Here is a 288,358-nt window from a genome sequence, read left to right as displayed (position 1 = left end):
CTTATGCTCTGCCTTTTATTCCCATGACTTATTCATTCCATATCTGGAGGGCTGTTTCTCCCACTCCCCTTCACCCATTTTGCCCACTACTGACCCCCCTTCCCTCTAGCAACCATCAGTTTGTTCTCTGTGTTTATAGGTCTGATTCTGGTTTTTGTTAGTTTATTCATTTCTTTTTTGTTTTTAGATTCCACTTATAAGTTAAATCATATTGTTCCCCGCTTTAATGCTTCCTTTACCTACAGCAGTTTTTACCTACAAACAAAACTTAAAATTTATGCATTTAATTCAGACACAAAAACTCATCTCCCACAGAGCTTACATTCTAGTAAAGAAACAACGACAATAAAGGAAATAAGTAAAGCTCATGGTGTGTTAGAAGGTTGAAAACTGCTATGGAAAAAAAAAGGAGCATGATGAGTGGGGTCAGGAATGCTGGAATGTAAATTCTGCATGGCAATCGATTTGGAGGTCTTTCTGTTTTTTAACTTGCACACCCAGAGCTTGGAAAATTGCCTAGCATATAGTAGTCATGGTAAATATTTTTGTGTGCATGAGTTATGAATTCACACATTTATCTTTTCCTTCTCAGAAGTAGAAGCTCTCTGTTTGGGAATAAGACAACACTTATTTTCCCAGATTAAAATGAATCAGGCAGATAGAGGCTGTTCTCACCACAAAAATCCAACTTAGAGCAGAAAATCATAATCTTTCTAGCATGGAGAAATTTGGTAATTGAATTGACTCCTCTGTGCTCCCCTATTAACTTCTTGTCACAGGCAAAATCAAATTAAAGTTCATTTAAGTTTTAACAAACCATCAAAATCACTTTATTATCTAGCTACTGCATTTAGAAGGTAAGCATTCTGGACTTTCTAAAACTGAACATTAGAAACTTGACTGAATATTTGTAGACAAGAAACAAGAAATAAGGAGCTTGTTTATATCTCATTTACTTCAACAAATAGAAACTGTGGGTTATAATTAAAAGCTAGGTATGACCAAAGTGAAAGGGGTCAGGTCCTATAACATAACTGTCCATTTAAAGAGTAGTTGGGGGGGAGCCTGGGTGGCGCAGTCGGTTAAGCGTCCAACTTCAGCCGGGTCACGATCTCGCACTCCGTGAGTTCGAGCCCCGCGTTGGGCTCTGGGCTGATGGCTCGGAGCCTGGAGCCTGTTTCCGATTCTGTGTCTCCCTCTCTCTCTCTGCCCCTCCCCCGTTCATGCTCTGTCTCTCTCTGTCCCAAAAATAAATAAAAACAATGAAAAAAATTAAAAAAAAAAAGAGTAGTTGGGAAAATGCAAGAGACATGGATAGTCAACAAACAATTTTGCAAGAAGTCATCTCTAACAAGGTCAGTGGGTAAAGTAATACAATTAGGTGATTCTCACTTGGTGAAAACAATGTTTCTGAAAAGAATCTCCAGAGCCAATTTCATGTCTCTGTTCCTTAGGCTGTAGATGAAGGGGTTCAACATGGGGGTGACCACTGTATACATCAGTGAGGCAATCATGTCGTTGTCATTGGAGTTGCTCGATGAGGAAGAAAAGTACAGTGCCATAATTGTTCCATAGAATAGAGACACTACAGAGAGGTGGGAGCCACAGGTGGACAAGGCTTTGCGGATACCTTTGGTAGGGGGCACCTTCAGAATAGAAGCCCCAATGCGTCCATAAGAGACCAGGATGCCAGTCAACGGGAGAATGACAACTGCAGCCCCTGCAGTAAATATGACCAGCTCATTAACAGAGGTGTTTGAACAGAACAGCCTGAGTAGGATGGGGAGGCTACAGAAAAAGTGGGGGATGATGTTGTCAGCACAGAAGGACACCTGGGTCAGGAGGAGGGTGTGTAAGAGGGCACTGCCACAGGAGAGAATCCAGGAGCCAGCCACCAGCAGCACACACAGATCCTCCTTCATGATGGTGGTGTAGTATAGAGGATGACAGATGGCTACATACCTGTCATATGCCATCACTGCGAGAAGGAGATTATCAACACAACCGAAAAGTATATAAAAATACATCTGTGAAATACATCCTGGATAGGAGATTGATAGGTGCTCAGTCTGCATGTTCATCAGCATCTTTGGGACGGTGACAGAAGAGAAAGAGACATCAGTGAAGGCCAAGTGGCTGAGGAAGAAGTATATGGGGGTGTGGAGGCGGGAGTCCAGCCTGATGAGCAGGATGATGAGCAGGTTCCCCAGCACCGTGATCAGGTACATGCCCAGGAACAGGGCGAAGAACACGGCCTGCTGCTCTGGCCAGATGGGGAGCCCCAGGAGGAGGAACTCAGACACGCTGCTCTGGTTCTCCCCCCTCATGCTGTTTTCTCTCCTCTAGGAATAAAGAGAAATGGGAAATGACAGGTACTTAGAAATACTATGCATAGAAATTACTGTATAGTCACATATTTTCTCCAAGTGACTGTCAGCATTCAGGCAAATATTGCCTTGCAATTCACATATGGATGCCTCGTCCAGGCTCGTGAGAGGGATGCAATGAGATTTGTGTGAACCCTGACAGTCACTTGGAGAAAGTACGTGACACCAAACTCTTCAGTCAAAATCAGGAACAACTCATTCTTTTTTGATTTTGTTTTTTACACATGTGGAGACACTGTGATAGGCACTAGGAAGAAAGTAATGAATAAATCCCTTCCTCTGGGGAGCCCACATTCGAGTAAGCAGCCTCACAGCACTGATGAAGAGCATAGCTCTGCAGCCAGACTGCTTATGAGCTTGTGTCTGGTTCTTGCTTATCTTGATTGTTGCTTGCCCTCTCTGTCTCTCTGTCTCTGTCTCTATCTTTGTCTCTCTGTCTGTCACATACACACATACACATGCTTGCCACTTAAGCATTGAGAAGACTAAAGAAACATGCCATGTACAAAATAAGCCCTCAATACACAAACTCACTTCACACCATTAGAAGGACTATCATCAAAAAGGAAGGGAAGGGAAGGGAAGGGAAGGGAAGGGAAGGGAAGGGAAGGGAAGGGAAGGGAAAGAAAAGAAAAGAAAAGAAAAGAAAAGAAAAGAAAAGAAAAGAAAAGAAAAGAAAAAAAAAGAAAAACGGAGGGAGGGAGGAAGGAAGGAAGGAAGGAAGCAAGGAAGGAAGGAAATTAGTGTTGATGAGGATGTGGAGAAATTGGAACACTTGTGTATTGCTGGTACACATAAAATGGTGCAGTTATTATGAAAAACACTATGGCAGTTCCTAAAAAAATTAAGCACAGAATTATCATAAATCCAGAAGTTCCACTTCCAGGTATATATCCAAAACAATTGAAATAAGGTTCTTAAATATTTGTACACCCATGTTCAAAGCAGCATTATTCATTTTTTATGAATATAATTTATTCTCAAACTGGCTTACATACAACACCCAGTGCTCATCCCAATAAGTGCCCTCCTCAATGCCCATCACCCATTTTCCCCTCTCCCCCATCCCCCCATCCCCCCTCAATTTGTTCTCTGTATTTAAGAGCCTCTAGTGGTTTTTTTTGGCCTCCCTCCCTCTCTGTTTGTAACTATTTTTTCCCCTTCCCTTCCCCCATGGCCTTCTGTTAAGTTTCTCAAGATCCACATATGAGTGAAAACAAATGACATCTGTCCTTCTCTGACTGACTTATTTCACTCAGCATAATACCTTCCAGTTTCATCCACATCGCTGCAAATGGCATGATTTCATTCTTTCTCAAAACAGCATTATTCATGACAGCCAAAGATGGAAACAACCTGTGTCCATTGACAAATGAATGGATAAACACAATGTGGTATATACATACAATGGAATGGAAGGAAGGAAATCCTGACTCCTGCTACAACCTGGATGAACCTTGACATTATGCTGACTAAAATAAGTCAGTCACCAAAGTATAAATACTGTATGATTCCACTTACATGAGATCCTAGAATAGTCAAATTCATAGAGACAAAAAGTAGAATGGTGGTGGTCAGCAGTTAGGGAGAAGAGAAATGAGAAATTATTGTTCAGTGTATACAGTTTCATTTTGAGAAGATAAAAAAGTTCTGGAAGTAGATGGTGGTGATGTTGTAAATGTACATAATGCCACAGAACTGCACACTTAAAAAATTACTTACATGGTAAATTTTATGTTATGTATATTTCACCAAAATAAAAAAAAAACCTTTAAGTTGGAAAATATATCAGGAAGAGTTGATAAATTATTGACTAAAGATAATAGTCAGGGGTGTCTTGCTGGCTCAGTTGGTAGAGAGCATGAGACTCCTGATCTCGAGGTCATGAATTCAAACCCCACATTAGGTGTAGAGATTACTTAAAAATAAAATCTTTTATAAATGAATGAATGAATGAATGGTGACCAAAAAATAAATAAACTCACTGTTTTGGCAGGATGAGTGACCAAGATCACAGGTCAGGAATTAAAGATAACAGAGGTATGAATAGGTCATCAAGCAAAATCAAATAGCTTACTGAAAATGTGTTTACTTCTGTGGTCTCTCTCACATATTCAGGGAAACAGTGAAGGCCCAGACCATGGCCCCTGAAGATTACTTCATCCGCAGCAATTGACTCACTGCATTTTAAATAAATTTTCCAATAAATAACTTCCTTCATGTCTGCCATCATCTCTCTCCCCTTTCATCTCCAGTACTTCCAAATGGCTGAGTTCTTTTCTTTTTAAGTTTATGTATTTATTTTGAGAGAGAGAGAACCAGCAGGGAGGGGTAAAGAGAGAGGAGGACAGAGGATATGAAGTGGGCTCTGTGCTGACAGTAGAGAGCCCAATGCATGGCTCAATGATCACGACCTGAGCCAAAGTTGGATGCTTAACCAACTGAGCCACCCAGGTGCCCCCAAAATGGCTAAGTTCTAAGCACACAAGCAATGTGAGTGACAGAATTTGCCCAATGGTGTGGCCAGAGAATCAAGATATTACAGATGGTATTGGACTGAGGAGTTATATCAGAATTCATAGTCATCTGAGTAACTAGACAAGGTTCCAGAATTAACTACACCATGTTTCCCAAAGTGGAAATTTGGAGATTACTGAAGGTCAATGAAGAAAATTGGGGGCCCTGGAGAAGTTCAGTAGTCTTCAAACCACATGGACAAATTGCCACCAACTTAGCATAAAGAGGACTTTACTTAGAGCTTCCTGTTTATGTCTAGGGCTGAGACAAGGGGAGACAAGAGGAGACAAGACAAGAGGGCTGAGACAAGACTCTGGGGCTATTTCCCTAAATCGAGTGCATACACATATTGCTATGTCCCGCACATATGTGAGTGTGTTAGACACAAAAACAGACACACAGAGTAACACAGAAACAAACCCAAGGTCCTATGCTTTGGCTCTCTCTGACCTATACTCATCTCTAGTTCAAAAGTGTAGAAGTTTGCATGGATTCATACTAACTTACATTCCTCCTTAAGATGAAACATTTTGTCACACACAACTTTAAAAAACATGCAGAAGGAACCCTTCTATGTTGTTTGGGGGCTGTAAAATGCTCAGCTGCTATGGAAAACAGAATGGAGTTTCCCTAAAACATTAAAAATAGAATTGCCACATGATCTTGCTATCTCACTTCTGGGTATAAACCAGAAAGGACTGAAATCAGGATCTCAAAGATATATCTGCACTTCCATGTTTACTGCGGTCCTATTCACAATAATTAAGTTATGGAAACAACCCAAATGAGAAGAATGGGTAGAGAAAATGTGGTATAAACATACAATGGAATATTATACTGCCTTAAATACGAAGGAAATCTTTCTATCTGTGACAACATGGATGAACCTGGAGGACATTATACTAAATGAAATAAGCCAGTTACAGAAGGACAAATATTGCATGATTTCACTTTTATGAGGTATCTAAAAGTGTCAAACTCGTAGAAACAGGGAATAAACAGTAGTTACCAAGGGGAGGGGGAGAAAGGTAGAGCTGTTATTGATATAAAGTTTTGGTTATTCAAGATGAATTAGTTCTAGAGGCCTGCTATACAGCATAGTGCCTGCAGTCCACAGTACTTTATTGTGCATTTCAAAATTCATGAAAAGAGTAGATCTCATTTTAAGCTATTTTAACCTCAAAAAAAGAGGGGGCACAAGGAAATTTTGGGATGTGATGGATATGTCTATTGCCTTGATTGTGGTGATAGCTTCAAATGTATATGCATAGGTCCAAACTCATTAAATTGTATACATTAACTTTATACAGATTTTTGTATCAGTTACACCTCAATAAAGCTGTTTAAAAAAATCATGCCCTCAGCATAATACCTTCCAAGTCCATCCACGTTGCTGCAAATGGCAGGATTTCATTCTTTCTCATTGCCAAGTAGTATTCCATTGTACATATAAAGCACATTTTCTTTATCCATTCATCATTTGATGGACATTTAGGCTCTTTCCATAATTTAGCTATTGTTGAAAACACTGCTATAAACATTGTGGTACATGTGCCCTTATGCATCAGCACTCCTGTATCCTTTGAGTAAATGCCTAGTAATGCTATTGCTGGGTTGTAGGGTAGTTCTATTTTTTGAGGAACCGCCACACTGTTTTCCAGAGCGGCTGCACCAGTTTGCATTCCCACCAACAGTGCAAGAGGGTTGGTATTATGCTGAGTGAAAGAAGTCACTCAGAGAAGGACAAATATCATATGTTTTAACCCATATGTGGATCTTGAGAAACTTAACAGAAGACCATGGGGGAAGGGAAGGGGAAGAAATAGTTACAAACTGAGAGGGAGGGAGGCAAACCACAAGAGACTCTTAAATACAGAAAACAAACTGAGGGTGGATGGCGGGGGGTGGTGGGGAGAGGGGAAAATGGGTGATGGCCATTGAAGAGGGCACTTGTTGGGATGAGCACTGGGTGTTATATGTAAGCCAATTTGGCAGTAAATTATATTTTTTAAAAAATCATACGAACACCACATCCAGTCATCCAGGGAACTCACAAACCACACACACACACACACACACACACACACACACACACACACACAAAATCCCCACTACACACAATATGAATCACACATAGTCAAACACAACATACAAGTAACATAAAAAGAAGCAACACGCACACACACACACACACACACACACACAATCCCCACTACACACAATAAGAATCACACATAGTCAAACACAACACACAAGTAACATAAAAAGAAGCAACACGCACACACACACACACATAAACACACACAAGCACACATGCACACATTAGCAAAAGGTTTCCAGCCCTCCATGGTCTACTATTAGCATTATACATTAGGACTTTCTACCATGATAGAAATGCTCTGTATCTACATTGTCCACTATAGCAGCACTAGCCCCATGTGACTGAAGACTTGAAATAGATCTACTGAAACTGAGGAACTAAAATTGTAATTTCAGTTAATTTTAATTAAATTTAACTTTATGACCACATGTGGCTAGCAGCATCATAGAGGTCAGTGTGCAAGTCACTTAGCCTCTAAAAACACAAGCAATGTAAACACCCATTTTCTCCTTCTGTCTCTAGTCCTCACATACACACACGTATCTAGGCCAAGTGATGGTTCCTCACCTTCCTCCAATGGATGCCAATTCTTGCTGGTCCTGGCTGTTACCTGAATACTCCTCTCTTATGGCCTAATGGTCCTTAACACCTTTCATTCCTGTTCACAAGCACTGGAATAACGAGCAGGAAGATTCACATTTACCAACAAGAAAAAGACCCAGGGGAACACAACCCCAAGCTTCTGTTAGAGAAGAAGCCAACAGAACTAATTGTGCAACTTCTTGCCTCCCTCTTGAGATGGATCCTATGCAGGGACAAAAGGGTCCCAGAAGAAAGTGTCCCTAAAATCAGTGACACATCAGCCTCCCCTCTGCCTGGTCATGAGAAGGTGGAGGGGCCACGGACACCCTTGACCTCTGAAGAATCCAGCAATGGAATCTGTCTCTCCATACATCACAAAAAGGCCCAGATAGAGTAGTACTAGCCTTTGTAGACTCCCAAACCACTAACCCCAAACTACATTAAAGCACATATTCCACTGCCACCATTCATTCCATTCTTAGAGAACTGCAAGAAAGCCACAAAAGCCAAAGCAATCTTGAGAAAAATGAACAACGTGGGAGGCATCACACTTCCTGACTTTAAACTATAATACAGACCTATAGTAATCAACAATATATGTTACTGGCATAAAACCGTGTAGAACATGGAACAGAATACAGAGCCCAGACATAAACCCATGCATATGCCATCAACTAATCCTTGACAAGGGAGCCAAGTGTATACACAATAAGTAAAGGATAGTCTCTTCAATAAATGGTGTCAAGAAACTGGATATCCACATGCAAAAGAATGAAAATGGATCCTAATGATGTAAAAATATCTGTCTGTGACATTCAGCCCCAGGAGCCAAAAATGTCCACCACCTCCAGTAGCAGCAGCACCACCACCCAAGAGCACATCTCACAGCACATCTGTGTTCAGGTGCACATCTCATGGCAGTCCATGGCCTTGTTCAAGTGCAGGGCCTTCCTGCACTGGTACACGAGGGGAGGCATGGATGAGATGGAGCTCACCAAGAGCAGCATGAATGACCTGGTGTCTGAGTACCAGCAATGCCAGGTTTCCAGGGTCAAGGAGGAGGGTGAGTTTGAGTAGGAGGTAGAGGAGAAGGTGGCCTAGAACTGTCTGGTACCCGGTTCAGCATCAAAGCCATGTGAACTCTTTATTAACTCACAACCTGTTCTCTGAATGCTACCTCTCACTGTGTCTGCACTGCTCTTCTTCCTGTTCTTCTTCCTGTCTTGACAGCACATGCACTACAGCATGGGATATTTGTGTATGAAATTTTCTATCTATTCTAAGTGGAGACTGGACCCTCATCATACACATAATTTTCAAATATTTTCTCCTAGTCTGTATCTTTCTTTTCAGTTCCTTCCTTCCTTCCTTCCTTCCTTCCTTCCTTCCTTCCTTCCTTCCTTCCTTCCTTCCTTCCTTCCTTCCTTCCTTTGAGAGAAAGAGAGAGAGAGCACATGCAAGAGCAGGGCAGTCACACAGAGAGAGGAAATCTCAAGCAGACTCCACGCTGTCAGCACAGAGTCTGATGTGGGGCTTGAACTCACTAACCATGAGATCGTGACCTGAGCACAAATCAAGAGTCAGATGCTTAACTGATTGAGCCACCCAGGCACCCCTTTGTTTTCATTGTCTTAATGGTTTGTCTCTTGGAGCAGAAGTTTTGAACTTTGATGAAGTCCAATTTCTAATTTTTTTCTTTTATGAATCATTAAGCAATCTTTGCCTAACCCAAGGAAATACATAGTTTCTCTTATTTTTTTCTAAAACCCTTATAGTTCTTATATTTCAGTATGTGACCCAATTTGAGTTAAGTTTTTTTTGTGTATGGTATTAAGTAAGGGTCTAAGTTGAGGGTTTTGCATGGGGATATCCATGTTGCCTAGCACTATGTGTTGAAAAGATTATCCTTTCCCCATTGAATTGCCTTCACACCTGTGTCAAAAACCAGTTGACCACAAAAATAAGGCTTATTCCTTAATGAGGTTTATTTCTGGGCCCTCAATTCTGTTTCATTGTTCTATATGTCTATTATTATGTCAGTGCTACACTTTCTTGATGATTGAAGCTTTACAGTAAGTTTTTAAATCAGGGAGTGAAATGCCTCCCACTTTGTTCTCCTTTAAGTTAACTAACAACCTTTATAGTTATAAATATCACCTCTAATTCCTCTGACTAGGTCTTCCAGTACTATGTTAAATAGAAGTGGCAAGAGTGGGCATCCCAGTCTTGTTACTGATCTTAGAAGAAAAGCTTTCAGCTTTTCACTATTAAATATAATATTAGTCGTGGGCTTATCCTATATAAACTTTATCATGTTGAAGTAAATTCCTCCTACGCCTAGTTTTTTGAGAGTTTTTATCATAAAAGTGTGTTGAATTTTGTCAAATCCTTTTTCTTCAACTATTGAGATGATATGTGTTTTCTCTTCTTTACTTTGTTAATGTGGTATATTCCATTAATTGATTTGCATATGTTGAACCATCTTTGCATCCCAGGGATAAATCCCATTTGGTCATGGTGTATGATACCTTTAATGTGCTTTTGAATTTGGTCTGCTAGTATTTTGTTCAGGACTTTTGCATTTATGTTCATTAAGATATTGGCTTTATTTTTTTATTTTAATACCAGTATAGCTAATATACAGTATTACATTAGTTTCAGGTGTACAATATAGTGATTTAACAGTTCTGTATATCACCCAGTGTTCATCACAACAAGTGTCCTCCTTAATCCCCATCACCTATATCACCAATTCTTTACCTATCTCCCCTCTGTTAACCATCAGTTTGTTCTCTGTAGTTAAGACTCTCTTTCTTGGTCTCTCTCTCTCTCTCTTTTTTCCCCTTTGCTCATTTGTTTGGTTTCTTAAATTCCACATATGAGTGAAATAATGTGGTATTTGTCTTTCTGTAACTAATTTATTTCCTTAGAATTATACTCTCTAGCTCCATCCATGTCACTGCAAATGACAAGATTTCATTTTTTTTTTATGGCTGAACAATATTCCTCTGTGTGTGTGTGTGCGTGTGTGTGTGTGTGTGTGTGTGTGTGTGTGTGTGTTCTCTTTTTTATCCACTTATCTATCAGTGGACACTTGGGCTCTTTCCATAATGTGGCTTTTGTAAATAATGCTGCTCTAAACATAAGAGTGTCTGTATCCCTTTGAATTACTGTTTTTCTATTGTTTGGGTAGATACCCAGTAGTGCTATTACTGGGTCATAGGGGAGTTCTATTTTTAACTTTTTAAGGAAACCGCATACTGTTTTTTACAGTGGCTGCACCAGGTTGCATTCCCACCAACAGTGCAAGAGGGTTGTTTTTTCTCCATATCCTCATCAACACTTGTTGTTTCTTGTGTTTTTGATTTTAGCCATTCTACTGGTGTGAGATGCTATCTCATTGTAGTTTTGATTTGCATTTCCCTGATGATAAGTGATGTTGAGTATCTTTTCATGTGTGGGTTGGCCATCTGATGTCTTCTTTGGAGAAATGTCTATTCATATCATCTGTCCATTTTTTTTCTTATTTGTAAATACTGTCTTTCCTTTTTTTTAATATAGTTTATTGTCAAATTGGCTAACATACAGGGTGTAAAGCAGACTCTTGTTTTTTGGGGTAGATTCCTGTGGTTTGTTGCTTATATAAAACATCCAGTGCTCCTCCCAACAAATGCCCTCCTCAATGCCCATCACCCCTCTCCACCACCCACTATCCATTTTTTAATTGGATTACTTGTTTTTTGGGTGTTGAGTTTGATATGTTCTTACATATTTTGGATACTAACCCTTTATCATATGTGCCATTTGTAAATATCTTCTCCTATTCCACAGTTTGTCTTTTAGCTTTGTTGACTGTTTCTTTCACTGTGCAAAAGATATTGGCTTTTAGTTTTCTTTTCATATGTGCTTTTGGCTGGCTTTGATACTGGGGTAATATTTGTCTTCTAAAGTGAGTTTGGAAGTGTTCTCTCTTAATTTTTTGCAAGATTTTAAGAATACTGGTGCTAATTCTTCTTTAAATATTTGATAAAATTCACCAGTGAAACCATCTGGTTCTGGGCTCTTCTATATCAGGAGGTTTATGATCACTGATTCAATCTCCTTATTTGTTATTGGTCTCTTCAAGGTTTCTATTCTTTTGTCATTCAATGTTGGTAGGCTGTATGTTTCTGGGAATTTATCAATTTCATCTAGGTTACAACTCAGTAAACTTATTAAAAATCATTGAGCTGGATTTTATTATATAAAGTTACAAGAACAAAAGATTGTACCAGAAATTTTAACCAGTACATTATGTAGATATAAAGAATAAGGAGTCTAAATATTGAGAGGGTAGAATTCATTTATTGTTCACTGATAATATTATCACTTACCTAAAATACAAAAAACAATATACAAATTATAAGAATAGTGAATTTAGTATAGTTATACATTGACTTTGACATAGAAAAGTCAACTGTATTTCTATATTGTAGAAAAATTTGAATATGAAAGTTAAGTGATTGCAAAAGTTTTAAATTACATACAAATATGAAATATCCAGGGAAAGTTTGAATGAATAATGTGTAATTCCTGTATCTTAAAACTAAAAAATGTCTTGAAAGAAAACAAGAAGATAAAAATAACCAAGATATATATACACGTTCCCAGGTTAGAGAGTCAATATTTTTGAAATGTTAGTTCTCTTTAAGCTATTTTATATTTTGAATACCATCCTAAATAAAAAACCAAGTTTTGTTTTGTTTTTTAATTGTCAAGCAGAATCTAAAATTCAAATGGAAATTCAAGAAAAAAAAGCCAAGATAACTCATATTCAATCATTTGATTCCTTGAATGGAGAAAGGATGGATTTTTTTTTTCCTCCTCCTCCTCCTATATTTGACTGATAACACTATTCTGAATCTCAGGCACTATTTAAAGATGCTCTTAATACAAGGTTCAGTTCATCACAGTGCATTCAATTTTTTTAAAAATTAAAATTTTTTTTTTTTTAATTTTTTTTTTCAACGTTTATTTATTTTTGGGACAGAGAGAGACAGAGCATGAACGGGGGAGGGGCAGAGAGAGAGGGAGACACAGAATCAGAAACAGGCTCCAGGCTCTGAGCCATCGGCCCAGAGCCTGACGCGGGGCTCGAACTCCCGGACCGCGAGATCGTGACCTGGCTGAAGTCGGACGCTTAACCGACTGCGCCACCCAGGCGCCCCAATTAAAAATGTTTTAATACAAATTATATGTTTTAACTTTTAATTTATGTTCTTAACTATTACTCTCTGACTTTAGCAATATTATTTAACCAAGTTTAATTAGGGCTTGGTTTCCAAATCTGTAAAGTGACAAAATGCACTACATGAGAGACAAGAGTATTTTGTATTCAGTAGATATTCAAGAATTAAAAGAATCTATGCCCCTCGGTACCATACAATTTTCATGGACATGATTTATTGTTTGGAAAATTAGTACTTTCAATTGTAATTTTTACTGTTAAGCAAGACAATAAAATTTGAGCAATGATAAAGATCAAGACAATGTATTATTTTATAATAGTATCTTTTATTTAAATATACTAAAAATATTTTATGAATTTTATACATAGGAATTACTGCTTCTACCTTTGAGATGCAACGTGTGTGTAAATCATTTATCCTGACCTTATCTTTTTACCTCATTTTTGTGTCTAGCTGTAAGTATAACTGCTGTACAATAAGTCTTGATTATCTGGGCTGTGATAAGTGAGCTCCAGGACAAAAAATTAAAATTGATTTTCTTGGATAGACTACAGAGAAGTTTGTTATGTTGCAAACTTGATCAACTAAGGAAAGATGGCATTTTTAATAAATTGTAATATGTATCTATTGGATATTCATACAGAATACAATTAATTTGGGTCTGTGCCTTGAACCACAGGAATCTGCCCCAAAAACCAAGAGCATACTTTACACACTGTATGTTAGCCAATTTGACAATAAATTATATAATAAATAAATAAATAAATAAATAAATAAATAAATAGTCCTAAAAAAAAAATACACCAAAAGTGAACCCAGACAGACTTTAGATACACATATTAAAAGCAAGAGAAGAATCTTTTTAAGATAAAAATTTAGGGGAATATTATCAAGTTCTTTTGGTGGGCAAAAATTTCTTAAATAGGGTATAGATAAAGTTAGCCACATAGGGAAAAAATTCAATACATAGGACTAAGTTAGGATATATAAACTCGGTTCCTCAAAAGACCCATAAAGATTATGAAAAAGCAAGCCACATAACAAAAGAATATATTCTCAATACATATTCCCAGCAAATGGCTTATTTCCAGGAATCTACATATACATGAAGAACTCCTAGAAACCAATAAGAAAAAAACAGACTACCCAATAAAACAGCACCAAATGACTAAGAACAGACCATTTACAAGAAAGGATACCCAAATTCCTAGTAAGTATGGGCAAAGAAGGTAAAAGTACATGAGTTATCAGACAAATGCAAATTCAGACCACAACTCATGACTCCTACCAGCCCATAAGAATGTGTACAGTAGAGAAGATGGACAGTATAAAAGTTGGTGAGTAAGTATATTACAGGGAGCAGTGGAAACTAAAGCAAGTACTTTGTCTAACTTTTTAAAATATTATCTGTTAATTGAAGTATACATATATTTTCTTCCAAAAATTCCATTATGAGGTATATACAGAAGCCCTGAACTGGGAACCACCCAATGTCAATCAGAACTAGAGTGGACAAATAAATTAAGGAATATAGACACAATTGAAAATGATAAAGCCATGAGAATGAGTTAACCATAACTATAGAGAACAAAACAGAATGGGAACACAAAAGAGTATATACTCTATGCTTTATGTATAAAACAGCCAAAGTGTCCAATCATATATGAAATCAGAATAATGGCAATAAAGTAATATGGTTAAACACATGATTTTTTTGAATTCACACATATCTGAGGTTAAGTCTTGGGGGGCAACTGCTTAATTGATATCTCTGGCTTTTAGTTTGATTCTCTGTAAATCTGAAAAATATTGGCACCTTTATAACAGAAACGTTCTGAGGAGTAAATAAATATACATTTAAATGCTTGATTAATGCAATAGCTACTCTCATGTCTTTCAGATATATAGCAGTTTGGTAACTTCTGGATTTCTCACACATGAAATAAGTGAACTTTAATGATACTGTGAAAACTCAGATTAGTCTCTGTTGATATAGGGGCGCCTGGGTGGCTCAGATGGTTAAGCATCTGACTTTGGCTCAGGTCATGATCTTGCAGTTCACAAGTTTGAGCCCTGTGTCAGGCTCTGTGCTGACAGCTCAGAGCCAGGAGCCTGCCTCAGGTTCTGTGTCTCCTTCTCCCTCTGCCCCTCCCCCACTCTCTCTCTCAAAAATAAACAAATACTTTTAAAAAATTAAAAATATGTGTTGATATCAATACCAGCTACGGTTATAAAGAAAAAAATGAGGATTTTAAAACTTCCTAAAGCCCAGAGAAATGGGTGCCAAAGTTTCACAGTCTTGCAGAGAATTTCATCAGGTTACAGGAGGGCTTGCATTTTCACTGCAGAGCATTAATGCACACAAATCAGATAGCAGGTAAGGAAAAAGAACAATCAGGTGAACATAAATATGAGAGGAAGCATAACACAAGACCAAGAAAAGAAGGTTAAGAGTTAAAAGTATTCTTTTTTTTTTAAACTTTTTTTTTTAATTTTTTTTTCAACGTTTATTTATTTTGGGGACAGAGAGAGACAGAGCATGAACAGGGGAGGGGCAGAGAGAGAGGGAGACACAGAATTGGAAACAGGCTCCAGGCTCCGAGCCATCAGCCCAGAGCCTGACGCGGGGCTCGAACTCCCGGACCGCGAGATCGTGACCTGGCTGAAGTCGGACGCTTAACCGACTGCGCCATCCAGGCGCCCCAAAAGTATTCTTAATAAGAACTGGCCAAACTACAACTTTTTAAAGAGACATGTTTACAGCCCCCATGAGTACCTCTGACAGCAAGGTTGAATGAACAACACTGAGGTATGTCCTTGGCTCTAAAGATTTTCTGAAGAAAATAAGAAAATCTTATTCTTCGGGCTGTAGATGAAGGGGTTTGGCATGGGGGGACCACCATGTACCTCACAGAAGCAATTATGTTGCCTGATGAAGGGAAAAAGTAGATACCAGCAATTGTCCCATAGGACAAAAACACCACAAAGAGGTAGGAGTCACATATAGACAAGGCTCTGGAGACTTTCTCAAATCATTCTTCAGAATGATGCCTGCCATGTAGATATATGAGCCCAAGACACCACTCAATGGCAGGATGAAGATCAGTCCTCTCTCAGTGAGAATAAGCAGCTTATTGCAGGAGATGTCTGAGCAGGAGGACTTCAGCACAATAGCAAGATCACAAAAGAAGTGGGGGATGACAGCTCCTGCACAGAAGGACAACTGCTCCATGAGGAAGGTGTGCAACAGAGCATGGGTATAAGAGAAAAATGAGGACCTAGCCACTAGGGTGATACAAAGCTCATCCCTCATGATGGTGGTATAATTAAGAGGGTGATAGATGGCCACACACCTGTAATATGCCATCACTGTGAGAAGAAAGCTACAATACAACTAAAATTGATGAAGAAATACATTTGTGAAATGCACCAAGCATAGGGAATGGATTCTTCTGGAATATACATGTTTATCAGCATCTTAGGAATGGTGACAGATGAAAAGGAGACATCCATGAGGGTCAAGTGGCTGAGGAAGAAATACATAGGAATATACTTAGGAGGTGAGAGTCCAGCGTGATGAACAGGCTCCCAGAACTGGGGTCAGATACATGCCCAGGAACAGGATAAAAAACACACCCTGTTGCTCCCACCCAATAAGGGAGTGCACGAGAAAGAACTTGGACTTGCTTCTCTGGTTCTTTGCCCTAATAATGCTTTTCTATTTGCTGGGGATGAAGATGTTCTGGGAATCTCAGAAACCTAGAAAGGACTGTCACATCTCAAACTGCAATTTTCTGCGAAAACAATAAATTTTTAACCACACTCATTAATTACTCACACCTGTGGATTCACATATCTTCACTCTGCCGAAAACTGGCTCCAGGAAAACATCTCACCCAAGAGCAGCCAACAAGACTCCATTGCACAGAAGCAAGAGAGCGTATGCTGTTTTATTCATCCATTGTTCCATTGAACATTGAGTCTGTATCTGGACTTCTACTAAGGGCTGAGAATGTAGCCATAAACAAGAAAGGCAAAGACCCTACCCTCTATGAGTGTAGATCTTGATGAGTGTAGAGAGATAACTCACTACACCAAGAGAGAAATAAATCATAATAGTTCACTGTGGCAGAAATAGTAGATGACTCTTGGAAAACTGGTATCAGCTGTTTCTTCTTTAAAGTGACATGAGACTCCAGTGCTGAGGTGGCATTTTTAGGGCATTGTCACTCTCCTCCTGTGAACCTGGCTTCATGATACCAAACTAGTGATTTTATCCTGATCAGTTGGTTAAGGTGGTGTCTTCTAGGTTCTCTACTGTAAAATTACGATTTTAACCTTTGTAATTAATCTGTATCATCTGGATTATAAATGTGTAGTATTTTAAAACCATATAACTATAATTTTTTCTCATTAAAATCTCACCCACTATGTTTAACATCCATTGGTAAATCTTATATGAAAAATTATTGCAAATGAGGTGGCAAAATGATGATTTTCTAATTCTATCATTTCTTTTACCTTTATTTGTTATATATGAGAAGGAACTTTCTCTTATCCCACATTCATTTGTTTTTTTCATTGATTTATATATATTGTGGACTTATTAATTCTTTTTTATTCTTTGAGTTATAATCACTGCATTTGCTATTCATCTTGAAGCTCAAACTATTCCAGATTTGGTCATTGGGAGCTCCTTCATGCTGGCTCCTGAGTCTCTATGATTCATTGAGCACTTCCTTTCAGGCTCAGCAAAATTTTCTTGGATAATCTTGTCATGTCCTGGCCCCAGTCCTGGAATCAGCCATTTTTCTAGTAACTTTGTCCCTTTTATTTTTATGTTTATGTTTTATTTTTTATTTAAATTCTACTTAGCATACAGTTTAATATTAGTTTCAGGTGCACAACATTCAACACTTCCATACAACATCCCATGCTCATTACAACAAGTTCACTCCTTCATACCCATCACCTGTTTAGCCCAATGTCCCACCCACCTCCCCTCTGGTAACCATCAGTTCATTCCCAATAGTTAAGGGTCTGTTTCCTGGTTTGCCCCCTCTTTCTCCCCTCCCCTTTGTTCATTTGTTTGGTTTCTTAAATTCCACATATGAGTAAAATCATATGGTATTTATTTTTCTCTGACTGACTTATTTCACTTAGGATAATACACTGTAGCTCCACCCATTGCCAATGGCAAGATTTCATTTTTTTATGGCTGAGTAATATTCCATTGTGTGTATAAGTGTGTATGTGTATGTAATGTATATTTATATGTGTAATATATATTGTAATATACACCACATTTTATTTTTTTCTCAAGTCTAGGGTTAGGTTCAGGGTTAGGGCCAGGATGAGGGTATATGCCTGGTATTCTCAAGTTCAGAGACCTCTCCAGAAGGTTAACTTTGGTCCCTTTTAAAGGAGAATGGTAAAAAACATATTTGGCGTGAGGTGTGTTCATAGCTTACAAAGCTTCTAAATGATCTGAGGATGCAACCAGGAAATATATGTAACAGAAACACAGGAAAGAGAAACTACAAACTAATAAACTAAAGGGATGGTTACCCATAGAAAGTGGGTCAGGGGACAGACGGAAAGAATGGAGAACTGGGAATAGTATGGATACTACTATAATGTAAATTCAATCTATTTATACATATTAAAACCCATGAGTTCAAACTGATATCTCCAATTCCAGTTTGATGCCATAGAATTTTTTCTAGCCTCTCCTTTTCCATGTACATAGCTCCTTTCCCTGATAGTGAGAAGTCATTCCCTTTTCTACAATATGTTTATTTATTTACTATATCTGTGAATGCATGTTAAGTAATTTTAGAATCTTCAACTCATACCACTGTAATGACAAATTAACTGAAGCTTAAAAACTTCGCTTACAGTTTTTTCTTTTCTATGGGTATATAGATAAAATTCTGTGTTCAAGAATTACTTAGATTAGGTATTTTATTTTCCCCTTTAGTCTAATTATGGTATTAGTTTGAAATATAGCTAGGTTTATTTGTTGTGTTTTATTCTATTCTGTTTTTCCCCCATATTAATTTTTACTAGGTAAAAGATAACATAGTCAAAATCATACAAATAAATAGACTCATCTCTCCATCCTTTCTTGCCCATTGTTGCCTACCTTCTGTAGGTAAGCAATCTCACTAGTTTCTGATTTATTCTTCCTGTGTTTCTTTTTGCTCTAATGGGCAGATACATGATATTTTATTTCCCCTTCATTATTATACAAAAAGTAGTGAGCTACAAAAAAAAGTACTGAGTTATAGATGCTCAGCATATGCTTTATACATTGCTTTTTTCCCACTTAACAATTTATCCTGGCGATCCCTCTACACTGTTTCATAGCTATCTTTGTCATTATTTTTTCATAGCTACAAAGTAGGCAACTGCATTGATGTTCCATAGAGTTTCCTTTTGGAGTCCTATAATGAGATGGTGGGGATGAATGTGCTAAATGCCACTGAATTGTATACCTCAAGCAGTTAAAATTATAAATTTCGTGTTATCTATATTATACTACATTAAAAAAATCTTAAAGAGAAAGCAAGAAGTCATCTCTACATAAAGCACAGGAAAAACATATAATAAGTATGGTTAATAAGTTAATAGAGGGGGAAATAGAATAACAAAATATATATTTGTTTTTTATTTTAATTCCAGTATAATCAACATACAGTGTTATATTAGTTCCAGGTGTACAATATAGTGATTCAACAATTCTATGCATTACTCAGTGCTCATCATGGTAAGTGTACTCTTAATCTCTTCACCTATTTCATCCATCCCCCCATCCCCCTCCCATCTGGTAGCCATCAATTTGTTCTCTGTAGTTGAGTCTGTTTTTTTTGTTTTTCTCCTCTTTTCTTTGTTTACAAAATACATATTTAATTAATCAAAAGGGAGAAAGAATAAATATGACACAGATGTCTCAAATAGAAAACATATAGTAATATGAAAAATATAAATCCAAATATATTATAATTAAATATTACTAGATCAAATTCTCCATAAATACAATGATTATGAATCTATATAAAAAACAAAACAAAACTTCACAGTGTTAACAGGGGACACCTCACAGATATAAGGACAGAGAACAGTTTAAAGTTATAGAAAATAAATACCATGTAAACAGTAACCAAAAGAAATCTGGCATATCTATACTAATATCAGAAGAAGTAGATGAGATATTAAGGCAAGAGCTGCTGCTAGAGATAAAGAGAAATATCTCCTATTTATAAATGCAGTCATATGTTAAATGAATAAAATGGCTCTCTGGGGAGCCTTGTTTTGTAGCATTTGCCAATTTCTACAGTGTAATTATTTCCACTATGGCTGATTTCAGTCTACCAACATGATGTCATTGAATATGGAGTCGGAAAGAGACATTCACATTTAGCTTGACACCAACGCAAGCCAGCCTCAGCACACCACTTTTTAAAAGAGTCAGTACACAGGAGCAGATCATGATGGTAAATCTACATGTCCTCAATAACATAGTATATAAAATTTACAAGCAATGACTGGGCATGTCTAAAAGGGGAAACAAATCCACAATTATAATTGTGCAACATGTTTTGCATAAGATTTTGTGCACATAAGAGATGATGAACAAGCAGGAAAAAATTAAGGGTAAAGAATACTTAACAATCCAAGTGACAAACTTGACCTAGTTGACAATTGACAACACCTCATACATGACAGAAGAATGTATATTCTTTTTAAGTTACACAGAGTTGCCAATTACACGGTAGTTTTAGTCGATGTATCTCACTGTGTATAACTGCAATAAGAGGATTTAGTGATTGTCACTTAAAAGTTAGCCCTATTGACAAATATTTGTAGGGCCTGTTTTATATCTTTGTTCCTCAGGCTATAGATAAAGGGGTTCAGCATAGGGGTAATTACTGTGTACATGACTGAAGCAATTATGTCTTTGTCATTAAAGTTCCATGAGAAGGAGAAAAAGTAAACACCTGCAAGTGTCCCATAGTATACAGACACCACAAAAAGATGGGAGCCACAGGTAGAAAAGGCTTTAAAGAGTCCTTTAGTGGAGGGGACCCTTAGGACAGTTGTCCCTATACGAATATACGAGCCTAAGATACTACTCAAAGGCAGGATGAAAAGAATTCCTCCTTCAGTAAAGATGATCAGCTCATTGAGAGAGATGTCTGAGCAGCTTATCCTCAGGAGCACAGTGAGGTCACAAAAGAAGTGAGGGATGGTATTATCACAGAAGGACAGTTGGACCAAGAGGAGGGTGTGCAACAGGGCATGAATGTAACAGAAGAACCAAGATCCAGCCACTAATGAGATACATAGCTCCTGCCTCATGACAGTAGAGTAGTGGAGTGGCTGACAGATGGCCACATACCTGTCATATGCCATCACTGCAAGAAGGAAATTGTCAAGACAACCAAAAAATATTAAGAAATACGTCTGTGAAATGCACCCCACATAGGGAATGGATTGTTGCTGAGTCTGCATGTTCATGAGCATCTTTGGAACTGTGACAGATGAAAAGGAAACATCAGTGAAGGCCAAGTGGCTAAGGAAGAAGTACATAGGCGTGTGAAAGCGAGAGTCCAGCCTGACGAGCAGGATGATGAGCAGGTTCCCCAGCACCGTGGTCAGGTACATGCCCAGGAACAGGGTGAAGAACATGCCCTGCTGCTCTGGCCGGATGGGGAGCCCCAGGAGGAGGAACTCGGACACACTGCTCTGGTTCTCCCTCCTCATGTTGTTTTTTCTCTGCTGGCAATGGGGAAAAGTGCAGAATGTTCATGAACATGTCATAACATTATAGTGAGGTTCTTTCTACGCAAATTTTTTTAACTACCTTTCTGTTTATTTTTCACAACTCTTGGTACATGAGTGTGCCCCATTCTGGCTCCAATATACATGAGACCCTCACATTAACCAGGTTTCTTCCTCTCCAAAAAACAAACAGCACTTATTCTTTATTCAACAAATATTTATTGAAAAACAGCTTAGTCCCATATTGATAATAGCAGTGAACAAGAAATGGGAAGTCTTTTTTTAATTTTTTTTAATGTTTATTTATTTCTGAGGCAGAGAGAGACCGAGCATGAGTGGGGGAGGGTCAGAGAGAGAGGGAGACACAGAATCAGAAGCAGGCTGCAGGCTCTGAGCTGGCAGCACAGAGCCCAACACGGGGCTCGAACTCACAAACCGTGAGATCATGACCTGAGCCGAAGTCGGTCGCTCAACTGACTGAGGCACCCAGGCACCAAGAAATGGGAAGTCTTTATGTTCAAGGAGTTGACATCTTAATGTCAAAGCATGTTCAAATGTGAAATGAGTACCAGAAAAGAAATATCAGTCATTTCCTCTTAAAAAGAGGGTGAATCTCCCTAAGTTGGAACAGAATTACTAAGGCTATGTCACAGGCTTTTGATATAATTGGCTGAGTCCTGCTTTAAGTCATATAAAATTCCCTGTTACCAAAAGTGTCCAATCCAGGTTTCCAAACCAAAATTAGGAATAGCACCAGGCACTATTCCATGTGTTTTACATGTCCTTTCAAATCAGATCCTCATTATAGTCCTAACAAATGGGTGGTATTAGAGTCATTTTAACTATGAGACGACAAAGTGTACATTATCTAAATTGCAAAGGTATGCACAATTAAGTGCAACAGATAGAATCACGACATATGTCTGACAAAATTCCTACTCAACTACTTTGCATAGAAATTACAACGTTATTAGAGTGTCCAAAGAAGCTATTTGTCAACTACCTTTGTCCAAAATGTCATTAACTCCCTCTAAGAAAAATTGACCATTCGCATTTATACATCATACAATTTACAAAGGATTTTCACATGCTTTAACTTCTCTGAAAACAATAAGTATATATTTAGGGACTGTTCAGTACACAAGGCAAACTTCATGTCCTCATTTTATAGATGGGAAAACTGAAGCTAAAGTGATAATTGATACCCACCATGACTTGGCTGTTTGATGGTGGATTCCAGATACAATATCTATTTGGAAGTGAGACTAGAGGTTAGGATAACCACATAGCCCTGAAGAGGGACTGACATTCTCACTCAAGAGTAGGAGCAGGACAGTGAGTTATCCTCAAGTACCACAAGCTTCCTCAGTGGCACTGGATTTATCTCTGTTCATGGCTACCAAGGAGGACAGTGCTTGAACCTTATGCAGAGTCCTGGCTGCTCACTGATGTAGGCTGTGTCAGTCCTTACTTAGAAACCAGAAAAAACAAGAGGGCTGGAACAAACCAGGAACTTTGATTCAGGCAGGACCGCGAGAAGGAGGCAGTTGGGCCATTAGCTGTGGACAGGAGGTCAGACTGTGACCTTGGAGTATGAGAAGGAACCTTAAGATAAGCCTGTCCTCTCAGAATTCTACTTGTCCTGCTCCAGACAATGGTGAAACAGGAACCTCCACGAGGCAAACATTGGATTTGGGGAAAAATAATAAAAATACCTCCTTTTTACTGAGCACCAATTGTGCCAGGCATGGGACTGAACAATTTGTGTGCATTGCTTCATTTAATCCTCAAAATAGCATTTTGAAGTAGGAATAGTTGCCTCTCCTTTGCCAGTGAAGAATCTTAACCTCAGAGAGATGAAGTCACTTCCTAAGATCACAAAATATATGAAGGCCAGACTGAGGATTGGGGCCCAGTCTGCCATACTGCAGACACTGAGTTAGTATATGACACCTGCCCAGGAGTGGAAATGCATATGAACCTGCCTCCTTAATGCAGTAATATATATATATGGCTACTATTGAAAGATTGTTAAGGAAATATTTGAGTTCACAGGAAAGAACCAGAGCCCCTAAAACATGTACATGAAAAACAACAACAACAACAACACATTCTAACATTTGGAATCACATATATGTATATAACTTATAAACAAAATGCAATGTCACACATACACACACCATTGAGCTGAGATGTCAAGACTTCTTATGTATTGCTGGTCATGAGTAAATTCAGGAAACTTCTCCCCCAGATTGGTGAGCAGCCTCTCTTCAGACTATGCAATCTCATTTAATTTACTATGATGTCTGTACAAAGATGGAAGAAGGAGTTATAGAAAGAGAGTGGGGCAAATACTTGAGTTCAAAGGAACTGATTAGGAGACCCCAGATCACGTACACAAATGCCCTACACTTGTTTAATGAGGCAGCTCTTATTAGACTACTATGTTCTTGGTCTAAGAGAGGGAAAAAATAATACTGAGAGTCAATCTCACACACACACACACACACACACACGCACAACTCAAGAAGAAAACATACATATGTCCACATTGTGCAAGCAAGGAAACACCAGACAGACCCACATGGAATACATATGCAGACCTCTAGACACAGAGACGCACCTTGCCTGCCTAGAATTCCTAGCTCACTCTGACTTGTGCCACTCCTTAGCAAGCTGAGGTACCTTCTAATACAATTTCCTGCGTCCTCAGCTTCTGTTGAGAACACCAGGAACAAAAAGTAAGAAGAAAGCCTCTGTGAGCCCATGACCTCATGAGCTCTCTGTCTGTCCTTGAGCTCCAGAGAAACAGGCAGGAGATACCATTTTACAAGCCTTGGAGAACACTCATGATAAGTCTCTAAGCTCCTGGTTAAGTAAAGAATCAAAACAGACTAATGGCCTCAAATTCCTAAAAGACCTTGGGGAGGAGCCTGTGCAGGGGCAACAGGGACTGAGCTGCTAGAGCCACCCGAGAGGCTGACCCATATCTCAAGGATACTCTGGGCTCCTCTTTGCCTGTTCATAGTTCCAGGTGGAAATTAGGAATGGCTTAGTCAGCTTCCATCACCAGTGTTGCCAATGCACTGGGTCAGCCTCTCCTGACACCACATTATGGTCCAGGAAGAGTAAGTCTGGCTTTTGCAAACTCCCACACCATTTGCACTTGCTACCATGAGCACACAAATCTAGCTTTAAGTTCGCATCCTGCAGGTCCCCTCCTCCCTTGGGAGAGACTTCAAGTCATAGAGGTGTGCCTTTTCTAAGAGAGTGTAGAGGGGGAAAATTGAGTCCTTAGGCTCAGTACTCAGAAGAACTGGGTCTGGGCTATGCCACTCATTAAATGTTGGCCCTGAGCACATATAGCATCCCCTCAGCCCTGTTACATCAGCTGTAAAGTGTGGATAAAAATTACATTGTCCTCAGAAGTTATTATTGAAATTAAATGAGATGATTCATGCTAAAGGACATAATAAATGCACAACAGATATCAACTCTTGTTATCTTTATCTTTTTATCTTCCAAAAAAGATAGTGATATCTAAAATCACTGACATTGCCATAGGATTGATATTGAATAAATGAGTGAATTAATTGATTAATTCATTCCATCTTATAGTAACAGCATATTCCCACCTTAAGAGATTAAATGAGTTAAAACACAGAATGAACTTAGAACATTGTCTGGCATTTTGTAAATCCTAAATAAACTTTGGTTATCTTATTGTTATAGATTACAGACTCATTGCATTCAGCTGCTCACACATTTGTTTCATTACCATCTTAGTTACTGATAACTCCATGTTGTTCAAACCAAAATATAGGAATCCTTGACTCCAACCTTTCTTTCACAATTCTCAATTTGTCAGCAACTCTTGTTGGTTCCAACTTACAACTAAATACAGTATTCACCAAAATTATACTACTTCGTCTGCTATCGTCCCAGCCTATCATTTCTTAACTGCATTGTTGCAGTAGTTCCTAGGTGGTCCCCTGCTTCCACACATCCCCTTTCTCCTTCAGTTTATTCTCAATACAGCAGCCAGAGTGATGTTTTTTAAATCTGAATCTTGTTACCGTTCTGCTGAAAAGCTTCCAAGGACTACACAAATAATCCATAACAAAAATCAAATCACAATGCCTAAAGGACATAGCCCCTATTAGCTTTAAAATTATCTCCTCCTGGGGCCCCTGGATGACTCAGTCAGTGAAGCATCTGATATTGGCTCAGGTCATGATTTCACAGCTCGTGAGTTGGAGTCCCGCATTGGGCTCTGTGCTGAGAGCTTGGAACCTGGAGCCTGCTTCAGATTCTGTGTCTCCCTCTCTCTCTGCCCCTCCCCCACTGTGCTGTGTCTCTCTCAAAAATAAATAAATGTAATAAAAAATAAAAGTTTTAGTAATGTTTTTTGTATGAATGAATAAAGTATAATTATATTTTCCCATATAGAATATATACGCAGTCCCCATTTTTGAATAAATAAATAAATACACAAACATTAATGAAAATAAATAAAAATAAACAAAAATAAAAATCTTCTGCACAGTGAAGGAAATAATCAACCAAACTAAAAGGCAACCTCAGAATGGGAGAAGCTTTTTGCAAATGACATGTCTGATAAAGGGCTAGTATTCAAGATCTGTACAGAACTTATCAACCTTAACACCCAGAAAACAAATAATCCAGTTTTTAAAAATGGGCAGAAGACATGAATAGACATTTTTTTCCAAAGAAGACATCCAGGTGACCAATAGACATATGAAAAGAAGCTCAACATCACTCATCATCAGAGAAATACAAATCAAAACTACGATGAGATATCACCAGTCAGACTGGGATACACATCAGTCAAAATGGCTAAAACTAACAACATAGGAAACAAGAGGTGTTGGCAAGTATGCAGAGAAAGGGGAACCCTCTTACATTGTTGGTGAGAATGCAAACTGGTGCAGCACTCTGGAGAACGACATGAAGGCTCCTCAAAAATTTTAAAATAGAACTACCCTATGACCCAGCAATTGCAATATTAGGTATTTACTCGAAGGATACAAAAGTACAGATTCAAAGGGGTACATGCACCTGATGTTTATAGCAGCATTATCAACAATAGCCAAACTATGGAAAGAGCCCATTAGTCCATTGACTAATGGATGGATAAAGAAGATTTGGTGTATATATACAATGAAATATTAGCCACCAAAAAGAATGAAATCTTGCCATTGCAACTCTAGCTGGAACTAGAGTGTATTAGGCTAAGTGAAATAAGTCAGTCAGAGAAAGACAAATACCATAAGATTTCACTCCTATGTGGAATTTAAGAAAAAAACAGGTGAACTTAGGGGGGAACAAAAGAGAGGCAAACAAGGAAACAGACTCCTAACTGTAAAGAACAAATTGAGGGTTGATAGAGGAGAGTTGGATGGAGAAATAGTTTAAACAGATGATGGGGATTATGGAGTTCACTTGTTGTGATGAGCCCTGGATATTGTGTTAAGATGAATCACTAAATTCTATACCTGAAACTAATATTACATTGTACATGAATTAATTGGAATTTAAATAAAAACTTGAAAAAATAAAAATTAATAGTTAAAAAAAATTAAAAACACAATGAGATATCACCTCACAGCTGGTAGAATGGCTATTATCAAAAAGATAAGAGGGATGCCTGGGTGGCTCAGTCAGTTAAGCGTCCAACTTCTATTCAGGTCATGATCTCACAGTTTGTGGGTTTGAGCCCCACATTGGACTCTGTGCTGACAGCTCAGAGCCTGGAGCCTGCTTCAGATTCCGTGTCTCCCTCTCTTTCTGCCCCTCCCCTGCTTGTGCACTGCCTCTCTCTCAAAAATAAATAAACATTTTTAAAAAAGATAAGAGACAATAAGTGCTGCTGAGGATGTGAACAAAAGTGACCCATGGCACTGTTGGTGGGAAGGTATACTGGTGAAGCCACTATGGAAAACAGTCTGGAAGTTCCTTAAAAACTGAAAAATAGAACAACCATATGATCCGGCAATCCCACATCTGGGTATATATATCCAAAGGAACTGAAATCACTATCTTGAAGAGATATCTGAATGTTTATGTTCACTGCAGCTTTATTTAATTTATTTAAATAGTCAAGACATGGAAACAACTTAAATGTTTACCAATGGATAATGAATATTGATATATATAATGGAATAATATTCATCCACAAAAAGGAAGGAAATTTTGTCATTTACAATATGGATGAACCTCAAGGACATTATGCTAAGTGAGATAAGTCTGACCACAATAAAAATAAATACTGTGTGGTCTCACTTATATGTGGTATCTAAGAATATAGAACTCTAAAAAACTGAGAATAGATGGTTGGTTGCCATGAGTGAGGGGTAAGGGGTGAGAGAAATGGACAAGGACCAAGGGTACAAACTTCCAGCTGTAAGATGAATAAGTTCTGGGGATGTAATTTACAGCATGGTGATGATAGTTAGCAAGACTGTATGAAAATTACTAAGGGAGTAGATTATAAAAGTGCTCACCACACTAAAAATGTTGTAACAATGTGAGGTGATGGATGTGTCAACTAGTATGATTGTGGTAATTTTGTTTATATATATATATATATATTTATATATATATATATATATGTATATATATTTAAATATATATATATATATAATTATTGTGTTTTACACTTATTTTTTTAATTTTATTTTTTAAATTTACATCCAAATTAGTTAGCATAGTGCAACAATGATTTCAGGAGTAGCTTCCTTAATGCCCCTTACCCATTTAGCCCATCCCCCCTCCCACAACCCCTCCAGTAACCCTCTGTTCTCCATATTTAGGAGTCTCTTATGTTTTGTCCCCCTCCCTGTTTTTATATTATTTTTGCTTCCCTTCCCTTGAGTTCATCTGTTCTGTGTCTTAAAGTCCTCATATGAGTGAAGTCATATGATATTTGTCTTTCTCTGGCTGACTAATTTTGCTTAGCATAATACCCTCTAGTTCCATCCACATAATTGAAAAAGACAAGATTTCATTCTTTTTGATTGCCGAGTAATACTGCATTGAATATATATACCACATCATCTTTATCCATTCATCCATAGATGGATATTTGGGCTCTTTCCATACTTTGGTTATTGTCGATAGTGCTGCTATAAACATTGGGGTGCATGTATCCCTTCAAAACAGCATACCTGTATCTCTTGGATAAATACCTAGTAGTGCAATTTCCAGGTCATAGGGTAGCTCTATTTTTAATTTTTTGAGGAACCTCGATACTGTTTTCCAGAGTGGCTGCACCAGCTTGCATTCCCACCAACATGCAAAAGAGATCCTTTTCTCCGCATCCTCGCCAACATCTGTTGTTGCCTGAGTTGTTCATGTTAGCCATTCTGATAGGTGTGAGGTGGTATCTCAGTGTGGTTTTGATTTGTATTTTCTTGATGATGAGTGATGTTGAGCATTTTTTCATGCGTCGGCTGGCCATCTGGATGTCTTCCTTGGAGAAGTATCTATTCATGTCTTCTGCCCATTTCTTCACTGGATTATTAGTTTTTTGGCTGTTGAGTTTGATAAGTTCTTTATAGATTTTGGATACTAGCCCTTTATCTGATATGTCATTTGCAAATATCTTCTCCCATTCTGTCAGTTGCCTTTCAGTTTTGCTGGTTGTTTCCTTCGCTGTGCAGAAGCTTTTTATTTTGATGAGGTCCCAATAGTTCATTTTTGCTTTTGTTTCCCTTGCCTCCAGAAACGTGTTGAGTAAGAAGTTGCTGTGGGCAAGATCAAAGAGGTTTTTGCCTGCTTTCTCCTTGAGGATTTTGATGGCTTCCTGTCTTACATTGAGGTCTTTCATCCATTTTGAGTTTATTTTTGTGTATGGTGTAAGAAAGTGGTCCAGGTTCATTTTTCTGCATGTTGTTGTCCAGTTTTCCCAGCACCACTTGCTGAAGAGACTGTCTTCATTGCATTGGATATTCTTTCCTGCTTTATCAAAGATTAGTTGGCCATACATTTTTGGGTCCATTTCTGGGTTCTCTATTCTGTTCCATTGATCTGAGTGTCTGTTCTTGTGCCAGTACCATACTGTCTTGATGATTACAGCCTTCTCGTATAGCTTGAACTGTGGGATTTTGATACCTCCAGCTTTGGTTTTCTTTTTCAAGATCGCTTTGGCTATTCGGGGTCTGTTCTGGTTCCATACAAATTTTAGGATTATTTGTTCTAGCTCTGTGAAGAACGCTGGTGTTACTTTGATAGGGATTGCATTGAATATGTAGATTGCTTTGGGTAGTATCGACATTTTAACAATATTTGTTCTTCCTATCCAGGAGCATGGAATCTTTTTCCATTTTTTTTGTGTTTTCTTCAATTTCTTTCATAAGATTTCTGTAGTTTTCAGTGTATAGATTTTTCACCTCTGTGATTAGATTTATTCCTAGGTATTTTATGGTTTTTTGTGCAACTGTAAATGGGATTGATTCCTTGATTTCTCTTTCTGTCACTTCATTGTTGGTGTGTAGGTGTGCAACTGATTTCTGTGCATTGATTTTACATCCTGCAGCTTTGCTGAACTTATAAATCAGTTCTAGCAGTTTTCTGGTGGAATCTTTTGGGCTTTCCATATAGAGTATCATGTCATCTGCGAAGAGTGAAAGTTTGACCTCTTCCTGGCTGATTTGGATGCCTTTTATTTCTTTGTGTTGTCTGATTGCAGAAGCTAAGACTTCCAATACTATGTTGAATAACAGTGGTGAGAGTGGACATCCCTGTCTTGTTCCTGGCCCTAGGGGGAAAGCTCTCAGTTTATCCTGTGTTTTACACTTTAAAGTTATGTTCTGTGTCAATTATATCTCAATAAAGCTAGAAAAAAGGAAGGAAGGAAGGAAGTGAAGGAGGAAAGAAGGAAAGAAAGAATTAAGTGAATGAATAGAAAGAAAGCCACATGAAAGCCGCAGGACTCTAACCCAAGGCTTTTTGTCTATGTATTATTTACTCTTAATATGTCGATTAAAATTTAAATATTAAACTAAAGGCTAAAGAAAAAGACACACGTATATCGTGTGAGACAGTAGTTTATGCTGAAGGCTGCAGCAGAATGTGTTTCATTCCTTACACTTCGTTATGGATTATGTTCACCATGATACACAATATTCTCTATATAAAACCCACGAGGAAATTTTCTCTCTGATTTCAGTGCCAATAATAGTTGTTATCCTCACTTTTCAGATGAAGAAACTCAGGCTTACAAGCAACTAGCTTAGTGGCAAGGCCAACATTCTATTAGATATCTTCTTTCCTCAACACTAATCCTCAAAAACTTCCCTGAGTCTAAATTCTAAAAATACATACACTATTTTCCCAAAGTCCCTTTGCTAAATATGACAACAACAATTGCATACCCTGTGCTTTAAACACACATAAACCGACATTAACCTAATCCCACACAGGAAAAAGAAACCAGATCCACATGCCTGCCAAGATACTGGAACACACATACACACCACTGATCTACCCCCACTGAATCCCCTAGAAACTCCCACCTCCCTGCTCTAGAATATACCTCGGTCCACACCTGCATCCCCAAACATAAAAATATTCACCCGCATAAATATTTGTCCATTTCTGATAACCCAGAGTTGGGGAAACTAAGGCACACCCTTGAGATGTTGCAGTGAGATTAATTGGCTCTGGGATGAGCCCCACATCAAAACAGAAAGCCACTGGGCTCCCCTATCCCCTCGAGTCAGCAATGCTGGGTGTTATTTCCAGTCTGCTTCCTCTGCTTACAGCAAGCACAGGATCAGCTCCCTTGAGAGGTCATCACACCACAACTCCTTCAGCCTAACAAGGGCCCCCAAGGCCAGCAGAGCAGAGCTCAGACTCAGGAGATAGTCTGGCTTCCACCATCAAGACAGTCCTTGCCCCTTGAGTCAAGACGTCTCTGCCTTCTGAGATGGGGAGCTAGGAGAGCAGCAGCATGCTGGGGGCCAGACTTGAGGGATTGGAGTCCAGTGAGGGGAAACGTGCTATGCCTTCCAAGTAGCACATCAGCTCCCCCGCCTTCCCTGTTCCTCTCCTTGTTAATCAGCCCAGAGTGGCATGGGAGAAACATGAGGGGGCTGTGCTTGGCTGAGAAGCAGACTTGCAGCTGAGTAGCAGATGCGGTGCAGACCAGTTTCTAGAGAAAGTGGAAGGCAAGAACAGCATCTGGATCTGGAGGTGAGCTTTGGTAAGCTGGCCACCCTCTTGGCCAGCTTCCCTCCAACCTCTGGCACTTACTCTTTCCTCCCTGAGAATTTCAAATATTTTGTGGATTAAGCAGTCATAGTGTCCGACTAAAACCTCCACCTGGCTTTTGGTTTTCAGTCCATCCAGTTTGACCTCTAGACCATCTACACTGTGTGCTTTGCTAGAAGTAAACCACAGGAAGGAAGGAAGGAAGGAAGGAAGGAAGGAAGGAAGGAAGGAAGGAAGGAAGGAAGGAAGGAAGGAAGGAAGAAGAAGGGAGGAAGGAGGGATGGAGGGAGGTAAAAGTGAAGAAGAAAACAAAACAAAACAAAACTATTATATTCCCAGCCTCAGTCATTCATCTTGTGTTTTGAGAACTGTTCTTCTTGATTCTCAGGTTCAAAACCTTTCTTCTTTCTAGTTATCATAGTAGGTGATCCTCACATCTATGACCTGGATCACCCAACATCATTAATTAAACCAAATCTCCACTAATTTCTTATTTTCACAAGCAGCCTTTTCACAAATGGCTCATTTTTTAATATTGGCCTGTGTTTGACAAACTGTCTTGCAGCCATGGTGTCTCATTTGCTATTCATAAACATCAGGAATCAGCTTGTGAGCAGGTGACCAAGGACAAATCAAACCCCCATCTTTTGTCTTAACTCCAGGACACTGTCCAGCACCAACCACAACTCTCCATGCCAGACATGCCCCAGACATGCATGGCCAATTTTCTCCACCTGATGTTGGCCAATTAATCATAGATGTTCAAAATTTCAAATCCACCATCTGTGTAACACAGCAAGATCGGTCACCTCTTTAGCCACTACAAGGATAGATTCTGAACATGGGAAAAGAAAGATTGTTAGTTAAGAGGGAAAGAAAGGGAGGTCATTTAGGAAATGACACAGTGAGGAAAACAGTGCCTGTGTGTGATTGTGACAGACAGTATATACACCAAAACACGAGGAGGTGTAGCCTGAGGGTTAAGAGCATGAGCTTCAGAGTGATTCAGCTTGGAGTTCAAATCCTGATTGCTACTCACTTACTTAGTGACCTTGAGCAAACCACTTCACTCTAAGCCTCAGGCTTCTGATAACAACACATACGTTGTGATCCCTCAACGTGGGAATTTGTGAGGTGCTTAGCACAAGCTTGACATGTAGTACATTTTCAATAATATTGGTTATTGTTTTAACTTTAACTACTGGTTCACTCAGATCATTCAATGCCTAAACAAATCATCCTTCCATAAGATCTTACAAAATCATGAGGTTACTCTGACAACTTGGCAGTGAGGGATATGATACTTCAATCATGTGAGTTAATTGATTTTGAGGACAACCAGTCATAGCAGATAAGGGAAAGCAACAATGGGATTGATGATGATCAAGAGTTTCTGCTGAGTGTTCACAATATGCTTGTCTCTCTCCTGAGTGTAGATGCATTTCTCACTAAATCCTCATGAGCATGCATGTATTTGTGTCCAATATCATACATGGTGAATCTGAGGTGTAAAGATGTTTAGTTATTTATGATAAAGTTGTAAGCACATTTAAGACTTACTGTCTTAGCGAGTTTTGGATATGCAGTGCAGTGCTATTACCTATAATTACCCTGATGTACAGGACATCATTTAGTTGTTAATGTAAATACAACATTTAATTGTTAAATGAATTCATATATTAATATATAATAAAATGTTTAATGCATAAAAATTCCAATGCATGGGATTATTCAAAAAGTATGAAAGAATATACTGTTTCCAAGGAAATTATTTTAGGGGTGCCTGGATACCTTGGTTGGAAGAACATGTGACTCTTGATCTCAGGCTTATGAGTTTGAGGCCCACGTGAGGTGTAGAAATTACTTAAATAAAACTTAAGAAAAAGAAATTATTCTAAAAATTTTGGTGATATATAAGTATGGTGACTATAGAGATTTTTATGGTAACAAGGAATATATAAGTAACCAATATCTCAAAATTTTTAAAAATCCCTATGTGATATGTCCATTAAGAAGGTATGGGTAAATATAAGACTCTAAAAATTGTTTGAAAACACTTTATTTATACAAGATCTCCCATTGCAGAGAGGTTTGTAGTAGCAATAAGTGGAGACCACTTTTTTGTCCATCACCAAAGTGATATTGTCCATAACTCGATATGTCTGGAGAAAAAGCATAGATAGATAGATAGATAGATAGATAGATAGATAGATAGATATCTCAACAGTTAATAGATGAAAATTAACATATTTCTCATAGATAGTTTTGCATACACATAGGAAAAGTGAATTATAAAGATTCAACAAAAAATTGTTGAATACCCAACGATTCAATAATCCTGTACAAATGGATTCTCATCCTGTAGAAATAAGATTCAGAACATAGAGTTAAAGAAAGGAAAAACAATTTACAAAAAAAGGGGAGACTTACACTGGTGATGATAGCATCCATGAACTAAGGAGGATGAACCCTTCATCCTATGTCCAGAGGAGGAAAAGCCCATTTTGTTGAAACAGGTTCAACATTCCCATTAGATTTTCCCTGTTGGTTATTTTGGCAAACCCTTATTTTTTTCCAAATCAATGCAAATATGAACTTTACAATGCCACCACTGGGTTTCCTTTGATAGGAAATGAGTGTCCTGTGACCTCCCGTACCAAAAATACCTCCACTCCATTCCCCATTCATCTTCATCCCTTATATACTGCTTTATGTTGTTTGTTGATGATCTGTCTCCCCAACTAAACACGAGCTACACAATGGCAAGAATTTCCCTGTTTTTATCACTACATCCCCAACAAGAGAACAGGCTTTGCACAGAATAAGAACTAATGAACTGGAATCAACAAGGTCCATCTCTGATGGTTTCTAAAGGTAAATTCTTCTTCTGTCTCTCCAGCCTTCAGTATAAGGCCCTTGTGATGCCCATGGATTTGGGAAGGGAGAAATACATCAAGGACCATGACACTTACAAGCTGTCTCTACAGAACAACTAATTGCAACAAAACGGAAAAAACAAGACTTGCTGGGTTCTGATGATTTGGATTCTGGACTTGCAGTATGGTAAATAATAAGCCATCTTGTATATAAGTAGACCCAAATCAATGGAAAGAGTCAACCAAACCAGCAGTGTTTCCGAGTTTATCCTCCTGGGACTCTCCTCCCGGCCTGGGGACCAGAAACCACTCTTTATCCTCTTCCTCACCATGTACCTGGTCACCATAACAGGGAACCTGCTCATCATCCTCGCCATCCACTCTGACCCCCAGCTCCAAACCCCCATGTATTTCTTCCTGAGTTTCCTGTCCTTCACTGACATTTGCTTTACAACAACCATTGTCCCCAGGATGCTAGTGAGCTTCCTGTCAGAGAAGACCATCTCCTATGCTGGGTGTCTGACACAGATGTATTTTATTTATGCTCTGGGCAACACTGACAGCTTCCTCCTGGCGGTCATGGCCCTTGACCGCTATGTGGCCATCTGTGACCCCTTCCATTATGTCACCACCATGAACCACCACCGCTGTGTCCTGCTGGTGGCCTTTTCCTGCTCACTTCCTCACCTCCACTCACTCCTGCACACACTGCTACTGAATCGTCTCACCTTCTGTGACAACAATGTTATCCATCACTTCCTCTGTGACCTCAGTCCCCTGATGAAATTGTCCTGCTCCTCCACATTTCTCAATGAAATCGTGATAATGTCAGAATGTTCAGTTGTTTTGGTGACCCCCTTTGTGTGCATCACCTTCTCTTATATACGAATCCTCATCACAGTTCTCAAGATCCCCTCAGCTGCTGGGAAACGCAAAGCCTTCTCCACCTGTGGCTCTCACCTCACTGTGGTAACCCTCTTTTATGGAAGCATCTTCTATGTCTATTTACAGCCCCTGTCCACCTACACTGCCAGGGACCACATAGCAACACTTGTCTACACAGTTCTTACCTCCATGCTGAACCCTTTTATCTATAGCCTGAGAAACAAAGACCTGAAACAGGGCCTGAGGAAGCTGATGGGCAGGAGGAAATCCCAGGCAGCACCCTCTTGACAAACCCACAAGTGGAATCTGCTTCACTTGAATCTAATATCTGCTAGATCTTGGTGAACAACTGAACTGTTGGAGATGAGCTTTTTTAACCCATGTGAGACAGGCTGTTGTGGATGCTCACATGCATTGATGACAGCCCACCAATTGTCCCCTTCTCTGCTAAAATCATGATACTCTTCCTCACCATTCCTCCATTTCCCCATAAAGACTCGTCACCTCATCCTCCAAATACTGCTTGAAACTAATTCTCTTCCCACAAATACTTCCTGAACAAATTGCTCTCCTTTTATTGAGACTTACCCTCCAAAACCCTTCACATGGCAGCCTATTGCTGGAAATGATTACTGAATTTGTAGCTTTTGAATGTCTTTGCAGACATTTCATGTGGAAAAGAATGGAGGCAGAGAAGGAAGGGAAGGAGAATTACATTTTAGCAACTTTTCTCATTGTGAGGATTTTTATAATTCCCCATTTTTCGGTCAAAAAACGTTTCCTTCCTTAAAAATTTTTACCCTTACTCCTCTCTTAAATTTTTTTTAATCTTTATTTATTTTCAAGAGAGAGACAGAGTGTGAGCAGGGGAGGAGCAGAGAGAGAGGGAGACACAGAATCTGAAGCAGCCTCCAGGCCCTGAGCTGTCAGCACAGAGCCTGAAGTGGGGCTTGAACTCATGAACCATGAGATCATGACGTGAGCCGAAGTCAGACACTCAACCGACTGAACACCCAGGTGCCCCACTTTTACTCCTCTCTTAAATTTATATCCTTATTAAATTGTTGTGCTTTTGTTCTGTTTAGTTTCCTGGGTTGTTTTTTTTTTTTTTTGTTGTTGTTGTTGTTTTTTACCATACAATTTAAAAAATGGGAATGGCCAGAAAGAACAAGAACCAAGAGCAATTACTTGAAAGTTATCCATTCCACAGCGGGGAGATTGGGACATTTCTTATTCCCATTTATCTTCGAAGGTATATGTTTAAAAATATGTGATTGAATGCTTCATTCTAGAAATTCCCACTCTGAGGAGTCTAATCTATGGAAATATTGTCATAAATATATATTGGATATTGAGATTTTTTCAGTCATTCCCAGATTATAACAGATAAAAATTCAGAACAACCTAAAATCCTACCAATAAAGAATAGAGAAATTAATTATGGTTAATCACACAGAATGTAAGAATATGCAGCAGGTTGAAAGAATAAAATGGATGTCTATTACTTCTTTTTTTTTACTTTTTTCAGTATATGAAATTTATTGTCACATTGGTTACCATACAACACCCAGTGCTCATCCCAAAAGGTGCCCTCCTCAATACCCATCACCCACCCTCCCCTCCCTCCCACCCCCCCATCAACCCTCAGTTTGTTCTCAGTTTTTAACAGTCTCTTATGCTTTCGCTCTCTCCCATTCTAACCTCTTTTTTTTTCCTTCCCCTCCCCCATGGGTTTCTGTTAAGTTTCTCAGGATCCACATAAGAGTGAAAACATATGGTATCTGTCTTTCTCTGTATGGCTTATTTCACTTAGCATCACACTCTCCAGTTCCATCCGCGTTGCTACAAAGGGCCATATTTCATTCTTTCTCATTGCCACGTAGTACTCCATTGTGTATATAAACCACAATTTCTTTATCCATTCATCAGTTGATGGACATTTAGACTCTTTCCATAATTTGGCTATTGTTGAGAGTGCTGCTATAAACATTGGGGTGCAAGTGCCCCTATGCATCAGTACTCCTGTATCCCTTGGGTAAATTCCTAGCAGTGCTATTGCTGGGTCATAGGGTAGGTCTATTTTTAATTTTCTGAGGAACCTCCACACTGTTTTCCAGAGTGGCTGCACCAATTTGCATTCCCACCAACAGTGCAAGAGGGTTCCCGTTTCTCCACATCCTCTCCAGCATCTATAGTCTCCTGATTTGTTCATTTTGGCCACTCTGACTGGCGTGAGGTGATATCCTAGTGTGGTTTTCATTTGTATTTCCCTGATGAGGGGCGACGTTGAGCATCTTTTCATGTGCCTGTTGGCCATCCAGATGTCTTCTTTAGAGAAGTGTCTATTCATGTTTTCTGCCCATTTCTTCACTGGGTTATTTGTTTTTCAGGTGTGGAGTTTGGTGGGCTCTTTATAGGTTTTGGATACTAGTCCTTTTTCCAATATGTCATTTTCAAATATCTTTTCCCATTCCGTTGGTTGCCTATTAGTTTTGTTGGTTGTTTCCTTTGCTGTGCAGAAGCTTTTTATCTTCATAAGGTCCCAGTAGTTCATTTTTGCTTTTAATTCCCTTGCCTTTGGGGATGTGTCAAGTAAGAAATTGCTACGACTGAGGTCAGAGAGTTCTTTTCCTGCTTTCTCCTCTAGGGTTTTGATGGTTTCCTATCTCACATTCAGGTCCTTTATCCATTTTGAGTTTATTTTTGTGAGTGGTGTGAGAAAGTGGTCTAGTTTCAACCTTCTGCATGTTGCTGTCCAGTTCTCCCAGCACCATTTGTTAAAGAGACTGTCTTTTTTCCATTGGATGTTCTTTCCTGCTTTGTCAAAGATTAGTTGGCCATACGTTTGTGGGTCTAGTTCTGGGGTTTCTATTCTATTCCATTGGTCTATGTGTCTGTTTTGTGCCAATACCATGCTGTCTTGATGATGACAGCTTTGTAGTAGAGGCTAAAGTCTGGGATTGTGATGCCTCCCGCTTTGGTCTTCTTCTTCAAAATTACTTTGGCTATTTGGGGCCTTTTGTGGTTCCATATGAATTTTAGGATTGCTTGTTCTAGTTTCAAGAAGAATGCTGGTGCAATTTTGATTGGGATTGCATTGAATGTGTAGATAGCTTTGGGTAGTATTGACATTTTGACAATATTTATTCTTCCAATCCATGAGCAGGGAATGTTTTTCCATTTCTTTCTATTGTCTTCAATTTCCTTCAAAAGCTTTCTATAGTTTCCAGCATACAGATCTTTTACATCTTTGGTTAGATTTATTCCTAGGTATTTTATGCTTCTTGTTGCAATTGTGAATGGGATCAGTTTCTTTATTTGTCTTTCTGTTGCTTCATTGTTAGTGTATAAGAATGCAACTGATTTCTGTACATTGAGTTTGTATCCTGCAACTTTGCTGACTTCATGTATCAGTTCTAGCAGACTTTTGGTAGAGGTTATTGGGTTTTCCATGTATAATATCATGTCATCTGCAAAAAGCAAAAGCTTGACTTCATCTTTGCCAATTTTGATGTCTTTGATTTCCTTCTGTTGTCTGATTGCTGATGCTAGAACTTCCAACACTATGTTAAACAACAGCGGTGAGAGTGGGCATCCCTGTCGTGTTCCTGATCTCAGGGAAGAAGCTCTCAGTTTTTCCTCATTGAGGATGATGTTAGCTGTGGGCTTTTCATAAATGGCTTTTATGATCTTTAAGTATGTTCCTTCTATCCTGACTTTCTCGAGGGTTTTTATTAAGAAAGTTGCTGAATTTTGTCAAATGCCTTTTCTGCATCGATTGACAGGATCATATGGTTCTTATCTTTTCTTTGATTAATGTGATGTATCACGTTGATTGATTTGTGAATGTTGAACCAGCCCTGCATCCCAGGAATGAATCCTACTCGATCATGGTGAATAATTCTTTTTATATGGTGTTGAATATGATTTGCTAGTATCTTATTGAGAATTTTTGCATCCATATTCATCAGGGATATAGGCTGTAGTTCTCTTTTTTTACTGGGTCTCTGTCTGGTTTAGGAATCAAAGTAATACTGACTTCATAGAATGAGTCTGGAAGTTTTCCTTCCCTTTCTATTTTTTGGAATAGCTTGAGAAGGATAGGTATTATTTCTGCTTTAAACGTCTGGTAGAACTCCCCTGGGAAGCCATCTGGTCCTGGACTCCAATTTGTTGGGAAATTTTTGATAACTGATTCAATTTCTTCGCTGGTTATGGGTCTGTTCAAGCTTTCTATTTCCTCCTGATTGAGTTTTGGAAGCATGTGGGTGTTTAGGAATTTGTCCATTTCTTCCAGGTTGTCCAGTTTGTTGGCATATAATTTTCCATAGTATTCCCTGATAATTGTTTGTATCTCTGAGGGATTGGTTGTAATAATTCCATTTTCATTCATGATTTTATCTATTTGGGTCATCTCCCTTTTCTTTTTGAGAAGCCTGGCTAGAGGTTTGTCAATTTTGTTTATTTTTTCAAAAAACCAACTCTTGGTTTTGTTGATCTGCTCTACAGTTTTTTAAGATTCTATGTTGTTTATTTCTGCTCTGATCTTTATTATTTATCTTCTTCTGCTGGATTTAGGCTGTCTTTGCTGTTCTGCTTCTATTTCCTTTAGGTGTGCTGTTAGATTTTGTATTTGGGATTTTTCTTGTTTCTTGAGATAGGCCTGGATTGCAGTGTATTTTCCTCTCAGGACTGCCTTCGCTGCATCCCAAAGCGTTTGTATTGTTGTATTTTCATTTTTGTTTGTTTCCATATATTTTTAAATTTCTTCTCTAATTGCCTCATTGACCCATTCATTCTTTAGTAGGGTGTTCTTTAACCTCCATGCTTTTGGAGGTTTTCCAGACTTTTTCCTGTGGTTGATTTCAAGCTTCATAGCATTGTGGTCTGAAAGTATGCATGGTACGATTTCAATTCTTGTATACTTATGAAGGGCTGTTTTGTGACCCAGTATGTGATCTATCTTGGAGAATGTTCCATATGCACTCGAGAAGAAAGTATATTCTGTTGCTTTGGGATGCAGAGTTCTAAATATATCTGTCAAGTCCATCTGATCCAATGTATCATTCAGGGCCCTTGTTTCTTTATTGACCGTGTGTCTAGATGATCTGTCCATTTCTGTAAGTGGAGTGTTAAAGTCCCCTGCAATTACCACATTCTTATCAATAAGGTTGCTTATGTTTGTGAGTAATTGTTTTATATATTTGGGGGCTCCCGTATTCGGCGCATAGACATTTATAATTGTTAGCTCTTCCTGATGGATAGACCCTGTAATTATTATATAATTCCCTTCTTCATCTCTTGTTACAGCCTTTAATTTAAAGTCTGGTTTGTCTGATATAAGTATGGCTACTCCAGCTTTCTTTTGACTTCCAGTAGCATGATAAATAGTTCTCCATCCCCTCACTCTCAATCTGAAGGTGTCCTCAAGTCTAAAATGAGTCTCTTATAGACAACAAATAGATGGGTCTTGCTTTTTTTATCCATTCTGATACCCTATGTCTTTTGGTTGGTGCATTTAGTCCATTTACATTCAGTGTTATTATAGAAAGATATGGGTTTAGAGTCATTGTGATGCCTTTATGTTTTATGCTTGTAGCGATGTCTCTGGTACTTTGTCTCACAGGATCCCCCTTAGGATCTCTTGTAGGGCTGGTTTAGTGGTGATGAATTCCTTCAGTTTTTGTTTGTTTGGGAAGACCTTTATCTCTCCTTCTATTCTAAATGACAGACTTGCTGGATAAAGGATTCTCGGCTGCATATTTTTCCTGTTCATCACATTGAAGATCTCCTGCCATTCCTTTCTGGCCTGCCAAGTTTCAGTAGAGAGATCAGTCACGAGTCTTATAGGTCTCCCTTTATAAGTTAGGGCACGTTTATCCCTCGCTGCTTTCAGAATTTTCTCTTTATCCTTGTATTTTGCCAATTTCACTATGATATGTTGTGCAGAAGATCGATTCAAGTTATGTCTGAAGGGAGTTCTCTGTGCCTCTTGGATTTCAATGCCTTTTTCCTTCCCCAGATCAGGGAAGTTCTCAGCTATTATTTCTTCAAGTACACCTTCAGCACCTTTCCCTCTCTCTTCCTCCTCTGGAATACCAATTATGCGTATATTATTTCTCTTTAGTGCATCACTTAGTTCTCTAATTTTCCCCTCATACTCCTGGATTTTTTTATCTCTCTTTTTCTCAGCTTCTTTTTTTTCCCATAATTTTATCTTCTAGTTCGCCTGTTCTCTCCTCTGCCTCTTCAATCCGAGCCGTGATCTTTTCCATTTTATTTTGCAGCTTGTTTACTGCGTTTTTCAGCTCCTCCTGACTGTTCCTTAGTCCCTTGATCTCTGTAGCAATAGATTCTCTGCTGTCCTCTATACTGTTTTCAAGCCCAGTGATTAATTTTATGACTATTATTCTAAATTCACTTTCTGTTATATTATTTAAATCCTTTTTGATCAGTTCAATAGCTCTTGTTATTTCCTGGAGATTCCTTTGAGGGGAATTCTTCCGTTTGGTCATTTTGGATAGTCCCTGGAGTGGTGCGGGACTGCGGGGCACTTCCCCTGAGCTGTCTTGAATAACTCGCGCTGGTGAGTGGGGCCGCAATCAGACCTGATGTCTGCCCGCAGCCCACCGCTGGGGCCACAGTCAGACTGGTGTGTGCCTTCTCTTTCCCTCTCCTAGGGGTGGGATTCACTGTGGGGGCGTGGCCCGTCTGGGCTATTTGCACACTGCCAGGCTTGTGGTGCTGGGGATCTGGCGTATTAGCTGGGGTGGATATGCAAGGTGCATGAGGGCGGGAGGGGCAGGCTCAGCTCACTTCTCCTTTGGTGAACCACTCTGGGAGGGTCCCCGCGACCAGCAGGAGGGAGTCAGACCCGCCGCTGGAGGTGTGGCTCTGCAGAAACACAGTGTTGGGTGTTTGCGCGGTGCAAGCAAGTTCCCTGGCAGGAACTGGTTCCCTTTGTGATTTTGGCTGGGGGATGGTCGAGGGAGTTGGCACTGGCGAGCGCCTTTGTTCTCCGCCAAACTGAGTTCTGTCATCCCGGTGCTCAACAACTCTCCGTCCAGTTGTCCTCCAGCCCTCCCGTTCTCCAAGCAGAGCTGTTAGCTTATAACCTTCCAGATGTCAAGTCCCACTTGCTGTCAGAACACACTCCATCCGGCCCCTCCGCTTTTGCAAGCCAGACTCCGGGGTTCTGCTTGGCGGGCGGACCGCCCCTTCACCCTGGCTCCCTCCCGCCAGTCCGTGGAGGGCGCACCGCCTCTCAGCCCTTCCTACCCTCTTCTGTGGGCCTCTCGTCTGCGCTTGGCTCTGGAGACTCCGTTCTGCTAGTCTTCTGGTGGTTTTCTGGGTTATTTAGGCAGGTGTAGGTGGAATCTCAGTGATCAGCAGGACGCGGTGAGCCCAGCGTCCTCCTATGCCGCCATCTTCTGTCTATACTTCTTTGAAAAGCCATTAGGTAGGAAAATCAAGATGTGGCACAAGTAAAAAAGTATGAATTCATTTTTTTTTAATTGTACAAATCTGTGTATGTGTATAGTCACTAGAGTAAGAATGAAAGTTCAGTGGGGGAGAGAGGGAGAGAATTGCCAATTAATACATGGTTGTAACATCTGAATTTCTTTAAATTAATATATATAGCTCATATAAACCTATTAATATATTAGATTACCAAATAAATAAGTAACAAAACAACGTAAGAAATAGAGAACCCAAAATAAATCCTTATTTATATAATCAAATGATTTTTGCCCAAGTGCAAATGCAATTTAATGAAGAAAGAGGCAGCCATTTGATAAATTATGCTGGAACAACTAGATATGCCATAGGAAATAATTAGTCTTGACCCCTTACTCACACCATACACAATAGGCTCATAGACCAATAGGCTCATAGACCTAAATGAGAGGGATAAAACTAAAATTTATCAAATAAAACAGAATACACACACACATATGTACATATATATAAATGTATGTATGTATTTGTGACCTTCAGATGAGTGAATATTTCTTTTTTTCTTTTATTTAAATCCAAGTTAGTTAACATATAGTGTAATAGGTTTCAGGAGTAGAATTTAGTGATTCATCACATATATAACACCCAGTGCTCATCCCAGCAAGTGCCCCCTTTAATGCCCATCCACCATTTAGCCCATCAACCCCATCCAACACCCCCCAGCAACCCTCAGTGTGTTCCCCGTATTTAAGAGTTTCTTATGTTTTACCTCCCCCTCTATTTTCATCTTACTTTTTCCTCTTTTCCCTATGTTCATTTGTTTTGTTTCTTAAATTCCACATGAGTGAAATCATATATTTATTGTTCTTTGACTGACTTATTTCATTTAGCATAATGTATTCTAGTTCCATCCACATTGTTGCAAATGACAAGATTTCATTCTTTTTCATTGCTGAATAATATTCCATTATATATGTATATATATACACACCCCTTCCATTATATATATGTAATATATACATTATATTACATATGTATATAATATATATATTGCATATATATGTGTGTATATATATATACAATATTCCATTATGCACACGCACACACACACACACACACACACATACACACACACACACCACATCTTCTTTATCCATTTATCAGGCAATGGACATTTGGGCTCTTTCCGTGCTTTGGCTATTATTGGTAGTGCTACTGTAAACATTGGGGTGCATGTACACCCCCCCTTCAAATCAGTATTTTTGTATCCTTTCAATAAATACCTAGTAGTGCAATTGCTGGGTTGTAGGTTAGCTCTATTTTTAATTTTTTGAGGAACTTCCATACTGTTTTCCAGAGTAGCTACACCAGTTTGCATTTCCACCAGCAGTGCAAAATGGTTCCCCTTTCTCCTCATCCTTGCCAACATCTGTTGTTCCTGAGTTGTTAATTTTAGCCACTCTGACTGGTGTGAGGTGCTATCTCATTGTGGTTTTGATTTGTATTTCCCTGATGGTAGTGATGGTGACATCTTTTCATGTGTCTGTTAGCCATCTGGATGTCTTCTTTGGAAAATTGTCTATTCATGTTTTCTGCCCATTTTTTCACTGGATTATTTGTTTTTTGGGGTGTTGAGTTTGGTAAGTTCCTTATAGATTTTGAATATTAGCCCTTTATTCAATGTATCATATGAAAATATCTTCTCCCATTCCATTTGTTGCCTCTTAGTTTTACTGATTGTTTCCTTCCTTGTACAAAAGCTTTTTATCTTGATGAGGTCCCAATAGTTCATTTTTGCTTTTATTTCCCTTGCCTCCACAGAGATGTCAAGTAAGAAGTTGCTGCAGCCCAAGTCAAAAAGGTTACTATCTGTTTTCTCCTATAGGACTTTGATAGTTTTCCTTCTCACATTTAGATCTTCCCTCCATTTTGAATTTATTTTTGTGTATAAGATACCTAGGACTAAACCTAACCAAAGAGGTAAAAGATCTGTATGCTGAAAACTATAGAATACTTATGAAAGAAATTGAGGAAGACACAAAGGAATGGAAAAACATTCCATGCTCTGGGGAGCCTCGGTGGTTCAGTTGGTTAAGTGTGCAACTTCAGCTCAGGTCATGATTTCGTGGTCTGTGAGTTTTACCCCTGTGTCGGGCTCTATGTTGACAGCCCAGAGCCTGGAGCCTGCTTCAGATTCAGTGTCTCACTCTCTCTCTGCCCCTCCCCTGCTCATGCTCTCTCTCTCAAAAATAAAGATTAAAACATTTTTAAAAAAACATTCCATGCTTATGGATTGGGAGAAAAAATATTGTTAAAATGTTGATAATACCCAAAGCAATCTACACATTCAATGCAACCCTTATCAAAATAACACCAGCATTCTTCATAGAGCTAGAACAAACAATCCTAAAATTTGTATGGAACCAGAAAAGACCCTGAATAGCCAAAGTAATGTTGAAAAAGAAAACCAAAGCTGGAGGCATCGCAATCCCAGACTTTAAGCTGTATTACAAAGCTGTAATCATGAAGACAGTATGGTATTGGCACAAAACCAGACACATAGATCAATGGAATAGAATAGAGAACCCAGAATTGGACCCACAAATATATGACCAACTAATCCTCGACAAAGCAGGAAAGAATATCCAAAGGATAAAGACAGTCTCTTCAGCAAATGGTGCTGGGAGAACTGGACAGCAACATGCAGAAGAATGAAACTGGACCACCTTCCTTCTGCTCTTCTACATGCTCACTCCTCTTCAGTGACCAGTCTCCTTTCTGTTCCTGGAACATAGCTGACATTGTCACATTTCAGAGCATTGCAGCTGCTGTACCTGCTCCCTGACATGCTTTTCCTGCAAATATCCCTGTAGCTCCGTTCTCTGATGCCTTCAATTCCTTGCTCAAATAGCACCTTCTTGGTGAGACCAATCCTCATCACACTATTTAAAATAGCAGCCTAGGCCCTGGATTCCTGATTTCTTCACAGTGTTGCATTTTGTGGCACTTAAAACCATGAAGTTTACTTACATATTATGTTTATTTTCATTGTCATCCTCTACTAGAATATAAGCTCTACAAAAGGAAAATATTTCTGCCTTATTTGTTCTCCTCTAGAAATTTCCATAAGCCCAGGAAACACGTCCTAAATACCTGTCAAAAAAAATCAATTATTTTTATATACATTTATAGTTTTCTTTTCTAGAAATCAGGTCATGCTGTTTGTGGAGCAAAAGATAACCCATTTTCATAACCTAGAATTAAGAAGGCATAAGTAAATAAGCTGTCCCCACAAAGAAACTTCCAGTTAAAAAAAAATACACCCTACATTGGTTTAGAGAATTTGGGAATGAGATTTAATGCACTGTGCCTCTCTGCTGAGTTTTTGGCACAGGCAAAAACTGACTTAAGGATACTAAAGCCAACATATTTGCAAATGTTTTACTTTTAGACACAATATGTAACTAGCAAATATATTACAAATGCAGTCTCAACTTCTTTACTTTAAACACTTAGAGCAATACTTACTTTTTATAACTATAGACATGATAGACAAAAGGACAAAAACACTAAATTGTTTATTGTTATCTCATTTACATAAATTTATACACACTATGAATTATCATTAAATTTCATATTAGTCATTTTTTATACAAACAATAGCATTTATTTACCATTTTTAGTTTTAATTACAGTATAGTTAACATACAATGTTATCTTAGTTTCAGGTGTTCAATATAGTGATTCAATAATTCTATTCATTATTCAGTGTCATATTAACTATTTTTATGCCTTTTTGTTTATCAAAAATATACTGCACAAACCTTAATACTAACTCAGCTATAATGGCCCAGATATTAGTTTTGTTCTATAAACAAGTAGCATATCACATTTAAGAAGTCCTCTTTTAAAAACTTTTTATAGTTTATTAATTTTTTTTTAATTTTTAGAAAAAAATTTTTTAATGTTTATTTATTTTTGAGACAGAGGGAGACAGAGCATGAATGGGGGAGGGGCAGAGAGAGAGGGAGACACAGAATCAGAAGCAGGCTCCAGGCTCTGAGCCATCAGCCCAGAGCCAGACACAAGGCTCGAATTCACCAACCGCGAGATCGTGACCTGAGCTGAAGTCGGACGCTTAACCGACTGAGCCACCCAGGTGCCCCAATAGTTTATTAATTTGTTGAGAAAGAGAGTACAGGGAGGGGTAGGGAGCAAGGGGGAGAGAGAGAGAGAGAGAGAGAGAGAGAGAGAGAGAGAATCCCAAGGAGGCTCCACACTGTCAGCGAAGAGCCCAATGTGGGACTCAAACTCACGAACCATGAGATTGTAACCTGAGCTGAAATCAAGAATCAGACACTTAACTGAGCCACCTAGGCGCCCCTCACATTTGAGAAATCTTATCTCTTTAACTTGGCATCAGTAAGTTAAGGGGTCAGAAGGTATAACTTACACAAAATGCAATATAATTTAGACCACAAATCTTAGTCTAAGATTGTTTCTCTTCAAGAAGAAACAGAACGTGTAACCTTCCTTCAGAAAAAGAAGTTCATGTGTTTTGATATCACAGCAATTCATTTATTTCTCTTCAGATAGATAAGGCCATACCTTAAAATGTTGACTTGACAAAAATGAGAGTTGCTGATAATGCCATATACCAATGCTTATGGGAGAATAATGAGGACAAGAAAAGATACCTAAGGCTAAGGCAATAGGTTATGGAGATCATAACCTGAAAAATAGGCAGGGAATACAATCCAAGTAGGGATCCAAAAAGGGCGGAGAGACCATTGAAATCAAGGAAAACAAGGAAACAAAGGCAGTCAATGTATCAGTTAGCTTTTGCTGCATAACAAACCATCCCCAAATTTAGTGGCTTAACAACAACCACTTGTTTATATGACAATTCCATGCACTTGCAATTTGAGCAGGGAATGTGCTAGCTGGATAGGGCTTCTTATCTGGGTTTGGTTCAACTGATCACAACAAGGGCTCACTCATGCTTCTGCTGTCACCTACCAAGTCACCAGGTAGCTGGTTGATTCTTAGCTGGAGCATCTTGGTTCTCCCTCACATGGCCCCCATCTTCACACACCCTAGCTTGGACTATTTCACATGGTGGTCTCAAGGTTCCAAGAGGAGAAGGAACAGAGTCTACATAGGCTTGGAAATCTCACACCACTTTCACTGAATCTATTAGTCAAAGTCAGTCAGAAGTCCTGTCCCGATTCAGTGGGTAAGGAAACAAACCACATTTGTAAGAGGGGCAGTGAAGTAATTTGGCCATTTTTGCTATCTACAACAGTCACCTACACAATTTTTCAAGGAGGTGTCTCTAGAAACATCACTAGGACAATTAAGAATATGAGTGAGTAACTGTTACTTAGAAAAAATAATTTTCCTCCTATAAAGTATCCCCAGAGCCAATTTCATGTCCCTGTTCCTCAGGCTATAGATAAAGGGGTTTAACATGGGTGTCACCACTGTATATATAATGGAAGCAATTATATCTTTGACTTCGGAATTGTTTGATGAAGGAATGAAGTAAATCATTGCAAGAGTCCCATAGTACAAAAACACCACAAGGAGGTGGGAGCCACAGGTGGACAAGCCTTTGCAGATCCTCTTGATGGAGGGAACGCCTAGGATGGTGGCCCCAATGCGAATATAAGAGCCGAAAATAGCACACAATGGCAGGAAGGCAAACACTCCCCCCTCGGTGAAGATAACTAGCTCATTGAGGGAGGTGTCTGAGCAGATCAACTTCAAAAGGGCAGTGAGATCACAAAAGAAATGAGGGATGGTATTGTCAGCACAGAAGGACAGGCGGGACAGAAGGAGAGTATGCAATAGGGCATGGGCACACGAGAAGAACCAGGATCCAGCCACCAGTAAGATACACAGCTCCTCCCTCATGACAGTGGTGTAGTGGAGTAGTTGACAGATGGCCACATACCTGTCATATGCCATCACTGCAAGAAGGAAATTGTCAAGACAGACAAAAAATATGAAAAAATACATCTGGGAAATGCATGCCACATAGGGGATGGATAAGTGCTGAGTCTGCATGTTCATCAGCATCTTTGGGACGGTGACAGATGAGAAAGAGATATCAGAGAAGGCCAAGTGGCTGAGGAAGAAGTACATGGGCGTGTGGAGGCGAGAGTCCAGCCTGATGAGCAGGATGATGAGCAGGTTCCCCAGCACCGTGGTCAGGTACATGCCCAGGAACAGGGTGAAGAACATGCCCTGCTGCTCTGGCCGGATGGGGAGCCCCAGGAGGAGGAACTCGGACATGCTGCTCTGGTTCTTAGGCCTCATGTTGTTCTTATCTCTGCTGGGGATGGAAGGAGTAGGGAGTGTCAGGACTGAGATATGGTGGTTATCATCACTATGTGTATATTACACCACATGCTGTTTCTCCTGGAAACGGTATCAAAATTCAGACACACCACACATTTTGCTGTCTGAATCTTCCATCTGCCCCATTGTGGTCACAGAGTACATTGGATTTCCAACAGCAAACAAGATTTCCTTCAAAGGAGGCCAGCATAAATTTCTTTACTTACTTAACCATGTTCCAGATACTTTCTTGGCACTGAGAATAAAACAGAAAATAAAATATGCAATCCTCTTCCTCCTTAGAGCTCACAATTATTGAGCACAATATAGAGTACTGATCAGGAGCTAGGGCCCTGTAGCTAAAAATCTTGAATTGGACTCCAACCTCAATAATTTACTCCCTGAATGACCCTGGGGACTCTTTGTCACCATAATCAGAGATCCTACTCTTCATCATTCTGCTGTTCCTGCCCTTCATTCATTTGGCAGAATATTCTAGTCCATGTTTGGAATTGTTTCAGGGCTTCAAAATTACCCTGGCCACCTGCTTGATTGCCTAATTATACTCATACATATGATGACCCTATATTATCTTATCCAAGCCAGCATGCTTTAAGAGTGAAAAGAGGGGCACCTGGCTGGCTCAGTCGGTTGAACATCCAACTCTTGATTTCGGCTCAGGTCAGGATCCTAGGGTCATGGGATCAAGCCCTACGTTGGGATCTGCACTGAGCATGCAGCCTGCTTAAGATTTCTCTCTCTCTCCCTCTGCCCAGGCACTCTCCCTTTCCCTCTAAAAATAATTTTTAGAAAAGATTGAGGAGAGAAGTTATATAATAATTATACCAGAACAATAGGTCTACACCAAGATTTTCCTAGGCAAGCCAGAATGTATGGTCACCTGCTTACACCACACTTTACAATTTTCAAAGGTCTTTCACATGCACTTAATTACATTAATTAGTAAACATTTATTGAGTGCCTGTAAAGCAGAAATTCCAGCAGTTAATTCTTTCATCTTACTATAGTGGAAACAGGTGTGAAGTCACATACTCCATGGCATGTAGTGGTTGATAGACTCTGATATAAAGCATAGAGATTCTGATAGTCTTTACACTAAAGGCCAGGCTCCCTTGCTGGGAATTAAATCAGACTTAGAGGCCACATACAGAAGCCCTACGATGGAACCCAGTGAGACAGCATCATTCTAACGATAGGGATCTGATAGAAGAGTCTCTTCAAAGAACGAAGATGAGCTCAGCCATTTCTGAGCTCATCTCAGTCAGTGGGACCAGATGGAGGGCAGTGACTTAAACCTTCTGCTGATCCGTGGCTGCCCAGTGACATTCATTGGATAAAACTTCTCTTTGGAATTCAAGCATTTTGGGGGTGAAATCCAAAAGTTTTGTGTCAAGTAGAATCTTCACCTTCAAGGATTGGACCAGGAAGAATAGAACCCTGATGCAAGCCAACCCTGTGTGAAAGAAACGGCTGACCCAGAAATAGCACTGCTAGGAATTTATCCAAGGGATACAGGAGTACTGATGCATAGGGGCACTTGTACCCCAATGTTCATAGCAGCACTCTCAACAATAGCCAAATTATGGAAAGAGCCTAAATGTCCATCAACTGATGAATGGATAAAGAAATTGTGGTATATATACACAATGGAATACTATGTGGCAATGAGAAAAAATGAAATATGGCCTTTTGTAGCAACGTGGATGGAACTGGAGAGTGTGATGCTAAGTGAAATAAGCCATACAGAGAAAGACAGATACCATATGGTTTCACTCTTATGTGGATCCTGAGAAACTTAACAGGAACCCATGGGGGAGGGGAAGGAAAAAAAAAAAAGAGGTTAGATTGGGAGAGAGCCAAAGCATAAGAGACTGTTAAAAACTGAGAACAAACTGAGGGTTGATGGGGGGTGGGAGGGAGGGGAGGGTGGGTGAGGGGTATTGAGGAGGGCACCGTTTGGGATGAGCACTGGGTGTTGTATGGAAACCAATTTGTCAATAAATTTCATATATATAAAAAAAATTAAAAAAAAACGGCTGGATACATGCCTCACCAAGAGGAAGGGAAGCTGTCTGCTGGAGTTTGAAAGAGACTGTTTGGATGTTTCCCCTGCCTTTGCACAAAATACTCTGAACAGTCAAGAAGTGACTAGCAAGTTTAAAATCTCATGCCTTTAGGGAATAATCATGATGCTAGCACCCATTTAGTGCATGCTTATCACATGCCACATACTGGGTGGAATATTCCTATCACTTTACAGTTCAGCCTTCTTAGCCTCACAGAGGTTGAGCCCACAGTCCAAAATGAAGTGTCAAAATAAGCATTTGAAATAAAATGTGTGTGACACCAGAGCCTAAGCACTTAACCACTACCATGTTCTCAAGAGTAGAAATATGGTTGGGGCACCTGGAGGCTCAGTCGGTTGGGCAGCCGACTTTGGCTCAGGCCATGGTCTCACATCTTGTGTCATGATCTCGCGGTTTGTGGGTTCGAGCCCTGAGTTGGGCTCTGTGCTGACAGCTCAGAGCCTGGAGCCTGCTTCAGATTCTGTGTCTCCCTCTCTGCCCCTCCACCACTCATGCTCTCTCTCTCTCCCTCAAAAATAAATAGGTAAACATTGAAACAAAATTTTTCAAAGAGTAGAAATATGGCATTTTGGAAGGCCAATGAAGAAAAGTACTCTCAGTGCACTGTGGGGTCTTCAAATCACATGGACAAATGGCTTACAACCTGGCTTGAGAATGACTCTTCTTGGAGCTGGATATCTCTGTCTGAAATAAAAGGAGATAAGACATAAGAGGAGAATGTAGCTATCAGACTGTTTATCCAACACATACACATACACACACACATCATACACAAACACACCCATGCACATACACACACCCATGGACATACACACAAAACTATGCACACACACACATGTTGCCTTATCATGGTTTTAGTTCTCTCCCTTCTATACCCATTCTTGGTTAAAATACAGTGTGAGTGTTTATATGTGAAAACACACATGTAGTCACACACACATGCACACCATCACAGACCTCAGATCTATATGCATTCTCTTCATGACATAAACTCATTCTAGGTAAAACACAATCAGGGTTTGTGTTACTTTTACATGAATTAACACACAACGGATAAATAAAACACTGTTGCACACAACACAATACATAAACATCACAGTCATCCAAACAAAGCACAACCCACACAAAAAAGCACATACTATCTACAGATAGGTACATGTGCAGCAATGCAAATACACCACACACAAACATAAGCGTAAACAGCACACGAATACACACACACACACACACACACACACACACACACACACTACCAAGAAGAGTTTTCCTTCCATAATCTATTGAAACCCTGTCTACATGAACAGAGTTGGTATGTGAGTCAGTTAACCACTAAGTGCACCAGGTTATACAAACAACACAAAAAAATACACATCCAGTGCCAGGTGGTAATTCTCCATCTTCCTCTGACCTGCAACATTCCTTGGTGAGCTCAGACACTTCTGGTCGAGGTTGTTCCTTGGGCCTTCACTTTTTGTTCAGGACACCTGGTATCCAAGGAACAATTTCTCACGACCTAGGGACCTTGTGAAGGTTTCATTCCTGTTTTCCAGCAGCAGAAAAATGGGCAAGAAGATCCTCATTCACCAACAAGATTAATACCTCAGGGGAACAGCCCAAGCTTCTGATGAAAGCAGAAGCCTATATAGGCTAATTGCCCAATTTCTGGCCTTTCCCTTGGGAGGTAACCTGTGAAGGAACTAGAGGAGCTGAGTCACAAGTCCCAGGAGAAGGTGTCCTTGATGTTGATGTCATGAAGAGCAGAAGTGACCATGGCCACCTTGGCTTCTGAATAGCTATGGGGGCAGTCTTTCCATACCTTACAGAACGTCCAAAACAGGATAAGACCTGACCCTTGCAGACTCCCAAATTTAAGACCTGGCTTCCATCAGAGCAAGCATTCCACTGCCACCTGAGAGCTTGCAGGTCTCCTCGCTCCCCTGAGATACTCTGCAGGGCAGGAGCTGAGGCTTGATCAGGAAAGAGTCAAATGGTGAGATTGATCCCAGGGCATTAGACACAGACTGACCTGAGATCAGTACAAGCTCTGCCACTGGGTCATCTAAGCAAGGGACTTACGTTCTGCTCCCTCAGACCTATGGCAGGTGGTAACAGTTCCTTGACTGCAAGGTTATTGTCAGCATTAAATGAGATACTGGTGCTAAAGCACTAAACCGAGCCAGTTTCCTAAAGACAAGCTGGCCTAAGGGACAAACATCCTAATGAATTTGCAAAATGAAGCATTCACTTTAATAACTGTTCAAGTTTGTAACATACCAACCCAAGTCTTCATTTAATTTTAAATTATCCTAGTAGCAGACTGTGGATGGGAAACAGGAACACAAGACTTTATTTTCCATTTTATGCTTTTGATAATGGGTCTTCTTTCTTCTGAAAGTCAGAATAATGGTAATATATGCCATCACAGAAATGTATATATGACAGAGAGAGGAAGAGAGATAGAGATTTTAAGAATTGGCCTATGCCATTGTGGGAGCTGACAAGTCCAAAATCCACAGGGCAGACAGATCTGCACGCGGAAATTCAGGCTGTCTTGAGGCAGAGTCTCTTCTCCAAGAAATCTCATTTTTTGCTTGGACTCTTAAGGCCTTCAGCTGATTAAATAAGAGTAATCTCCTTTACTTAACATTATTCTACTTTACTTACATATATTAACTTTATAAAATATTTTACTTCATTTACTTAAATTATATTCCTTTACTTAAAGTCAACTGATTGTAGATGTTAATCACATCAACAAAATACCTCCATGGCAACACCTGAATTACTATCTGGTTAAGTAACTGGGTACCATAGCCCAGCCAACTTCACAAAGAAAATTAACCATCACAAGTAGTGAGGTCAGAGTGCTAGTCAAGGAATCCTCACCTGGGAAAAATATGGAGATAGGGTTGCTGTGAGAAAATAGATCAGCAACCAGTAAAGGGTACTGTTCCATCTCTATGAACAAAGAAAATCAAGGATGAATGAGGAGACTGAGTGTACTCAATAAAACATTCTAGTCCCTTGCTCGATTTTTAGACCTGAGCCACTTTTCAGACCCAGAATCCACTGACGGATGGAGAGACCACGTCCCAAGAAGGAAAAGCCATGCAACACCACAGAGAGTGCGCTCATGATGATTCTCCCTGTCCTTCCCCAGAGGTACCTATGGCCATTTACTTGGGCAAATTTATATGGGGGAAATTCATCATGGTGTCATTGTTAGAGAGGATGCAAATGGGGACAAGGTATTAAATGGAGTGCTGGCCAAATCGGTTATACAGTGGGTCCACTTAATCTGCAGACTCACTGTGTGACTTCAGTAGTCTCCTTAAATATAATTACAAAGAATGCTTGGCAGTTGGCACATCCCCAACATTGAATCCCTGACCTTTGGGGATCCTCTGAAATTGCCCATCACCAAGTCAGGGCAATAAATCAAAAATAATAATCCGAGGGGAATGGCAGAGAAAGCATGCCAGAGAGGATAGCCATCATTTCTCTCCTTCATTCACCATTTGAGTCCCTACAAAAGACAGACCCTGGAAGGTGATAGTGGACTATTGCAAACTCAACCGAGGAGTAGCCTCAATCTCAGCCATCTTCCCAGATGTGGTATATTTGCTACTGAGGACTAGTATGTGGTCTTAGCTATGTGGTTTGCAGCCACTGATCTGGTGGATGCATTCTTTTCCACCTCTAATACACAAAAGGATCAGAAACAGCTTGCGTGTACTTTGAATGGAAATGGTATATGGTTTTCCCCAGGGTTCTGCTAACTCTCTTGAATTCTGTCATAATATCGTTGTAAAACATGCAGACAATCTAGATATCCCACAGAACATCACACTGGTCCACTGTATCAATGACACCATGGTAAATGGATCAGATAACCAAGAAGTTACTAGCAAGTTGGAGCCTTAGAAAGACATGTACAGTCTTGAGGGTGAAAGATAATCACTGCAAAAATGCAGGAGACCCATTATACCAGTATCATTTATAGAAACCCAGTGATCTAGGAGAGGGATCAGAAAGCTATGGCTGCACAGAATATCCCCTATAACCAGCTGACAGGAAGAAAACTCCTGAGCATGGTTCATAAATAGATCAGCTCACTGTGTAATTGCAGGTCAAAAATGAATGATGACTCCACTATAATTCATCAAGGTTTGCCTCGTAAGGTAGCCCTCAGCTTTAAGCTCTTTTTGGGGATAGCCTTGACTGAAAGAAACTGCTTCACACAAGCATTCTTCCATCCAAGGGCAGCCTACACCCAGTGATCAACATGAGGATATAAAGAGCCATCCCCCTCAATGTCCTAGCTCCAGAGCTCCCAGGAGGGTCAGCTGAGACCTTCATGAGGACTGTATCACAACCCAACTTCTCCCTCTGCCCAACTCTGCTTTCTTCCTCTCCCATCCACAGATGTGGATCCCTAGAGCCCTCTCTAGTAAATGCCCCACAGGCTAATCTCCATCTGAAAGTCAGGTTCCTGCAGAACCCAAACTGTAACACTCCCTACTCAACCAAACACACACACACACACACACACACACACACACACACACACTCGTCCTCCCCTTTGATTACTCTATACTTGAGGACACTAAAGCATGCCCTGGAGATGTTATGGTAAGTTTGAAAGGCTTGGAAATAACCTCTATCTTCAGAAGGTGGCCTCAGGAGTTTGTTGTTCCCCTAAGGGCAGCTCTGCTCAATTCGGTTGCCATTGTGATTTCTGTATTGAGAGAGAGGTCACAGTGCAAACTCTCTTGAGGGGTCCGGTTGGAATGAACACACTGTAGCTTCCACAGCCCAGCAAGGACCCAAAGGAGTCCAGGAGAGCAGAGGCAAACTCATGAGAAGCCAACAGAGTTTCCCCGACCAGGAGAGTTCCTGCTACAGTGAACCTGGGCATCTCTGCCTTCTGCAGAACAGAGAACAACTGAAGCATGCTGAGAGACAGAGGGTGAGGAATAAGGATGTGAGGGAATATCAGAAAAATTTTTTCCCTCTGGAATCTAGAGCAATCTGCCTATCTGCTTTTTCCTCCTTCCTCCCAACCCCTCTTGCTATCTCTGGCTAGAAGGTCAAAGATCAGCTTTGATGGATAGATAAATTTAACCAATTTGGAAAAGGGGTTCAGGAGGGAGAAAAGATTTTTTTAAACCAGAAAGGGTGAAATGATATCTGGATATGGACAGTGAACACCAGCATGCTGGCTGCCCACCTGATCATCCACCTGACCTGGGTACTTATTTGAGCCTCCTTTTAGCTCCTTTAGCTCCAAAAATCACATGGACACAGTATATGAGAGTTCAGCCTAACATTTAAGTCTGGCTTTGTATTTTATGATCACCCGATTTGATCCCTATGCCAGTATGTCATTATACCATGATTTGGGGAGGGGGGGGTTATTTATTTATTTATTTATTTATTTATTTATTTATTTTGAGAGAGAGAGAGAGACAGAGAGAGAAAGTAAGAGAGAGAGAGAGAATGAGCAGAGGTGAGGCAGAGAGAGAGGGAGAGAGAGAATCCCAAACAGGCTCCATGCTCAGCACAGAGCTCAAAGTGGGGCTCGATCCCAAGACAGTGAGAGTATGACTGAGCTATGATCAAGAGCTGGACACTCAACCATCTGAGCCACCCAGGTGCCGTATACCATGGTTTTTAAGGAATCAGATTCCCAGTAAGTAGATATGGGGAGTTTAGTGGAAAAGCTACATACATACACAAAAGTCGCCCTCCCTAACACATCCCACGCTTTGAGAATGATTCCCTCAGATTCTCACTTCCAAAGCTTCTTTCTAGTTTGCCACGTACTCAGCCCAGATGAGACACAGTGGTACCCAACCTTACTTGATCCCTTTAAATCTTCATCTCACTCTCTCCAGGTATCCCCTTCATAAATAACTTATTTTTGCTGATGTATATTTTACAAACTGCACTTATATGTTCTATTTGCTCTTTAGAATATCGAAAGTCACTCAATGCACAAGTAATAGAGGTCAAGTACAGCCCCCACCTGTGCTTCCAAGTCCATTGCACTTTCTACCACACCCTTGACTTAATATACACACAGTGCCCCAGCCATCCAAGACCAAATTCCCCATTTTTGTTGCCAATCACACATATGAGAATTTTCAAATTCTGCAATCTGTTTAACACAGAAAAAAAAGATATCCCACCATAACAGCAAAGGTCTGTTTTTAACATGGGGTGAGAAACATTTAAGGAAACAAAATGTGTGGGATGTGTATGTGTTAAAATAGAAAATGATGAAATTGGAAAAAAAATTGATCCTGTGCATGATTGTTTCAGACATATTTTATAGCTTTATAAAAATATGAGAAGATGAAAAGTGGTTAATACTTAAATCTTGAGATTCAGAGTTAATCCTGAATTTGAAACCTATTTTTGGACATTTACTTCATGTGTGAGTTTAGCAAATTATTTGATCTCTGAATCTGCTTCCTCATTAGAAAAAGGAAATAGGAATAATAATACCTTATGCCAGGGCACCTGGGTGGCTCAGTTGGTTGAGTGTCCAACTCTTAATTTTGGCTCAGGTCATGATCCCTGCATCGTGGGATCGAGCCCTGCATCAGGCTCTGCGTTAAACATGGAGCCTGCTTGAGAGTCTCTCCCCCTCTCCTTCTGCCTCTCCCCTACTTGCATGCTCTATCTTTCTCTCTCGGTCAAATAAAAAAAAAATAGCTTATGCCTCACACGTTTGCAGTGAGGATTAAACAAAATTCTACCTGTATAAGATAAGTGTTTAATTACTGATTCACTCTCAGATTATTCAAAATATGGACAAATACACCATCTAAGAAAGCTTTGTAAATTCATATTAAGGTTAATCTGGCCATAAAAGCATTAACGTGTGGGGACGGGTGTTGTTTTAGTATTCAGATTCATTAATTCTGAGAAAATGTACAAATACCTAGTTAGAGAAAAAGTCATTGGCACCAACAGTGATGGGGAAAAGACAGTGGTATCAAATATTTACTCTGTCCTTGGAATCATTCTAAATGCTTTAAGCACATGTTTTAAATGAAAACATCATAAAAATATTATGGGGAAAAATATTAGTATAGCTATTTACAGATAAGAAAACTGAAATGTAAAGATACTTAATTATTTGCCTGATACTAACCAGCTGCAAAGTGGGCATTTAATTCTTGTATGAACAAATGAATAAACAAATGGTGATTCTTTGAACTGCTATTTAAAAAATGCCTACCCAATGTGTCCATTCTCAATGTCTTGATGAATAATTCAAAACACTTTGTAGGTAGGGGCACCTGTGTGGCTCAGTCGGTTAAGTGTCCAACTTCACCTCGGGTCATGATCTCGCGGTCCATGAGTTCAAGCCCCACATCGGGCTCTGTGCTGACAGTTCAGAGCCTGAAGACTCCTTCAGGTTCTGTGCCTCATTCTCTCTCTACCCCTCCCCTGCTCTCAATCTGTCTCTCTCTCTCTGTAAAAAATAAATAAACATTAAAAAATGTTTTTAAATAAATAAATAAATAAATAAAACACTTTGTATGCATGAGGATATGTGAGTTTATGTTGTTCATGGTAACAAAGATTTAGAGGACATTTAGGGAAACATAGTAAGTGTGCTGCTTGCATACAATGGAAAGAGTCAGAAGTAAAGGGCCAGAACATTGGTAGATCTCCAAAATTATACATAGATAGAAAAAGAAAGAGTGAGATATATGCCACAGTATTATTGAAGTAATTGTTGAAGTAAGTGGAAGGAAAAATACCTAGACAAAGCAATAATAGATATTTTTTAAGGATATCGATATAACTAAATAAATGGATGCTGGCATAGAAGGACATATGCTCGCTTAATGGTTGGATGTCCAGGATATGGGAACATGATCAGATTTAGGAAACTAGAAGAAAAATAGGTAAAAAGTAAATTTAAAAATAAGGGTTTGTATGGACTGATAGTGATAGGTTGACATTCACTAAGGAACATGAGCTTCTAAATAAGTACCGCTAAAGATAAACGAAGCACAACAACAAAACTTTGCTGGCCTAGGTTCATTATTCCTCTGATTTCCCTGTTGAATATTTCATCAACCCCCTTTTTTTGGCAAGTAGTTTCAAAGGTAAAGCTCAGAATGACATAACTGAGCATTTGTTTTGATACAGAGAAAAATAAAACCATCTAATCTAAAATAATCCCACTCTACTTTTGTCAGTCTCTATCCCCTTATGTGATTTATTTTTCTTCATAGAATGTAGAACTATCTGATGATATTGATAGATGATGATGATGATGATGATGATGATGATGAAGATAGATAGATAGATAGATAGATAGATAGATAGATTCTTTACTCAAATGGAAGATCTAAAAGCCAGGCTGGCTCTGCCTTTTTCACAGTGGTGTCCCTACTCCCAGAAGAGCACTTTACACAAAGTAGGTGCTCAATAGGCAAATATGTTTAAGATTTAATATTAAGCTGAATTAGGAAAGTTAAACTCTGTTCCCGAAAGAAAATTCTTGTTCCCAAAGTCCATGCTATCGATACCAGAAGTGTGTGAAATCTGAAAGCTGAGAGGGGAAGGCAGCATCAGGCACCACAAAGTTGACAAGTTGCCAACATGGTAGCTAATCATGACCTTATGGGTGAAAAGTAAGCATAGGAAGAAACATACTTACGGGCTTGTTATGAAAGCATTTTGTGTGAAATGGTAAGATGTTCTTTGTTTTAGCTGGCTTCATGATCATGGAAAGAGTCAACCAAACCAGCAGTGTTTCTGAGTTCATCCTCCTGGGACTCTCCTCCCAGCCTGAAGACCAGAAGCCACTCTTTATCCTCTTCCTCACCATGTACCTGGTCACCATAACAGGGAACCTGCTCATCATCCTCGCCATCCACTCTGACCCCCAGCTCCAAACCCCCATGTATTTCTTTCTGAGTTTCCTGTCCTTCACTGACATTTGCTTTACAACAACCATTGTCCCCAGGATGCTAGTGAGCTTCCTGTCAGAGAAGACCATCTCCTATGCTGAGTGTCTGACACAGATGTATTTTATTTACGTTCTGGGCAACACTGACAGCTTCCTCCTGGTGGTCATGGCCTTTGACCGCTATGTGGCCATCTGTGACCCCTTCCACTATGTCACCACCATGAACCACCACCGCTGTGTCCTGCTGGTGGCCTTTTCCTGCTCATTTCCTCACCTCCACTCACTCCTACACACACTGCTACTGAATCGTCTCACCTTCTGTGACAACAATGTTATCCATCACTTCCTCTGTGACATCAACCCTCTGCTGAAATTGTCCTGCTCCTCCACATTTCTCAATGAAATCGTGATAATGTCAGAAGGTTCTGTTGTTTTGGTGACCCCCTTTGTGTGCATCACCTTCTCTTATATACGAATCCTCATCACAGTTCTCAAGATCCCGTCAGCTGCTGGGAAACGCAAAGCCTTCTCCACCTGTGGTTCTCACCTCACTGTGGTAACCCTCTTTTATGGAAGCATCTTCTATGTCTATTTACAGCCCCTGTCCAACTACACTGTGAGAGATCGTGTGGCAACAATTGTCTACACACTTCTTACCTCCATGCTGAACCCTTTTATCTATAGCCTGAGAAACAAAGACCTGAAACAGGGCCTGAGGAAACTGATGGGCAGGAGGAAGTCCTAGCCAGAACCTCTGGGAGTATGTTCATGAGTGTCTCTTCTCCTTTGGACCCTGTTTCTGCTGGTCAGCAGGGATAATTCATATGTGTCATGGATGTTGGATTGTATCCATTTCTTTGCATATGCAACCATCTTCCATTGAGATCATTATGATTCAATAATTGGCTCAAGGTCTACCAAAATCTTGGCTTCCAGTTTTCACATTTCTACCTCTCTCTACTTCCTCTTCTCCAGGAAACAATATCTTTTTTCATTCGCTTTAAGTACAGTTGAAACCTGTTTCCACATAAATTCCTGGAACTAATTCATATCGGTTCAAGGACTTTGATTCCCTTAGTATCCTTCTTACTTTAATGAACTTCTGTAATCAGTTTTGCTAGCTTTTTGAAAATAATTACAGTAATTTAGGGAGAGAAAGAGAGAGAGAGATACAGAGATAGATTGAAAATTTCATCAATTGGAAACTTTCACCAAAGCAAAGAATGTGTCTGGCCCATCAGTTTATGCAGGGATTTTGCTCTTCCTTCTTCTCTATCATTGACAGCAGGATATTCCAGAATATTCTGGGCACTGTAGGAACACAGGCCCATCTCTTAGCCCTGATTAGCTAAATGACTTAGTAGTTCAGCACACAACTGAACCAATGATCAGGCCAGCATGCAGCGGGGAGTTGCCTCTGGGTCTTTACCCTAGTCATCTCTTGTCTGTCCCTCATAGGCACTCACTCCCCTTGAGCCCTCTCTTAGCTTCAACTCCTCTTACAGACCCCTCTATTTCTACCATCACTACCCCTCTGAAATCTGCCTGGTTCTCAAGGAAAGATTTGTTGTATGTACTTAGAATTATCTTCCATATTTTTTGAAGAGAGAGTTAAAACCCGTATATGAACGTTGAAGGCAGATATAACTAGGAGATTCCAGAACCAAACATAGAGGCTCTGGGATGTAGAGTCATCCAGTGCTACAGGCAATGACTTGATTCTGTTTACTTTTCTTTTCATTTTTTATTCTCTATTATTCTTTCAGGGATTGTAGACTCTGCAGTATTTTGTATCTTAATATTTTTGCCACTTACTGTTCTATATCATTTCCAGAGATATTACTCAGCAGGTCTCACATGGGGGCCTGTGAACCTGGATTTTAATAAGCACCCCATAGAGAAAACTAACTTGGCCTTATGTGAGCAGCTGAATGTTTGAAAATTTCTGATCTTTCATTGTCTCGATGTTTGTATTTCTAAGACTCATGTCCGATAGTAATAGTATATCAAGTTATCAAGCTACATGTACACAGACACTCATTGATTACAGCATTGTTTGTAATAGTGAAAAATTAGAAACAACCTAAATGCCCATCAATAGGAGAATAGACAAATAATGGTTCAATTTTTCCATAGAAAGAAATAATATATAGTAATTATAAATAATAAGGTGTATCTCTACCACTGCCCTGAATAGCCATTATGAGTGAAGTTGCAAAATAAAATGCTTAAGAATAAACCCAATTGGGGGTGCTGGGTGACTCGGTCGGCTAAGCATCTAACTTTGGTTTAGGTCACGATCACAGTGTGTGAGTTTGAGCCCCGCGTCGAGCTTTGTGCTGACAGCTCAGAGCCTGGAGCCTGTTTCGAATTCTTTGTTTCCCTCTCTCTTTCTGCCCCTCCCAAGCTTGTGCTATCTCTCTCTCTCTCTCAAAAATAAATAAGTTAACATTTAAAAACAAGAATAAACCCATTTTAAAAAAAGAATAAGCCTAATAATAAATAAAATGCTGAATCATAAATCTGTATTTTAAATGTGTATGTGTGTATGATGAATAAGTGAGATTATATATTCAATAAGAAAATCTCCCACTGAAAATTTTTAATTCCTGCTTCAGATTCTGTGTCTCCTTCTGTCTCTGCTCCTCCCCTGCTTGTGCTGTCTCTCTCTATCAAAAATAAATGAACATTTAAAAAAAATTTTTTAAAGGGGCACCTGGGTGGCTCAGTCGGTTAAGTGTCTGCTTAGCTCAGGTCATGATCTCACGGCTCGTGAGTTAGAGCCCCACATCAGGCTCTGTGCTGACAGCTCAGAGCCTGGAGCCTGCTTCAGATTCTGTGTCTCCTCTCTCTGCTCCTCTTCTCGTTCTCTCTCTCTCTCTCTCTCTCTCTCTCTCTCTCTCTCTCTTAAAAATAAATAAACATTTAAAAAATTTAAAGAAATTTGTTAATTCTAGGACAGGACATGGAATAGGGAAGCAAGAGATAATGTTTGCTTTTTAGTTTGTATATATCTGTAATATTGGAAGTTGTTAAAATGGCACACATATTTTTTGTAGATTAAAACTACTAATTACTAAGGAAAGTGTAACATAATCTATTGCTCTGTTTTTCATAGCATTTACTTTTGTTTAAACAGAAATAATATCATGCCATGGTAGGAAAGGGTTGATATAAAGGAGGTCAGATCACCCTCCATTCAATGTCCTAATTCTTATGTTGGAGAAGCCGATAAAGGGGAACATTCCACGTGTGCAGCAATATCACCTCCACACAACCATAGTTGTCTTTTATTACTATCAACACTCTGGTGTTGGAAGAGAAAATTCTGATCATTTTTTTCTCCAAGAATGGGCATAGCCATAGATAGGCCTTTGACCATGGTCCTTTGTCCCTTGAATAAGTCTGGGTGAGGTCCAATGATCTGCATTTCTAACAAGTCCCCAGCTAATGCTGATGTGTGGATTTAGAAACAATACTTTGAGAATCACTAGGCTACCAGATATCAAGACCTCCTATAGATCTATGGTAACTAAAACTATATGGATATTTCTGAAAGTCTAGACGAACAAGACAAATGCCGTAAATCGAGAGCCCAGAAACATATCCATAGATTAGTGTATACTTGATTTAGGAATGAGGCATTGGAGAGCATATTTTCATAAATGGAGCAAAGACACTTAGGAATTCACACAGAAAAATGAAATTGGATCCCTATTACACACCATATGCAAAAACTAAACTTACCTGTGAATTGAAATCTAAACTTAAATATAAAAATTAAAACTATACCTTTACATAAAAGAATTAGGAGAATATCTTTGTCTTCTTGAAGTGGAAAAATATTTCTTAAACAAGACGTAGACAGAAAGCACTAACCATAAAAGAAAGAATAGCAAATTGGACGTGTTAAAGTTAAATACTAATTTATGTCTGTCAGAAGACATTATAGAGTAAAAAGACAAAATGGTAAAAGATATTTGAAATTCATAAAACCAACAAAACACCCAAACTAAGAATACATAAAGATCCCAGGCAATCAAGAAGGAAAAGAAAGTGATGGAGGAAACTATGGAAAGGAATTAAGCTTTTCACACACACACACACACACACACGCACGCACAAATGGCCAATAATTACATGAAAAGATGCTGAGTTTAATTCAAATTCAAATTGAATCATAATGGGAACCCACTGCACACCTACCAGATCAACAAAATTAGAATTCAGAAGTTAAATATCAAGGGTTAGAAAAAAAAAAGTGGAAGAGTAGATCATTATTCTGCTAGTGGGAGTATTAATTGGTACAACCAATTTGGAAAACAATTTGTTGTTACATAACATAGTAAAGATACGCAATTTGTTAATTCCATTCTTGGGTATATATTCCAGAGAAACACATGTACATGTCCAACAAGAGACATAAATAAAAACATTTAATACAGGAATTAAACTTATGAAGCCCTAGGGGTGCCTAGGTGTGTCAGTTAAGCATCCGACTTTGGCTCAGGTCATGATCTCACAGTTTGTGAGTTTGAGCCCCACTTCGGGCATTGCACTGAAAGATAAAAATCATATGATCCTCTCAATAGTCACAGAAAAATCATTTGACAAAATGCAAACCCCTGCATGAGAAAAACTCAATAAATTGTATATAAAATGAATATACATCAACATAATAAAGGCCATATATGACAAGCCTACAGCTAACATCATATTCAATGGTCAAAGGTTGAAATCTTTTCCACCAGAAACAGCAACACTACAGGAAACACGATGACACTAAATTCATGTCTTTCAATAATCACTCTAAATGTAAGTGGACTAAATGCTCCAATCAAAATGCATGGGGTATCAGAATGGATTTAAAAAAAAAAAATCTATATGCTGCCTACAAGAGACTCATTTTAGATCTAAAGACACCTGCAGATTGAAAGTAAGGAGATGGAGAACCATCTAACATGCTAATGGATGTCAAAAGAAAGCTGGAGTAGCCATACTTATATCAGAAAAACTAGCTTTTAAAACAAAGGTTGTAACAAGAAAGGAAGGCATTATATCATAACTAAGGGGTCTATCCACCAAGAAGATCTAAAAATTGTAAATATTTTGAGCACCTGTGTGGCTCAGTCTGTTAATTGTCCAAATTTGGCCGAGGTCATGATCTCACAGTTTGTGGGTTCAAGCCCTATATCGGTCTGTGATGATAGGTCAAAGCCTGGAGTCTGCTTCAGATTCTGTGTCTTCCTCTCTCTGCCTCTCCCCCACTCACACTCTGTCTCTCTTTCAAAAATAAATAAACATTAAAAAAATATTTAAAATTTTTTTAATTGTAAATATTTATGCCCCCAACTTGAAAGAGCCCAAATATATAAATAAATTAATCACAAATATAAAGAAACTCATTAATAATAATGCCATAATAGTAGGGGACTTCAACACCCACTCAGCAATGGACAGATCATCTAAGCAGAAAATCAACAAGGAAACAATGGCTTTGAATGACACTGGACCACATGGACTTAACAGATATATTGAGAAAATTTCATCCTAAAACAGCAGAACACACATTCTTCTCATGGGCACATGGGTTATTCTCCAAAATAGATCACATACTGTCACAAATCAGCCCTCAATAGGTACAAAAAGATCAATATCAGACCATGCATATTTTCAGACCACAACGCTATGAAACTTGAAATAAACTACAAAGAAAAATTTGGAAAGACCACGAATACTTGGAAATTAAAGAACATCCTATGAAAATAATTAATGGGTTAACCAAGAAATTAAAGGAGAAATTAAAAAATACATGGGAGCCAATGAAAATGAAAACACAACAGTCCAAAACCTCTGAAATGCAGCAAACGAAGTCATAAGAGGGAAGTCTATAGCAATCCAGGCCTTCCTAAAGAAGGAAGAAAGGTCTCAAATACACAACCTAATCTTACACCTAAAGGAGCTGGAAAAAGAGCAACAAATAAAACCTAAAACCAGAAGAAGAAGGGAAATAATGAATATTAGAGCAGAAATCAATGATATCCAAACAAAACAAAAAACAGAACAGATCAATGAAACCAGAAATTTATTCTTTGAAACAATTAACAAAATTGATTGATTTTGTTAGATTGATCAAAGAGAATAAAGAAAGGACCCAAATAAATGAAATCAAGAATGAAAGAGGAGAGATCACACCCAACACTGCAGAAACACAAACAATAATAAGAGAAAATTATGAGCAATTATATTGCAACAAATTGGGCAATCTGGAAGAAATGGACACATTCCTTGAAATATATAAGCTACCAAAATTGAAACAGGAAGAAATAGAAACTTTTAACAGACCCATAACCAGTAAAGAAATTGAATCAATAAGTTGATTCAAAAATCCCCCAACAAACATGATTCCAGGGCCAGATGAATTTCCAGGGGAATTATACCAAACATTTAAAGATGAGTTAGTATTTATTCTAACTGTTCCAAAAAATGGAGCTGTTCTAAAAAATGGAAATGGAAAGACAACTTCCAAACTCATTGTATGAAGCCAGCATTACCTTGATTCCAAAACCAGCTAGAGACCCCACTAACAAGGAGACTTACAGATCAATCCCCCTGATGAACATGGATGCAAAAATTCTCAACAAGATACTAGCAAACCAAATCCAACAATGCATTAAAAGAATTATTCACCACAATCAAGTGGGATTTATTCCTGGGCTTCAGGGGTGGTTCAATATCCACAAATCAATCAATGCAGTACATCACATTAATAAAAGGGTAAGACCTATATGATCCTCTCAATAGATGAAGAAAAATATTTGACAAAACATAGTATCCTTTCTTCATAAAAACCCTCAAGAAAGTAGGGATAGAAGGAATATACCTCAAGATCATAAAGGCCATATACAAAAGACCCACAGCTAATATTGTCCTCAATGGGGAAACACTGAGAGCTTTCCCCTTAAGATCAGGAACATGACAGGGATGTCCACTCTTACCACTGTTGTTCAACATGGTGTTGGAAGTCCTAGCCTCAACAATCAGACAACAAAAAGAAATAAAAGGCATCCAGAATGGAAAGGAAGAAGCCAAACTTTCACTGTTTGCAGACAACATGATACTCTATGGGGAAAAGCCAAAAGACTCCACCAAAAAACAGCTAGAACTCAAACATTAATTCACCAAAGTCACAGGATATGAAATCAATGTACAGAAATCAGTTGCATTTCTATACACCAATAATAAAGAAGCAGAAAAAGAAATCAAGGAATTGATCCCATTTACAATTGTATCAACAACTATAAAATACCTAGGAATAAAACCTAACCAAAGAGGTAAAAGATCTGTACACTGAAAACTATAGAAAGCTCATGAAAGAAATTGAAGAAGACAGAAAGAAATGGAAAAGCATTCAATACTCGTGGATTGGAAGAACAAATATTGTTAAAATGTCAATACTACCCAATTAATCTACACATACAATGTAATCCTATCAAAATAACAACAGCATTCTTCACAGGGCTAGACAAATAATTCTAAAATTTGTATGCAATCAGAAAAGATCCCGAAGAGCCAAAGTAATGTTGAAAAAGAAAACCAAAGCTGGAGGCATCACATTTCTGGACGTCAAGCTGTATTACAAAGCTGTAATCATCAAGACAGTATGGTACTGACACAAAAACAGCTGAAAGCAAATGGTGTTGGGAAAACTGGACAGCAACATGCAGAAGAATGAAACTGGGCCACTTTCTTACACCATACACAAAAATAAATTCAAAATGGATGAAAGACCTAAATGTGAGACAGGAAACCATCAAAATCCTAGAGGAGACCACAGGCAGTAACCTTGGCCACAGCAACTTCTTACTAGACATGTCTCTGGAGGCAAGAGAAATACAAAGAAAAATGAACTATTGAGACACCATTAAGATAAAAAGCTTCTGCGGAGAGAAGGAAACAACCAACAAAACTGAAAGGCAACTGATAGAATGGGAGAAGATATTTGCAAACGACATATTAGATAAAATGTTGTATCTAAAATCTATAAAGAACTTTTCAAATACAACATCCCCCCCCAAATAATAATATAGTGAAGAAATGGGCAGAAGACATGAATAGACATTTGTCCGAAGAAGACATCCCAATGGCCAACAGACACATGTAAAGATGCTCCACATCACTCACCATCAGAGAAATACAAATCAAAACCACAATGAGATACCAAGTTGCACCTGTCAGAATGGCTAAAATTAATAACTGTAGATAAACAGATGTTGGCGAGGATGCAGAGAAAGGGGAACCCTCTTGCACTGTTGGTGGGAATGCAAACTGGTGAAGCCATTCTGGAGAGTAGTATGGAGGCGCCTCAAAAAACTAAAAATAGAACTACCCTACAACCCAGCAATTGCACTACTAGGTATTTACCCATTGGATACAAAAATACAAACTCCAAGAGGTACATGCACCCCAATGTTTATAGCAACATTATCAACAATAGCCAAACTATGGAGAGAGCCCAAATGTCCATTGACTGATGAATGGATAAAGAAGATGTGGTATATACATATAATGGAATATTACTCAGCCATCAAAAAAATAAATCTTGCCATTTGCAATGACATGGATGGAGCTAGAATCTATTATGCTAAGTGAAATAAATCAATCATAAATACAAATATATGATTTCATTCATATACATAATTTAAGAAATAAAACAGATGAATATATGGGAGGGGGGAAAGATAAGAAAAGGAAATAAACCAGAAGAGACTCTTTTTAATTTTTTTATGTTTATTTATTTTTGAGAGACAGAGAGAGCACAATCAGGGGAGGGGCAGAGAGAAGGAGACACAGAATCCAGCAGGCTCCAGGCCCTACACTGACAGCAGCTAGCCCAATGCAGGGCTCAAACTCATGAACTGTGAAATCATGACCTGAAGCAAAGTCAGACACTTTACTGACTGAGCCACCCAGGTGCCCCCACAAGAGACTCTTAATAATACATAACAAACTGAAGGTTGGTGGAGGGAGGTGGGTGAGGGAGGGGTGGGCTGGATGAGTGATGGGTATTAAGAAGGTCACTTGTGATGAGCACTGGGTGTTGTATGTAAGTGATGAATCACTGAATTCTACTCCTGAAACTAACATTACACTGTATGCTAACTAAAATATAAAGAAGAAGGAGGAGAAGGAGGAGGGGGGGAGGAGTAGAAGAAGAAGAAGAGGAACTGAAAGGGAGGGAGGGAGGGAGGAAGGAAGGAAAGGGAGGGAGAGAGGGAGGAAGGGGAAGGGAGAGAGAGGGAGGGAGGGAGGAAGGGAGGAAGAAGAAAGAATGAGAAGAAGTTGAATGAATGATTAGAAAGGACAGCCACATGACTAGTAAGAGGAAGAGGCAGGAGTAAAAATCCAGGACTTTCTATCTCTCTAGTACCTACTCTAATACATAGATTAAAGCTGAAAAATTAACCTTGAGGCTAAGGAAGCAGACACACACATGTATTGTGACAACAGCAAAATGTGTTTCATTTCCTACATCTTGTTATGGATAGTGTTCACCATGATATACAATATTCTGTCTATAAAATTCCAAAGGAAATTTTCTATCCGGTTTCAATGCCAGGATGAGTCATTATCCTCATTTTTCAGATGAAAACTGAGGCTCTATTATGCAGGCTAAGTAATTTCTTAAAAGCAACTAACTTACTGGCAAGGCCAGCAATCTGTTAAAATCTTCTTTCTTCTGGGGCGCCTGGGTGGCTCAGTCAGTTGAGCCTCCGGCTTTGGCTCAGGTCATGATCTTGCAGTTCATGGGTTTGAGCGCCACATCTGGCTCTGTGCTGACAGCTCAGAGCCTGGAGCCTGCTTCAGATTCTGTGTCTCCCTCTCTCTCTGCCCCTCCCCCACTAATTCTCTCTCTCTCTCTCTCTCTCTCTCTCTCTCTCTCAAATAAATAAACATTAAAAAATTTTTTTAATCTTCTTTCTTCAACACTAACCCTTAAAAGACTGCTCTGAGCCTAAACTCTGAAAACACATACACTATTTTTCCAAAGTCCCTTAGCTAAATATGACAACAACCATTGCATACCCTGTGCTTTAAACATACATCAACCGACATTAAACTAATCCCACACAGGAAAAAAAATAATCGGATCCACATGCCTGCCAAGACACTGGAACACACATACATACCACTGATCTACCCCCACTGAATCCCCTGGAAACTGCCACTTCCCTGTTCTAGAATATACCTCAGTCCACACCTGCATCCCCAAACATAAAAATATTCACCCACATAAATATTTGTCCACCCCTGATAACCCAGAGTTGGGGAGATTAAAGCACACCCTTGAGATGTTGCAGTGAGGTTAAGTGGCTCTGGGATGAGCCCCACATCAAAACAGAAAGCCTCAGGTCTCCCCTGTCCCCTTGAGTCAGCCATGCTAGGTGTGATTTCCAGTCTGCTTGCTCTGCCTAGAGCAATCACAGGACCAGCTCCCTTGAGAGGTCATCACACCACAACTCCTTCAGCCTAACAAGGGCCCCCGAGGCCAGCAGAGCAGAGCTCAGACTCAGGAGACGCACGCTGCCTGAGCTTCTGCCATCAAGACTGTCCTTGCCCCTTGAGTCAAGACGTCTCTGCCTTCTGAAATGGGGAGTTGGGAAAGCAGCAGCATGCTGGGGGCCAGACTTGAGGGATTGGAGGCCAGTGTGGGGAAACGTGCTATCCCTTCCAAGTAGCACATCAGCTCCCCCGCCTTTCCTGTTCCTCTCCTTGTTAATCAGCCCAGAGTGGCATGGGAGAAACATGAGGGGGCTGTGCTTGGCTGAGAAGCAGACTTGCAGCTGAGTAGCAGATGTGGTGCAGACCAGCTTCTGGGGAAAATGGGAAGGCAAGAACAGCATCTGGATCTGGAGGTGAGCTTCGGTAAGCTGGCCACCCTCTTGGCTCCTCCAACCTCTGGCACTTACTCTTTCCTCCCTGAGGATTTCAACTATTGTGTGGATTAAGCGGTCATAGAGTCCATCTAAAACCTCCACCCAGCTTTTGGTTTTCAGTCCATCCAGTTTGACCTCTAGACCATCTACCCTATGTGCTTTGCTAGAAGCAAAACACAGGAAGGAAGGAAGGAAGGAAGGAAGGTAGGAAGGAAGGAAGGAAGGAAGGAAGGAAGGAAGGAAGGAAGGAAGGAAGGAAGGGAAAGAAAGAAAGAAAGAAAGAAAGAAAGAAAGAAAGAAAGAAAGAAAGAAAGAAAGAAAGAAAGAAAGAAAGAAAAGGAAAGGAAACTATTGTATTCCCAGTCTTACACACTTACCCTGTGCTTTGAGAACTGTTCTTCCTGATTCTCAGATTCAAGACCTTCCTTTTTTCTAGTTATCAGAATAGGTGATCCTCTCACTTATGACCTGGATCACCCAACATCATTAATTAAACCAAATCTCCACTAATTTCTTATTTCCACAGGCAGTCTTTTCACAGATGGCTCACTTTTTAATATTGACCTGTGTTTAACAAACTGTTTTTGCAGCCATGGTATCTCATTTGCTATTCATAAAACATTAGGATTCAGTTCATGAGCAAGTGACAGAGGATAAATCAAGCCCCCATCTTTTGTCTTAACTCCAGGACACTGTCCAGCACCAACCACAACTCTCCATGCCAGACATGCCCCAGACATGCATGGCCAATTTTTTCCACCTGATTTTGGCCATTTAATCATAGATGTTCAACATTTCAAATCCACCATCTGTGTAACACAGCAAGATCGGTCACCTCTTCAGCCACTACAAGGATAGATTCTGAACATGGGAGAAGGAAGCTTATCAGTTAAGAGGGAAAGAAAGGGAGGTCACTTAGGAAATGACACAACAAGGAAAACAGTGCCTGTGTGTGGTTGTGACAGACAGTATATATACGAGACATGAGGAGGTGTAGCCTGAGGGTTAAGAGCATGAGCTTCAGAGTGATTCAGCTTGGAGTTCAAATCCTGATTGCTACTCACTTACTTAGTGACCTTGAGCAAACCACTTCACTCTAAGCCTCAGGCTTCTGATAACAACACATATGTTGTGATCCCTCATCGTGAGAATTTGTGAGGTGCTTAGCACAAGCTTGACACGTAGTACATTTTCAATAATATTGGTTATTGTTTTTAACTTTAACTACTGGTTCACTCAGATCATTCAATGCCTAAACAAATCATCCTTCCATAAGATCTTACAAAATCATGAGGTTACTCTGACAACTTGGCAGTGAGGGATATGATACTTCAAGCATGTGAGTTAATTGATTTTGAGGACAACCAGTCATAGCAGATAAGGGAAAGCAACAATGGGATTGATGATGATCAAGAGTTTCTCCTGGGGCGCCTGGGTGGCTCAGTCAGTTAAGTGTCCGACTTCATCTCAGGTCATGATCTCACCGTCTGTGAGCTTGAGCCCCTCGTCGGGCTCTGTGCTGACAGCTTGCATCCTGGAGCCTGCTTTGGATTTGGTGTATCCCTCTCTCTGCCCCTCCCCCACTCATGCCTCTGTCTCTCTCTTTCTCTCAAAAGTAAATAAACATTTAAAAAAAATTTTTTAAGAGGTTTCTCCTGAGTGTTCACAATATGCTTGTCTCTCTTCTGTCTTCTCATTTCTCACTAAATTCTCATGAACATGTGAATATTTGTGTCCAATATCATACATAGTGAATCTGAGGTATAAAGATGTTTAGCAATTTACGATTGCATTGTAAGCATTTTTTTTTTAAAGATTTACTGTCTTAGCAAGTTTGGAATATGCAATGCAATGTTATAACTATAATCACCATGATGTACATGACATTATAGAATGGTTAATATCTGTACAGCATTTAACTGTTAAATGAATTAATATATTGATATTTCAACATTAAATAAATGAATACATTAATATAGAATAAGAATTTTTAATGCATGAAAATCTAATGTAAATGGGTCATTGAAAAGGTGTGAAAGAATATGCTGCTTCTAAAAAATTATTTCAAACACTTTCATGATATAAGCATGTTCGTTGCAGAGATTTTTATGGCAACAACGAATATATAAATAAACAATGTCTCAAACTTTGAGAACCTCTATGTAATATGTTCATTGGTGAGATATAGATGAATATGCTGACTCCAAAAACTTGATTTAAAACTCTTTGTTTATTCAAGATCTCTCATTGCAGAAACTTTTGTAGTAGCAATAAATGGAGGCCACTTTGATATCCATCACCGGGTAATTGGATATGACTGAGAAAAAGCACATATATGTCAACAGTTAATATATATAATTAATATGTTTTCATAGGTATTTTTGCATACATATATGGTTTCTAAAGGTAAATTCTTCTATCCCTCCAGCCTTCAATATAAGGCCCTTGTGATGCCCATGGATTTGGGAAGGAAGGACCACATCAAGAACCATGAGACTAATAAGCTGTCCCTACAGAGCAACTAATCACAACCAGAGAAAAAACAGACTTGCTGGGTTCTCAGGATTTGGGCTCTGGACTTACAGTATGGTAAAAAAATAAACGTCTTGTATATAACTAGACTCAAGTCAATGGAAAGAGTCAACCAAACCAGCAGTGTTTCTGAGTTCATCCTCCTGGGGCTCTCCTCCCAGCCTGAGGACCAGAAACCACTCTTTATCCTTTTCCTCACCATGTACCTGGTCACCATAACAGGGAACCTGTTCATCATCCTCGCCATCCACTCTGACCCCCAGCTCCAAACCCCCATGTATTTCTTCCTGAGTTTCCTGTCCTTCACTGACATTTGCTTTACAACAACCATTGTCCCCAGGATGCTAGTGAGCTTCCTGTCAGAGAAGACCATCTCCTATGCTGGGTGTCTGACACAGATGTATTTTATTTATGCTCTGGGCAACACTGACAGCTACCTCCTGGCGGTCATGGCCCTTGACCGCTATGTGGCCATCTGTGACCCCTTCCACTATGTCACCACCATGAACCACCACCGCTGTGTCCTGCTGGTGGCCTTTTCCTGCTCACTTCCTCACCTCCACTCACTCCTACACACACTGCTACTGAATCGTCTCACCTTCTGTGACAACAATGTTATCCATCACTTCCTCTGTGACCTCAGTCCCCTGATGAAATTGTCCTGCTCCTCCACATTTCTCAATGAAATCGTGATAATGTCAGAAGGTTCTGTTGTTTTGGTGACCCCCTTTCTGTGCATCACTTTCTCTTACATACGAATCCTCATCACAGTTCTCAAGATCCCCTCAGCTGCTGGGAAACGCAAAGCCTTCTCCACCTGTGGCTCTCACCTCACTGTGGTAACCCTCTTTTATGGAAGCATCTTCTATGTCTATTTACAGCCCCTGTCCACCTACACTGCCAGGGACCACATAGCAACACTTGTCTACACAGTTCTTACCTCCATGCTGAACCCTTTTATCTATAGCCTGAGAAACAAAGACCTGAAACAGGGCCTGAGGAAGCTGATGGGCAGGAGGAAATCCCAGGCAGCACCCTCTTGACAAACCCACAAGTGGAATCTGCTTCACTTGAATCTAGTATCTACTAGATCTTGGTGAACAACTGAACTGCTAGAGGTTAGTTTTTTTTAATCTATGTGAGACACGGCTATTGTGGGTGATCACATGCATTGATGACAGCCCATAATTGTCCCCCGCTCTGTTTAAATCATGATATTCTTCCTTACTATTCCTCAACTTTCTCACAAAGATTCATCACATTCTCATCCTCTAAATAATACTTTAAACTAACCATTTCCAACTAATATTTCCTGAAAAAATTGCTGTCCTTTTATTAAGACTTACTCTCCAATACCTTTCACATTTCAGTATATTGCTGAAAATGATTACCTAATTTACAGCTGTTGAATATCTTTGTAAACATTTCAAGGGAGAAAGAATAGAGGGAGAGAGGGAAGGGGAGGAGAGGAATTAAATTTTAGCTAATTTTCTTATGAGGATTTTTATAATTTCTTATTTTTTTTTCTTTAATAAAACTTATTCTTGCTTAAAAATTAAATTTTGCCTTTACTCTTATCTTTCTATTCTTTAAAAAAAATTTTAATGTCCATTTATTTTTGAGAGAGAGCAAGTGGGGGAGAGGCAGAGAGAAAGAGAGACACAGAATCTGAAGCAGGCTCCAGGCTCTGAGCTGTCAGCACAGAGACTGACACAAGGCTTAAACTCATGACTGTGAGATCATGACCTGAGTTGAAGTCAGATGCTTAATTGACCGAGCCACCCATGTGCTCCTTATCTTTCTATTCTTGATTATGTTGCTGTGGCCTTATTTCTCTTATATTTCCTCTTATTTTTTTACTATACAACTTAAAAATGGTAATAGCCAGAAAGAACAAGAACCAAGAGTGATTATATGAAAGTTATCCATTCCACAAGGAGGATGTTGGAACCTCTCTTTCCTCCATCTATCCCTAAACATTTATGTTTAAAAATATGTGATTTAGGGGCGCCTGGGTGGCGCAGTCGGTTAAGCGTCCGACTTCAGCCAGGTCACGATCTCGTGGTCCGTGAGTTCGAGCCCCGCATCGGGCTCTGGGCTGATGGCTCAGAGCCTGGAGCCTGTTTCTGATTCTGTGTCTCCCTCTCTCTGACCCTCCCCCGTTCATGCTCTGTCTCTCTCTGTCCCAAAAATAAATAAACGTTGAAAAAAAAAATTTAAAAATATGTGATTTAATACTTTATTCTAGAAACTCCCACTCTTCGGGTTCTAACCTATGGAAATAGTATCATAAAAGTATATTGGATATTGGGGCGCCTGGGTGGCGCAGTCGGTTAAGCGTCCGACTTCAGCCAGGTCACGATCTCGAGGTCCGTGAGTTCGAGCCCCGCGTCTGGCTCTGGGCTGATGGCTCGGAGCCTGGAGCCTGTTTCCGATTCTGTGTCTCCCTCTCTCTCAGCTCCTCCCCCGTTCATGCTCTGTCTCTCCCTGTCCCAAAAATAAATAAACGTTGAAAAAAATTAAAAAAAAAAGTATATTGGATATTGAGATACATTTTTTCACTGATTTCCAGTTATTACAGATAAAAATTGGCAAAACAGTTGGAGCACCTGGGTGGCTCAGTTGGTTAAGCATCCCACCTTGGCTCAGGTCATTATCTACTGCTTGTGGGTTCAAGCCCTGCTCAGGCTCTGTGCTGACAGCTCAGAGCCTAGAGCTTGCTTCATATTCTGTGTTTCCCTTTCTCTCTGCCCCTCCCCCACTTGCTCTCTCTCTCTCTCTCTCTCTCCCAAATATAAATAAAAACATCATTTTTTTTTAATGGCAACAACCTAAAATCTTATCTATGAATAATAGAGATATTATGATTAGTTACATAGAATGTAAGAATATGCAGCAAGTTGAGGGAAGCCTGGGTGGCTCAGTCAGTTGAGCATCCAACTCTTGATTTTGGCTCAGGTCACAATCCCAGGGTCACATGATTGAACTCTTACATCAGGCTCTGTGCTGAGCATGGAGCCTGCTTAAGAATCTCTCTTTCTCCCCCTGCCCTTTGCCCCTCTCCTCTGCTTGCTTTCTCTCTCTCTCAAAAAGTATTTTTTTAAAAAAGAATATGTAGCAAGTTGAAAGAATCAAATAAATGTTTATTACTTCCTTGAAAAGCCATTAGGTGGAAAAATAAAGATATAGAACAAGTATAAAAGTATGAATTCATTATGTTTTTAAAGATTGTATAAATGTATATGTGGGTATAGTCAGTGCAGTAAGAATGTAAGTGTAGTAGGGGACAGAGAGAATTTCCAATTAATGCACACACTTCCAATTAATTTCCAATTAATCTCTAATTCATTTAAATAAATATTGATAGCACATTAAATGTAAACCTATTAATAAATCAGATGGCCAATGCAATGGTGAAGGAATTTCTTTGCAAGGTACCAAAGAGGAGAAACTTTCTATGTGTATGCATACCTGAAACACATCATATTTTGGTTCTGCCACTCGAATTATAATTTGATGGTATATAACATTCTAGAAACCAAAACTTTTGAAAGTTTAAGGATAAACCTGGATTGTCCTACTGCATCAAGTGTTTCCATTGAGAAACAAGAGGTCATTGCAATTTATGTTCCTCTGTGACTCCCTCCCCTAATCACAGTCTATAGATACCCTACACCAAATGTGACCAGGCTGCTACTGCTTAAGCTGTGGGAGAGTGAACTCTGATTCCATGCACTTTACTCCAAATTTCAGCGCAGGAGCCTGGTCATTGTCCTCAGAAATTGACAAGCCCAATTTAAATGAAAATTAAAACAACCTAGAACAGCTAATACCTTGAAGAAAAATCACAAAGTTGGAGGAAACACATTACCAAATTTCAAGATTTCTACAAAGCTGACATAATTAATATAGTGCAGTATTTATGTGGTGTAGAATAGATAAATAGATCAAGGTAACAGAATGGAGAACACAGAAATATATACTTATTTATATAATCACTTGACTTTTGACCAAGTGCCAATGCAATTTAGTGGAGAAAGGAGTACCCATTCAATACATTATGCTAGAGCAACTGCATATGCACACAGAAAACAATTAGCCTACTAATTACTGCACACCATACATGAAAATAAATTCAAATTGGCTCATAGATTTAATATAAGGGCTGAAACTGTTAAATTTTTTTATTCAAAAATAATAGAAAAATATATTTGTGACCTTGACATGAGTGATTTCTCAGTCAAGAAACAAAAGAACTAACCATAAGAGAAAAATTATTGAGTGGATTTCATGAAATTCAAAACTTTTGCTTATCAAAAGTCACCTTAAGAAAGTGAAAATGGAGGGGCACTTGGGTGGCTCAGTCAGTTAAGCGTCTGACTCTTGATTTCTGCTCAGGTCATGATCTCATGGTTTGAGAGTTGTAGCCTGCATCGGGCTCTACGCTGACAGCACAGAGCCTGCCTGAGATGCTCTCTCTCTCTCTCTCTCTCTCTCTCTCCCTCCCTCTCTCTGCCCCTCTCCAGCTCTCTCTCTCTCTCTCAAAATAAATAAATAAACTTAAAAAAAGAAAGTAAAAATGGAAAAAATATTCACACTACATATATCAGACAAAAAACATATCTAAAATATATAAGAACTTAATCAAATCAAAAAGTAAAAGCATAAATTTAATGTTTAAAAGTAGATATAAAAATTGAAAAGACACTTTACAAAAGAAGATATTCAAGTGGCCAATACTGCATGTGAAAGATGCTCAGCATAATTACTTACCAAGTAAATGGAAATTAAAGTCATAATGTGATACCACATAACACTCAAAAGAATGGCTACAATTTAAAAGACAATACACAATTTTTGTAGGATTTGGAACAACCAAAATTCTCATATATTGATAGTGGGAATGTGAAATTATGTAATCACTTTGGAAAACAGTTTGGCAATTCCTAATAAAATTAAATATAAAACAACCCTAAGTCTATGCAAAAAAAATCTTGTACAAAATATTCACAGCAGCTTTATTCATAATAGAGCAGACTAAAAACAAGTCAAATGTTCATTAACAGGAATTAGATAAACAAATCATTAGTAAAAGGTATACACTTAAGATTTGCACTATTTTACTAGATGTAAACTACATTTCAATTTTAAAAGAAGTTGGATGACCTGGAGATAATGAGAAGAGGCTTTGGGACTATCGGCACCTGTGCACAGGACAGATTAACACCAGGCAAATATGTGCTTCATCTGAATACAAGGGACAGTATTAGGGAAATATCTTTGAAAATTTGGGACATTCAGAGGTAGGAATGAGAGGGACAGAGATGATGCTACCTATCACCTCACAAAAGTTATCTGCACCTCACAAAATGCCTCTGTGTCCTGTCAATCTAATTGACTTGAGTCCAGGATAACATCTGCACATCCAGTCCAGAAAGAGACATTGCAGCTCAGAATTCAACTTAAATTCCTCTAAACGTGTGCATATTCTTAAAAGAAAAATGAGCCAGATAATGACTTCACCTAACGGCCCTAAATTAAGAGTGACCATAGGTGATGCCTCCCTCTTTCCTAGTGGAGATTGGCCCATCATCCTTTGCCTTTCTTCTCCTTCCCAGAAATGAACAAAAGCAGCAGCTCTAGAGAGCCTAATCCCACTACGTGCCGCTAGAGGGCAGTATAGCTGAACCAGCGATGTCTATCCAGTGAAGCCCAGTCTAGGTAAGACAAGTAATGATTAGAATAAGTGAGAGAGACCTGTGGCAGTTGAAAAGAAATAACGTAATGGAAAATACTGGCTGGAAAGGGAGTTGTCACTCTTTCCTTAAAAACCACCTCAGTGCATGACAGTAATAGACTTAGCTATTTCTCTCATGTGTAGTGTTTAGTCATGGCCAATACTAGAATATGCCCCAGGACTCATTTTCCCAAGGACAGTTGGACCAAAGCCACACTGCCCTTTATACATACAATTTGAAGGGAAGACATCACTCAATGTTCCTTGATGAGCTGTCTAGATAATAGTAGGTTGGAATTATTATTTTAGTGCCATGTTGTTATGTTTATCATTTTGATTCCTGCCTTTGAACCTCACTGGGAATACTGTGACTGTTAGCTAACAACTGCTACATTATGTTTCTTTAACCAGGATGACGCCTTTATTAAAGCAAGTACCTGTATATGAGGGACACACATTGTTGTCATCTGCCAAAATGTTGGAATTTAATTTGCTCGTTTAACTTGCCAGATATAAACATGGATGGAAAACTATACCACCAGGTACTCAAGGAATTACAATGATGTCCAAGAGGTAAATGGTTTTTTTTAATATTTTGATCTCATATTAAAGCTAAGATTTAAGGACATGAAAAGGAATGGAAGGGAGAACAAGAAAAGAAGAGACCTAAGAACAAGAGGGGAATGTTGACATTACAGAGTTGTCACATATCAATGATGATTTCACTCTGCAAAGTACCCCCCCTCCGAAAAAAATTGTGGGAAGGCTTTGGGATACTTGAACTTAACTGCACCTGCTATGTGAACATGCTCACCTGGCAATTCCTTGAGGAACATAACACTTTTTTGGTGAATATAGTGTACTGGAATTAGTCTTGCACCACAAATATTCATGTCAACAACACTTGTGATCATACAGCATTGGCTCTGAGGACTAACAGGTCGTTAATGAGTCAGGAGCTTGATTAGGTGTATGGAGTCAAGAGAAATTACTATCCTGAAGTCTCACTGTTACATTCTAAATGGTCACCAGAGGGAGTTTTCTTCTAGTAAACTGCCTGAACTTGGCATTTGGCCCAGAAATATGATGAAGCAATATTTGAATGGACTGTGCCTTTACTAAACTGACTCAACACCTTGTTTGTCAATAACCGCGGGGAAAAAACACACACCCTCACCCAGGAAGGAACAATTGCCATGTTGACAGCAATAACATCTGATATATTTAAACAGCAGTGGCCAGTTGTGCTACAGGCTCAGACAAGAGGAGGTTCATTTGTGGGAACAGTATGGCCAGCCTAAACCAAGGCAAGATTTTACTGGTAAGGATGGTGTTTACTGACACTTCTAAAAAAGGAATTTGGCTTTCTGCGATACTATTGGTAATTTTGAACAGGTAAAGGATCAACTTTGGATCATCCCCATGGGAGACAAATGGACAGTGCTCCACAATGATACCTAAATCCTAGGTTAATAGAAAACTCGTTTTTTGGTGAAGTATAATTATGCCCCAGACCAGATAGAAACTAGAGTTTGCTGAGGAATGATCTTTAGTAATTACACCAGTTACAAGAAATGTATGGTATACAAGAAAATGGTGTTTTTTTCTGGGAAGGTTAGGAAAGTGGCATTGTTATAATAACTAATGAGGATGTGTTAAGCATTATTTAATCTCTCTGTCGCAGCTATTCAGCTTTATATGGTAAAAAATTTTTACATCAATTTATAAAAATGAATGGAAATGGAACATAGGTATAAAATATTTTCCAGAATTAAAATATCTTTTAGGGAACCAAACCAAAATTTCCAGTTGATGTAATACCCAGGGAGACTTATTAACCAGGGAAAGAAGTGAATTTACCTCTAGAAAAGTGATACATGTGGGGCACCTGTGTGGCTCAGTCAGTTAAGCGTCTGACTTCAGCTCAGGTCATGATCTCATGGTTCATGGGTTTGAGCCCCACATCAGGCTCTGTGCTGACAGCTTGTAATGACTTGCTAAGGGACTCTATAATATTTATCAGGATTTGACAAACTTTTCCGTAAAAGGCCAGATAGTAAATACTTTGCAGGTTATACAGTCTCTGTCACTATTCAACCCTGCCACTGTAGTGCAAAAGCAGTCGCAGACAAAATGTAAGCAAATGAGTATTCTGTGTTCCAGCAAAATTCCACTACAAAAACAGGTGGTGGGCATAATCTGGCCAGCAGGCCATATAATTCATAACCCCTGATGTATACAGTTAAGTTGAGTTAGACACAAAGTGGAATATATGTTTTATATTTATAAATTAATTTATATCAGTAGTCCAGTTGTTAGAAATTTTTAATATAAGTGCTGTTTATATGCACTGATAGAATATTTCATGGGGGGAAGAAGTTGCAGAACAATACAAATAGCAAGGCTTCATTTGTATATAAACACGTTTGTGTATAAAGGGAAGAGTTCTATTGAGATTTGAAGGGGAGACTCTTCACTTTCACTAACTAAACTTCTAAATTATTTGAATGAGCATGTACTACTTCTGAAATTTAAAAACAGAGCTACAAAAAGAAAGTTCCAGGCTAAAATTATGGTGACCCTGCTTTGGGCACAGAAGTTTGGTGGCCTTGATCATTGTGTTAGAGCAGATTCCAGATTCCTCTCTATGGGAGGATTGGATTTATCAGGGGAATGTTCCAGTCTCACAACCAAACAGAGGTGAATTAACCTCCTGAGCAAGCAAGGGTCTATTGCCCCACTCCACAGGATGCCAATTGCATTAACTAGAATGTGCAAAGGCCCCTGTCCTCATTAAGCTTCTTAACTTGGCAAGTACATCTCAGTCCTAGCCCAGCATGGCTGACAGACATCACCAGACACAGAGGAGTGAACTTCTGAGCGCCTGCTAATCCAGAACTCATCACCACTAACACAACTATCAAAACCTAGTGGAGATTTGGGGTACCTGGGTGGCTTAGTCGGTTGAGCATCTGACTTCAGCTCAGATCATGATCTCACAGTTCAAGGGTTTGAGCCCCGCATCGGGCTCTGTGCTGACAGCTCAGAGCCTGGAGCCTGCTTCAGATTCTGTGTCTCCCTCTGTCTCTTCCCATCCCCCACTCTCTCTCTCCCTCCCTCTCTCTCTGTCTCTCTGTCTCTCAAAAATAAAACATAAAAAAAAAAAAAACCTAGTGGAGATAAACGACATTCATGGAGAATGTCCTAAGCACCAGTGCTCTGTGTAGACAGCTCCATTTTAGGTCAAGATCCATGTGAGAATCTAATGAAAACAGTGTATGTCATCCCCAGAAAGAAAAAAAAAGCACATTTCTACATACATAGGAAATGTACACACCATGTCAGAGGATGCACAGTCTCTTGTAGCCTAACAATGCACTGGGAGAGTCAGGCATGTCTCTACATAAGAGTAGCTGTCAGGGCAGCTGGGTGGCTCAGTTGGTTGGGCGTCCAACTTTGGCTCAGGTCATGATCTCACATTGTGAGTTCAAGCCTCGCATTGGGTTCTGTGCTGACAGCTCAGAGCCTGTAGCCTGCTTCAGATTCTGCTTCTCTCTCTGCCTCTCCCCCACTCACGCTCTGTCTCTGTCTCTCAAAAATGAATAAACGTTAAAAAAAAAAAAAGAATTGCTGTCCTTCAGTAAAGACTAACACTGAGGCAAGCCAGATCATCAGAGGACTGCCTACCTGCCTACACTATGGGCCTCCTAAGGATCACTTTGACTAAATTGGATCCTGGCAGGATGCCCCCAAAGCCTCCACTGACGCAGTTAGAAGAATTTTCTGTTTCCTCTAAGGGTCTTATAGAGAAGGCTTTGTTTGCAGTGCACAGTAATCTCTTCGTGAAAACCCACAAGAGATATTTCTCTCAGATCAGAGAGCCAGAATTGGTAATGCATCTCCTACAAAACCAATTTGCTTCTATCTCTTAGATGCTGAGAGTCATATACATGACTTTCTTACCCTCTCCACTTTGCTCATTAGCGAACGCAGAGCTAAATGCGTTTCCAGCAAGGGTATCAGAGCTTCCTTCTGATTTTGTGCCCTCCCTCACACTGTCTATCATCTTCTACACTTTGCTTTTTTGTGTCTTGTCCCTCAGCTATTTTTAATTTATTTTCTAATTAGATATTTAGTCGTTAAATATATTTATTTTCTTGTTTGTTGTATGTGTCTTCTAAACAACTCCATTCTTTTCAGGAGAGGATGAAGTAGGAAGAAAAAAGAAAAAAAAGAAAGTGAAGGAGAGAGCAAACAAGGAAGGGAGCCAAGCATTCGACTAGTTCTTTTTCACGTGACTAGGGTATTTCAGAGGATAACTTTCAAGACGCCCAACATATAGATTAACAGAAAGTCTGGTCCTTCTCCTGAGTATGCTCCCACCTCCTTTGATCTGTACAGAAATTCTTGAGGATGCTTCCCAGCATCCAAAGAGCCATGCCTGCACACTCCTCCTTAACCCAGGAGTCAGAGGTTCTCTTCAGAGGACAGATGACTCCACATCAGCTGGGCCACTACTTCAGCTGAAACTGGAACAAGTCTAAGAGCTTTCCCAATGGATAAACCATGTAAAATGTTACTCTGACTTCATACTGGAAATCCAAAACTTAAGAGCCCCTGACATCATCAATACCCCTTGAACCCAATGAACCTGATACTACCTCATAAACCAACATCAGACTCTAATCTACCTTTATCACTTGTCCCTGGACTAGCACAAACACACACGTGCTTATGTGTGTGCGCACACACCCACCTTCCCACTATCTGAAAACTGTTGCCCCCCTAATTACCTAGACTATCTCCCCTGAAATGAAAATACCAAGTCTCCTCCACTGACATCCCCATCTTCCAAAATACCCACCATTGTTCCGAGTCACACCTATGAGACCCAGCCACGAATCTGTGCAGGCTTGGAGAATATTGCCAACACCAAGTAGGAGGCCCCAGACATTCTCCATCCCCTTGGGCTCTGCTTTGCTTTCTAACCTTGGAGAGGGCACCGAGCAGACTTCCCCAAGGGAATAGCAGACAGAGAGAATACCCTGTTCCCTCAGAGCACAAGCGGCCCCAAGGAGGCCCAGTGAAGGAATTAAACCATTACAGGCTGGGAGAGGTCTCTGGACACATTACTCTGGGTAATGGTCTCCTGAAGTGAGGAGTCAGGCTGGAGCTGGGGACGAGAGGTGGGGACAAGTAAGAAATTTGAAGCAGTGTTGGAAAACCTGTTGAGCATGTGGGCTGCTCCTCCCTGTTCTCCTTGGCTTCCTGCAGCAGAGGTGAGGGGATGATCTAAGGAGGCTGGGACCTTTAGCTAAAGTGCAAATTCTGAATAAATTTGCAGACATGGCACGGACACATCTGCATCTGGAGAGAAAACATCTGGACATAGCAAACAACCAGGACTAGAGTTTCTATTCACAGTCCACACCTACCAGGCATGCCTTCCGCGTTGTCCACCATCTGAGAACAGTGAGTTCCAAAGGGTCCATGTCAAAATCATTTTGAGTGTTTTGATAAGATATCAAAGTGAATCAGGAAGGGATTACCCGTGTGTCATTGTCAAAATGAGCCCAACGAAGACGAGTGCTATCTATGTGTACAAAAAGGAACGGGCGGTCACCATGACTAAGTCTCCGGTTTTCACATGTTTGGTTAACCTAAGTGCAGAACAGGCAGACTTCCAAAATTTGACCGTGACTGGTCACTTAACTTTATCAAAATATTTTCTTCTGACTTGTAATATAAATCACTAACTTTGGGGGTAGGGGTGCTGACCCCCTGCCAGGCACTGTGCTTTTTACATGTTCACTGAGCCAACAATGCTGTGAGACAGATTCTCCCATTATCTCTACTTTATGAATGGAGAGACTGTGTCACAGAGAGGTTAACTTACTTGCCCTGAACCACTCGCCTGATAAGGACAGGACCCCATATGTAGAAAGTGGGCCAGAGCTATGCCCTTTGCCTCCATGCTGTATGAGCTCTGTAACAGGCAAGGCATTTCCTCTCTTCAGGGAGAAGCCAAGAGACCTGGGTTCCATTCTTGACTCTACCAATTCAAATGGTCATGATAATTAAGGTCCAGCTTCCCAGCAGCCCTCAATTTCCCTCTTCTTGAAAATGAGGGGGTTGGGGGCACCTGGGTGGCTTAGTCGGTTGAGTTTCCAACTTCCACTCAGGTCATGATCTTATGGTTCATGAGTTCAAGCCCCCATTGGGCTCTCTGCTGTCAGCACAGATCCCACTTCAGATTCTTTGTCCCTCTCTCTCTCTTTGCCCCTCCCCCACTCACGCTCTTTCTCTCAAAAATAAACATTTAAAAAATACAAAAAAATAAAATGAGGGGATTGGACTACATGATCTCTAAGAGTTTCTCCTGTACAGATTCCCTATGAGTCTGTTTTAAAGCAGGGGTGCCTGGGTGGCTCAGTCAGTTAAGCGTCCAACTCTTGATTTTGGCTCAGGTCATAATCTCACAGTTGTGAGATTGAGCCCCAAGTCCAGCCCTCTCTTTGCAACTCCCCCTCTCTTTCTCTCTCTCTCTCTCTCTCAAAATAAATAAGTAAACATTAAAACAATTAAAGTTGATGCAGTAAGAAATCAAGGGGCACCTTCCAGAAGAGAAGGCTCCTGTCATTCCTGGCTGGTCTCTGCCCCACCAGCAGTGAATTAAGTGGAGTGCCGTTCTTTAGACAGCCACTTGGCATCCTTTGCATTTCTTCCTTACATCTGTTCAGAATCCAGAATGACCATCTAGGCATTCTTTCATTCTGCAAATATTTATCAAGGGACTATTATGTTCCAGGCAGCAAGCCAGGGAGGGTGGTGTAACAAAGAACCAAACACGGTCTTCATACTTGGGCAGGTCACAGTCTAGCAGGGAAGACAGTGTTGTAAATACTAAGATTCAGCTCCAGTTCATACTGTGTGTGCAGCAGGAGGTCCAAAAGAATGTGCTACTGGAGGCTAGAGGGTGAGGACCTCCCACCAGCACTAACAGACAGGGAGAATGGATGATTTAGGCAGATGGAATAAGAAATGCTTGAGTCAAGAAGAAGCAAAAAATGCCTTACAGTTGGAGTGTGAAATGGGCGAAGGCTAGGAGGGAGGCAGGAGATGAGCCACAGAGCCCACAGGAGCTACCTCACGGAAGCTCAGTAAGCCACAAGAAGGAATTGGTCTTCAGTCTGTGGGTAATAGGGAGGCTTATGCAGCAGGAAAGTGTCTGTCATGGGTTGAATTGTGTCCCTGAAAAAAGATACATGGAGTCCTAATATCCAATACCTCAGAATGTGACCTTATTTGGAGATAGGGTCTTTACAGAGGTAATCAGGTTAAAATGAAGTTATTAGGATGGATCTTAATCCAATATGACTGATGTCATCATGAAAAGGGGACATTTGGACACAGGAACACACATGCATAAGGGAAAACAATGTGAAGAGACCAAGAGAGAAGACCAATATCCACAAACCAAGGAGAGAGGTATGGGACAGACCCCTCGCAGCCCCAGAAGGAGCCAACCCTGCCAACAACTTGATGGTGGACTTCTAGCCTCCAGAACTGAGACAAAAGATATTTCCATGGTTTTAAGCCACACAGTTTGTGGTACTTTATTACAGAAGCCCTAGAAAGCTAACCCAGACTTTAGCCTGAAGAGTCAGGTGATCACATTTTTACTATTAAAAGAACACTGCGGCTTCAGTGCAGAGAATGGATGGCGGAGGGGGTGTCAGAGGGGCTGTGGGAACCAAGTACATCATGGGGACAATACTGCAATAATCTAGGCAGGAATGATGGCTTTTCACCAGAGTGGGGAGATGAAAAAGGTTGCAAGATTCAAGAGATATTTATGAGGTAAAACATGGGAGATCCCTAGAGAAACAAAGCCCATGCTGATGGGCACTAGACAGAAAAAAAAATGGAAAAATGATTGTGATTCCAGCAACACAGTCTTCCTGCATGCTTCTAGCCCCAGCCCCCTCTGTTGTCACAGACAGAAGACCTTCCCTTCCCCCTCTGTATTTGGTCTAGCCCCGCCTCTCCTTCCCAGCCACCAGCTTCTTCTTTATCAGATATTTCCCAGTCACCCCCAAAATGTTTATTGAGCTTGTGGCTTACAAACTGCTTCCACATGCATCTTCCTCACTTTTCTCTTGAGAACAGGCTTTATTTTGTCTTATGTATGAGGAGAGCGAAACAGAACAGGGAAGGGATTTTGCCAAAGACACATTGTGATTAGTGGGGCCAAAATTCAAACCCACAGCTTCTTTCTCTGCATCCCAAGTTTGTTTTCCTGTGCCCTGCCATAGCTCCATGAACACAGCCCCAGTCAACACTGGATTTGAAGGAGGTCCTGTCTCTAGCAATTACAGTAAAGGACTCCATGCAACATTGATTTTGAAAGTGGATCAGTTAGTGGAAAAAGGATGTTAAGGTAGAAAATTTCTACAGTGAAAAATGACACCCCAGCCCGTTTGTTTTTGGCATAAATTTGTTGAAGCTTTGCTAAAGTGTGAGGAGGTAGCGTTTGGTGTTTAAGAGCATCCTTGTTGGGATCCAGGCTTTGGCCCTTGTGGGCTGCATGATCTTGAGAAAAGTATTCAACACTTTAACCTCAATTTTCTTATCTGTTAAAAGGGAATGCTGTTGAGAGCCAGCTCAGAGTGGTTTTGAGTAACGTACATATTTAGTTCAGTGCCTTATACATAGCAAAGACTTGATATGTTTTAGGCATACCTGTTATTATTTGCCTTAATTGCATACTCATTAAGATCCTAAAAGCACACAAAAATAGTTCTCTCTTAAAGTCTCACAAACTCAGGTGAAGGGTGGTCAAACAGTGAAAAATCAAAGGCTGAGAGATTTGCCCAGAAACACAGAATAATTGCTTTCAAGAGCATTCCCGAACACCTGACAGACAAGAGGATTTTGGCAGGAAGTAAAGAATTAAATAAAGCAAGTGGAGAAGGGTGAAGTAAAGGTGAGGTGAGAAGGTATTTACTGTCCCCATATTACAGGTGAGGACATCAAGAATCAAAGTTAGGTAATCAGTCCAAGACCACACACCCAGAAAATGAAGGAGCTGATTTCAAAATGTGTGCTTTTAGCAGAGACACCACACTAAGCTCATTGCTTTCCAGTGCACCTGTCACTACACCTGTAGCATTTTATTGTGCTTATTTGTTTAAAAAGTTCTTCTCTACTAGACTATAACCACCTTAAGATTAGGAATCGAGAATGACTCATCTTTGTACTCTCAGTACAAAGTTCAGTCCTAAGCAATTGAGTTCCCAGTGAGCATTTAATGCAACGGTGTTGAATAATTGTGAAGCCATAAATCCCCAGTGTTTAAGAGTGTTCTAATAAATAGGTTCACATATAATAGAGGGTTTTTTTTGCCAGCTTTTAATGAAATGTTGTCTCTGAAATGTTGACTATAAACACTGTGCGCCTATGTCAGCATTCATATTTACCTGTTTCACATAGGTATTTGGGGTTTTTTGTTGTCGTTTATTTACTTTGTTTTGTTTGCAAGGAGGGTAGAGAGATGAGCCTCAACCTGACATATCTGAATAAGCATTTATGGGGAGCTAGAGAAACATGCATCACTGAGGTCCACCAAGGATTCTTTCTGAAAGGAAATCCTTTCTCTGATGTCCCTGCATTTAACACAGGTTAAACTTTTGTATTGTTCAACTCCTTTTTGTGGAAGGGAAGGAAGACAGAATCATGGGCAATTTATAGGAATTCTTGGGGAAATAGGAATAAATTGGAACTTGTTGAATTGAAAGTTCTGGAATTTTCCATATTCACTGGTACATGCAGGATTATGGAGAGGGTCAATCAAACCGGCAGTGTCTCTGAGTTCATCCTCCTGGGACTGTCCTCCCGGCCTGAGGACCAGAAGCCACTTTTTGCCCTGTTCTTCATCATGTACATGGTCACTCTGGTAGGAAATCTACTCATCATCCTGGCCATCCGCTCTGACACTCAACTCCAGACACCTATGTATTTTTTCCTCAGCATCTTATCCTTCATTGATGTTTGCTACACAACAACCATCATTCCCAAGATGCTGGTGAACTTCCTGTCAGAGAAGAAGTCCATCTCCTACGCTGAGTGTATGACCCAGATGTATTTCTTCTTGGCTTTTGCCAACACAGAAAGTTATCTCCTGGCTGCCATGGCCATTGACCGCTTTGTGGCCATCTGTGACCCATTCCACTATGTCACCACCATGAGCCACCGCCGCTGCGTGCTGCTGCTGGCCTTCTCCTGCTCCATCTCTGACCTCCATTCCCTGTTACTAGTTCTTCTGATAAACCGTCTCACCTTCTGTGACTCCAATGTTATCCCCCACTTCCTCTGTGACATCAACCCTCTGCTGAAATTGTCCTGCTCCCCCACATTTTTCAATGAAATTGTAATTAACACAGAAGGATTGATAACCCTGGTGACCCCCTTTATGTGTGTTGTCATCTCTTATGTCCGGATCCTCATTGCTGTTCTTAAGATCCCTTCAGCTGCGGGGAAGCGTAAAGCTTTCTCTACCTGTGGCTCCCACCTCACCATGGTGACCCTCTTTTATGGAAGCATTATTTATGTTTATTTCCGACCCCTGTCTAGCTATACCATCAAGGACAGGGTGGCAACAGTCATCTATACAGTTCTGTCCTCCATGCTGAACCCTTTTATCTATAATCTGAGGAACAAAGACATGAAGCAAGGCCTGAGGAAGCTGATGGGCAGGAGGTCCCAGGCAGCACTTTCGTGAGCACACTCAGAAGCAGGTCTTCTTTGAGCCTTCATTTCTGCTGATTCCTGGTCTACATACCAAGTTGCTAGAAGTTAGCACACCTAAACTGAGTGTTCGTGGGAAATTGTATAAGTGACCAGACTAGAATATTATATACCAAGTCTTATATATTCATAATATTTTATATTTATCTTACAGTATAATAATAGTAATAATAATAATAATAATAATATATCTTATCATATACCCACCAATCAAAGCCACCTCATTAGGGCTACCTAACTGACCCAGGGTCTTTGCACCCATTTCTCATTCTCTTACTCCCATTCCCTTTTCCTATCCACTCCTTCCAAGTGCAACTAAAAATTTCTCACTAATTTTTCTTGACTAGATTTCTCCTTGTCAATAACTCTGAATTCCCAGGGTGCCTGAGTGGCTCAGTCAGTTAAGCGTCTGACTTGATCTTGGCTCAGGTCATGATCTCACCATTTGTGAGATCGAGCCCTATGTCAGGCTCTGTGCTCACAGTTTGGAGCCTGCTTGGGATTCTCTCTCTCTCTCTCTCTCTCTCTCTCTCTCTCTCTCTCTTTCTGTGTGTGTGTGTGTTTGTGTGTGTGTGTGTCTGTGTATCTCAAAATAAATAAATAAACATTTAACAAAAAAACCTGAGCTCCCAGTATCCTTATGTAATTTAAGAAACATCTTCAATTGGATATGGTACATACATACAATGGAATATTACTCAGCCATAAAAAAGAATGAACTCTTGCCATTTGCAATGATGTGGATGCAGCTAGATAGTATAATGCTAAGTGAAAGAAGTCAGTCAGAGAAAGATACCATATGATTTCACTCATAGGTGGAATTTAAGAAACACAACAAACAAGCAAAAAGAAAAATAGAAAAAGAGAGAAAGACAAACCAAGAAACAGACTTTTAACTATAGAGAACAAACTGATGGTTACAAGAGGGGGGTTGGTGGGGAATGGGTTAAATAGGTGATGGGGACTAGGGAGTGCTCTTGTGATGAATCACTATGGAAGTGCTGAATCACTATGTTGTACACCTGAAACAAATATTACACTGTATGTTAACTGGAATTTAAATAAAAACTTAAAAAAAGGAAACATCTTCAATTAGTTATTCAATTTTCAGCAATTTCAACGTCCCTGAAATTACTTAAGGTGATATTGTGTGTGTGCATTTTGTCTTCCCTGTAAGATTAGGAACTCCCCAACAGCAGAGACAGTTTTTGCATGCAAGACAGAGAATATATAATGTCTCCTCCTTTTTTGGAATCTCTCTTGGCAGTGTCTTGGGTCCTGAACACAGTATAGAATCAAGAGTTGGCCCTCAGGACCTGGTTGACTTAACAACTTAGGTCCAATGTTCCAGGTGACCAGCCACGTGCAATGGAACTGACGTTTACTTTTTTGTGTCTTCCCTGGCTTCCTTCCCTTTGTTCCTCTGACAGCTTTTGGTCCATGGCCTCTTCTGAGCATCTTTTTGGTGTCATTCACCCTGGAAGTATCTGTATTTCTGACATCATTACTATCTATCTATCTATTTTCTAAGGTGAGAAAAATATTTCTCTGTAATGAGGTTTACCCCGAGTAGCTTTTGAAGACAGAACTAGACACAATATTTGTAAGACTGGGGAAAGTAATTCCTAACACACTATAAGGAAAGAAACTCAAATGTCAGAGTTATTGAAAGGTGACATCCACCCTCACTGGAGAAGGGTAGTACAAAGCCGTTTTATATATCAGACTGGAATTGAGCTAGATGACATTCAAGGTCACTTCCAATTCATAGAAATAATTTTTTTTAATTTTTTTTTCAACGTTTATTTATTTTTTTGGGGACAGAGACAGAGCATGAACGGGGGAGGGGCAGAGAGAGAGGGAGACACAGAATCGGAAACAGGATCCAGGCTCTGAGCCATCAGCCCAGAGCCTGACGCGGGGCTCGAACTCACCGACCACGAGATCATGACCTGGCTGAAGTCGGACGCTTAACCGACTGCGCCACCCAGGCGCCCCTCATAGAAATAATTTAATATTAAAGAGTTTCAAATTCCTCATGTTCGCAACTGGCAACAGTAGTATTTTATAATAAAGTATATGTCCAAGTAAGGCTGACTCTAGAGAATGTCCTAGATTTAGACATTTTGTTATAATTTTATTAGGCAATAGAGATTAAAAGAAATATCAGTCTCAATTACCTTGGGAAGATATTTTTCCAGTGGCAAGAAATGAAAATTCAGAATGAGATGGAAAATTTTATATTATAAGTGAACATCTAAGAGTAAAAAGTTTAAGTAAGCATCATTGTCTGATGGGAATGCTGCTTTCCTGGTCTCAATCTTTTCCTCCATGAGAAGAGGATTTAGTTAAGGCACTCATTTTTTTCCCATCCTGTTTCAGTTTCTATCCCAGGGAATATGAGTGTCTTATCTGATTGGTAAATGTGAGAAACACATATTTGGCATGTATCAAAGCAAAACTGGCACCAGGCAAAGTGAAACAGGCAAGGAAGACCTTTTTTGATTTATTTAAATTCAAGTTAGTCAACATATGGTGTAGTATTGGTTTCATGAGTAGAAACCAGTGATCCATCACTTACATACAACACCCAGTGCTCATCCCAACAAGTGCCCTGCTTAATGCCCATCACCCATTTAGCCCATTCCCCCACCCACCTCCCTTCCAGCAACCTTCAGTTTGCTCTTTTTAAGAGTCTCTAATGGTTTGCCTCCGTTTCTGTTTTTATCTTATTTTTCCTGCCCTTCCCCTATGTTCATCTGTTGTGTTTCTTAAATGCCACATATGAGTGAAATAATATGGTATTTGTCTTTCTCTGACTTATTTCACTTAGCATAATACATTCTAGTTCCATCCACATTGTTACAAATGGCAAAATTTAATTCTTCTTGATACTGAGTGATATTCCATTATATATATACACATGCATACATATGTACATACATACATATATACACATCTTCTTTATCCATTCATCAATGGACATTTGGGCTATTTCCATAATTTGGCTATTGTTGATAACACTGCTATAAACATTGGTGTGCATATTCCCCTTCAAATCAGCATTTTTTTTAACCTTTGGATAAGTACCTAGTAGTGCAATTTCTGGGGCATAGGCTAATTCTATTTTTAATTTTTTCAGGAACCTCCATACTGTTTTCTAGAGTGGCTGCACCAGTTTGCATTCCCACCAACAGTGAAAAGGGCTCCCCTTTCTCCATATCCTTGCCAACATCTGTTGTATCCTGAGTTATTAATTTTAGCCATTCTGACAGGTGTGAGGTGGTATCTCATTGTGGTTTTAATTTGTATTTCTCTGATGATGAGGGATGTTGAGCATCTTTTCATGTGTCTGTTGGCCATCTGGATGTCTTCTTTGGAAAAGTGTCTATTCATGTCTCTGGTCCATTTCTTCACTGGATTATTTATTTGGAGGATGTTGTGTTTGATAAGTTCTTTATAGATTTTAAATACTAACACTTTATCCAATATGTTATTAGCAAATATATTCTCCCATTCTGTCGGTTGCCTTTTAGTTTTATTGATTGTTTCCTTCTCTGTGCAGAAGCTTTTTATCTTAATGATGTCCCAATTATTCATTTTTGTTTTTATTTCCCTTGCCTCCAGAGACATGTCTAATAAGAAATTGCTGCAACCAAGGTCAAAGAAGTTGATCCCTGTTTTCTTCTGTAGGATTTTGATGGTTTCCTGTCTCACATTTAGGTCTTTCATCCATTTTGAATTTATTTTTGTGTATGGTATAAGAAAGTGGTTCAGTTTCATTCTTCTGCATGTTGCTGTCCAGTTTTCCCAGCACCATCTGCTGAAGAGACTGCTGAAGAGACTGCTACAAAAGCATCTCCTGCTTTGTAGAAGATGAGTTGGCCATATATTTGTGGGTCTGTTTCTGGGTTCTCAATTCTGTTTCATTGATCTATGTGTGTGTTTTTTTCTCAGTACCATACTCTCTTTATAATTACAGCTTTGTAATACAGCTTGAAGTGCGGGGTTGTGATGCTTCCAGCTTTGGTTTTCTTTTTCAACATTACTTTGGCTATTCAGGGTCTTTTGTGGTTCCATACAAACTTTAGGATTGTTTGTTCTAGCTCTGTGAAGAATGCTGGTGTTATTTTGATAGGGATTGCATTAAATGTGTAGATTGCTTTGGGTAGTATAGACATTTTAACAATGTTTATTCTTCCAGTCCAAATAAAGGAAGACTTTATTTAAAACTCTCAAAATAGGGAGAAAGAACAGAATTCCGTCTGAAAGAAAGGGTTTGTAAGCCCTGGGCTGAGCCAGAGGAAAAGTACCAGAGGACATTAGGGGAGTCATACACCATCTGTGTTTGCTAATTGGCTTTATGCAAAGGGAAAATAAACTTCCTGTTTCTTGGTGATAGAAGGCAATTTTGCAACTTGGAGCAAGGCACCCACAGACATTGGGAGATGGGGCACTATCTCATGTGAAATGATTACATTTCAAAGAGTTAGCTCCAGATCCTTGAGAAAGATAAGCCTAGGTTGAGAAACTGGCAAGAAGTTTTTTAAAAGATTTATATCTCAAAGAGGTAGAGAAAGAATTCACAGTTACAAGTTTTCTAATAAAAGGAATGTTGGGGTCCCAGATTCAGGAAGAAGGCTACCATTTAATGCAAGCTGAGGGGAACTGTTAAGGTCATCTTGGTCATCTGCTTGGCTCAGTCCTCACCTGCAGTGGGAAGAAATTCTCTGCATCTCTGAGCCTGTGGAGAAGACAGCCTCATTTTCCCTCCTTTGACTTTCCCTCCTTTGACTAAACCACAACCTTTGTCCATATAAAGGTGGCCTCTCTCTGCCACTTTATTGTCCTGTTTCTCAGGCCTCCTAAGAGTACCCCATAATCACAACTAGTTTCAGAGAGCTTCTTGCAAATTGTTCTTTGACAGAAACATACTTTTCCCAAACCTGTTTCTCAAAAATAAATAAACATTTAAAAAATTAAAAAAAAAAAAAAAAACAACTAAAGAGCAGGAATTTAGAGCAAAGGAAGAGAAAAGGCAAGTGGCCCAATTGGTCCTTTTATCAAAATCAACCAAGGGACACCTGAGTGGCTCAGCTGGTTAAGTGTCCAACTTCGACTCATGATTTCACAGTCGTGGGTTTGAGCCCTGCGTCGGGCTCTGTGCTGACAGCTCAGAGCCTGGAGCCTGCTTCAGATTCTGTGTATCCCTCTCTCTCTGCCCCTCCCCCACTTACACTCTGTCTCTCTCTCTCTCAAAAATGAATAAACATTTAAATTTTTTTTTTAAAAAAAGGAAAGAAAAGAAAGGAAATTTTTAAAAAAATCAACCAAGACTTCTAAAACAAAGGAGCCTCAGTCAGGGGAGATGGCCTTTCTCTTTATCTGGTTGTGTGGCTCACAGTGTGTTTGTCTGAAGTGGATCTTTCTTTGAAATGGATGTCATGGCGATCCAACCTTAAGTCAGGCACTTGAACAAAAAATGAAAAAAAACAACTGTCAGGGTTTACACTACACTGCCTCAAGGGACTTTTCAAAGCCCGCAACCCAGACTATGAACTTTCTAGGCTGTTTATTTAGAACTCTGTTTCAATTCTAGAATATTCATTTTGGCATGAGGTTCTGATAATTTATTAAATTTCTGGTCATGTGTTCATATATGTTTTAAAATTTCTAATGTATTTTGAAACTTGTAGTTGTTTACGAACTTGGTGTTACAGACTATCTTTGGAGAGTTCTCTATACTAGTCACTAATCCTTCCTTCAGAACTATAAAAACTGATTCTAGATGGCTAAGCACACTGAGGGTGTGGAGCTAGACACAGGTAAGGGGAATACCTCCTTCTGTGGGTCCTGAGAGCCACTTTGGCTCTGACCCTGAGGCAGGAAAAGGCCTCTGTCTCAGGGATGGGGTGTGAAATATCTTTGTCTGCTGTTAAGACAGGAAGTCACTTCTCTAGGAAGTTCCTAGAGAAATTTGGGGCCTGTGCTGTACTTGTAAGGTGGCCTCTGTGGTATAATTCTCTTTTAGTACTTCTGAATCTTTAGTAATATCATAATAGGTGATCCTTTTCTTTACTGTGCTCTGGCCACCTAGGAAAGATTCTGGAATGTAGCTGTGGATATGGAGCAGGGAGTTTCCTTCCTCTGGCCAGTCTGGGAGGTACCAGCAAAACCTCTGTTCAGATGCATCAAAGCAACAAGCCCACAAGGGTTAGCCTCATGACATGGAGGCTTAAGCAAAATACCATGTCCTTTTCCATGGGGCAGTTCCCGGGGAAACTCTCAGAAAGATCTGGAAAACATAGCCTTCAGGGTCCCATCCCAGACTAGTTGACCAGCATCACCAGAAAGAGGCTCAGGGGATTTGAACATGCTCCTCAGATTATCTGAGGCAACAGACTCCGTACTCTGTTGTGCAACAGCATTTAGGAATGACCATTCCTTTTAGGAATGACCACTCCATTTAGGAATGACCACTCCATGCCAGGATGTGTACAGCTGCATGCTCCAGGGGAGAGACTCTGTAAGACACAGGAAGACATAGGAAATAGAACGTGCCAGAGCTCAGCAACTTTAACTCCACCCTAATTGCCCCAACAGGCCCCTGACTGGTATTACAACGTATCAGTAGACTTGGGTACACATATCAGCACCCTGCTGATGGGGCCATTCATTTGAAGTGCAAAATGTCCAAAAACCACACTCTATTATGCCCTGAAGGAAGATGGGACTTTATAGAGACCATGGCCCATCAGAAAAGTCAAATTACATTTAAGAGCCACTCTTAAAAGGAAGAAAAATGTATAATTCATTTTGGAAAGATTTTTACAAAAAGGTGGTTGATGCTCACCCTCAAGAGTAATTAGGAAAACACAAATCAAAACCAAATCACATACAACAGATTGGCGAGGAAAAAAAATATTTCTGGAAATTCTGAGTGTTGGCAAGTGTAGGGGACAATGATGGACTTTGACAATGCCCATATGAGGATAATTTAGCTAAGTTACTTTGGAGAACAATTTGACATGTTTTCTCCATACTAAAATTGAATGTGTACGTACCAGTGAAACACTAATTTGAGCTGTGATTACAACAGAATAGTTTCACTGCCCTCAAAGTGCTCTGTATTTCACCTGTTCATCTCCCCCCTTCACCAAACAAACAAACAAACAAAACCTGGCAACCACTGATCTTTTGAACTGTCTCTATAGTTTGCCTTTTCCAGAATGTCATATAATTATAATCATAGAGTATGCAGCCTTTTCAAACTGGCTTCTTTCCCCTAGCAATATGCATGTAAGTTTCCTCTAAGGCTCCTCTGTCTCTTTTCATGACTTGATAGTTCATTTCTTTCCATTGTTCAGTAATAGTCCATTGTATGGATGTACCACAGTTTGTTTATCCACTCAAGTATTGTCAGTTTCCATTTGGGGCAATTATTAATAAAGCTGCTGTAAACATTCACGTGTATGAAGCTTTTGTTTTAAATTGTCAAAAACTGGAAATAACTAAGCTATCCATCAGCAGACAAATGGATATAAAAATTGTGGTATATTGGGGCGCTTGGATGGTTCAGTCGGTTGAGCATCCAACTTTGGCTCAGGTCATCATCTCGCGGTTCATTAGTTTGAGGCCTGCATTGGTCTGTGTGCTGACAGCTCAGAGCCTGGACCATGCTTCTGATTCTGTGTCTCCCTCTCTCTCTCTGCCCCTCCCGTGCTCACACTCAGCCTCTATCTCTCTCAAAAATAAATAAATATTAAAAAAATTTAATTGTTGTATATCCATTTATATGAAATATTCAGGATCTTATCTTACTATGATTATTAATGGGATCACTTGTTCCACTTAAATCCATACACTTAGTGTACAATGTGAGGCAGTGTTTCAAGCCCGTATATAGCAAGTAGCCTGAAATTTATTGAAACCAAGTTAGCCTTGCTTGGTAAAGCTGGAGGTGAGTCACCTAGCTATTGACCTCTATGAATTAATACACCAAGCTCATACTTCAAATAACACAGCGACTGAATTCTTATATCCTCCCAAAATTCGTATGTTGAAACCCTATTCCCCCATGTGATGGTGTTTGGAGGTGGAGCCTTAGGAGGTGATTAGGTCACAAGGGTGAAGCCCTCTTGAATGAGATTAGTGCCCTTATAAAAGAGAGTCCAGAGAGCTCCCTTGTGCCTTCTACCACGTGGGAACACAACAAAGAGACAGCCATCTATCTATGAACCAGAAAGCCAGCCTTCACCAGACACCAAATCTTCAGGGACCTTGATCTTAGACTTCCCAGCCTCCAAAACTATAAGAAATAAATGTTTGCTGTTTAAGCCACCCAGTCTATGGGATTTTTGTTATCGCAGCCCAGATGGACTAAAACAGGTAATTATCTCTACAATCTATTCATGTACAATGTTTCTGTCAAGGCTGAAAAGCTGAGAGAGAGACCTGCTGCATGCACTTGAAAACTTCAAGATCAATGGAAACTTCCTCATGGACCAATAATGGGCTATAGACTGATATCTGAAAAGCACTGGTATGGAATACACTGGAACCTGACAGGTAGTTCAAAATTTAAGTAGTCTAAGGTAGACATTTTATTTGGGTCCTTGAGTGTATTCAATGGATGCTACTTCAGCTCACCTGGAAGCAGATGTCTGATGGCATTCTTTTGTAAGCACGAGTCCTTGTTATGTCCCTCAGCTTTATAAAGGGATAATAAAACTAATAACTATTATTTATTGAACACTTATCATGTACTAGTTATTATGTTAAATACTTTACGTGTATTATCTTACTTAATTTCCACAGAACCCAAGAAGATGGGTACTAATATTATCTCCTCTCTACATGTGAGGACCCTGACACTTGCTTATGGCCCCAGTTAGAGAGTGGCTTTGTAATATCTGACTCCAAACCCAGCTCTCAGTACTACAGTGTGTTACTTGATTGCCAACTCTGAATAGGACTCATGTGTACTCAAGTAATAATAAACACCAGCCAAAGCTCAGGCGACAACCAAGGGACTTGGTGTTTATATCAAAATTCTAAAGGAAAATCATTTAGAGAAGATAGTCTAAAGGACATGCAACCCATCCATACTTCCCTACAAATCTAAAATCCAACATCTTGCCAGCCCAGATCACTGGAGACCTGAACATCTAGATGGTATTATTACTGCCTCCAAATTACTGCCTATGTAAATTTTTATGTACCAGTGTAATTGCCAAAAGCCTATTTTGAAGCTGATTGAAAGAAAGCCCATGAAATGTGTCTGTTCTTAGAATACACATGATAGTATTTCACCAAAGCAACTGGCTTATTTTTATCTTTGGCTACTGTGAACTCTGTGACTGACTGGAAAGCTTGGAACCAAATACGAGGCCCACCCCTAACAAGAGTCATTGCACTCTGTGTTTTCAGTCATCCCTGGCCCAATTTTAAGTTCCCACCCTTGTTTTTACCTTCTTTGATTGCATCTAACTTCATTTTCAGTTTATCCTGTCTTGTATTTTATATATTTTTCCAAGCTGTCTTATGCTCTTCAGAAAGAAGACTTGGTATAAATAATAAATAACTTTAAGTCAGAGAAGGAAATCTACTAAGACATAGAAACAATAGTTTTCTCTGGGTAGTGAAAGTATAGATTTTTAAACTTTGTTTCTTCATAAAAGGTCCCAATTCTGATCATAAGCATTATTTCATATATATATATATATATATATATATACACACAAAAATGTAAGATTCTATTTATTTTTAGTTTTTTGTTTTTGATATTGATAAAAGTGTAGTCCATTTATGGAGGTTGAAGGTGAAGATAGAGACATTTGAGAGGAAAAGAATGAAGATAGTTAACTTTTTGTGTCAACTTGGCTGAGCCCTGATAACCAGATATTTAGTCAAACTTTGTTATGAATGTTTCTGTGAAGATATTTTTTGATGAGATTAACATACTTTATTTATTTATTTGTTTGTTTTTATTTGTTTTTAATGTTTATTTATTCTTGAGAGACATAGCATGAGCAGGGGAGGGGCAGAGAGAGAGGGAGACGCAGAATCTGAAGCAGGCTCCAAGCTCCTAGCTGTCAGCACAGAGCCTGACAAAAGGCTCAAAGTCTTGAACCACAAGATCATATCCTGAAGTCAGTTAACTGACTGAACCACCCAGGTGCCCCTGGATGAGATTAACATTTAAATCAGTGGATTTGGGCAAGAGGGGCAAGATGGTGGAGCAGTATGAAAGTTTTCTTCTTCTATCATCCCTGAAATGCAGCTAGATCAGCACCAAACCATTTTGCACACCTAGAAAATTGATCTGAAGATTAACACAACAATCTGCATAAATTGAGCCAAAGAACTCAGGAGGTTTGTGACATGGAGAGGTGAACTGGGGGAGAGAGAAGCTGCGGAGGTTAGAGAGCTGTTTTTCCTTGCAGAGAGAGGATGGAGACAGGGGGGAAGTATATGAAAAGCACTCCCTCCAAAAGCAGCTGGAGAGAAAGTGAGAGTGGAAACACCCATAAGGGACTGAACAAGAAACAAAGGAGAAGTTTGCAATACCACTAGGACTCTATAAACAGGGGGCCACAGAGATGGAAACTCCATAGCTTGATATCTGGCAGAGCTCTGGTGGGAAGGTCAAATCCCTAGGAACAGAGAGGTCCAAGGGGTCCTTGGGCCATATGGGAAGAGGCAATTCCCCTGCTGAGAGGACATTTGGTAGAGGTCATGTGGCTTCCCCACAGGCAAAGGTCCCAGGGAACCGCGGAGAATAGCCACATTTGTTGGTGTTGGAACAAGGATGCTAGGAGGCGGTGAAGCCTGGTGCCAGATGAGTGCTGTGATTTGCTGTAGTCCCTGAAATGCTGCTGTTGCACAATCACGCAAACTTTTTCTGGGGGGGGGGGGGGGCAACCAGCCACAGGCTCTGGGCCTCTGCAGCAGCATGGTAGCCATTCCCGGGGGCAGGCCAGCACTCAGACATTCCTTAGAAGGCCCTCCCCCAAAGGGTCAGAGCAGGTCCAAGCTGCAGGTCCCTCAGAAGTGAGGGGTTTGGAAACACAGCCCCATCTGAGATAAAATTCAGGAGGGAGGTGCTGCCTAGCAGGCTGATAGCTTGGTTGCAGGCACTACAGAGGCAGGGAGTGGATGGAAGCCAGAGACAAAGGAGAGTGCTTGATTGCCGGAAGGTGAGAGCACAGAGCTCTGATGCTAGAGACTGGAAGCTGGGTGACACCATTTTCACCTCCTCCAGACATGCACCTACCCCTGCATATGCTCCACAACAATCCACCCCACTAAGCAGCACCATCTAGTGGAGAACAAAGCTGTTACACCAAGCCCCATCCAACTGCACCAACCAAGCTCTAGAGGACCACCAGAAGTCTCTCTGCCTGCTTAGTTTATGGACTATAAAATTCTTCATAGTTTGACTTCTAGGGGAAACTAGACATAATTTCATTCACATTTCATTCTGTGTTTGTCCATATATTCAACTTTTTTTCTTTTTATTTTCTTATTCTTGAGTACAGAAAGAGAAAAAAATATTTTTATTTTCCTTTTTTAAAATATAATTTTTTGTCAAATTGGCTAACATAGTGTGTACAGTGTGCTCTTGGTTTGGGGGTAGATTCCCGTGATTCATTGCTTACATACAACACCCAGTACTCATCCAAACAAGTTCCCTCCTCAATGCCCATCACCCATTTTTCCCTCTCCCCCATCCCCTCATCCACCCTCAGTTTTTTCTCTGTATTCAAGAGTCACTTATGGTTTGCCTCCTTCCCTCTCTGCTTGTAACTATTTTTTCCCCTTCCCTTCTCCCATGGTCTTTTGTTAAGTTCCTTAAGTTCTACATATGAGTGAAAACATATGATCTTTCTCTGACTGACTTATTTCACTTAGCATAATACCCTCCAGTTCCATCCATGTTGCTGCAAATAGCATGATTTCATACTTTCTCATTGCCAAGTAGTATTCCATTGTGTATATAAACCACATCTTCTTTACCCATTCATCAGTTGATGGACATTTGGGCTCTTTCCATACTTTAGCTATTGTTGATAGTGCTGCTATACACATGGGGGTGCATGTGTCCCTTCGAAACAGCACACCTGTATCCCTTGGATAAATGCCTAGTAGTGCAATTGCTGTGTCGTAGGGTAGTTCTATTTTTAGTTTTTTGAGGAACCTCCATACTGTTTTCCAGAGTGGTTGCACCAGGTTGCATTCCCACTGTTTTTGTTTTTGTTTTTGTTTTTTGATAGCATTGATTTCTGTTCTAATCTTTATTCTTTCCCATTTTCTGCTGGTTTTAGGTTTTATTTGCTGTTCTTTTTCCAGATTTTTAAGGTGTAATGTTAGGTTGTGTATCTGAGACATTTATTCCTTCTTTAGGAAGGCCTGGGTTGCTATATACTTCCCTCTTATGACTGCCTTTGCTGCGTCCCAGAGATTTTGGGCTGTGGTGTCATCATTTTCAATGGCTTACATGTAGTTTTTAATTTCCCCTTTAACTTCTTGGTTGGCCCATTCATTCCTTAGTATGTTTTTTAGTCCCCAAGTATTTGTTGTCTTTCCAAATTTTTTCTTGTGGTTGATTTCAAGTTTCATAGTGTTATGGTATGAAAATATGCAAGGTATGATCTTGATCTTTTTGTACTTGTTGAGGGCTGATTTGTGACCAGTATGTGATCTATTCTGGAGAATGTTCCATGTGCACTCAAGAAGAATGTGTATTCTGCTGCTTTAGGATGAGTGTTCTGAATATATCTGTTAAGTCCATGTGGTCCAGTGTATCATTCAGAGCCACTATTTCCTTGTTGATTTTCTGCTTAGATGATCTGTCCATTGTTGTAAGTGGATGTTGAAATCATTTACAATGAGTTTCTTATGTTTGGGATTAATTGATTTACATATGTGGGCGTTCCACATTGGGTGCATAAATGTTTACAATTGTTAGGTCTTCTTGGTGGATAGAGCACTTAATTATCATATAATGTCCTTCTTCATCTCTTGTTACAGTCTTTATTTTAAAATCTAGATTGTCTGATATAAGTATGGCTACTCTGGCTTTCTTTTGGCGACCATTAGCATGATAGATGGTTCTCCATCTCCTTACTTCCAGTCTGAAGGTGTCTTTATCTAAAATGGGTCTCTTGTAGGGGTGCCTGGGTGGTTCAGTTGGTTGAGCATATGACTTCAGCTCAGGTCATGATCTCATAGTCTGTGGGTTCAAGCCCCACATCGGGCTCGCTCTGTGCTCACAGCGCAGAGACTAGAGTCTGCTTCAGATTCTGTGTCTCCCTCTCCCTCTCTGCCCCTCCCCTGCTCACCTGTCTCTCTCTCTCAAAAATAAATAAACATTAAAAAAAATAAAAATAAATAAAATGGGTCTCTTGTAACAGCATAGAGATGGATCTTATTTTATTATCTATTCTGTTACCCTATGTCTTTTGACTGGAGCATTTAGTCCATTGACATTTAGAGTGTGTACTGAAAGATATGAATTTATTGCCATTGTGTTGCCGGTAGAGTTGGAGTTTCTGGTGGTGTTCTCTGGTCCCTTCTAGTCCTTGTTGCTTTTGGCCTTTTTCATTCTGTTTCATCTTTTCTCCCCTCCGTTAGTGTTTGTTTATCTGGAGGAACTTTTTACCTCTCCTTCTATTTAGAATGACAGCCTTGCTGGATAATGAATTCTTGGCTGCATATATTTCATATTCAGCACATTGAATATATCCTGCCACTCCTTTCTGGCCTGCCAAGTTTCTGTGGATAGGTCTGCTGTGAACCTGATCTGTCTTCCCTTGTAGTTTAAGGGCTTTTTTCCCCTTTCTGCTTTAATAATTCTTTCCTTGTCGGTGTATTTTGTGAATTAGACTATGATATGCCTTGTTGATAGTCAGTTTTTGTTGAATATAATGGGATTTCTCCGAGCTTCCTGCATTTTGATGTCTGTGTCTTTCCCCAGGTTAGGAAAGTTTTCTTCTATGATTTGCTCACATAAACATAAACCTTCTACCTCTTTTACCTCTCTTCCTCTTCTGGGACCCCTATGATTTGGATGTTATTCCTTTTTAATGAGTCACTGAGTTCTCTAATTCTTACATCATGTTCTTTTGCCTTAGTTTCCCTCTTTTTTTTTCTGCTTCATTATTCCCCCATAAGTTTGTCTTCTATATCGCTGATTCACTGCTCTGCTTCATCCATCTCTGCTGCCATGGCATCCATTCAAGATTCCATCTCAGTTATAGCATTTTTAATTTCATCCTGACTAGATTTTACTTCTTTTATCTCCTCAGGGATTCTATGCTTTTTTCAACCCCTGCCAACATTCTTATTATAGTTCTAAATTCTGGCTCAGATATCTTGCTTATAACTGTGTTGATTAAGTCCCTGGCTGTCATTTCTTCCTCTTCTTTTTTTTGGGGTGAATTCCTTCATTTTGTCACTTTGGAGGAAGAAAAAGAATTAATAACATAATTAAAAACACAAAAACCAAATAAAAAATGCTAGATCCTAGATGCGTTTTTGTCTGGTTGTTGGAAGAAGCTTGATAGAATAGAGAAAAAAGGGAAACAAAAGAAAAGAAAAAAAAAAGGAAAAAAACTAGGAAAACGTTTGAAATTTAAAAAAAATTAACACAATAGAATAAAATGAAATGAAGAAAGTAAAATAGAATAAAAAATTTACCAAAAAATAAAAAAATATAGTAGAAAAAATTAAAGAAAAATCTTTTTATAAAAATGGAAAATAAACATTGAAGTAGCCAAATTATGGAAAGAGCTAACTAACTGGGATGTAAATTTTAAAATAAATAAATAAATAAATAATAAAAATAAATCAGTGGACTTTGAGTAGATTATCCTCCATAATGTGGGTGGGCCTCATCCAATCAGTTGAATATTAAACAAATACTGACCTCCCCCAAGCAAGAAGAGTTTCTGTCAGCAGACTGCCTTTGGACTTGAACTACAACATTTCCCTCAGTCTTCAGCCTTAGCCAATTCCTTTAAACAAACAAATAGCTCTCTTTCTCATACAGATGGCAAATAACCACATGAAAAATGTTCAACATCATTTGTCATTAGAGAAATGCAAATTAAAACTGCAATGAGATATCACTACACATCCATTAAAATGACTAAAATTTAAAAGACTAACAATACCAAGTCTTGATGAGGGCATCATCTGGAAATCTTATCCATTGCAAAATGGAATAGTCACTTTCTGTTTTGGCAGTTACTTAAAATGGTTTCAAAGTTTCTTAAAATGTTTAACATACACCTACTACACAGCCCTGTAATCCCACTAAGTATTTACCCAAGAGAACTGAAAACATATGTTTACACAAGGAACTATAGCCTTATTCACAGTAGCCAAAAACTGGAGACAGTCTAGCAACTGATGAATGGATAAGCAAGTGGTACATCCATACATGGAATATTACTCAACAATACAAAGGAATGACCTACTTATACGTGCAACAAATTGGATGAACTCAAAGCAGTATACAAAGTGAAAAAAGCTAAACAAAGAGGCTACATATTGCGTGGTTTTGTTCATATGATATTCAGGAAAAGGAAACAAAATTCAGATCAGTATTTGTATAGAACCAGGAGTGGGAGAAGGGTAATGACTACAAAAAAGCAGGAGAGAAATTTACAGGGTGATGGAAATGTTCTATATCTTGATTGTGATTATGACATAACTAGCATACATTTATCAAAACTCATCCAACAGAATATTTAACATGGATAAATTTTATTATACATAAAAATGCATAAATGTATAAATACATGTATGTACCATAAAACCTGACTCAAAAAAAAAATACAACATTTTGTAGAAAATAAAGGTAGGTCTATTTTAGACCTTGGGCTAAGGGGATATTTCTTAAATAGGATCAAAAGGCATTGGCAACAAAATATTGATAAAAATGGCCAGCATTAAAGCCAAAATCTTTGCAATGATCTACAAGGTCCTATATGAACTAATTGGTCCTGTGACCTCTCTCTGGCCTCATTCAGTCCAATCCACTTGCCCTTTTATTATTCTTCAAACACGTCAGACACACTTTTGCCTCAGGGCACTCACCAATCCTATCTTACAATTGTACACTTCCTTCAATGCAAAGGAAATTGCAAGGGACAACTGTGGCTTTGCAAGGCCCACCCTCCATCCTAATCTCAATTTCAAATGTAACTCCAGACCAGACGTAGGAAGGCCCTAGGCCCTCCTAGGTCTAGTCAAGAGTTACATTTCTCAGATGGGGCTGAGAAAGCCTCTGTTCCTGCAACTTTTGAGTCAGCAATAGCCAAAGTCCATGTTTCCAGTAAAAGGACTGATCCACTGAGAGACCATGCTTAATTCCTAATCATCTCAGAAGCCAAACTTTTAACCACAGATGTCAATTAAACCATGAAGAACTTCTGAGTGGCTAATTACTGCCAATGCAGGATAGCCAGAAGATTCTCAAATGAAGTTTCTCTGAGGCCTAATTAGCAAGGTTATAGAATAGAACAGGCCCCACAGAGGCAGCTCCAAGAGCACTGAAACTTTTCTGATATTTCACACCCAAAGCTTCATGGCCTCCCCAAATGGTTACAGTCACTAATGTCATCATCAAAACATGGTCCCAGCCTGGGTCCTGCCTGACTCCCCAGCCTCATTTCTCTTCATGACCTATCATTGTCCCATTACCAAGCTAAGTAGGTTTCATCTCTTATGCCACCACTATTTAATTAAGAATAGAGGCCTGGAGTGCTAATTTGAGAATGATTCAAGGCTTCTGCTCAATCCCAATGAGAAACAAGGCTATGTGATAGATTGGCAATGTCTGCCATGGGTATGGAATAGGAAGACTGTAGCATGAACACTGTGTCTTCACCTTGCAGGCCCTATACCAAACTCTGACGAACCATGTTGCACTCCCCAAACAATGCTTTTTCACACCTCCATGTTTTTGTGATTGTAATATCTTTACCTCTATTCTCCACTTAGTTAATGCCATCCTTCAAGACCTAATTTCTCTCTGATAGCTTTCCCTAAGCACTCTTCAGGTTAATAATTCTCTCTGCTGTGTTTTCAACATCAGCTTATTGTTGCAATTATTGCACTGATGTGGGTAATTGGGGCTATGCAGAGAGTTATTGTGGGTGGGCTGAGAAGACTGGCCACAAAGGAAAGTGGTAGTGACTCTCTGGTGGGAAGAGGAAAACAAAAATAGTAGAGATATTTGGGGGTGGGGGGAGGAACACAAAAAATAGAACCTATAAGAATAGCCAAAACAAACAATTGAGATACCCTCCCAGTTATAGATACCAGTGAAGAGTTAGCTGCATGACAACCCAGGATGTTGAGAGCAGGGTGAGTAATCAGGAAAGAGAAGAGCATAACCATATGCTTCAGAAGTCTCACACTAAAGGGAGAGGAAAGTGATCCCAGATGGAAACAGAAAATGCAGGGAGAAATGAAATGTGGTGGAAAGGGAAAAAATAGGGGTACATCTAAGTGAATTTCACCTATCTAAATCAATAGGAAGGATGTATTCCTATTATTAACATCATGTATGTGTGTGTGTGTATATATATATACATATAATAACATTAGAAATATTATGAAGGAATATTATGACAACTTCATGCTGATAAATTCAACAACTTATGGACAAATTCCTTGAGAGACACAAATGATGAAAAAAAATTCAAAAAAATAACTCTTTTAAAAATGAAATTAATAATATAAAACCTCCCCCAAAGCAAAGCCTCCAAACCCAGATGGCTTTATTGATAAATTCTATCAAACATTTAAAGAATAAATAATACCAACCTTATGAAAACTCTTTCAGAAAATAGAAGTGTGACCACTTCCTGATCTACTTTATGAGAGCAGCATTAATTACCCTGAATCAAAAACCAAAGATGTTAAAAAGAAGAGAAATCTGCAGACTGATATCGCTCATGAACATAAATACAAAATCCATTTTAAATATTATCAAATTGAATCCAGTACTATATAAAAGGATAAGACTTCATGACCAAAAGAGGTTTACCCCAGGAATGCAAAGTCATTTAAAAAATCAATCAATGTAAATCACAGTATCAACAGACTAAAAATGAAAAAAAAAAGATAATCTCAATAGATACATAAATAACATTGACAAAAAAATCAACAATAAAAAAGAATTCTGAGTAAACTCAGATTAAAAGGGAAATTTCTCTAACTGATGAAGGTCATTCCACAAAAATACTTATAGCTAACATCTATGGTTAAAAAAAAAATGCAATCACTCCAAGATGGGGACAAGAGAAGGATGTCATCTTTCACTGATCCTATTAAATTTTGTATACAGGTCCTAGGCATACAGCACGGCAAGAAAAAGAAGTAAAAGGCAAATATATTGAAAAGGAAGAAGCAAAATTGTTTTTATTCAAAAAACACTATTAATTACATAGAAAGTCCTAAGGAATCTAGAAAAAAAAAATCTACTAAACCAATATGTGAATTTAACTAGATTACAGAATCCAAAAATCAATCATCAATTGTATTTCTGTATATGTACTAGCAAAAAAAAAAAAAAAAATCAAGCCTTGCTTTTTCATTCTGAATAAATTTCATTCATTCTTAATGGTAAATGATGGGCAAAAATTCTTACTTTTAATGCAGCCCAGTTCACCAATCTTTGTCTTGTGGTTAATGCTTTTGATATTCTGTTTAAGATAGCTTTCCTTATTCAGAGATATATTGATTGCCTTTCCTGTTTAGATCTGCAATCTACCTGGATTTTTGTTTGCATATGGTGTGAGGTAGGGGGAAATTCTTATTTTTTACGTATGAATATACAATTGTATATTAGACCCAGTATCATTTATTTAAAATATTGTCATATTACCACTATTCTGTAGATCTACCTTTGTCATGAATAAAATATATATCCCTGGGGGGAAAATCCAAGTCAAATCAATTTTACAAACAATTCCATTGACAATACCAAAAACTTGAAATACTTCTGGATGGATTTAACAAAATCATGCAAGACCTGTACACTGAATACTACATGAACAATGCTCAGAGAAATTAAAGAAGATCTAAATAAATGAAGAGATACATCATGTTCCTGAATTGAAGGTTCAATATTAAGATTTCTTCTCCATTTAATTTCTAGATTCAACATAGTCCCTATCAAAAATCACAGCAAGTGTTTTTATAGAAATTAACAAGATGATTCCAAGATTTGTATGGAAATGTTAAGAACCTAGAAAAGCAAAAATACTCTTAGAAATAAAAACAAAGTTGGAATACTTGCTTTAAAAAATTTAAAGGCTTAATAAAAAGCTATGTACCATAAAGCTACATGCCGGTGTGATGGGGTCATAAGGATAAACAAATCAGTGAAACATAACAGAGTCCAGAAATAGAGCCACACATATGCAGTCACTTAATTCTTTACAAAGGTACAAGTGAAATTCAATAGGAGAAATAGTCTATTCAACAAATAATGCTAATGCAACTAAATGTCTAAATGTATTATGTAAACCTTGACCCTATTTCACGTGATTCACAAAAATTAAGTTAAAATGGATTTTAGACCTAAAATGTATAAAGCTTCTAGCAAAAACATATATTTGCAGTAAGCAAAATTTCTTGGATAAGAAAAAAATAAAAACATTAATCATGAAGAAAAAATGGTAAGCTGGATTTTATCAGAATGTTTTAAATTATGTTCTCCAAAATTATATTAAGAAAATGAAAGGGCAAGCCACAGAATAGGGGGAAATATTTGCAATACCTGTACCTTACAATGGTAATAAGAAGACAAGCGACCCAATTAAAAGTGGGCAAAAGGTCTGAACAGGCACATCATAAAAGCAAATATGCAAGAGGTGCCTGGGTAGCTCAGCCAGTTAAACATCTGATTCTTGGTTTCAGCTCAGGTCATGATCTCATGATTCAGTTCATGGGATGGAGCCCTATGACAGGCTCTGCACTGACAGGATTCTCTCTGCCGCTCCCCTGTTCACTCCACTCTCTCTCTCTCTTTCTCAAAATAAATAAATAAAACCTTTAAAAAAAGAAGATATGCAAGTTACCAGCCATCCTCAACATCATTAGTAGTCAGGGAAATGAAAATTAAAAGTACAGTGAGATACCACTTAATATCCACCAGACAAGTGTCTAAAATTTTCAAAACTTATAAGAGCCAAGTGTGCCAAAGATGCACAACTAGAACCCTCATACATTGCTGATGGTAACACAAGACAGTACAATTACTTCAAAAAACTAGCAGTTTCTTATAAAGTTAAATATACATTCACCAAAATGATCCAGAAATTCTACTCCAAATACTTATCCAAGAGAAACAAAGACATACATCTACAAATGTCTTGTATCAAAGATGTATATTTACAAATGACTTGTATCAAAGATTTATATCTACAAATGACTTGTATCAAATGTTTCTAGTGGTTATATTCATAATAGCCAAAACTAGAAACAATCCAAATGTCCATCAACAAGTAAAAGGATAAACAAATTGCTGTATATTTACACAATGGAATGCTATCCAGGATCAACAAAGAACAAACTACTGATAAACACAGAAACGTGAGTAATCTTACAAGACATTCCACTGAGCAAAGGAAGCAAGAAACAAGGGTACATATATATGATGTGATTCATATCAAGTTCAAGAATAGACTAATGTATAGTGCTAGAAATCATAATAAAATTACCTCAAGGTGGGGTGCCTGGTGGCTCAGTTGATTAAGCATCTGATTCGCTCAGGTCATGATCTCATGGTTCGTGAGTTTGAGCCCTGCATCCAGCCCTGAGTTGAGCCCCACATCAGGTTCTGTGCTGTCAGCTCAGAGCCAGAAGCCTGCTTTGGATTCTGATTCTGCGTCTCCCTCTCTCTCTGCCCCTTCCCCACTCATACTCTCTCTCTCTCTCTCTCTCAAAAATAAATAAATATTAAAAAAAAGTTACCTCAAGGTTAAAAAAAAAGTTTGAGCTGTACACTTAAGATTTGTGCATTTAAATAAATGTAAAATATGCTTCAACTTTGTACTGTAAAATAATTTTTAAATCACTACACTGCTATAAGTCTTGATGATTTATGTGTGCCTGTTCTTCCACTAGCACAATTATGTCCACAGGTACCCCTATAATTTGTTAATTTTCACTTTCCAAAGTCCATTCAATGGTGAGATTCCCTACTTTCTCCCTCATTTGACAGAAATTAGAAGTGCCCAGACCAACAAATGTGTAAGATACAGCTGCCATTTTGAATGTCAGTTACCAGTTCAGCTAAAACAAGATATGTAAAAATATTTCATTGGAGACACTTACTTGGGGAAAACTTATGTTTATATTTTTCCAAATCAGCAGAGTACTCACCTCTGATTTTTGTCGGGCTACATGATAAAGATGTTCCGTTTCAGACCATGAGAAGCATGGTATCCAACAATGATGATACAGGGTTACAGAGGGATTCGCAGAGCTATGTTCTTCAACAAACCTGCGGGCAAGTGCCTGATAGTCACTGAGCTTTACTAGGGCTTAGAGCATTATTTAAGATGCAGAAGGAAGAATATATTGTCCAAAATGTTAAAGTAAACTGATAAAATTATAAATGTTTACTTAAATGTTTACAAAATGTGGTGTGTTAACTAGTCAAGTAAAACCCACCTCAACATATATGTAAATTATATTAGATGTGGTATGTGAATGCACTTTAATATGTTTAGTATGATGTAGGATAAATTATCCAAAATAGATTTAACTTAGCACAAAAAAAAGTCTTTTGTGCACAAAAAGAAGACTGATTGCTTCTTTCATTTCTAGAACCATAAGGGAAGTCAGTCTATTTGGTTCTGGGAACCAGGAGCCCAAGTTTTGAAGACAGACCCCTCAATGACCAATGGTTATGAACCTGACATCTGGCACTTGTTAGAACCCCTTCGCGAGATACCCTCAGACTCGTACTCTTCTGTCCTCAATGCCATCTCAAGATTCGTGAGGGCAACTGATGGTGACTTGGGTCACATTATCTGGGATAAAAGCAGCTGCCCGCCAGCTACTTCCCACAACCCAGCATCCCGGATCCTGGAAAATTCCTAAAGCCTAAGTCATTTAGATGTGTGCTAACCACATTTTTTTGTTACCTCTGACATTCAGAATGGAAAGAATATGGGCTTATGGAGTCACCCAGACCTAAGCTTTGTTCGTCATAGGAAAAGCTTGGAAGTCACAGTCATCAATTATCGGGTTGGACGCAGCCCTAGGCTGGGGGTTCTGGTCCAGATTCTGCCATTTACAGGCTCAGTGATCTCACAGTAATCTCCTCCCTAAGCCCCAGTCATCTCACCCAGAAATGCAAGGGAGAACCCCAGTTTCCAGAGCTGCTTTCATGATAATTAATAAAATCTGTGCAACGGGATTAGCACCGTGGGTGGCATGTAGCAAGTGCTTCAAACACTGTCAGAGAGACAGCAGATTAACGGTGGTCAGGTGGGGGGGGGAGGGGTAGGGAACGGGCAGGAACAGCTTAATGGGTGCAAGGTTTCCTTCTGGGATTATGAAAATGTCCTGTAACTAGATATCAGTGATGGTTGTACAACATTGCGAATGCACTAAATGCCTCTCAAAAGTACACTGTAAAATGTCTAAAGTGGCCAACCTTTGTCACATGTATTTTACCACAATAAAAAAAAAAAAAGAAAACTGCCAGATCCCCTTCCCCATGCCATAGGGTAGGTGAGGAGGAGGAGGAAGAAACTAAGATCTGTGTTAAGTCCCTCCTATGGAGGCAAGAACTGAGAACAAGACAAGAGCAGGCACTTGAGTATCCTGTAGTGGGGAAAGGACAGCGCTCAGAGTTGGAGCTTCACAACTGTAGCTATAAGGGGCAGTTGGGGGGGGGGCATGGTCAGCAGCGATGGGGAGATAAATGGGCACAGCTTCTCAGACTTCAGGGAGCCGGTTTTCAGTGATCATCATCGTGCTATGCAGAGTACAAGTCATAGATCTGAAAAGAGATAGCAAGCCTGGAAAAAGTGAATCATGGGGAAATGAAAGAAAATGTCACTCATCTAAAGAGGAAAAGAGTGACCAAGAGCCTGCACGGTGTGGTGCAGAGGTCTCCATCTCAAGGTTATTAACAGAATCCTCTGGAAGTGTGTTAACATCACCGGTGCCCACCACATCACTGCACCCTACACCTCTATTCCCCCATCTCTTTTGTGATTCTGGTTCTGGAGGACTTGATGGGTCACATGGTAGAAATAGGGCCACCCATCAGAATTTCATTGCTGCCTCCCACTGCTTCACAGCTGTATGACTCTGGATAAGTCACCTTATTTCTCTGCATCTCAATGTCCTCCTCTGTGAAACAGGAAAACCTACTCAGGAGGCTAAGAGTTCATGAAATAGGCAGGTAAAGTACATGCTGCAGAGCAGGCTCGTAATATATATTTCCTTTCCCTTTATCTAATGGTGCATATCACACTTATGAATCCATTTTCTCTTTCCATCAAGCTGTAAAGCAGAAGACACAGCAGGGGATTTTGAAAAGAGAACAGGAACCATTTCCCATAGTAAATGTGATAAAAGATGACACTTTAAGTAGGTCCTTTGTTACAAGTCAGAATTTGCCACCGATGCAGCTTCACTCATAATTGGCAAAAAAATGGAAACAACCCAAATGTCCATCAACGGGAGACTAGATAAATCCTTTGTGGTATACATTACTTAGAAGCAATAAAAAAAAAATATTGAACGGCTTATATACATAGCAACATAGATGTCAACAGACATGTTGAGCAAAATACACACACAAAAATACACACTGTATGACTCGATTCAAGTGAAATTAATAAGCAGATGAAATTAATCAGTGGGATGGAAGGCAGAATAGCCACATTTTATAGATTTTTGACTAGGAAGGGGTACAAAAGAGCTTATAGTGCTAGAACTGTTCTGTATCTTGAATTTTTGTTGGTTGCTTGAGTTTATATAAAAACTCACTGAGGTAGGCACTAAGATTAGCACTCTGTTGTATGTATGTTATATGGGGAGGCAGGGGGAAACCCACCGAAGTCTGCAAGAATGTACCTCCACACGGTCCTAAAACCCAAAATACCAAGCCTGAATTTGTGCCAGTGGTTCAAAAGTCCTTTTGACCAAAAGTATAAAGATTGAGAGAAAAAAAAATTTTTTTTACCTAGCCTGGGAGGAAACCAATTTTATTTTATTTTATTTTATTTTATTTTCAACGTTTTTTATTTATTTTTGGGACAGAGAGAGACAGAGCATGAACGGGGGAGGGGCAGAGAGAGACGGAGACACAGAATCGGAAACAGGCTCCAGGCTCCGAGCCATCAGCCCAGAGCCTGACGCGGGGCTCGAACCCACGGACCGCGAGATCGTGACCTGTCTGAAGTCGGACGCCTAACCGACTGCGCCACCCAGGCGCCCCAGCCAATTTTAAATAAGTGAAACAAAAATAACAGCTAAGATCAAGATTGTGAGGAAAGTGTTTTATTGTAGTTCCCGTAAGAGTGCTCTATAAAAGCATCATTGAAGTTTTAATATTCTTTACTGTCATTCACACAAAACTATTTTAGTTTAAAGTCCATTTTTATAGGAAAAGCATGATTAAGCAGGAAAGTGGGTTGTGGGCATATCTGACATTTTCGACACCTTTTATTCAAGTGGTATTAGAACAAGTGGACTGCATGTATTCTTTGCACCTAGGTGCACCAGGTGTCTTTGCACCTCTACTGTTCGGTACTTCTGGAATTTCACTTCTTGCGTGCTTTGCTTGCAATTACATTGAGCTGCTGCCAGGTCGACAGTGGTGCCACTGTTTTTCTTTGTAGTGTTCTAGGGCTAGGGTCCACAGAGGCAAAACAGACCTAAGAATACTCAGATCCACTGAGGTAGAACTTCCATGTCCCCCATGGAACACCCTTCCTATATTTCCCATATGTCCCTCCTCCCCAAAGTGCAAGCCAGAAAACTCACCTTCCCACCCTTTCTTGGAGCTGGAGTGCAGGCATGGGTGCTAGGCCCCACTAATCAGACATGAAACACAAATGACTTTAATTCTAAGCAGAGGAAAGTGGGGAAGCAGGCACCATGCAGAACGAATCCACTTTCTGGCGGAGGTGGCTGTAGAAGCTGCCAGGTTTCAGGGGCAGCAACAGTAGAGTTTTGGCAACAGAGGTGCAGTCTGAGATGCCTGTGTCCAGTGGCAGGAGCAGAGGCATCTTTACTGGACCAGGAGCCACTGTTCCTGGGCAAAAAGCCTCTGAGCCTAATTCTCTGGTCCTGCCAATGGTTCCATGAGCTGTGCAGTGACCCATAATAAATTCCTTCCTGCTAAAAACAGGCAGGAGGGAGTTCTTTTGTTTGCACTGAGAGCCCTGAGTGAATTACCCACTAGGTTCTCTAGAGAAACAGAAGCAATAGGAGGTGAGAGATTGATGATGATGCCAATGATAGATAGATAGATAGATATAGATGGCTTTGTCTTTAGGAATTGGTTCACACTTCATCAAGTCTGAAATCCATATGTCTGGCTGCAAACTCAAGCAGGAATTGAGGCTCTATTCTTGAAGCAGAATTTTCTCTTCTCTTGGAGAACCTCACTTTTTACTCTTAATACCTTTCAGCTAAGTAGATGAGGCCCAGCCATGTTATCAGGGTAATCTTTGCTTAAAGTCAACTGATTGTAGATGTTAACCATGGCTGCAAAATACCTTCACGGCCACACCTTGATTAGTGTCTGATTAAATGAGTCCTGTAGCCCAGCCAAGTTGACACATAAAACTAACCATCATACCCACCAGATCAAGATTCCAGGAATGAACATTCATTTTATGAGCATTAAGAGGCTTCACTCTGAAGGAGTTTCCTTGATGTATTTGACATATGTTTCTACATGCAAAAATTTCACACACAGTTGTCTGTACAGAACAAAGTCCACCTAAGTTAGGTACCTGCATTCAAGAGAAGTCTATCCCCAGAAGCCATCCCACCCTCCCAACTGCACATCCCTCCACCTGGCTCCAACTGCTGTCATCTCTCAGCTGGACCATGGCCACAGCCTCCTCCCCATTCTTCCAGCCTTCGGTCCTTCCTGCTCTACTCTCTTGCCCACCTGGCACCACAGTGCTCTTTCTAAAACACTAGACTGATTGTGTCTCCCTCAATTAAAATTCCTTTCAGAACATCATAGTGCTTCTACCATTTCAGGCCAACAGCCATTAAGGTTTGGCTGCAAGCAATAGACATGAACTCTGACCAACTTAAGTGAAAGAGGAATTCATGGAGCAGCCCCCAGGATAGAAGGAAAAGCTAAGGTCTTGAGAAGGGCATGAACTCAGGCTTCCCTAGTGACCTTGGAAGCAAGAACTAAGGGACAATCTTTCTGAGCCCAGCTGTGGGCAATGAATCAGTGGGTTGTTTCAATCTCTATGTAACTCCATTCAGGGGCCAGTTTATAAGGAGAGGGTGTCTGATTGGCCAGGACTGATTCACAGACCCAAACCCTGGCCATGATAGAACCACCAAAAGTGGAATTAAAGAGAGGGTGAAGATTCTCAGGCAAAGTAAGGTTATTAGCAAAGAGGGGAAATAAATACCAGGTAAGCAAAGACAAGACAGCCATTTCACGCACACTTCTAGCAGCCGAAGGATCCCTGATCATCAGAGCAACTAGGGGGAGCTGATTGCATTCTTTGCATTCAACAGGACCAGGAAGGAATGGCTTAAGCAGTCCCCAGCCAACTAAGGAGAAACGAGGGCTTTCTGGACTGTAAGACAGAAAGCCCAGCCCCAGGGATCCCATTTTCCCCCTTTGTTTCTGGGCCATTGTTTTTCCTAAAGAACTCTAAGCCCAAAGTGAGGAGAATGAAGGAACTTTCCTAACCTCTTACCTTTCCCCTCTGCCCTGTCCTCTCCTAGCTAGCTATGCGGAGTGGGTGGTCTATGTGGCTGGGAAAGGGTCTCAAGTCTTAGGAGCCAAGCAAGGGAAGGCAGAGTAGTATGGGTTAGAAGGGAAAGCATACTCACCTTGCCTTTGTCTTATTTCATTATTTTTTTATCATCTGCTCTAGCCCCAGTGGAATGTGAGCTCCACACCGACAAAAGCCTTGTCTGTCTCAATCACTGCTAATAGCCCCAAGCCTGTAGCAGTGACTGATGTGTAGTAAGCACTTAGGAAAATCAATGTGACTGAAAGCATAGCATGCAGTAGCTACACCCCACCTTCTGCCTCTGACCCTGAGCCAGAGAGGCAAGATCAGGCCTGGAACTGAGTTAAATCAGGAAGAAAGAGGAATTTGGATGGGGGAAGAGCCCAACTCCAGATCCAGCCAGACCTGGGTCCTGGTCTGGCTCTGGCACCTGTGAGGCATGCCACTTGACCATCCTGAGTCTCGGTTTCCTCATTTTTGAAACGAGGATTATGCCACGTACTTCATACTCTTGGGTAAGAATAAATGAGAAGTAAATGTGGGAAATTGGCACACAGTAAGTGCTGTCCTCCCCAGATGCCCTCGTCTCTGCCCTTGTATTCTTTGTAAGGAAGGAAATTATTCTAATCAGATGGTGGGTACTGAATGCTCTGTCTCCTGGGGCTGGGGAGTTGTGGATTTCAGGAGAGCAGCCTGGAAGGGACAATGCCTGACCCACAGTGGGAAATGGAGATCAGTGGTGGAAAAGCTAGGTGATGAGCTAGGGGCCCTAGTGGAAGGTCTCAAGACCTGCCCATCAAGCTTGCAACTACGAGAAAGGCCACACCAGTATCACCTCTGCTTCTGGAAATGGGATGAAAAGTGATACATAGCAGGCAATTTGGAAAAAGAATTTTATTAGCTTCATGAGAAACAGCTTCCATGAATCAAGACATGGATGGCGATAGAACTCTGGTGGCTTCCAACCAATGGCCTGGAAAGAGCCCACCTGTTCTCCCTCCTTGGACCAGGGTCTAAGTTGGGGTCCTAAGAACACCCTACTTCCTTGCCCCCTCAGTGCAGGCACAGAGTTGGGAAATGCATTCTTGTTAGACCTTAGACCATAGATTCTCCTGCTCTGTGGATATCTTACCGAACAGGAAAATGAATCAAATCACCATTCTAGATATTCAGATCAAGACTGATCTGGCACACCAGTCACCATTCTGGATTAGGAACCAGGAGCACAACATTCTGAATTGCCATTTGGAAAATCAACATTCTGGAGGGCCACCCAGAATTCTAGAATGCAAAATGAGAATCCCTAACTTGCTAGACGATTTCATCAGGAGCTCCACATTTCAGAATGCCTATGTTCCAATTCAACCAGAAATCTGACATTCTAGGTCATCAACCAGGAACCCGGTGTTCTGGGATGCCAAATAAGAATCGCTCCTAACATTCTGGATGGTCAATCAATAATTCAGCATTTAGAATAACAAACAAGACCACAATATTCCAGATAATGGGTGACAGACACAAAGTTCTAAATGTTGACCTTGATACTCTCAATGCCAAACCAGATACCCAACGTTTAAGACTTTCAACAACCCTGACCTCAACTTTCTGGGATGACCAGCACAAAGTCCACCCCCCAAGAGTGCTGCTGCTCTCCACCCTCAGAGCTCTGTAGATGGCCGCTCCACACCAGGCCCATCATCCTGGCGGGGGTCGGGCACATGGAAGGAAACATAGGGACAAGTCTTGGTGTTGAGGCAGACCAACTTCTTCAGCGTGGCTGTCTTGACCATATTGAAGCCCATCTCACCACCAAATGTGCTTGGCTTCCAATACTCTGGAGAACAGATGGGATTCCCTAGGAGGCCCTTGAGAGAAAAGGGGGCCCCAATTTCTATCATACTCTCCCCAAAGATGGAATTTGGATGGCACTTCTCCAGAAGCAGCCCTGGGAAGAACTCCAAGGCATCGATGTCTCCATACAGCTCCTCCAACTCAGCTGCCATCTCCTTCTCTCCTGCAAGGGGGGAAGCTAGAGTCAGAGTCATGGCACCATTAAGGTTAATGTGGGGAGGGAAACTTCTAGGCCCACCTTTTTCTGGAGAGAGTACAGGACTTCAGAAGAGCAACTGAACAATTGAGTACAGGCCCTAACATCTGGCCTGGCTGACTGACCCTTCTCCATGGCTGCATCTAGGGAAGGAATGCTACTAAAGAAGGAATCAAGGGCCTGGATGGGCCACTGGAAAGCATGTGACCTTGAACAACTCATGTCTCTTCTCTGTGCCCTAACTGCCTAATGGTGACAACAGGGAGACACTATCTGTCTTGCTTCCTTCACAGGCAGGTTTCAAGGACGTATGCTAATTCAAGTCCCTTCATTCTTCTGGAGCTCAGAGATGTGATGTAACCTGTCCGAGCTCACATAGAGATTTAGTTATAGTGTTCTCTTCCCCCTCTGGACTGTCACAGGAAATTAAAGAGTGACAGAGATTGTGGTTCCAGAATTATGGGGAGCTCACTCCCCTTTCTATGAAGACCACATATTCACAGATAGTGGAGAAAGGGAGACAGACATTGAGCTTCCCTACCCATTTCCCTCTATAAGGCACACAGTTATGTCACACCCTGCTCAAGCCCTCCCACTGTTTATGACAACAGTTCCCAAACTCTTGGCAGTCCACAGCAGGAAAGAAAGGAAGAAGAAAGAAAGAAAGAAAGAAAGAAAGAAAGAAAGAAAGAAAGAAAGAAAAAATCCTCCCACTGTTTATGACAATAGTTCCCAAACTCTTGGCAGTCCACAGCAGGAAAGAAAGGAAGAAGAAAGAAAGAAAGAAAGAAAGAAAGAAAGAAAGAAAGAAAGAAAGAAAGAGAAGTGTATATACTATACACACATACATATAGATTCTTGGCACCATGCAGGCCTACTGAATCAGAATCTTGGAGAGAGATATCTGGGATTTGATATTTTTAATCAGTTTCCTAAGTGATTCTGAGGCAACTGGTCCATAAGTAGATATTTAGGAACCACTAGATAGAGTAAAACCCAAATTCTTTTACATAGAATCCAAGGTTCTACACAATTTGGCCCCTAACCCCACCCCTCCCCACACATAAGCACCTTGCTCCAGCCACACCTACCACTGTGCACCCCCCCCCCCACCACAGGTTCATTCTTAATGGCTTCTGTGCCTTTGTCCCTTCTGTTCTTCTACCTAGAATGCTTTCCCCCTTGGTCTCCATCCAGAATATCCCTATTTATCTCCTTCAAAGACAGCTGAGAAACCACTTTCTTTCCCCAAGAGGGGTCATTTGTTCCCTTCCCACCCCTCACCTCCCTGACCCTCCAGCACGGTGCTCACACACCCCTCATGACCTCCACAGTCTGTTTCCACAATGTCCCCCTCACTTCACTGCGAGTCCCTCGAGGGACCCATGTCCAGGAAACAGCTGCTCACCTGTGAGCTCCTGAAAGGACGTGTAGGGTCTCAGGCCGAACCTCTTGCGGTATTCATTGAAGGGCTGCAGCCGCAGCTCACGGGATTCCTTGATGACATCGACAGCCACATGCAAGACATGGTGGTCCATGTTCCTACCCCCACCAATCTGCCAAGACATAAACATAGCTGTGGTCTGAGAGCCAGGCCACAGTATTCTAGAGGAGATCTTCAGGTTAGGAGCTCTTCCCAAGCCCAGACAGAGCATGGCTGCATCCAGCAGTCACCATGCTGGGGACTCAGCCCCAGGTCTGCCACTGTCGTGCTCTTTCAGGAACACCCCTGTGTCTCAGCTTCCTCATCGTTAAAGTGGCAGTGGGCCAACAGGACCTCTCCAGTGGCTTACCAGCCACACTATTCCCCAATGCTTTGCATTTAAGTGAGAATCCCAACATCCTGTTACAAAAGGTTCTGCAAGTTTTAGATTCAGCAACTAGGATTCCATAAAAGAAATGGCAGAATGGCACTAGCCAGGAGCTCAAGTAGAAGGAAGGGCATTGTGGCTCTGGAAATGAAATCTGGATGGGCAGAGGGGGTTCTGAGACAGCACATGAGAAACAAATGGATGGACAGATGTTAGTTTTGGGAGCCGAAACTTTATGGTATTCTTCAAATCTGTTTTTATCAAAGAATAGAGATGCTTAATCATTCAGCTGGGGGGGGGGGGGTCCTGCTAAGGAGCTTTTTCCTATTGGTTTTCATTCCTGTATTATAGCATCGAGATTCAACAAAATTCTAATGATTAAAAAGTGAGGCACTGTTGGGATGCCCGGGTGGCTCAGCCAGTTAAGCATCCAACTCTTGATTTCAGCTCAGGTCATGCATGATCTCATGGTTTGTGAGTTTGAGCCCCATGTTGGGCTTGTGCTGTCAGCAGCTCAGAGCCTGCTTGGGATTGTGTCCCTGTCTCTCTGCCTCTCCCCGGCTCGCATACGCTCTCACGTGCACTCTCTGTCTCTCAAAAATAAATATTTAAAAAATTATCTTTAAAAAAAGTGAACCATTTTTTAATGTTTATTTATTTTTAACAACACTTTAATGTTTTATTTATTTATTTATTTATTTATTTATTTATTTTATATTTTATTTATTTTCGAGTGCACCCACATGAGTGGGGTAGGGGCAGACAGAGAGGGACAGAGGAATCAGAAGCGGGCTCTACACTGACAACTGCAAGCCCCCCAGGAGCTCATGAACCATGTGACCATAACCTGAGCCAGAGTCAGACGCTGAACCAACTGAGCCACCCAAATGCCTCAAAAGTGAACTACTATTAACCGACCACCACTAGAAAAGGGAAACTCAGAGCCAGAAGGTAGGAACACAGAGTATCATGTCACTGCATTCACACCAGATAAAGCCACTCACAGAAATGCAGGTGACTAAGTCTGTTGTTTCTCCTTCCTTCTGCCCAGGTCTCCTGGGCAGGGAGCAGTCATAAGCTAGCAGGGAGGAAGCTAAAATCTTGCCATGAAAACTATAGTGTATCTACAACTTTAGCTTAACTAAACTTGGAGTTTAACTCCAAGACCAAGGGGTGGTGTAATATCTTGTGAAAGGAATGAAAATAGAGTTCAGGTAACCTGGTGTGATCAAAAGGCTCCAGAGAAAAATTCTGATTCATAACAGTTAAGGAGTATTGGTCTAAAGAAAACTCTATTGCTTGGGATGAATTGATAATGTCAATACTTGAGAAAGAGTTCTGTTTAAATAGAACAAATATAACTGGATGGGAAGGAGGAAAATCATAATTGGGTGAAGTCATGCAACTTGGAGCAAAGCAAAGCTAGCAGAGGCCAGTGCAAATGTCGGTTCCACCATTTACAACCTGTGGGACCACTGTGGGTTGATTTGTGTCCCCCAAAGAGATATGTTGAAATCTTAATCCCCACCACCTGTGAAGGTGACCTCATTTGGAAATAGGTGTAATCAAGTGAAGATGAGGTCATACTCCCTTAGGGGGATCCTGACAACCACTGATGTCCTCAGAGAAAACAGGGACTCAGGGAGACTCCATGTTGGCATTGGCATGAGGTGTCTAAGAGGATTGTCAGTAGCCAGCAGAAACTAAGACAAAGGCATGGGACAGATTTTCCCCAGGAGCTTTCAGAGAGAGCACATAGCCCTGCCCACACCTTCTACCCTCCAGAAATGTGAAATAATAAAATAAACTCAGTTTGTAGTCCTTGTTACGGCAGCCCTAGGAAACTCATGCAGGGACCTTGAGCAAATTACTTAAATTTCAGTTCCTTCATATGCAAAAAATGGGGAAGGCAAGAGCATTCACCTGATCCCTTGTGGTGACATTAGCAAGATAAAGTATGCAAAGCAGTTATCTCAGTGTTGGTCACATGGTAACCCCCCCACCCCCAGACGACAGCCACATGTGGCGATTATCAGGGGAAGCCCTGTTTTATCACTGCCCATGCTCTCTTGAACATCCTGAGAGGTGACACACTTATGACTTGCCTTGGGCCAAGTACAACCCCGGGGCTTTTCCCACAGCACCATGGCCGCTCTTTGAAAATGCTTTGGAAATGACACAGCCCCACACAAAGCTGCTATCTCTGTTCATCTCTGTGTCCCCACAGAGAAGAGAGGCCATAAATCAGCCAGAAGCTGCCCACTGGTGGTAGCACATGCTATTCCAATCAAATTACCAGCGGTAGACCTAAATCCACAGGGTGCCACAATATCATGATAGGGCTTAGGGAGAAGGATCAGAGAGAAGCGCGGGGAGCAGGGCTAGGACAGAGGAGATAGGGGCTTCCAAGCATGGGGGAGGAGAGATTCAGGAGGGAGCTGCTTAGAAATTCCAGGGAACGTGCTGTATTAATTTGCTAGGGTGGCCATAACAAAGTATCACAGCTTGGGGAGCTTAAACAACAGAAATTTATCAGTCTGGAGGCCAGAAGTCCAAGGTCAAGGTGTCAGCAAGGTGGGCTTCATTCTGAGGCCTCTGTCCTTGGTTCATCCATGGTCATCTTCCCCCTAAGTCTTCCCACTGTGCATGTCTATACCCTAATCTCCTCTCCGCATAAGGGCACCAGTCACAGTGCAGCCCATCCTTTGAGCTCATTTAACCTTAATGACCTCTGTAAAGGCCCTGTCTCCTAATATGGCCACATTCTGAGCACAGAGGGCTAGGACTTCAACCTATGAATGGGGGGTGGGGACAATTATGCCTGTAACGGAGGCCTGTAATTTGATAAAGACCAACTATGTGAAGACACCTTCGCATATATTACCGTGCCCTGAATGTCCTCACGGTCTTCAAATTGCCATGCCCTCTGACCTCCAGGCCTTTGCCATGCTGTGCCCTCCACCAGGAGCATGATCGTCCCCTGCCATTAACACAACCCCTCTCCCTGGGAGAGCTCTAGCCATCCTTTGGATCTCTGCGCAGACATCATTTCCTTATCTATAGCTCTCCACACTGGGTCACAAGCTCCTCCCCAAGTTCTCAAAGCACTGTGGGCTCTTTGTATTGTGGCTTTTAACATGCTCTTATAATTCTGATAATGTCAGAAGAGCACCTGGCACAGTGCCTTGCACATAGTAAGTGCTCACATGATGTTAGCTGTTCTATGGCTATTGTTCCTCACTAGGGTGTCAGTGGCAAGAGGACAAGGAGCCAAGAACCACGCTGACCTTGCTCACCACTCTATCCCCCAGCACCCAGAGTAACGCCTGCTATTGCTGAATGAACAAAAGACAAGAGGAGGAATAAAGGAATGGGTAAAGGAATGTCGGAGTGGCACCACCCCTATGGAACAGAAAAGCACACTGGGCTTTGGGTCTGGGTCTGTTGCACCCCAGAGCCCATCTGCCCTCCCCCACGCTCCCGAGGCTCACCCGGCCAGCGCTCTGGCGAGAGAAGGCGTCCACCAGGGCCTCGACCCCATAGTCCACCAGCATGGAGGTGTTGAACAGGAACTGCTCGTAGCTGTACTCCCGGGAGCCCACCTTGAAGGAGTCAGGCATGAGCGGGTGCCAGTGGTACAGCTGGTTGAACTCCATGGCAATGCGGTTTCGGTACTGGAACTGGACGCCGAACAGCAGCTCCGGGTCAAACTTCAGCTGCAGGAAGTAACCGCTCAACTGCTGCACATACTCCTCAATCACAATCTTGATGGTCTCCCCTGGGGGTGGGGGGTTGGGCAAAGTCAGAGGAGCACGGGGACTTGGCCACCTGGCTCAGGAGGCAGGCCAGCTCATGAATGGTGCTTGCTTCTCGCTTCTTTATTGTTGTTGGTGGTGAATTTGGGGGGCCACTTTCACTTAGTCTTTTTGTAACAGGGTGTGAAAATGGTGTTTTTTTCTTTTGAAAGAGAGAGAAAGCATGAGTGAGGGAGGGGCAGAGGGAGAGAGAGAGAATCTTAAGCAGGTCCCACACTCGGCATGGAGCCCAATGAGGGGCTCAATCTCACAACCATGAGATCATGACCTGAGCCAAAATCAGTCGTCAGGCATTTAACTGACTGAGCCGCCCAGGAGCCCCAAGAAAGGAGCTTCCTGTCTCATGTTGGACCAATGTCCCAAGACAAGAGCCAAATGCTATTCCCACATTCCAAAGGGATGTCATAGGCCCAGCTAAGCAGGACATGGAAGGAAGTGCCCGAGAATTGGTTTTGTGGCCTTATGGTGATCACCCTCCCACAAGATGTGGGAGTGGTCACAAATGATGAGAAAGGGGAGATTAACTTCATGGGGGCTCTCAGAGTGAGCCTCCAGGAGTGAGGACAGCTTCAGAGAGACCCCTCAGAGCTGCCGCAGGAGCAAAAGAGGCAGGCTGAGGGTTTAAGATGAATCTAGTCCCATGTACATGTCTTGCATTTTCTTACACATCAGAACTCTCATGAACAGCTTTTCCTCTGCCCCCTCAGTAACCAGCTTCAAGTCAAAGAGGCAGGGAAGAACCAAACTGAACGTTCCATAACAGAATGAAAACTGGTCATCAAGATAGGAAAAAGAACTGGTTACTTTAGCCAATTAGCCATGAGACAAACTGGCTTCTAGCAAATTGATCTGGAGCCATGTGATTTGCCATCGGTAAGGTCCAGAGCCTGGCGTCACCATTCCTAGCCTCCCTCTCCCCTCTCCAAGCTTGAGCTGTGTCACCTCATCTGTCTGAACCTCACCTTCCTTCTCCGTAAAATATGCATCGTGATACTATGGATGGGACCATTGGGAATAGCAGACAGAAGCAGCCCAGCCCAGGGCCCTGTGTAATCGGGAGTATGACCACATGCAGGCGGGAAGGAGGATGGCTATGTGTGGGCGTGCGGGGAAACCCCCTCCCCCCACCCAGGAAGGAGCTCCGCTTGCGATGTGGTGCAAGAAGCAGGAGCTCCCGCAGCAGCCAGACCTCTACTGAGTGGCCTTGGAGATTTCACTTAACCTCTCTGAATCTTAATTTTCACAAGGGTAATCATATCTGGTTAATAGCGTTGTTGGGGGAAGGTTAACCGAAGCACTGGACGTACAGCTTCATTACCTTTGATCACAGCTTCGACACCAGCTTCCAGCCACAGACTTGCCCTTTCTAGTCAGTCTCCAAAATGCTGGGACTTCAGCACAAGCCCCTTTTCCTTCTTTAGACTGTTGCTATCCCTGATGCCTGGCTCTTCCAGGCCCTAGTGAATCAGGCAATATAATTGGAACCAGCCATGCCCAGTGATGCCCAGAGGCAAGGGAAAGTGGTTACTGGTGACTCAGAGTGAACACCGTCTGGACAGGGGTGTTAGGGACCAAGCTCCCAGGCAGGAAACCATCTGACATTTTAGGCTGCAGACTCGCCCCCGTAAGGGACACAAAAATATCTTGTCCCTGAGTCACCCAGAAGCTACCAAACTCCAGGAAGGCGGATGCATGCAGAGCAGAAACAGGACTCCTGAAGGCAGGGCAAGCTAGAATCTGACCTGCACACGCTGGGGATGTCACTGTGTGCTTCTGGGGCGGTACACTGGGGAGACAGATGGGGGTAGTTAATCAAATCTGCTGTAAGTCACCATAATTGACCATCACAGCCATCCATTTTCCAAAGGCCTACTATGTGCTAAGTGCTTTTCATCATCTCTACAAATCCTTACAACTATCATTACCTCCAGTGTCCAGATTTGGAAACTGAGGCTCACATAGGGGAAGGGGACTGCTCCAGGTATTATAGCTGGTAAGCAGAGGAGGTGGGGTCCTAATCTCAACTCTCTCTCCCCAAACCCCCCTCCCCCCCCACACACACCCTGCTTTTCAGGATGGAGGACATGACCTTCCAGGACAGGGCTGGTCTGGAGTCCTCACCGATAAGGATGAGGCGGGCCGTCTGGAAGAGTTGCTCATCACCCCAGGTGGGGTGCTCAGCCTTCAGCAGGTCACACACGCGGTTGTGCTCACGCAGCCAGAGCGTGGCATAGAGCATGAGCCCGGGAAGCAGCCCAAACACCTCCTGACCCACAGCCATCTGGCTCTGGGGTGGAATGTTTCGTGGGTAGTGCATCAACACCGGCGCCTCCTCCACCGATGGCGGGTACATCTCTCCGTGCAGCACCTGCGGGATGGGGCCGCCTGGCAACCTGGGGACAGGGCAGGTGCCTGCACCTGCCAGAGCCGACACCCTCCCTTCTGACAGCTGCCCATATCACTCAGGGCAACTGCCCATCTTCTGTAACCCAGGCTGATGGTTCTAGCTGATTCTAGTTCCTAAATCTTTCTTAGAACGGGTCCCTTTCTCTCTATCCCCACTGCCACCACCTGCTTCTAACCCACTCTCATCCTCCATGCTGACCCCTCTCATCAATGTCTCCCTACACTGACACTTGTCCTAGACAGTCCATTCCCAGTACCACAGCCAGAGTAATCCTTTAAAAAACAAACAAAACCCAAATCTAGTATCATGCCCTGGCTTCACACCCTTCCAAGTTCTCTCTCTGCTCTTGGCAGAAATCAGAGATCCTAAACGCGGCCCCACAGGCAACTCCACCCTCGCCTGCCATCATTTGGGTGTCCAGCCAGCCACACTTCCCTTCCCTCACTCCTCCGAGCCACACCAGCTGCTTCTCCTCTCTAAGTCCAGGCACTGCTAGCTGGAAAGCCCTTTTCCCGTCTTGGCTTCCTGAACTCATCATCCCTGCAGCTCTTGGTGTATCTGAACTTCCCAGGGAAGCCTGCCCCGCCCTCTGAACACTCACAGAGCTTTTTCCTAGCGGGTGATCACAAGTGTAATTGATTATATGGCAGCCTTTTCAATCATTCAATAAATATACACCGAGGGCCTACTACATGCCAAATATTGTTCTTAGCCTTAAAGATTCAGCAGTGAACTTTGGGTTTGGGTTTGGGTTTGTCTAGATTTGTGTGGTCCAATACGGTAGCCAGGAGTCATGTGTAGCTGTTGAGCACTAGACATGTGGCTGGCATGAATGAAGAACTGAATCTTTAACTTTAATTCAGATTTACTGACACTTCAGCAATTGGAAAACCTTTAAGTATGCTCAGAACAACGTGAGCACGTGAACCTACTTTTCAGCTGTAACTTTATGAAATCTAAGTACAGATCAGATTATCCCCAATGAAAATTTGGCATCCCAAGTGAAATGTGCGATGAATATAAAATACAGATCACATTTCAAAGATTTAACATGAAAAAAAAGAATGTGAGCTATCTTATTCATAATTTCTGTATAAAAAATAATTTCTGTATCAATTACACATTGAAATGATAATATTCTGGCTATACATAGAGGGTTAAATAAAATATTGTATGAAAGTCAATTTCACCTGTTTCTTTTTACCTTTTTTAATGTGGCCACCAGAGAAACTGTAATGACATGTGTTGGTCACATTGCATTTCTGGTGGACAGTGTTAGTGCAAACAGAAAGTCGTGGATCTGGCATCCTAGTGTGTGGGTGCAGCCCTGATGGGCTGTGGGTTCCTGAAGGTCAGGGCCCATTAACTATCCTGGTCACTGCTCCACTGTCTGTGCCAGGCACACCATAGTGTTCAAATGATATGGTGGAAAAATTACAAGTACATATGCAGACTGGAAATGTTCATCTTCTAGGAGATGGACACCCCAAAGTCCACCCCCCAGGAGAACATGAGAGGCTGTGTCTGCTCCTAGTGTGCTTCCCTTGCCCGGCACCTTCCCCCAGGGTTCATTGTCTCTCCTCCTCACACACGTCTCCAGCTCCTGCAGCTGGTCCTTGTAAGACGCCACTCAGGTCCCCCAGTGGCCTCTGCCAGGGAAGGCCACGGGAGGCCTTTCCCACTGCCCCATCTGCAACCACAGTGCTACCTGGTATTTGAGTTTCCCATCCTTAAAGAGCCGCAGCTGATACTGACGTTCCAGGTTGTCCCCATAAATGTGGCCGAGATCTACCTGAGGACAGAAAGAGGGTCCGGTCAGCGGACTGGGGTGCCACCTCAGCGATGGTGACCTACATGTGCTAAGTTAGGCCCAGAGAAGTCCTGAGCTCCTCCTAGGTACTCACCCCGTGTCCCAAGGCCTTGGTGAAGCCAGGACCCATCTTGCCAGAAGTTTTGAAGAACTGGTGGGTGAAGTGTTGTGCAAAGAAGGCGAACATGAGGTTGGTTCCTTGGGGGTCAGGTATGAACTTCCTCCTGAGCAGGAAGCGATGGCCCAGAATCTGGGCATCTGGCAACTGCTTCTTCCCTGGTTAGGGAGGTAGGGCAGGGCAGTAGCTGTCTGATGTCTCAATCTCCCTGCCCCACAGCCTTCTGGGCTCACTGGACCAAACTGGTCCACACAGGAAGCCCAGATCAGCCTTCCTCCTACCAGATGGCCCCTTGCACCTTTTCTACCCTAGAAGTATTTATGGGTGAAATGGCATGATATTTGGAATTTGCTCTAAAATACTTCATTAAAAATAAGGCAAGGGGGATAGATGATATAAGATTGGCAAATTATGGCTATGTATTGAAACAGAGAAATGACTACATAAGAGTTTATTATACTTTCTTCCCAACTTTTGTGTGTGTTTGTAACTCTGAAAAAAGTTAACCAAAAAGAAAGAAGAAAGAAACGTAAATAAAACATAAATAAAGAAAAAAAAAAAAAAAGATCTTGGACTCCCTGGCCCTGGAGCAAGGTAGCCTATGTTTGAATCTGGGTACGCCATTTGCTGACTGTGTGAACATAGATAAGTCATTTTACCTCTCTGAGCCTCGATGCCTTCATCTGTAAAATAGGGCATCTGTAAAATACCTATTTTATGCAGTAGTTTGAGGAGTACATGAGATAATGTAAGCATGACTGAGAACCGGTGAGATGGGATCTTGTAAATCAAGGATCAGAGAACTTCAAGCTTTTTCTGTAAGAAGCCAGATAGTCGATCTTTCTTTCAGGTTTTGCCTGAAAAAGCTATGTCACCATCCACTCTGCTTTGCTCTTGTAGTGGGGAAAACAGTCACAGATGGTACCTAAGCAAATCAGCGTGACGAAGTTCTAATAAAACTTTATTCCCAAAACAGGAAGTGGACTGGATTTAGGCTGTGGGCTGGAGTTTGCCAACCTATTTTAAATATGCCAGTCTTTCTGTCTGGGGTAAAGACAACAGGTCTTCTCAAAGCAGGTGTCTGTCGTCATGAGAATAAGTATTAAGAGCCTTCCTTAATTATGTCAATGTCAGATGCGTTGGTACCCAATGCCCATACAGAAAAGAGTAACTGAATTTTTGTGTTTTGGTAAAGGCACCCTTTCATAGTACCTCAAGCAAGGCTCAGTGTTGAAGGTTCAAGATCAAGAGAACCTCTCTGGATTGAGATGGTCGATTGGTTTCCTCTATCAGGCAAGGAGATCAAGCACCCCAAAGGAAACTCACCAAAAGGGAAGTTGGAAGGAGTGGTCTGCACCCTATAACCTGGACTCACCCCTTGGATTAACATTGAAAAGGGGCTGGTTCCAGCAAAGTGCTGGCAGAATCCAGAGACTCTGTAAGACCCAGCTATCTGGCAGAATAGTCATGCTTTAGACATAGGAGCTAAACATGTTAGTGCAAACCATCAGAGTAGTGCCCTGAGACCCAAATTAGGACATCAATACCTATGCAAGGTGCTGAGCCCACAAAAGCCCACAACCACAGGGCTGCACAGGACCCAGCGTTCAACAGTGTCACCATGTGGACAGGGATGGAAGTGATGGCAGCAGTGGACCAATGCCTCTCATGTCCCCTCTGTATTTGAAGCAGAATTCATGGCTCTGAACTGAGTAAACCCCTGGGTTTTCAGGCAGTCAGGAGTGGAGTGGAAAGAAGGACTTAGGAGGAAGATCCCTGCCAATGCGAACAAGTGGGGTCTTGGGAAACTAAAGAAAAAACTCTGACTTTACGTGCAACCTACACTGATGAAGCATGGTAAACTATTTACATCAGTTAAGAACCAAACATGGAGTCAGCACCCAACAAATAGCACAGTATTCCTTCCTTCCTACATTTCAACTCTTAAGTCACCCCCATTTCAGCAAGATCCCACCAATTCAGTAGACAAGGTTCAAGCAAAGAGGCACCCTGGAAATATGGAAGCACTAGTCTGACTCTGCCACTGACTTCTTAGGTGACCACAGGCAAGAGTCTCCACCACCCCTTCCTACCCTCATTCCCCAGCCCTGTCCTTGTCCATGGTTCTGATTTGTCGTATGTCTTGCCTTTGACCACCCATCTGGGAAATGGGTCAATAATTGCTTTTTCACCTGTTTTTCCCCAAAGAGAACAGGGCATCTCCTGTGACTTCCAACCCCATCTCCATTACCTTTGGTTCCCATGGGCGTGGGGCAGTCTTGGGGCACGGAGGGCAGAATACGAGTATAATAGCTCACGTTGGAGAAGGACTCCCAGCTGATGTAGTCATATGCTATGTTGTAGGTGGGAGGGCTGGGGATAAGGTTGGAACGCACTGCAGAGGGAGAATATGGTGACAAGGGGGTTCCCATCCCCAGTTACACCCCCCTCCCTGCCTCCTCTTGGGTTGGACTTGTTTAACCCGGCATCATAGTCTCCCAACCCACTGCCCTTATCAGATGCCAAGAATTCCAAGAGCTGGAAGGACTTCCTGCTCCCCAGAACGGGGGTGGGGGGGATGCTACCCTCCACCCACCTGTGAGTACCAGGCGCATGAGCATGTCTCGGATGAAACTGGCATTGACAAACTCCCAGAACCAGCGCCCATGTGTCAGCAGGAAGTGGAGGAAAGCGGGGCTGGGTCGCAGTGAATTCCGGAGCCAGGTCCATAGCTCGGCTGCAGGGACAATGGGAGCCACACAGTCGGGCCTCCTAGTAGGACCAGAAGTGGCCCAAGTGGAAGACAGGAACCGGGAATGAAGCCAGGACAGAACCGGTCAGAACGTACAGGGCAGAGTAAGGATGGAACCTTGGAAGAGATGACACATGACAGAGCCAGAAGCAGATGTGAGAGGGCAGGGGACAGGGCGAGGGCATGAGGTATGCCAGGAGGGAGAGCTCTGCTTCAGCCGGGTCAGGGAGAGTGTCAAAGGTCAAAGCCAGGCAAGGAAGGAGAACTGGGCTAAGGCCAGAGACAAAGGCAGGAACTGGGGGTCTCAGGACAAGCCCAAGGGAGCAAGGGAGCCCAGGACAGGAGTGGAGTCAGGAGGCCCGGCTCACGGATGGTGCAGTTGGGGCCAGAATATCCCGTGCGGGTGCAGTCACACTGGTAGCGGTCAAGGCCGAAGCGGACACAGATCCCCTGGTGTTGGCATGGGTAGTAACAGCATGGATTCACTGCAGGGGAGAAGCAGAGATCAGAGGTGACTCGAGGATGACCTCTCAACCCCTGTCCTTTCCCCGATGGGGAAGTATGGGGCCAGACATATGGACTCAAGTCACAGGTCTGTCCTAACTCACTTGGTGGCCCTTTCTGGACTTCAGTGTTCACCTAAGGGTCCTCTCTGCTCCCAAAGTTATGGCTGGAAGCCCCAGGCCCTGCCCTGTTCAGACCCTGCTTTGGTCTCTAGCCTAGTCCACATGGGCCCCAAAGGGAAGTCCCTGCCTCTTCCCTGATGCCATCAAAATAGGGCAGGGGGAGAGTTCAAACACCAAATTGTGACACCAAAGGTTAGGAAACAACTGATAAGACACAACAACCACAGGCTTCTAGAGCATTCACTTCTTGCCCAGTCAGAGCCCAGCACCAAGGGCTGGGTTTGTGAAGTTCAGGAAAGGGATAAGGATGGGGGGGGTCCTCTCAGACCAGCCCACAAACTCTAGGTACCTGGACGCTGGGAAGATGAGATTGTCCACCATCCCTCTATTTTTGTAGAAGTGGGGGAAGAGCAGGAATCATAATGCCCGCTTGCAGATGGGGAAACTGAGGCCAGACAAGGCAAACCCCACACAGGTCACCCAGCAAGTCACACCAGACAAAACCAACCTTCATTTACACCATACCACCCCCACCCAAGACTTGACATTCAAGTCCAAGGAAAGAAGTTTCCCAGAACCCTGTGGACAAAGTGTGGGTTTGAGGGGATCTCAGCCCCCATTCCTGATAGGCCCAGCCTTGGCCTATGTCGGAGCATACTCTGTGCTCAAGGATCTTGAGGATGGTCAGGCACCAAGGGACAGGGGAGATATAGTTGGAAAACCCTCCTGAGGGGGTGAGTGGAGCTCTGGCATCAGCCCTCCTGCCTCTTGGAGAAGTCCCCACCAGGAATCTCTCCTTATGTCTAACCCAGGTCTTGCTGACCACAGCCCCTTTGCTCAAATCTGCACTGCTTTAGTGATTCTTCAACAGCAGAGGTAGACTTCTCAGAGCTCATTCAGTGTTCATCACAGCTCAGCAAAGGAAACTGAGGCCCAGGGGGAGGCGGAGGCTTGGCCAAGGACACAGAACGGAGCAGGACCTCCTGCAGACCCAGGTCTCCTGGATCCTGGCAGGGGCTGCTTCGCCAGCCTCACACAGAAAACACCAGACTCCCTTCTGCAAACACACTTCCTTATCTAGGCTCAGAGCCAACGTTATAGGGAACTCCTATTCTTTGTACAACGGATTATTGAGGGCCAAGAGGGTAGCAAGAGGTGGCTGAAGGGTGTTGTGGTTAGAGGGCATGGCCCTGGGCAAGGACCAACCCCTCCACTCTTAGCCTCTTCACTTGGCAGCATGGGGCCTAGAGAATAGGGTCTTCATGGCCCTGACCCAGGAGAGGGCCCCAGCAGCAGTGCCCCCACACCCCCCTACACACATACACTCAGGCAAGCAAAAAGAGAATCACAGGAATCATGCAAATAGTTTTGCTTAAGCCCTGGCAACTCCCCACAGCCCCACAATGGCATCTCTGTGGCCCCCGCAGGGAGTGCAGAAGGGAGGGGCCTACAGGAAGAGGGCTGGATGAAATGGCCTTATCAAGCTGATACAGGCAGACCCAGCAGGCAGGACGCAGCCTCCCTTCCCACAGCCATGTGCCCAGAAATGCCAAGGGGCGGGGGGGGGGGGGGGGGATTACTCCCACTGGGATTACTCACCCCAGCGGGCTCAGGGCTCTGGAACTCTCCTCACTGATCCCTCCTGCTCAGGACACTCTACCTACCTGCTTAATACACCTGCCCAGGACCCCCTGTAGCTCCCCACTGCCCAGCCCCCAACCCTGGGCACACAGGGCCCTTTAACCCAGATGGACATCAGTCCTACTGCTAAGCAGGCATAGGAGCTAAGGCCCAGCCCTTCACTTGGCTCAGTTTCCCCACCCTAACCACTGTAGGGCTTTCAAAAGAACCTCAAGAGGGCCTTCTAGCTCATTCTGTGGCAGCCCCATCCCTTAGCCCCAAAGTCAAAAGCTCTCCTTCCTTTTGCCCAGACCACTGTTCTTCCCTAACAATCCCCTCCAGGGCCATCTGACCCTCCCAAAGAGCTCATGCCTTGCCTCCTCAGGAAACCTCCCATGAACGTCCTTCACTCCACTCTGTGTTCCCACTCAACCTGCTCTTCTCCACCATGAGCCCCCAGGGGAAGGGGCAATACTTTCCCCACTTTCTCCTCCCTAACACAGGCCATGCACACACTGGGGCTCAACCCAAGTCCTGGAGAGATCCAGCCACCCAAGGGATCCAGATGTGGTGGCCAGAACTCAACAGATGTTTGCGGAGTCAATAAAATGAAGCCAGGAGAATGGCTACCCCGAGCTTGGCCAAAGATATCCCTCATCTTCCCAGCCCTGGCTGCTGGCTCAGAAGGCTAGCCTGGAGGCTTCCTGCTTCCTGCCCTAGAGTTCTGCCCCAGCTCCTGCCCGCACCCCTCTCCTGCCAAGAGAGGCTATGTCCACGCAGAGGCTCCTCCCTCCCAGACCCACCATCCAACCTTCCCTCCCTCCTCCTCCACGATCTTTCCATAAACACCAGCTGCCCCTGGAAGGAAAAGTTCTCCCCAGTGAGGAAAACAGCTGCCTCTGGGGCCCCAGGGTGTCCGGGTGAGCAGAGCGGAGTCTGAGTGTCTCCTCCCCGGGATGCGCCTGACCACGCTGGACTGTCACGGTCGCCGGGAAATCCGGGGCTCTAGCGACTGACCACTCCACAGCCTTGCGTGCCCCCATTCTTTCTATCCGCCTGGCACTCCCAGGAGGGTGGGGAGACGCCCTGCAGGGCACAGAGGAAGAATTCCAGGCTCAGCATCAGGAGACTGGCCCAAGCCCCACTGCTTTGAAGTTCCAGAGCTAAGACTTGGATTCCCTCTCTTTCCCTCCCTTTCTCTCCCTGGAGGTTTCCAGGCCTGGATCTGGGAAAAGGATGGGGTAGGAGAGGCACTTAGATCCACAAGCTGGGAATGACCTCAGAGGGATCACCATCCCCTGCCACAAGAACTCTGGGAACTACTCACAAAGAAAGGCCTCCCTTCAGTCTAACTGAAGTCTGGCATGCTTTCATGCCGGCCCAGTTCTGTGCTCAGTGGAGGACACCCTGCATAATAAGCCATCCAGAAAGAGAACTGGAGAGGTGCAGGCACCGAATCTACCAAGTTCCCAGCACAGGGCCAAGTGCCAGGTAGGTGCTGGGGGAAATGTATCAAGAGAGCGGGAAAGCGGCTGCTCTTTACTGGTCGTGTGTCTTTGGGCAAGTCCCTTCCACTCTCTGGGCCTCATTTTTCCTGTGTCTCCCAGAAGGGGGACGGGACAGGCGGGCTCTGAGGAGGCCTCCTTTGCAGCCTCCCCTTCTTTATTATCTGCATCAGTATGAATCCCCTGGCCCAGAGCAGAGAACCTTGCAACTTGCTCTCACTGAGTCTTCAAGCCACCCCGGAGGTGGGGTTGATCAGTATGCTCACACCGCACACATTCCCACAAATGAGAAGTATCCAGAACTGCTCGGCTCCAGAACTTTCTGAGGATTAAGGCAAGGAAATGTCCCCCAGCCCAGGAGTCAGAGCCCCGGGCACAATGAAGAAACACCAAGTCCTCCAGGATGCACAGACACCAGGCAGCAAGAGGGACCCTTAATGGGACTGAACTGAAATCTCTTAAGAATAATATTTAGAGAAGCTCCAGGAGCTTGGCAACCAAAGAGGAAAAAAAAGGCCCTGACTAGCCAGACCTGGGCCCCAGCCCCTACACTCAGCCAGGCCAACAGTCAGGGGCCGGGCACCCCCACACCAGGCCCCAACAGCTGGGCCCACAGCTGGAAGAGCCAACTGGAGAGGAAGCCCCCTCATGGCCCACAGACCCGGCTGGCGCTGCAGATAGGAGACGGCAGGCAGCAGGGAGGCCTTGGCACAGGCTGGGTTCCCCTCCCCATGGGCCAGGGCTAACTGGCCTCAGGCCCCTCTGCCTAGCACAGAGCTCCGATTGCCAGGTCACGCCGTGTCCCTAGCCAAGGAGAAGGCACTGAGTCAAGTCCAGGGGCTAGAGGGGATAAGTTTGAGCATTAAGACTCCCGTGGCATGGCCTTGCCCTCCAAGCCTATCTCCTCCCCCACACGGAGAAGCCAAAGCAACAATGTCCCCTGTCACCTGCCCTCAGCTGAGTCTGCAGCCCTCCTCTGCCGGGGGTCGGCCTTTGCTGTACCTCTGAGGCACAGGCTCTGGCTTCCCGGAGCAGATGCCCAGACATCGTGGACCTCAGTTCACTCACAGACTGGAAGCACAAAGTACTGCTGCACCCAGCTTGTCATCGCTCTGTCCTTGACCCTTGCAGCAGCCTCTTAAAGGTTTCCTGGCCTCCAGTCTCAACCCCAAGTCACCTATGCAACCCAATTACCCTCAGGCCCGAGTCCTGGCACCTCACCCACATTGCCAGCCAGCACCTGCCTCTTGTCCTACGGCTCCCTATGCTCCTGCCTGCCTCCCGAGGTCCAGACCTTTAGACTCCATCTCTGCCATTGCTTCTATCAGAAAGACCTTACAGGGTCTCACAGTAAAGCCTCAGAGCACTTACCAGCACTCACCACCTCCTTCAGGGTCCAGGCCAAACGTCACCACCTCCAGGACGTCTCCCTCGGTTCCTCACACTTGAGAGGGAACTTCTCCCCACCCTGAGCCTCACACACCCCTGTGTGGCCCTCAGCCATGGCCCTGACCCCTTTGGATGGCAGTCTGTTGGCGTTTCTGTCCCGTATGAGATGGCGGGCCCCTCCCGGCCCCGTGCCTCCAGCTCCAGCCAAAAACTAGCTTAAAGCGAGCCCTTGGGAGTGTTTGTGGAGTGAAAAGAATAATTCCATTTAAACACTTCCGATATAAAGATAAGTAGAAAAGACAAAAGCAAAACGGCACAGACCGTGGTTCACTGGGTGTTAGCGAACACACAGGAGGACGGGCAGGCCAGCCCTCCGTATCCCCATCCCCTTGGATGGGGCCTCAGAGGAAGTGCTGTGCTGATCCACGGGCTGAGGAGTCGGGTCACTGGGGCGGCCTGGGCGGCCCTGGCTCTGCTGCTGGGGTCTCAGACAGATGGGCTCTCCCCTCTGGGCCACAGAGCTCCCTTCTGCAAAATGGGTCTGACAAGTCTCCCTGGCAGGGCTGTTGTGAGCACCAAGAAATGGAAGCCCATAGCTGGGCCTCGGAAACTGTAAAGTGCCGGCCACAGGAGTCTTCTTCTTCCCACTAACTGGGCCTTTGCTCATACCCAGTCTCTGGAGCACCCCCCATCCTCTTCCTGGGTTCCCCAAATGCCACCCACTCAAACCCTCTCTCTCTCTAGGAAACCTGGTCTGATTCGCAGTCCACATAGACATCTTTCTTCTCTCCTCTGAGCACCAAATCGCCAGAGCATCGCAACAGAGAGCTCAGCCCCTTTCCCCACCCGCATCCTCTCTTGCCCCCATTTTACAGATGGGAAATGGAGACCCAGAGAGGGATGGATCATACAGCTAGATGGTGAAGGAAGCTACGTCCAGGCCTTGCACACGCGCACACACGCAAGCAGTAAGCTGGGGGAGAGAGGCTGGCTAAGGGTGGAGCTGAATTCCTCCACTTGGAACCTGATACACTCATGGGGAGGGGGGTGCAGGAGTGGTGGAATTTTACAGGATCTGACTTTCCCCATCATCTTCTGGGGGATAAAACCAAGGAGGGCAGTGGTGGGGGGTTGAGGGAGGAGGGGGACTGTCTGTGGAAAGAGTTTGCAAAGTGCCTAGGGCAAGACAGATTCAAGTTCAAACCCTTAGACCACCATGTGCTGAGCGAGCTAGAGAGAATTACGGCACCTACCTGCGCCTAACTCACCTACCCATTGGGTGAGGATGTAAACCTCGGGGAGGCAACCCAGCTCTGTACATAAATGTGTTTCCACCGCCCCCCTCCCCGGGTCTTCCCAGAACGGCTGCTGTACCCGGACCCTCACCAAGGGAGACCTTCTATCCCCGGGCTGAGAATCCCCATGGGTTCCCAGAAAGTAAGAGGCTGGACAGGTGCCTGCTGCTTCCTCAGAAAGAGACCCCCCAGCCTCAACCCCCGCAGGAAACAACGGGGTTGTTGGAGAAAAAGGCAGCCTGGACAGCTGGGGGCCCAGAAAAGGTGAGGGGGCTGGAGAGGGGCTGTCCGTTCTCCCAAAGCCGCCGTGAGATCCCAGTCTGTCCTCTCCACCCCCCTCCCCCGCAAAGAAAACCCCTGTAGAGCCCTATCCAAGGCCACACACCCCCGGGGGTCTCCAGAGAACCCCTCTCCCGCCGACTCAGGGCCCTCCCCCATTCCAGGCACCGAGAGCAGAAAGGGGAAGCTGGGTTTGCCCGAAGGGAGAGCAGGGGGAGGGGCCAGGCCGGGGCTCAGGACTGGAGGCTCCCCGGGGTGGGGGGGGGGGCGCCTACCCGGCGCGGGGGCCCGGGAATCCGCGGGCAGGACCTGGGGCGGCTGCAGCAGCAGCAGCAGCAGGAGCAGCGGGAACCGGAGCAAACGACTCCTCCCTGCAGAGTGAGAGACATTAGGGCTGAGTCTGGCATTCAAGGCTCCGCCAAGGCAAAGGCATGGATTCCTGGGGACACCGGGGTCGGACTCACGGCTCATAGCTCGGCAGCGCGGCTGGTGCTTGCGGGATGTAGACGGCCAGCTCCTGGGGTGCGTCTCTGCCCCGAGCTCTGGCCAGCCCGGCCCTCCCCCTCCCCACCCATTCCCTGGCTCCACCTCTCCAGCCAGCTGTCACCTCGGCAGCGCCGCCGCCCACTTACTTCCTCTGCTCCCGCCCTAGCCAAAACATTTTATTAATTATTCTGATTGCAACCAAAGCAGTTTTTCACCTGAGACCCGTGAGGCATGTGAGCCTTTGAAGCCCGGTGGCACCAGAACGGTATCCGTTTGGCAGATAGGAAACTGAGGCCCAGAGATTATGTGCAATGCTGAGGTCACCCGAGGCTTCAGGGCAGAGCCGGGAGAATGCCAGGCCAGAGGCGCCGGCCTGAACCACACACCTTGACCCCCAGAGAGGAAAGGGGGCTCCAAGGAGCAGTCCAGGCTGGGCTGCACATGGTTTCCTGGATGGGCAACCCACTACCCTCAGACCCAACAGGGAGCACAGGAAGGCTCTGCCCTCTGAGGCCCCGGGTCGGCCTGAACCTCTGCTGCCAGAAATGAGAACCACAGGCTCCGAGTCCAGGAGACCTGAGCTCAAATCCAGACTCTACAGCTTACTAGCTGTGTCACTTTGGACCCAGTATTTACCCTTTCTGGTCTTCAGTATTCCCATCTCTGAAACGGGGATAATCATAAGAACCCTCCCGGAGGACTGATGTAAGATGCCTCGAGAGGCACACAAATCTGTTGATGCAAGCCTCGGGTATCAGGAGGCATGGTTTTCGGAGATCTCCCAGCTCCAATTTCGTGGCTGGCCAGGGCTGGCACTCTAGCCAGACTCACATCTACCTGCCGACTTTCCGGAACACCAAGATCCAGCTCCTCGGTTTTATAGCTGGGGCGACAGATCCTAGCAGGGGGAAGGGACGGGCACTAGGTCACACAGAGTCTCCTGGTCCCCGCACCCAAAGACTTTCTCCTTTGGTTTCCCCAGCACGCTGAGCCATCCCGTGGGCTCCACAGCAGGGAAGCTGAAGGAGGTGCCCAGGCATCCTCAAGGTGCAGGGTGGGAACCATGCCAGGTGGGGGAGGGGAGACCTGCTGGGAAGCCCCTCCTATGTCCCCACCCGAGCTGTTCCCATGCTCCACTGGGACAAAAGCCAGCTGCCCCAGGGAGACAGAGCAAGCCAGGGCAGACTCGAGGAGGGAGTGGGGCAGATAGAGGGCCCTGGGGTGCTGGGACAGGCTGCAGCTCCCCCCCACACGCATCTCCATCCTCGACCCCAGATCCAGGGCCCCCTGGTGACTACTCAGACAGGGGCGAGGAGCCATAAGTCATGGATAATCAGTAAAAGGAATGGGCTCAGCATAGAGATCGGGGGTCCAGGTACCCAAAGAAAAGGGGACTTTCTGGCGATGAAGAAAGCAGAGAAGAGCTTGAATGAGGCCCATTTCTACTAGCAGGGTCCACCCTCCCTTGAGGCTGTGGGCCCAGCAAGTTACCGCCTGGACCTTCTGCTGACTCCTTACTCTGACGCCACCCACCGTGCTCAAAGGGATGAACACTTGGGTGGCCTTGGCCTTGGGAGAAAGAGCCTCAGGCTAGGAATCAGGAGAACTGAGTTCAAGTCTCAGTTCTCCTGGGGACTGACTGAGACAAATCTCTGCACCTCTCTGGGCAGCCGGTTCCCCATCTGAACAATATAAAGGTCAAATCAGATGGTCTCTGAGAACAGGTCTGGCATGGAGTGACAGGGCCCTCACTGTGGCCAGACTCTGTGACCAGGGCTGGAGATACCAAGATGGATGCAATGAAGGAGATGACAGAGGTGAGATGGTAGACAGTCCTCTGGGGACAGGATCGCACTGAGATGGCCAGTTGGAGGAGGGGCAGGTGAGAGCAGTGGTGTCAGAAGTGCCAGGGTGTGCTCACTGGTTGGCACTGGGGCTTGAAAGAAAGACAGGTGCCGAGGAGGGTTTCTGGCTTGATGCTGGCAAGAATACCCAGGGAAGGAATCAGGGAGGGGGGCAAGCTGGGGGAGATGGCACTTGAATTTGGACTCGTCGTGTTTAGTCCATTTCGGCAGCAAGTTCCAGCCCGCAGCTGGATATACAGGGGAGAGGTCCGGGCTAGCCCTGGCGCCAGCCCTGAGAAAGTCCACCGCACAGTGTCACCTTTCCCTGTGCCTCTACTCCAAAGCCTGTGACCTCCCCATCTAGGGAGTTTTCCTAGTCCTCAGGAGAGTGAGTTTCCACTCCTTGGGCAAAGCCCAACTCCAATGTTCCCTGGCACACCTCCTCCTCTTTCTGCCCTTTGAGGACATTCCTGTGCCTTGTCTGCTTACTGCGGACTTCCCAGCACACTGGACCGTGTTGTGTCAGAAGACTGTGGTCACTGTCATATCCCCAGGGCCGAGCACGAGATCTGGCGTATAAAAGATGCCTGCAAATGTTGTTTCATTGCATAAAGTAGGAGTGATTGAATGAATGAGAAAATATGGACCTTCTACAAGTGAGTGCGGGTCCAAGGCCGGCTTCATCAGGTGACTGCCAACCCATCTATCTGCTGTGACGACCACCAGAAGAGTAAGTGCCCTACCTCAGTTTCCCTGTCTTCCCCAGCTGGGCCCATTGGCCAGCAACTGCAACACTTACAAGTCCACCCCGGGCCCTGAGCCCCTCCTGGCTGCAGCAGCAAGGACTCCACTCTACCCTGTACCCCACCGGCAACCCGCGGCAGGGTTTCTCCCTCTCTGCACACACACCCCTACCTCTGGCTCCTGGCAACCCTACCAGAGACCCACACCAGGGCCTAGATTTCAATGCCCCTGGAGAGGTCTCACCCCTGTTAGGCCCCACCCACTATTTGGAAATCCAGAGTTGACTCTTACCTGAATCACACAGGGACCCGGCCGCACCCAGCCCCACCTCTGGAGGCAGCTTTGCAGACAGGCAGGAAAGCTCTGGAATCAACCCAGCATCTCCTTAAATCCCATCTCCCCCACCCTCACCCAAACTCCTCATCAGCTCTAAACTCAACCTTGGGCAACCAACTGCCCCTCTTGGGCCTCAGCTTCCCCATCTGTAAAATGGGGTTAATAATTCTACTCTTGCAAGAGTTACCGTGAGACAAAAGAAGATGGTCTGTGTGAACTTGTCCAGCCTCCAGGAGGAGCTCAATGTAAATACTTTGCTTGCTTTCCCTGCTGTTCCTTACCTGAGCGGGAGGGTTTCCTGCAAACTTCTCTTCCTCCTTTGAACCTACGTTACCAGTGCCAGGCCAGCGTTGGGCATTGGCGACAATAATAAAAATCGCTGCTATTTCTTGAGTACCTACTACGTGGCAGGCAGAGTGCTATGTGTTTTGCAGGCACTATCACATGTGATTTTCTCAACAGCCTTATATTATCACCTCCGTTTTACAGAGAAAAGAAAGTGGGGCCTGGAGAGCTGAAATGACTTACACAAGGTTGTACAACTAGTAAAGGTTAGATTTCAAGGTCCAGTGCCTTTGTTCTGGATACCAGGTACTGCACACCTAAGGCCCAGCACAGCCAGCTGGTGTTTGGAGTTCATGAAGAGAAAGTGGAGATGCACGATGGGTGATGGTCGGCTGTTTACACCCCTTTCCCACTGCAATCCTCACAACAGCTCCATTATGAAAAGAGGAAACTGAGACTCAAAGAATTCCCTAGATCTTGGGACACCTGGGTGGCTCAGTCACTTGGGTGTCGGACTTCGGCTCAGGTCATGATCTCACCGTTCCCGAGTTCGAGCCCCGCGTCGGGGTGACAGCTCAGCACCTGGAGCCTGCTTGGGATTCTGTGTCTCCTTCTCACTCTCTGCCCCTCTGCTCATGCGCTCTCTCTCTCAAAAATAATAAAATAAACATTAAATTTTTTTTAAAAAAAAGAATTCCCTAGATCTTGCAGTAAAGAGGAGGATGGGGGGGGGGAGGAGTTACAACCCCCGCAGGAACACCTGCTGTGTGGCAGACATTATGCCGAGGGTTCAGGTGCACCACCGATTCTGTAACTCAGAACAGCTCCATGAGACAGGTTTTCTCCATTTTTGTAAACAGTAAAAATGACTTGCTAAAGGCCACAGGCTGGTAGGTGGTAGAGCTGGGCTTGGAGCTCTGGCCTCTTTGATGTTGACGTCTGCAAGCCTAACTGTCTGCTCCATCCCTGGCTCTCTTGGATCCTGAACCCTGAATCTTTAAAACAAACACTCAGATCCTGGCGGAGGCAGGCCAAGAAGACAGATAAACAAGCAGGAGATTGGTGGTGAGTGGAGAGTCTCCAAGCTCATCTGGGGAGTTTCCACTGCAGGGTCCCCTGTCCTACAGACCTCAGCATTAGGCAGCTGACGCCATCAGATCAGCACAGGATGGCCCGGTGGTCACACCACGGGCATCCTCCCCAGCCCGCCCCCACCAACAACGTAATCTGCACAGCATCAGACATCAGCTCCTGAGATCTGGGGGCCCAGCCGCCTGGGGAGGAAGAGCAGGAGGAACCAGGCTGGGGAAGGAACCATCATCTTGCAAAGAGACAGCAGCTACTCTGGAGGTTGCTGGGGCTGTAAAGTGTCGGTTTCTGCATACCTCTCCCCCTCCACCGGTTGAACTGTTGAGCTGTTTTCATAGTCCTCCTTTGGTATGTGAAACACCCTCCTAACTCTGCCTAAAAAACTCAATAGCTCCCACGGCCCCAGACCTTAGCCTGGCCTTCAGATTTATCATTCACCAGGCAGCAGCTGCCCTAGAAAGATCTCCATTTCCAACACCCAGTCCTTCCTGCCTAATCAAAAACTCAATTTCCCTGATAGGGAAACCCAGAAGATCTGGTTTCTAGTGACACAACCTCCTGGACTCACCATGTGACCTTGGACTCACTCACCTTCTTGGACCTCAGTTTCCCGACTTGCTAAATAAGCCTACCGAATTACATGTGCTGAAGAGGGGAGGAGGGAGGGGGCGGAGGGGGCAGAGCTTTTGAAGTCAGTCAGAACTGGATTCGGAGCCCAGCTATGATACTCTTGCCGTATGCCTGGGGGCCTGTCGTATCTCGGCTCTGAGACCGCTTCCTCATCTGAAAATAAGAACAATAATAATATGTATTTCCTGGGACCCCTGTGAGGATGGGACGACTTAGCAAAATTCCTGGCACTCAGGAGGCACTCAGAAAATGATCATTATTGGTAATTATTGTAATTAATAATTATATAACCAATCCAAGTCGGTCGGCGTGGCCCCAGAGGTGAAAGCACTTGCTCTAGACGCCAAAAAGAATTTAAGAGAGAATGGCTGCAGTCAAGTGCTAGCCTCGTGCCCCTGGAGTGCGTCTGGCCACAATATGACAAACATGGAAGCTGGAGGGGAAAAGGGGGGGATTCTTCTCAACAACCAGCAGTCCAGAGGTGAGACGCCAGGCCTCGGTGGCCGCTCTGTAACACCATCAGGCTCCAGGCTCTCCCCATCTTTCAGCTCTGCTGTGTCATCCCAGAATGGGCTGTGTCCTCAGGCCTCCTTCCAGGCAGGAAGAGGGTAGAAAGGGGAAAGGCAGCCCCAGCCGAGTTCCACTAATCTTTCCCCACAACTGTGTCACATGACCTCGCTTGGCTGCGAAGGAGAATGGGAAATTGAGTTTTTGATTAGGCAGGAAGGACTGGGTGTTGGAAATGGAGGTCGGTCCTGTCAACCTCCAATGTCTGCCAGACTCTGAAGGGTCTCTTTCCGGTGTGGGCTATGGTTTCTGATGTGGACTTCTCTGGAGAATCTAACAAGTACATGCTGCAGAATTCAGCAATGAACAGGCCTTTTTTGTCCCAGGCTAGGGTCTGAGAATTGCAGGTCTGCAGAAGGTCAGAGCCAGGAGCTGCCTAAGACAAGGTCCAAACCACTCACCCCCCTCAGGTGACAGACTCAGAGACCCAGAGCAAAAGAGGGACTTGCCCCAAACAGGCCAGGTACCTCTTCTCTGTGCCCTATAGCCTCTTGTAAAATGACCAGCCTTGGAACAAGTCACATTCGTAACAGTTGTGCCCCCAACACAAGGACATCTCATCCTTTGATGAGACTGAACATTTAGTGGGCAAGAAGGCGCACTTCTAAACAAGCCTTCAGTTCTCAGGCAAGAGCCTTAAAAGTGCATTTTCCTGAGCCTTTCAGCGAGAAGTGGGCTGACTCATCACTGGCAGGGAACGCGGGCTCCTGCTTTAGCACCTCGTTAATAACTTACCGTCATGGAGTCGCACACAGTGTAAGAAAACATTTTCACTGACATCATCATCTCTTTTGAGCCACACAGCAGTCTCTTGACAAAAAACGTTTTTAGCCCTGAATAAGTCAGGATTAGTTTCATTACAAATGCCAGATACCCAATTCCAACTGCTTTCGGCAAAAGGAAGGGAAGTGTTGGCTCCCAAGCTGAAAATTTGGGGCCAGGTATGGCTGCATACAGGTGTCAGGTTCTCTCTGTCTCTGTCTCTCTGTCTCGCTCATCCTTTTCTCCCCTCTTGTTGGCATCACTGTCTGGCAGGTGCTCCCCAAGCACTCAGGCTCCTCTAGCCAGACTTACACTGTCCTAGTGCCCCAATCCCACATGAAAGGAGAATGCTTCTTTTTTGGACACTTCTGATTGCTCTAGCTTAGCTCATGCACCCATCCCTAAACTAAATGTTTTGACCAGGAAGATGGAACATCTTGATTCTCAGTCCTAGAGTCCCAGACCGTGTACCCATGTGAACGAAGAATGGGAGAGAGATGTTCCCCCAAAGAAAACTGGATGCTGTTATCAAAAGGAGAGAGAAGGAGTGCAGGGCAAGGGGGCAAAAGGAGCTGCGCTCTATTTCTCCATTTGACCGACAAGGAAACCAGCGCTCAGAGAGGTGAGTGGCCTTTGCCTGAAGCCTCGGGGCTGGTGGGAAGGGAGGCTTTCCTGCCTTTGGCTTGAGCCTGGATGGAGAGAAAAGGAAAGAGCTACATGGATGGGTGAGCGTACTCCTACCTGTGCGATTCAGGGCCTCCCCAAGAGAGAGGGAGAAGGGTATGGAGGGATGCTGGTGTCCAAAGCTGCTGCTTCTCTGTACTTCCTGGTATTTGCTTGCGCAGGAAAGAATGCTCATGTTTGCTGAACAATTTCAAGGCATGCCAGACATTGCTGGGCACTTGACAGACATCATCTCTCCAATCATACTTTTCAGAGGCAGAAGCTGAGGCTCAGAGAGGTGAGGCAACCTTGTCCAAATCACAAGTATTGGAATGGCAGGGCTGGGAGTCAATCCAGGTCTGGAATGAATCCAAAACCTGTGCTGTTTTCTTGAATGCTTTCTAGCGGGGCACTATTGACATTCTGTGTAGGATTGCCCCACAAAGGGCAGGAAGTTTAGCTGGCTAATATTAAGCCCAGTAATGGCAACAACCAAACATTGCCCATGCATTTCCAACTCTTTCCCCTCTAGGAGGCTATCACTGGCTCTGCAAGGGAACCACAATACCACAATGACCAAGTCTGGCTCCTTTCTGTGGACTTAGACTTTCTCTGACACAGAGAAAGCACTTAATAAATGTTTGACGAATGAATGAATGAATGAAATAGTCAAATAGTCTGGAGTCAAGCAGGACTATGTGTGAATCCCAGCTCTACCACTTATTAGCTATATGGCATTGAGCAAATTACTTAACTCCTCTGTGCCTCAATTCCCTCCTCTGCAAAATGGGGAAAATATTAGTACCATCGTCATACGGTTGTTGAGGATTGAATGAGTTAATGCTTATAAAGTGCTTGGCACATTGTTTGATGCTTACTAAGCAGTGTATCAGTGTTTCTTTCTCTCTTTTTTTAGTGTTTATTTTTGAGAGAGAGAGAGAGAGAGAGAACGAGCAGGGGAGGGGCAGAGAGAGAGGCAGACACAGAATTAGAAGCAGGCTCCAGGCTCTGACCTGTCAGCGCAGAGCCCCATGTGGGGCTCGAACTCACCAACCGCAAGATCATGACCTGAACCGAAGTTGGATGCCTAACCGACAGAGCCACCCAGGCACCCCATGTTTCTTAAATAAATGAGCCAAAAAATTAATAAGTGAATGACTATCATTTACGCGCACGCGCACACACACACACGCGCACACACACACACATGCGTTCAGGAGTTTACAGTTAACAAACACTATGAGTTTGTCACCTCCTTGGACCGCCTCCAGTACCCTGGAGGGAACATTATGCACATTTTACAGACGAGGAAGCCCAGGCTCATGGAGTTGAGATGACCTGGCTAAGGTCTACTGGTTGTTCAGTTGCAACTCCGAAATATCAGACTCTGGCTTCTCTGCATTTTGCATCCCATGCAAATACCCATTTTTAAGCCAGGAATAAATGAATGAGTGAATGAAGGAGCTGCAGGGATTCCAACCTCTCAGAACACCGGGAAAGGGAGCGGTTGTCCTGACCCCACAACCATGAAGGACCTATCTCCCTTCCATCCAACCTAGGCTCTCACTGGGCTGTCCAGTGCTCTGTGTGTGTGTGTGTGTGTGTGTGTGTGTGTGTGTGTGTGTGACTCAAGGGTTTGGGAGGGAAGAGGCCCAGCCACGCGGCCAGGACCACAGGACCACATGAAAGAACTGGGTGGTGAGTGAGGACTGGTCAGCTGCCTGCCCACAGCCAGAAAGGAGCGCCCCAGAGTCCCCAGGCCTGCTCCCCTCCCCCAGGCCACCTTGGGGACAGGAATGGGCTCTTTCCTCGGGGCATCTCGCAGCCAGAGCACAGGAGTGGCCTCACTGCTCTGTGATTTCTTTCAGTTCCACACCACCCATCCTACAAATAATCACGAGATGACATCTGGGCCAACCTCCGGGTGGGCTGCTGGAGCCTCCTGGTCTCACGGAGCTCTCAGACGGGGAGGGGGTGGGGTGAGCCTCAGAGGAACGGAAGACAGAGGGTAAGGAAGGAGCCATGAGAATCTCCTTGCAGGGCCCACGTGCCTAGATCCTTAGGAGGATCTCAATTCCCAAATGCTAAGGTCCATAAACCAGCACCTGGCCCTGCTGCCTAGCTGAGGTACCATGACCAGGCCCTGATTAACAGGGCATCTCTGGGTGCCCTGTCCCTCAGCTTCCCTCCTCCTCACCCTCCCAATACCCCCACCCACTCTAGCTCCTCACATCCTCTCACCTCCTTTGCCTGTTGATGCGTTTTAGATGTCCTCCTGCTCTCTTGGCAGAAAGGAAAAGATGTGGACTTTAGACACACACCCACCTGGGTCTGCATCACACTGGCTCTTGACCTTGGTCAACATTGACCATGTTGCTTAAGTTCCTTGGGTCACAATTTCTCCACTAGAAAAAGAGGGATTTTGTGATGGTTTAAAAGGCTGATGGATGCAAACATACTTAGTGTATAGTAGGTGTTCAATAAATGCTACATTTCCTTTTCCTGAAAGGCTGCCACCCAAGAGCTGGGTTAAGAGACTAACAGGGAAGGAGATGCCTGGGTGGCTCAGTCAGTTAAGCGTCCGACTCTTGGTTTCGGCTCAGGTCATGATCTCACATTTCATGAGTTCAAGCCCCACATCGGGCTCCCTGCTATCAGCACAGAGCCCACTTTGAATCCTCTGCCTCCCTCTCTCTCTGCCTCTCTCTCTCTCCCTCTCAAAAATAAATAAAAACATTTAAAAAAAGAGAGACTAACAGGGATAACCTTCTGGCCTTTGCTCTCCCCCTTCATTCTCCTTTAAAAAAATCTTGCCAGGGTTTCACACAAAAAGAACTCCTTCTCTGCAGGAGTTAATATTCTTTGGGGCATGTACACACAATGGAATATTAGTCAGCTGTAAAAAAGGAAGGAACTCTCACCATTTGCAACAACAAACTTGAAGACATTATGCTACGTGAAGTAAAGTCAGGCAGAGAAAGACAAATGCTGTCTGATCTCACTTACATGTAGAATCTAAAAAAACCAAACTCACAGAAACAGAAAGTAGATTGGCGGTTGCCAGAGGCTGGCAAGTGGAGGAAATGGTGATGGTCAAAGTGTAGAAACTTCCAGTCATAAGATGAATAAGTTCTGAAGATCTAATGTACATTGTGGTAACTATGGCTAATAACACTGTACTGTATACTTGAAAGTTGCTAACAGAGATCTTAAATGTTCTCAACACACACACACACACACACACACACACACGCACACACGCACACACACCTGCACACATTCAATGAGATTTTGATATTCCCTTCTTCTGATGGCAGGATGCAAATCACAGCCTTAGTGAGCCTTTCTCTACACAGTGGAGGTACAGAGAGGTAAAGGATGGAGAGACACTGAGATCATTTATATGCCAAACCACCTCCAACTCACAGATCTGCTTAGATCTCAGCCTGGCTTATCTCCCCTCACCAGACCTGTCCTTGGCATTTCACTTCATCCTCCTTGCCTGGCAACATGATTTGGATTACACTGCATCCTCCTTACTCCAAACTACTTGGAGCCTTTTAACTTTTTTATTCAGACCAACCCAACCTAACTCAACTCAACGCAACCCACTACAATTCTCCTAAATTCAACTCAAGTCAACCCAACTCAACTTACTTCCACTTACCCCACCAAATCCATCCTATCCCGATTCAGTCAAACTCAACTCCACTCAGCACAACCCAACTCAGCTTAACTCTATCTACTAAGTTCAGTTCAAAGCAAACCATCTCAACTCTGCTCCACTCAGACCCAAACCCAACTTCCATTCAATCCAACCAAACTGAATTCTGTTTACCTCACCTACCCCCACATGACATAACACAACTCCGCTCCACCCAAACCAAACCAACCATGCTTGACCCAACTAAACATGATTCAACTCAGCTAAACCCATCCTGCCCAGCTCAGTTTTTCTCCTTTTGTATCTCCTCCTTCTTTCCAACCCTTAATACCTACATTCCAACCCTCACCACCACCGCCCCCCCCCCCACCTACCAGATTTCCTATCAGTCCCTAACTAGTCAGACACAAAGTTAATGCCTCATTTAAAGAAAGATGGGGAGATTTTTCTTTGGACTTTCCATCTTCCTGCTCTCTTCTCCCAACCCTAACCACATCCTCCTACAGGTAATAACCTTCATCCATCTCTGATACCCTGCCATTTGTCCCTACCCTTTAATGAAGCCCTGAGACCATGTAGCATCAGACATCCTAAGCCCATGTGGGCTCTCATCTTTAGACACACTACCTCCAGGGGCATGATGTCTAGAGGACACTTAAACTGGGAGGCCACAGGGTTCCAGTCCCAGAGGAAATATCACAGGCAGAAGAGTGACCACCAGACCTGGGCACAGTGTGGGCAACAACAGGATCTGGCTAGACATGCCCCTCAAGGAGCAGAAAACTCTGTCACTGGCTTTCCTGCCCATCCAATCCTTTATGGCTGCCCTGTTCCTGCCTGTACCTCTCAGTCTTGGTCTCTGCATCTGTGTATCTTTGTTTCTCACTCTCTCTGTCCCCCTGTGATATCTCTGCCTCTGTGGGTGGCCCTATCTCTTCATCTCTGTCTCCAACACTCTCTTCCTCTTTCAGTATCTCTCTTGCTGCTAACTCCCTCTTGCTGACTCTGTCCCTCTTCATCTCTGTCTCTATTTCTGGCACAATCTGCTTCATGTTCCACGCTTTGGCTGGGAAGCTATTTCTCCTGAGCACAGATGCCTTTGTTCTCTCCACCTGCTCCCTACCAAGGCAACAGCAGGCCATCCCAGGCAGAAGCTGCTGAACCCGGAGCTAAAACTGCTTCCCTGGTCAGAAAATCGCAATCGTACACACAGAACTAGGAGGGAGTTCCAGTCAATCTTCTTGTTTCATGGATGGGGAAACTGAGCCCCAGAGACTGCAAGGGTCTTGCCAAAGCTCATGTAGAGTTAGTGGGGCAAGAAAGAGACCCTATCAGCCAGAGACTCCAGACTCTGCACCCAGAGTAGGAAGGTCTGGGTACCAGACCATCTGGCTGGTAGATGGAATGACAATAAGACCAGAAGCCATCTCCACAAACAAGGGAACTATCTGCCTTGCCACACCATCTCAGAGCAGTGCCTTCCTGTCTGTCTGTCTGTCTGTCTGTCTCATAGTGACATGTATTCTCTGGGGGGAAGGGGGTGGGGAAGAAAAGATACAAGAAGCATTCTGGGTGCCCTTTTGATGAGGATCATTCATCACTGACCCCAAGCCTTCCTGACAATTCTGAGAGCATTAGTGGGAGGCCCTCAAAGGTCCTGGGGAAAGAAGGAAGCTGGGGTTTGACCCTCCTACAACATAGCCTGTTGCAGTGAGGGACAGGGCTCGGGTTTTAGCCAGACTGAAGCCAGATTCCAGCCACGAGACCTTGGCTGCAGGCTCTCTGCCCAGCCAGGCACAGCCCCAAGACTGTCGGGGTCTCGATCAAGGTGAGCCTTTGGGCTGGGCCCGAAAGAATGCATTCCGCCCAGCCCCACATGCATCAGCCTCCTGACCAGTCCAGGCTCCAGCAGGAACCAGAGCATCCTGGGGGTCCAGGCCAGAGCCAAGCCTGAGAAAGGCCCCTTGTCCAGACCAGAAGGGAGGCCCCCACTCCCTCCTCCTAAGCCCGTGACTCCCTGCACATCTAACCGCTCTGGGGCTGCCTCCCTCAGCAGCTCAGAGTTCCTGGACTGGCGCCGGCCAGGCTTCCTCAGAACCCTAGGAGGTCTGAAAATAGAAAAGGAGAAGAGGACACTGTGGTCAGTGTGGTGGGCAGAGTAGAACTTGGGGAGGGGGTGGGCAGGACTGGTTCCTAGGCTGTGGACAGATACTGCTACGACCAGTCCTGGCCCGACCTCCAGTGCCCTCCCACACTCTCTCCAAGCCCCCGATGCCTGTCTCTCTGTAGAAGGGGACTCCGATCCTTGGGCCCAAACCTCCACTGAACAGATCAGGAGACTGTGGTCCAGAGAGGGAAGGAGATCTGCCCAAGGACAGATAGCAGGAGAAGGAGCCAGAATCCAGGGCTCCTGGCCCTTAGACCTTCCCCAGCAGGCTCTCAGGGTGGGGTTCTTTTTGGGCCTGGAGTGTGCCCCATCTGCCCAAGAGAGCAAATTCAAGTAGTTTGCTCCCCATGTGAACCCTGGCTCCCCATGTGAATCCTGGGACTTCCCTGTTCCTCAGAACACACAGCTAGGCTTGAATCCAAGCTCCCTGCAGAGGCTTCTGGAAGGCAGGGCCCTCCTTCACTCCTCCTAGGCTTGAACTCCGCCTAGGCTGGCTTTTCCTTCCACTTTCCTTCCCCGGCCCCTCTCTCCCCACTGCCATCTGGGCCCTGCAGAGCTGGGGTAGGCAGGGAGGGGGACCTGCCCCTGCTTCCCCCCCCCCAGCCCCGCCTGGGCCTCCCAACAGGCTGGGTCCCCATCCCCGCAGCAGATCACTGCCCCCACCAGGTAGCCTTCATTCTTGGAAGGTCCTTGGACACGTGGAACTGAAATCTGCCTCCCTGGTGTCTCTGCTGCTGCCTCCAGGACCCTCCTCTGCCCAGTGTCCCCTCAGGGCTGGGCAGGCTGCACACATTCCCTGACAACATGGCTGCAAGTGCGAGTCTCTCCGGGGTCGTCTTGCCTCAGCCACCACCACTGACCATGTGACCTACGTGACTCTGCCCTACCGCATCTCCCCCTTGGGCAGATCCTAATCTGTATCGTTTCACTACAGGTATAAGAGCTTTCAGGGGGTTCTGTGAGCCTTTTAGCAGGTGGCCGGACCTGAGGGTGGGTTGGGGGGCCCCCCAAACTCACAGGTAGTGTCAGAAGTGAGGGCAGTCTCATGCACAGACTGTGCTCTCCAACCTTGTCATTGGCCCCACGTGATCCCATGATCATTCAGTACCCTGAAGTAGGTACCGTTACCATCAGTCCTGGTTTACAGATTGGGAAACTGAGGCAAGTAACCTGACTGAGCGTGCACGGTGGGCAAATGACAAAAGCAGGCAGTCAGGCACCGGAGTCTAAGCCTGCAACCACTGTCCCGTACTGTCGACTAGGAGAGGCCGAAGGGTGCCCGTGAGACGTGGGGCTGGGGTGTTGCAGGGGAGGGTTCCCAGATGGGTTTCCCGGTGGAGAAGCTGAGTTTCGTACTGAGACGAATGGGAAGCGATTGGTGGTTTTGAGCAGGGAGTGACATGAGTGGCTGCGGGTTTCGGGAAGGTCCCTCTGGATGCAGCACAGAGAACAGGTGGGGAGACCAAATGTGGCTACTGCAGCAGACCGGGTGGGGTGGGGCGGAGGGACAATGGTGGCTGGACCCGAGCCTTGGTCTTAGGGATAGAGAGCAATGGACACGTTCCAGGTCTACCTAAAAGGCAGACTTTTGGTAATGTTTATTTATTTTTGAGAGAGAGAGAGAGAGAAAAAGAGAGAGAAAGCGTGCACACATGAGCAGGGGAGGGACAGAGAAAGAGGGGAACAGAGGATCTGAAGCAGGCTCCATGCTCACAGCAGAGAGCCCGAGCCAGGGCTCAAACTCACAAATAGCGAGATCATGACCTAAGTCGAAGTCAGATGCTTAACCCAACTGAGCCACCCAGGTGCCCTCAAAGGCAGATTTGACAGGACTTGGAGACAGACTGGATTTAGGGAATAAGCCAGTGGGCGGAGCCAAGGGTAACACCCAGGCTTCAAGATCAGTTAGGGTGCCAAGTCGTTGAGATGGGGTGAGACAGACAAAGAACAGATACAGGGTGGGCTATACCACCATTAATGGTCCCAGAGTCCTGAAAGCCAGGGCTGCCCCACCCCAGGGCACAGGGCCCTTTGTCTAGACCAGGACGGTCCGCAAGCTTCAGAGCAGGGAAGCTGCACCTCACCTACCTCACAGTTGCCACCAGGTGGCAGCATAGGCCTCCTTTTCCGAGAAAAGTCCCTGAAGGAGGAAGAAAAAGGAGCATCTCTGCGCTGGAGCTGCAGACAGAGGGGAGACCTGGGAAAGTGGACCAACGGCTTCACCCAGGGGCCTGTAAATGTGAGTTCCTGCAGGCGCAGCATCCAAAGACCCCCAATCTAGGAGGCAGGAGTCCTGGGTTCTACATACTGCCTGTGATCCAGAGCCATCACTGCCCCTCTCAGCTTCTCTCCTGCAAAGAGTACAGCCCTGCATGGGAGCCAGAAGCTGGCAGAGGGACTTTGAACTGCTTCTCTGGCTTTCCACCCCCCATTACTATGACTTTCAAACATATTCTTACAGGCGACATCTTTGTTTATTTTTTTTACAAAATCCCAAGTGCCCATGTATGACATAGAGAATAGATTCATACTGATCTGCTCTAGTTGGGGTGCAGGACCCTCCTAAGCCCACACAGAGGATGCAGTCCAGACCCTCACCCTGACGTTCAAGGCCTTTCACCCCCTACCTCTCCTGTGTCTTCTCCCACCCAGACCACACCCTTCCACTCTTTCAGCCCAGGCTGGACTTGCCCTTGGGAATGCCCCTCCCCTCCCCTCCTAATTCAAGTCCTCTTATCCCTCACTGTCAGGTCCCTTGTCACCTCCTCTGAGAAGGCTTCTCCAAAGCCCCCGCTGGAAAAAGTCACTCCATCCTCTACACTGCCCACACCTCAGTCGCCAAGCCCTTGCTGTGGCGAAGCACTTCCAACAAGCCAAGAGCACTTCCTCTTGCTCTGAAGATCTCGTGCTCTAAGTACGCTCACGCACATCTCTCCCCCTGCTCCTGACCACCCCTGGGTGGGGACCATGCCCGGTTTCCCCACCGCAGAGTATGTCCAGCCTCACCCGGCTGGGAGCGGGCAGACTAGCCTCTGGGCACCCAAGCCCTGCCAAGCTCCACCAGGCCACACTGGCAGGCAGTTCCTCTTTACTGGGGCTTTGCTTTCCCCCTGGTGTAATGGGGGCTGCTATTATCTAACCAGGACTTTGTATCCAGTCGGGACTAGCTGCGTAATTTGCGGGGTCCGCTGCAAAATGAGAATGTGCAGCCCCCACCCCGTTCAAAAATTACTTAAAATTTAAAGACGATGTTACTAGATCATTAAACCAAACACAGATCGCACACCCGTGGAGCCACCAGTGAAGTTTATGCACTACGCAAGGGGCCTGGGACCTAATCAGCCTGCACCCAAATGTGGGGTTCCGTCTGCCAGAAACATAGTCACCTTTTTCTTCATTCAAGGGCACTGTCTGCTGGTTAACTTGCGTCCCGTAAGGCCGCATCTGCCCAAAAGGGGGTGCCTTTTCCTTCAGTCACACAACGGTGTAATACCAGTCAGCGGCAGCCCTGCCCAAGTTCTCTGAGATTTCACGACCCTGGCACGTGAGCTGTGCTCCCGGACTGCTTACTGAATGAGGAAAGGAGACCAGAAACTGGACACAAGACATTGGAGAACAGGGATTAGGGCAGGTTAGCACACAACTGTGGCCCATGAATGTTTGATGGACCAGTACATGAATGACCAAGCGAGCGCTTAAGACTAGACATGTAAGTAATTGCACTGTAGAATTACAGACCCAAGAGAGACTGAGAAATCATCGAATCTGGGGTTTTCAAACCATGTTCTCCAAAGCTCTAGGGATCTGCAAAGGTGTGTTGGGGACATGGAAAGACAAGGTACTCAGGGCTCAGGCCCCCTTCCTACCTTGTGAACTTTTCCTCGGTCTCATATACTGGGCTTCCCATATAAGCTTCGGTTTAAAGACGTTTGCTGGCTCAGGAAGGGCAAGGGACCTGCCCAAAGTCACATCACAGAGCCAGGGGAGAAGATCAAAGAAGTGAGCTCAGAGGTCAGTCCTGAGCTCCCAGATGAGAGCCTGAAACAATAAAATCCAGGCAGGAGAGTGAGCATCAGAAATTGGAGTTAAAAAAAAAATGTTTCAAGTTTATTTATCTTGAGAGAGAGAGAGCCCAGGGCAGGACCAGAGAGAGAGGGAAAGAGAGAATCCCAAGCAGGCTCCACACTGTCAGTGCAGAGCCCAATGCAGGTCTTGAACTCACGAACAGCGAGATCACGACCTGAGCTGAAGTCAAGAGTCAGACACTTAACTGACTGAGCCACCCAGGTGCCCCAGAAACTGGAGTTTTATACCAGAGTGGAATCAGTGTGGAGAATCCCAGACAAACCAGAGGGTGGAGATCAGGGATGATAAATCTCAGCTCAGAGCAGAGATTCAAGGTCAAGTTATAAATTCAGAGGCTTAAGGCAGGGGTTTATTCTTGCTTTGTTCATTCAGTAGGTATTTACTGAACATTTACTATGTGCCGAGCATGGTTCCAGGCCCTGGGATACAGCAGTGGACAAGACAAAGTCCCTGCCCTCACACAGTTCACATTCTGGGAGGCAGGGGTCTGTGTGCAGGACATAATCATTATTATAAGAAAACAGATGAAGCAACCAGCTAGAGATTAAATGATACAAAGAAAATTAAACAGAGTGGGAGGGAGAATCTGCCAGTAGGTGGGCTGGCTCATATAGGGTGGTCAGGGAGGGCCTCCCTGAGGAGGTGACATTTGAGCTGCACTCTGAATGAGAGGGGGCCCGCCAGCATCCCAGCTGGGGGTGGGGGGCGGAGCTGCCTGCCCGGAGAGCCTGCAGATCCGCGTGGTGAAGCTGGGCGGGCTGGGCAGGAAGTCTGGCCCCCTGTAACTGTATCCCCAGGAAGGAGAAAGCCAGGAAGGTGCTTTCAGCAGTTGTATTCATCAAGGCCGGCTGCACTCACCCCGGGGCAGCACCAGAGGCTCCTCAGGGCCCCTATCCACCTTTGGCCGCCTGGGGAGGAGACAGCCAGGGAGGGAGGGCAGCCTAGAGAGGGCCCTGGATTCTCTTCCAGACAATAAATGCTTCCAGGTTCCTAGGGAGCATTCCTTGGGTCACAGCCGCATCTGATGTCAATTACCCCTGGTGTAGGGTTCCAGGGCCGGGCGGGGGCAGGGGTGGAGGGAAGGCCGTTTCTTGGTAATCAGAATCTCCTGGCCCAGTGGTGCACCCCAAGACAGGTCCCCAAAATGTCAGGATTCAGGGAGGGGGTTCTCCCTGGAAGGAGAGGTCTGGCTGTGGTGGACGGCCTCGGCTTCCTAGCCATTTGCTGTGTGACCTGGTGCAAGTCACTTAACCTCTCTGGGCTTCTATGGAAATGGTGACAATTCCACCTTTTCCTTCCCAATGAGGCAAGAGCACAGTCCAAGTCTGGAGGGCGAAGCTCAGGGCTGTGGGCTGGGCTGGGGTGGGCTGGAATGGGGTGGGGTTGCTAATCCCTTACTTTTTCCTGCCCTGATTAGATCTTAACCCTCCTGCAAATACATCCCCACCCAAAATTATGGTGCCAGAGTTGCTGGGATTAACAGATAAAACAGGCCAGGGGCACCCCACCCCCATCTCCAACCTTCCCCAACTTGCTTGGGCAAGGTACTTGTACCTCTGGGCCTCAGTTAACTCATGCCCCCCCTTCAGAGGGGATGTGAGGGTCAAACGAATAACAAGCATAAAGCCGGTTCAAAAAGATACACCCAGGAGCGGTGTTCACTGGATCACTTTTATAGTGAACAACCACAAAAATGGCCATACTTCTAAGCACAGAGAGAAAGACTGGATTTGTAAAGTCTGCTTGATACGGTTTTGGTGGTTGATGACCCTGAGCACGGCTTCCCTCTTCCCTCAGTTTCCCCCACCCACACTGGTGCCTGCAAAGTTCCACCCGGAAGAGGGTCTCCTTGGGGCTCCAAGCCTGGGCAGACCCATGTGCAAAAGGGGTGTCGCCCAAGCTACACCGGCAAGTTTCCTTTATTAGGTAAAGCATTCCCCCCTGCAACCTGGGTTTCACTAATGTACCTTTTCTTCTCGAGGGACTGCGGCACAAGGTTGGGTTTTTAGCGGGGCAAGCAAACTGAATGAGGCGGGGACGGAGGTGGGCTTCCAGCGGCTCCGTTTAATGTACCCGGAGGAAAGGCAGGCTCGGGAGGCGGCGAGCCGGGATTCGAACCCGGGCTGGCCAGCCGCAAGGGCGGGGCGCGTTCCTCTCTCCCGGGCTGAGGGCCCGGAGCGGATGCCGGGGTCAGCAGAGCGCGGGGCCGCTGGCCGGCCGGCCGTTCCGCGGGCGCTGCTCTCTCCTTTTATGTCCGTGCGGGGCCGGGAACTCCCTGCCCGGGGCTGCGGCCCGCGAACAATGCGCCGCTTCCTGCCGCCCGGCCCCGCCGCAGCCCAGCTCCCGCTCCCCGCCCTGCGGCCGCCGGGAAATGGGCCGGAGCCTGGGCCCACCGCGCCGGTACACGGGGTCGCGCCCCAGGAGACGGCAGGGGACGGGCAGAGCCACAGGCAGGGCCGGAGGTGAGCGGGCGCTGGCCCAGCGGCAGCTGGTGTGCGTCCGTCAATTACACGTGCACCACGTGCACCGAGCGCGAGCGCACAGCTTCAGCCGGCGTGTGCGTGCGCACGCAGGCCTGAGGTTGGTGGCCCTCCCCTAGGTCGCGATCGCCAGGCTGTGCTCTGCGCCTAGGTCTCAGCTCCACCCCGCGCACGGCCCCACCGGCTCCCACCCGGCCGCACTGCAGGCGCGCAGACGTCCACTTGTTGATTCATTCGTGGTTGGACATCTCCAACCTGCCGCGCCCTGCGCGAGGCACTGGGGATTCAGCAGTCAACAGAACTGAAAAAAAAGCCCTTGGTCTCCTGACGCTTTATGGTCTAGTGAGGGAGAAAACACCATAAATTCCCGAATCACACACTATATTTAAAAGTGATACTTTTTTAGACAAAATAAAGAAGGTACTGACTGGTATGGGAAATTAGGTCTATTTTAAATAAGGCGGTTATGACGATGAGATACCACCTCACACCTGCCAGAATGGCTAAAATTAACAACACAGGAAACAACTGCGTTGGGGAGGATGCTGAGAAAGGGCAACCGTCCTGCACCGTTGGTGGGAATGCAAACTGGTGCAGCCACTCTGGAAAACAGTATGGAGATTCCTCAGAAAGTTAAAAATAGAAGAACTACCGTAGATGTAGCAATTGCACTACTAGGTATTTACCCAAAGGATACAAAAATACAGATTCAAAGGGGTATATGTGCCCCAATGTTTACAGCAGCATTATCAACAACAGCCAAACTGTGGAAAGAGCCCAAATGTCCATCAAACAATAAATGAATAATGAATTATGAATAAAGATGGAATGGAATATGGAATGGAATATTACTCAGCCATCAAAAAGAATGAAATCTGGCCATTTGCAATGACGTGGATGGAGCTAGAGTGTATTATGCTAAGCGAGAAAAGTCAGAGAAAGACAAACACCGTATGATTCCACTCACCTGTGGAATTTAAGGAACAAAACAGATGAACATACAGGAGGGGGAGAAGAGAGGGAGGGAAACAAGCCTTAAGAGACTCTTAACAATAGAGAACAAACTGAGGGTTGATGGAGGGAGGTGGGTGGGGATGGGCTAGAAAGGTGACAGGTATTAAGGAGGGCCCTAGTGATGATAAGCGCTGGGGGTTTGTATGTAAGTGATGAACCACTGAATTCTACTCTTGAAACCAATATTGTGCTGTATGTTAACTAGAATTTAAATAAAAATTCAAATAAAAGTGGTTATGGATATTTTAACTGAAGTGACATTTGAGTAAAGACACACAGGACATAAATCACAAACATATATATCTCAAAAGGATGTATATGCATTACACAAATATGTGTATTACACAAACATATACACTGTTTACATCAATGTGCCTGTATACACCCCATGCATAAGCCCTTCACATACATGTGCACCTGCCAGACCACATGCAATGTGTTGTGTATGTACCGTATATATATCCACTGCATGTATATCTATATCTAGTATATGTACCACATCTATACAGACACGAATGTGCTATGCTGTGTGCACATGTGCCCATGTATGGCCAGGCCTGCACCTCGGATACCTGTCATCACCCTCATTTACATATATTTTTCAATTCACAGAGCACCCCAATGTGAAGAGCCCTATGTAGGGTCATACATAGGGTCATACATATGTAGGGTCATACATATCACATACATAGGGTCATACCCTATGTCGGGTCATACATATCACATACCTCGAGTATATGTTTTTTCTAATTTCATAAAACACTTGTCAATATCGTGCATCATAATACATTTATTTACATGTCTTGTGTTCATTATGTGCATATACCCAAGTATATGTACCATAAATCTTGAGTAGATGTGTTCCTACACTCTACACACCCACAAACACACCTACACATGCCTCTCTCGTACAGCTATACTACGTGCACACCTCCTGCATATTCCCTTGTACCTACTTGATACATCCCATCTACATGTACCATGTACAAATAATAACAATAACATTTACAGAGTACTTACTATGTGCCAGACATAGGCATAGGCGCTCGGATTATCTTATTCAATCCTTCAGGCAACTCTCTGCAACAGGTACTATCCGTTTAGCCTAGCAGTTAAAAGCTCACACTGCGATCAGAATGCCTGGGTTGAGTCCTGGCTTCCCCACTGTCTAACCTCTGTGAGCTTCAGTTTCCTCATCTGAAAATGGGGGGCAGGCAATAGTCGTCCTTACTTCAAGGGTTACTGTGAAAAGTCAGTAAGATAATAATTGTTGAGAAGCATATAGAGCACAATACCAGGCACATAGTAAGTGCTCAACAAATGTTACCTGTGACTACTATTATCCATCTTATAGATGAGTACAGTCAGGCTGAGAGAAGTTAAGTGACTTGCCCGAGGTCACACAATCTACAAGTGGAGGAGGCAAGACTCGAGCACAGGTCTGTGTGACCACACAGTTCAGGCCTTTGACGCAATTCCATTGCTCATGCTTCCATGTTATACAAGAGAGACAGGTAACACACACACACACACGCACACACACATGCACAACATACCCATGCAGACTCCACATGCTCCTTCCTTTAATACATGCATCCACTATATAGATATGACTTGATTCAACATTCATATAATCAATACCTGCCCACCAAGCCAGGCACCCATCTAGGTGCTGGGGGTATAGCAGTTAGCATGACAGACTTGCTCCCTGCTCTCATGGCACTTACAGACCGGCACGCACAACTGTGAACACACACCGCATACAACCTGTGTACACGCTCACATGCCCATATCCTGTACATACAGCCCAAGTACACGACTTACTCGCACACCTCATCGCTAAACCAGCTGCATACAATCCACGTAGACATGTCTTACATCATCTACAGACACTCAGTATACCCGTACCACGTGTACCTATGTATGTGTCATTCGCATACGGCCGCTGTACACACTTTCCTTAACCCGTGTTACACATAACCAGACTGTGTCACTCAGGTACCTGTTTCCCTTTCTGCCCCACGTGCGCAGCTTGGGAGGCCCAGGTCAACCCCTCTGGGCCAGCCTGGGGGTGGGTGGAGGTCAGAAAGACAAGGCCTGGACCCCCATAGCAGGGGAGAGAAGGTGGCCCATGGCTTCACGGCTGGCGGCCAGGAAATTATAGTCGACACCAAACCAAAGCGGCCCCTTCGCGGACCAGGTAATCAGGCCTCTCCCGGATTCAGCCTGACAGCTTAAATGTTCTAATTCCGCTGCCAGAGGCCCAGCTCCCAAACTCCGGCCATGGCCCAAGCCTCGGCCCTCCATCGTAATTGGACCCACGTTTTCATTACTTTGAGATTAGACAGGTCCCCTCCGGCCTGGACGTCCGCAGCTGCACGGGAACCATCCCCCCGCACGAATGCATTTACCTGATTATGGAGTTTATTTTATAGCAATTGCTCCGGAGTGCTGGAGGCCTCCTTCGCTCCACGCTCTGTTCCCCAGACTCCAGAGGCCTCTACCAACCCAGGACAAGTAGTTTCTGCCTAATAGACTGAAGCCACCTCCCCCAGGCCCTGCTATCCCAATCCCAGAAGTCCCCCTACTGGCTCCCTGACTGGACTAGGTCCCTTTTCAAAAACTCACTTAAGGAATTTGAAGAAAGAGGGAGGGGAGGGCAGTCTAAGAATCTTTTCCTGGGGTGCAAATGGGAGAGTGGTCTTCCTTGTTTCACTTATTCATTCAACAAATGTGTTCAATCCCTGAGCTAATGGCAAAGCCATTGACGGGTGAGGATGTTCATTCATTCCAATAATGACAGTACGCCAGAAAAGAATGTGCATGTGGCCACGGCTTTCCCAGACATCACAGTCTAGAGGGGAAGCCCAGCAGTTTTCCTAGTGCTTGGTTTATGCTCAGAAGAGGGCTGGAGACCTACAGGAGGAAACGGGAGTTAAGAAAGGGGGTTGGGCTGGGGCGAGGAGCATGAGACTCTCGACCTTGGGGTCATGAGTTCGAGCCCCATGTTGGGTGTAGAGATTTACTAAAAGATAAATAAATAAAACTTAAATAAAAGTTTAGGGGGAGCTGGCTGGCTCAGTCAAAAGAGCACGAGACTCTCGATCTGAGGGTCATGGGTTCATGCCCCACGTTGGGTGTAGAGATTACTTAAACAAATAAACTTTAAAAAAAAGGAGGGAGGTAGTTAGGGATGGAGGCATTTCAAGCAGAAAGCACAGCGAGTGTAAGAGCCTGCAGAGAGAGCACCTGGCGTGTCTCAGAAACTGGAAAAAGACAATGAAGTTCAAGTTTCGGGTGTGCAGGGCAGAGGTAAGACCGAGGATGCAGGTCACCAGGGCTCCAGTCATAAAGGGTCTTGCTTGGAATTGCTGGTGCTTCACCCTGGAGCCGTGGGAGCCATGGGAGGGCTTCAGAGGGACCTCTCGAATAGCACGTGCACACGCTTTAAGTACTCGCTGTGTGGTTCTGAGTGACCTGTGTGTAGAAACCCATTTTATCCACATGGCAGTCCCATGATGAGGTAGATACCCCAGGCCTACCATCCTGTCTCCACAATACTGGAATCCTCAAAGCTTCAGTGGCCAGAAGGTGTCATGTAGGTTTGTGCCAAAAGGGACTTGAACCAAGCAGAAGCTATTTTTGTTCTTCATTTCACTGCCTGGTGTGAACATTCATGTTTTGTTGGAAAAAAAAAAAAATGAACGAGTCTGATTATAAGACATGCCCCAGACCCCACATTCTCTATTAGACTTTAAACTCAGGCAAGCTCTGAAACCATGTGACTTCACAGCTTTTAGATAAGGGACTCTGAATCCTCATTTCACAGGTGAGAAAACCGTAGAGTTAGGCTAAGTGATTTGCTCGAGATCACACAGCAAGATGGAGTCAGGCAGCCTGGTTTTGCAGTCTGACCGCAGCAGCACACATCCTGTTTGTCGGCTGTTTGTGCTCTGAAACAGGGGTCTGAACCTGTCTTGAGAGATAAAGGGGTCCCGGGAAGGGAGAGGGAGCCAACACTGCTCAGCACTTGCTCTGACCGTCACCCTGTGCTAGTTCTGCTGGCCTCTGACTTTCCGCTCAGCCAGCTTGTGAGAGTTATCAGTCCCATTTTGCAGGTGGGGAAGGTAAGGATGGGAAGAGGAAATCATCTTGGTCAAAGTCCCGCAGCAAAAGAATAACAGGTGGGAATGGGGCTCAGGTCTGCAGTCACCAGAAACCTGTCCTTCCCACTCTTAGAAGGCAAGAAGGAAGCACAGGTGGGCCAGGTAGGACTGAGGAGAGGGACCCCAATAAAAAGCTGATCCAGGTCAAGAGCCCTAGCCCAGGCTGTCTGGCAGCAAAGCCACGGCGCCCCAGTGTCATTCTGGGTGACAGCCCCCACCCCACCACCATCCCCCGCAGGGCTCACTTCTGCCTCCTCTGCCTGCTCTCTGCCTCTGTGTCCAGCCCCCTCCAGGAAGCCTTCCCTGATCCATCTGAGCAAAGCTTCTACATTCTTGATATTTGGGTCTTCCGACCATGCCCTCTCTACTCTCCTTCACTAACCAAGTATTTTAAGTTATTTATTCACAGGGACTCACCTGCCCAGAGATGGGGGGAGCGGGGACAGATCCTCCCTTTGGAAGAGGACTGACAATCAGCTTTGGAGCCAGACTAGACCAGGGCTCAAGTCTTGGCTGAATCTGACTTCGGACACTCATTTCACTTCTCCAGATCTCCATTTTCTCATCTGCAATGTGGGAATAATAATAATAATGGCACCTCTCTTACAGGGTCGTTGTAAGGTGAAATGAGATCATGCTTGTAAATGCTTCAGTCCGGGGCCTCTCCTCCTGGGAGCTGCTGCTACAACTACTCCTTAGCTGCCTGTGCATGGTTGACACTCAGTAAGTTCCTGTCCTTTGATCACTACTTTCCCTGCTACAAGGGATATTCAATTAAAACAAAACAACAACAACAAAAAAATACCCAGCCCTGAGCCTGCCAGGCTCTCTCACCTCATCTGCTAAGACTTCCCTTTGGGATTCTGAATCTCGTCTTTGTACTAAGCACTCATGGCTCCCTCTTTCCTCTCCATGCCCTTGCTTGTGCCATTCCTGACACCAGGCGATCCTTCTCCGTGCCCCACTTGTGCATGTCTAAATTCTACTGTTCATTCGCTATTCACGCATTCATTCATTCACAACAAATGCTTTACTGGATGTCTACTTCATGCCCAGTCTGCACCGGGTACTTTCATGTAACTTACTCGGTGCCCATGCCAGCCTTGCAAGGGAAGGAGTGTTAACTGCATTTTGCAGAGGAGGAAACTGGGCTCAGAGAGGTTCTGTCACTTTCCTGAGATGACCCAGCTAGCATGTGGCAAAGACCTGCCAGCCTCTGAAGCCCAGCTCTTTCCTCTCTGGCCTGCATGTGCTGGGGTGAGTGAGAGCTGAGTAGGGAAAGCAGAGGAGGTGGGAAGGGGGTGGGGACCAGATTTTGATTGGGTTTCAGGGAACAGCTTCTACAGGGAGATGAGCAGGAGGGGAGCTTCTGTGTGGGGAGCCTGCCACACACGGCAGCAGGTCTGGACCCAGCCCCACGACCAGATCTTGTGGGGATCATCCCAGTCCGCATGAGGAGTCAATGGGAATCCTCTTCCACCCCGCCCACCTCCCAGCCCCGCTTTTCCAGGCCAGTGTGAGAATAGGTCTGTGGTGGCTGCTTTCCTGCTCTCCTTGAGCAGAACAGGAAAAGGAATGGCCACGGCAGGAAGGCTCCAGAAAGTTCAGAAGCCCACCCCCAGCCCCAGCTCCTCCTTCCAGGGGCCACAGCTCTAAGTGAGGCAGCCCTGTGGTCTCAGATCTACCAATCCCAGACAGAGGCCAGCTCTGGTACCTCAGGCAGCTGGGGGTAAAAGTGAGCTGGCAGAGAGAACTGGCAGTCAGTCACGGAGAGATGGGGAGAGGGAAGGGGGAGAGCAAGGTGCAGAGAGAGAGAGAGAGAGAAAGGAGAGGAAGGGACAGAGACAGACAGACTCAGGGATAGAGGCGGGAGAGACGGGGGACGGAAAAGCACAGAGATGTAAGCAGGGAGAGGAGCCTGGGGAGGCTGCGAGGAGGCAGAAAGCAGAATGGTCCTCAGGGCCTGCACCAGGAGGCCCCAGCATCCATGCTGCGTGGCTCTCAGTCCCACCTTTCCCTCTCTGGACCTCAGTGGTCCCACCAGCAGCATGGGAGCAATACCAGGTACCCCTGCTTCCGTTCAGATTCCTGGACGTCTATGACCCCAGTCTAGAGCTGAGGTCAGTGATGGGCAGGGGCCTGAGCCTGGGCTGGCGGCAGCACAGCTGTGTCTCTTCATACCCATGGCTGTGGCTGTTCACCTCGGGCTTCGGCTGTGTCCATGATGATGACTGGAGCTTGAGTCACATCCCCGATGGGTCCCTGACTACTTGTGCATCCATGTGTCTCTGTCTGGGTCCCTGATCTCCACTCTGTTTACATGGGGAGCTTTAGTAAAGAACCGCTTGAAGGAAACGAGGTTTGGGCTGCACAGACCCCTGTCCTACAGCCCCTCAGGTCTAATGTCTCCATCGGGATCCTTTCCACCCCCCCACACCGCCCCCCACCGTGAGGTGCATAGCTGTCAGCCCTGGGTCCCGTGACCACACACAGCTTACTTCCCCCATACCCTCCAGCCTCGTGCCTGGTATTGAAGACAGACCCAGATGTGAGGCTGGAGGCTACCTCCTGGGAAAAGCTGCAGGAATTGAGAAGACCAGCCCTAGGAAAGGTGACTCAGCATAGCACGGTCCCAAATGCTGGCCTCAGGGAGTGACACAAGGGAGCAGAGGTGGGCTCTGGGCCCAGATCACAGGGTCAGGGATGGGAAGGTTCATGCTCATGGACAGCACCTGGTCAGCAAGGAGCTGAGAAAGCAGGAAGAGGCTCTCTTCAGGGAGGGAGCTCCTCATCCCCAGGGGAGAACAAGCAAGAGCTTCTATACCTGTTCACAGGAATGTGGTAGAAAGGATTCTGTCACCATATAAAGGAAGGATCAGGAGCTTTCTGAGGCCCAATTCTGAGAACATACCGCCTCTCCACCCAAAAAAGAAGGCAAGAAATCGAGAAAATGGTGAAGGGCAGCTGCCCAGCCTCCCAACTTTCCTACCTGCCTTGGCTGGCTTTTGAGTCCTGCTGGCCATACATAGTTCAAGCCCACGATGATGACTATGAGGGCAATAATAATAATAATAATAACAATAAAACAATAGCATTTGCTATTGAGCTAACATTCAGCACAAATGCTCTGCTAAAGCCCTACCAGTTGTTGAAATCTTGAAATACATCCACACCAGTTGTTAAGGAGCCACGGTCCCAAGACACTGCTCTGGGCCTAGCTGCGGGGGTTGTCACTCCACATTCCATTCCCTGCCCAGAAAGCCTGCCTGACCCTGAGCATCCCTGCGTCTAGTTCACCTGCAGGAACACCATCCTGAACGGAGATGCCCTGCCTCAGCCATAGAAGCTGCCCCCTGGGCGGCACCCCCCTCTGCCAGGGCCCCTCTCCCAAAGCCTGAGCAATCAAGGCCTGCTCCCTCCCTGGGCTGGTGCAAGTGCCCGCCTCCTCCCGGCCCCTCTCCGGCTGCAAACCCAGCTCATTTGCATGTGGATCGTGCCTGCCACCACGGGTGCTGGGGTCAATTGAAACTCAAGAAAAGAGAAGAAATTTATGCAAAACTGTTGATTGCATTTGTATGTAATGAAATCATCCAATATTCATCTGACTATAGAATCTAATCTGAGAAGAGAACTGAAGGACATGAGTGTCACTGCAAAACCGTAATGAGCCACTGTAGTGATTAAAAAAGCTCTTGAGCCTTCTGAAAATCCAGGCAGAAATAGCGTCTAATCAACTCTGAATATAGGAGGCGAGATTGGGCTGGCGCGCTGCACACGGCCCGCCGCGGCGCTGGGGGTGCGAGGTAAACCCTGGCGGCCGTGGTCTGTGGGTGCCAATCGACCGGCCACAATCAGCCGAGTCCTCTGTGCACAAAGCAATCGCCACGCAGAAAGAGCCCAATCACGGCTGTTGTGGAGAGCGGCTTTGGGCTTTCACACCCGCTTCAGAAGCCTCACCAAAGGCCCCATCTGGGTTCCTGGCTCCTGCCCTGGGAGGCACGGAGGGTTTGCATATCTGGGACTGTCACACCTGGACACACCTGGGGTCCAGCCAGCCCAAGTAGGGGAGAGAGGCTGTATTTCTCAGGAGCCCTGGTTCATCTCTGAAATGCCACCTCCTCCAAGAGGCATTCCCTGACTGCTCTGTCTACACTGGCAACTCCCACCAAACACACACACACACACACACACACACACACACACACAGTGCTCCACCCTTACCCCTGCTTTGTTTTCCTTCATAGCAGTTAGCTATGCCTGGCATTGTGTTATTTCTTCATCGTTTTAATGTCTGCCTCTTCCAAGCAGACTGTGAGCTCCATGAGGGCAGGGACTCTACGGTAGTTTGTTTACCACTGTGGATTGTGGAGAACCAGGCTTGACACTTAGTAGATGCTCAATAAATGTGGCATGAATAAATCAATTTCGGTGGGCAGCCAAACATATTGACTCAATCATTCAGCAAATACTTGTTGGGTGCACAGTACCTTGATGAACAACACAGCCCCTGCCCCCTCGGAGCTCACAGTCTGGGCAGGAGGCGGACACTGAAGACGTTTACATATAACCAAATGGGATACTGTGGTATCCCATTCAGTCCAGTGACTGCAGGAACAGCAGGCGGAGGGTATGGACCCAAGCTGGGGAGGTCAGGGAACGCTGCCAAAAAGCAGTGAGATTAGGTCGAGAGCTAAAGGGTGGATAGAAGCCAGCCAGGCGGGGGGGGGGGGGGGGTGGTCTGGAGTGCCCCAGGAGGAGGGAATGGCACATACAGTCCCTGAAATGACCGCATCTATGGGGACCTGAGAAAGAGCCAGAGCCTCCTGGAACCAGAGCAAGGGACAGCCTTGCGTGAGATGCGGTTGAAAGGACGGTCCAAGTCAAACCTTGCAGTTAAGACCTTGTGGTAAGAATGTGGGGCTTTTTCCTGGAGGTGACCTGGAGCCTCTGAAGAGGACCAGCCTGATTTGCATTTTGTCACCATATAGAGGACGGGTCAGAGGGGCCGTTATGGAGGAATAGAGACCGGTTGGGATGCTCTTCAGGGAGGGAATGAAGAGATCTCAGGGGCTTTTGAGCAAGTCCAAGTCATGACAAAGGCTATTTTAAGACGATTCATCTGACAGCAAGAGATGGAGCAGAGGAAGGGAAACCAGGTGAGGGCAGCCATTCATTCATTCATTCCTTCATTCATCCATGCAGGCAGGCAGGCAGGCATTCAGCATTCAGCAGACATCTGAGTGTAAGCTGCCTTTCCCCACATTCTAATTTATAATTTCCAATCTGCTCTGGGTTTGCCTACCAAGTTACCTACTATTTCCTTTTCTTTTTTTTTTTAACGTTTATTTATTTTTGAAAGAGAGAGAGCGCATGAGCAGGGGAGAGGCAGAGAGAGAGGGAGACACAGAATCCGAAGCAGGCTCCAGGCTTCGAGCTGTCAGTACAGAGCCCGATGCGGGGCTTGAACACACGAACCGTGAGATCACGACCTGAGCTGAAGTCGGACGCTTACCTGACTGAGCCACCCAGGCGCCCCCCAAGTCCCCTATTATGAAAATGCGTTCTAAAGTTGGAGTCAATAGCTTCTGAGAATCCAAGAGATTCTGTGGATCATGAGGCTGCTTTTTTTGGCCTGGACTTCCTGACATCAAAAAGGCCTTGTGAGTCATTTGCCTTCTTTGGGGCTTAAATTCCCCATCACTGCAAACAGGGAGCCGAAGGAGACAATCTCTAAGTTCTCTCCCTGCTCCCCAAACTCTGTAGTCTTATGTCCCACGACGACATTATGATACCACAAAGCCCAGCAGACTGAAAATCCTGTGGAGAGGTCTGCCCTGCTACACGGACAGCCAGGGGAGCCAGAGGCAGTCAGGAAATCCGAGTTCAAGTCCCAGCGCTACCACTCATGTGTTCTGCGGTTAAGAGATGCATTCTTCCCTCTCTGTGCCTCAGTCTCCTCCCAGCTATTGACTCCTTCCTGTGGGGGTAAGGGCACTGGCACACTAGTGTCCTCCAGGGCTTCTGGCCACCCTAGACCCCTGTACAACAGATTCCAAGAAACTACCTTCAAAAACAAACAGAAAGGGCGGGGCGGGGGGAGTGGCCTAGAAGTAAGGAGAGCTATGCAGCCCCACCGCCCACACCAGAGACATCCCCTCCACCTACCAACCAGGTCAGACTAGAGTCCCAGTTTCACCATTTAAGGGCCATCGAGAAAGTCCTTTAGACTTTCTGAGTCCAACTTGGAGGAGCAGGCGCTCTGTGAGAATCAGATTAGATACTGTATCTCAGGGCAGAGCCTGGAGTTCGAAGTGCTCAGGAGATGGGCTCTGCTGTTAGGGTCGGGCCACGCCTGCCTGGATGGGTGGGCAAGCACTTGGTCCTTCTCCCTCCTTCCACCTCTACAACGGCTCCATTTTACCAGCAACTGGCATTCACTGGGGGCCAGTGGAATAGGGATTCTTTTAACAGGTAGATTTGAGTGGGAGGAGCTAAATGCCTCTCTACCTCACTAGGGAGGGGGAACTAGCTGGGACCACGTTGGGTTTTCTTAGCCACGGTGCTACAGACACTAGTTAACTAGGACCAGGTTATTTTCTGGTCACAGCAAACAAGACCTCCTAAACATTTCTGGGTAGCAGCTGCCCCCTCCCCAGATCCCCATTCTAGAAGGAATGCTTTGAATTTCAGGAGCCCACCCCTCTCTCCCCAAAATTGATTTGTGGGTATTGGATCTAAGATGTCATCAGAGCCTTGGTGGTTTGCCTCCCACGGTGGTGGATGGGAGAGCTAGGTTCAGTCTCACAGACACCCCTGGGCACGGGCTCTGAGCCGGCCTGGTGCTGGAAGTCCCTGTCCTCCAGGGGCTCCTGTCCAGTGGGGAAGACAGTCTATGAACATCACAAAGGGAAACACAAGAAGGAAAGCGCTTTGAGCCTTCAGAGACTGATGCCAGGGAAAAGGGAGACCACATCTGATTGGTGGATGGATTCCTGGAAGGCTTCCTGCAGGAATGGCCTTCAGCTGGGTCTAGGGGAGAGCTAAGATGTCTCTCTCTGGAAAAAAAATTTTAAGACAAAACCAGAGAACAAAGGAACAACCACTCCTATTTTCACAACCCCAAATTTTAACACTTGGTCAAGTTTTCATTTCTATCCACATATATGAGATGTCTTTCGGGTACCTGTAAGCTTTTCCCCCAATCCCCAGTGGCAATCACCATTATGAATTTGGTTAAGAATCTCTTCACAACCCTCCCTTAAAAAAATGAATGTATAATGCAAAATGGAACCAGGAATAATTTTAAAAAATTATTTTGTGCCCTCCTAGTTTACGTAAGGGGCGTCACACCGTATCTCTGACTCTGCCTGCTTTTTCCACGGCCCATTATGTTTCTGGGGCTCTCTTCTTATTCAAACATGTGGCTCTGCCTCAGCAGGGCATCTATGGATGTGCCACGCTTATTTACCCCTGGAGTGGGCAGGGTTTCCATAGATGGAGATAATCAAGGGATGACATTCCAGGTAGAGGAAGCGGCAGCAGCAAAGGCACGGGAATAGGAAAGGGGGGCTGGCAAGGGTCCAGGGTGGAGGGAGCACAGGGCATGCGTGGAGAGCTGAGGGAGGCCCCAAGCCCCAGACCAGGAATCTGCCACTGGCATGCTGGACATCTGGGAGTGTGGGGACAGACCCCCCACCCCCCGACCTTAGAACCGCCCTCCACAATAATTCCACTCATCCACCCTCTGAGTCCTCCCTGGGGAGGCCTCTGTTACTCTTTCCATTAATTGTCTCATTAATGACCCACTGAAGTCAAGTACCCATTGTTCTCTAGGCCTGGGGCAGCCTCCCTGGCTTTCTCCCCCCGGGGGGGATTTGTAAACGTCTTTCCTTCCCCGCTTTCCTTTGGCAGGCGTCCTTATCTGGTCCCTGCAGCCCTGGCCCGGGCTGGTGCAGTCTCTTCCTCCACCCACACCCTGCACACACGGGGCTGGCCGGCCGTCTGGGGGGCTGTGCGGCCACCAGCTCAATAGCTCGCTCTCCCCCCACGCCTCCCTCTGCCTCACTCGGTCTCCAGCTCTGGTTACATGTGTCTCCTCCTGGTTTTCTGTTCTGTTCTTTCTCTTTCTTTTCTCTCTTTCCTTCCTTTCTTCCTGTCTTAACTGCCTCTGTGTTTCTCCCCCTGGATTTCTGTCGTGTTCTCTCTTCGCGTGTATTTATCTCCCTCTGTGTCTCTGTCTCTATCTCAGTGTCTCTCCTTCTAGGTGTCTCAGAATATCTCTTTGGGATGACAGTCTCACTCTCACCCTCTGTTTCTTTCTGACTATCTCCACCTCTCTGTCACTACCTGCGGACTCTGTGCCTGTATGTGTATGTGCACGTGTGCACGCGTGCGTGTGTGTGTGTGTCTTTGTCTCTCTGATTCTGCCTCTTTCTCCCTCCCTCTGGCCTTCATGTCGTGTCTCTGTCTCTTCATTGCCTCTGTCTCTGTCTCCCTCTCCTCTCTCTGACTCACCTCTCCCTATCCGTCCCTCCTCCTTGTGGGTCTCTGAACCCTCCTGATTGACTATTGTCCTGTTTCTAACCCCTGCCCCATCTCTTGCTCACCCACTGGGTCCCTGACACCCACACAGGTCAAACCGCTTCCCTCTGTTGCCTCGCTCCCTGGTTACAGCTCCAGCTTCCCTTGGATGACAGCCTCAGGAGGTCAGTGGCGGCAGTAGGCGTGAGGTCCCACAGCTACCAGACTTTGGGATTCATGCATCTGTAAAGTTAAAAATAATAAAATGGAGGGGATCAGCAGAAGGTGACTGTTATTCTTTCTAAATGGGAATTTTTTTTAAAGACTCACCAACTTCTTATCCTTCCATAATAGAGCATTTTAACACCGAAAGCAGAAGTAGGAAGAGCAAGATCTAACAATATGCAATAGTCCAAAGGAATTAATTTTACGTAAACATTTGCAACATTGCCTCTTTTTTAAAATTTTTTTTTAACGTTTATTTATTTTTGAGACAGAGAGAGACAGAGCATGAATGGGGGAGGGGCAGACAGAGAGGGAGACACAGAATCGGAAGCAGGCTCCAGGCTCTGAGCCATCAGCCCAGAGCCCGACGCGGGGCTCGAACTCACGGACCGCGATATCGTGACCTGAGCTGAAGTCGGACCCTTAACTGACTGCGCCACCCAGGCGCCCCAACATTGCCTTTATTTTACTTATTCTGCCTCAAATGGGTGAAGATATTTTGGGGGCCCAGACCCGTTGGAAACCACGGATCTTGCTTGAGCAAGCCCCTCCTTGCGCCCCCTGGGGAAGTGGAGACACCCTTACCGCGGGCACAAAGGGGAAAGCTGGGACAGGACTCCTTGGCCACTCTAGCCCCTCTGGTCTCTTCCCTGAAATAAGTTACTGAAGCTGCCCGGCTGGGGGTCAGACACCAGGCCCCCTGCACTTCATGCCTTCCTTTGGTCTTGGGGGCCTCTGAACAATTTCACCTCCTCTGTGCTTCGCTTTCCTCATTTGTAAAATGGGCAAAATAATAACTAGCCTTCTAGGGTCGCCTCACACATAGCAGAGTCCCAGGACTTGTTAGCCACTATTATTCTTATTGCAAAGAGGGGGCAACATGGGCTGAGGCTAGAGCCTGTTAGGGAGAGAAGGCACGTGCACCCAGCCACCAGCTGTGAGCCACACGTCAGGGGTTCTACCGGCCTGAGAAGGAGCCACAGTGGTGGGAGGCCTGAGGGCTTTAAACCCCAGCAAGGCTGCTTTGCAGGGGCCACGGGGGGCTGGGACTGGGAAGACCTTCCCCTGCCTCTGAAGAGGACCCCACCTAGCTGGCTCGGGCACCCCAAGCCCAGGAACCGGCACTCTGGTCCCAGACACCCACACTGCCAACAGGAGCAAAGGCGAAGCTCCAAGTGGCTTTGATGGCTGCAGAGGCCGGCGAGGGGGAGCCTGGGCAGGAGAGGCACAGGGTAGACACCAGTGACCGTGGACACCATGGGAGGCAGCCTCTAGATGCCCAGAAACTCTGGAGACCGACTCAGCAGATGAGGTTGGAGGTCTGAGCAAGCAGGTGAGAGTAATTAGAGAAACTTTGGGTTACTGATGGAAATTGACTTCATTTGTATTCAAGGCCAGGCAGGCCCATTACAATTGGACAAACATCTCCTTAACAGCTGCTCCGAGCCAAGCTCTGTGCTAGTCAGGGAATGCAAAGAGTTAAAAGAGCAAGGAACTTTCTTCCCAGGGATTCACACAAGGCTTATCTAGGGCTGGTGGTGTTCTGCCTCTGAGGAAGGCCAGAGACACAGGCAAGGCCAGCCTGAAACATTTGACACTTCTGTTCCCAGTACGCACCACTCGGCGATGTGCAGTTTGAAGACAGAACTGATGGGACTTGGTGACTTCTTGGATGAGAGTGTGAGGGAGAAGGAGGCACAGGTGGCTCCCAATGTCTTGGCTTGGCACCTGGAGGGATAGCGAAGGCATTTCCGAGAGACAACACAGGACAGTGAGTGGGTCTGGCGGGGACACGTATTCCAGATGGGGCCGGTTGAGTCTGTGGTGTTTGAGGCATACGCAGGTCAACAGGCATACACACATTTAGGGATCAGGAGAAACATCAAGATAGAGAAATGAATGAGTTGGTGCAAGGATGTGGGACCAAGAGCTGTGAAGGCTGGACAAAATGTGCCTGTTGGGTGGGGCAGTGACCTAAGGGTGCGCATAGCAGGCAAACAGCCTAAGACAAGACATGGCGGAGGAAGAAAGCGGCACAAAAATTAAGAAAAGGTAATAATTCCACTGAGCTTAAGCACCAGTTGCCTTAGGGTGGCTGTGAGAGGTGCATCACCACTGCAGAGATACAGAGGTTTAGACGGCAGAAGTTACTGCTTGCCCGGGTGAAGTCTGTACACAATTCAGCAGGCAACAGGGCGCCGTTGACGGGTGTGGAGCAGAGGTGTGGTGTAATGAAGGCTACGTCTCAGGGTGAGTTAACCCAACAGCACGTGATGAATTAAAACAAAGACCAGAACAAAGGAATATAGGAGACAGGGATAGTCATTTATTTGTTCATTCGACAAGCAGTGAGCCTCCTCTCTGCAGAAGCAACCCTTCTCCCCAACCTAACACCCAGACCCTAATCTGCCAAGGGTTTAGACACCAAATCACCCAGTGTTAATACTGCATGCAAACAAAGGGCAAGTGTAGGGTTCTACTGAACATTTCAGTATTATCAGTAAGTGTGAATGAGTTAAGGTCCCCTACTGAAAGAAAAGGAGTTTCTTTTATGCTTGTAGATCAAGGGTTTACTGTATATAAAACCTTGGTCTGCAAGCATAATTTGTTCCAGAAACATGCTTATATTCCAAAGCACTTGTAGAGAAAAGCGAATTTCAAGAACCCTTGGCTCAGTTGTGATCATGTGACATTCAGCATTGCGTACCACTCGTATTACAAGACATCGCTCGTTTATCAAGTTAAAATTTATTAGAAATGTTTGCTCGTCTTGTGGAACACTCACAGAACAGGTTGCTCACAATCCTAGGTTTTTACTATATATACAATGGAACACTATTCAGCCTGAAAAAGAAAGGAAATTCTGACAGCTGCTACAATGTGGATGAACCTTGAGGACATTGTGCTGAGTGAAATAAGCCAGACACAAAAGGTCAAATACCGTAGGATTTCACTTTATCAGGTACTCAGTGTAGTCAAATTCGTAGAGACAGAAAGTAGAACAGTGGTTGTCAGGGGCTGGAGAGCGAGTTGTTTAATGGGTAGAGAGCTTCAGTCCTGCAAGTTGAAGAGGGTTCTGGAGATCTCCACACCGCACAACGATGTGAATGTACATGCTACTACTGAACTGTATACTCAAAAATGGTTAAGGTGGCAAATTTTATGTTATGGGTATCTTATCAATTAAAAATGAGGATAATTTTTAAAAGCAGTTTCAGAATGCTTCATAGAACAAAACCCAACTCTAAGAAATCTAAATCTAAAACAGTGATTTGGAAAGACTACAAATAAAGGAATAGGAAAGACACAGCAAGCAAACATAAACAAAAAGCAAGCAGGGGCTGTGATCTTGATAGAGGACAAGACAGAACTCAGACTCCCAAGCACTGAATGAATGATACATGAAGATGACAGAAGAGCCAGGCCATCTGGGCATTCAGACAGCACAGAAATTATGGGAACTGCGAGAAGAAATACAAATGCTAACAACGGGAGACTGAAACACACGACTTTCAGTCCCAGACGCATCAAAAGGCCAAAAAAATAATACAGAAAACCTAAACAGTATAATCTATGAACTGCATTTCTTGTGTCCGTATCAAACTTTGTACCCCCCAAACAGAGACACTTCCTTTTAATGCACATCGCGGAAACTGACCACATATTAGAGCAAAAGAAACTGCAAAGCTTCACTCAGTGGTTTCAGTGGGGTTAAAGGATATAGAAGCACTTTGAAAACTAAAAGTATCGGGGCGCCTGGGTGGCTCAGTCGGTTGAGCGTCCGACTTCGGCTCAGGTCACAGTCTCACAGTTTGTGGGTTTGAGCCCCGCATCAGGCTCTGTGCTGACCACTTGCTCAGAGCCTGGAGCCTGCTTTGGATTCTGTGTCTCCTTCTCTCTCTGCCCCTCCCCCGCTCACGCTTTGTCTCACTCTGTTTCTTTAAAATAAATAAATGTAAAAAAAAATTTTTTTTCAACGTTTTTTATTTATTTTTGGGACAGAGAGAGACAGAGCATGAACGGGGGAGGGGCAGAGAGAGAGGGAGACACAGAATCGGAAACAGGCTCCAGGCTCTGAGCCATCAGCCCAGAGCCTGACGCGGGGCTCGAACTCACGGACCGCGAGATCGTGACCTGGCTGAAGTCGGACGCTTAACCGACTGCGCCACCCAGGCGCCCCTAAAAAAAAAAAATTTTTAATAAAAAAAAAAAAAAAGAACTAAAAGTATCAGCCAGTATCAGTTACTGGTGCCACCAATACTATGACCGTCATTATTACCATTATTCACGGCTGGTGGTCTTTCCGCTCATTCACTGCTTCTCTTCCAAGTTCTAGAGGACTCTGCCAAACAGGTGAGGTAGAATTATGTAAATATAAATCTTTACTGCCTCCCCTAGAGCTACCAACCCTTCAGTGTTTACCACGTGCCACGTCCTGTACAGCTTTAAACGTGGGCCTTTCTTAGAAATAGCTAATTGTTTTCATGAAAGTGAGTTTTCTGCTTCTCTTCTATCACCTCTGGGGCCTAGAGCAGTGCTGAGTGAATTTCGAATAAGTGTTTGGTGAAGACTTATGAACTGAAGTGCACGGATTAAGAACCTACTTCAAAGTCATATCTGAGTTTCAGACTTCACTCTGGCACTTGCGAGCTGTGTGACCTTGGACAAATTAAATGCCCATTCTGAACCTTAGTTTTGACCTACGTAAACAGAGATAATATACCAGCTAGCATTGTTCAGAAGTTTAAATGTAGTAACACATGTAAAGTGTCCAGCATGGTACCTCGTCTACAATAGGCATTCAATAAATGTTAGTCTGAGGTTGAGGAAGGGTAGGTAAAACTCACCAAAACAGATAAACTTAGAATGGGGGTTGTTTTTCCTCAAAAAACAAATAAAAATCATCTTAAATTTTTTTTAACGTTTATTTATTTTTGAGACAGAGAGAGACAGAGCATGAACGGGGGAGGGTCAGAGCGAGAGGGAGACATAGAATCTGAAACAGGCTCCAGGCTCTGAGCTATCAGCACAGAGCCCGATGTGGGGCTCGAACTCACAGACTGCGAGATCATGAGCTGAGCTGAAGTTGGATGCTTTACCGACTGAGCCACCCAGGCCCCCCCCCCCCACGGCAAATCACCTTTAAATAGAAACACCGTCCAATGCATTTGAAATGATTTTTTTAAATATCATGGGGGTAACAGTGAAGTCAGTTCAGGTATACCTGTATTATGGAATACTGCATTGCAACGAAAAAGGAGTGAACTCTATCTCTATGTTCACCTATGAAAAGATGGCCATGATGTGTTGTTGAGTCTAAAAAAAAAAAAAAAGGCAAGCTTCAGAGTCTGAACAGAATAGTTCCCTTTCCTGCTTTTTTAAAAATTATGTATGGGGGTGCCTGGGTGGCTCAGTTGTTTAAGCGTCCAACTCTTCATTTCAGCTCAGGTCATGGTCTCACGGTTCATGGGATTGAGCCCTGTGTTGGACGCTGTGCTGACAGCACAATGCCTGCTTAGGATGCTCTCTCTCTCCCTCTCTGCCCCTCCCCAGCTTGTGCATGCGCTCTCTCTCTCTCAAAATAAGTTAAAAAATTATGTACGTATAGAGAAAGATCCGGAAGGATATACATCTAATTGTCAAAGGGGAGTGAGATTAGGAACTTACAAGAAGTTTCTCTTTTAACTTTTTACATCCCAGTTTCTTTTGTAATTTCCAACACACACACACACACATGCAAAAAAGAAAAAAATAAATAAATAGGACAAAAGTTCTCAATTTCTCTTTGGCCTGTCATTTTCATGGGCTTGGGAAGCAGTTTAACTGAACAGAGGAGGTGGTTAATTCTTCTGGCAAGGGAAGGGATTTCCATACCCAGCTTTTCCTTTTGAGAGAAAGAGGCTCAAGGAAGGGGAGAGGGAGAAAGCACTGCTCCAGCATTACTCATTACTCAGCGGATCCAAACAGGTAGTCCCGTTCTCGTCCCTGCCACCATTGCAGCCCTGACACAGAGGAACAGAGAAACTCTTTGATAAATGTCAGCTAAAATAGAGCAATCAGCTGAAAGCCATTTGCTGAGCCGTCTGACTGCCCTGGGCTGGAGGTTTTCCTTTATTCATTTATCATGATATACAGCTTTGGCCAACATACACACAGGAGAGAAATTGTTGACATGTGGGACCCAAGTACAGAAAATCTTTCATTTTCCAACCTCCCCCCACAACCCTGTCTGTTCACCAAATAAGTTTTTGTTTATTTAAAGACTACAGAGGATTTGGCTGTTAAGAACCAAATGCCTTTGGAGTGGAGTTACAACATAATTTATCATTTCCTCTGTTTATTAAAAAATCCTGCATCTTTGAGAAGCACATTTGCTAGGAGTGGGGGCTTTCGGCCACTCACGAAAGGCTGCTGCAATGCCCCCGCCATGTGGCTTACCCCAAAAAAGGCTCCTCGATTGCTATTTCCATCCCTGTTCTTCCCTCAGCTGACTTCCGATCGTGTGATGGCCACTCAGGGCTGGCGAGAGGGGTTGGACCGAGGACAGGTAAGCGGGGCAGGAGACTGTGTTTGCTTCTTTCATTTTTGACCTGATTCTGACCTTGAACCCCCACTGGCTGTGCACAGTGTGCTCCACTAGTACAAGCAGCGGGAGAAGAGCAGACTTCCCGCAAGGGATAGAATATGAGAGGAGTCAGACAGCAAAGGGAAGCTGGGTGCTGCTTCGAAGGAGTGCGGCCAGGCCTGGCTGCTGCCCAAGGGGGGCCACTCGAAAGGCAGACAAAACTGGAATGGACTTCCTACCTTCCACCTGAGACAGTCCAGTGTGCCGTGCACCCCTCAAAGACAGAGGTCACACCTTACCCATTTTTGCATTCCCAGCATGTAGCACAGCACCTGATACACAGTGTGCTCAATAAATGTTTATGAAGGCTGCAGGATGCGTGGGCAGAGCACAAGCTTTAGATCAGGCCTCAGTTTGAATCCCAGCTCTGCCACTTGCTAGCTGTGTAACAACCCCCGGCAAGAAACTTGACCTCTTTTGAGCTCCTCCCTCTTGGTAAAATGAGACTGACAGTGAAGAATGGAACCTTCTATCACTTGCTAGGCTTATTACTTTGGGCAAGTTACCCAATACTCTCAAGTCCCCATTCTCAGTTTTTCTATTTGAAAAGTGGAGAGAATACACATCTCACAAGTGTACCATGAAGATTAAAGATATTGCCTAGAACTGCATCTAACTCATGACGGCTATATTATGAATGAGAGAAAGGAAAGCAAGAAAGGAAAGGAAGGGAAGGGAAAGGGAAGAAGAAGGAAGGAAGGAAGATTAATTATTATGGAGAATCAATCGATTGTTTACTGGAGAAAAAACCTAACAACCCAGCACCCAAAGATGAGCCACAACAAACCACTTGTCTGTCAACAACAGGCGGGCCCTGGGGGAAAGGTATCTCATCACCAAGTAAATGCTGAGGACAAAGGCAAGGCAAGAGTGGAAAATGACAGAATGATGGTGTTATGATTGGAAGGACGGGAAAAGAAGCCAGTATTTGTTGAGCGACTACTCTGTGCAATTCATTCACAACACATCTCGATGCCTACTATGTTCCAGACATTATGCCAAGATCTGAGGAAAATGAAGATCTAGAGACTAAGTATCAAAAAGGTTCAATTCAAAGCAGTAGACAGTCCTGAGAGCCAATAATAGGAGCCCTAGGTTGGGGGAATGAGGAGGACTTCCCGGAGCAAGTGGTACCCAAGCAGGGACGTGAAGGATGAACAGGACTGGCCAGGTAGGTCAGCAGCGGAGGAACGGTCGAGGCAGAGAAAAAAGCATGTGTGAAGATGACTCAGAGGCAAAAGTATTGTTCTGGTGGCTTTCCGTAAAGGTCCTTAGGGAACATTAATCCGGATTGACTCTACCCGTTCCTTTGTGGTTGTTATTCTTTACAATTTATTTTGATTTTACTGTTACGTAAGAACGGGCCTCTGGCGAAGGGATCCAGTCACAGGTGAAGGCCCACACCAGCCCAGAGTTCAAAGTTGGGGACAGGGCCTGACTAATTGAGAAGGAGGCTCCCAAGATGAGAAACAGACGGGCTAAGCCTGTCAATAGTCCTAGTTGCTTGGCAATGTCACGATCAGGGCAAATGCCTGAAGTAGAGGCCATCTGTCAGCAACAGATACTCTCTGAGGGCCACCCATGGCAGAGGGCCAGGGCAGAATGGGGTGGACAGGGAGCAGGAAGAAGAGAAGGAACAAGTCTGGGTGCCCCACCAGAAGGCCTGGAAGGCTGAGCCTCACAAACACTGACAACTGCAAGACGGCAGCCTTCGGTGTAGACGGGGAAGAGGGGTGCCAATGTGCCACCCACGGGCTCCAGCAGAAACCAGGCTCTGGAGTACTGCTGCCCCTGGTGGGCTTTCATCCGAGGAGTTCTTTGGTCTTCGCTGCCAGATGCCTGTCCAGCTCTGCTGCCGTATCATCGGCCATTTGGCTGATCTGCAGGGACACAAAATGAGACAGCCCGATAACTGAGGCTGGCGAAGGAGAGGGGGACAGACATTCCAAAGCTATGAGGAAGTGATCTGGGAAACGGTAACGGTGACAAAAGCCTCACACTATTCAGGCACCATGCTGATTCCTAACAGCAGCCCCATGAAATAGATACAATTATTATCCCCATTTCACAGATGAGGAAACTGGGGCAGTGAATCACTTGTTCAGGATACACAGCTCAGTTAGCAATGACAAAATTGAATCCTGAGTAGTCTGATTTCACAGCCCAAAATTCTTAAATATTATTATAGAATACAGAGAAGCCAGCTTTCTCTGTCACTTAATGACCCTCTAGAATTTCCTACACCTCAGACACTCTGCTATCTAAATCCCATACTAATTGATAAGAATATTAAGATCCCAATAGTTTAAGCAGAAAAAAGAAGTCCTGAGAAAAGATGAAGTAAATCTGGTTAACAAACCTGGGAAATTCATCAGACACGGAAGAAATGCAAATGGAAATAAGATATAATTCAGTTATTGTAGTTAACAAAATCTGATGTTGTCGTTTTTAATTACAATATTCGACTCCAGAAAGCTATGGTAAAATGGATAAGCTCGTACATCAGTGAAAAGAATTCAAGTGGATGCAAATGTCCGTAACATTTTTTCACCCCCCAAATCTCTCCACTGGGAAATTACCACATGAATGGAATCTGAAAAAAATTTCTAACGTTCTATATGCAAATACATATTTTATATATATATATATATATATATATATATATAGGCTTTATTTTTAATAACAAAAAGTCAGAAAATCTAAAGTGATAGAACAGGGAAGCATATGAGTACATACAGCCATTAAAAATGGCAAAGACTGTCTATTTCTCGCGGTGAGGGTATAAGTACGAGAAACACAAAACAACTTAGTAAGTGCGGCAGCTTCCCTCCCACGTCTAAAAGGGACCCGAGGCAGGAAGCCTTGAAGGGGGCAGCACGGGGCCCAGGATGTGTGTGCTCAGTGGCACAGCAGCTGTTTGACATCTTTATTTGCAGACCACAGGCCTTGGCCAGGAACTGGGAACTAAATGCACTGTGGAAAGGGAAGAAACTAAAAAGGATTTGGAGCAACTGGCCCCGGGCAGGGAGACAACCAGGCTCTCACCATAGCAACAGCTGCTTGTTTGTAGCTGGGAAAGCACCGTTTCAGGGGCTGCCGGGCACTCGGCTGGGCTCCAAACGGCCGCTTGGGCCCTCCTCACTCAGCCACATACTCTTTAGATGCTCTGCCCGCTGCCCCCCCCCCCCGCCCCCGGGGCGGCCACCTTGCACGACGCGTGGCATGGTGCCCGCAGCACTCCAGCGCCTGGAGGCCGGCAGCCTGGGAAGGCAGGAGCCAGCATCACAACGCTCCTCTGGGAAAATGGCGTGGAGGGCAGTTTGGGTTCAAGAGTGGGGACCAGGGGGAGGAAGAATACCTAGGGTAACAGTGCGATAATGTGGGTGCTGGATTACATTCTCGGTGGGATAACAATGTGCAAGTCACTGAGCCTCGCTTTCCTCATCTCTCAAATGGGGACGCTGGGCCCTTCCTCAGAGTGGTTGTGACGGGCTAAGCGCGTTCATCGATATGCAGGCACAGCGTAAACGGCTTATATGCTATGCAAATCGGCTTGTGTTACTCTGAGTTTATCATTTCCTGACTTCAAGTTAATCGATTCATGGAAATATTTACTAACTTTCTACCAAATTGTAGGCACAAAGTGCCCCTGGGGACAGTCAGGCTGCAAGTTCATCTTGTCTGTCTTCGTCAGACTTAAGATAATGATCACCAACAATGACCCCACTGCCACCAGCAGCTCCCTCTTACTGAGTATCACTACATGTCAGACACTGGGCTAAAAACTTCCTGTGCATATTTCACATGATCCTCAAAACATATGAAATGCTGTTATTATCTCCCTTTAAAACATTGTGAATATTTCATTAGTTCACCTGCCGGTTGCACAGCAGTTCTTTAGTATGCAAAGGGGCTTTGTCCTCTGTTATTTCATTCAAATCCAACAACCACACATAACCTCTGTAAGGCAGGTGGGTCAGGTATTATCCCCACTGTACAGAGGTAAACCAAGGCACAAAATGTTAACTCTCCTGCCCAAGGTCACATCAGAAAGTCAGTGGTGAGACTGAGTGAGGAACTCACCCACCCCAACTGCCAGTTTGGTGCCGCGACTCCCCTGGGGAGTCCCCCCACCCCTCCGGCACCAGTGGAACTGGGTGAGGGTCACTCCAACAGCCGATCCCAGTTCTACATTCAAAGGGTGGGGAAAGGAAAGGGACGGGCAAATATAGCGGACGCTTAGCGAGGACCAGCAACCCCACCAGCCGCGTTTAATATATGTCCTTTGGTCTTCTCGCCAGTCCTGGGAGATAAGACCCACTACTCCCACTTTATAGAAGCTCAGAAAGGTGAAGCCGTTCGCTAACCTGAGCAGCTGAGAAGTAAAAGAGCTGGGATGGGAGTCAGTCAGGCCTGACTGCCGGCAGAGCAAGAGTCCTTTCCGTTTTAATACACTGCCTCATAGAGATCACATCACCATCACCCTACCGCCACCACATCTGCTCCCTTCTAGTGCAGGAGAGGGGAAGGCAGAGACAGGAAAGGGGATGGCGGGAGCACAAGGCGCACCGGGGCGGGCTGGGTAAAGTCAGCCTTCTCGAGGCCTGTCGGAACACCCAGGGCCTCACCTGGTCCAGCCCCCTGCCTGCGTGCCTGTCCTGTCCGCTAGGAGCCCTGCCCTCCTTCAGCCCCCAGCACCCAGCCTCACTCAGAGCAGCAAGCTCCTCAGAAAAAGACGGCAGTGAAAGATCTTGGCCAGATGTACTGGTGGTTTCTGCCAAGTGCTTTCGTGCTCGGCAGGCCCATTTACTGACGCAAAGGTGAGAGAGCAGGCTGGCGGATGTCAGAGTCCCGGGAGGGCAGGCCCCTGTCCTTCTTCAGCAGAGCTGGCCTGGGCTGAGGACTGGGAGGGTGGGGGTGGGGGTGGGGGTCAGAAGGGACTCTAGGGATAGAACCCACAACCAAATCCTTCCATTTTTATACACCAAAGAAGGAAGAGTTTTATAACATAGTTTTTAAAAATCTGACCTCAAAAGAATTTTGGAACATACAAAAAAATGTCCCACAAAGAATAATATTGAAATTGCTCATAATCCCATTGCCTGAAATGATGAACAACATTCTCTAGTGGATAAGATGCCACCCTTTTTTTTAAGATTTTATTTTTAAGTGATCTCTACACCCAATGTGGGGCTCAAACTCACAAGCCCAAGATCAACAGCCACATGCTCTACTGACTGAACCAGCCAGGCACCCCTAAGCTGCCAATCCTTTTATGTACATGAAAGGTTCTGTTATAAAAATGGAGTCATATTATAATATTGTTATGTAACCTACCTTAAAAGAATAAATTCCAGGGCTCCTGGGTGACTCAATTGGTTAAGCGCCCGACTTTGGCTCAGGTCATGATCTCGCAGTTTGTGAGTTCGAGCCTCGTGTCGGGTTCTGGGCTGACAGCTCAGAGCCTGGAGCCTGCTTCGGATTCTGTGTCTCCCTCTCTCTCTGCCCCTCCCTGCTCGCACCCTGACACACTCTCTCTCTTTCTCTCTCTCAAAAATAAATATTAAATAAATAAATTCCAAAAGAAACTTACCATATCTGCAAAATATTTTTTATAACTGTCTCTATACAGAGATTCCAGTAAGTGGATGTAACACAATTTATTTTCCCACTGTCAGAAATTTAGACAGTTTCCAATTTCCAACAGATACCTCTGTAGGTAAGATTCTCAACAATTTTATTTTGGATAAATTCCTAAGCCACTGAATCAGAAATGTATGGATTTTGGTATATATTGCTATATTATTTTAGAAAGGTTGTATAGATTTATACAAAGAATAACTTAATCTTTTCTGTGGAGTGTAGAAACAAAAGCAATACTTCCAAGATAAGCAGCATTTCAAGCTCACACTAAAAATTCTGGGTTCAGATGTTAGGCATTAGAAAAGGCAACAAATTTTTAAAAATATACATATTCTAAAAACCTTGCGAGTGATTTAGGCAGTAAGAATCTTAAAAATATGCATTCCTATTGTGCAATAATTCCACACTTGGGACTCTATCCTAGGGAAATCATCTCTACAAAGATTTATGTATAAAAATATTCACTGCAACCTTATTTATAACAAAAAAGTTTAAACAAACTAAATGTCCAACAAGAGGCTTATGAAAGTGAATTATGGTATAAACCACAAGACAGACTATTTCATAACCATCAGAAATGGCTGTTTAAGACATGAGAAAATGCTAATGGTTTTAATGCTAAACAGAAAATATAAAAAGCTGAGTACAAAACTGTATGAATACTACATTCTCAGCCATGTTAAAAACTGTGTAGTTAAAAAAAAAAAAAACAAAAAAGAGGGAAAGCAGAAATACTCCAAAATGTTAAGAGCAGTTGTCTCTGCAATGTGGGTTTATGGTGTGGATTTTTCCCCCATGTTTTAAAATAGTCTTCTGAACTCTACATTTTCTACAGTGAGCATACATTACACTTTAATAATCAAGAACGAAGTAAACAAATACATTTTTACAAACTTTGATAAAATAACAATCAGCTTGTCTCACTTATTCAAAAAACCAAAACAAAAAACACACACCCAAAACTCCAGATTAGTGCCTTCTGTCAGAGAAAAAGAATAAAACAAAGTGTGCACCAGCCTGTCTCCTGAAGATTTTCTTACTCAAACTTTTAACCATATGACAATAAACTATTAATCTAATGATAAGAACTCACATTTAAATGATAATATCTTAAATAATAAAGGTTCTTGCACTGGATATATTATGTATATACACGGTGATCCTTTCTCTTGTAATATGACGTTATACCTTTCCAGAGATAACTTGAAGGTCTGCACTAGAATGTTAACAATGGTCATCTCTGGGGGATGAGATTCCAATTACTATCTTCTTATTTTTAAAAAAATAAATTACATTAAACATGTATAAGCTTAGCATCAGAAAACTAATAAAGTTATCTTCATTTTGAAAAATAAGAATAGTAAACAGTTGTAAGTATTGAAGAAAAAAATCTAGTCTAAATAGGAAGGTGAAAAGCCAGGTGCTGGTGTGAAGGCTTCTAGCCACTTTGTCAAGTGGGTTTTATCAAGAGTATTGCTTATCTGATCATTCTTCCCATTGCAGGGAACACAGGCTCTGGTCCCTGAGGCACAGGGCCAGTCTTGTTGAGGGAGGAGTGCCTGGCAGGCTCCCGAGGTCCACAGGCCTACCACTAAGAAGCAGGTCTTTTCAGGTCTAGTGTTGACTGTAGAGACAGACTCTCCTGGGGATGGACAAGGAGCTGGCCCAGGTGGGGCCAGGGACAGACTCCTGCAAGGCAGGATGGGTGCTCAGAAAGGCTAGCCTAACCCAGGAGCCTCTTTTAGCTGGTACAGGGAAAAAAGAGAAGAAGAGGGCACAAAGAAGGTGAGAAGAGAGCTCTGAGAGTCCAGGAGTTGGATATTCTAAAGGTGCTTCTAACATCTCCAGGGCAACCCTTTAAGGCAGGAATTACAAATCCCTTTTTACAGAACAAACGGACTACAAGGAGTCAAGAAATGTCCCCAGGGTCACAGGACATCAAGTGCAGAACTCCCTTGATCTAACTCTGGTATCATCACAGGGGTACGCCGTAAGGCTTCTAGGTAATTAATCACCTTCTGTGTCTGCTTTTGCAGAATTACCTGGGCAGCTTTTTAAAAATATACATTCCTAGGTAACCATACTGAATATCAGAAAATGCAGGAGCAGAGCCCAGGCCCAGCTTTTTCTTTGGTGGTGGTTAAGGCCGGCCTACAACTGGCATTCTAACCGCTGGTCCAGGAGGAGAGCAATTGGTTAATTTATGGCCTCCTCCAGATGCCCCCTAACAGCATTCCTTGCTTCCAACCTCTTCTCTCCTTACTCCCCATCCTGCCCACACTCACATTCAATCATCCTAAAATAATGATTCTATGGTGGATGCAGAGACTTTAAGCAAGCCCATTATACTATGCTAAACATTATTCTATCTCCTAAATACTAGTAAATTCATCTTCCTATCTTAATTCCACCGGTTCCGGTTCAGGTTCAGACCACCATTTCCTGGCTGGATTTCTGTAACAGCCCCCCTGGCTTCCCTGCCTCCAGTCGTGCCCCCTACAATCTGTCTTCTACACAGCCACCATAGTCATCTTTCATAAGCACAGATATGACCTCCCCACGGTCTGCAAAAAAGAAAAAATCTTGCCAGGGAGTTACTATATCAGAATCACGGGAGGAGCATTTAAAAATGCAGATCCCATGGGGCGTCTGGGTGGCTCAGTCAGTTAAGCATCTGACTCCAGCTCAAGTCATGATCTCACAGTCTGTGAGTTTGAGCCCTGCGTCGGGCTCTGTGCTGACAGGTCAGAGCCTGGAGGCTGCTTCGGAGTCTGTGTCTCCCTCTCTCTCTGCCCCTCCCCCACTCACTCTGTCTCAAAAATAAACATTAAAAATTTTTTTTTTTAATGCAGATCCCTAGGCCCCACCCCAGACTCACTGACTCAATCTCTGAGAGCAGGGCCCCAGAAACCTGTATTTTTATAAGCTCCTCAAGTGGTTGTGATGCTGTGGTGGATTAGACTACTATTCTATAAATATTCACTCCCTCCCCTGCAGTTCCATGAATATACATATTTTCCTGTCTCAGTGATACTGGGCTTGGCCCATGTGATTCACTTGGCCAATGGGATGGACCAAGAACAGGTGCTTAAAATGTACTTGAGTGGTTGGGCTTACGCTCTTGGCATCTGCTGTTGCAAAGATGCCCTGAGAAGACTGTTGACTCCAGAAGACTGAGAGACACATAAAGCAGAGTTGAACCCAATCCAACATCTGGAGCCAAGCCCACTAAGCCCAGCCTAGAACCACGACCCCCCAGCTGAGCAGATACGAGACTAAGAAATAATGCCCGATATTGTAAATCGCCGAGTTTTGAGGTGGTCTGTTAGGCAGCATTTATCAGACAACTGATAAAGTGGCACAGCCCGTGTGGGAGTCTCTGGACATGCTAAAGTTCAACCTGCTCAGCGTGGCCTCCAAGCCCTTCCATGAACTGGCCACTGTGTCCTTTCTACCCATTCCGAAGTCCCAGCCACTGTTCACACCAGTCACCCACCCGCACAACGTTCTTTTACACAGCATACCTTTGCGTTGTTATTCTACCTTCCTCCAGTCTCTCAATGTTTTACTGCGGTCTGTTCAAGTGCCGCTACTCAGCATAGGAAGAACACCGTTAAGTCCTTCTGTGTCAGCACCCAACCAACCACACGACAGTATTAGCAAACAGGCTCTTAAGTTAGTCTGCCTGTGTTGGGATCCACTGGGACCACTTACCAGCAGTGTGGCTTTGAGCAAGTTATTTACCTTCTCCAAACCTCAGTTTCCCCACGACCCACTTCACAGCTCTGTAGCAACGGGGAGAAATGAAGGGTTCGGCGTGGAGCCTGGGACCTAGCAAAGCATCAACAGCACCCTCCCTTCTTCCATATCCCCAGGGCTAAGCCCAGAACAGAGACTCTATCAGTCCTGATCACAGCAATGGAAGAATCAGGGGTATTGTTTTAGTTTTTCTCTCTTCAGACACAAACAAGTGGTTCCCTGCGTCAGAGACGTAACTACTACATCTGTTGGCGGCAGTTACCTGTTTCTCTATGAGCCTAATGGTGTCCTCGGAGACCTTGTCTTTTGATTTCTTTAGCTTATTCATTGCGTTGGTACGAACTTTCCGTAAAGAATCCTTGGCCTTGTTGGTGTTCTGTTTCGCCAGTTTCACCAGCATTTCCCTGTGCTCCCTGGTCACTCTGATTTAAAAAAAAAAGAAGAACATTTCAGCAAAATCATCCTCTACAGTATCTGTTAGCCAAGAATTTAACATGACTCTGTCCAGTAGCTCCACGGTTCGTAGCTTTGCTCTCCTTTGGTGATGACCTTTATGTTCCTGAAACGTGCCCAGGGGTGTGCTCAGGGTCAAGTAAAGTTCCTGGTGAGTCAGGTGAGGAGAGCTACGAAGAGTACTGCTTAAAAGCTCAAGCCAGGGTGTCCTAACCATGCCACCTGACCATGCATAACTGACTTCCTCTCCTCAGAGTTCCCACCTGTATAATGGGGATGCTGTGAAGATTATATGAGATGGTGCACATAAACTGTTTAGCACTGGCCCTGGCCCATTTTAAGTACTCAATAAAAGGACGTCACTATTAGCTCTACCTCTACCCCTTTCTCACCCACTAAAGATGCAACACAAATGAGTGATGATGCTATAGAAACGTGCCATCGTCAAATCTCTAAATCACCCGAAACAAGTAGCAATCTTCAGAATCTTATTATTTTAGCAAATTACTTGTGCGTCACTGCAAAACTGACCAAGACAGAACACGAGTCCCAACCACCACACCAGGAAACTTCCACAGAGACGTCATGAGAGTGTCTGACACATGTAAGTGCTCAATGCCACTTATTTTCACTATTCCCTTCCTCCTCCTAACAACGCCAATGAGCACATTGAAGGCCTACTACAAACCCCTGGGAAAGGCTGAACCTTACAACTGTATGAGGCACTTATTATTATTCTTATGTTACATGGACTCATCACAACAACCCAGCAAAGTAACCCAACACGTTTGCTCTGCCTTTGTTTCTTGGTCACGTATACAGCTGAGTGCCTACTTACCTACAAAAGCAGTGCCGGGCATGTGAACAGTAACAGACTTGTGGTCAACACTAACAGACCTTTGTTCTGTTAGTAGGGACCTCAGCCAGACATTTACCATGGGAGTGTGGGAAGTGCTGTGGTAAGGGAAGCGGAGAAGTACAAGGTGCCACAGGAGCACAAGAGCAGCTCAGCTAACTCGCCAGGAACCGTCCAAGTTGGGGCAGGCAGCAAGCGAGGGAAGACTCTCCTGAAGAAATAATACCTAAGTGCGGCAGTCTTTGGGTCTGCTCACTAGTGTTCTGCTTCTTATTCCTTCCAGTAGGAAAGCATTTTTCCTGTATCTCTAAAGTCTGGTGCGGCTCCACAACTGCTCTGGTCAATGAAACATGAGCAGAAATGACGCACCTCAGGGCAGAAGCTTTAAGAGCCAGTGTGTGCTCCACCATATTTGTGTCTGTTGGCTGCAATACAAGTGGAGACGGAGCTTCCATCAGCTTGGGTCCCAGAGTGACTATGATAAACAGCACCCACCAGGCAGCATGAGCAAGAAACAGATTTCTGTGAAAAGCCATGGAGATTTGGAGATGGTCTGTTACTACAGCATAGCCCGTCCTGTCCTGACTAATACACAACTAGGTTCTGAAGAATGAGTGCCGGTTGTCCGTGCTGGCGTGGCAAGGGATGGATTTCCAGGAGGAAGAAAAGAGCACATATAAAGGCTTTCAGCTGCAAAGACCAGGTTTCATTTGAGGAATTACTGGACACAGACAACAAGAGAGTGACAAGAGGCTGGAAACCCATACCATGGAGGGTCTTGAAAGATCATGAGCACCACTTTACAGATGAAGAGAATGAGGCCCAAGAAGTTTGGGCCAAACCCAGGCTGACCTGTCTCAAAAGCCAATAGTCTCAATATGACAAAATTCCTCTGCCCCCCTGGGTCCTGAAATGGACATCACTGGCATACGGTTCCTGACCCTCCCATCAGTGTGGTTCTTGCTTGGTGAGGACGATCCCAAGTTCTGGGTCTATGTTCCATGTGAAACACTGACAAGCAGGTGTTAAAGATTTAGTGGCATCTACCTGCTATTTTTTTTTCCCTGACAGGATGAGGGAAAAAAAAAATTAAAGAATTTTGAGAAAAGATGAGCTCTGAAGACAAAGCGGACAGATGCATTATAAATCAATTCTTCTGGATTCAGCTATTTGAAGGTATTCTCAAAGTAGAAATGATCCTGATTACTGCCATTATTAAGCCCATCTATGCCAGGTGAGTACTTTAAGCACATTACCTCAAAGACCCTCGCAACAACTCTTCCAGCTAGACTCCCCCCATCTTCCAGTGAGGAAATTGAGGCGCACAGGTGTGGAGTGACTTACCCATGAGCCTGAGTGACGGGACTGGGATTCAAATCCAGATCTCTCTGCCCTGTGTGCTTTCCACTACTCCGTGCTGCCTACCCCTTGTAATCTATTTCAGATAAATTATGCATTGCTGCCATCACTTCTGCTTCCAGGCAGAAAGCTTTTCAAAGTCAGTAATACGAATCTTGGGACTGAAAAGGACAAAACCACCATGTCAGGAGTTTAGGGATTTGGATCAGATCTTGTTACTTTTATGGTTTTTAATTCATTGAACAAAAATCATGCTGACATGTTTAGGTCTCTTTTTTGTTCTGCCAAAGCATATGTCAGTATAAGGAAGGAAAAGGAAAATTAAAACTTGATCCAGTGATTCAAAAAACTTAATCCCGCTGAAATACTAGGAGGGGCAGAAAATAAATGAATCTGAGTCTGTTAAGAAACGTCTTAAACTTCTCTGAGCAGAGGTATTTCAATCTTCTATTTCATATATAATTTGAAATAAGTATCCCACTGCTTAGGCAATCTTTAATAAAAAATTTTTTATCTAACCAACTTCTTTTCACCACATTGTTACATTTACATTTTATGTGAAGAAAAAAACCATATGTATTTTTAAAAAATATAAATTGGGACTCAAAGATGTCTTAGGAGTAAAAGGCTATATAAAGAAAACAAAATTGTAGTTAAGTGTAATTTGGCCTTAATACAAACATATTATTTTGTATTAATGTAAATGTGACCACAGTAGACTGTTAACAGCAAACAGTTTCCATACATAATAGTACCCAATTACTGACAATGACAAAAATGTTTCAGTTTCAGGATGCAAGCACAGAGGCAATAATCTAAAGAAATGGAGAGGGGGTGCTGTGAGAGGGTTAAGAAGTGGGGGTGGTGGCGGGCACAGGGAGGGTGGAGAGGAAGAAGGGAATATGCATGCTGGTTCGGGGTGTTGGCTCGAAAGGTATCTCAAATACAAGTTCAGAAGCAGCTGGGGTGATGGAAACCCACTGGTTTTGAAGTCAGCCAGACGTGTTTCATTCCCATGCCTATCACTCAGAAGCTAAGTATCCTTGGGCAAGCTACTTAATCTCTCAGAGCCTCAGATTCCTCACCTGTAAAATGAAGATAATAAAAACACCTTACAGGGTGATGGGAAGAACCAGACATAATACATATATAAAGTACCAATAAAGACAGCAGCACATAGTAGCTTTGAATAAATGATAGCGTTTATGAATGTTTTAATCAAATACACTTAATTACTTCCTCATGAAACAACGAGGGCACATCTGTTTTAGAAAAGAAACATACCATATTATGGAAATATTTTAACTCCTTTCCAAACCAGTGATTAATACATCTGATCATCTCCATCTCGCGTTCAGGGGGTTCTCCCGGCACACGCTGGTTTGTCCTCCAGGCTTCTGCACTCAGCCGGTTGGTTCTGAGCACCCGCTCTGCACTTGGCGTGCATTCATTCATCAAGCACTGGCTGAGGCCCCTGAGTCTTGTGCCAGCTCCCGGGCCAGGCCGAGGAGCTCCAGAGAGAAGGCAGGCCTGGTCCAACTTCCCCAGAGGCTCAGTCCAGTGGCGGAGACAAACTCGTCAGCCACTACTTAGAAAGGGCGTGAGTGGCACTAGGACAGAGGGGTGGACCTTCCGCAGGAGCACCAGGCAAAAAAGTACAACTCTGCCTCGAGACTTGGAAAATGCCTTGGAAGCATTTCGGTCCACTGCATTTCAGGCAGAAGCATGGTGGGAGTCTAATGGCAGGAAGGCAGGAGGCTGCAAAGGTCAAATCTGTCCTGCAGGCCTAGAGTTTTCACATTCCTCTTTAGCCACAAAACTCTGGCTTCAGAGAAAACCAAGGCAGAGGCTCCACTTATAAATTTATAAAACAGATAACAAGAGAGCTATTCCAGTTAATGAGGGGAAGGGCCGTCGGGGAGGGGTGGCGCTCTGTGCCAGGCCCAGGACTGAGTCCGCCCTGCCTCCCCTCCACTTTGGGCCTGCCACTAACTGGCTGAGGGACCTCATGCAAGTTATTTAAACTCTCTGGACCTTGGTCTTCTCATTTGGAAATAGAAATTAAAATCAAGCAAACAAAAAACCCAAGCATCTACCTTTCAGGGTTCTTGTGAGGATTCTATGAGAGAATACGTGGAAAGCACACAGTACAAAGCCTGGTAGAGAATAAACACTCAGAGAATGTCAGCTGCCTTTGCTGCTGTGGTTTATGTGTTGGCATTCACCGAGGCATCTTCAAATAATGATGCATTTGTTCTTGGAAGTTTTTATCAACGGAGAAATGACAGGGCAAACAATCTATGCTTCAGCAAGATGGCTTTTTGAGATTCTATCAGTAATTTAACGTCTCACATGCATTTTAAAATCCACATGCTCCCAGCATGTAGCCCTGAACTTTTCTCTTTTCAGTGCTAATTCATTTAGTTTACGGTTTCATTCTACAGCTATTTACTGGGCACGTATTGTGTGCCAGCCCCAATGCCAGCCCCGAGGGATACAGCATTAAACACACGAGTTTGCCGTCTGGCAAGGAAGGCAGTCATTACACACACATACACGCACAATTAATCAATATGTTACAGTTGTAATAAGCACAATAAAGACATGTAGAGTTCTATGAAAATAATTAGTGGGGGAAGGGAGTCTGACCGAGGTCTCTTGTGGGATTCCAGGAGCAAAATGTGGGGACATTCAAGACGAGTGACATTTAAATTAAGAGGTGCAAGAGTGGAGGGGCTGGGGGAGATCGTTCCCACCAGAGGGAATGGTCGGTGTAAAGTTAAGGCAGCTTTCCAGGTAGGAAGGTGGGTACTGCTCTCTGAGGGGCTGAAAACGGCTGTGAGGCTGAGAACAGAAAGAAGAGAAGACTGTTCCAAAGGAGGCTGGCAAGCCTGGCAAGCCCAAGGGTATGCATGCAGGCCCTTCAATGTCACATGGAAGCCCGGTAGGTCCACCCACAAGTAAAGAGACACACAAATGGTACATGCACACGGTGCAATTGCATTCAGCCTCAAAAAGGAAATTCTGACACATGGATAGCATGCATAAACCCTGAAAACATTACCCTGAGTGAGATAACCCAGACTCAGAAGGACAAATACTGCATGATTCCACTTAATACGAGGTACCGAGATTGTCAAATTTATAGAAACACAAAGGAGAAGAGCCGTTACCGGGGGCTAACCGGGGGATCGGGAAATGGGAAGTTACTGTTTAATGGGTATAGACTTTTAGTTTTGCCAAACGATAAAGAGTTCTGGAGACTGTACAACAATGTAAATGTACTTAATACCACTGAACTATACATTTTTAAATAATGGTAAATTAAAAATAATTTTTTTAGGGGCGCCTGGGTGGCTCAGTCGGTTAAGCGTCCGACTTCAGCTCAGGTCACGATCTCACAGTCTGTGAGTTCGAGCCCTGCGTCGGGCTCTGGGCTGATGGCTCAGAGCCTGGAGCCTGCTTCCGACTCTGTGTCTCCCTCTGTCTCTGCCCCTCCCCCGTTCATGCTCTGTCTCTCTCTGTCTCAAAAATAAATAAACGTTAAAAAAATAAAAATAAAAAAAAGAAAAAGAAAAAAAAGAAAAAGAAAAAAAAATAATTTTTTTAATGTTTATTTTTGAGAGAGAGAGAGAGAGACAGAGACAGAGAGACAGAGTGTGAGAGGGGGAGGGGCAGAGGGAGGGAGACACAGAATCCGAAGCAGGCTCCAGGCTCCGAGCTGTCAGCACAGAGCCTGACGCGGGGCTCAAACTCATCAACGGTGAGATCACAGCCTGAGCCGAAGTCGGACACTTGACTACTGAGCTACCCAGGTGCCCCAGAAATGGTAAATTTGGATGTATATCTTACTACAATAAAAAAGTTTAAAAGAGTCCTAGCAGATTATTCTAAGAACAATGTGGAGTTCCAGGAGCCTGAGTGAGGCCCAGGAAACGTGACCAGATTTGTATTTTGTGTAGATAGTGATGTACAAACAAGATCTAAGCACATGGCAGAAGTCTACCCAGGAGTCTGTAGGCAGGCAGATGGAAAGCGGTGGACCCACCCTGGAACAGCTTCTTGGCTGGATGATGAAGACAGCAGCCTTTTCCGCTAGGGTCAGAGAGCCTCCCCACATAAGGCAGGGGTTTTGGCTGAGCTGGCAGGGTCACACTTTGTTTGTACATACTCCACCAGGCAGGTCTTCCAGTAACATCCTGGATGGGGGCCTTCCTGCAAAATTCCTTGAGCATGAACAATAAGCACAGGGCATGCCCTGATGGTAACTCACACAGCAGAGAATCACCCGGATTGAAATGATACTTCCTATTGTTTCAGCGAGAACTGGACACATGTACAAAGCTATCCACCAGGTGTGTATTGGAGGAAGCTGTGCTCAGCGTGGGCAGTTACAGTAAAACCCAGTTATGATATGTCAGACACTAGACTTCACAAGGATCACTGGTTACTTACAGGGGTCTTTAAAAGGTGGGGAAAACATGCTTTAAAGCCAAGAAGACCTCGAATTGGAATCCTCACTCTGCTGCTTGTCGGCCTCAGAACTGTCAGCATGCTGTTCAACATCTCCAAACTGGCTCTCCGCGTGTGAAGCGGGAGGAAGAATGTTACTACGGGGGCAGAAGCAAGGATTAAATGAAATGGTGGTGGCAAGGGCCTGGCGCACGGCCAGCGGGTGCACCATGGGCACTCACTGCGGGGTGGCTGCATTCTTACTCTTACCACAGGCTCTCCAGGGCTTGGGGATACTAACAGGACATGAATCGTGAGGGAGAAAACCGTCAAAAGGATTTAGCAGCTTAAGCGGAGAGGGAAAGAATGGGAACAGAGGAGAGCAGGCGGTGGGAGGTGTGAGTTGGGCTCCAGCAGCTGTGGGGGTCGGGCTGAGGGGGAAGGAAGCTGCACATCCAAGGAACAGCCCATCAAAACACATCTCTGACAGCTCCACCGAGAGAAACCTCACCACCGGCTCACCGGCTTCTGGGAGCCCCCTCCCCCCAAGTAGGGGCATCAGCCCGCAATCAGCTGCGGACACACGCCCGACTTTATTGTTTGCGGGTGGGCGCTGCCCGATGCCTTGGGGCCACTGGCCCTGAAGGAAATGTTTTTGTTTGTGTAGCCCAGCCAGACTTCCTATGCTTCTAGGTATACAACTTCCCCATCCCCTCTTGCCTCACCCCCGCCACTGCCAGCTCACCAGCCTGTTTCATATACACTGATGTCTCCTAAGGACATCAGGTGTCCTTTTAGCCCAAAGAAAATCGTACGCGCACTTTGGAGGGACTTCTACCACCAGTGGTAACTTCAGTTCTCTCTGGGGACACAACTGGCCACCTGCTTTCTGACGACCGTCCCGAGCCTCTTAAAGGCCTGGCTGACCCAGACATACTGTGCTGAAATACAGCCCAGCAGGATGGAAAGAGAAAGGAGGTGAGGTCGGGGGCCACATCTCCACATTCTCAGCAGAGTGACCGTGATTAAGTCCGCTGACTTCTTCCTGTCACCCCAGCAGGATGGAAACCCAAGTTACACGCAGGTAGAGAAAGAACACGGGTCTGGTGGTAAAGGCAGACTTGATTTCCAATCCCAGCCCCGCCACTTACAAGCTGGGTAACTGTGTACACATAACTTGCCCTCTCTGAATTGAGAAGATGCCCAGTGGGCACACAGGAGAGCAGTCCCTAAAGCCTGACTGCTGGGGTTTGAGGCTCAGATCCATCACATCTTAGCTGCACGGCCCGGGGCAAGTCATTCTACCTCTTTGCCTCAGTTTTCCCGTCTGTCAAATGCGTGTAATACCATTAACTTAATGAGATTGTTGTGAGGATTAGAAGAGCTCATAAACATGCTGGTACACGGCGATGTGCTCAATAAACACTATCTGTTCTTATTTCCTCAACTGTCACATGAAGGGGGAGTAATAAAAATGTTACCTTTCTTCCACAGTGAGTGTTAGGAGCAAATGAGAGAGGATGGTTAAAGAATGCTGACCGTGTAGGTATTAACTACTTAAAAGCTATTGATAATATCAGTGATAAAAATAATGGTGATGTCTCCTACTGAGCGAGTGCACAGCACAGGGGGTCAAGCCCTGGCTCAGAGAAAGACTGCCTGCTTTTCCACTTACTGTGTGACACTGGGCCCAAAGAGCTCCATTCCCCTATGACTCAGGTTCTTCATCTGTAAAAGAGGCATAATAATATACCTACCTCAAAAGACTGTTAGGAATATATTAGCTGATACGAGTAGCATCTGGAATAGCAGTGGGCATACAGCAAGTGCTCATATTCATTTAATCCCATTATTCCATAAACACTGATGGCATTGTTGCATACTTACTACGCACTAAGCCCTGTTTCGGGGCTAGGGATACAGCTGACAGAGCTCTTCCTGTCCACATTCTAGTGAAGGAGAGAGAGAAATAATAAATCCATAAAATGAAACAGAAGAGCTATAACGAAAATAAAGCACGATAGTGAGATAAGGAAGAACCTTATTATTATCACCCTTGCGTTCGCCTAGACATGACTCGGATGGTACCTGCTCCCCTTCAGTAAAAATAATGATAACTAACATTTGCAGAGCTCTTTCCCTGTGCCAGCCTCTGAGCTGATACACTCTCCATGCATTAGCTCCATAAATCCTCACAACGCTCTTATGACACACTGGCACTACTACCTGCATTTCACAGATAAGAAAAGGGAGGCTCAGCCAGATCAAGTAACCTGCCCAAGGCCACTCAGCAAGTTCCTGGTAGACCTGGGATCCGAGTCCAGTGCAGATGGCCCTTGCATTCTTTGTTGGTGCCAGACAAATCGAAGCAGCTATTCTTACTGGTGGAAGTGATCGGAACAGCACTGCTCTTACGTTAAGGCCTGCTTACATATACAGTTCATTACTATTGCTCCAGCTCCCCTATAAGTCCAAGTGCAGCGGGAAGAAAGGAGAAAGGGAATCCAGAGAGGACTGCAATGGAAAAGTGATCGGACCTCAGCAGTCAATTGCCATGTTCTATAACAGGGGCAGGACATGAAGGGGAGAGGACAGAGGAGGGGCAGGGAGAAGAGGAGCCTGTCCTTTGGGGTGCAGCTTTTACACAGGTGTTGGTGGCACTTTCTCCTCAGTCCATGCTCCACTCAATTCCGGATTGCACTTTCTTATGTGTTTCAACCAGAACTTATGTGCTGGGAGCGAGGCCCGTTTCACACACGTGGATCCCGAAATAGCAGGAGGCGAGCCTAACAAGCTGCAGGCCGGGTAGGAAGCAACACCACAGAGGAGAAGGCGGGCACCCTAACACCGCACGGAGGCCCCTGCAGGACTGGAAGGCACAGAGAAACAATGTGCCGGATGGAACTCATCCAGCACAATGAGTGGCCCTGAGAAAGCAGCGATGGCAAGCAGGCGGTGGGAAGAAAGGGGAAGGAAAAGCAGCTGTAGCTGCTCAAACGCAGTCTGTGGCCGCCCCAGCCCAAATGAGGTCATTAGGCATTCTTCTCTCACCTTTTTTTCCCTTTCAAGACTGCTAAAGGTCCGTACGTGTGTGGGTTGTGTAAGAAAAGGGTATTTCCTGGAATGTACCCATCATACACACTTCTCCGGTACAAGAGCCACTAGGCGATATGGCAGCTAGACAAGGAGGCCACAGAGCAGGAAGACAGGTTCCACGCCGGCAGCCTGACAAGCAAGACGACAGTGTGGCGAGAACATGGGCTTTGGAAGCAGACAGATTCGATCTGAATAATGACTCCTCCACTTACTAATCTGTGATCCCGAACGAATTAAACTTTCTGATGCCCCAGGATTACATCTGTATCACACCCATCTCAAAAGGGTATTTCTCTGCAACAGTGAGATCACCGTGAAAAAAGCAAATACTCAATTTCATTTATGTTAACTTAAATACGTGTGTGTGTGTGTGTGTGTGTGTGTGTGTGTGTGTGTGTGTATGTGTGTAGGTGGGTATACACCTCTTTTATAATTTGGAAGGATATACATTAAACTTACCAATAGTTACTTTATGGAAGAACATTTGGGGGACCACAAGAGAATGTTTTATTTTTCTGTAGGATTTGAGTTTTTACAATAAATGGGTACCATTTTTGCGATTAAGAGAGATGAGGGGTGCCTGGGTGGCTCAGTCGGTTTAACATCCAACTCTTGATATCAGCTCAAGCCATGATGCCAGGATCGTGGGATCGAGCCCCGCATTGGGCTCCACGCTGAGTGTAGAGCCTGCTTATGACTCTCTCTCTCTCCCTCTCACCCTTTCCCCCACTCACACTCACTCTCTTTCTAAAAAAAAAAAGAAACAAAGGGAGATGAAAATCATACACCTAAAAGTCTAGTATCCAGAATATATAAAGAACTCTTACAACCCAATAAAAGGACAAACCACTCAACTTAAAGACAGGTAGAGAACTTCAGCAGACATTTTTCTAAAGATACAGAAATGCCAAACAAGCACATGAAAAGACACTCAACACCAGCAGTCATTACGGAAATACAAATCAAAACTACAATGAGATACCACTTCATACCCATCGGGATGGTGGTAATAATAATAAAAATGAACTAAAACAACAAGTGTTGGCAAGGAGATGGAGAAACCGGAGCCCTCACACATTACTGGTGGGAATGTAACATGTGCAGCCCCTGTGGAGAAGTTTGGCAGATCCTCAAAAAGTTAAACAGAGCTGTCATATGACCCAGCAACTCCACTCTTACGTATACACTCAAGAGAACTGAAAGTATGTTTATACAAAAGTTTGTGCAATGATGCTCACGGCAGCACATTATTCATAACAGCTCAAAAGTTCATCAACTTACGAATGGATAAATAAAATGTCCACACAATGGAATATTATTTGGCACTAAAAAGAATGAAGTACTTATACATGCTAGAACATGGATGAACCCTGAAAACATTACGCTAAGTGAAAAGAGCCAGTCACCAAACACCACATAATGTGTAATTCCATTTTTTTATGAAATGCTCAGAACAGGGAAATCTATAGACAGAAAGCAGATTAATGGTTGCCTACAGCAATCCCAAGTGGGGCGAGGGGATTGGGTAAAGCTGGGAGTGACTGCTAGCGGGTACAAAGTCTCTTTTTGATGTAAAATGTCCTAAAATTGATTGTGGTGAATGTTGTACAACTCTCTGAATATACCAAAAACCACTGAATTGTACACTTTAAATGGGTGAATTATATCTCAATAAAGCAGTTAAGCAAGGTCACGTGCCTACTTGGTTCTTGTCACTGAACAGGGCTTGTCTCCTGGATGGAAAACATAATGAAGGTGGCACATGTTTCTTCACCTGGGGAATGGCAGTGATGATAGGGCTCCCTGTAACAGGTAACACGGAAGGTTCCTTAACAGCAGCTACCTTGATAGCGACAACTTAAAAACTAACATTCACCCTCGCTGACTTTCTTTCCTCTCTTCACGGGTGTCAGGCCTGCATCCATGGTCCAAAGGCTCTCCCCTCTAGTGCTGCTCCCCCTCCCCTTTATCCATCTCAGCAGTTTCTCCCAATAAATTTTCATAAAAGTAAATACGGCTATTATCCTATTCTACAGATGAGGACACTGAGACTCAGGGAACTGAAATAACTAGCGTAAGCTCACAGAACTCTTTTTATTGGTTTTCTTTTCACAGTTCTTCTGACTATAAGCTTGGTTCCCCCAGCTTTCACTGCTGGCTCTCCCAGGCTGCACTACAGCTCCCCGCCCGTGGTTAACTCAGCCTGGGGACCACCCTGCCTTACCTGGCTTGCTTTCCCTGGAAAAACCTGGCCATTGTTCATGAGAAACCATATGTCAGGATATGGTGGGGGAAAACTACCTGGGAAAGGAAATTCGGGCTAGGAGAACTGTAACTCAGGGCTTTTTACTAGTGTCTGGTAAAATAGCCAGGTCTGATCCTGAGTAGACTTCTCCTCCGTGCTGTCACCTCAGAACAAATCTGGGGGAAGGGGCCTAGCCTGGGCATAAGGTCTATCACCCCTGACGATGCCCGAAGGAAAAGCGGAAGCCAACAATGGCAACTGTCTGGCTGTTGGGAGGCCCTGTGGAGCAGCTCAGTGGGCTGAGGGTGACAAGAGCCAAGGTCCCTCTGCTCACCAGAAACACAAAGCATATCCCACACCATAGGCAGGACTGGTCATCAGACTTTCTTATTTGGGATAGACGTCCTAGGAGGTTGTATTCGCCACAATTCACATTCAAAGAACAAACTGGATGCTCGTTAACAATCAAACTACAGTGTTCCCGAGTAACTGAAATTCCAAGATAATTACAACATAATGACTCCACTCCTCCCATCCCTAAAAATGGAGGATAGAAAAAAATGAACATGGCATTGGGGGTAGAAGTTGGTGAGGAAGAGGGTGAGAGTTAAGGACTAAAAGAGCAGTCAGTAAACAGAAGTCAAGTATCACTGGTTTTACTTCCAAATAATCAGAAAAAGACGGCTTCCAAGAACTCTTAACCAAGAGAATTAGATAAAGTCAAATAGTGTAAGATACAGCAATTAAAACTGATTAAGTACGTATGACATGCCAAGCCCCACACTAAGAGCAACCCATATAATATCCCATTACTCCCCACAACCATAAAAATCATTCCCATTTTACAGATAAGGAGGCTGAAGCTTCCAACAATTGAGCAATGCGCACATTCTCCAGACTGCTGCTAGGCAATGACCACGTGACAGAGGGACTCCTTTAATAGGCAACCTGCTCAGGAATGCCCCTTCAGCCTAGGTGACTTTCTCAGGGGTGCTGTGTGAGTCTTCTCCCACCCAATCCTCCTCTCTTCCTTTCTTCACTGGCGGTAGACCTGTGCTCAGTCTCTCTCACAGGCATTTCCTCCCATAAACCTCTTGCACATCTGATTCTGTCCTGGCATCTGCTTCTCAGAGGACCCAAGCTGACAAAGCTAGAGTGACGCGACAGGGATTTGAACCCCAAAGCCCTTGTGCTTTCCTTTCTACGAAGACATTAAGTGATGGATAAATCAGGTCGTTAAATGCAGTGAATATTCTCAGACCTTCTCTCCCTGGACTTACCAGCCATGTTCAGCATAGCCAATGACTCCCTCCTCTTTAAAATACTTTGCTCTGTTGGGGCGCCTGGGTGCTCAGTTGGTTAAGCATCTGACTTCAGCTCAGGTCATGATCTCTTGGTTCATGAGTTCTAGTCCCATGTCGGGCTCTGTGCTAACAGCTCAGAGCCTGGAGCCTGCTTCAGATTCTGCATCTCCCTCTCTCTCTGCCCCTCCCCAGTTCACACTCTGTCTCTCTCTGTCTCAAAAATAAGTAAGCATTAAAAAAAATTTTTTTTAAACACTTTGCTTGGTTTCCTGGACTCCACGCCCTCCTGGTTTTCTGGCCACTTAGTCTCAGTCTCCTTTGCTGGTTTCTCCTCACTGCCTTGACCCATAAATCTTGAAAGTCAAGCATCAAGGCCATAGCCACCAAACCCCTTCTCTTCATGATCTACGTTCCTGTCTAAAATAATCCCACCTCAGGGCACCTGGGTAGCTCAGTCAGTTAAGTGTCCAAATCTTGATTTCAGCGCAGGTCATAATGTCACGGTTCGTGGATCGAGCTCCGCATCAGGCTCTGATAGCACAGAGCCTGCTTGGGATTCTCTCTTTCTCTCTCTCTCTCTCTTTCTCTCTGTGCCCCTCCCGTGCTTGGGTGCACTCTCTGTCTTTCTCAAAATAAATAAATAAACCTATAAAAGAAAAAAGTCACCTAATTTCACGGCCTCCTCTACAGGGTCATACTTCCCAGATTTCTCTCCCTGGTCCACACCTGTCCTCTGAGCTCTAAACTCACAGATCAAACAGCCTACTTGACCTCCCCATGTAGGTATCTAATAGTATCCCAAGATAAACACAGACAAAACCTGCTCTTCCCTCGCACCCAATTTGCCCTCCCACAGTCTGCCCTGTCAGTGAGGAGTAATCCCATCCTTCCAGGTACTCAGGCCAAAACTCTTGGAGGCATGTTTATATTTCGTCCTTTCTTTCTAAATCCACAACTAATCTGCTGGCAAATCCTGGCAGCTTTTTCTTTAAAATGTATCCAGAGGCAGACCACTTCTTACCAAGTCCACATTACTAAGCTAGTCCAGGCCATCATCATGCCTGGATTACTGCAACAGCCCCTAAATGAACCCTGCCTTCACCCTTGCCTTCCTACAGCAGAATTCTCAAAACAGCCACCATTACGATCCTTTGAAAACCTAATTCAGATCATGTCACTCCTAGCTCAAAACCCTCCATTGACTGACTTCCCGTTCCCTTCCAAGCAAAAGCTAAAATCCTTGAAATGATCTATCAAACTACAATGGTTAATTTTATGTGTCAATTTAACTAGGCCACAGGCTGCCCAGATATTTGGTCACACATTATTCTGGATGTTTCTACAAGGGTGTTTTGGGATGAGTTTAACATTTAAATCAATAGACTGAGGAAAGCAGTTTGGTTCTGAGGACCCCTGGAGGGGTCACTTGGGGGAGCTGCAGACTGCTGTCTGGCCCTGAAATGTCCCCGTCTCTAAGAATCTCAGCAATATGTAGCACACTGTTGCAAACAAGCACTCAGGCAATCAAGCAGCAGTAGCAACACTAAAGCCCCCCACGTTCTGTTCACTTGTTTCCCAATTCCAGCGCCCCTCCCTTCCCACTCCCAGTAGAACAGGAAGTACACCTTGAAGATCATTAGGACACTGTTAGTCAAAGAGAAAAACTTTCAACAACAAAGACATTCAACAACTGGGAACTAGTTAATGCTGTATGTAAAATGTAACCACTATGCATCCTTTAAAAAGAGTGAGGAAGAATTCTCACTCTTACTCATCAGAGAGTAATGACACATTGTTAAGTTAAAAAAACAAGGGCAGAACAGTATGTATAATTTAATCCCTTATCATTACAAGAAAAAGGAGGAGATATAGACAAGTGTTTGAATCTGCACAGGAAAAAAAAAATCTAGAAAATCAAGGTGCTAAGAGTGGTTCCCCATGGAGAACAGGATGGAGGTATTTTAATTTTTTCTTTAATTCTACTTAAAATTAAATCGATGCGGACATTGATGAAAAATAACAAAAGAGGAGGACAATCAAGGAAGAACGCAGCCTCAGCAGGGAGTGAGTCAATCACACGTGCTTTTATCTCTTCAGTGAGTTCATGATTCCTTACAGGTTTCTTTCAAGGCAGACATGCAGTCAGTGCTCTCCACCAAGCAGCTTCATTCTACTGTGTGTGGTTTTCTCCCTGAGATTTGATAGAACAATGAGCAAGGGAGTGTGTGTGTGTTTGCTTGTTTGTGTGGGGGCATAGTAAAGATATGAATGGGGTAGGGGCAGAAATCTGGCCTGATGCAAAAAGATCTCCTGCTCAAAACTTTTCAGAGTCCCTGATTAAGAAGTGAAAGAGTGATATTCCAGAGAGATGTGCCACCAGGAGACGAGAACAGGCAACAGGCAGTTAAAATAGTGAGGCCCGGGGGCGCCTGGGTGGCTCAGTCGGTTAAGCATCCGACTTCGGCTCAGGTCATGATCTCACGGTTCGTGAGTTTGAGCCCCGCGTCGGGCTCTGTGCTGACAGCTCAGAGCCTGGAGCCTGTTTCGGATTCTGTGTCTCCCTCTCTCTCTCTGACCCTCCCCCATTCATGCTCTGTCTCTCTCTGTCTCTTTCTGTCTCAAAAGTAAAATTGGGGCGCCTGGGTGGCGCAGTCGGTTAAGCGTCCGACTTCAGCCAGGTCACGATCTCACGGTCTGTGAGTTCGAGCCCCGCGTCAGGCTCTGGGCTGACGGCTCAGAGCCTGGAGCCTGTTTCCGATTCTGTGTCTCCCTCTCTCTCTGCCCCTCCCCCGTTCATGCTCTGTCTCTCTCTGTCCCAAAAATAAATAAACGTTGAAAAAAAAAAAAAAATTTAAAAAAAAAAAAAAAAAAAAAAAACGTAAAAAAAAAAAAAAAAAAACCTTAAAAAAAAAAAAAATAGTGAGGCCCGAGTTCTAACCATGCTTCTGCCACTTAGCTTGATGACGGCAGATGTTCACCTTCCATGAGCTTCCGTTGTCTTCCCAGTCAAATGGGCGTTAAGAATAGTCTCCTGGCCTCATGGGAGTGTAATGAGAACAAGACGAAACTACAAAGCATTCAGCACGGCACCCTCAGGTGCTGCACCTGCAGAGCAGGTGGTTGATAAACAGCACCCAAAATTTGACTACATAGATAGGAAAGGAAAGTAGAAGAAATGATTTCAGTACACCTGATTAACAGGAATGGTCAAAGAATCTATCCAGTAGGCTGACTTCTCTAAATCAAAGAATGCTGGCCACAGAAGAAAACAAAAACTATATGCACTGCCAGTGGGGGCAGACACAGCCCAGCCTCAGGCTCCGCGGTACTGAACTGAGAAGAACCGCACGCAACCACACGAGGCTGGGTTCCCAGAGGCTGTGAAAGACGGCTCCAGGTCTGACCTGTTGTCGATTTAGGATTTATCTTCCCCCTAATTCCCAAAAGGATCAGAGGCAGATTCCAGTAAGAGTCAACATACTCAGTAGACTCATTTAAATAAGAATAAAAGAATCAGAGAAATATAATGAAGGCGAGGTACTAGCTGAGATCTGCTGCAACTGCAAATAAAACTTAGCGGTGGGCAGCCAGAGTTAAGACCAGAAAACTTGCAGACGGATCATTAGGCAGAGGAAGAGTCAAGATCATCAGGAAGGGCACATTTTCCTAGAACTAAACTTGAAATTTTGTAATCAGAAACTGATCCTAGGGATGTATGCCTCTGGTTCAATCTCACCTCCCAATCACCTCATGTAAGCTTAGTGTACTATTTTCCTCCTCACAGCTTTGCCAATTACCAGCTATCTGACCCGCAACCGATGCCTCACTTCTCTGAATCTGTTTCCTCGTCCTTAAAAGGGAATTATGTTCTGACCTATCTATGAAAGGGAGTAGAGGAACATTTGCTAGCATTCATTCACTGGGTGCCAGCCAAACAGCAAAATCTTTGTGTACGTTAACTCACTGAAATCTCCCAATAACCACATGCAAGCCCTGTAAATACTTTACAAGTAATCTCCCAGAGATTCAGAGAGGTGGGGACAGGTGCCATTGTCACACAGCTACAAAAGTGGATGAACTCAACTGCATGCTTCTGTGATACCAAGGCAGACTTTAAAAAGTGTCTCTCCCACTTAAAAAGCAGATTCTCCCACTTTCTCCATCTATGTCAAGCACCTAACAGGCCCTGGGACATAGTAGGTACTCAATATATTAGTTCCCTTCCTCATTTCTTCCCTTCTCAACTAGAATTATATATATCTAGAAAATTAAGTTTACTGAAATAATATCAGTATCTTATATTTACATAGTTTCTTTCCTCTAAGGAGATCATACGACCTAATCTATTTTCTCTACTAATCCCACCAAATCTCTACCTATCATTATGTATTATTTCACTTATTTTCCAAGTAAGGAACTAGCAGGCAGCAAGCTGCTAGGGTGACGTGCCCACAGTCATGTGGAAGTCACTGCCAAAACCAAATAAAAACCTTGGTCCTCTTTACGTCTAAATCAACCTTTATCCTCTCATGTGACACAGGCTCCATAATGAAGAACAGATCATTCATTTTTTATCTGGAAAACTACCAAACGTATAATTCAGTAAGGGGCCTCATGACCTTACCACCTTGTCAAAGGGAAGTAAGTGTATAAAAAATGAGGTTTGCAGGAGCAGACGGTTTTGGTCCGTCAACTTTCTCTTAGATTACTCCCATTAACCAACATAAAATAATGTAAAATATAATGTAACAGATCCCCAAGTCTTTGGAAATTTAAGTAAAACTCACTGATCCTTCAAACTTACATACAATGCACAAGGGTAACCATTAACTCCTGAGGGGCTGCAGAGGTGCACATTATGTAAACTAGGTCTTTGAAAGAAGAACATGATACACAACCAGGCCACTCTAAGGAGAATCTAAGTGAGCAATGAGCATTCAGCAGCAGAAATTCACAGTATCACAGAATTTTAAAGTTCAGAGGGACGTAGCAGGCCACTGAGAACAATCTCTTCATCTGGTACATGAGGAAACTGAGGCTTATGGAGGTTAAGTGGCTTTTCCAAGATTTTGCAGACAAAAGAACAAGAACTAAAAAATAGAGGCACCTGGGTGGCTCAGTCGGTTAAGCGTCCGACTTCAGCTCAGGTCATGATCTCGTGGTTTGTGGGTTCAAGCCCCATGTGGGGCTCTGTGCCCAGAGCCCAGACCCTGGAGCCTTAGATTCTGTGTCTCCCTCTCTCTCTGCCCCTCCCCTGCTTGCACTCTGTCTCTTTTTCGGTCTCAAAAATAAATAAACATTAAAAAAATTTTTTTAAAAGAACTAAAAAATAAACCTGCTGACTATTATCTATTCCACTTGCAAGTCTTACTTACCTCTGCTATCCGTGAGTACACATAGCACTTTCCAGAATAACCCACCTATAAAGACAGTGCAGGATAAAGAGCACGTACTCTAGTAACAGAGAAATAGGATTCGAATCCTGACTGCCACTTACTGACCATATGATCTTGGCAAGTCCCTTAATTTCTTTGAATTTCAATTTTTCATCCATAAACTGTGGGTAATAGTATATTCCATGGATAAGCTGCAGATGATATAAAGAAGGGGCCTGGCCACAGCCTGTGAGCTCCATGAAGACAAATATCAGGTTTGTACATCCCTAGCCTCCAGCACAGAGCCTTTACATTTGTAAAAACTGGCTGAGCAAAATTAATGAACTAACCAAGCAAACAGGTTCTGGACTTGAACCCAGGTCTACTTGGTTCTTAAACACTAGGTTATATTGCTCCCAATTCACATGATTTCAAAGCACAGTGTTAATTCTGACTTACAGAATACGAGAACACAATGAAATAAAACAGCCATTTTCTGGTCCTAAAGCAGAAAAAAAGTTCAGTGGGGAAAGTTCCTGGACTCTCAGTGTCGGGATTGGTTCTTATTGCTAGTGTGCGCACATCATGAGGCTTTAGAATCAATTACAGCTAGGCTTGGGTCCCAGCTGAGTGATCTCAGACACATTACTTTACCTCTCTGAGCCTAAATTTCCATACCCGGAATAAACGTACTTCACAGGACTGTGTGAGAAGTGAGGCGATATATGTGAAGAAATACAACGTGATGTGTGGCACAAAAAGACTCTATTTCCCTTCTAGTTATTTGGAGGCTTCATTCATTCACTTCACCTCTGACGTTTGAGGTCTCTGCTCAAACGTCACTTTTTTTTGAACCTTCCTATCTACAATAAAAACCTCAATCCTCTATCCCCTTACCCTGCTATTCTTTTTCACAGTCCTCATCCTCACTTGATATTACATCATGGGTTTGTCAGCCTTTCTGTTTACTGTACCTACTCGACTATAAGATAAGCCCAGGAGGACAGCAGCTTTTTCTTGTTTATTTTGTTTACTGCTGTATCTCAACCACCAGTAAAGTGCCTGACATGCAGTTAGTGTTTAATAAATATCTGTTGAATGACTAAATGAATTAATTCAACACTCCCTTGGGACCTGCTGTCCAAGAGGCATCACGTAGGAAGAAGGACTTACAGATAAGTAAGAAATGAGATTACAGGAGAAACTACCGTGCCTGCCCTGGAATCTGCAAAGATTTCGAACTCACCTGGACCCTCACAGTTGCCTCCTGACTATTCTTTGTGTCTACTCTGCCCCCCTATATTCCATTTGTTAATCAGCAGCCAAAAAGACCCCCCAAAAGTCAACATTGGATCAGATTTCTCTGCTTAAGCCCCTCTAGTGGCTTCCCATTCCAATTAGAGTAAAGCCCAAACTCCTTACCATGGCCTGAAAAGCCTACCTTCCATTCCCTCTCCCTCCCTCCTTGACTTTCAGGCACACTGGCTTTCTGCCTCTCAAACATGCCAAAGTCCTGTGATTTCTTTTTTAATTTAAAAATAAACATACATTTTTGTTCATTCAAAACTCTAAGTTCTATTTATATAATTAACAATATTCTGTTCTAATGCCTAAATTTTTCAACAAGCAAGGACTAATGTAAAAAATAACTCTTCAATGGACACGAGTGTCGAGGTCTTTTGTGCTGGCTGCTCAGTCTGCCTGGAAAGCCCCTCCCCCAGCCTGGCTCTTCCTCCCCATTCGGTTCAGCAAAAACGTTACCTCCTTAAGGAGCTCTCCCAGGCTAAGTTGTCCCTCTACCATCACCTTCATCAAGTCGCTCTATGGGGTCCCACCACCATTACTTTCCCCACAGCAGTTCACTATCTGGGATGACTTTACTATTTATGTGTCCCACCTTGCCAGCCTGGAATGTTCCCAGCCTGGAACGGAGACAAGGACTTTGCCAGGTTCACTGCTGCATCTTCGGCCCCTAGCATGTAGTAGGCATGCAGTAAATATTTCTGAATCGGTAAACTGGATCCCAAAGGATGCTGGAGTTTGCCAGGGTAAGAGTACAGGTAAAATACACTACAGGCCTAACAGTGTCTTGGCCTGTTGGTTTCCTTCCGAGGACAACTGCCCCACTGCATCAGAAGATGTGAATTTTAACCAAACTTACTTAGGAATGGGCACCCGAATTAGCGTCCCTTCCACTTCTGGGTTCAGATTCATTCCACTTTCTCTTATAGCCTTGATAGCTGCAGCTGTACACTGAAAACCAGATCAAAAGGTAAACAGAATTAGTAAATAATTATTACCAGATGCAAGCCCTCTGTCGATAACTGGCAACCCATCTTGGCAGAACATGGAAACATTTAGTTCTGTTACCAGTAAGATCAGGAAGTTACATTGGTGTAGAGTGCTTTGATCAAGCTGAATAGCAAACTACGTCCACTCCTGGTACCAGTGTACTGCGGGAGGGAAGAAAAGCAAAGAGGAGGAAAAAATAAAAAGAAAACAGCTCTGCTTCTTTGAAAAGATTTCAACGGTTTGAGGCAACACAGATCAAAACCACAATAAATCCTCAAGGGAGGGGGGCTGGTCTGTACAAAGATTGGTGTAAGGACAGATGAAAGATTTTATACATTAAAAATTCCAGTTGACATTTTACACTCAAAATATACCAGTGCCGATGTGGAATGAGTAAATACATTTAACTCCTTCGCATCTACACTCACACCGACCTCACTCGTGTTTTGGCTTGAGCATTGAGTCTCTGCTGGTCTGTGCTCCAGGAAAGGCAGTATGGTACACCAGTCAAAAGCCTGGGCTTTGGAGTCAGAAAGATCTCAGCCCAAATCCTTGCTCTGCTAACCATGTGACCCTGGGCAACAATCTCGACCTGAGGTCTCCAAGTTGTAATCTGAGAGCACACGGTACCTGTATCTCCCGGAGGATTAAATGAGGTAACACGAACGATGCATCTTGTTCTGTGCCTGGCACACAGTAACACCCAGGCAAGGGGCGTTATCATCTAAACTTATTCTATAAAGGTAAGAATGCGCAAATCCTGCAAACAAGGCTGAGCTGATGTCATCAGTCAGCTGACGCACTGTTGTCCCGCGTGACATCCTTCAGGGTCTTCTCTGATACGGCCTTGCTCTCTACTGTGCCAGGCGGCACAAGGTATATGGATTTCCCAACGTGCTTCACTTCACCTCAAGCAATGTAACTATACCTGCTATGAAATCCTAAAGGACACGATAAAGCAGTGTGGATGGAAGACACTTTCATTGGCATGGCAATGTGGAATTCAAGAAAAGAAGGCCTCCGACATTTTCAAAGACGTTTAGGTTTGGCCACAGCTGGTGTACTTCACTTGGATTCACAGGGACAATTCTTGGCCCTGAGTTCCTCCCTAGACTTTGTGGTTTAATGAATAGGGTTTGTTGCACTCCTGTTTTGTTTTGGTTTTTGAGGGAGTGCCTAAAAAGCTTATCCATTTCATCTTGACATGACCTGAATTCTACAAGGACCTAAGGTACTGCCATAAGGTCAAAAAAGACAAACTGCAAGTCCACATGCAGAAGAATCATCCCTTTGGGAGGCTGTCACAGAATGGAACACAGTGTGACCATTGCTTCAAACAGTAAATTCTTCAAACAGTACTCCTGACCACCACAGACTATTGGAGCTAGCGGGGATCTCTGACATAATGTAGTTCAGTCCCTTCCTATGTACACAGGGACCCTACACACATATCTGGTCTTCCCTGAGAGCCAAGGGCGGTGGAATGAGGATCTTGCCCACCATACTTCTGGTTACCGGCAGAGTCGGGAGGAGATCTCAGGTGCCTCAACCCTCCATCCAATGACGTTACCTTGTATTTCCTTCCAATGTATTCAGTAATCATAGCATGTGGAATTTAATTTTTTTAAATAGACAAAAATAATGTGGAATTGGTCTGGTATATAAAGGGAATGGTGAAGGTAAGTAAAAGAGATGGATAAAGAAATGAAATTTTCCTCCGCCAAGAGGGCTGCCATTTTCCTTAATAAAATGAATCATTTCTAAAGTTAGCAATAAAGGGAGAACCTCTACTTTGAAGAAGTGGCCTGATCTCAAGTCTCTAAATCCTCCTCTCCTGAAGCTTCTGAATGACAGAGAACTCAACTGTAGCATCTCACCGCCACCAACTCACTTCACCGTCTGCCCCAGTCTTTCCAGACAACTTTCCCCCAGAGGCATGGGAACACCCACTGCGGCTTCCAAGCTGGGCAGAACTATCCCTCAATATGTATATCCTTCCAGTAGAATTACAGTGTGGGTACATGGAAAGTGCTCAGTAAATGCATGTTGAATGAGTAGATTAATGAACTGGCTTCTAGGTCAGTTCTTCTAAAATATTCTAAACATGTATATTTTCATTTGATATGGTAGGATACAGAAACTCAGGGAATTACAGTTATTTTCCCAAAACGACTTCTGAAACTCATTGTTCAGACAAAAAGGCACATATTTCTATTGCATTTCCATCTCAGGCTGTATCCCCTTACTGAAGGGATGCTAATCAGCACCTCAGGACAAATAGGCTATTCTCAAACAGCTACACTGACCAACTAGTTGGAGCTGCTTGGAGTACTGTGTCAAGAAAGCTCATAGACTCCATCTAGGGTCAGGCAAGAAAGAGTGCCATAACCAATTAGCAATGTCTGCTATTGTGATTCTTAAGCTAATCTATGTTAAAGGATAAAAATGACAAAATTTTCTTGGACAGGTGAACAAGCACTTTGACAATCTGGGTTCAAGTCAACTTTGCTGGGGCCATTTTAATTAGTGGCCCTGCATTTTCTTTATATCCCAATGAGTCCCTAGAATGTAAGGTCTATGAAGGCAGGAACCCTGTCTGTCTTAATCATCGACAAATTCCCAACACCTCAAAGAGAACCTAATAACTCACAGAAACTCAATAAATATTTGTGGGGGGTTTTATTTTTGTTTCCTAATTTGTTGAATTAATGCAGGAATGGCAAAAGCACGGGCTTTAGTGTCAGACCTGTGCTCAAATCTTGACTCTATCCTAACAGTGTGAACCTGGGGAAGATACTTTACTTCTCTGAGCCTCATCTATAAAATGGAATAAATACTGCTTCATTTTAGAAAGTACCTGTGTTGATCACTAAACAAAATATGAGAAAGCAAAGCCTGGCAACACAGCAGACACTCAGTACACATTAGCTTTCTTCCTTCCACAAGAGCAATCGTGGAGGCTGTGGAATTTTTTTTTTCTTCATTTGCCTTGTTCAAATCAAGCTGTGGTTTTTTACTCCCTTCTTTTCTTTCCCATCATTAACTCTAGCTGCAGGCAAGTTTATGGAAGGCAGCAACTGTGTGTATCATTCATCAAGCAGGACACGTGTTAAACAAATGCAACACAGTGTTCTGTCTGCAGTGCGTTTGAAAAGATTATGCATGTAAATCTGCATCGTGTCACTACACCACGACACAGAAATGCTCAGGTTTGGAAAGAAAGCCAACCGCATGTGAGACATAAAGGAATTACATAAACACAGAGGGGATTAGCTCAGCATTTTGAAGCTATGAACCTGGGTAGTCTATGGACAGTTTCTAAACTAGAGGAAGGAAATGTTTAGTTAGAGCTATTTGTTTAATATATGCACCAGATGAGATAAAGGAATTCAAAAGACAATGTAAGTCACACTTCCTCACTCTGTCCTTGCAAAGAACCTCTCTACTGAGATGATTATGAAGATTTTTCTTTTCAAAACTCACAGAATTTCAACTTAGGAAGATGGCAAAGATACTTTGGTTAAAAAATGAAGATATACTCCAACTTCCTAAGAAAAAATTAAGCTGTTAATACCTCCTCCTGCCTCATAAGATGCTCTGGTGGCCAATCAGGTGCTTCTTCTGTGAATGCCATTTGCTATTTAATAACAGAAGTGGCTGGCTCTGAAAAGCAATCTGCCTGATGAGGTCTTCAAGCTGTGTAATTAGGAGGCTATTCCCTAAATTGGCCCACGGTGCCTATGGGATCAGATGAACAAGGCAGAAGGCCTCAGCCATTTAGAGGGAGCCAGCATGGGAAAGAGTTGACAATTCTCTTTTCATCCATTTCTCTGCTTCTCAGTGACACCAGGAAAGAGTGCCTTTCTTCCATCAATCTAACGACAAGTATTCATCCACTTGAGGAAAATCTACTGAGTGCTTCCGTGTGCCAGGCAGCGTGAGGGGTGCTGGACGCAAGGGACAAGTTAGATACGATTCCTACCTTCCAAGCTTACAATCTAACGGAAAGGAGATGGAAAATAAAGATGGAAATAAATGTGTAACTGTTAATGATAAGTGTGATGAAGAAAAAGAACGTGCTATGCAAGAGAGGCCAGTGTGGATGAATAATTGAGATTGAGCAGATTAGGGAAGCTGTCCCTGAAAAAGTGACATTTAGGCTATGATCCAAAGTAGGAGTAACAATTAGACATGCAAGAGTGTTCCAAGCAAAGGCAACAGCATATGCGTAACTCCTGGGGATGCAAAGGTATGGTGCATTTGAGGAACTGAAAGGCCAGTGTGCCTAGACCGGTGTACAGGGATGACAGTGGCATTAGACTGCAGAGATTAGAGGCAGACTGGGCCATATCAGAAGGCAAAGCCTTTTTTTTTTTTAATGTTATTTATTTTTGAGAGAGAGAAAGAGACAGAGCACGAGTGGGGTAGGGGCAGAGAGAGAGGAAGACACAGAATCCGAAGCACGTTCCAGGCGCTGAGCTGTCAGCCCAGAGCCCGACATGGGGCTTGACCTCAGGGACTGTGAGATCATGACCTGAGCTGAAGTTGGACACTTAACCGACCGAGCCGCCCAGGTGCCCCCATAAGGCAAAGCCTTCTAGGCCAAAATAACTTTTTTCCAAAAGACTATGGAGCCACTGATAAATTTAAAGCATGGGAATGATATAATCCAATATATATTTTTAAAAGTCCACTCTGGCTGCAGTATGGAAAACAGAACAGCCCCACACAAGTGTGCCTGGCACATTAGCTACAGCAGCCTTCTGATTTGAAACAGTTTGTTCACAGCAAGGGATTTCCCTCCTCATGTCTCTAACCCAGTTTGTCAAATCCAACAGGTTCCACTTTGGTCTTTGGGAGAGAAGTATTGATAGAGACCATCGGAACAGGAAGAGACTTCAGATTCCTCCACCCCATGTTAACAGATGATAAAATGGAGGTCAAACAGTAGAGATGGGACCGGGTCCCAGGTTCTCCGGGACTCCCAGTCCAGGTCAATTTGCAATCCACTGGAACAATAAGGAAAAGCCCATTTGTCTTCCTCAACTAGACTTAAAATCATAGCCTCAAGGTTGTGATGATCTAATGCAATCCACCTTCCAGCCCTGGAGGCTGTGTGCTCTGTCCAATTCTGCAATGGACCAGTTTGAAAGGAATATGAATTCCTGAAGGTCTGCTCCCAATGCTAATGCAAAGGTCACAAACTGGGGGCCCATAGCCCAAATCTGGCCCATTAATACACTTTGTCTCACAGTCTTTAAAAAAAAAAAAAAGTGAATTTGTTACCAACATTTAGGAAAGATCTTATATAAAAATGTGAGTTACTGGCTTATTCTAGAAATAAAAACCTTAGCGTCTGATAACACTGATTACCAGGTTTAACTTCTGCCTGGCAATGATCAGCAGGAGCTGGGCAGAGGCTGCTCCCTTCAGACAGGGTGCAGGCTCTCCCGCTTACCCCAGCCCCTTCCACTTGGCTAAGCGCCAATCACTGTATCGCCACTATTACGTTCCTTAGATGGAGCCAGTTTCAGTATTCAAATTACTTGCCTGGCCTTTTAGTGCTTGAGTTTAACAAAAAAGGAATTTTGAAACAAGAAGAGAGTTTTTCCTTATCATTAAGTTCCCTTTATTGTGCCTTCTCTCTTGTTCCATCCCAAGCTGGAGGGACTACTTCTTCCTGACTTGACCCAGCCTCCTCCATTCCAGAAGAGATCATGAAGAGGTCCCTTTGGCAAAAGCCACCTTACCTCTGGGAAGCTGGCCATATTCACCAAAATCAGCTGTGGAGACTTCATGGAGATCTGGCCAATCTGGTTTAAAGCAAGCTTCCCATCAGCAGTTACCACAGTGATATGATCAAGGGATCCTAAAAGAAAAGTCACAGAGTCTTAGAACTCAGAAAGACCTTAACAGCCCCACATCTAAGTCCCTACCTAATTCAGATTCAACTAATATTCAGTGATCCCTTATCAATGTGGCAAGACTGTTCAAGGGGCTGTCACAGGAGCAGCAGTGTCACATGCCGGAAAGAGCTCTGAAGTGTTGTCAGAACTAGGACTTCCCTACCGTCAACCAGGGTGGCCAATCATAAATGGCTCATTCTGAGACACAAAGAAAAAGTGGGGGAGGGGTCCTCTTAGGCAAACTGGGAACTGTCCCAGCATACCGTTGTAAGAATAATGCAGTGCAGTACTTTATTAAGACCCCAAGATCTGATGTGAAGTATTCAACCAGATTCAATGTCATCACAGGAGAGGAGGTTGTTGACAACACTGGCTTCAATCTGGAAAAGTCCAGGAGGTATAATGGTAAAAATCTCCACAATTCTGAAGACCAATGACCTGGGTTCAAATACCAACTCTGTCCCCTCCTGATTATGTGACCCTAGGCAGATCCCCTAAACCTTTAGACACCTGTTTCCTGATCTCTGTAAATGGGGCATACAAATTGTACCTACCTCATCGGGTTGTTATGAAAGTCTCTGGAAAGCACTTGTAACTGGCATATACGAGTGCCCAGTAAATGTTAACTATTACTACTTCTTGACTTTCTCCTGTATTTTAACCAAGCTAAACTACTTACAATTCTCTAATACAGTCTGCTCTTTCTTGCCTCAGGATTCTGAGCATATATTGTTCTTTCTATTGAGAATGTCCTTCTCTGCTCAGATAACTCCAGCTCATTCTTTAACACTCAGCTATAATAGCATCCAATCTCAGAAATCTGATCTGACCTTCTAGGCTGGATAACAAACCCCCTTATGAGCTCCCTAGGACCCCATGCACCCTTCTATAATGATGATAACCAGTATTTGCTGAACGTTTCCTATGCGCAAGACACCATACTAAATGCTCTCTGTATTTCTTTTGTTTCATTATCACAACTCTATGAAATAGTTCCACTATTTTACAGATGAGGAAACGGAGGACCAGACAGTAACTTGCCCAAGGTCACAACAGTTCTTAATAATGGAGCCTAAATTCAAACCCAGGTCTGGACAACTCTACAGCCATGTTCTTCACCACTCTGCTTTGCTATCTGGTTTTATCCATGTTGGTTTACTTGTTGATCTCTTCACATTAGGCTCTGGGCTCTTGGAAGCTGGGAACAACGTCTTTTCTCTCTGTATCTACAGCACCTACTCATCAGCACGGAATAAGTGCTCAATAATGTTCTGGTGAATACATCAGTGTACAGATGGATGGATGAATGGAAGAGGGCAAGAACAAATACATGGATAAATTTGTATCTTAGACAACTATTAAAAGCAATCAACAGAAGACCATGGGGGAGGGGAAGGAAAAAAAAATTAAGAGAGGGAGGGAGCCAAACCATAAGAAACTCTTAAAAAGTGAGAACAAACTGAGGGTTGGGGGGGGGGGGGGGGGGGGGGGGGGTGGGTGATGGGTATTGAGGAGGGCACCTGTTGGGATGAGCACTGGGTGTTGTATGGAAACCAATCTGACAATAAATTTCATATTAAAAAATAATTTAAAAAAAAAGCAATCAACTACCTTGGAGATAGAAATTACTGGTAGACAGACAGAGGTGTGAAAGGAAAAGTGCCTGCTGGCTCAGATAGCAGTGAAAGAGGATATGGAAGAATATGGCACAGAAAAGACTGGCTAAGTTCAGGTTCACCCAGTCTCTTCACGGCCCCAAGTTCTAGAGAGAACGTTACACAAACATAACCCTGAAGAGAAGGAGGCAAAGAGGAAATACCAACGGGAGGCCTTTTGAAAATGGATCTTAACTCAGCCTTCCTGATTTGCCATAAGATCCTTTGCCACAGAAGTCGCAACACGGGCTTTTCAGTATGCAATTGTGGTGGTTCCCATTCCCTAAATCCATATCGACATAATGCATCAAATCCTTTTCCCTCAATCTGTCCCCAGCGAGAATCTCCCTCAGCCTCATTCCTGCCCCTCATTTTCGCAGAGGTTAACATTTAACAAATTACACTCCCAACCCCTTTCCAGGCCCATCATCTTTTTAAGTTCAACAAGAGTGGAGCTTGCTGGCTAATTTTAAGTATCACATTTCTCCCTGAGCTCCTCTCAAACTGCTCTCTGGTTTCGGCTGCAGAATGTTAACAGGCCAGAAAGCACAGGGGAGACAAAGCACTTTATCAGTTTCATACCTAAAATAATAAGCAAGTTTAAAATAAACAGTTGGGAGAGATTGAATGGCACGCTCTACTGTCAGCAAAGGCAGAAATGCCCCAGTCCAAAGGTTGACAAATGACGGAATGGTCTTCTGATTTCACACAGGATCTCGTCTCTAAACTCAGTATGTTTCTGCTGGTGTTTATAAATGGAGCTGTATATTTTTCATTTGGTTTTCTTAAGAACAAGTTCATGAAGTATTTCCTAGTTTCCTTAGGAACCATCCCAGCCAAGATGTGAGTGGGAGGCAGCCCAAGCTCCTAGAGATACCTTCAGAGGGGGGTCCCAGGCTTGACTCTAGGATGATGACAATTTCCAAAAGGCCAATTTAACAGCAATTGGATTTTTCCTGCCTGCCTGCACCATTAGCTGACAACTCACTTCTTCCATCACATCTGCAAACAGTTCTCTTAGACAGTTCTGACATTTCCCACTTAGAAAAGCCACTTTCAGGAAGTTATTAACCCAAACGGAATCTTCCTGGTCAAGCTCAGAGGTACAGAAATGTCTCAGATGGATAGGTCTGCAGCCACTTGGTTCCCAGTAAGGGATAAGAATGGCCAAATAGGACAAATTGGAAAAATCATCAGACCAAAGATGTCAGTTACTGTAAGACCAAATACCTAGAAGTGCTCATATAGTATAATCATAATAAAAATCCCATTTTTTGAGAGTGCAATTCCATGAGAGCAAAGACCATGCCTACTTTTGTTCACCACTTGTGGACCAGCACAATACTTAGTTTATCGTTGAATGGACAAATAAACGTAGTATTAACTACGAGCCAGGCACTGTGCTCAAACCATTACATGTGTTACCTCACTGACTTTAATACTCACCCCAAAGCTATAAGGTGGGAATCAGACAAGGAAACTGAGGACCAGAAAAGTAAAGTTAACTGCCCATGGTCACCAGTTAGTAAGTAACAAAGCTAGGACTGAAACCCAGCCCTGCCAAAGCCATGATCTTTCCACTATGCCCTTCTCCAAAACATTGGTTCAGTCACTAACCTGGTGAGGTCCTTATATTGACAGTCTTATTGAAATTATCTTTGAGTGCTTCTACCACAGACTTCATTTCTTCATCCACCTCTTCCAAGCTGATTATATCCTCCACCAAGGCAGCATTAAGATTCACTCTGGTTTGGAACTGTCCTCTCCCTTTGGCTAGAAAGTCAACAATCAGTGAATACAAGAACAGCAGCAGAAACGGAGACAATAACAATTAGGGAAGAAGTGCCTACAAAATGCAGGGAAAAATGCCAAGTGCTAAAAAAACTGTACATCATCAGTGTCCTACAAAATAGCCTACATTTATTACCCACTGGATTCCCAGAAAATGCTAATCATTTTCTGAGGCACTAGTGAAGGTACAGGCTTTATAATGAAACACCCCAGGTGAAAATCCTGGCTATCACGCATACGAGTTTTATGACTTTGAGCAATTACTCTGCTCTTCTGAGTATCAGGTTCCTTCCCTATAAACCAGGGATAATATCTATACTGCCAGGTTGCTATGATACAAATTAAGTAATTCAAACACCTATAGAGCACTATCCACATGGCATGCACTCCATAAATAAGTTAATTCCTTATTTTTTAGAAAAATAAACAGAAGATGAGAAAGGTAAAGTGACTTGCCTAATGTCACCAGATCATGAAATAGTATAGCCAAGATTTGGTCTCAGATCTGCCTAATTTTAACCTACAAACTTTCCATTAGTTTGTCTCTATACAATCTCATTGGAGACACAGGAAATACATTAATTCATTTTAAAACGAATGCTAAGACAAGGATATGCAAAGTATCTGATAGCTGGTAGAGACAAAAGGAACAACAGTAGTTACAGACATTAAATACCACCAGTGGTGATAATAATGACTCATATTTCAGAAAAATCAACAGCAATGGGAGCTGAATAAAATTCTATTTTATGCCTAAGCCACCATGGTGATTTTTCATTTACATTCCATGTATATAGATCACTCCCACAAGTATACAAATATTCCTGCATTTCTTCGTGGGAGGTGGGTCAAGGGAAAAAAAGAATAAAAATATTAAGTACTACCACTATCCTACACTTATTTGCTAACAATTCAAGTATTTATTGAGATTCATTCACAACAAATTTTAATTTTTTTTTTTTTTCAACGTTTATTTATTTTTGGGACAGAGAGAGACAGAGCATGAACGGGGGAGGGGCAGAGAGAGAGGGAGACACAGAATCGGAAACAGGCTCCAGGCTCTGAGCCATCAGCCCAGAGCCCGACGCGGGGCTCGAACTCACGCACCGCGAGATCGTGACCTGGCTGAAGTCGGACGCTTAACCGACTGCGCCACCCAGGCGCCCCAACAAATTTTATTAAACATCTACAGAGAGCTAACTCCTGTGGTATTTGTATAGCGTATTATAATTTGCAATGCAATTTAAAGTACATTCTTCTATTAGATAATCAAAGCAGCTCTTGGAAGTAGGAAGAACAGATATTATTACTGTTCCCATTGTAGAGGGAGATGAGATGAGATGAGAAATCTATAGCACAAGTCATTTAAATTTTTTTTTTTTTCAACGTTTATTTATTTTTGGGACAGAGAGAGACAGAGCACGAACGGGGGAGGGGCAGAGAGAGAGGGAGACACAGAATCGGAAACAGGCTCCAGGCTCTGAGCCATCAGCCCAGAGCCCGACGCGGGGCTCGAACTCACGGACCGCGAGATCGTGACCTGGCTGAAGTCGGACGCTTAACCGACTGCGCCACCCAGGCGCCCCATATAGCACAAGTCATTTAAATGTGTTCCCCATAGTACCAACCAGTAAGCAGCAGAGTGTTTTTTAAAAAAATATTTATTGGCTTGTGTCACCACCGTTCTTGAAACCTTATTGCCCTTAAGTTAACAGAATAATGGCTTAGTATTTTTGGAACTAATGAAAGATGACAATCTTCAGATTCAGAAACACAAGTTCCAAACAGGATACTAAAAGTAAATTCATACCTAGACATCCTGTGAATGCAGAAAATTAAGGACAAAGAGATCTTGAAAAGAGCCCAAGATAAAAGAAAAATTATCTAAAAAGGATCAAAATTTACAGTAACAGCATACTTTCCAAGAGCAACAACAGGAGCTAGAAATGATGGAAACAGTATCTTCAATTTTAGATTTTCTAAACTAAGAATGTATGTTAAAATTTTTAAGTGGGAGCCTGGGTGGCTCAGTCTGTTAAGCGTCTGATTTTGGCTCAGGGCATGATCTCATAGTTCCTAAGTTTGAGCCCCGAGTCAGGCTCTGAGCTGTCAGCACAGAGCCTGAGCCTACTTCAGATTCTGTGCCTTCCTCTCTCTCTCTCTGCCCTTTCCCCTGCTCACTCTCTCTCTCTCTCTCTCTCAAAACAAAAAGAAAAAATTAAGTTATGCCCATCAATATGAGGATAGATAATATGAATGAATAGCTACAGTCATGAGAAGAAGATCTACACCTACACAGAAGAAAATCTCACAATCATACGTTGAGCAAAGAGGCTAGACACTAGAATACAGAGTGTGCAGCACAGAAGCCAGATACAAGAATATAGAGACAAACGTACTCCTGCCATTAGAAGTCGAATACAGGGGCGCTCAGTACGGTAAGCATCCAATTTCGGCTCAGGTCATGATCTGGCAGTCTGTGTGTTCGAGCCCCACGTCGGGCTCTGTGCTGACAGCTCGGAGCCTGGAGCCTGCTTTGGATTCTGTGTCTCCTTCTCTCTCTGCTCCTCCCCCACTCACACTCTGTCTCTCTCTCAAAAAAAAAAACATTAAAAAAAATTAAAAAAAAAAAAAGGAGTCAGGATATAGTTACCTACAAGGAGTAGGAGGATGTAAATTACTAGAAGGAGCATAAAGGGGACTTCTGACATGCTGGGAATTTCTGGTTTTGATCTAGGTGCTGATTACACAAGTGTTTTCAGTTTGTGAAAATGACCAAGCTGTTTCTTATGATAACTGCACTTTTCTATAGGTGCCTTTTAATTTCTATAAAAAGTTAAAAAAAAAAAAAAAGAAATTAAGGGTAACTACCAAAACAATAAGTAATAAAATGTATAACTTCCAAATTAGCAGAGATGAGAAAACAGAAATAAAAAAATTTGGCTAATTCAATAAAAAGGAGGAGAAAAACAAAGAAAACTATGATAAAGTAAAAATAAAATGGTAGATATACAAATACTCAGTAATCACAATAAATATACACAGACCAAGAATGTGACTTAAAAAGTTTGAGACTCCTCAGGATGCTGAGTGGCTCAGTCAGTTAAGCATCCAACTCCTGATTTCAGCTCAAGTCACGATCTCACAGTCATGAGATCGAGCTCCCATGTCAGGCTTCTCACTGAGTGTGGAGCCTGCTTGGATTCTCGCTCTCCCTCTTCTCTCTCTGCTCCTCCCCACCTTGTACGTGCTTTCTCTCTCTCTCTCGAAAATAAATAAACATTAAAAAACTCCATCTATTTCAAAAAACAAAGGTTACAGATTCTCAGTAAGATATTTTTAAATCTAGTCATATGCAACACATAAGAGGTCTTACAAAAACATAAGATTACAGAAAGTTTAATGTACATGAATGGAAAAATAACCCTGGAAAATATTAAACAAAAGAAGGCTGATAGTTATATCAACTCTAAAAATAGATTTTAAGACAAAATGCATTTTTAGAAAAAATGAAGGCCACTTCATAATGACAATAGAAACAATTCACCAGAAAGATACTCCCCTTCTGAGCTTAAATACACCACATAATGTAGGGTCAAGATCAATGGAATTAAAGGAGAAATTGATAAATCTACAATCATACAAAGACATTCAAATACCTTCCTTCATAACTGATAAATTGAGCAAATAAAAAAACAGAAAATTTGATCAATACAATTAGCCAACTCAATCTAATGGTCATATACACAATCTTGCATCCAGCAGTAAGAGAATACACATTCTTCTCAAGCATATTTTGGACTTGTATACAAAATGATCTTGTTCTATCTCTCAAAACAAATCTCAATAAATATCAAAGAATCTTCATCATATAGGACATAGTCTCTGATCACAGTGGGATCAAGCTAACTCTCCAAAACACATGTTTGAAAATTTTCAAAACACTTCAAAGTAAGTCATGAACTAATGGAAAACACCATAATGAAAATTTTAAGTGTTTTAAAATAATAATAATACTGTATATCTAAAACTGCTTTGAGCCACCTGACATATTTACATAGAAGTTTATAGCTTTATACACTTATAGAAAAGAACAAAGGTTGAAAATTAATGAACTGGGGCGCCTGGGTGGCGCAGTCGGTTAAGCGTCCGACTCAGCCAGGTCACGATCTCGCGGTCCGTGAGTTTCGAGCCCCGCGTCAGGCTCTGGCTGATGGCTCAGAGCCTGGAGCCTGTTTCGATCTGTGTCTCCCTCTCTCTCTGCCACTTCCCCGTTCATGCTCTGTCTCTCTCTGTCCCAAAAATAAATAAACGTTGAAAAAAAAAATTTTTTTTTAAAAAATTAAAAAAAATAAAAAAAAAAAAAAAGAAAATTAATGAACTCTCCAGTTCAAAGGATAGAAAAAGAAAGACAAGGGAGAAAATAAACAATAAAGGGCAGAAATCAATAAAACCAAAATTGACAATCACAAAATTAAAATCTCTTTCTTAAAAGGCTTATGAAACCAAACTTCTTTCAAGAATAACTGAGGAAAAAAGGAAGAGACAAATCAACTAATATTAAGAAGAAAAGGAGAAGACAGTTACAAAACATTAGAGATTTTAATAATTTTGGACAGACTATTATGGACAACTTTATGCCAACAACTTCAAAACGTAGAAATATAAAAAATTTCCTAAAAATACATAATTTACTAAAATTAACTGAAGAAAAAAGAGAACATCTAATAGCATCATAATCATTAAAGAAACTGAATCTATGATTTAAAGCCTGCCCACACACAATACCAGGTTCAGGTGATTTCATAGGCATGTTCTAAGAAGTCATGTAAGGAACTGATTAATCCTGGTCTTACACAGACCATCCCACTGAGAGAGAGACAGAAAGACAAAGATTAACTCCCAGCTCACATCATGAGACTAATATAGTCTGATACCAAAACCGGACAAGGAATGCTAGAAAGTTATACCCATCAATATCAGAGACTTACATTAAGGCTAACCTCACATAAAAGTATAGACTCAAAAATCCTAAATTAATATTAGCAAACCAAATCCAACACATACATACAATTATGTATCAAGCAGTGTACATAAAAATTATATATCAAAAGGAGCAAGCAGGGCTCATACCAAAATGCAAAAGTGGTTTAACATCAGAAAAAGCTACTGATGTTGAGGTCACCCCATTCATAGATTAAAAAAGTAAAAAAAAAAAAAAAAAAAAAAAAAAAAAAAGACGATCATCTCAATAAATGCACTAGAGCATTTGATAAAAACTTAACACCCATTCAAAACAAAAATTCTTAACAAAGTAGGGACGGAAGATATTTGCTTAAAGAGAAACTACTGAAAATAAGCAAAACATAATTCTTGATGTAACATATGAGAAGTGTCTTAACAGTCAGAAATATAACAAGGATGCCTACTATCATCAGTCACATTTATTCAAATTATATTAGAGTTCCTAGCCATGCAGTTAGAAGAGAGAAGGGAGGGAGGAAGAAAGGGAAGAGAGGGGAGGAGAAAAGGTATATGGATTAGAAAGGGAAAAACAGAGCTACCATCATTTAACGGGTATCACAATTACCTGGAAAAATTCAAAAGAATATACAAATAATAGATCTAATAAAAGAGTTCAAAGTTGCAAGATACCACATGAGTGTATAATAACCAAAAGTGTTTCCTATTCACCAGCAACCAAACAGCACGATATGATCTTTAAAAAAGATATGAATTAAAAAACAAATCTTCCATAAAATTAACACAATAGATCCACTCATGACCTTAAGGTAGGGTCATTTTCTTAAACTGAAAAAAAAAAAAAGCATTATCCATAAAGGAAAAGAGTTAATAATTGACTACCTGAAAATTAAGAACTTCTATTCATCAAAAGACACAATAAATGTAAGTGATGAATCACTGAATTCTACTCCTGGACACCAACATTACACTATGTTAACTAACTCGAAATTTAAATAAAAACTTGAAACAAAGCACCACTAAAAGACTGAAATGGAAAGCACATCACCAATACGTACATATGACATAAGTCTTATCTTTAGAATATACTGAAACTCCTACCAATTGACTTTTTTTAACGGCAAAAGACTGGAAAGAGGATATACAAAGAGCCAAAAAAACAAATATAAAGGTGCTCGCCATCATCACCCATCAAGAAATGACAAATTAAAACACAATGAGATAAAAACCACACACCCATCAGAATGGCTAGAAATAAAAAGACTGTGTACTGAGCACTCGTGAGTACGTGGAACAAAGAGAAAGCTAAACCCTTTTTGGTAGGAGTGTAAACTGGCACAACCATTCTGGAAAACTGTATGTACTGAAAGGGAACATACACATCCTCAGAAGACTCGACCATCCCACCTCTTGGTATACGTACGCCAACAGGAAGGTATATATGTATGGGCACCAAAATCCATGTACATGCACATTCACAGTAGCATTATTTACTTCCAGTTCAAAACTGGAAGCAGCCCAAATGCCCATCAACTGGACAAGCATACACAAGTTGTGGCATAAGCATTCACTAGGATACCATAAATAAAAACGCACAGACAACTACTACATGCAACAACATAGACAAATCTCACAAACAGATTGTTACCGGAGGAAGCCAGGCACAAAAGAAGCTACAGTGAGCTCAAAAGGGAAAACCTAATCTATAGTGCTAAAGTCCCAAAATGGGTTATCTTTTAAATTTTTTTTTTTCAACGTTTTTATTTATTTTGGGACAGAGAGAGACAGAGCATGAATGGGGGAGGGGCAGAGAGAGAGGGAGACACAGAATCGGAAACAGGCTCCAGGCTCCGAGCCATCAGCCCAGAGCCTGACGCGGGCTCGAACTCACGGACCGCGAGATCGTGACCTGGCTGAAGTCGGCCGCTTAAACCGACTGCGCCACCCAGGCGCCCCAAAATGGGTTATCTTTTAAGGGTGACAACCGAAAGGGACGGGCAGGAAGCTTCCAGAGTACGAGTGATGTTCTATATCTTGATGTGGGTGACGGTTACAAGGCTGTTGTTCACTTTGTGAGAATTCTCTGAACTGTAACCACTTACAATGAATGTATGTACTATTCTGCATATATGTTATAACCCCAAAATTTATTTAACAAAAAATATGTATGTGACCAAAACGACAATACCCAGAAATAAAGCTGATCAAAGAATGTATAAAATCTTTATGGGGAGAAAAACTAACAATATGATTATAATTTCACATACAGGAGTGAAAGGCCAGAAAAGTGTGTATGTATAGTAAGGGGAAAGATTTTTACCACTAGGTTCAAGGCTTTATGACAGTGATTCAGGTAGCAAGAAATTTAGAACAGGAAGAGATAAGTAATTCAACAAAATCAACTAAAATCAACAAAAAACTTGACATGCGACAGAGGAGGCATTACAAATCTGGGAGTAAAGAAGGGGCTAATCAATAAGTGATGTTGACACAACATATGACCCATTTCAAAAAAGAAACTTAAAACTAGATTCCCAGCCTCACAACACCTTCAAAAATAAATTCCATATGGACTCAAAACCCACGAAAAGTAAAAAACTTTAAAATATTTAGAAGAAAATATAGAAGAATATGACTCTGGGTAGGTAAGGATTTGTTACAGAAGACACCAAAAGTACAAATGATAAGGAAAGGACGAAAAAAATAGGACCACATTAAAACTTATGGTCAACAAAAGATACCATAAAGGCAAAGCAGACAGCTATAGCACAATCAACAAACGACTCTCATTCCTAATACAGAAGGAATCCAACAAATTTCAAAGAAAAAGTGAAACAACCGACTTTTTAAAGAGGCAATCAGAAGAGCTAAAAACTGAGCAGCCAAGTAAATATGAAAAGCTGCTTACACGCTATAGCTAATGTGTGCATCAGGGCCCCTCCCCCATTCCCAGTTCTGCCACTATCAAGATGTGACCATGGACAAACATCTTACATAGGTACCTCGGTCTCCTCGTTTGCAAATGGTGAGATTTGGGCTTCACCAGATAATTATAAAAATGTCTTCACTAGATAATAATAATTCTTTCAGTAGATAATTATAAAGGTCAAATTATTAAATACGTGAATTTGTGAAATTTAAAAAAAATCAGTGCAACTACAGATGAAAAGTCGTTACCATTATCACTAGTAACAATATAAATCTTCTAAACTATTAATGCTCTTTCAGCAATTTGTTAATTTCCTATTAATAGCAAGGGGAGGGTTCATATGAAACCATAAAAGGAAAGTCAGCGGAAAAAAATATTCAGCAGCACGTTTCCAACACCATCCTTGGGAATGGACTCCCTGACCCACCCCTGCAAATAGCACGTGTGCTCTGAGGTGTGCTGAGGAGTGCTTTCTGCACTCCTTATTCATTCAACAACATTTTTTGATACATACTACGTGTCAGGACCTGTTAGGTACTAAATAAGGCACGGACCCTATTCTCATAGGGTCCAGCATAGAAGACACAGAACAAACAATAATTAATCTCACAATTAATTGATTAATTAACGGGTGCTGTGCTAAGGACGTCAAAGGTAAAATAACAGTGCACAAGAGTGCACGTAACAAGGGACCTGACCCAGTCTAAGGGGTCAGAGAGGACTTCCCTGAGGAAGCGACATTTAAGCTGAGACCTGCGGCATATCAAAGTCTCATTCTTGGATGACACAAACCATTAGATCATCCATCTAAATCCATGGTTCTAATACCTCCTCACCCAACACAACTTCTGGTTTTAATTTCACTTTCAACAGAGGTCTTGCTTGTTATAAGGAGAAAATATGTTGATCTCTGCCACAAATATTCTGGTTGGCTTGGCACTTACATCTCTAATTCCAAAACTAAAACTAAAAGAAGGAAATGAGGTATATTCTGAGCAATGGTAACATAGGAGGCCACACGGTAATGAGCAAAGAGACCCTTGGTTCTAACACCGTCTCTGTCACTGTGGTATTTAAGCTGATCAACTGAACTATCTGAGACACCATCCCCACGTTCTTCCTCAAGGGGAGAAATTCAGTACATCTCTGAGATCCCTTCCAGCTACAATAGTTCAAGGGCTAAATGCAAGAAAAGGGCGAAGAGGTCATATAGCTCTACCTTTGGCTTTCTTGGTAGCGAAAGAACGGATTGGTACAGCTGGTGAGGCCATGTATTGTCCATGGTCACTTTGTCTGCCACTCACTGTCTTCAGCGTCACTTCTGAAACAGGTCTGGTCAAGGCTGCAAAGGAGTTACAAAAGACAGGGGGGACCAAGCGGAAGCATCTTAATCCCAAGGCCATGCCGGAAGACAATCCTTGTGAACATTCACTATAAAGACTAAGACCAAGAAAAAAAATAAAAAAAGGAAACAGATTACAACTTCAGAAAATAATTTGTACCAATTATCAAGCAACAACTGCAACTAAGCTATGTGCTAGGCAATTTAAATATATTACCTCCTCCCAACAGCCATACAAGGAATATGATTAGCCCCATATTACAGAAAGATACTGAAGCTCACAGAGATTTAAGTAACTTGCCCACAGTCTGTAGGACTCCAAAATCGCCAGGCTCTTTCCACTGTACCAAATGCCCCTTATAGTACACAGGAAACACAGAGTTAGTAAATGTGCAGCAAGCTGAAATCTTTATGATGCTAATTAAACCCTTACATGAGAAAAGGCAAAAAATCTTGATAAAGTTATACTCTAAAAAGGGAGGGCAGAGCACTGGCAGAGGACTTTAAACTAAATTTAAAAAACTCATTTCAACAGGCATAAAATGACTGGAAAATTCACACGACAGCATTTAATTAAAATTTCTTTGGTTCCTTATGCGCTGATTACCAATTAGAATGCACTTTACTTTAATGTGAGTCTGAAGCACGGTTGAGGTTTGAGGTCTTCCATGTTACAGAACTAAAGCTCTGGAAATGCCACCCTCCTCTGTGTTAACACAAGTTATACATTATACTTCTAAGGTCTCTGACCATGAAAAGATGCGGGAGTCTATAGCCAGCTCCTGCCAGGAATCTGGCTATCACTCAGTTAAAACCAAGAGCAATTAGCATCAAATACCTGGAAGTTACTATCTTTGAAAATCAGTCCTATACCTCATTAGAAAAAAAAAAAAAAATCCCATCCTTAAATGTTATGCAGCAGAACTGAATAAAAGCATGCACTTTGCAGCCAGGAAGACTTGGAATCTTATCCCAGCTCCACCACGACTAAATGCCCCTGAACATCTCTGCACCTTCATTTCCTCAGCTGTGAAATGGGGATAATTATAGTTATTTCTTAGGCTCGGAAGAATAAATGAGTTTATGCAGGTAAGATAATTGGCACAGTGCCCAGCTAATAGCAGGACCCCCCCCCCCCCCAAAGAGTATCTGTTGACAGCTATCACCTTTCCTTTCAAAAAGACTTCTACACAACGGTCAGACACAACAAAGAATCCCGCGTGTCTTTACCAATGTATAAGATAGTCTAGTCAGTCAGATCTGGATGTAAATTCCAACTTTGGGCAATTCACTGCACCTATCTGGGCATCACTTTCTTCATCTGCAAAATGAGAAAAATAATCCTGATCTTAAAATGAGATAGTAAATGCATGTAAAACACCTAGCACAGTGCCCGGGATATAGTACCTACTTAATAAATGCTAGCTACCATTATTATTTCTTAAAAGCGAGTAAATCAAAGGCAAATAATTTCTCCTGATGGAGTTGTTTTTTTTTTCTCTCCTGCTGGAATTTTTAATAGCAAGGGATGCTAGATGTCAGTGATTGACTGCATGAAATCAGTAAAAGCAAATCTAGATTTTAAAAAGTATCTTTCCTCTTCTTTAATTATTTCAATAGCTACTATTAATTGAAGTCAGGCCTGGCTGCTTGCTTTACCATGTCTAATCCTCCCAATAATGCCACAGAGAAAGTATAATAATCTCCATTTTACAGATGTAGAAATTGATGCTCAAAGAGGACCATCGCTGTCCAAGGGCACGGAACTATTAGCTCTGCCCTATTTTGCCAAAAACTGTTCATAAATTTGGCTCTAAGTGACGTTTCTATATCTAGGTTTTTCTAATACAGCCAGTGCCTTACCCACACTTATATCCAAATATGGCTGTATAATAATGTGTTTTGTTGTTGTTTTTTTTAATCTACAGGGTTTCAATCTGGCTGCTCCATTTAAGACAGGTTTCCTGGTGTTCCTGTTGCAGGTCATAATACCAATCCACAAAGCAACAGGAAATCAAAATGGGTTAGAAATAAACAACCTTTGACAGAAAGCGCAGCACCCAAAAGCAGACCCAGTACATGTGAACCGGAAGACAACTCTATAAATAACCACATTGCTGAAATGTTTTAGGCGTAGATTTTAATTGCACAGAAGTCAGGAAATTTCAAAGTAGAGGTTCAATAAAGGCAGTCCCTTGGCCCTTTACCTTAAGGACATGCATATTAACAGTTCAGCACAGAAGAGTTAGTCAAGGAAGGAACTGTCACAGGAGCCCAGGTATTATCCGACAAAATTAACCTAAACTCAGAAAAAAATGTGAGAAAGTATTTGGGCTTTGGACACAGTCTTGAAATGGAATCCCACACTTAGGAGCTGTGTGACCTTGCATAGATCATTTAGCCTCTCTGAGCTACAGTTTCCACCCCATTTTTACCGCGGTGATATTACTGAGCCTTCAAAAAGGATAATTGTAACAATAATAATGAAACAATTGCTAACATTTACAGAGTTACAACTATGTGCCAGAAACTATTCTAAACGCTGTATTGCATACATTAACTCATTTGAGCCTCATGATATCACTATGAAAAAAGGACTATTAGTATACCCATTCTATGGATGAAGAAACAAAGGCACAGATAACCTGCCCAAGATTAGATTTCAGGCATCTAGCTCCAGAGTCTGTGCTCTTATCCAGTGTACTGTATACTATTACATATATGAAACACTCAGTAATTATTGACATTATTATTGAAACTGTTGGCAGTATATTTTAAATCTATTTGAGGCACATACTGTTTTTTCCAAAGTTAAGGTTCTCAAAACTTGACTTTGTTTTCTATAGAAGGTGCATTTTAATTTTGTAAAGAACTAGAGGAGGGACACAAAGCCCTAGCTTATCTATTGTCCCAGCAACTTCTCACAATCTAGCTGTATATTAGCTTATAATATGTACATTTTTATAAACACGGATGTGGGTCCTCATTGTATATAAAGTACTTTCACGTGTATTATCTGATAATCAAATTCATAATTACCACCCACATTTTACAAATAAGCAAAATGATTTTTCATTTCCTTGAATATTCCTCCTGCTCCTGGGTCTTCAAACATAATGCTGAAGTTGAATCTGCTTGGAATGATCTTCCCCCACCTCTTTAATGAACTACCTCTCATTTTTCTTTCAGATTTCAGCTTAAGCATCACTTTCTGAGAGGATGCCTTTCTTGGCTGTCTCCTCCAGTCCAACTCGGTCAAATGTCCTGTAGCCCACTTTCATCAACACCCTATACTTTTTCATAGCACTTAAACAGTATCAGCTAATATCTGTGTAGTTATTTGATCACTGCCTACATCCCTCCCTGAGACTATAACCACCACAAAGACTGATCTCTGGTTCTCTTGTTCACTGCTGTACCTCCAGCATAGCACAGTCCCTGAATACAGAAGACACTGAATATGAGTGATGAATACATACATGAATGAAAGTCCAAAAAGATTAAGTCCTTGCCCAAGGTCACAATTACGGTGCAAGATCTGGACTCTAAGCCTCAGATTGAAGGTCCTGGGCTCTACTTCCCAACAGTGCTTCGATCATCTCTTAGTCTCCCAGATTTTTCACATAGAGATAGTAGGGTATGCTCTCTAAATTCAGTGCCACACACAGGTATTTGCAGCAACTGACTACATAGTATCTGACTATTCACAGCATCATGACTATAGTATAGAATCATGTTCCTGATGTAACCAAAGGAGGATGACACACTTTAACAGGTAGAGAAAGAACTTTTGCCTAAGAGCTAGAAGGTACAGATCCCAATATTCCTATCTCATCACTCCCTGCCAACAATCCTCTTTAGATTCATAACCACCTGTATTACAAAAAGCATTTGTGGCAGCTCTCCAGTGACATGTGACTTGTACCAAACCACTTCTCCTACCTAGATTGTGTTTCGCCAACTGCAAAATGAAGGGTCAGTTCAGGTTTTCATTCTTTCGAACTATAAAGCTCTCCAAGATTCTGGAAAATGCAGTAGAGTGCGGTGAAAGGAAAAAAGGCACCAAACTTAGAGAAGACCTGGGAAAGAGTCCTGGTTCTAGCACTTCCTAGATATGTGACCTCAGAGAGATCACACTCCCTGGACCTCAATCTCCTAGGTAAAATGTAGGTGACAGTACTATTTGTCAGGGTTACCAGGACGATCGAATGAGGTAAGGGCTGCAGAAACACTTTGTAACTAGACAACGGCTACTGAAATGACAACTGTTTGCTGAGGGAAGGCACAGAGTAATGGTTAAAAGTTAAGGCTTTGTAATTTAAGCTCCATCCCTCACCAGCCGCATGACCCTGATAAAGTTATTTCTCTGAGCTTCCATTTCCTCATCATGAGGGGTAATAATACCTACCCCCGTGGGATAGTTCTGAACACTAAATGTTCCTGCCAGATAGTGGGCTACAAAGGAGGGGATGCTATTGAATAAGCACCCTCCCCTCCGCATCCTCGAAGTTCGTAGAGGGGACGAGCCCCGCCCCCACCCCACGAAAATCTCGCGGAAGCGACAGGTCCCGCCCCCAGTCTTAAAGGTCAAGCCGGATTCGAATGGAACCGGTCAGGGTACGGTGATCAGACTCCCTCAGGTTCCCCAGAGATGCTTGAGTAGAGGTCTCTGGCACCTGGATCCAGCGCGCGCCTCGAGGCCGTGCAGAGGCCACTCACCAGCTATCGCCCAGGCTACTAGGAAAAGACACACGCGACCGCGGAGACGGCGGCGGCGCGGGCGCCATGACGTCACGGGGCGGCGCGGCGGCGCAGGCGTAGCGCGTCACCGACGGCCTGGCAGCGGGCGACGTTGAGGTGGACGCGCCTGGAGGGCCGTCGGGCTGCGGGGTCGGGACCTGTTTCTGGGGCATGAGCCGAGGGGACGACGCCGAGGCCACGAGGTGAGTCCCGCCGCGAGGCGCCTGTGCACCTGAGCGCCGACCCCGCGAGGGGCTCGTAGAGGAGACTGCCCTAGCAAGACGGCTTCTCAGGCCCCGCCCCGGATTGTCCCGCCGCTAGCCCGGAAATAACAATCCGAGAAATGACCCATTGCATCTGGGAATTCGCGGCCAGGAATCGGGAAGCCGGGGTTCCAGGCTTGACCCTGCCATTACCCTTAGCTTTAGGGACAAGTGGCTTTGCTTCTCTGGACTTTATTCCCTGTAGGATTATTCTTGCCTTCCAGGCGGCTGCAGTTTGACTGCGAGGATAGATGTAACAAGCGTTTTTTGTGAACTCTGTTAATCTAGGGGATTGTCGCCATTGCAAACCTAAAAGATTTTAATGGTCGCATGACATCTTGATCTTACTACGCCTTTACAAAAGGCCCAGTGCTAAACTGTCACAGATACTCTTATTTAAACCCCTCAACGACCCATGAGTTAGGGATAATCGTGCCCATTCTAGAAAGGAAGAAGAAGAAAATGAGGTTCCAAGTGGAGCCCCGTTCATTCATTCAGTTAATATTGAGCACCAGGCAGTGTACTAAATGCTGTGAATGGAACTATGTCCAGGATAGGAAGGTCCTCCAGGAGCTTACATTCTGGTGAGGGAAACAGAAATAGAATAGTAAATAACGTTGAACGAGCAGTATACAGAAAGAAAAGGTGGCTATGGCTCTACTCTTAGGAAAAGCTTTTCTGGAAAGACACTTAGCTAAAGTCACACAATAACTGGGTGCCAAAGCCAGGATTTGAATACAGATCTTTCGGCCCCATATCCCGCACTCTTGCCACTAAAACATGCTACCCTTTTGTCATATTAAGTAGTAGTGGGTATTCCTGTTTTCAGACATGAGATAATCCGAGAAGGTCCTATGATTGAAGTGTCATCGCAAATGTTGTCTCTTTTAGAGAGGCCTTCCCTCTCCACTGATGCTGAAGTAGTCCAACCCCAGTCTCCATGTCAGATCACCTTGCTAAATTGTGTTTGCAGCTCTGTCGCTAATTATACCTTGTTTATTTATCTTGTGTTTGTGTTGTCCCGCCCCTCCTCCAAACCATGAGCATTCCAAGCACAGAGAGCTTATTTGTTCACTGCTTTGTCCTAGACAATGCCTAGAAATAGAAGCTCAGTTTTTCTTTTTTGGAATGAATGAATGATCTGTAGGAAAATAGGAGGATAAGAAAGCACAGAGAATACAGAATGCTTCTCCTGGTCTGTTTCCACTCCTAGGATTCTGTTTCTGTGTGTTTCACCTTTCTCTCAGGAGGTAAGAGCAAGAACTACAAGCTTATTCATTTCTCTTTTTTCAGCACATAGCCATGGGCTTAGCAGTTAGCAGTTGCTTGTCACACTTTGTTGAACACATTGAAGACGTGAGTGGGAAAGGTAGAATAATACCCTCACGTGAGGGGCTGGATAAACATGTTATTAACAATAACTTAGCTCCCACTGTGTACCAGACTTCATGGGCTATGCTGAGATGAATAAGAGGTAATGGCAGTGATCAGTGTATGTCATCTGCTGTTTTTAAGACCGTTCCTACAAGCACTACCCTCTGAGGCACTTCGGGTTACATAGTATCTGTTTCCTAGAGCAAGGAGTTGTAAAGTCTGGCACAACCTGCCATTTTCCCAGCCCTTTTTTCTTTCTCTACCACATGATATATTTGTTAAAGCTTTGCTTTACATCTGTCATCTCATTTTTGGCCTTCTCAGCACCCTTAAGTTACAAGCAGGGCAAGGTTTCATATGTAGAGATGAGGAAACAAGCTTAGAAAGAAGTGACTTCCAATGGAAATGCCAAAATTGGAAACCAGGTCTTCTGACACCAGCGTTTTTTCTCTTGCCACTACTGTCTCCATCATAACCCTCAGCCTCCTTTTTTGGTTGTGAGATGAGTCCTTTCCGGATCGAAGACTAGTGATAATTTAAGCTAACATTCATTGAAAACTCCTCAGGTGCCATACATTGTTCTTAATGTTTTGAGTGTGTTAACTCAGTGAATCTGCACAACTTTTGTGAAGGGTCATTCTCTTTTCAGATGAGGAAACTGAGGCACAAGTGGCTAAATACCTTGCACAAGGTTACCCAGCTAGTAAGCGTGCAACTGGAATGACTTAGGAGGAAGTTAGTCTCTTCTCTGAGTCTCTTCCAAACTATTAAACATGATACTAGCAAACATTGATTGATTGCTTACTGTTGTTGATGCAGTGTTTAATGATTTTTCACGCATCTTTAGTCTTCCCGACAGCCCTGTAAGATAAAAACTGTTATTTCCATTCATAGTGTATATGAAGGAACAGAGGCCTAGAATGTTCTGGCAATTCACCAAGTCACACAGCCTGCTTTCAAACCCAGTTCTGATTCCTAAATCTATAGCTTTAAATTTCCTGTATTGCCTCATCCATGAGGAAGAGACGTATAACTGCACTTTCCCACCCATCTCCCTCAGTGCCATTAAGACTCTCTTTCTGGTGGTTTCCAAGACTTATTTTGGGTGACAGTTTTTGAACTGGAGTATCATGTAGTAATAAAGACTTTGGCCTCCCGCCCAGTCGGCCTCTGGCTTCAAAAGAGGAAAACTTTAGTGTCTGCACGCAGAACCACACCCCTTTCACCTTAAATGGAAGCCCTTGCACTCTGGCTGCCAGAGGAGCTGTCCCAAGGGAACTGGTGCTGGGGCCCTGGTTGTGGAATAACTGAGGCCTTTGAAGAACTGCCCAGGGCTTGCCCTCCTTGAATAAATGTTTGTTGAATTGAATTTGAAGTCTCCTGTTCACACACTGCTGCCTCTCCTGCCTGAATGTTCACGTTTTCTTTAGTATTTCATAGAGATTGATGGAAGCAGAAACCAGAACTCTTCCCCTGGAGAACGCATCCATCCTTTCAGAGGGTTCCCTACAGGAAGGGCACCGGCTATGGATTGGCAACCTGGACCCCAAGATCACAGAGTGAGTCTAAGTCATCTTAATTTGTTGCCTACAAAACTGGGATGTTTGTAGTGGTGGTGTTCAGAAGAATTTTCAAGAGATGTAGGATATATTTTCGCCCTTTTATTTATGTTTTAATTACCTTTGAAGGGTACATGCTTTTGTTATTAACCTGTTATGTTGACATTTTTCTTATATTTGGACTGTTCTGCAAGAACACAGACGTGGGTATTCTTTAAAACATATACTTCATTTTTCTTACTTGCTGAAGATGTTCTTTTTTTTTTTCACCAATTTGAATCCTTGTACCCAGTGACTACAGGACATTATTTTCTAGAATCAAGCCACAGCATACTTTTATTTCTCAAAATGAGGGAACCAGCAGAGGTCTCAGTACCTTCACCAACAGGCAGAGGGTACCGCTTGGCTGTAATTCATGTTAAGCAGCCATGGAACCATAGAAGGTCAGAGCTGGAAGGCATCTTAGAAATCACGTCAGCCCCTTTGGTTTTCATTCATTCACTAAATGGTATGGTGCCTAATGTGTGCCAAGTGCCTATTTGTGCCAAGTACCACACTAAGCAGTTTTCAAACTTTTTAAATCTGAGGAACCTTGTCTTAAAGTAATCAGAACCTGTTTATAAAATACAAGCTCAGAGCTGTGCTGATTAAAGTGGGGAAGAGGTCCCCCCAAAGCCTTTTGGCAACTGCCACCCTTTCTTTGGCAGTCAGTTAGAGGACTCCATGTTACAGGACTCCATGTTACAGGACTCCTATCCTCTGATAGGATCCAATTCTCTTATCCTACAGTAGAGGAAACTGAGATCCAAAAACACAGAAGTGCCTTGCCCGGGGTAACACAACTAATTAAATTGTCCTGACTCCCCACTCTTTCCATGTGGCCATTATAGTGGAAAGTACTTTCTTAGCAGGAGAGAATTAAGAGGTGTTTCCTTCCCCCAGTGTGTCAGTAGGTACAGGGCTGTAGTTGGTGGCAGGATGGTAAGGAGTGAATAGATCCAGCTGGGTTGGATCAGTGCTTAAAGCAGGCGTGGAATATGTCATCAGTCCTAACAAGGCAGTCCCTGTGGAATAGTGTTAAAGGCGCGGTGAGAGGAGACAAGAGAACCTGCTTACTTGAGTCTAGGATAAGAGGAGGTGTATATAGGATTGGGACTGGGAGAGAGGAAAGGGATGTGAACTAATGGGTCAGGATGGTAACAGAAAGTTTAGTTCTTAATTCTGCTGAAGTTCAGATCAGCTAAATGAAATTAACTTTAGGTTCCTCTAGGAATTATGCCCTTTAACATATGTTGTCCCCATATTATGTTACTTGGTCACTGGGGCCCTGGACTGTGGACTGTGCATTTATTTTGGTTCCCTTTATGGCTTATGGCTTTGAGGATGAATGAATGTGTGAATCAGCCCAGCCTCTCAATTATGAGTGTTGATCAGAGAAGCTGTTTCCATCATCTAAAAGCCAGGCTGTGAGGGGTTGCTCCCCAGAGTGGTTTCCATTCCCACCTCTGCTTCTCTGAATGGAAATCGGAACACGGAAACACTGTTCGTTGTTTTTGGCTGCAACTCACCGTAATGAGACTCTTGTTCTGATTGTGTCCTGCTGCTTGATAGGAAAGTTCAAATGGGCATCTACCACCTCAGTTTATGTCAGAAGTTAAGAGTATATCCATGTTTTCTTCTGTTAGAGCATTAACAGAAACATTGAATCAAAACTTTCCCACTGATATCTCTGCCCCTTTTATGTCAGGCCAAAGGTGGACATCATGGACTGAGCTTCAGATCAGGGCTTTGCGGGCCTACCTGTGGCTTCCCCACTTCTGTGTCACCTGCTATTGTTTTCTTCTATGGATTCCTTATCTCAAAACATTTTCTCTGCCAAACACACTGATAAATAATAATAAATTTCTTTTTAAAGATATGACAGTCGTAGCTGTGGTTAGCATGAAAACGCTGAGCGTTATCCTCATTTAATTTTACTTAATTATAGCAAAGAAACCTAGCATGTTAGTAAGATAGGTCTTATGGAAATGTGTGATTTCCTTCCAAGTTTTTGAGTTACATAAACTTCTAGATCCTGTTCCTCTCAAGGTGGGTAATGATGGGCCTACATGAATTATCAAAATACAGTCATTTCCAGGCATTGTAGGATTGCATGTTGTATCTTACGTGAATATGGGTGCCTGGCTTATAGTTCAATCTCAGAAGGGATTTGAATCTAGATCTTTAAACTTCTAATGACTCATGGGGCAACTGGGTGGCTCAGTCAGCTGAGCGTCCCAACTCCATCTTGGCTCAGATCATGATCTCACAGTTAGTGGGATTAGCCCCATGCCAGGCTCTGCGCTGACAGTGGGGAGCCTGCTTAGGATTCTCTCTCTCCCTGCCCCCCCCCCAAACCCCGCAACTTGCACATGTGCTCGCTCGCTCTCTCCTCTCTCAAAATAACTAAACTTTAATAAAAAATTAAACAAGGAAAAAAAATAAACTAATGATTCTGAGAGAAGTTTGCAGAGTGTCCTCCAGTTTTCATAATTAAACCCACCCACAAATTGCTGCTAGTTCCTGCTGTTTCCCTTTCAACACACTCTTATCTCTTTCCTGTACATACCCCTGCTCTTTACCATCCCTCTTCCTGATCTCTTATAAACTGATTTGAATTGCCCCTCTTATACAGATGGCCTCTCACCTCTTGTAGAAGACAATTTATAGTGTATATTTACTGTGATGAATGGTACAGAGACAGTTTAAAAAAAAAAAAGACTCTTCCACTCAATTTTTCAGTTTTTTTTGATAATTAATTCGAGTCATCTTATGTGTATGTGCTTATTACTAATCTGAGTCCTGATCAAGTTACATGGGACACCCATCAGTCTCCTCTCAGAGGAATGTGTACTGCTAACTGACTGTCTAGCACTCTGATATCCTGCTTCACATTGGTTTGTGTTCAGTACTTGTGGTTGCAGTACTCCCCATAGCATTCTTGGCTATGCTAGCTGCCAAGAATATCTGTATGACTAAATAGGTCGTAGAATTTAGATTTAAGGGAATGATGACGTATGATTTGTGGAGGTAGCAGGTTCCATTATTCTGATTCCTCCCAACTTCATTACACCTCATATTTCTCACCTACAAAGTGAGAATGTTCAACTAATGGGGTGAACATTTTTTCTGGCTCTAATATTGTATTAGTTCCTCTTATTTAAGCTCATGACAACCTTGTGAGGCAAGGAGAAAGATAATATTTTCCCTGTTTTATAGGACAGGAAGAGTTAAATGAGGTGACTCAGTATACTGAAATAGTTAGCCATGGACTAATTTCCCATCACCTAATTTAGTGCTCCTTGCTCAGATATTCTAATAGTCCATTTAACTGAACAAGCATAACCTAAAGTGTCCTGTTCTAAATTTTTAAAATATAAGGACTTGTTTTAAATTGTCGTGGGACCCAGTCTAACCATAGGGTAAAAACAGTACTTCCAAATATCGTTGCTAGTGCCTGCAACAGAGAAGCCAAAAAAGATAATGTCCTTAGACATTATCTATTTTCCACACTGTGGTTTCCTCTGAAAGGATTAATCCAGGCTTTCTTTTCAAATATTAAATGTTTTGCATAGAAAGTCAAATCAATAGCCACTACGTAATTCATGAGGAGAAATATGAGAAGAAACAAAGCCAGCAAAAATTGTACAAGAAGGAGCATTCTAAATGGAAGGTGTAAGTGGAAATAAGAAAGAATGTGTGAGCAGACTATCAGGAGGACCTTTTTGACTAAAGGAAGGTTGAATACTAAATGAGGGTGAAAGCAGCAGTGGGATAGATGGAGTTCTATCAGATGCATACAGGGTCTTTAAAATTGACTCAGACAAGAAGTTTGAATTTGTTGTAGAAGAGACTTATTGGGGGTGTTAAGCAGGATGCTGACAACATGAAAGTGATGTTTTATGTGGAGAAATGAGACATCAGTATGCAGAGTGGGTTGGAGGAGCAAAGACTGATGCCGAAGATTAGCTAGGAAAGACTGCTGGAAACTAGGCCAATCTGTCACCCAGGTAGAGACCGTGAACTTGGAAGCCACTAGGTGAGTCTGAGAGATGAAGAACGTGATGGATGGAAGGGGAACAGGAGTTGAAGATGACCCTGATGTCTCTTGCCTAAGAAATGGAGAATCATGTCCACACTGACTGGTGGACTAGCTGGAAAGGGTATCAGGTTTGGAGGGGAGGTCATTCTGGGTTATACTAAGTAAACTTAAAAGCAGCGGAGAGCCATCCAGGTGGAAGTGTCCTTCTGAGGCCGACTTTCAGAGGTGAACTGGAATGCGAGAGGGGAGTACACGCATGAATGTGTGTTTAACCCTAAAGAAACCTGTGTTTCTCAGCTAATTCTTGTTTTTCCTTCATGATTCGTGCTTTTCTTTTAATGCCTTGGTTTGCACGAATCCAGCCTTTACTGTTTGCTACTTAAATTTGAAACACAGTGATACTATTTAATAGCATAGAACATAAAGACCCAGCAAATAGTAATTTCTATAAGTTTTAAAGAAAATTTTCTCTAAAACAAATTATGCATTTAAAACAGTCTTAAATATCATTTCATTGGCTTCCCATTGCCTACAGCATCAAATTAAAATTCCCTCACTAAGAACACCAACATCCTTCACAGTCTGTCCCCTGCCTGCCTTTCAGCTCATCTCTTAACTGCCCTACTCTTACTCTCTTCCAATGAAGCAGATTCCCTTTCGCCTTTATTTCTTTGCACATAATATTCAGTAACCACCATGTTCCTGCACAGTTGGGCCTCTTTGTGTGCTCATGTACATACGTCTATGTGCAAGTATCATAGCATTTTGCAATTTTTTGATTGCATATCTCTGTCTTCTAACCAGAATGTGAGGTCCTTGAAGGCCAGGACCTGGTTGTATTCATCTGGATGGTTCAAGTGCCTACTACGGTCTTTGACAAGTAGTAGGTGTCTAGGTGTCTATTTTAACATTTGTGTAGACTAATTACTTCTGTGCCACTAGGCAGGAAGGCCATTTCAAGACCATTACAGAAAACACTAAGTTGCAGAAATATGTTGGGACTGGTGTACTAGCTCCTGAAAGTTGCAGGGCCCCACATTTCATGAAGTGAAGCAAGGCTCTGATGAGTCGTGAGCCCTCCCATACTTCAGCAGCACGTGAAAGTGCTTGCAGATGTGAAAGCAAGACTCTTCAGGCTTTTTTTTCACTATCAGAGCTCACAGTCCCCATCTCCAGGAAGCCAAATAGTAAACATTTCATTCCTTTTGTTTCGGTGTTCCGATAATTTCAAGAAATTATCAAACAAGGAAAGAAATCCTGGAGAAGTTGAAGACACAGACCTAAGCAGAGTTCCTGGAATCTTAAGGTCGCACTTCTCGGGCAGAACGTATTTGTTAGCTTTTCAAAGAGTAATCTGTTGGCTTGTTTTTTTTTTTTTTTCTGAGTAAATTAAAATTCATTTCCTAGGAAATGCCGATCGCCTTACCTTCCTGCTTTTAAGCAGAATGGAGCTGATGAAAAGATGACCGGCCCACAGCAGCCCTTAGATGTTTTTTTAGAAAAACGGGTTTGACCCACCATTCATGGCAACTGGCACAGTGTTGAGGTTTGAATGAGTATATTAAGTGGAAGATGCAGCTGTGAGTTAAAGACTCAGGGGAAGGGTGCTTGGCTGGCTCAGTCGGTGGAGCATGAGACTCTTGATCTTGGGGTTGCGAGTCTGAGCCCTACACTGGGCATAGAGATTACTTAAAAAAATAAAAACTAAGTTAAAAAAAAAAAAAAAGACCCAGGGGAGACTCTTCCAGCCCATATCTGTCTGCACATTTGAGAGGCTCACCCTTGTTGTACCCCTACTCAAAAATCAACTAAAACCAGAAATCTGTACTTGAGGTGTCTCCCGTTTCCTCTGGAGAATCCACGCCTACATCCTCCCTAGCAGTTGAGGTCTCCTGATGGGAGCTGAGAATTTGGAAACTAGGGAGTTACAATTGCTTTCCCTTTCAAAGCAGGTCTAAAGACCAGATTAATGTTCACAGTATGCCTTGGGATCCTTGCATCCTGCCCCAGTGCAAGACCTGTATTATGTCTTTCTTGCTCCATTGTGTCAGGCACCTGATCCAGGATAATGGGCTTGCTTGTTGATGTACATTAGTATCAAATTTAGTAATGTAGAGCTTATGATCCCCTTCGTATCTTTCTGCCTCCCAAAGGAGATGTTACTCAAGAGTAAAATCTTGATGAGTTTCTCCTAGAAAACAATGTGAATATAATGTGGCTGTAACGACAGCTCTACTGACTCCCTGTGGGGTAGAATTCCCAGTAATAACAGATTTAGCATGTGGGCTGATACCTTTTAGTATCACAGGGACAGCATTGTTTAGAGAAAGCCTTGACTCCATTTGAATAGTGTGGAGGATGCCAGGAGGAAGGCCAAAGGAAAAGGAAACGGGAGAGCTGTTGGTTTGTCTCACCCTTACATCAGATGACAGGAAGTCGGAATTGAGATTGGCTACAGCAACCTGTTAAGGCCACATCTGTTTGAATAACTTAAAAGCTCTATAGAAACCAAATAAGTGTTAGAGAAAGGAATCTAAGAAGAGGATAAGGGGCACAATGGCAAGCAAGAGCTTGGGGTGAACCTCCTACCAGGAAAAATGTCTTCCTGGGCCCTCAATACTCTTTAATCGGCCGTGCTCCAAGTTATAACTGTGTGAAAACAACTGAGGTTGATTAGTTATCCACAGCTGGGTGATTTATAGAACTGGCCAGGTTCTCCTGCCCTGTATGAGGACCAGCCTCGGTCACACTGTGGTTCCACGTTGTCCCTAACGTTCAGTCACGTCAGGGATTGAAACTCACAGGCACGTATGGAAGTGCCGCTAGCTGTGGTTTGGTTTTTGGCAGAGTTTCTCACGAGGTGCAATTCAGGGCTAATGATTAATTATGGAATCTATTACAGAAGTCTTCCAAAGTTGTTTTTTTGTTTGTGTGAATGTGTGTTACTTTATTTATTTTTGAGATAAGGTAGGCTTTGGCTTTTGGGGGTGGGTATGTGTCCTGATGGAGTGGTAGTTATTCACAAATGCTAGTTCATTGCCAAGAGATTAAAATAAATAGATCGACAACTATTTTTGAGCTTTTCTCCAAAGAAAAACAAATGGTGCTTCTGGGCCAGACAGCTGTTTGTTAGGTGTGGTTTTTGTTTGGTATTTTTGTGCTGGACAGACACTTAGCCATGACAATTCTAGTTCCCATTCCAAATAGAGGCAAACAAGTCTGTTTGCCAAATAAACTAACGCAGCAGTTTGGGAGAAGGCAGGGGGGCGGGGGGGGGGGAGGCAAGATTTTATCCTGGGGTAAATCATCTCCTGCTTTTATCTCCCACTTCGGCCAGAGTGGCCATCCAAGTTCCCAGTGTACTCATGGGCTGTCCTTTCTCTACAGATACCACCTCCTCAAGCTCCTCCAGAAATTTGGCACAGTGAAGCAGTTTGACTTCCTCTTTCACAAGTCTGGTGCTTTGGAGGGACAGCCTCGAGGGTACTGTTTTGTCAACTTCGAAACTAAGCAGGTAATGAAACCTCTCCCCTTTCACGGTGCTTCCCATACTCTCCTCCTTACTTAGTCCTCTCTCCCCGAGCACAAGTCACGGTGCCTTGTGGGCAAGAGCCGTGTTGGACTCACCCCTCTGTGCCTCGCCCTGAGTCCTAAAGGAGACCCTCGGTAAACGAACGGGTGAACGGCTTTCAAAATCGACCCTCCCCAGGCTCGCGGTCTGAGGCGGCTGACCTACTTTTCTGACCAGATGCTTTGGGGTGCCCACATTAAGCACATGGACATCCTCCTCCCTGTTCTGGTTTGTTTGTTCCTTTAGTGGCAGGCCAACAAAGCCTCCTTTTCTTTCAATAGTTTTGCCCCGTGGTGCAGAAGCCCTCCCTCTGTGTGGTGAGCCACCCACAAACTCTTTTATTTTGATTTCTTAAAAATGTACCCTTCTTCTCAGTGTCTCAGAACAAATGCGTACAGATTTGAATATATATGGAGGAAGAGAGCATTCAGCTTCAACCATGATATACACATGTATCTTCTTGCAGTAAAATTGTATCCTCTAAGTGGACATGGCTTGATAAAGAAATAGAATTTGAACGTTATTAAATAAGAGATACTGGTTAGTATTCTCTATAACTTTAGTAGCCATATGGAAGACGTTGCCTGGTTATTGTTTCAATAATACTGTATTTGGATGTTTTTCTTGTTATAAAAGTAGTACATATTAATTACAGATGAAAATATAGATGACGTGACTTCCCTTATCAGCCAGTACCCAGAAATAATTCTTGTTAATATTTAGTCTGGTTAATATTTAGTTTTCTTGTTACTATTTAGATCTTTCTAGTCTCTTCTTTCATTACATTCACACATGCATACACACGTATAGAGCTTAGAGCACTCAAATAAGGTCATATCGTCCTGTTTACCGCTCAAAGTCTATTAAAAATTTTCTGTCCTCTACTACACATCCAGAAAACATTCTGTATCATGATACTGTGGTTTCACCAGTGTGGCTGTTTATATGTAAAAATTCACTGATGTAGGGGTGCCTGGGTGGCTCAGTCGGTTAAGCATCCGACTTCGGCTCAGGTCATGATCTCACGGTCCGTGGGTTCGAGCCCCGCGTCGGACTCTGTGCTGACAGCTCAGAGCCTGGAGCCTGTTTCAGATTCTGTGTCTCCCTCTCTCTGTGACCCTCCCCCGTTCATGCTCCCTGTCTCTCTCTGTCTCAAAATAAATAAACGTTAAAAAAAAATTTAAAAAAAAATTCACTGATGTAGATCTTTAATGTTTATATATTTTGTTGTATGTAACTCAACATCATTTTTGATGACCACACAGTATCTCATCGTAGGAGTGTATGGTAAGTTATTTGACTAATCCCCAGTTATTAGCTGTTTAGGTTGTCCCCAGTGATTCACAAGTGTAAACAGTATGCTAGTGAATATCTTCATACCTCTAGTTATTTTCACGTTTACTGTATACATGGAAACTGAATGCTATCAACAAAGGCCACGCATATTTTTTCTTGATACGACTGCCAGTTGCCTTCAAGCAATGATGTATCCGTATGCTCTGAGACTATATGAGAGTGTCATTTGTCCTTATCGGTGCTGGGGGTGCTTTCCATCTCCTCTAACTTTTGCAAATGAGACAGGCACTAAGAGATACATTGCTATTCTAAATGAGGGAAGTGAAAAAAATGCTGCGTATGGTTAGCATTTTTAAATACTTTATTCTTCCTTAATGATAGAGTGTGGTAAGCATTCTTACAGACAATTAAAATCAGTGGTCATGGTGGGGATAGATGGTGGTTTTAAAACACTGGACTACAAATTACAAAGCCTAGCTTCTATTGCTGGCTCTTTTATTTATGAACTTTGGGCAAGTCTCTTGACCTCTTTTGGCTCAGTTTTCATTTAAAAATGGGGATTAAAATACCCTCCTTTGCTTACAGGAAGTTGAGAGAATAGATGAGGGTACATAGGAAAATACAGTTGGCATTTAATATTGTTGAATACACAAACTTTGAAATGACATACAAAGATAGGAAAAATTTTTTAAAACATTTATCTCCTTGCTGGCATTTTTAAAACATTTATCTCCTTACTACTGCCAATGCTGCAGAATTAATAGAGAATGCCATGTGAATTCTAATTCCCTAGATGAAACTAAAAAGGAGAATAAAATGTCTCTTATCTGTCTCTCTAACTGGTAAGCAAGGATGTCAGTGACTGTCCAATGGCTGACACATAGTGAACACTCAGGTGTTTGTTGACTGTCATGCTGGCGAGCTCTGGAGGAACAAGAGAATCACCAGTAAAACCAGACTGGAATGCCTGGTGGTATTACACTGCAGTGTCAGATCCACTCTTGCTTCTGCTCCGGTTCCTTAAGAGCTTCTTCACCCCCTGGTAGATGTGGGTTACACTTGGCTGAATGCCTCAGGGATACAAATGGGGCAGAGAAGGTTTGGCAGGATGGAAAAGTACGACCAGGCTTCCTGGGAATGTCCTAGAGTGACTCTTAATCCAGCTTCAGGAATTCCTTTTAACCTTGTTCCTCCCGTATCTGATGGGGAAAGGGTCAGGGAACTTTTGGCTCCCAAAACCAGGTGCATAGATTGGCTCACACAAATACCTTGCTCACAGGCTCTTTGACTCACTCCTGCTTTTTCCGGCCTAGTTTCCTTCACTCCCGTATCCTTTGAAGCCATTACTGTTTCTCACTTTGGATCCAGGGAGTGTAAGCCCTCGTCTGGGGTATAGTTCCGGTAGATTTTCTAGCACAGTGGGTCCTCGCAGACAGAAGTGTATAGGAAGGTATCCCCTGATAAGAACAACGCGCTAACAGTGGTTGAGTGCTTACCACGTGCTCCATGCTTTGTTTACATGCACTCTTCCTCCTCCCTCCAACCAGTGAGGAACAAGTAGTAGTGTCCATGTTTTAGAGATGAAGAAGCTAATATTCACAGAGCTTAAGGGAGGGACCTGCCAGCTATCCCACTGCCAGTAATTGGCAGAGCCAGGATTGGCGTTTCTGTTTGACCAACTTTATAAAACTCACACCCTTTCTGCTATCGTGCCTTTTTTTTTTTTTTTAATTTATTTAAATTGTAAATCCTTTGCCAGTTGTTTATCAGAAGCAGTCCGGTTGGAATCACAGCCTTCAAAGCTGGTGAGGCCCTATGAGGCACATGAATTTTTGACTAACATCTGTCCCTTTCCTGCACAGGAAGCGGAACAAGCCATCCAGTGTCTCAATGGCAAGCTGGCTCTGTCTAAGAAGCTGGTGGTGCGATGGGCACATGCTCAAGTCAAGGTAAGCCTGCTGGGCTAGAAAGACCACACCAAGCTCACCCTAAGGAGTTTTCCAAAAGACCGTTGTCCACTTACCCGTTTGCATCCCAGCCTCTTCACATCTGGAGCAGGCATACTTTGGTCTCCTACTTGTACTTACCATGTGTGTTGCCAGATTTTTCTTTTGAGAAACATCTCAGGAGGGATTAAGTTCCTTCATTGTTTCTCTCCACATACCCACAGATTCTGTTTTTGATTGATTTTTCCATGTGGCTGATGTGTATACTCAGACCTCTATCATGTTTTTGGTGGGGGTTGTTCTTTGGAGGAAAAAATGCATTTATTTTTAAAATTAGTTGCTTTAGGCATTATTAGACTGTTCCCAGCCTCTCCATTCTGTGGAGAGTTTGAATATGTTTATCCTAAACGCTTGAGAAATGGGTAGTTTGTATGAGTGCTTAAATTCCTGGCATCTCATCACTCCAGAGAGTTTGAGAGTTATTTGTGGGACTTCGCAGGGTCTGAATTGTCTCCAAGGCCCTAGAAGTGGCAAATGGCCTTGTTCATCTTTATAGTTGGTCTCTTGGAAAAATGCACTGGAAAAGATAATTACCATTAAAAAAAAAGAAAAGAAAAAAAGGAATGGCATTCTGTGTTACCTGCCACAAAGGTAGAGAAGGATGTGGACCAGAGCAATCCCAAGAGTTGAGTTGCTGCCTTTGTGGTGGGGTGTTTACAGACCTGCCTGCAACAAGATCCGTAGCGGTTAAAATTAGCGCTCCAGTCTTTAGCTATAGGAGCACGGCTTTTGATCAGAGGCCCCCTACCCATCAAGCTTCCCAGTAAAGAGTCACAGAAATTAAACTTTGGAGCTGGGTGTCCAGACTGAAAAACAGAGCTCCAACACTTTGTATCCTTCTGAGTATCTCAGGTAATCACAGAGCCTTCTCAATTTCTAGGACACATTGCCTTAAACATAGAAACAACGGGGAGAATTACCAAATGCTTTTTTACTCAAAAGAAAATCAAGTCTCATTTGCCAGACTGGCTGTCATTTTCTCATCCTGTGTCTCATTGAAAAGACACGCAAGAGAAATCATCCTCTGTTCCCATCTTTCGTTTAAGAATCTCTGTGCCTTGCAGTTCTCTTCTCCTATAAGTCTTTGACCAGAGGGCCTGATTGCTCTTTAATATTTAATTTACTTTTTACAAGGGTGTATAATTATCTGACATCAAATTAAACTGTTCTTTTGCTATAGGATGTTTTCTGTATCCATGGCTGGAAGCTTTTATTGCTACTTTTCTTCTCCACTCAGACCTGTTGAGAGTTGAATGTTATGCTTGGTACTTGGCAGAAATCTAGCAAAATTTTAAAGTGTTTTGAATAAAGCAAAATAAATACTGTAAGAGGATGTAAGAGGGGACTCCTATTGTGTATTTGTACCATCTGTGAATTTGAAAGTTGAAGTTCTTTCCCTACCAAATAAGGCAGACTAGTGGCTAGATAGGAAGCTTCTTTTAAACTTCTTTTTCTAAATTTGTAGCTTTTAGGCCAAACCTGTGTGGAGTTTTGCATAGGTTCTAAATGTAAAGCAGTCCGAAGATTGTCTAGAAATATTCCAACGGTACACTGGTGGGGTTGGAGTTTTTGAACTTATGCACTATAGTAAAGGGCTGGTTTTTGTTCAAGTGAAGTGATTTCCCTTTTTCTTTCAGAGATATGATCATAACAAGAATGATAAGATCCTTCCTATCAGTCTTGAGCCGTCCTCCAGCACTGAGCCCACTCAGTCTAACCTGAGGTAAGATGGGGTGCGATAGAAGGACACAAACGAGAATTCGAGAGCCTGAGCCACTGCTTCGTTCCAAGCCTTCATTCGTACTTCAGTGGACCTTTAGACTCTTAGTTTGTAATAGAACCTGTCAACTTCTGACATTTTGAGAGATGTGTTCAGTTAATCTCTAGAACGCGTAATAGCCTCTCCCTCCATACCCCCAAGATCACGGACTTACAGAATTCATTCACTCAAAAACAGCTGCGTATACCTGCCGCGTACCAGCCATTGTGCTTGGCGCAGGAACACGCAGGCACGGTCAGACAGTCCTTAAGCTGAAAACAAGCATTTTAATGAGGGCTTGAGTCTTGCTGGCTTTGTCATTATACGTATGCTAATTCCTCCCCAGCCGTGAATTCCTTTCTGCAGAGTGTTAGTGTGCAGCTCGTTCATTCTCTGGGCCACTTCAGCGACTGTAGCTGTGTTGGTTCTAGTGTGCACAAACTGTCAGTTACTTCTTTGGAGTTAATTCAAAACAGAAGGAATGAAGAGTTGGGTGGAGAAAGGGGAAGTTAAGTGGATGGTTGAGCAGAAGTAGAGGGTTTTTGTTGTTTGGGTTTTTTTTTTGTTGTTTTTTTTCCCCTGCATTATAGCCTGGGGAGAAATTTTAACAATAACAATAGCCAGGATTTATTGAGTTTACTATAAAGCAGGCACTGTGCTGAACACTTCACATGCCATATGTCACTTAATTATAAAAATGCCGGTAAAAATACTGTAACACTCATTTTATTTCGGAGGAAACTGACACTCAGCAAGGTAAAATATCTTGGTCAAGATGGCACAGGTAGCAAATAACAGATTCCAGAGTCAAAGCTAGGTCTACTGGACTTCAAAATTCAGTAAATTAATTTTATAGTTACTAATTTAATGTCATTGCTTTATATATTTACAATATTACTACACTTAAAATATTTAATACTTAATATTTGGTAAATTATATTTTTTATATTATAACATTTAATATAATATATTTAATATGTCGATGACAAATATTAAATATAATAGTTAATATAATTGATATTTCTTAATTTTGTCCTCTTTTACTATTTTGTGCTCCCAGAAATTAAAAAAAAAAAAGAAAAAGTATGATGACTCTTGTAGGTTCACTGGGAACCCTATCCACTATGCCATTTTCCCCATAAAGTTTGAATCTCCATGATCACAACTCAGTTTTCATGGAGGTTTTTATAAATCTAACTCCTGTTGGGAGGAGACCACTGCATTAATGTCTGCTGTCCTCTGTTACAATGAACATGTCTTTAATTTTATTTTCAGTGTTTGCGTCTATACTAAACAGCCTAGTGTTTTCCATTTATTTTGTTATCCAGAGGACCTCAGCTTACATCTTTCTATTAACATCTATACCTAATTAGAGAAGGTTGCTTTTTGGTGACTCCTACTGAACAAACAGCTGGCTATCCCACTAATGGAGAGGAGAAGGTGCTGGAATGCATCTTGGTAATACCTTGGTGTTCTTTTTTATTGTAACCTAGGGTTTTAATTTTACATTGACCATGTAAAGTTATGAGTATATAGGAGCAGATGTACACTTTTTGAGGATTTCTGAAAGACCATTGTATACATCCCCTTCCAGGTTTCTGTCTCCCTGCCTATAGATCACTGACCGCTTTGCAAATGGAAAGGAAACCAGGGGTCATAGAATATCCACTGCCTGAGTGCTTTGCATTCTGGTCCAGGGATGGCAATGACCTCCATCAAAGAGAATTCCTCCCAACGTGGGCAGTGTCTCCTCAACGCCTTCTCTCTGATACAGGGCTGTGCAGCTCCCAACCTGATGGAGAGGAAGGAGCAGGGGTTTGGGTGATAACAAACTGGGTTTGAATCCTGGCCGTGCAGTCTGTTAGCTGTGTGACCCCTGGGCAAGTTACTACCTCCCTGCATTTCTTTATCTATAAAACATGGATGTTATCACAAGGATTAGAAACAATATCAGTAAAACTCTGGGCACAGTGCCTGGCTCATTGTAACTCCATAAATGATTGAATTTATAAACACACATTTATTAGTAAAAAGAGATTTTGTAGGATTTCCAAGGTGTTCCAAGGTGTTCCAAGGTGTTCCAAGGTGTTTCTTCCATTATTACTCAGTGATTCAAAAAATGGTACAATGTGGTAGTTAATAGCATGGGCTCTTGAATCCTTGTGTTCAAATCTCTACTGCTTACTAGCTAAAGAATATTGGGCAAGTTAACCTTTCTGTGCCTCAGTTTTTTCATCTGCAAAATGAGTATAACCCACCTTATAATGTTTTCGATCTTACACGGATTTTTTTTCCAATTTTTTTTTTTTTAACCATGGTGAAAGGCATATAAAATAGCATTTACCATCTTAACCATTTTTTTTTTTTAAACTCTATTTGACCTAGTCTTGGTCTACTTTTTTTTTTTTTTTTTTTAAGTTTATTTATTTTGAGAGACAGCAGAGGAGGGACAGAGAGAGAGGGAGAAAGGGAGAAAGAGAATCCCAGGCCGGAGCTGCAGGGCTTGAACTCACAAACCATGAGATCATAACCTGAGCTGAAACCAAGGGTCAGACACTTAACTGACTGCACCACCCAGGCACCCCACCATCTAAACCATTTGAAGTGTACAATTCAGTGATTCTAAATACATTTGTAATGTTGTACAACCATTACCACCATCATTCCCCATAATTCTTTTCATCTTGTAGAACTGAAACCCTATATCCATCAAGTAATAACTTCCCATTCCCACCTCCCCCAAGCTCCTGGAAACCACCGTGCCACTTTCTGCCTCTGATTTTGATTAGTCTAAGTACCTTATACAAGTGTAATCATCCCATATTTGTCTTTTTGTGACAAGCTTATTTCACTTAGCATAATGTCCTCGTGGTTCATCCATGTTGTGGCATTATGTCAGAATTCCCTTCCTTTTAAAAGCTGAATAATATTCCAAAATGTGATCTAATACCACATTTTGTTTATTCATTCATACAGGACCCTGCTTTCAATTTCTCTATGAATTATCTGAGTGCCTACTATCTGCCAGGCCCTACAGTGTCAAACAGTGTGTGTGTCTGAAGATTAAATGTAGCCATAGGTGATGTACTCCTAACAGTGTCTGGGTTTTTGGTAAAAATTTAATAGATGGTTCAGGTTTGATCGTTTCTGTTTCTGTTTTTGTTTTTTAATGTTTATTTCTTTATTTTGAGAGAGACAGTGCGTGTGAGGGAAGGAGGGGTGGGGATTGGGGAGAGAATCCCAAGCAGGCTCCACACTGTCAGCGTAGAGCCCCATCGCACAGCTTGAACTCACAAACCACGAGATCACGCGTGACTTGAGCCAAAATCGTTGGACACTCAACTGACTAAGCCACCGAGGCAGCCCTGATCTTTTTCTTAAAATGTTATTGTGTGTGTGTTTTATGTGAAATATTCGCATATTCATATTTGAGTATCTTGTTGCTTCTCTGATCCGCCAAAAAAGACACAAGGAAGATAAAGTACGCGAGTATTTTCAGAATGCACTCAGGCCCGCTCTGATCCTCTGCTGTCCTTTTTCCAGTGTCACTGCTAAGATAAAAGCCATTGAAGCCAAGCTGAAAATGATGGCAGAAAATCCTGACGCAGAGTATCCAGCAGCACCTGTTTATTCCTACTTTAAGCCTCCAGATAAAAAAAGGACTACTCCTTATTCTAGAACAGCTTGGAAATCTCGAAGATGATGGTTATGAATTATTGTAGCAGCAAAAGCCAATTGGTCTTCACACCTGAAATCCTCTGCCTTTGTACTTTGTAGATGTGAATGGTACTACCCAACAGAGCACAATCACTGTTAATGTTTGGTAGCGTAACATTTTTGGATGTTCTCATGGATGTTTCTTCCCTGACGTATGTGTGGAATTGAGCGTCATCCAGAATAAATAGGATTGTATCCAAAATTGTGATTGGAACATTGGGATGCTCTAGTTGGCTGGTGTGTTTGGATTTGTAACTCCAGAAACATTATATAGTATGCCAGGGAGAAAGGCAGACATAAAAAATACCATTTAAATCCGGAAACTAAATCTATTAACATCCATCTTTTTGAAGAAAAAAAAAGTGGAGCATTTTTCTATGCTCAAACGTCCTTACAAGATAAAGAAAAAGTAAGAGAGAGGGAGGGAAGTGAGAAACTCTGAATCATGTTGAGAACCGTTGTTCCAGAATTTATTATGGAAATCCATCCCTCCAACTAGACTAAAAAAGAAAAAGTTCTTGGCAAAAGGGAGCCGATTCTTTGAACAAAAGTTGTGGTAATCTGTTTAAGAATTATGGTTCTTGTTTCAAAATCTTGTTAGGAAAACACGGTGTGCATCTTTAAGTTGTTCGCGTCAACAAAACCGTAGAATCAGATCCAGCATTTGATACCACAACGAAGTTCTGTTCGGAAACCCAGCTTTGACTCTTGAGTGATCGTTTTTTAAAAATCTAAATAATTCTGCCTTCTACATGCCAAATGTTGTTATTAACGTGGGACTTTTACAATTGCGCATATTGCATGAGATTGTTTTTTATAGCATGAGTATGTTCTATTTGGAATTGTATCATGGTCAGTCTAAATAGGAAAGCAAACTTTCTCTGAAAATCTAAACATTGCTATATCGATCTCTGTCAAGGATACTATTTATTAATAATTATGTAGGGGTCTGAGTAGGAGAAATTGAACTGTCTTGTGCCAGGTGAGGAGGGGACACGCGGTGGACGCAGGAAGTCCGCAGAGCAGGCCCTGCTCTGGCACCAAGATTGCAATGAGCTCATGATTTGTGTCGTTCTTAAAGGCTGGAAAGACCGCATGACTTTAAAATGATTCTTCCTTTGTAAAACATACTCTCTGGCTCGGGTAGGTTTTCCCAGTTTGAGTATTTTAAATGCAACAACGGAGAGAGAAAAATAAACGAATGGATCTGGGAGTGTGTTTCTGTCAGCGGTTTTGGTCCTCTTGGTGCCGGATTGATGGGACTGTTGCATTGGGCGGCACCTTTGCATCTTTACCAGGTAAATGGTCTTAATCCCTAGTGATGACAGATGCATTACCATCCTCGGCCCTAGCAAGAGGAAGCTTTCATTCTAGGAATTAAGTCTTCCTGTGAGCATAGGTGAGTTTATGACACTTGAACCAAATCTTGAGCATAGTGAGGTTTCAAAGTTCATAGAACTGGTTCAGAGAAAACTCTCATCGCCTTCCCCAAGGTCAATCTTTTTAGATATCTTTAGATATTAAATACTTTCTGCATTTATTAGCTCTGTCTGCGATGCAAGTAACTCTCCTTCCATTTGGGGGATAGTTCAGAGAGGTGGGACCATCATCTCCCATTTTTCTGGTGACTTCTTAGATTACAGAATTCACCATTTTATCCTTAACGTCCTCAAAGGGTTATGGTGGAGTAGGACTTACTTAATGCAAAATAGTCTATTTTTAATAGGAACTTAGAAAATACATAACTTTGAATTATCTAGAGTTGTTTCCTTTAGAAACCAGAGCTATTTATTTGTATTTAAAGCAATGTTCATTATTTGTACGGATTCTTAATTCCTCTGTGTGAATAAATGCAAGACAGTGTCTGCGTGGCTGTGTCTCTTGTTTATTTTCTAGCATAAAGACTACAGTTTTCTGGTAGGCTCGTTTCCCTGCGAGCCTTGGGCCAGGGTGTCCAGGTAAGGTGTGTTTTCTAAGTGCCTTCTCTCCAGCAGAAGGTTCTGGCTAGAGGTGAACCTCAAAGACCATTCTCTCCACCCGTATGCCTCCCTTACTTCTGTTGTTAGAGATGAGGAGAGTGGTTCTCACAGCAAACATACCCATGTGAAAAGAAGCCACAAGTGGAAGTCCCTGAAAGTATCACACTGTGTTTGGTCCTTCCTTCAGAGTAGAGGTTTCAGAGAATAACTGTGTCCTAAATATGCTGAAAGCAGTCTGGTGAAAGGTTTGTAAAATACAGGTGTTAACTTGGTCGATGCGTTTGAAATTACAAGAGTGAAGAATTGAGGGAAATATTCAGGAAAGAGGTGTGAGCTATATCCTTAATCTCAGCTCCTATTTTGTCAAATGCAAAACATAACTCTAGCCAGTTGATTTTCTGTAATTGGTATCTCAGTGTTGGGAAAGAGGATTACACAGGGGCAAGTTTTTCAAAGCATGTCAAAAATCAACAGCAAAAGTTTTTTAAAACCAAATATTCTAGAGCCCTGTCCCTTGTTTATTAAGGTAGATACAGTTAATTTCTGAATCAGAAAATAGATTGGTAATTTTATAATACTATGTGTAAAAGGAACAGGGTTTATTATTGCCTTATAAATTGAATGTTAAATATTCCTTATATGTAATCACTGTGTTCCTAAAGTACGATTTGGTCCCATCATATTTATCCTTGATTTCTCTTTTTTTCTCCTCTTCCTGTCCAGTCCTTCAACAAATCCTGTCAACTCTCCCTTCAAACTCCCATTTTGAATCCAGCCACTTCCCCCCGACCCCCAACACTACCATTTTTGTTCAAACCATTGTCATTCTTGCCTGGACTCTCGCAGTGCCTTCCTGACGATCTCCCCGCCTCTGCTAGTGCCTCCTTAGAGTCCACTCCACACAGCCAAAGCAATCCTTTTTAAAATCTGAGCTTTGCATCACACCTAGAATGAAACCCCTGACTGTCTGTCTGTCTTTATGACCTGTTACCTTTTTTGTTCACTGTGTTCCAGCCACACTGGTCTCCTTGCTATTTCTTGAATACAAGGCAGTTCCTACCCCAAGGCCTTTACATTGGCTGTTCCATAGAGCCCACTCCTTCATTTGTTCCCTGTGTCTGTTCAAACGTCAGTGATCAAAAGGCCACCTGACTTCTTTCTGAAATCACAGCCCCATCATTTCCCAATCCTTCCCCTTCTTCATTTTCTTAACAGTACTTATCACTACCCAGTTTAATATATAAGTTTATTTTAGCTTTTTTTTTTCATTAGAATGTAAGTTCCATGTGAGCAGGAACTTTTATTTACTGCTATTTGCCCAACATTTAAAACAATGCCTGGTATATATAATACATGCTCAATAAATATCTGTTGATGAAAAATCAAATGTGTGGTACTTGAGAGCCAAAGGGGCTTGAGAGGCTCATCCATATGGCCCCTTCCTTGTCCAGATGGAAAAAAGAGTAACCCCAGAGACACAAAGGGACTTGGCTGGGATCACAAGGTTATCGGGAAAGCATTAAGTAGAACCCAGCCCTGCAAACACCTACTGTGTGTTTGTTATGCTGGCAAACTGACATATCCCTTCTTTTTTGTACAGCCCACAAAGCTAAGAATGGCTTCTACATTAAAATATTGAGGAAGAAGAAGACTGTGACACATGAATATTATATGAATTTTGAATTTCAGTGCCTGCAAAAATAAAACTTTATTGGAACATAGCCGTGTCCTCCCACGTACGTATTGTCTGGCTGTTTTCCCACTACAGCGATCGGTTGCTGTGCCATGAATATTGTCAGTTACTCATCACATCTTTTGGGATAGAGAACTAGCCATCCATGCCTAGTACCATCACCGCTGAAAAAAATTGTGTGGGTGCAGGCTAAATCCCTTCATTGTTTTTGTTTTCTTTGTATCTTTTTTTTTTAAGTTTATTTACTTAGAGAGAGGAAGCACAGTGAGGGAGGGGCAGAGAGGAGAGACAGGATCCCAAACAGGCTCCGCACCATTAGCGCAGAGCCGGATGTGGGGCTCAAACTCACAAACTGTGAGATCATGACCTGAGCCGAGATCAAGAGTCAGACACTTAACCAACTGCGCCAATCAGGCACCCCTGAATCCCTTCATTGTACACATGAGGATACTAAGGCCCAAAGAGCTTTGGCATCAGGTATGCCCTGAGTTAGACTTGTAGCTCCTACTGTGTGAGCAGGTTAGTCTGGACGTTTCAAGTGACAGACACTACTCAGACTACCTTACGGTAAGAAATTTATTGGCTCACATAACTGAAAAGTCCAGGTGTTCAAATGATAATGTCAGAAATCTATCTCTTGATTGTGTTTTCATCTGGGTTGGTTTATTCTCAGGCAGGGTCTCCGTAGTGGTCTCTAGAGAGAGACTTGAATCCCAGGTATGAAAAACAGATCTGTCCGAATTTATCCCAGGATGTGGGACTGTACCTTCCTTCTGTGTTTGGTCGTACTTGGCTAGGATTACAAATTACGTACAATGGCATTTTATTTTTAATATGTCCTGCGACCTTTGTAAGCTAGAAATAGAATATAAAATTTAGTTGTAGAAAATAAAACAAATTGAGTTTTCCTCTTCTGAAAACAGATCTCTCCCCATTGAGAAGCTTTCTGGTGGGTGACCTCATCAAAAGGCAAGTTATTCATTCTTCAGATATGCACTGACCTCTGCCATGCTCCAGGCATGGCGGGTATAATGATGGTCAGGCACGGCCCCTGGGCACTATTACGTGCGATGATAGAGACAAGATCTGGGAGCCGGGAGAGTGCAGAAAACGAGCACCTGACCAAGCTGGAAACGGAGGTGAGGGCACAGGCGATTTCCCGGAGGAAGCGACACCTGACCTGAGTGCTGCAGGATGTTTAAACACAAGCCAGGCAGAAGGTCTAAGCAAAATGCTGGAGGAAGAGGAACAAAGCCCATTGAAGTGAGAGCTAATCATGAGGGGAGTTAAGACACTTCCGAACACCTATACCCACAGGATGAACCAGGTGTATGAGGCCGTCCACAGTCTGTTCCCAAACACGTTCTCCCCCTAACCAGACCCAACTGCTTGGACACCCCAAATGTCATGCAATCTGTCAGACCTTCCATGTCCTTGTTCAAGATGCACTTTCTAGTTGGGAAGTCCCATCTGCACACCTCCACCCCATTTGTCAAGCCTACCTACCCCTGCCCATCCTCGCTGCCCTCTAGCCAGTTAACTGTCTTTCTGTTTCTCAATGCCTGATTCTGTTTTAGCTTGTGTCACCCATATGTTTTACAGAAACATAAATAATAATAAAATGTATATAATCCTATAATTTTAATTTTTTTTTTGAATTTTTTCATGATTCCAAAATCATTCTCACTGAAGATAAGTTAGCCTCAGGGACAAGTTGCTTTCCCCTGAACATGAAAAGGAAACAAATCGACTCTCTTCTGTATGTGGAGTTAATCCTCGATGCTGTAGAAATCTCAGCTCCCCTGGCTTCAGAGACGTCCCTGCACTGACGTCTCCGAAGTTCCTTTCTGCAGCTCCAGCCCGTCTTCTAAACCACAGACCTAACATCCAGGTCACCCCTGGGCACTTCAACCTGCACGGTCCCCTGGCACATTGAACCCAGACCGAGTTCGTTATTCTCCCTTGCCCCTCTCCAGTCACTCCTGTGTCCCATGCCTTTGGGAACAACATAATAAATAAAAAATTAGGAAATCGTGAGTTACCTTTGACATTTTCCACTTCCCCACCCCCCCATCCTATCTCCTAGATGATCAACTTTACTTATTAGTTATAGATGGCATTTATATAGACTCATATTGCATATGTGTAGCATATGTACATATATATGTATCATATATACGATGGTATGTGTATCATTATGTATTATATATAACATGCTTCTATATAGCATCATATATAGCTTTGCTATATAAATATTATTTAGGAGACTGGATGTGTTATATATAGTTATAAATGTATACAACATATGATCATATATAACATACTAAAGTGATATAAAACAATTATATATATATATATATATATATTTATTTATCTTTCTTGTCTTTGCAGCTCCCTCCTCAGCCTTCCCTTATGTTACTGTAGTATCTTAAGGACTCTGTGGAGGACTCGGTCCCTTCAAATCTATCCTCAAGCCCCTGCTTCAGTCATCTCTCCAAACCCCCAATTTGGCCATGTCATCTTCATACTTAAAAGCCTTTTTTTTTTTTTTTTAAGTTTATTTATCTTGAGAGAGAGCACACGGAAGAGGCAGAGAGAGAGGAAAACAGAGCATCCCAAGCAGGCTCCACACCATTGGCACAGAGCCCGATGATGCGGGGTTCAAACCCATGCATCAGTCATGATGCGGGGTTCAAACCCATGCTCAGTCATGAGCTGAGCTGAAGTCGGGCGCTTGATCGACTGAGCCACCCAGGCGCCCCCATGCAAAGCCTTTGATGGCCCCTCACGGTTTATATCTTAAAGTTGAGGTCCTTTAAATGCTGCACAAGGCTTATCCCCGTCTAGCTTGTTCTTAAGCCCTATTCACCCTCTGCTGGAAAAAGTTTAACAGGAGAGATTTACTTCCAATAGTGCGGCCAGGGCAAAATTCCGGGAGGAGGGAACATCTAGCCCCTTGAGGACTCCCCACCTAACTAGCACTTTCTGTGCCCTCGTGACACTCTTCTTAGCGATGATGATGGCACTGGGTGACCGGGTGCCTGCTGGATGCCAGGCCAGTGCCAAGCTTTTAACTTGTAGATGTATCTTGGTCTTGTGGGCTCGTCACAGCTCATCTGGGTTCTCCGTCAATGCCTAGTTTATGGGCGAGGCAACTGAGGCTCATAGAGTTTGTCACTTGCCTTGGGTCCCGCAACCAGTGTATATTAGAGTCAGGTATCAAGTCAGGCTACCTGACTCCAAACCCAGCGTCCCTAACCACCGTGCCTCACCGCGTCTGCAGAGACAGGATGCTGTTTTCTGCACGGTTTGGCTGGCGGGTGCTTCGCTTTCCAGATGAACCCAAAGTCCTCACCCAGCACCGAGCCCTCCACGGTCTGGCTCCTTGTACCCCCACAGCCTCATCTAGCAAACCGTTCGCTGGGCACCCCTTCTCCATCCTGACCCAGCTCCCCTCAGAGCTGGGGATCGTGCCTGTGTCACAATCCCTCACCTTTTAGGACTTCGCTCAAAGGTCACCTCCTCCGGGACACCTTTCCTGGCATGCCTACCCTGTAAGCCGGGTGAAATGCCCCTCCTTCTGTGCCACCCACTATGTATTGCCTGCCCTGTTACACTGCAGATGCCAGCTGTTTTCTCTCCCGATAGACTGGGTTCCTTGTGGGCAGGGACCAGAATGGTTCACTCTGTGTCTCCAGTGCCTGGCCTGGCAAGGAGTAAGTGTGTTATTATCACCTGCTGACCTGAATTCATGCCGTGAATGTCAGAACCGGAAGGGGACTTCAGGTGACTTTGGTTGCTCACACTTGTACACTTGATGTCTAAAATGCGATTATTTCCTTTACTTCTCTGAGATTGATATTATCCCCGTAGGTGAGAAAACAGGTTCAGTTAAATGACTTTTCCAAGTTCGCCCAGCCAGGAAGTGGCCAGACTGAGACTGACCTTGGGTCTATCCGACTCCAGGGCTAGTGCTCCTTCCATCACTTCCCAAATGAGCTGATTCAAATGACACACACATTTACTAATGGGGACACTGAGGCCGGGGGTGGCAAATCGCTTGCCCAGGTCAAGCAGTCCATAGCCCATTCTGTGGTCTTTCCTCTACTCAAGCAGGAAATGCCCAGGAAGGTGACAAGGTGAGGACAGGGTCCTGAGCTGGGAAAGGGTGTACTGCCTGTGTCTCTTCCCATTGCTCATTTCCCATGTGTCAAACCCGAATGTTTAAATCTCGTATTTAGTATTTACTCTGCAATGGCTTTCATCTAACTTCCCCCCTTGCTCACCAATTTAGCTGTCAGAGTAAATAAATGTGAAGCTGGGTCTCTAGCTTCCCCCCCCTCCCCCTGGCTCACATTACCTTCCTAAAATTACACCCCAGTGGGGTGGAGCCGCTGCTGGGGGTGGCGGGGGGGCCCTCCCATGAATTCCCCAGTTACTATTGAAGCCTCTTTTTAAACACAAACCTTGGATCAGGTGGAGAAGGATGGAAAATTTCACCTCGGAGGATGAGATGATTAGATCCTGTTTAGTGAGCAGGAGAAAGAATGAGGTGAAGACTAGATGACATTGTACCTGCAGGATACTTCTGACGACGTGCATGCATGATGCTGATGACATCGCATATACAGACTCCCCATGACCTTATACCGTAAGGCATTTATACAGTGCCAGAAACCGAGGCAACAGTTTTAAAATATTAGTTTTTAATAGATGGTTAATTGTCACTACGATCCTGAGAGATAAGCGTTGGTATCTCTATTTTGCAAGTAAGGAAACTGAGGCTCAGAGAAGCCAAGTGACTTGCCCACAGTCTCCTGTAGGAAGAAATCCAGTATCCCGATTGGAATGCACTGAATTTGCTAATCCTAATTTTGCTGAGGTCACTCCTATATGGACTCTTTTCCCTGCTGGAGTCGGGAGTTGTTAGAAGAGAGATTTCTTTTCCAAAGTAAGTTCACTTGTGTTCCTTTTTGAAGTCAGGCAAGCCTTGACTTGGGTTGGAATATTGGCTCTGAAGCTCCCTTAGGTAAGTTATTCAGAAGAATATTCGATTATTTGGTTGATGTATGCCCTGCCATCCTCCATAAAAAAGAAAAACTGATATGGCATCTGGTAGAATGATGACTGGAAGATGTAGCCCGTCCGGTAACAACAGGAACCCTTTCACATGGATCATTTGCTCAATTTTCACACGCATAAGAAGTGGGCTCTGTTGTCATCCCCATTTTGCAGATGAGGAAGTTGAGGCTGAACCAGGGACTGAATGCCTGGTCCAGAGTCACCTGGTATTAAGGGGCAATGCTAAGGCTGGCATCACAGCAGTCTGGCTCCAGAGTCTCTGTTTCTCACTATTGAGGTTAAGCCTCTTATTCCGGTAGTGATTTTCTGAGCACCTAATCTGAATTCAGGAGCAGAAGTGCAGAGTAGGTAAGAGTTTGGGTTCTGGAGTCTGAGCGCTAGAGCTCGAGGTGGGGCTCCTGTAAGCTTGTTTCCTCAGCTATAAAGTAAGTATAACAGGGGCACCTGGCTGGCTCAGTCGGAAGAGCACGTGACTCTTGATCTCAGGGTGGTGAGTTCGAGCTCCATGTTAGGCACGGATGGTACTTTAAAAAAATAAGTACAGGGGCGCCTAGGTGGCTCAGTTAGTTGAGTGTCTGACTTTTGATTTCGGCTCAGGTCAGGATCTCGAAGTTCGTGGGATAGAGCCCCGCAAGGGGCTCTGCACTGACAGCACGGAACCTGCTTGGGATTCTCTCTCTCTCCCTCTCTCTCTGCCCCTCCCCCACTGGCACTTTCTCTCTCTCTCTCTCGCTCTCTCTCAAAAATAAATAAACATTTGAAAAAAAAATAAGTATGGGGCGCCTGGGTGGCTCAGTCGGTTAAACATCCGACTTCAGCTCAGGTCATGATCTCGCGGTCCGTGAGTTCGAGCCCCGCGTCGGGCTCTGTGCTGACAGCTCAGAGCCTGGAGCCTGTTTCAGATTCTGTGTCTCCCCTCTCTCTCTGACCCTCCCCCGTTCATGCCGTCTCTCCCTGTCTCAAAAATAAAATAAACGTTAAAAAATAAAAAAAAAATAAGTATAATAACAATCTCCTTGTGGGGTTGCTGCAAGGGCTGAAGAGAATAACATAGTAGCTGAGTTTATTACTCAAAAAGATAATAAACCAAAAGGTAACTGAGAGAGAGGAAGTTGTTCATCTGACATTATGTGGATGCCTGAGAGTACACGTGTATGCGTGTACACATGTGTGTATATGACAAACCTCACTAGCTTGCACATTGCCATGGTGCTCTTTGTATAAAAGAGGAGGGTTCAGAGGGAAACTTTTCACTCTGAATTTCTGTGCCTGAGAGTAATAAATGACTAGGAGGGGGTGGGAGGTGCCATTGGCTGGGGCTGGGGCTGATTCTGTGTATCTTGGTGTCTGTAAAGAAACCGTATTTGTATCTTTCAGGGATACAGGTGTGGGTCTTTAGTATGACATTGCCTGCCATTTGTGCCTATGTGTGTGCATGACTGAGGCTGAAACTATTGGGAATCCTGTGTCTGCAGAGTTATATACGCTGTTTCTGCCTATAAATGGTTATTGGTTATCTCACCAGCTGTAGGGATGTGTGTATCTGTGGGTGTCTGAGTAAAGGACAGGAGGTTTTACACGGGTTTGGAGCTATGTAGGTGTAAAAACAGTTGTGTGGGGTGCACATTTGTAAATGAGGGCAATTAGGGGTGTGATGGAACGCGTGATGGCTTGGAGGTGGGGTGTTGCACTGTCTATAGGGTCGGATCTAAGTCTGAGTGTGCATTTTCTTTCCAAGAATGATGCATATTTACATGTGTCTCTCTAGGCTAAGCTTGTGTAGAGAAGGGGGTTGGAGGCTGTGAGTGTCCACTTGTATGTGTATATTGTAGAGTGTTAGTGTGTGTAAGGCTCTGTCCTGGAGTCTGAGGGTTTGTGTATGTGTGTGTTTAGGGGCTCTGTCTCCTAGCCACGTGCCTGCCCACCCCCCCCCCCCCCGCCTTCCCCATCTCTCTGACTCTCCGTAGAACCCTACAGAAGGTGAGGTGAGCATTAGACCGGATGGCTCAACAAATCCCGAAGGGCAAGGGGATATCCCAGGCAATCCCTCCCAGGAGAATTCAGGGAATCAACCCCCCACCAGCCCCCACCCAGCCCAATCCCATTCAGTCCTTAGGAACCAGTACACTCTGGTTGTTACGGAGCGAGGCATTTGTGCAGGTGTGTGTGTATGTGTGGATGCCTTGTGCTCCCGTAAATGATGTGAACAGGTAATCATTTCCATCAGTATGTCCACAAACGTACAGGAGGGTGACTGCGTGAACAGAGTATAACGTGCGACTGTAGATGGAATCCATCTACAGTCCAAGGTGTGACCATGGGTCCTTTTGGTACCAGTGAGTGGGGCTGTGCCTGAGGGCTGTGGGTGCCCCCTGCGGGAGGGGCGGCAGTGAGAGCTGAGTGGAAGTGGGGGTTCTGATGCCTTTGTATGTCAGCTGTCTGAGTCTCTGTCAGCAGTTCTGAGGCTCTGTGTGTCTATATGTCTGTGTGTGTGTGTCTCTGGGTCGCTGCCTCGCTGTGTGTGTCTCGCTCTGCCTTGGCGGGGAGGGGATTGGTCACGCATGACTCATCTTGAACCGAGCGGGGCTCCAGCGGCAGGGCGGCCGTCGCCGCAGCTGGAGGGGGAGGAGGACGAGGAGGAGGGAGAGGAGGAGGAGGACGACCAGGAGGGGGAGGAGGAGGAGGAGGAGGAGGAGGAGGAGGAGGAGGAGGAGGAGGCGGGGGCCTCTCCAAGTTTGTCGGGACCTTCTTCCGAGGCAGCGGCGGCGGCAGCCGGGGAGGCCGGGGCTGCGCGCGGGCCGGGGGCGGGGGCTGGGGCCGGGCCCGGGGCGGCGGGGCCGGCGCCTCCGCTCTCCTCCAGCTCCTGCTTCAGCCTCTGCTCCCGCTGCTGCCGTGGCCCCTCTCCGCGCGGCCCTCCGCGCTTCGTGCCCGCCGAGCCCGCCGCTCCCCGGCCCATGTACTGGAAGCATGAGAACGCCGCCCCGGCGCTGCCCGAGGGCTGCCGGCTGCCGGCCGAGGGCGGCCCCGCCACCGACCAGGTGAGCGAGCGAGCGAGTGGGTGAGCGGCCCGGGCCACGGTCCGGCAGGGGCCGGGCGGCGGGCGGCCGCGGGGAGGAGGGGTTCGGGGGTGCGCCTGTGAGTGTGTGTCTGTGAGTGTGTGAGCGCGCGCGAGCGCGGAGGGGGGGGGGTCGCGGAAAGCGGGAACACATTATGCAAATGTTGGAGGAATTTCTCAAAAAGCGATTTAGCAAAGACACAGGCGAATCAAGAGGAGGCGAGGCGGGTATTGTCCGTCTGAATAGGCGCTGATAGCGCCGATGCGCCGGGGGTTGTGCTGGCGCAACGCTGAGAATCCCGACGCGGGGCCGGTCCCGGGCGCGCCGAGGGGCTGGAGGGTGCTTTTTCCTCTTCTTGGACGCCTCTGTTTTCTCTTTTTGGTTCCATTCCCCCCCACCCCCCGCGAATCTCGCCCCCGTTTTGCTCCGGGTTTCCCTCCGACTGGCCCTCCAAAGGCGCCTGAATTCGTGTCAATATCGCCGCATCAATTTCGAAGCGCGCGCTGGGCTGGAGGGCTGATGCTCCCAGCGCTCCGGGTTTTATTTTCCTCAAACGCCTCCCCCCCCCCACCCCCACATCTCCTTTTTATTTTCTTTCTTTCTCTCTTTTCTCCTTTTTGCATTTTGTGTCGAGAGGAGGAGAAGGGAGCGAGGAAAGGGGGGTGGGTGGAGAGAGAAAAAATTCGATTTTTAATTACTACCATTAAAAAATCAAATTTGCAATTCTTTGGGCGGCCTGATGGATCTCACTGATTGACAGTTGGAATTGACACTCTGGCTACCTCTTATCTTGGGCATTCACGACAATTTCTAATTGCAGGTAGTTTGTGTGTGTGCGCGTGTTTTTTTTCCCCCTCAGAGGCTTGGATTGCAAGGGAACTAAGCGATTACTTCAAGAGCCACGGGTTAAGTGCAGGGAGAGGGGGAGAGAGAGGGAAAAAATCCAATCCAAATTCAAATTGCTTCATTAGAGAGACACCGCTTTTGTGGGGAAGGGCTTTAAATGCCCACTACAAAGTTAAGACTCATTGTTCCGCGCCGGTTTATATAACAGGCGCGGGGAGGCGCTGGGCTCAGGCTGCGCGGAGCCAGTTGTGCAGCCGCCGCCGCCTGAGTTCCCTCCCCCTCCCCCAGGTGATGGCCCAGCCAGGGTCCGGCTGCAAAGCGACCACCCGCTGCCTTGAAGGGACCGCGCCGCCAGCCATGGTGAGTTCGCTCGGCCCTGCCTTCGATCCCCGGTCCCCCGGCTGTCCCGCCCTGGGGACCTTGACCGGCTTTCCGGCCCCGAAGCCGCTGCCCAAGCGCGGGGGGACTGCGGGAGGGCGCCGCCCCTCTCCGAGCCTCGGTTTTCCGGCCGGAAGTGTTGACTTTGACCGTCCCCAGCACCCAGGACGCGCGGGTTGAAAGTTGGGGCCGTCCCTTCCTCTCCAATAGGCCCTTCCATTCCTATCCTGTAGCCCATAGCGCGGCGACTCGGGAGAATTTCGTTGTCGACTGATGCGCTGGGGCCCCGGATTTGTCTCCGAGGCGGCGGCAGCCTCGGGCACTCACTCGGCTGGGCGCTCTGCTCAGCGTGGGGTTCTCCCTCTCTCCCCGACTGCAGGCTCAGTCGGACGCCGAGGCCTTGGCAGGCGCTCTAGACAAGGACGAGGGTCGGGCCTCCCCTTGTACACCTAGCACGCCATCTGTCTGCTCACCGCCTTCTGCCGCTTCCTCCGTGCCGTCCGCCGGCAAGAACATCTGCTCCAGCTGCGGCCTCGAGATCCTGGACCGGTATCTGCTCAAGGTGAGCCAGGAGCGGGGTGTTGCGTGTGTGTTGGCGGGGTGTGGGTTGCAGTCCCGAGGACTGCACGGAAGCGGCGCCGGTGCCAGGTCCACTAAATTCCTAATCCTGGTTCAGCCGCTGCCTGAGTGTGCGGCTTTGGGCAAATCTTAGAGTCTCTCTGCTCCCTCGGGTTTCCGTCTGAAAAATGGGAAGAGTGTATGTCTACCTTCCTAAGCTTCCTTGTTACAGAAGGAAAGTAGGGCAGCCTCCGCACCTTCAGACCTTCAGCGACCATCTCAGCAAACGGGGCCGGGGAGGCTGGGGCCGGGCGTGAAAAGAGGCCCGCGCTGAGCCGGCCCCCACCTCCGCCCCCTCCCCAGGTCAACAACCTCATCTGGCACGTGCGGTGCCTCGAGTGCTCCGTTTGTCGCACGTCTCTGAGGCAGCAGAACAGCTGCTACATCAAGAACAAGGAAATCTTCTGCAAGATGGACTACTTCAGGTAGGCTGCCGCCGCTGGGCCAGCAGTGTCGCCGGAGGCAGGCCCCTGGCGCGCACGGAGGACCCTTTGGCAGCGCTTGGTCTCTGGCTCCGGAGCCCCGATCCCGAGTGCACGCCCTGCGCGCCGCGGGGGCTCAGCCGGCCCGCTCTCAGCGCCCCAAAAGAGGAGCTCCAGGCCGCGCGCCGGTGCAGGCACAGGTCCGGGCCCGCGACCCGCCTCCGGTTCCTGCGGCCCACTCGCTTTGGGTCGCGTCTCTGGCTCCGTCTCGGGTCTTGCAGAGTGTCTGGCTCCGGTTCCGACCTCAAGCGCCGCGGTCCAGCTCTGACGTCCTGGTCTCTGGCTCCGACCCGCTCCGATCCCAGACGCGATCTGGCTGCCCCTACAGTGCGCTTCGGCTCTGGGTTCCAACTCCCGCTCCGACTCCAGCCGCGCCGGCATCTCTCCGGGGCCGGACCCTGAGCCGGGCTCCCGACTCCCGCTCCGGCTTTGCCCTTGGCTTCGCTGTGGGTCTGGGTCTTGGTCGGGGGCCCCAAGCACTAGCCTCCCGGCTCTCATATCCAAGCGCCTCTTCCTAAGCCCCAACCTCTGTCTCCGGCTCCGCCTCAACTCAGACCCTGGCGTCGTTCGAGTGTCGCATTTCCAGTCTGGGATCCTGCCCGGGTCCCAGGCGCCTGTTTCAGTCTCAGCTCCGTCGTCGTTTCGGTCGGGGCTTCAGCCTCTGCGGGTCTGGGCTCTGACTCTGAGCCGCCGGGAAGGTCAGGGTTGTCGGGCACAGCAGTCAGGGCCGCGAGTGGGATTACCCTGGGCTGGGCCCTCAGAGCTGCAGAGCCGCGACTGGGCAGCTCTCGCCCCGCCGCCTCATCTCAGCCCCGGCTGGTAACCGCGCGCTCAGGCCTGACCTGGTCATGGGGTCGAGGTCACAGCGAGGTCAGGGGCACAGCTGCCTCCGCCTCCGGTGTGATCCCTCCGGGAAGCGTGAACCTAACCTGAGGCGGGGCCACTAGGCCTATGGAGTGGGGAGAGTGGAATGGGACTGTTTCCTGGGAGGGATGCCTGTCCCCAAGGGCTTTGTCAGGAAGTGGTGAAAGCTGTTCCCCTATAACCGCTACCTAACCCGCAGACATCCCTCCCATCCTTGTCTCTGCGGAGGTCATGGCTTCAGTCTTCCTAGAAAGACCCCTGGCCCTGAGAGTCAAGGAAAGTGGTGGTGGTGGGGGGGGGGCGGTAATTCTTGCCTCCTTGCCTCTGGTTCTGAGTCTCCTTGGCACCTGGAAAGAGATCTTGAGTCTAGGGTGAAGTTTGCAGCGTTTGGGGCTGGAGTACTCTGGGAAAAGCATAGGAAGCATGATTTCAGAAGTGGACTCTTCCTTTTGTGAAAGATTGTTGCAGCTGAGGTGTGCGTTGGGAGAGGGGAGCTCGCCCAGGTGGCCTGGGACTCAGCATGCAAGGAGCATATTGTGTCTCTCTGTTGTCCGGATCTGTGCAGTGCCGCAGGAGGAATGCATCACTGAGCAAGGTCAGGGGTATGAGGACAGTGTGTGTACTGCTTTATGACCATTTTTGTCTTTTAGTTTAAATGTGTGTCAGGAGTGTGTGTCTCTGTGTGAATGTTGGGACTTCGCGTGGTGTGTGTGTGTGTGTATGTGTGTGTGCACGCGCGCGCCAGGTAGTCAAGACACGATTACATCTGTACAGGGACGCAGAGGTGACAAGGCAAGAATTCCGAAATCTCATCATTCCTGCCCCCCCTTCCCCTTCTCTGAGGGAGCATTCCTGCTTAAGGCCTTAACCCTGGCATTGAGGAGCCAAGGGTGTGATGTGAACGTGGGTGTGTGGATGTGGACCGCCACACGTGTGCGTCAGAGGGGGTTATCCTTGTGTGGTAATGTAACAGGAGCATGGTGTCTTTCTGCACTGTCCCATCCGACTGCTGGCTGGCTGGGCAGGAAATGAAGGTTAGAGTCCCTGTCTTGCCACATCCCTGCTCTGTGCCTGACTCCGTTTGGTTAAAAACAAAGCCAAAAAAAAAAAAAAACCCAAAAAAAAAACCAAATAAGAAACCAAAAGCCAAGCCAGTTGCTGTTTTAGGGCTCATGGGGCTCCTCAGCTGGCCAGGGACAGGGCTCCCGCCCGGGGCACCCAGCAGGATGGTATCTCAGCCTCCTCCTGCAGAGTAAGGCAGGGCTAGGTTCCTCTCCGGGCCCTCCCGGTGATGGTGGACCTGGCAGCTTCATGACCACTTGCCCACACTTCCCCGCTGTTTCTCCAGCCTCAGCTCGTGCCCAGGATGGACCGAGTCTTCTGGGACACTGTGCTTTACTAGGCCTTCAAGGAAGAGTCAAAATTCAGGTCCTGACTCTGCTGTTCAGAGCCTCCACTGGCTCCGGAGTCCCCCTTCCCACTGCAGTGGTGGGATGTGTAGCTATTGCGAGTATGGGCAGTAAGTGGGGTCTGCTAGGTCAACAATCACTGTGTGACCTTGGTCAAGTAACTACATCTCTCTGCCCTCAGTGTCCAACTTCCAGGATTGTCTGTCTGAACTGCCAAGGAGGCCAGTGCAGGGAGAAAGGCTCCGTAGCGCCTCCCTAAATGGCAGGTGCTACGGATGCCTGGATTGTCACCATTGGCACCACTGGCAGAGTGGGTGCTGGCCACAGTCCCCTGATAGCATTTCCTCTGGTGGTTGGGGGAGCAGGGCTTGTCTGGAAGGATGGGGCCAGGCCTTTTCTAGGTTGCAGGTTCTGAGCGTTAATCCTTTTCCAGTGACAAGAGCCCCCCAAAGCAAAACTAAAACAGATTTTGAGGTAAGAGAATGGACGGGATAAAAGCTCACATTCCTTGGGATGCGGGAAGAATTGGGGCTCTCCTGATCATTTCTATCCCAGCCAAGTCTCCCGGCAGGCGTAACCCATCCCCGACAGTGCCACCTGTAACAAAAATAACAAAACCCACAAAAAAGGAAAGAAAAAGCCGTGGAGCGCCAGGCACGGACTATTGTCTGCTCTCAGCAGCAGCCCAGGCTCAGGGTGGCTGCTGCAAGAGAGTTTTTCCTGGGGTGGCGTGGGAGGCAGACCTCTTCCTCAAGAGCTGGGGCTCAGGAAGAGGCCATGCACTGAGTTTCCCTAGCCCTCTGCCTCCAGAAACCCAAGGTCAAGGGTCTGGTGGGATAGGGTCTGGAGCATTCTGCCCAAAGAGAGACCAGATCTCTCAATGGGACAGAGGGAGGGAGGAAGTGGCCAAGACCTCATGGAGGGGGCACAAGGGGGCTTCCATGGTCCTCTAATCTCTGGTCTTATCCCTTAGGGGAAGGTTTCTCTGCTTTTCTATCCCTCATCTTGCCCCTTCTTTTCACCCCCCCCCCATAGTCTCCCTTGGCAGAGCCTGGTGTTGGTGGCTCAGGAAATCAGAAGTTAGGAAAGCTCTCCAAACTCACCGGGGAAGGAGACTGCAGAGCACAGAGGATGCCCTTAGCAAGACTGCTAGCCCTCCTGCCTCAGTTTCTCCAACTCTCTCTCTAAAGAGGGACCTCAGCAGCCCTTCTGGCCTCAATCAGATTCCCAGTAACCCTCGCTCCCTGAGCCCTAGCAGAAAAAAAGAAATTACCACCAGGGAAATACGATATTGCTTTTAATTTCTTCACTTTTTTGGTTAAGACCGTTTTCTTTCTATTTCCTTCCAAGAAGTGAAGAAAAGGCCTGAGGGAAAAATAGCATTCCTTCCTGGGCCATTCATATCTCCACTGCCCTCAGCAACCACATCCTCAGACAGCTGTCTCTACCTCTGACCCCCCCACCCCCCAACACACACACCTGCCTCTGCTGCCTGCCGAACAGGGCATGGACTGATCTACAGCTTCCTGAAGCATCATGCCCATTGCATGGCTGGGGAGACTGATGTCCTGGGGAGAGAGGAAAGTGGAGCCCAGGGTCACACAGTGAGAGGGGGTAAGAGGGGCTGGGCAGGGGTGAGGATACTGCTCGCCAGAATGTATAGAACTCTGCTCCAGCCAGGAATTGTTAACTCATTGCATGCTTTATCCCAGTGAATCCTCAAATCCACCCGGTAATTACCATAGTCTCATCATCCCCACCTTAGAGGAGGGGAAACTGAGGGTCTGAGAGGTGAGGCCATGCAGCTAGTAAGTGGCAGAGCCTGGGTAAGCCCCATGGCTGTGGACACCACCATCCCTGTGTCTAAACATTCTGTACTGGTCTTTTATAGGGGAGATATGTCAGCAGTAGCTCTCCCTACAACATGTGGCCGGTGGAGTGGCAAAGACCCCTCTCTCCTGGCCCTAAGCCCTAAGCCCAGTTCCGTTGGCTTCCACAGGGAGCACCGGCTCTGGTGTGTGACTCTCCCTGGATGGGCCCTGGGAGGACTAGGACAGGAGTGACTTCCTCAGGGGCTGTGACTAGATCAACTTTGTCAGGATCAGGTCACCATGGTTCCTGGCCCCCTTGCCTCCTGCCCATTTGAGTGGGGAATAAAGGGTTAACTACTGCTCCTGGCGTTGATACGGGTGGGGTTCAGAGAGTGTCCTGGGCTGGGCGCGGGCAGCCGGTTGAAGTTCCTGTCCCTGGCTTGGCCCATGTGACTTAGGGCAAGCCCTCAGCTTTCTCTGGCCTTCCTCCTAGAGCCCAAGCTCCAACCGCGGGCTCCTGCGGGAGAAACCCACCCCCTCCCCCAGAGCGAGGGTCCCCAGGGAGGCTTATAGCTGGGAAGCGGCCCCCCACCGCGGCAGAGAGCGGCCCAGCGGCCGCCAGCTGTTGGGGGACAGATGTTGGGGGAGCGGAGAGAGGAGTTCTGGGGAGGGGCCTAGGGCCGGGACCTCCGAGGCGCGGGGCGTTTTAACCTCGTAATTGCTGGTTCTGTTTTTTCTGGCTTCTTCTCCTAAGAGTTTGCCTAGAAGGGAAGGAGCAGAGGGGATAGGAAGGGCTCCACCTCCAATCCACCTTGTTTGCCTCTTAGATTCTCCCCACGGCCAGCAAGTGAGTGTCCTGAACGTAAAATAATTGAATTCTGGTTTGAGTTTCCCCACCGGCTCACCAGCTTTATAACTAACATTGGCCTTCCCACTCGAGCTTCGGTTCAGCTTCGGGTAGCTTAATACGGGGGAAAGGCTCTTTCGTTTGAGGCTCATTCACCCAGCAAATAATGACTGAGCACCTCTGGGTATCCAGAGAAAGTAGGCCAGAAGAGCGAGTTTGCCCTGGCCAAGGGCGCACAGCTCCCTCTGCACAACCGCGAGTACCCAGACGTCTCTGGTCCCTCCTCAGGGGAGAGAGGGCAAGGAGACGCGCGATGCCCACCCCACTCCTTTCGGCAGTTGCCAGGATGCGAAGCGTCCATGCGCCGAGCGCCTCAGTCCTTGGAGCCTTTACCCCGCGGTGCGCGCCGGGACCCAGGGAGGCGCGCGCACAAGGCTGGGGGTGGAGGGGCGGTAGCCGCGCCCCCTAATCCCTTTGGCGCTCCCTTCGCAGCTCCCGAGCACCCCATTCTTGAAGTTTCGTTGTCTCGCCGCCAATTTCGCTGCTTCCGGAATCCCGCGGCTCGGGCCTCGCTGCCCGCCTGGGGAGGAGTCAATCGGTTTGTCAGAGCCTCGATCCGTAAGCCTCCTCGTGCCCCCTTGTTTCTGCCACTGACCCCTGCCCTGGGTGGAGGATACGTTTCGGGAGCGGCCCGCAACGCACCCAAAACTGCATAATGACCCCACCCCCACCCCCACCCAAGGATCCTTCGCAAAGGTGATTTCGTTGACTGGGCGGAGCCACGGCGAGCGCGGGCAGATCCTAGGGCTGGGGACAGCTCTTGTCGTTTGGGGTGACATGTGGAGGGTGAGAAAGTTGCTGAGAGATCACTCGCGGCGTTCTCCTCGGAGTAAGCAGTGCACAGTGTAGGCGCTGACCGCTCCCGGGCGTTGCGGACTTGGGGAGCCGGGAGATCAGGGGTGTGCGGGGTGTCGTGGACCCATCTCTGGCGGAGGACGAGGAATCCCGTACAGCCTAGCGCGGGGACCCGGGGTCGGAGACTCTGGCGCAGCTCACGGGGCGGGGGCGCACGGAAACCACAGGCTGGAAACGCAGACTCCGCTCTCACCTGGAGTCTGAAGGCCGGGGACCTTCCCTTCCCCGGCTCTCCCCTCTCCCTGGGAACGCACTCTCTGCCTTCCCGAGCCCGCTGGGCCTCAGGCCCTACGCGCGGGACTTTCTGGGACCGGTGGCTGGGAGTAGGGACGCGACGGGGGTAAGACCAGGTCCCTTTCCAGTTAATACAACTGGGATCCAGTCCCTACCATCTCCCGCCCTGCTGCTTCAGCACGGTCTAGGTTCCTTTTGCACCTCAGAGCGGACCTCGACCCTCGCCCCACGCTCTTTGTGGTCTTGGGCAAGTCACTTGTCGGCTCTGAACCTCCCATTCCACGTGTGCAAAGCGGGTGCTAGAGTCTCCACCTCACGCGGTTGCACCAAGTCGAGGGTGTGCAATGAAGACCTTGCGCCCTGGGTCCCTGAATCGCTTTCATGGCTCTGCATGCTGCTGGCTTCTCCCTCCTCTCCAGGGCCGGAAAGTGCTCCTAATCCGTGTACAACGAGTCAGGCAGCGGAACCCCCAGTCCGCCCCGCGGCGAGAGTAGGCAGGGGTGGGCTAAGCGGTTTCCTCTCCCCTTTACTGAGGGATTGGGAAAGAAACCGCGGGCTGTACTAGGCTGTCCCTGGGGAAGCCGAGTTTCCAAGGTCGGGAGCCGCCTCAGTTTAGGGGGCGGTTGACCCAGCAAAGGCGCACAGTGCAGCCTTAGCTGAGCAAACCGCGCTGCCAGGGACAGGGTCCTCCTGCGGTCCTGGTCAGAGACAGTGGCGTTAGAGTTACGTCTGGGAGCCGGGCTGGCGGAGGCCTCCGCGCTCCCTCTTTCAGTTCAACCCAAGATCGTTTATTCAATTGACAGTTGCTTGCATTCGGCAAGACAGGCGAGGCTGTAACCAGAGTGCATTTGCCGGGCTGTTTTCTCCCCACAGTCACAAGCATTTCCCAATGCTCCTCCGGGTGCAAGTGTGCGGGCCCTGGGGACACAGGGCAAATCTTCTTGGTTCTCTCCTAGGATTGCAGGGGGTGGGAGGGAGAACCGGAGAACCTGACATTTACAACCCTGCTGGACCAATGTTGACAGCCCGGTGCTGGGACTGGAGGGCTCTGCAGGGAGGGGGTGTGTGAAGAGCACAAAGTCTGTGCAAAGACCTGGGCCGGGAAACTGCTTCAGAGGGGGCCATAGAGACCTGGCACTGACCTTCCATTGTGGCTGCCTGGGACTCCTGTTTGGGTGTGGGGTGGGGAAAGTTAGGGAGGAGATGAGTCTAAGAGGCTATGGTCTTCTGGGCTTTGTAAATGCCAAGGCTCTTGGACCAGATCCTGAGGTAGAGAAGAATCAGCAAAGGATTTTAAGCAGGGCAGGGTAGGATGCACTGTGCGTGCTGGAAACTTCTCTGTGGCCACTGTGCGGAGGAATGGTTGGCAGGGGTGGTGCTGGAAGCAGGGAGATCAGGGCAGATACTGGCCTAGGAGGGCAGCTGTGGGACTGGAGACGAAATGGATCCCAAAGATACTTAGGAAAAAGAACCAACAATGCCTGATGATCCGTTAGATGTAGTGTTGAGGAAAGGGAGGAGTGAATGATTTAGGTTTCTAAGCTTGGGGGGCTGGATGAGTGGTAACATCATCCCCTGAAAGAGTGTGCAGCAGAGGAAACCGAGGCCTAAAGGGCTGGGACAGGGTCAAAGGATGAGTCATCCACTTAAGGAACAAACCTTCCCAGGTGCTCAGGGGTCAGGCCTTGGGCTGACTTCTGGGACAGGATAAACCAGACTCCTGCTTCTTCTTGGAGGGGCTCGCAGTCTGGTGGTGAAGGGAGTCATACCCAAATAGCTGCACCTCGAGGTGGGAGAAGATGGGGAAAAGGCCCAACAAGGAAGGCTTAAGGGGGAGGAAGCATTCGATCTGCCCCTCCCCCCCCCACTTTTTTTTTGTCTTTTTAACATTTACTGTTAGAATGCCATGGGGCTCCAGAGCCAGGGACTGGCTGGGTACTTAATAGACTTAGACTCAAATAGTACTTAGACTCAAAGTACTAAGTACTAAGTGGTAGTCATTGCTGTTGTCACCTAGTTCAGCTCAGGGCAAGGAAAGTGAGCACTCAGAGGGGTTAAATAATTTTCCCAAGGGCACAAAGCCCGTAAGTGCATATCTGTCTATGCTTCCAAGAAACCCTGAGCATCTCTACAGCTGGGGTACGGTTTATTCATCGTGGGTTTCTAGCCTTGCAAGCTGTGTGACCTTATGCAACTTACTTTACCTCTCTGGTCCCCAGTTTCCTCATCAGCAAAATGAAGATTAGTTGGGATACGCAACATAAAACACTTAGAATCTTGCTGGGCACGTGGTTAGTGCTCAAAATTTTGCCCGTTATTATATTATTACATTTTCCCTAACACTCATGATATATTTGAGTGAACAGATTAGTTATATATAAATATAAGGAGTCATTGTAGAAAGTTTGGAAAACTCAGAAAAGCACTAAGAAGAAAATAAAACCACCCACCAGCTCACCTTCAGAGTAAGCTGGTGTCTGCAGGGGGGTGGGGTAGGGGGCAGATCCAGGCAAAGGGAAATTTGTGAGTGAGGGAGGCCAGGAGACAGGGTGCCAGCGGGCCACTGGGAGGTGGAAGGGGTAGCCTGTCTGAGCTTCGCCACCCCCTTTCCTGCCCCGGTGTCCCGCAGCCGATTTGGGACCAAGTGTGCACGGTGCGGCCGACAGATCTATGCCAGCGACTGGGTGCGGCGGGCACGCGGCAACGCCTACCATCTGGCCTGCTTCGCTTGCTTTTCGTGCAAGCGCCAGCTGTCCACGGGCGAGGAGTTTGGTCTGGTCGAAGAGAAGGTGCTGTGCCGCATCCACTACGACACCATGATCGAGAACCTCAAGAGGGCCGCCGAGAACGGTACCCAACCCGCCCCACCCAGCACCCTGCCACACCTCTGTGCCCCGCCCTCTCCCACCTCAGCCCAGCTCCCCAGGAACTGACCACACTCCTCTGGGAGCAGGCGCTTCCTTTATTGCCTGGAGACTGAGTGGGCGTGGGGCCGTGCACGGCGCATGCGCTCTTGGCCCACCATTGCTTGAGAGCCTGCAGTGGTAGTCTGTCTCTGCAACTGTTTCCTCATCTGTAAAATGGAGCCAATGATAAGACACCTTCTCAAAGACAGATGAGCCCATGTGTTGTAAAGGCAGGAAGCACCCAATGAACCCTAGAGCTGATTCTCACAATGGGGCAGCCTACTCCACCTTTAGACAGTTCTGGTTGGCCTGAGGGCTAATCCCTTCAGGCTGCCTGGAACTGGGCATGGGCCAGTCCTAGAGAGATGATGCAACTCTGTTCTCCCAACTCCCATGCCAGCAGCTCCAAGCCAGAGGTTTGGGGGGCGGGGTTCAGCCTACACTGTGAGGGAAAAGGCCTTTGAGTCTGGAGACCTGAGCACCAGTTTGGCTGCTGGCATGCTGTACTGATATGTGAAGTTTCCTTTCTTATCTGGGCCTCAGTCTCCCCATCTGTGCAAGAGAGATGGGTCAACTAGAAAGATTCCTAAATCTCTTCTGGCTCCAATACTGTGTCTCCTCAAGACACATAGGCCTGCAGACAGGGTTCACATCTTCCAGGAATTCTAAGGACCGAGTCACAAATGGTTAGAAAGGGGTGGGGGGGTGGGGAATGGAGGCTGGGCTGAAGGCAGTCAGGGACCCTTTCCATGACTTTCCTGTCTGGGTCTTTGGAAGCTGCTAGCTTCTCTGTAATGTGGACTATTTTGTGTGATCCTTATAAAAAACCTTAGGAAGTAGCTGATGTGTCCCCATTTTACAGATGAGGAAATAGGCAGAGGTTATCTTCAGTATGTGATTTGCCAAAGGTTGCATCCTAGAAGGTCTGTTTTAACTCCAAAGCCCAGGCTTTTAACCACCATCCCATACTACTCCATTCCTGAGCTCCAGGGACCGCTTAATCAGGCCTCATTAAGCAAGGGAGACTGCTGGGAGGTGGCTGCCCCTGTAAGTTTCACTTTCCCATCTAAAAGATGGCACAGCAATCCTTGTCCTGCCTGTTCTCCTAAGGGACATTAATACCACAAAGTGTCTGTCCCACCCTCAGGGCCTCTTGGGAGGTGTGTGGACCACCCTGCCTCAATTTCTAGCCTGGGGACTAGTCAGGAATCCCCAGAATGTTCCAAACCATGGCCACACCAAGGCTATCACTTTCTCCTGCCAGGATCAGGACTAAGTGGGCCTAGGTGGGAAGCAAATGAGGCTGGGGTTGTATGAAATTACCCGCAGTGGTGGGCAAGTCAGCAGTGGCGCTGGGATGGAATCTCAGGAATCAGGGCTCCCCCCATACCATGGCCCATCAGTGACCCCAGGCTTCTTCCACATCTGGACCTATCAGGGCCACCCTTACCCACAGCCTGGCCAGTTACAACGCTAACTCTCACATCTAGGCTGACCCCAGACTCCTACCATGAAGGCTTGGGGCCTCAGATCTCCTTTACTGAGCAACCCTCAGTTTTGGTTACTGGTTTTCTTTTAAACACACCCGTCCATCATAGAAAATTTAGAAAAGATGGTTAAGCAAAAAGAAGAAAATAAAGATCACTCTAAATGTCACCACCTCTCATATCTTTAGTATATATCTTCCCAGATTTCCCCCCATGTATTTATGGTGGCATGTTTGTTTGTTTTTTCCCCCCAACATAGTCTTCTTCCTAATTAAAAAAAATTACAGCTAGTTGTGTGACTAGTGCTGGAATTACTGGTGATTTTTATTTTCTTCTTTGTGCTTACCTGAATTTTCTGAGTTTTTGAGAAGGAGCATGTATTACCTAGAAAAAATGAGGTATTAAAAATAAAATGGGGGACTATGTTTAGTGTGATTGTAAAAGTAATAGAAGTGGAAAGAGAATGGCTAACATATGCTCCAGTTAACGAAATTAAACCTTGGAGAAATAAAGTGACATGTGATTGTTGTTACAACCTCAAAACTTACAGAAATATTGAAACTAGAGCCATAATTGCACTCTTCAGAAGTAACCACTGCTAGCACCTTGGCGTATATCCTTTCAACTTTTCTGCTTCCATACATTTTTACAAAATTAGAACCGCAGTTCTGTAACCTGCTTGCATCTTAACCTCCACTGGCTTTTGGTTTCCCCAGTTTAGCTAAGAGGGAGTCCCCTTGGGGCGCTAGGGTCAACCACTAGGCGAAAGGTCTTGGTCAGGGGTTTTCTTCTCTTTGAGCTTTAGTTTCTTTCCTCTGCTGTAAAATGGGGCTGTGAGACAGACCCAAAAGGCACACCGAAGGAGCAGTGTCTGGTACTGAGTAGACGCTCAGAAATGAAAGCCCCTTACCTAAAGACAGAGCTCAGGGACTAGGACTCTGGGATCCCCGCTCCCAGCCAACTCCGCTCCTGACCCTTCCAGGGACCAGCTGCCCCCACCCCCGTCCTTTCCAGGATGCCACTAGAAGAGATGGGGACGCGTGGTCAGCCACTTCTGTCACCCCCAGGGAACGGCCTCACGCTGGAGGGGGCAGTGCCCTCGGAACAGGACAGTCAGCCCAAGCCGGCCAAGCGCGCGCGGACATCCTTCACCGCTGAGCAGTTGCAGGTACCCGGGCCCGCCGCGAGTGGCCGGGGCTGTGGGTGGGGCGTAGACGTGGGCGGGGCCTAGAGGCCCTCTGGCTCCGCCCCCTCTGCCCGGACCCGCGGGTGACGGGGAGGGGCCGTAGCTGTCTGGGGCGTGGCCTCCGGGCCGGAGCCTCTGATTGGGCCGCAGTCTGGGAGACCTCCGCGCGTCCCTGTCTCACTGCCCCTTTTGCTCCCGTCAGGTTATGCAGGCGCAGTTCGCGCAGGACAACAACCCCGACGCACAGACGCTGCAGAAGCTTGCGGACATGACGGGCCTCAGCAGGAGGGTCATCCAGGTGGGGCCGAGGGAGGGCGGGACCTTCGGGTCTGGGGCGGGGCCTAGGGGGCCGGGGGCGGGCTCTCCAGCGCGTAGCTGGTCTCCAGCCGAGCCGTAGGCCCGGGCGCACGTGGCCGCCCTTACCCAGGAGGCAACGAGGCAGTCCCGCCTGGGGTCTCCCGGCGGTGTGTCCGACCCTTTTCCGCGAGGCTGAGGCTGCTGAGGCTGTCGTTCCAGGTGTGGTTTCAAAACTGCCGGGCGCGTCATAAAAAGCACACACCGCAGCATCCCGTGCCGCCCTCCGGGGCGCCGCCGTCCCGCCTCCCTTCCGCCCTGTCCGAAGACATCCACTACTCCCCGTTCAGCAGCCCCGAGCGGGCGCGCATGGTCACCCTGCACGGCTACATTGAGAGTAAGTGACCGTCACAGCTAGACCGCCTAGCCTGCGGGCGAGGGGTCACGGAGGAGCGCGCGCGGGAGGTGGAGGCGTGGTGGGTGAAGGCCTTGCGGAGCCTGGTGGGTGAAGACGTGGGCTCTGTGGTCCCTCAGACCTAGGGTTTGGGGAGAGGGGCTAAGTTCCCAGTCTCCGCCTTAGTGAGACGGGACCCTTCATAGAGAAAACCCATTCCGCCATTCAAAAAACACCTTCCAAGTACCCACTGTGTGCGAGGGCCCAGGGGCTAGGGAGAGAACAAGATGGGTAAAGTGCTTGCTCTGGTGGGACCTGCACTGTCGTGGGAGAGATAACACGGCACGATAACCAGACAGATGAGGGCATGGTTTTAATTGTGATGATTGCTATAGGAAAAGTGCTGGAATATAGGAATATAGGAATGTGTGGAGATGACGCCTCTCAGCAAGCTGAGAGTGGAAGGATGGATAGGAATTAGTGAGGCACCAGGAGAGGGGAGGCAGGAGTGCAGGGCAGCAGAGGAGATGAATGCAAGCAGGCCTTAGTCCGGAAAGCATTGTGGCATGGGTGTGTTTGGGGTTGCAGAAGAAGGCCCGTGTGGTGGGAGTATCCCCACCTACCTACCCTCCTTGAACCTCAGAATCCTCATCTGTAAGCTGGGACATTAACAATGCCTACCTCACAGGGTTGTGAGAATCCATTGATGTGTTCAGTAAATACTTTTCCGTGCTAAGCACTGGGATACAGTGGAGAACATAACAGACCAACTCTGTGCTCCGGGGGCTCACGTTCTGGAGTGGGACATGGGTAGAGAGACAATCAACTAATAAAGGAGAGAGGGCTGGCATGTCAGTGGGACTGGATGCCATGGGAATGATGGAGCGGGCCAAGGTGGAGTGACCTTTGAGCAGGGACCTGGAGGAGAGAGGGAGTAGCCTTGTGGATTTCTGGGGGATGAACATTCAGTGAATCTGCTAGGGAGCAGGTGCTTATTACAGATTTCCATTCCCGTTGAGCTTGTTTGTTTCCTCAAAGCTGGGTGTGACCAGAAAAATAGAAGTGGCCACAACATACCCACAAACATGAATCCTCCCTTCTCTGGCTCCAAGTAAAATGGAAAGGGAAGGAGGGGTCAGAGAGAGCCCTGCTGTTTACTGAGCCCCGGCCATGTGCCAGACACTATACTAAGCGTGTTTGTAAACATCAGACATCACTGTCTCATTGTGCAGATGAGAAAACCAAGGGTCCACGTAAGTGAACGGGAGCAGTGTTCCTTAATGGTTGATTGTGGGCTTTGGGGTGAGACTGTCAGGCTTCTAATGCCATCCTTGCCACTTACTAGCTGTGTGACATCAGGCAAGCTTGGTAGCTTCCCTGAATATCAATGTCCTCATCTGTAAAAACGAGGACAATAAGAATCCTTATCTCAGAGCAGTGTGTGAGCATCAGATGAGATCACTGACTTCAAGTCTCCAGCATTCAGTAGATGCTGGGTAACTATTAACCGCTCTTGTAATGGTGGTGGTGGCTCTGGCTGGCACAGCTGGAAGTGCAGATTCCTGCCTACCGCACCAGGCAGCCTGCTGGAAACCATGTCCGTTTGCGCTGTTCCATTTCTGAGCCACCTGCTCTGTAGGAGGGACTTTTCTTCCTTTCTTTTCTAAACGATGACTTATGTTCAAGCTGCACAGAGCCCATTGAACATCTAGTTCATCTGTTAAAGGTGCCAAGGACCCAGGACTCTCTAGATACCAGGAGCTTGGGCTACCAGCTAGCCCTTGCCATGGGGTTGGTAATGGACCTAGGTGACCCTCTTGGGAGTGGGGCCGTGGCCTTCAGAGTCCTGCTAGAACTCCCCACATACTTTGCCAATCAAGCCTAGATATGTCTTTGACGCTCAGAGAAAGGGCTGAGGTCCCCTTTCCTCTTCCCCTTGAGGTGGAACCCAGCTTGGGGCAGGAAGTGTTGAGAGTGTTTGGACCTGCTCCCTCTTGCATGGCTGAAGGACAACCTCAGCAGTTTGCTCTGCTGTTAACTAAAGTTACACAATTCTGAGTCTCCTGGGGTCTTAGAGCTTGGAATCTGATAAAAAGCTTTGGAATCGGACCCCAGAAAGATGCACGTACACATGTCGTTTTCCATGTGATCGCAGGACTCCTAGAATACCCCAGGTTAAGAATCCCCAATCTCATACAACTGCCTTATTCTACAGATGAGGGAACTGTGACTCAGAAAGGCACGGTGACTTGTCCTAAGTTACATATTGATTGTTAAGTCTCTGTACAGGGCTTTTCCCCCCTATGACCAAAGAGGAAGAAGTGTAGGGAAGAGAGAGGCCATGGACTTCTCCACATAGTGGTAAAGCACTGAAACATGAGAGATTCGGGTCAGATCTGAGGATGGACTTTCCCCCCACAGTTTTAGGTGTTGGAATAAGGTACAGAGATTCATGCCAGAAATATTCAAAGAGTACCTACTAGGTGTCGGACCTACTAGGTGTCATGCCTCATTCTAGGTACTGGAAATCTATCAGGATCTAGAGTCTGGAAAATTCTCGAGTCAGACAAAAATTCCTGCCCTTATTAGGCCTTGCATTCTAGTTGGCAAAGACAGATAATGCCAAGTAAACAATAGATATCTACAGTAAGTCAGGTGATGGTAAGTGCTAAGGAGGAGAAACAAAGCTGGGAAGGAGGACAGAGAGGACAGGGAGGACTCACAAAGAGGTGAGTACAGTTATAAACAGGGTGATCAGGGACACCATCATTAAGAAGGTGATGTACAAGTGCAGGGTCCTCTGGGAGGGACACAGGTAAAGCCTGAGTGACACCTGGCAGGTAAGAAGGTATAAGGCACCAAGGGAGGATCTTAATAATGGGGTACAGCCTTGCATATAGATGTTAAATACATATCCATTTAGGAGTGTTTATCAGTGAGCTGGGCAGTTATCACATAGCACTTTATAGATTATAGGGATTTTCATAACCCTCTGTTGAAGTTTTGCCCAGGGCCAACACAGCTGGTAAGTGGCCAAAGTGAAACTGGCCCCAGGACTCCATCCTGCTGAGCACGGGGCACACGGGTATCCTGCACAGAGGCTGCAGGATGGGTTCCAAGGCATCCTTTTGTCCACAGGTCAGGTACAGTGCGGGCAGGTGCACTGCCGGCTGCCTTACACCGCACCCCCCGTCCACCTCAAAGCCGATATGGATGGGCCGCTCTCCAACCGGGGTGAGAAGGTAAATGGAGCCAGGTTGGGTGTGGTGGGTGAGAGCCTTCCTGCCAGGGATGGGTCTCAGGTAGGCCCCATGCTGCTCTGTGGTAGATCCTCTCTGCCTAGCATACTCCAGCCCCCACCAGGCCCCCAAGGTGGTCACTTGAGCGGCATATTCTATGTGCACAGCCCCTCCAGAGGCCTCCTCGTAGCCCCCCACCAATAAGTGGCCTTCTTTTTTTCAGATTTGTGAATTTAGTTACTTGGCTCAAATCTTGTGGTTTCAGGAAAGGCTTGTGTCACACACCACCCTGCATCCCACCCTGATACCCGTTCTTCCTCCTTCCTCCTTTTTGTCCCTGTCTGTTAGGAGTGGATACCCTTATCTTGGGGGAGGCCTGGAATAGCAGGCCGGGGGTGACCTTGGTCAACTGGCAGGGCCTTCTTTGTGTAATTGGGATCTCTGGTTATCTCAAGCATCAGGACTGAATATCCAGAAGGGTGCTTAGGTATCCCCCAGCCAGTGGTTTGAAAGCTTTGTTTTTAAGCACCTCACACTTAAAAAAATTTTTTTTTTCCATAACCTATAACACAGATGAAAGTGGATAGAGCTGCTCTGGGTGAAACCACAGAGTGGGTAGAAACCCCATCTCCCTCTCAGTGGCAAGACACCTGTCAGTGAGCCTTGCAAGCCTCTGTCCTAGGACAACCCCTCGTTTTAGGAGTGGAGAAATTGAGGCCCAGCTTGCTCCAGGTCCCAGAGCCCGGATGGGAACCTATACACTTCCTCATTTATTCAGCTGACATTTGCTGTGCACTGACTTTGCCCAGTAGCCCCGAGTCAGTTGCCAGGAGCATAGAGATGAGGAAAAAGCATGGTTCTTGCTCTGAGGGGGTCACAGCCTGGAAGGGAAGCACACACAGTGTAATCAAACTGATGGGGGAGGCCAGGGAGCTGGAGAGCGGGGGCACAGCTCAGGAGAAACACAAGGAGGACTTTCCGGAGGGAGGCACTATCTGCCCCCAGGCCCGAAGACTGAATCAGAGTTCATCAGAGAAAGCATGAGCCACCATGGCTCTCGGGGAACCCTGAGCAGTTCAACATTGCTGGCACCCAGGCTTGGGAGGGACAGTGAGAGGTGGGGAGCTCAGGGCTGTCAGTGGGGGAGTCTGGACTCTGTCCTGGGGACGGGGGGGAGGCCCTGGAGGCCTCTTGTTTTATTGATTTAGTTTTAAAGATTTTATTTTTATTTTTATTACGTTTATTTTATTTTATTTTATTTATTTTTGAGAGAGAGAACGCGCACATGAGTGGGGAAGGGGCAGAGAGAGAGGGAGACAGAGAATGTAAAGCAGGCTCTGTGCTGTCAGTGCAGAGCCTGATGTGGGGCTCGAACCCACGAACCGTAAGATCATGACCTGAACCCAAGTGGGATGCTCAACTGACTGAGCCACTCAGGTGCCCCTAAAGATTTTATTTTTCTAATTAAAAAAAATGTTTATTTATTTTTGAGGGGGGAAGGGCAGAGAGAGAGGGAGACACAGAATCCAAAGCAGGCTCCAGGCTCTTTGCTGACAGCACAGGTGTGGGGCTCGAACCCACGAACCGTGAGATCATGACCTGAGCCGAAGTCCATTGCTTAACTGAGTGAGCCACCCAGGTGCCCCAAGATTTTATTTTTTTAAGTAATATCTGTACCCAACATGGGGCTCGAACTCACAACCCCAAGGTCAAGAGTTGCACGCTCCACTGACTGAGCCAGCCAGGCGCCCCTATTGTATTTTATTTTATTTTTCTGGTTTTATTGAATGGAGGCCTCTTTTAGAAACATCGTAGTAGCAGTCCTCAGGGAGGCAGGGAGCCCCAGGAGTCAGCAGGTGTGGTGGGCCAGGAACACTGAGCCAGTGCCTTCCAGCTGGAAGGATCTCCAGACACCTTCCAGGCCAGCAGAGCACCATCTTGGCGTGCCTCAGAATCAGCTGGGAAGCTTATAAAGAAGCAGGTTCCCCAGCCACACCCCTAGAGAGTCTGCTGGGGAGGCGGAGGGTGGGGGGCGCTCCTCCAGGACACCTCCACTTACTCTGCCTCCTGACTGAGCACCTGCTGTGTGCCAGGCTCTGTGCTGGGCACCATGGGGCAGGTCTGTAGTGCAGACAGCCTAGCTGGACAGATGGATTTATAAATAAATGGTAGCGTGTAATACAAAATCCCACAGAACTGGTGGTGGGTGAGCGCGCCCCATGAACACCCGCCAAGATTGTCCTGCTCGCAGCAAGAGCTGCTGTTGCTTCAGCGACTCCATTCACGGCAGGTGCGTCACGGACCTTGTCTGATTGATGCCTTCCAAGCACTTTGTGGGTGTGGGGATGGCCATCCTTGTGGTGAAAATAAGGAAACTGAGGCTCAGAAGGGTGGCGTGCAGGGATGCCTCGAGTCTGTTGGACTCTGAAGTCCGTACAGGTCAGTCATCACTTCCTCTTGTGCAGCACTTTACACAGTGCTCTCTCTGACCTCACCCATCACAGCCTCGCTGGGGGGATGATTCTGACTGATTCCGTTTCACGCCTGCAGAAACCTGGGCTCGGGGCAGGAGCTCACCAGCATCACACAGTGAGTGTGGGTAGAGCTGGCCTCGATCCTAGGACTACTGGCCTCAAAGCTGCCACTCTCCTGCGAGAGGGCACTTGTCCCGTCAGCCCTGGCACAGGGACTGCAGAGGCGAGCTGGCACAGTCCCTGTCCTCAAGAAGGATGTGGCTTAGAGCAGGAGGCGAGCAGGGTGACAGGGCAGTTGAGGTGACGGATGAACATGGCCCTTGAGGACCCAGAAGAAGTGATGAGCTGTAAGGGAGAAGCAGGGAATGGGAAGAAGGGTATTCCATGTCAAGAAAAGAGCATGTGCAAAGGTACAGAGGCATGGAAGAGCCTGGGTCTGAGGGACCGAGGGATGTTTAGTGTGGTGGAAGCCCAAGGAGGTGACAGGGGTCACATAATGAAGGGCCTGAACCAGGCCCAGAGGAGAGCAGAGAGGGGAGCCTTGGAAATGTTTAGGGTTGGGCTCAGCACTTGGAGCCAAGCCCTTGTCTCCTGGTTACTCAGCTAAGCTTGTGGTTATGTCTGGTTCAGTCTGAAGGATGAGCCAGTCTCGGGTCTGGCAGCTCTTGCTGTACAAGGTTTCTGGCCCCTGGGTTTGGCTGCTGAGCCAGAGTTTTCTCCTGCTGGGCCTTGTCCCCAACTTCACATCCAGCAGCTCTGGAAAAAAAAATGTCTCTCCCTCCTTCGTGACCTCCCACCCTCTCCCTATCAGTCCTTCCTGCCAGCTCCCGGGGACCTTTTCTGTCCGTCTCTTGCCAAACCCACAAGACCTGGTTATGTGTGATCAGGGCAAGACTGCATGGACTTTCTTCCGAATGCCTCCAGGGCTGTGAGGAGACTCAGTAGGCCCTGGGGCAGGCCCCTGAACCCACTCAAGATCAGCGCTGGCCCAGCGAGGAGGACAGTGTTCTGAGCATTTGCCTGGCGCATCCCCTGCCTCTGCCACATCGTCATTTGGCCACACACTCCTGAAAGTTTCCAGAACCGTGCTTCTTCTTGGTCATGTCCCCCGATTCCACAATTTCGGAGCTTGGAAAGCTCTTAGAAATCAGAGCCATGCTGTCATTGATCAGATGGAGAGACTGAGGCCCACAGAAGGTAGGGTCTTACCAGAGTTATCCCTCTTGAGACAGCTTCTCTTAATAAGAGCCCAAAGCCAGGCATCCCAGAGGTCAGAGAAGAGCTCACTGGGATGAGCCAGTGCGGTGTGAGCTCTGGAGTCAGCCAGCCTCTGAATCCCAGCTCTGCCGCCCTCTCACTGTGAGACCTGGGAACACAATTAGCTTCTCTCAGCCTCCATTCCCACACCCACAAAATGGGGAGAATTATTGTTGCTGCCACCTAAGGTTGTTGCTGAGAGTAGATGCAATAATGTAGGTGAAGGCTTTGGCATAGTGCATGGTACGCGGAAAGTGCCCCATAGATGTTGGTTATTTCCATTATGCTTATGGAGATCATCACCATTGCTTTCCTCCAGCTCCTCCTCATAGTGACTGATCTGGAACGTTCTTGATCAGAAAATGGAACGGCCATATGGCCATGCCTACTGGATGTCCCTGGACCCCTTGAAAGCGCCTCCTGACACGTTACTGTGAAAAGGCACCTCCCATTGACTAGCCAGCCAGCAATCCTTGACCTGAACTTCAGGGGAACTGGCCTTGTTGGTGGCAATGAGAAGTCAGCCAGGTGCTTTAGGTGGAAGAGGGAGAGGGAAAGGGGCAGACAGTTCCTGATCGCCCACTGTGTGTCAGGCACCTGGCCGCCTTTTGGCTTGGTGATGATGAAGTGCGTGAAGGGCTTGGCCCGCTGCCTGATGTGTAGTGAGTGTTGATGACTACTGTCCCCATGGCCTCACAGAAGCGACGCGTTACAACAAAGAGAGCTTGGTCTGGGGCCAGGACTGTGTTGCGGGACCCAGGGCCACCTCTGCCTAGCTGTGTGATCGTGAGCTTCCTGACTTGCCCCTCTCTTGCCCCCCTCAGTGCCCTCCCTGTGAAATGGAGACAATGGCGGGATGCGCCCATGGGGTTGAGTCTTCTGTTACATAACATCAGGAAGGCACGTTACACGGCGCCAGGAGCAGGGCGCAGTGCCCAGTAGACATGTGCTGCTGCCCTTGTGTCTTACTGAACCCTCCCCATTCTGAGAGAGAGGTTTTGTCATCCCCGTTATACAGATGAGGAAACGGGCTCAGAGAGGGGCAGTGAGTTGCCCAGGGTCTCGCCGCGAGTGACAGAGCTAGGATTGGAACCCAGATCTGGGCCCCGAGCCACCCTCATTCTCCATGCCTTCAGAGGACCTCTGGGGGGGGCGGGGCTGCAGGGGGCCAGGGCGGGGGTGTCAGGCCCCCAGCTCAGCCCCCTCCCCCTCCCTCCTCTCGCAGGTCATTCTTTTCCAGTACTAGCGCCGTTGGCACTTCCGCATCCGTCCGCGGGCAACCCACAACTGCCCCGCAGCCGCCGGAAGCCCGTGCCCGAGCCACTGCCAGGGGCCCACCCGCTCCGCACCCGCCCCTCGCCCACCGTCCCGCCCGCCGCCAGCCGGGCCCCCGGGCCTGGCCTTCCCTTCTCCTGCTGAGAACCAGAACCTGCCAAGAGCACTGCGGAGTCCTCCTCTCCCAAGGCAGAGCTCCCTGAAATTTGGAATCAGGGCGAAAACAACGGCCTGTGTTTCCACTTAGACAGGAGTCATCTTCAACTTAAGCTGATTACAATAGCAAAAGGCCAAATTGAACCGTGCAACGCCAACAGCCTTCTAATTTACAGGTTTTCTTTCCTCCCATATTGGCCTTTATTTACTACTTCCTTGCAACCATCTCTGAATTCTGAATAGCCGACAACCCCCCCAATGTTATCCACTCTGTTGCTTTTGTCTGGAAAACTCTACAGTGTTTGTGGGATGTCCCCAAAGGAAAGCTATGTTCTAATTTTATCATTTCCATCTGTCTGGTTATGTCAAGTTAATTCAGAGAGAGAAGAGACACTGACCAACCCT

At 44.5% G+C, this 288,358-nt stretch overlaps 10 protein-coding genes and 1 pseudogene across 16 annotated transcripts; 6 read left to right on the top strand and 5 right to left on the bottom strand.

Annotated features, from left to right (window-relative positions):
- Positions 1-1,388: 1,388 nt before the first annotated feature.
- On the bottom strand, positions 1,389-2,330 carry LOC115499588 (olfactory receptor 1J4-like). The gene has a single exon (XM_030293685.1). The coding sequence runs from the start codon at positions 2,325-2,327 to the stop codon at positions 1,389-1,391; it is 939 nt and encodes a 312-aa protein (XP_030149545.1). The 5' UTR covers positions 2,328-2,330.
- Positions 2,331-15,638: 13,308 nt separating this feature from the next.
- On the bottom strand, positions 15,639-21,581 carry LOC115499128 (annotated as a pseudogene).
- A 13,355-nt stretch (positions 21,582-34,936) lies between these two features.
- On the top strand, positions 34,937-35,881 carry LOC115499441 (olfactory receptor 1L8-like). The gene has a single exon (XM_030293353.1). The coding sequence runs from the start codon at positions 34,937-34,939 to the stop codon at positions 35,879-35,881; it is 945 nt and encodes a 314-aa protein (XP_030149213.1).
- Positions 35,882-48,430: 12,549 nt separating this feature from the next.
- Positions 48,431-49,440, bottom strand: LOC115499440 (olfactory receptor 1J4-like). Its single transcript, XM_030293352.1, is given in 2 exon segments — positions 48,431-49,419; positions 49,422-49,440. Coding segments are annotated over 2 exon segments (1,008 nt in total).
- Positions 49,441-60,224: 10,784 nt separating this feature from the next.
- LOC115499848 (olfactory receptor 1L8-like) lies at positions 60,225-61,184 on the top strand. The gene has a single exon (XM_030294050.1). The coding sequence runs from the start codon at positions 60,225-60,227 to the stop codon at positions 61,182-61,184; it is 960 nt and encodes a 319-aa protein (XP_030149910.1).
- Positions 61,185-74,006: 12,822 nt separating this feature from the next.
- On the top strand, positions 74,007-74,951 carry LOC115499846 (olfactory receptor 1L8-like). Its single transcript, XM_030294048.1, has one exon. The coding sequence runs from the start codon at positions 74,007-74,009 to the stop codon at positions 74,949-74,951; it is 945 nt and encodes a 314-aa protein (XP_030149908.1).
- Positions 74,952-88,889: 13,938 nt separating this feature from the next.
- On the top strand, positions 88,890-90,880 carry LOC115499249 (olfactory receptor 1L1-like). The gene has a single exon (XM_032595662.1). The coding sequence runs from the start codon at positions 89,481-89,483 to the stop codon at positions 90,423-90,425; it is 945 nt and encodes a 314-aa protein (XP_032451553.1). The 5' UTR covers positions 88,890-89,480; the 3' UTR covers positions 90,426-90,880.
- Positions 90,881-118,314: 27,434 nt separating this feature from the next.
- On the bottom strand, positions 118,315-139,543 carry PTGS1 (prostaglandin-endoperoxide synthase 1). Of its 2 annotated transcripts, none has more exons than XM_030293020.2 (11): positions 139,377-139,543; positions 139,188-139,283; positions 132,567-132,683; positions 132,043-132,183; positions 131,698-131,841; positions 129,423-129,604; positions 129,227-129,310; positions 127,233-127,479; positions 124,788-125,074; positions 120,894-121,041; positions 118,315-119,452 (listed from the first exon to the last, which is right to left on the bottom strand). In XM_030293020.2, the coding sequence occupies exons 1-11, from the start codon at positions 139,381-139,383 to the stop codon at positions 119,097-119,099; spliced, it is 1,809 nt and encodes a 602-aa protein (XP_030148880.1). In that variant the 5' UTR covers positions 139,384-139,543; the 3' UTR covers positions 118,315-119,096. The 2 variants fall into 2 exon arrangements, with proteins under 2 accessions (XP_030148880.1, XP_030148881.1); XM_030293021.1 differs by having other exon boundaries at positions 139,222-139,283; positions 139,377-139,460.
- A 39,163-nt stretch (positions 139,544-178,706) lies between these two features.
- Positions 178,707-233,458, bottom strand: MRRF (mitochondrial ribosome recycling factor). 6 transcript variants are annotated; one of them, XM_030292974.1, is made up of 7 exons: positions 233,425-233,458; positions 228,583-228,803; positions 219,278-219,433; positions 215,850-215,968; positions 209,969-210,060; positions 188,930-189,089; positions 178,707-181,145 (listed from the first exon to the last, which is right to left on the bottom strand). In XM_030292974.1, the coding sequence occupies exons 2-7, from the start codon at positions 228,764-228,766 to the stop codon at positions 181,068-181,070; spliced, it is 789 nt and encodes a 262-aa protein (XP_030148834.1). In that variant the 5' UTR covers positions 228,767-228,803; positions 233,425-233,458; the 3' UTR covers positions 178,707-181,067. The 6 variants fall into 6 exon arrangements, with proteins under 6 accessions (XP_030148834.1, XP_030148837.1, XP_030148835.1 ...); XM_030292977.1 differs by having other exon boundaries at positions 228,583-228,705; positions 233,425-233,442; XM_030292975.1 differs by lacking the exon at positions 233,425-233,458 and adding an exon at positions 229,936-230,215.
- A 64-nt stretch (positions 233,459-233,522) lies between these two features.
- RBM18 (RNA binding motif protein 18) lies at positions 233,523-254,936 on the top strand. Its single transcript, XM_030292982.2, has 6 exons — positions 233,523-233,648; positions 236,513-236,641; positions 244,110-244,236; positions 247,452-247,538; positions 249,233-249,318; positions 252,898-254,936. Exons 2-6 carry the CDS (start codon positions 236,529-236,531, stop codon positions 253,055-253,057), a joined length of 573 nt encoding a protein of 190 aa, XP_030148842.1. The 5' UTR covers positions 233,523-233,648; positions 236,513-236,528; the 3' UTR covers positions 253,058-254,936.
- Positions 254,937-264,697: 9,761 nt separating this feature from the next.
- LHX6 (LIM homeobox 6) lies at positions 264,698-287,881 on the top strand. The gene is made up of 10 exons (XM_030294028.1): positions 264,698-264,863; positions 266,016-266,087; positions 266,485-266,667; positions 267,027-267,148; positions 275,915-276,135; positions 278,746-278,846; positions 279,067-279,162; positions 279,381-279,555; positions 282,691-282,794; positions 287,748-287,881. Exons 1-10 carry the CDS (start codon positions 264,780-264,782, stop codon positions 287,766-287,768), a joined length of 1,179 nt encoding a protein of 392 aa, XP_030149888.1. The 5' UTR covers positions 264,698-264,779; the 3' UTR covers positions 287,769-287,881.
- The last annotated feature ends 477 nt before the right edge of the window (positions 287,882-288,358 follow it).

Source organism: Lynx canadensis, chromosome D4 (assembly GCF_007474595.2).
Source record: "Lynx canadensis isolate LIC74 chromosome D4, mLynCan4.pri.v2, whole genome shotgun sequence".
NCBI lineage: Eukaryota > Metazoa > Chordata > Mammalia > Carnivora > Felidae > Lynx > Lynx canadensis.
The sequence above is the reverse complement of the archived record's forward strand: the minus strand, read 5'-3'. Positions and strand labels throughout refer to the sequence as shown.

What these genes read in the sequence shown, in the direction of transcription:
- LHX6 (XM_030294028.1), top strand. Translation starts at nt 264,780, where the DNA reads ATGTACTGGAAGCATGAGAACGCCGCCCCGGCGCTGCCCGAGGGCTGC. An exon ending in GGACCGCGCCGCCAGCCATG is followed by an intron (nt 266,088 to 266,484) that starts GTGAGTTCGCTC and finishes CCCCGACTGCAG; the next exon opens with GCTCAGTCGGACGCCGAGGC. An exon ending in CAAGAGGGCCGCCGAGAACG is followed by an intron (nt 276,136 to 278,745) that starts GTACCCAACCCG and finishes TGTCACCCCCAG; the next exon opens with GGAACGGCCTCACGCTGGAG.
- LOC115499848 (XM_030294050.1), top strand. Translation starts at nt 60,225, where the DNA reads ATGTTCTTTGTTTTAGCTGGCTTCATGATCATGGAAAGAGTCAACCAA.
- LOC115499846 (XM_030294048.1), top strand. Translation starts at nt 74,007, where the DNA reads ATGGAAAGAGTCAACCAAACCAGCAGTGTTTCTGAGTTCATCCTCCTG.
- MRRF (XM_030292974.1), bottom strand. Translation starts at nt 228,766, where the DNA reads ATGGCCTTGGGATTAAGATGCTTCCGCTTGGTCCCCCCTGTCTTTTGT. An exon ending in ATATGGCCAGCTTCCCAGAG is followed by an intron (nt 210,061 to 215,849) that starts GTAAGGTGGCTT and finishes TCTGGTTTTCAG; the next exon opens with TGTACAGCTGCAGCTATCAA. An exon ending in TTAGGCTCATAGAGAAACAG is followed by an intron (nt 181,146 to 188,929) that starts GTAACTGCCGCC and finishes GTGTCCCTGCAG; the next exon opens with ATCAGCCAAATGGCCGATGA.
- PTGS1 (XM_030293020.2), bottom strand. An exon ending in TGGCCCCAACTGCACCATCC is followed by an intron (nt 132,184 to 132,566) that starts GTGAGCCGGGCC and finishes TTGTCCCTGCAG; the next exon opens with CCGAGCTATGGACCTGGCTC. An exon ending in CACGCCCATGGGAACCAAAG is followed by an intron (nt 129,605 to 131,697) that starts GTAATGGAGATG and finishes CTCCCTAACCAG; the next exon opens with GGAAGAAGCAGTTGCCAGAT.
- RBM18 (XM_030292982.2), top strand. Translation starts at nt 236,529, where the DNA reads ATGGAAGCAGAAACCAGAACTCTTCCCCTGGAGAACGCATCCATCCTT. An exon ending in TCAACTTCGAAACTAAGCAG is followed by an intron (nt 244,237 to 247,451) that starts GTAATGAAACCT and finishes TTTCCTGCACAG; the next exon opens with GAAGCGGAACAAGCCATCCA. An exon ending in GGGCACATGCTCAAGTCAAG is followed by an intron (nt 247,539 to 249,232) that starts GTAAGCCTGCTG and finishes TTTTTCTTTCAG; the next exon opens with AGATATGATCATAACAAGAA.
- LOC115499249 (XM_032595662.1), top strand. Translation starts at nt 89,481, where the DNA reads ATGGAGAGGGTCAATCAAACCGGCAGTGTCTCTGAGTTCATCCTCCTG.
- LOC115499588 (XM_030293685.1), bottom strand. Translation starts at nt 2,327, where the DNA reads ATGAGGGGGGAGAACCAGAGCAGCGTGTCTGAGTTCCTCCTCCTGGGG.
- LOC115499441 (XM_030293353.1), top strand. Translation starts at nt 34,937, where the DNA reads ATGGAAAGAGTCAACCAAACCAGCAGTGTTTCCGAGTTTATCCTCCTG.